At 47.7% G+C, this 288358-nt stretch overlaps 3 protein-coding genes and 3 long non-coding RNA genes across 7 annotated transcripts; 1 reads left to right on the plus strand and 5 right to left on the minus strand.

Moving 5' to 3' along the window:
* Window positions 1-50929: 50929 nt before the first annotated feature.
* On the minus strand, window positions 50930-58321 carry FGF5 (fibroblast growth factor 5). The gene is made up of 3 exons (XM_069855066.1): window positions 58288-58321; window positions 55872-55975; window positions 50930-51646 (listed from the first exon to the last, which is right to left on the minus strand). Exons 2-3 carry the CDS (start codon window positions 55899-55901, stop codon window positions 51302-51304), a joined length of 375 nt encoding a protein of 124 aa, XP_069711167.1. The 5' UTR covers window positions 55902-55975; window positions 58288-58321; the 3' UTR covers window positions 50930-51301.
* Window positions 58322-66660: 8339 nt separating this feature from the next.
* On the minus strand, window positions 66661-75068 carry PRDM8 (PR/SET domain 8). Of its 2 annotated transcripts, XM_069854828.1 has the most exons (4): window positions 74654-75068; window positions 68800-69020; window positions 68231-68462; window positions 66661-68076 (listed from the first exon to the last, which is right to left on the minus strand). In XM_069854828.1, exons 2-4 carry the CDS (start codon window positions 69016-69018, stop codon window positions 66740-66742), a joined length of 1788 nt encoding a protein of 595 aa, XP_069710929.1. In that variant the 5' UTR covers window positions 69019-69020; window positions 74654-75068; the 3' UTR covers window positions 66661-66739. The 2 variants fall into 2 exon arrangements, with proteins under 2 accessions (XP_069710929.1, XP_069710930.1); XM_069854829.1 differs by lacking the exon at window positions 74654-75068 and having other exon boundaries at window positions 68800-69117.
* Window positions 75069-94171: 19103 nt separating this feature from the next.
* LOC138719678 (uncharacterized) lies at window positions 94172-98031 on the minus strand. Its single transcript, XR_011337263.1, has 3 exons — window positions 96719-98031; window positions 95679-95810; window positions 94172-95270 (listed from the first exon to the last, which is right to left on the minus strand). It is a non-coding gene; the product is annotated as an uncharacterized lncRNA (long non-coding RNA).
* A 5013-nt stretch (window positions 98032-103044) lies between these two features.
* Window positions 103045-207449, plus strand: ANTXR2 (ANTXR cell adhesion molecule 2). The gene is made up of 17 exons (XM_069854982.1): window positions 103045-103196; window positions 104451-104522; window positions 106598-106669; window positions 113522-113603; window positions 114630-114734; window positions 114833-114901; window positions 116076-116156; window positions 130186-130246; window positions 131327-131422; window positions 135375-135444; window positions 153446-153524; window positions 157080-157175; window positions 164576-164617; window positions 165633-165728; window positions 169535-169702; window positions 170932-171012; window positions 205574-207449. The coding sequence occupies exons 1-17, from the start codon at window positions 103063-103065 to the stop codon at window positions 205610-205612; spliced, it is 1443 nt and encodes a 480-aa protein (XP_069711083.1). The 5' UTR covers window positions 103045-103062; the 3' UTR covers window positions 205613-207449.
* LOC138719681 (uncharacterized) lies at window positions 105806-109407 on the minus strand. Its single transcript, XR_011337265.1, has 3 exons — window positions 109103-109407; window positions 106757-106828; window positions 105806-106479 (listed from the first exon to the last, which is right to left on the minus strand). It is a non-coding gene; the product is annotated as an uncharacterized lncRNA (long non-coding RNA).
* Window positions 149468-155173, minus strand: LOC138719680 (uncharacterized). Its single transcript, XR_011337264.1, has 4 exons — window positions 154728-155173; window positions 151703-152316; window positions 151040-151153; window positions 149468-149628 (listed from the first exon to the last, which is right to left on the minus strand). It is a non-coding gene; the product is annotated as an uncharacterized lncRNA (long non-coding RNA).
* Window positions 207450-288358: the final 80909 nt, after the last annotated feature.

Below are 288358 nucleotides of genomic sequence, written 5' to 3' on the forward strand. Positions count from 1 at the left end.
AGCCAAATGCATTTTTGTGTGCATTTATGATTGCAGCCAACAGGTTTGTGTTTTGAATCACTATTTGAAATGCTCTCCCATATTTAAGTTTATTACGAAAATATTACGGGGTCTTCTGTAAACCAGCAAACTGCAGAGGAGTCACAGTTGAGCCTGCTATTGCACACAATGTACTTCATTATATCTAGGTATGTACTGAATAGCTTGTGATAACACTCATTGTTCCAAAAGCTTCTGATAAATAACCAAAGGCTGTTTTGGGGGCCTACGAATTGTATCACTGCAGGAGGCCTGAGAACTTGGGAACAGAAACCAACTGTCTTCACTTCAATGCGATGCTTACTATGTATTTTTTATTATTTGTATTTTAAAGGGTAGCCGATAATTTCTCTATCTTCATTTTTTTTTTTAAAGCCCCACATGTAAGTCAGCAGGCAGAGCACTACAACCTTCCTAGCGCTTTCCGAATCTGAGCTATGCTGAATACGGTTGTGATGGCTCCTGCCTGCTTTTCCAATATCCTCTGCAGCAGCATCATAAGGATACACAACACAGGAGCAGAGAGAGGAACCAAACTAACTCAACACCTAAGGACACGCCTCAGAGGATCAGAAACAGGAAACAAACAAAAAAATCACCTTGAACTGACATGTAAAACCAAAAAAAGGAAGAAAAAAAAAAGTATATGAACCTACTCTACCCTTTCCTATCCAGGTTTCTGAGGGCTGAGTTTCACCCAAAGAGGGGCATATGTCTAGCAGAAGCTTCCAGGAGTTCCCAGACTGCACTGGATCCAGTTTCAGGTACTCCACGAATGCCACCGATCATGCCCAAAAGGCTCAGAAGCCTATTACTGACCTCAGCTGCTCGCTCTTTCCTCCTGAAATGGTGATTTGTAAATGGTGGGATGGAACATCAACTGTAATGTGTTAGAAGCAAGATTAAGTAAGATAGCCTTAACGACCCTTATCCTTAGTCACCCAGAGTCGTTGAGATTGGTCACTCAGATAGGGCCACAGCTTAACGACTCTGAGCCGACCTAACTGCATTCCCCCTGGATATGCAAGAAAGTTCCCGGAATAAAGTACAGTTGTCATTTCGAGGAAAAAGTATGAATTTGAAAGCAATCCTGTACATAAATTTTCCGTAAAATCACTGCTCAGCAGAAGCACTCTGAGGACAAATCCCGAGTCTTCTCCAGCGCTGAATAAACCGTACCTGCCTTAATGCTTAAATTAAACTATTAAGCATAAGTTTCTTTGTTTCACTCCTTAGGCCCTCCACAGTAATAAAAAGCACGTTTCATTTCACCCCTAGACACAGGCAGCACCCTGACAGCACAGCACGGGGACTGGAATCAACCTGTAGAGAGAACTCAGCTTGAAGTTCGGAGATGGGCCCTGCTGCCGCTACAGAGCGAGCTATAAACCCACAGCCCTTTTCTGCGCCGACAGGCTCTGCCTAACTCAGTCACGCCCCCACCTGGACAATGAAAAAATTTCATTTCCTCTATAGGATGCTCTGAAAACTACAGCCAGAAAGAGAACACTTAGTACTTCCCTTGGTTTGTTTGCTTGGTTTTTTTAAATGTTACGGTAAATATGTGGAAAAAGTCAGAGAGCGCTTCAATTTTAAAGGCTAAACCACCACAGCATCGTTCCACCCTATCTTGTTTCAGCCACATATTTAAATTCTTGTGTCCAATTTCTCCTGTAGAAAACCCTAGTTATCCCAACAAGCACAGCTCCCAGGCAGGTGAACACACAAGATGTTTCAAGCTTCATGAAAAACCTTGCGAGCATATGTTGTGTAAGCTCACTTCAGGTGGTGTCAAAACTATTTAGTTGGCCATAGGAATAAATATCAAGCCTAGAATTACGGGAGGGAGGGGAGCTATGCTTTTACTTCAACTAGGAGAGATGGAGGAAGGAAAGAAATCATTAGTGTATACCTGAACAATCTCCTAAGCAAGCAGAACCAGGAAATAAGATCACAATTGCTTTTGACTTCCAGAATGCCCAGTGCTGCCTTTGCAACTTTTATTATTTTTCTTTAGCATGAAAGGCAACCTAGGAGACAGAAATCCAGGCTCCCGCTGCCCCATAAAGAAGGTAAGAAATAGCGCTGTTTTGTCCAAACACTGCAGTAAGACTACAAAGACCATTCTGGACCCATTTTCAATTGTGTTAAGAGTTTAAATAGAATCAGATTGAACCTAAATAGTGAAACTCCAAGCTTCCGCCCTCCACAGCACACTGGGACAAACTCCCCTTTGTGCAAAACTAAAGCTATTAAAAAATCCAAGGTTATAGGAACATCTTCTCCCTTTAAACTGAAGGATATTGAACTAGCTATATTTACAAGTGGCAATTTAAACTTCAGCAACACTGTCTACCAGTATACCTACATGAATGCATGGGAGTGACAGACAAAACAGGAGAGATTCCCAAGTGGCGTCTGCCAGCATTATCCTTGTCCAGGAAAGCAGCAGCGAGCACAGAGCACCACCAGCTTTGGCAGCGTGTACAAGCCGGCTGAGTCAGGAGGCACACAGCCATTTTGAGAACACTTGCCCATGTTAGACCAAAAATAGCAAGCACCCCACCAAAAACTCAGAAGGAAAACTCCAACAGCACCCATACTGATGAGTTTCAGAGAGATTCTACAATGAGGCTGCTGCATCTTCCTCTATTTAAAGCATACACGGGAAGAAATTTTGCAAGGCAGGAATCTACAACTTGCTATGAAATCAAAATACTCCACAAGATGGTCTTCCTCTGGTATCCTTCAGTTCTTCACTTACTTTTTGTAGATCTCTGGGCAGTGTTTTCAGATGCTTTTCTTATTTTAAGAAAAAGATCAACATCAACAAATTTCCAGGTTTCAACAAATCTCTCATAAATCAAATAATCTTTTTCAAATGTTCCACCTGAACTTTTACAGGAAAAGATCTCATTTTCCTATTCACGTTCACTTTTAAGCTGTTAAGAAAGTTGTAATCTCACAGGTACTCACAGAAATTTTTCCTGTATGATTGGCTTCCTCTTTACACCAGGGCTTGCAAAAAGTTGTCTTTCGGTTCTTTTCTTACACTTGCTAGTGATCTAGGAAAAAACCAAAACAATAGGCACAATTATTACTATTAATTATTGCCACTGACTTTGGGTTCACTATCAGTTAACTGTTCTGTGACTATAAAGAGACAGTTTTCACCCTATGGTAGCCAACTCACCTGTTGTCTGTTCTGCTTTTACAAACTACAAAATCCATCACTACTGCAGATGTACAACATAACAGTAGTTTATCAAAAGGTGAATTATTCTAACACACATTTTAAACTATATATCTGGAGTAATCAAAGCAATTTATTTCTCTGGAATTATGACCAATTTCATGTTTATATATGAACACCACATTTTCCTAGTGTATCTATATGAAGTTGAACAAATTTAATACCTTATTCTTCAGGCAGCCACTAGTCAAATGAACTACTGCAAAATTAGAGATTGTGGCAGGGTCAATATTGTTTCTGTATGCATAAGTACAAAGCATTAAAAAAAAAAAAGAAACTTGGCTCCACAAAAATTGGAGGGGGGGGGGCGGGAAGAAAAAGCACAAGAAAGGATACCATACACTGAAAAGGACTTGTCACAGTGCCCTAGAACTCAAAAAGTCCAAAATGAGACACGCATCAGATGGACAACATTTCTTTTTACTGGATAAAGAATAACAGAAGGTATCGCTGTTAAATTTGAATTGCAAAGAGAGAGGCAATAGGCTTAGGCTATTCTGAGGTAAACTTTAATAAGATTAGAGACCAAAAGTGTTAGAAAGAACACGGAGCTTAACACTTAAAGCCTGAATTCTAAAACTCCAGTACTTGGAAGCATCCACCAGCATCTAAGCAACTATTATTTCCTGAGGTAGGGAGAAATTGCTCCTTGGCAGTCCTTCCACTTTCTTTTAACTGACAAAATTTATTCCTTTATTTCCTGCACAAATGGCTACATTATTTCTTTTGAGTCTTGGTCTTTTTCACTTCTTTGCCCCTTGGGATGTGAATCCTCTGCCTCACTATCCCAGCTCAGAGATAAGTCTTTCTTCTTGGGGCTTGTCCACACAAGAAAAGTGCACTTGTTGACCTAAAGGGATATTTTCAATTAACACAGTTAAAACAATAAAAAAGGTCACATGAGTATTCTTAAGGCTGGCTTAAACCAGGCTCATTTTCAGTACCAAATTTAATCAATTAGTAATTGACCTGATAAGCTGTGCACAAGGAATTGCAAGCCTCTGCAGACATATATTCAGGTTGAACTGGTTTATAAAAAACAGTTTGACTGTAACAAACTGCACAAAGAATTGAAAACTTCTAGAGACATAAGCGTGCATCAAACTGATTTTTAAAAACCTCAGTTAGACATGGTTCTCATCTGAATAAGGCCACACATTCACTATAAAGATGCACCATTTATGGGGGCATTTGTTATCAGCCAATCTTTGAGTCAGGAAGGACGTTTTTCTCTTCCTGCTGCAGAAGCACATACATTCTTCCGCACTCTAGTTTACCATCACAGCAGAAGAGGGAGAAGAAAAGATCAAGGCATTCCACCCTGCAGAAGTTCCCTCACATATAAACACCCTGAAATTTTGGGGTGTGACTAGTTAGGAATTCATGAAGGCCAAGTAAATGTTTGTTCCAGCTTCCTACCAGGTGAGACGAGGGAGTTCTTTGGGCAGGGAGAAGCAGCGAGGAATTCTCTAGCACTCACCAAATACTACTGCTTTCTAATGAGGGTTACTTAGCTGGTCATGACCTAAAAATTGCTGTTTAAGTGATTTTTTTTTTAAACAAATCACTTCTTAAAAATCTATATTTAGTCCTTCAGAAAACTGGAAGATTGCAAATTATAATACATACTAGTACAGAAAATATGCCTGCAGGCTACAACAGCCCTTGAGATGGAGAACACAAAGTATCTCAGTATTCGCATAAATTCATGCATCTCCAGCATCACACATAAAATCATAACGCTCATGCGCTGCACAAAACTACCACCATTCAGTTCACATCTCAGCACACTTACTGAAGGTTGCTTCAGAGTGGGAGCCCAATTTACGGGGCAGCAGCATCCCTGTATAAGGCATTCTGATGCGAACTGCAGACATCTGCACTCATGACTGTACGTATGTGACCGATATTTTTAATTATTATCTGTACCGCATGGGTAGAGGCCCATACCACAAACAGGACATTACTGTGCTAGTTGCCGTAAAACCCTCATGCGTTTGTGAACTTTGAAAGCACTCAGGCACAGAAAAGCCTGGTGGAAAAGGTAAAATACAGGTTACTATTCTCATTTTTCAAATGGTAATCAGAAATGCAAACATTAAGCAACACATCCAAAGATAACACAATGCTTCTTAAAAAATGTTATTATTGTCACTAATCCAGAGGCAAATGCCCTGTAACTAGTTGCCTTGGATATTAATTTATATATATTAACTTCTCCCCTCCTGAAGATACATTTCTCCTGCGTGCATAAAAGAGGAAGCATTAACAATCAGTAACACTCCTCACTACAGTATCCTTCAACAGAAGAAGTACTGAGACTCAGTATTACAGTTTAGGAGACATAGAAGGGATACTTTTCTCAAGGAACTTGTTTGGGTACAGAAATTTCTGGTGATGTTAACACTAGTAACTGGTGGTTTCCTGTTTTAATTCCATGAATATAATTCTCACTTTATGATGCTCAAAGTTTCACTTTTGAAACCATACCTTTCGACACTCAGTTCCTTTCAAGTTGCTTTCCTCCTTCCAAGAACTCCTAGTATCTTTCGCCATCACACACACACTTCTCACCTTCTCTGTTCAGACATAGTTTGCTCGCAGCATGCATTTTTGGTCTTCACCGAAAGGTATCAGTGAAGCAGAAAGCAAGTGAGCTCTTTTTGAACGTGCTTTAGGGCTCCTCGATTTTTATTTTGACAGGCTACGCTGCTTTTTTTCAATTTTGTCATGGTTTACCAGGGCTTTGTTAATTTTATTTTCCTACATCTTCTACCCTTTGGGCTTTTCCCAAGAGCACTGGAGTCACTGTTGGAAACAGAACTATGTAGTTTAACTTTGAGAGTGCCCTATTGACTTGAAGAATGCTTTTTATCAAACTGAGATAATGGGAAGAACATCTAACAGTCACACTGTTACTCTCTCAAAAGTACGCTTCATGCTCCAGTTCAGCAGAAAGACAGACTGGAATGCATGTTCTCACCTAACTTCTGCAAAGCAGCTGTGTTTTGCAAGCACCTGCCCCAGGAGTAGCGGGAACACAGCCCTAAGAACTCAAGCCCAAATTTTCTCCCACATCTCAAGAGATGTTATTTTTATTTTAAACCATTTGAAGTTTCAATCTCCCAGTGTCACACGCTTATGGCATTGTGTCCTGAGGCAGGACTATTGAGCACTGTTCCAAGAAATCAGATGTGAGTTTGTTTTCTCTGCGTGAGGTATGTATGCTTTAAAAAGAAGAGAGAGACTACAGTACAAGATTATAGCTTAGAAACCAGGGCTGGTACAAGAAAGATTCAAGTTCATCACGTCTCTCTGTCACAAATAGCAGTGCAAGCTTGGTGATTTCCTCAGTTTCCTTAAGTCTTAGTTTCCAGTCTGAAAAGATGGGATGACTCTACTGCTCCAGCAAAATGTGGCCAAACACAGCAGGGCTGCCTGTGACTCCTAAGCATTTAAAAAAAAGACACTAAGAAACATTCAGACACTGTAGCAGTGTGGACTAATACTTGCTCCTTCATGTTTAGTCACACCTATTGGAAACTGGGCCAATCTGCTTTTCACTAGCCACTCTTTCCTGTGAGGATGAGAAAAGACACCACCTCCACAGCAGACTACTACTTTCATCAAATGTCAGCGTAGTTCTGCAGGCAGCCTGGTGGAAGCATGGGACCAGCTTCAGACCTATTCAATTCGTGTTCTCAGGCCTTCCTCCCTTCCCAACAGACCTCACCCTGCAAGCATACTTGACCGTTTCAGCTAACTCACCTAAAACAGGCAGAGAGGTTCAAAAAACACCCATGCAGAGGCAGCCAACAACTACCAAAATCCTAGTAAGGATTAGCAAAGTAATAACACAATTTCTGGCTGACCTACCACATGCTGCCAGAGGAGGGATAAAGGAAGTATGAAGGCTGTTGCCAAGACCGATACACAACGACATATGTACAGCTGATTTTTACTGCATGGTGTCATTTTTTAATTTAAAAAAAAACAATACACAGTGTTTTCAAACTACAATGATACCAGATGTCAAGAACCATAACCCTTCAAACCATTTTTACCTGAATTCATTACTGACGTATAGAGGGCTATCCGAGTCTGACCCTCAGGGTCCAGGCCCCTACTCTCGAGCAATACTTCCACTGTGTTCGAGCAATAATGCAAAAACAGCCACCAAAAGCATCAACTGTATCTGGACTACTGCACGCAGAGGGGTGTACCTAGAAATAAAGCACTTTATTATGGTACGCTTATTTAGAGAGGAGGTCCACACATGCAAGTTCTGTGTCTGTGTTAAGAAAAGAACCATTCCCAACATGAAGGAATTAGATGAGGAATTACATGTAAAGAGATGATTAAATTTGCAACTATTTGGACATTTTGGGGCATATAAACATTTGTAAAATTTGCTATAAAATTTGTGATTGCTGGTTACTTGATTGAACATACAGGGAATACCTTTCTAAGGACCTTAATAGCATACATTTTCATTCTTCAAAAAAATTAACAAGGATCAGTAACAACTATACTTAATATATGACATTTGAAACTCCATTGAACAAATTAATTATTTTTTTTTTAAAAAAAAGGCAAAAAAACCAAACCAAACATTTGAGTTGCTTATGCACTTCTCTGGAATGCTTTCCAGAGGTATTGCAGATTTGGCTTGTGTTGAGAAGCCCACACCTGACAAAACACTGGCACCAATATTTCAAACAGCCCAAGCTACCAGTGACAGGATCCTGTCGCTTATCCAACATTCACAAGCTAAAAAAAGAGGTCCTTTATCAGCTCTGCTTGAGGCCTTAGAACACTGCTGCCTGTTTAAAAGAAGGGAGGAAATCCAGAGATTTTTTTCCCTCATGTTACTGTCACAGCGCACCATCTGTAAGAAAAGATAACTGTGTATCCTGTATGTCGTGCCTTTTCATGAAAGAGCTGGACTTGCAATCTCTAACTGAAGCCAACAGCTCAACTGACTTGGTGAGGCACATTGCACAACCAGGCTGCTGCTCATGACAAGAAGTGTATTTCATTTGGGCTGTCGGGCACCTTTTTGCTCAAGGCTGGACCAGCAGCAGGTCAAGTGAGTCTCCCCATGTAGGCCAGAGCAGGTGCGAGGTCTCAATTCAAATTTATGTGGCTACTAGACCACGCAAAGGAGTCATTTTGAGAAATATAGTCACATTGGGTATTGTGCAGTGAGCAAATACTATCAGTTTGCACTGCAGAAAGACATCAAAAAGCTAAAATAGAAACACAGCCCTCCTTTTTCAGCAGCAAGGAGAGAACCTGGCATCTAGAGACTTGCCAGTATCACACTTGAGTACCAACTACATTTCTTGCCCCCAGTTCAGTTATCCCCATCATCAAGAGCTCCTCCAGAACTCACATCGAAACAGTTTGGCTCACAAGGTGGAGCAAGATACAAGACCCACATGTAAAAATGAGAGAAAAAAATCCCTCTAACTTCTTTGTGAGAACAATGAGACCTTAGGGAATGATGTCAGAGGCACAACAAAAGTCATCTTGTTCCAATCTAATTCTTGCTTTTGCTTAGTACTGAGAAATGGACCTTAAAATACAGGATTGACAAGTAACACAAAAGTAAGTTTAACATTTCATAATAAGCAAAATAGGAATTACAAATGCTATCTTGCAGAATGGCTGTGTCAAACAGTAAAATTGTACTTGTAGATAAGAAAAACAAAACCGTTTTCAAAAAAATTCCAAAATTTACACAGCATTGTAGGACTGGAGAAATTTTTAACAACACCTCTGTCCAAAGCTGACTGGGACTGCAGGTACTGCTGTACTGTCCAGTGTTCCACCTGGCTCTTGGACTATACAGATGCTGCACCCACTACAGGAAAAAGGAGTGCTTCAGGATGCAAGTCTTTTGTTTATAAAAGTAGTAAGGAAAAGACCCAGCTTCTTCGAAAACTCATAGAAATTATTACATTGCCTGTAAGAAAAATGCTTCTTTCTGATTTTGTGTTTAATGAGCAAGGTAAAAGTGAGGGAAGTTGAGGACAGCTGGGGCACACTGACATGCCATTTGTACATCCGTCTACCAGGATGCTTCCAGCACTCCCAGCACTGCTGCATGGGAGCCTCCCTTTTCCACGCTACATGGAGGACTTGGGGCAGAGCAGCCAGCGCAGAGGCTCAACAATGCCCAGTGCTCAACAATTCCCCCTACATCATGAGAATTTGTCAGAAGTCAGAACAAGTGTAAAAGCCTCAGCCCTGTTGAGAGCATCCCAGCTAACAATGAATTGACTAAGTGGTGGAATGACCTCTTCCAGCTATCAGTGACTCCTGTGAATGCCTGCTTATGACACAGGGCTAAAGGAATCACCTGCCACATTTGGGTCTGTAGTTTAAGTCACATGAAGAACTGAAGACTCTCCATTCAATTAAAACACATCTAGAGATGGCTGTGGGATGTCTAATCCCATTAAGATTTTTTTTTCACAACTGGTTGCAGAATAGGAGCTGAGATGCAGAACTACGCAACCACAGTTCCAGACATGCAAAAGCACATCAGAAACCCCTGACCAGCTACATAACGCATAATTTACAATATTTACCTTTTCCAGTCACAAAAGGACTTCAAATCAGTATAAAGAAAATAAAAGACCTGTAATATTATTGTACACAACTGTATTTCTGGAAATTCAGCAGAACTTGGAATTGGAATGTTATTAGCAACGGAGAAACGTATGTATGGCAATAAAGACACTTATCAAGAGGCCGTTCACTGGACAGGCCAAGTAGATTTACTGGGATACCTGAATGCTGTTACAATCTTTCTCCTACAAAGCCAAATAATAAACTTAAATGTTCAAAACTATGCTCCAAAGTTGAATTTCTTGGACAAAAACTCTTGTTTTCAACTCCGAGAAACAACATACATCACTTACCCCTTTTTTCTCTTTGTCTTACAGTCTGGTCCTTCATTTCTGCCTGAGGAAAGTGAGCTATAAAGAGCTACCACCACTCAGCAGGAGCCACACAACACCAAAGCGACAGTCACTGAACCCCCTCGCCTCCCGGCTCACACAGACAACTTTCTTTGTTTGACAGCAGTGCTTTTCACAGAGAATGTGAGCTACCCAGGACACTTCAGGCATCAGAAGAATAGTTACTTAAATGCACAGATGGATCAGGGTCGTAGCAGTGAAGTTTTACTACCTATCTGCCAAGAAGAGATGGCTTTTAAAATCGATTCAATGGGAATATACTAACATTTTACTAACAGGTACAACAGTAGGGGTGAATCAGATAATCTCTATTTCCAGTACAACACAGAATTTGCCATAACAACCAAATGAAAAGTTTGCTTCTGGACAAAGCAACAACAGAAAAATAATCTTTAAAGAAACTGCTTCTGCTCCACTCCTGACCACATAGTCTGTCCAACTTCTGCTGCTGACTACCGTCACATTACAATTACCCAAGTATTAAGCATGACTCTCATCTGACGCTCTTTCCCTGGCCCCATTCTCCATGCCTGCTCTAGAGAGGCTGAGAACAAAAGTATCGCTCATAGCTTTTCCCATATACTAAAGCAGGTCCTCTGTATTTGCTGCTTTTAAATAAATGTTAATAGCCTTGCAGGTTGAATGGGTTCACACCAGAGCCAGCCAATGCTTTGATATAACATGAGTTGAAGGCTTCTTGTTGCTCCTCCTCTTCCTCCACTTTCTTATCAAAAAAATTGCTGCTTTAGACAGAGAAATGTTGCACTTAGGAGCAGACTGCTGGAAGGACAAAAAGAGGTCAAAAAACATGAGCAATGGCCAGAGGCTGCTCCCAGTTTTCTCCAAACAACTGACAAAAACAGTCTACTGCTTGGAATAAGGCTGGAGCGATGGAAGACAGACACAAACACTTGGAAAATGGAGGTTCAAGTGGAACAGGGAAAGCCAGTGCATACCTGCTTGCTCAAACTCCCAAAAGCTCCATTTTAAATGTCTGACTTTTCTGAGGGAAAAATATACTTTTGAACCAAAAAGGCTTAAGGCAGCACACTTAAATGAGGTGCTCTTATCTTTTTTCTGCCTGGCTGCCTGACCATTCTCCACTTCAATTACTTGGCTCCTGTTTTGCAAATGAGAAGGAAGCCAGAAGTTACACAACTGTGTTTGCCCCTGTATTCAACATTCCTATTAAGTCCTAAAGCCCTGTTATGTGGTAGACAGGCACGTGGGATTGCTCAACTCAGGTTACACTAGGGCAAGTGAAGGGCTTTTCAAGCTCAAACAACAAATACAAAGAATTCAAGACAACACAGCGGTTAGTCTTGGCCTTAAAGCTGAGCAGAACAAAAACATTGAACATCACTGAAAACATAACATTTATTACAGCTGCTACTGTGCATGCAGGTATTTTAGCTGTGAGAAAATAAGCAAGGTCCGAATCCAGCAGGCCTGCTGTCAAATGAAACAAACAAGTCCAATTCGTACATTAAACTAAGCTTATGTACCGTACGTTTTGCAGTATGAAAGCTTTACACAAGCGGTGATTAACAGCTGTACATACACAGATTAACCTTACATGTTCCCATCTTAAATAAAAGGAAAAAAAGTAGTGTAAGCATGAGGGTAGGAGCGTGCAAGTGTCAAGTGACAGCAATGAACAGAACATACAGTGGCATTTAACCACAGATATTTAACACCCGAACAAGTTATCACTAATGCATTGCATGGTAGCAAGATGGTAAAATGCAACTGCAGAACTACTAAGTCTAGCAAGATGACAGCGATGCTGACTTAAGAAAGTTGTTCCCTAAAGAACAACATGTTTGTTTGCAGGCATTCATCTAGTCGTTCATCTGGAAAATACCCAACGGGGGACTTGAAGCTGCGTAGAGAAAGGCAGGGTGTGTTTCTTTATAGATAAACATGTTTCATTATGGGTAGCGTAAATGACTTTTAAAGGACAAACAAAATGATTTCTAAAGGACTGACTAGCTGACGAAATAGATATACCTTCCAGGCAATCAAAGGACATGAAAAATCCCAAGAATACTGCTCAGGAAAGAAAAGAACATACAAGGATGAAATCACTTGGGCCTGCACTCCTGACTTCAAGAGATGCAGTCACCTGCACTGCAAGTGTCATAGATCTGAGGCCAGACAGTGCCAGCAATATCTGCACTCTAACTTTCTTCACCCTTCTGCATAACACAGGATTACCCAGCAATTCCTGCATTTATCGCAGTGCATCCTTCAACCTTAACTGCACATTACAGACAAACACACACTTTTCCTTTAGAAAGCTTTCTCCATTTCTTGTATGGATTGTAAGGAATAAAAACAGTGATGCTGGAACCAATCAACCAAAGGCTCTCTCTAGTATCACACCACCAAGTTTTCCAGCGATACTCTTGTGAAAAAAAAAACCCAAAACTTCCAAGGTACTGTTATGCTTCCATTTTATCAGCAGTCTTACACCACTAATGGAGAAAACTAAGCATCTTCTGCATGCATCTGACTACAATTAAAGAAGTTCAGGGATCTCCTCTACTTAGAATTCACTCCTCTGAGTGTCCCTGAGAGCCTGCCTCCATCCTGACCTCACGTATAAAGTCACCATCCTGTTCTTCCATAGCTGCTGCAAGATATAAACTCAGACACCTGAAGCAATAACAAACCTGGAAAGAACTTGTTTCCAGCTGTCTGCAAACTCTTGATAGAGCTCTGATATAAGCACTGAAAGCATAAGCACCTAGAAAGCGCAACTGAGATGTTTATCTAGAAGCCTAAAAGAAGACATAGTGAAGTCACCCGTGTATCAAACATATCTGGTCCTTATTCAGCTCTCTTGTCCTGGGGCACCCCTCTGCATTCCCAAAGAAGAAGAGCAAAGTGGTCTGGAAAAGGCAGGTCAGCAAGCCTCAGCAGCCTGGCTCCCCCCCCATGAGCAGCAGCAGCGCTTGCTAATCCTCTGGCAGAGGAAGACATTTCCCCTGTGCTGAACCTCACCCGCGTGGGCCTTGCACAGGAATCTGTAGTTCAAAATAACATTCTGTAGTGCTTGGTGTATGTACACATCCCCTCCCCAACGTAACAGACGATAAAGTGGAAGCAATCAAATTAACTTCTATGTTACAGACTTACATTATGTTTTGCTCAGGATTTTCAAAGATAATGTGCTCACATGAACCGTCCTGTGTTTTTCCTGGGAGTAAAATTGTCTTGACAGAGATGGAAGCAGGGGGAGCATCCATTTTGGAGTGGAGCTAACAGCTGAGTTAGAATTTACCCTTAAGTAAAAGAAAGATAGTTTCAATTTGAAATGCTGATGCTCATGATAATTGAAAAAAATAAGTTCTATCAAAATATTCATTCTTATTACCTCCTTGTAGATATCTGCTCAAGCAACCAGAATTTACAAAAGTAAAAAAAAAACAATGACAGAAATAACACCTTTACAAGGACCCGCAGAAAGTCAGGCGAGTAAATGCAAGCAAACCTCCAGTGTTCTGAGGACAGGCTATAGCATACTTTTATTGGATTGCACTGATATAGTCAATTATTTCAAAAGTTTTGGCAAGTATACCATTAAAAAGAGACTGAAAAAAAGTCTAAAAGCAAGACATTTCATGCATATAACTTTCTAAATACATATCTGATACAATTACGCCTCTCTTGGGCTAAAGTTCCATTTATTTAAATCCAATGGGATTTGCAACAAGACTACAGGCTCTTATCTAATTGATAATATTTTTGCTATTTTTACTACTTTGCTTCACAACCATTAGCATATACCATTTTTTTCCAGTATTATGCTGTACTAACAGTTAATTTTATTATGAAAAAACTAGGTAACCTTTTTACGCAGCTCTAAACTGGATTTATTTTGCAATGCTTTCAGAGATGTATTGTCTCCAAGAAAAAATGATCAGAGAAACTGTCACAGTCCATTAATTAGTTAATTTTGCACATTCTCTCCAATCCTCCAAGCTATTCCTTTAGCAAAGGTTAAAAATAAACTCTCTCAGAGACTAAAGGAAAAAGGAGGCACCTGTAACAGCCTTCATTTTTGACATAACAATAGGAAATAAGACAAAAGGAATAACACAAATCTCACTTTAAGACACCAGCCACCAAGAGCCTATACGCCTGAAGCAAAATGCATTATTTTCCTTCAGATAATAAGCCCCATGTAACTCAACTGTGACCCAAAGACCCAATCACAGGAAGCCCCTCTGGGCCAGCAGAGACGTTTCTGAGAGTAACAGAGCAAATGGAAAGCGCTGTGCACAAGAAGATGGTTTTATATAACAAGTCTGCTATGCAGCAGGCTTGTAAGCTGTGAATAAATGTTACTCATAACATCACATAAGCTCACTTGAAAAACATAAATAACAGGGCACTTAAAATCAACAAATTTAGTTATCTGTTGGCAACATGCCAGGATTTAAAGGTACAGCAGCAGATATTGGTTGGAGTGACTGCAGACTGTTAACAAAGCGCGTTCTTCTCAAGTGACTTTGATTTTCAGCAAGTGCTGAGCATTCACCATGAGAAAAAAAAAAAAATCAAAGCCTGTGACGCAAGCTATAAAAAATTTTGGACATTTTCAGAAGAACGTATGTTGCCGAGCTTGTTCACAAAATTCCATTCAACATATCCACCTCCAAAGATTCTCAAGGCAAAGTTCCATACAAACTATCTCGCATAGCCAGAAAGATAAGACAGCTGCTAATTTTTTCTGACCAGCACCAGGTACATTATCCCCGTTATTTCAGAAAATAGCTACACAGGGTGGGGTTTGTGCAGATTACAAGGTCAACTCTACATTAGAACACCAAAACCCTGTGCTTCCGCTGTCTTATTTCTCTAATGCATCAACACTGCAAGAAGTCTCTTACATACTGAAAGTGGTCAGAAGATATCAAACCTCCTTGTTATGCCCATTTTTAAAAAGGGTAGAAAAGATGACCCTGAGAACTACCGACCTGTCAGCCTCGCCTCTGTGCCTGGGAAGATGATGGGACAGATCCTCCTAGAAGCTCTGCTGAAGCACATGGAGGACATGGAGGTGATTAATGGCAGCCAGCACGGCTTCACCAGGGGCAAATCCTGTAGGACCAACTTAGTGGCTTTCTATGACGGGGTGACCACAGAAGAGGACACGGGAAAACCTATGGATGTGATCTATCTAGAGTTCTGCAAAGCCTTTGACACGGTCCCCCACAACATCCTCCTCTCTAAACTGGAGAGATATGGATTTGATGGGTGGACGGTATGGTGGATAAGAAACTGGTTGGAGGGTCGCATTCAGAGAGTAGTGGTCGATGGCTCGAAGTCCAGATGGAGACCCGTGACAAGTGGTGTCCCTCAGGGGTCCGTACTGGGACCGGAGCTGTTTATTACCTTCATCAATGACATTGGCAGCAAGATTGAGGGCACCCTCAGCTAGTTTGTAGATGACACCAAGCTGAGTGGTGTAGCTGCCACACGGGAGTGACAGGATGTCAGCCAGAGGGACCTGGACAGGCTGGAGAAGTGGGGCTGTGAGGATGTCATGAGGTTCAACAGGACCAAGTGCAAGGTCCTGCACCTGGGTCTGGGCAATCCCCGATTTCAGTACACGATGGGGGATGACGTGATTGAGAGCTGCCCTGCAGAGAAGGACTTGGGGGTGCTGGTCGATGAGAAGCCTGACATGAGCCAGCAGTGTGTGCTCGCAGCCCAGAAGGCCAAATGTACCCTGGGCTGCATCAAAAGAAGCGTGTCCAGCAGATTGAGGGAGGTGATTCTGCTCCTCTATTCCTCTCTTGTGAGACCTCATCTGGAGTACTGTGTCCAGTTCTGGAATCCTCAACCTATAATCATAGAACCATAGAATAGTTAGGGTTGGAAGAGACCTTAAAGATCATCTAGTTCAAACTCCCCTACAATGGGCAGGGACATCCCACCATCCTGGTGAAGCCGTGCTGGCTGCCATTAATCACCTCCATGTCCTCCATGTGCTTCAGCAGAGCTTCTAGGAGGATCTGTCCCATCATCTTCCCAGGCACAGAGGCGAGGCTGACAGGTCGGTAGTTCACAGGGTCGTCTTTTCTGCCCTTTTTAAAAACGGGCACAATATTAGCCTTCTTCCAGTCACCAGGGACTCCTTCTGATTCCCATGACTTTTCAAATATCATGGAGAGTGGCTTGGCAACCACATCTGCCAATTCCCTCAGGACTCTGGGATGCATCTCATCCGGTCCCATAGACTTATAAATGTTCAAGCTCTTCAGGTGGTCACAAAGCATCAGTGGGGGTACATTCTCTTAGACCTTCCTCTTTTGATTGATGTACCTGTAGAAACCCTCCTTGTTAGTCTTTACCTCCCTTGCCAAGTTTAGCTCCAGCTGCACCTTGGCCTTCCTGACTTCATCCCTACACAACTGGGCAGCATCCATACACGTGTCCCAGGTTACCCATCCCTGCTTGCACCGCCTGTGTAGTTCCCTCTTCTTTAGTTTAACCAGCAGGTTAAACAAAAGTTTAATCAAACAAAGACTGGGCCAAAAGGAATATCCAGAAGCACAAGAATGCTAACACAAGTTTGGGATGCCAAAGCGCAGCAGAGCTAGAACAAAGCAGAAGGACCCATTCCACTTGCAAATAGGTCCCAGGTCCCCAAAACACACCATAATCCCTTTAATGAGCTGGCCTCATCTCAAAACACCATGGCTGCTGCTCAGAGTTCCAAAGCTGCCTGAAAGCCTTGGCTCCCTATTCAGATGCTTTCAAGGACAAAGTTTTTTTTGACGAATTCTGGCCTATCCAAACTTCTTCGAAGGCCAGCACACACACTGACACAGATGAGTTATGGCTGTCAGGTAGCAGCAAGTAAAATCATTTGGAGCTTGTCTAGAAACCCTCAGGACCACTAGCAAAGGTGAGATACATGCCTGAGACTTTTAAGAGAAAATGTTGCAGCTATTTGCAGACTACCAAGTGTAAAAGCACAAGATACCCACATCCCCTATGGGGCTGAATCCTGACCCCATATACAAGTTATTCCATAATACATCCACATTTTAAGGCTACGAGCAACAAGAGATTTTTCAAGCAGTGCAGCAGTTAACAGCTAAAGAAAAAAAAAAGAGAGAAAAAAACAGAAAGGAAAAAAGAGAGAAGAGAGAAGCAAAAGAGCAGCTGAGAGAGCAGGCTGCGAGGGAACTAAAAATTACGAGCTTGATATCATTACCACTGCTACTCCAGGCTCACAGCTGCTGCCCAAAATGTTCTAAAGATTTCTGAAAGCTTTGAGACTGGTGCCAAACCAAATGCCATATACTGCAAGGCTCAAGAGTGTAATTCTAGGCAGGATACCTATCATTACAAGGGAATTTGGAGCAGCTGGAAGGTTTTTCCCTAATCTTTTTGTTTAGATCTGAATTCCAAGGTACAAAATAAAAATATTTTGGCACATATTGACTGAAGAAACGATTTCTGTGTGTATTTGAGAATATGATTTTGCCTGATTATGGTTACTTAGCTATTGTAGAAAAGATTTCCCTCTGCTGCCAGAAGATGCTTTGTTTACAGTAAAATAAGGCTTTGCGTTTTCTCTTCTGCTGACCTATCGAATCACTTCTTTGGGCTAACTCTGTTATGTTCCCAAAGGATATAAATGTCATTACCTGAAAAGCATGCTGAAGATAGCCCAAGTCAGTTACTGCACTGAAGCTTTGGACAAGCAGCTTACTTATCAAAGCTAACGAATGAGTTAGCTATCCTACCTATACCGACAGCACCTGGAAATGATCTTTCTTGAGATACAAAAGCCATTGAATTCTTCATTGAATTTACATTTTCAGAGTGAAGAATGAGTGATTTAGGACTTAAAGGCAGGAAAATAAATATCTATATAAGCTGAACTGACCAGGTGGGAAGACAAGGTAAACATTGCTACAGCTGTATTTGAAGAAATACAGAAAAAACAGTTTTTGAAAACACACTCACGTGTACTGAAGAAGAATTTTAGTAGCTAACAGAGGAAGATGGAGAGCATAAGTATAAACTTTTTTTTAAAAGTACTGGCATTCTCTTAAATATAGTAATACCTTTATCCTGGGATAATCAAGGCCTTAACTATTGGCACTTGAGTTCATTTAACTTGAGATACAGTAATTATTCTAATAACAAAAGACACCCAACCATGCTGCAACCTACAATTATTAAAATGCTTTTAGTCTTAACCACACAAATAGGGAAGGACATGAGCTGCATTTGGTGAGGTGGGAAGTGAAACACATTTCCAGCTTAGAATAACACACATCAAGATGTCATGGTGTCACAACTCAGACCCACGAGCCACATGCTCGTGTCCAGCCCTGACTGGGGGGGAATTGGATTCATTTGTCTGTGTGGCAATCCAGAGGCCAATAAGGTCACTCCCAGGGTGAATATCAAAAGCAGTATTTATTTCTGGCTCCGGCAAACATAAACACACCAATACACTGGCAAAGAAGCAATTCCTTACACCTTGGATATAAATATGCAGTTTGTACTTCCTAAACTACTTTTGAAAGTTATATCAAAAGCAATTCAAGTATTTTATTTACTTTCATTACATCATTAACTACAAGAAGAAGATTAATCATTTTTGAACCTTCCAGGTAAGTCAGTTAAGATTTTCCTTTGAGGAGCTTTTGAATTAAGCCTCTTATTTTTCTTTCGTAAGTGCTTAAGTGTTTGGATAGCACACTGCTTTTTTTCCTTTGTATTTTGAAGAAAATTTTAGTGTAAAGAAAGAAGCAAATATGAAGACATCAAAAATCTAGAAAATATAGACAGAAGAGAGAAAATATTTATTTGATGGTGAAATATTTTTTTTAAACAAGCAATACTACAACTGATGTGGCAAAGTCCTATCCATTAATACATTTAGTCATGAGTTAAGGCCACAGAGATTCACAAGTATTTTTATAAATAAAACGTGCTATACTGTTAGAAATGCACAACTACAAAGAGTCTGTCTTTCCACTGGAGCTGCTAACATAATTCAAGTAGTGAACCTTGACCCCTAAGTGCGAGTATTGGTTCAGAAAACAGTTCATCGGGTCATAAATAAGTGTAGGGACGTTTAATTCTCTGTGGAGTAATATTAATTACATCCCGTAGGGAAGTACTGTTGCAGATGTTAATATCAGCACATCAGGTACAGAGCACTCTAAGGAACTGAAACAATAACCTGCCCGTTCTAGCACGTACAGCTTGTTTACACCAGAAGATGGCTCGAAGTCAGAATGAAACCCCAACAAATTCCAAGACCTTCCAAAGTTTTGTTAATTCGCCTAAGAAAATACAGGCTAGGTGTAAATTTGGATTTTAGTATGCTGTCTGTCAATATCTGAGTTTATGTTTCCGTGTCCTGCTTTAACAGGATCATGTTTCAGTACTAGGCTTTCTGTGCATGTAATTCCTCCTCCCCTTTTTTCTTTAAATCACATGGGTTACACCTTGCATGATTAGAAAAACATTATAAGAGTAAGATCTCTTCAACTGTACAGAATCATTAGATCCATAAATCAAGATTTACAACTATAAATAAACAAAAAATAATGTTTCCCAACAGGTCCTACTATCCTACTATTTTTATACATTCAGATATTTTAAGATGCTGTAGCGACTGCTTGGAGTATTCAGTCATGCCCAACACTTAATAATATGTTCCTTCTTTTCAGCATCATGAGTGTTTCAACCACATCAACAGCTGCATATCTTTTGTCTCTCAAGAGACCTTTTTTGAGCACATCTGATTTGAAGAGACTTGGATGTTTCCAAGAGACCAGCTAGTGAAAAAGACAAAAGCTTTTCTTGGTCAAGGTTCTTCTTATCTAAACCAAGGAGAAGTAGATGGGGTTCCAGAGACAGGGAAACACTATCAGGATAATTGGTTTGCACAATATTCAGCATTCAGATAATTATAGCTTTGAGCTGCATTGCAATTGCAGTAGTATGAGATACCCTACAGTAAGCTTCCAGAAGAGAACTTCAGGCCTGAGCTCTTTAACGCCTGCAATTTAGGCCAAACTGACAAACAGTCAGATATTGAAAAACTGCACCAAAAAAAGAGAGGCAGACAGAGAGATCGCTGATGTGAAAGACACATGCACACAACAGCCTTTACACATCTTAAGTGGAAAAAGAGTTTGCAACATATTTTAACCACACAGAGGCATGTGTTTGGTCAGAGAGAGGGCTCCCTCCTCTCCTGTTTGTACGGTTTCCAGGTCTGTCTTATAATTGAATAAGCAAAGAAGAGGCACTTGATATTAATAGAGGTACTGAATGCTGGACCTGGCAATTTATCATCCTTATCAAGAAACTCCTTTCTTCCTGCAGACTGGCAAGTAGGAATTTTTGAATTGGTATTTCCTCAAGACACTAGACACAGGCAGATCAAGCAATATCAGGTCTGAACTATCGTCTTGCTTCTCCCGCTGGTCGCTTTCCCCCACAGCATATGTAGTGACTTGAAACATTTGGCTGCATCTAATGGTAATCTCCAGCCTCACATCAGTACAGGGGCCAGGCACAGTAGCAAACCCTCCCCACCACTCCCTACTAAGGAAAACAGAGGCTATTTACCACAGGGTGTTCCCTATCTCCATGGGAAGGTGCTCGCATTATCCATTCCCTCCACTTACATAATTGTTCAGGCTACTCCCGGTGTGAAATTTTACATGAGGAATTGTGGAATGGACTGCTGGAGACAGAACCAAACCCAGGACAAATGCCAACCTGAATTGTAACATGGAGCAACTCCCCCAGAGAGAGAAGCAATGTGAACAGGTCCCTGCACTGGCCTCCATGCTAACCTGCAAAAACCTCACTGCATCAAGAGGTGAAAAACAGTTCATCCTAGACAATAGCTCCATTAAGTGCCTTTATGGAGTAGAGATTGCCAATTATATTTAATTGTGCCAAGCCACACATTACGGGATTGGGACAACTCCTAGAGATGGTAAAAACCAAGTTACTGCTGAACTATATTTACAGTAAAATTGCATCAATTTTGTTCTGCATCACATTCTGACATTTCATGTAATGAGATGTGTAAAATAGAAAGCCCAAAACACATAAAGAAACTACACAGAGTTTTATCTTGAGACTGCCATCGGAAAACCAGCTCAGGAAAGTATTTGAAGTGTGTATTAAATTATTGGTTTTCCTGAAGCAAAACCACAGCACTGGAAATGCCATAATGGAACATGTGGCAGCTCACAGCTCAGTGAAGAAGAGCATAATTCAGTTTCTATTTTGCTCGCCTGACCAAAAACGGCATTTCTGGACCAGATTCACTCACCCAGTCTGAACAACTTTAACTCCTTTGCAAAGGTCTTGGTATTCATAGCTTTTTACACAATGTTTTCTGTATAGAACTACTTGGAATAGTCACTACACAAGTGAAAATATTTTCTAAAAAGTAAGATAAAATTACAGTTCTTGCACAAATCGGCACTAAAACTAGAATCTCTTACATTTTCATTACTCAAAATATTTTCAAATTCTGAGCAAGGATTTAAAAACCAACGGAAAAGCACAAAACAGAGGAGAAATCCTCCCCCCAATATCCTCATTCAGTACATCTACAGAACTCAACATTTCTGTCTGAGGGCAAAAATCTATACATAATTTCAGCTAGTGTACTAGAATAGCTTTTTCTTCCCACTTGTTAGAAAACACCACAGGAATACTAGATACACCACATCAACAAAATCACCTCAGTTGACATGGTTGCAGTTTTCCTCAAATAGCTCTGAAAAATCCACGCAGCAGGATTTCCCCAAAGAAACACCATGCCTGTTGTTCCCCAGCACACCACAGTTACCCATACCTTCTAATTCCATTCTTCACTACCATTCCTAATAATTTGCTTGCACAGTTGTTCTGGTAAATAGTTTTCCCGCTTCTCCTCTAGAATATGTTTTTAAAACTGCTGCCACCTTAGAGTCCTCAGGTGGAGAAGTAGATAAAGCAAAAACATCCCCGGCAATACGGGTAAGCTAATGGTTTTACTCAGGATTCCCTCCAGAAATTCTGGAAGAATATAATTTACAGCTGCTTATCACACAAAAACACAATTAAACAAACCAGCTCTAAGAAATCCTGTAACAGCTATTGCTAAAACTACATTGGAAATCTCATTTAGACTGAGCCCAAATCCTTTGTGCCCCTACAGATCAAAAAGAAAAAACTATTCAAAAGAAGTCCCTACTTCTAAAAATAAAAATGAGAACAAAGAATGACAAGACAGCACTGACTGCAAATATTTGTGGTAACAGATCTCTGAAGTTGCCACATTCCAAACCAATTTTACTCTAAGACTAAAACGTAAACCCACAAGCAAAATTATTATCTGAAACTTACAGGAGAAATGATCCCTGGAGGCTTGAACACACCACCATGGAAAACACACAACCGTCCAAAACTGAACAAAGAAAAAGAAAGCTGCTCTGGTCCCTGATTTCACCTAATCTTCTAGAAGCAGGTGAAAGTCAGCTCTAAATCAGGAGGCCTTTTAAGGGGCAAACCTCTTCATCTGTACCCAACTGCTAACCACAGATGTGGCATAGACTTAACAAACCCAATTACTACCTTCAGCAGTTTTTGAGCAAGACCCACCCTTTTAACACAAGATCCAGCATCCTACTTATGGTGGGTAATAAGAAATTACTTCTAAATATAATATGTTGGTGGTTTACTTAAAGTTCAAATATCAGAAAGACAGCCAGGCTTGATTTAAATTACATAAGTTAACCCCACAGAAATTAAGCCACTAAAAGATCAATTATCCTTGTTAAAAACCTGTCCAGAGTAAAAGATTCCTTCCATGTTCTAGCCACTGATACAGTGCTCAGAAGTGTATCAATAACAGTTACATAAAATAAGCTTTACATAAGCATATTGTCATCTACTGTTTGATAGAACTGAACTTTTATGGAACTTGTTTGATCTCTCTCACACAGCTGAACAAGCAGCAGACTCAAAAGCTCCTTTTCCACTGTTTCTATTGATCCTCTTCTTGCCATTTTTCCTAGCAGTCTTACCGTCATGTACAGCTATGTCTTATGTGTACTTACAGGACTAAAATGTCAAGGCTGACAAGTCTAATAAAGCTGTCACACAGAAACTAAAAATAAAAGCAGACCCCAGACATGAGAGGAAAGGCTGTGAAGGTTGTGTATTATGCCAGCTACAGACACAATCATTGCTTGTAACAGCTGAGCTGAGTTGCACCCCTCTCGATCACAGGAGTAACTAATTATGATCACTGCTGGAACATCATTAGGCAGGCTTCGATTGCAGCAATCTGTGATTCCCAGGCATATACAGAAAAAGTCAGCTAGTGTCCGGTGCCTCTAAGTTACAGGGAGGGAAGCAAATACAATAAAGCTCTGCCACTTGAGACATCCTGAGGGTATCAACACATGTAGATATTTTCACCAGTGCTTCTCTGAGCAGAAACTTAGCAGAAAATTCCAGGGTAAGAATCATATGAAGTCATGTGTTAAGGAACACCACCTTACTCAACGAACTGGCTAACAAGACCAAAACCAGTCAAGCTGCGGCTGTAGGCCAAGCAGTTGTCCTTTGCCTGCAGAACACTCCCTAGCAGTTGCTCTCTGGGTAAGAAGCTGTTCTTGCCTTTGTACGGGACACGGGAGATAACAAAACCCTCTCTTCATTGTCCTACTGGTATAAAGGGCCAGGGATTAGATACTACGAACCATCAGCAACCTCTGACAGCCAGCAGTGTGAGACCAAAAAACTCCATTCTCATAGAACTGTACCACTGCCATTTTCAAAAGGGGCAATTACAGTAAAATCTGCAAAAATAGGGGCAGTAGCTGTTCAAGAACAGCTAGTAGCTGTTCAAGTAGCTAGTGCAAGAACACTGGCTACGTAGACAATTACAGTTACCTACGTTAACAGAGCAAACATAAGGAACAGAGGGAGAAAAAAGCCAAACTGAACAAGGACTGGCAAAGGCCCTTCTTCAAGGACGATTGCAAGTTTAACAACCAAGTCACTTTTCTGAGGAAGGAGAACAGGACTTTCTAATATCAGGATTGTCACTAAGAGGCTCAGGACCACTGAAGAATGATGCTTACAAACCAAGCAAGGATAATATGGCAGCCTCAAAGGTGCTCATGTGGTTAAACACAGTGTTCCTAAAATAGTTCTGGGATGTGGGGCTGAAAACACTACTGAATTGTCTTTTGTCTCCTCCCAGACCTTCAAACGAATCATGTTCAGCCTTCACGGCTGAGCAGATGCTACATGTGCTCACTCACAAATAGTCCAGACTTGCATATTCGTGCACTGCCTCATCTAAGCCAGGCTCAAAGCACCAGTCAGACACACGTGAATGGACATGGCGGGTGCAACTGAAGAAGAACTTGCAATAATTAATTTCATTAATTACAAGAGCAGAAGGAAATAATTTTAAATTGGTATCCCAAAAAAGCATTAGGGGACTTGAAAAACAAATGCTCTCCCAGAAAGTGAGTATCTTTTATTGCACTATATAAAATTTCTGTAAAGGCCCAGAGCAGTTATGGGTTAAAATTTTAAATAAGGATCCTAAGTCCTAACATTAATTCATAAAAACTTACCATCTTCTCTTAAAAATGAGGACTGAGAAAGCAAACCTCACCTTACAGATAACTCTCTGCCAGATATGACTAAAGCTGCCGATGTTAAGTTCCACACAGATTTACCTCCTTATTTAAAACGGGAATGCTATTAGTGACAAAGACAGAACACTGGTTCACACCTTCCACCACACACTACAAAACGAATTTTATCACCCTGTTTTCTCCAAACTGTAGTGAAAATTGACACTATCTTTTAAGTTCTCCACAGACAGCAATGAAGGGGCCAAGTGTATCAGCTTCCTCATACTTCACTCTACTGCAGCGAGAGGAATTTCCAACAAGCTTTTAATTCAGGGAAGTCTATCTGCTGGAGAGAACTACCTAGTAGAAAGATGCTGATCGTCCAAACATATCAAACATGTAGCCAGTAACTGCCTAAATACCTTCAGAATATGAAAGCCAAAGTTTGACAAAATCATTTGTGATTCCCAAAAGCTGACTCTGCTTCCCCTTAATAACTCCTAAAGAAAGATTACCATTGAACTTGTTGCATATATCAGCCAAGAATATAAACCTCAAAGTGGGGCTTTTTCTGCCATTTTTGCAAGTTAAAATTTAATGAATACCTTCAGCATAAAGCACAGGACAGCTGCTTTGTGATATCATTCACCCAACTCCTTGACACAATGAAATACACATTTCTTATCTGACATTCCCTGCAATTGCTGACAGCTAAAAATTTACTAACCAAATATTTAAAAAAAAAATTATTAGTACCTCTCTCAGAGTATTTGTGTGCATGTACTTCAGCCCACATGGTTATAAAGTGAAATTCCTTTTGAGTACATGACTACTGAAAGAGATCTAACTTTATCATTAAAAAATGGAATTAATCATCCCAGGTTCTGCCCAGCTGACATTCAGTTTCTTGTTTTGACTAGTAACACGCCGTGGTTTTGCAAAGCTTAGTTTTTTTATTAAGGAAGAACTCCACAGCTGATCTTGCATTGTTTAACTTCAGACTCCAGTGCTGAGTACTCACACGCACAATATGCAGTAATTTACTAAATAAAGGGTAACACTTGCTAAAGCACCACAAATCAAAACCAAGATTTAGAAATTACGATGAGAACCATGTCATAGAATAAAACAAATGTTTTCAAAGTGCGTATTCTGGGTTTGACAGCACCTTTGTTCTTACCTAGAAGTACATCTTACCCATCTGTCACCTAGGTGTTTCTATACTTACCCTGATACTCATCATTGCAGCACATGAATATTTAGCACAGGAGACTTTTTGTAATCACAAAAGCTCTGGCAGACCCCACTGCCTTTCTGCACCAGACTGTCTTACTGTTTCACAGCTTTAAATTTGATTATGCCTAAATGCAGGCATACTGTGCCAGTTTAGATATCCTGGAACATTCAAGAGACAAGGCTATGAGATCTGACACAAATCTCCCAGAAACATGAACCTGTCTGGAGCAGCAGCTCAAATCCAGAGTCAGGCAGGGACTACTCCATTAGCAGACAGGGTGGTGGGAAATTGCTACACTAGAGAAACCTGTCACTCAGCTTCAAAACACTGAGCAAAATACTGTATTTGTTTCACAGAGCAATCTAAGTAATTACAGGATAAGAAAAAACTAACATTTCTCTAACCTGTGTGAATTATGCAAAAACGCTGGAGACTGGAAAGTTCTGAGCATCCCTTAGCAGCATTTCCTAGAATTATTATTATTACATGACAACTACTGAAAACCACAGAAACCCATTGTGGAATTTAATGCCTGTTATTCCTACACCAGTAACAAACTTGAGTTCTGCCTTCTGACCAGCTTGATTAGGGAAGCCATTCCAGGCCAAAGAAAGGGGCTGATCTTAGGAAATAATTCTTTATTTATTTAAGCTTCAGTGGTGATTGATATATGGGGTGCTCACATTTTTGTAGAACTGCTCTGAGCCACTTGCTTTATGCTTTTTTCAACTCCTGGGATCCTTTACTTGAAACAAACACTTCAGATACTTGATGTTGCAGAGATAGTCAGATTTTCCTCAAGACCAGGAGTCTTTCTATGAAGTAGGCAGCCTGAGGAGAGCAGAGGACCTAGCAAACGTGTGCATGTGTGGGGAATGCGATTCTTAAATGCAGAGGCACAGCGAGGCAGTCAGCATGCACCCTGCAGGCATAAAGACTGTCAGGAGCTCTCTCAATGGGGCAAAATCTCCTAGCGCTCTTGTTAACTCCATTGCTACTCCAAGCCTTTTACCTCCACTTTACACATTTCTGTGGGCTAAACATCTACATTTCTTCAGCAGACCATTTTCAATGCACCGATGGGCACTGTAAACGGCACTGGACAGCTACAGTATCATTAGCAATTTTCCCGTTTTCTTTAAAGTCTCTATGATCCATTTTCATACGGTTTTAAAGGAAAATTAAAGAAGGCTTTAAAAAAGAGCTCTAAAACCCCAGGCACCACAATAAGCATGTGGACGGGTTGGCAGGAAAAACAAAGCAGGATAAAAAGGGGGCTCAATTGCTTCCTGTGGTTAAGATGTTAAAATCCATTCCAAGAGGGTTTAGGTTGATACTGTGGGTATCACTGGTGTCTTATTTATGAACATCAGAAATAAACTTGCATGTGTGCCCCACTTTCGGTAGAAGCCACGTGTTAAACAGATGGAACTTGGTTATATTTTACTATTGAAGATTCATATTGAAGATTATGCCAGATGCCACAAAAACTAAACAGTTTACAGAAGAACAGAACTTGCTGTTGCAGTGACAGCACTTTCCAACAAAATTACAGGTGACGCTAACAAACAGAAAGAATTTGACCTGTCTACAGAGATAACCCTCTTACTGAAGTAATTCATAACTTCTTTTTGCAACCACGTCTATTTATTCCAACTAATTTAGGGAAGACCTATTAATAACTGGGTATGCCAGAATTAAGGCTTCTTTAAACACTTCCACAAATTCTTTCTTTAAATAACAGTTAGGATCAGAATACACTCGCACTTGGATGGTCTGATGTTCACACTGACTCTGCACTGTACACCTGTTACATGAGCACACATCAGCCAGCACCTCAGAATCAAATATTTCACATCTGGCTTTATGATGGAATGAACACCTTAATCTTGGCTTTTTTCACTTCTTACTCTTCATCAGACATCTCCTCATTGTTTTATACGTTGTTCGTATCTTTCCTCATTCAAACTACTCAATGCCAATGAAAATGGTCAAATATAATGCAATTTGCTCTGAAAAGGAAGTTTTTAGCTATTTCCTATAAACATGAACAAAATAAAATCAACACCCACTGAAAGAAGCTGGAGAAAATCAAGGTTATTCATTAATTACAAATGCTTTATGTGATAAAATGCAATGACATCAATGAGAGCTCTGAAAAAACCACAGTAAATCAAACCTTTTTTTTGGCAGCACAAATAGAAGTCCGTAGCAGCAAATTACATCACTACAGAGGAGAAGAAAAGAAAAATGAAATGCTTCCATGTCCTGGAGTAACCATACATAGGTATCTTGTCAGGATACCATTGTCCTTACTAAGGTGCTTAGGCAGGGTATAAGACTGACTTAAGGAACCTGGCTTGCAGCAAGAGAGACTCTGCTGGCAGCATCTTCTGAGTAGATGCATCCTTGTCTGCTAGAATCCAACTTTCTAAATGTACCATAAACACTGCTTCATTCAGGTTTTTGACAGGGAGAAAAATGGATGGGGGATACAACTGGAAATAAGAACATAACACCGTAATACCAGAAAGAGTCATTAACCATTATAATGAGCAGGTACTATATTTATATATCAAGATTAGTCTTTTATTTCACATCTTGTAAATATTCTATTCTTCTGCTATTTAAGACTGTAAAAACATCTGGACTGCGGGAGGTAAATGGATCTTTATAAGCACATGAAACTGCACAAGAACTCATCATTAATTACACAGCCCTAGCGAGCATTGGATGAGTGCTGAAGGACCCCAACAGCCTCTATGCTTCCTCCCTCCTCATAAAATGCAATGACAAGTTAGCAATGGCCAAGCATACTTCACTGCACTGCCAAACTAGGAAGCATATGCCTCAAAGATGTACTTCAAAGCCTGGCACGTGAGTATGGTAGGAATTGCTTATCAAAAAGATGAAGAGGTGACAAGAGCTATAAACATCTTCATGTGGGGAAAATACCGGATATTGCCAAGCTCATTAATTCAGCAGGGAAAGACCTCGCCAAAACCAATGGCTAGCAGCTGAAGCCAGACGAAGTCAACGGAGTTTCAACAGTACAGTATAACATCTCACTAAAGCCACTAAGATTGCCTCCATTTAAGAATTTACACACAGAGTCAGCTTTTTAGTGCACTGTATTTAGCTATGTTTTTTAAAAGGTAAATCGACATCTTTCCTTCAAAAAAATTCAAATTTTCTTCTCTGAAGAAAACAGGGTTTGAGCACGCCAAGACTCAGAGTATTTTTAACCAAGGGGAAAGAATTGCTGAAGCTACCAAGTAGAAAGAGATTCAACTTCTCCAGGCTTAATGAAAATGTGATTCCATTCCAGTTACCAGTACCGAGTTTGTACTGCATTTGATACAACAAAAAAAGAAACTCTTTGTGATTAAGACAATTGCCACATAGCAGCATTGATATTAAATGACAAATTACTCGGGCTGATGAGTAAGAACTATTACTTTTACTTGGGCAGATGTGAATCCAATTTCATATTTGTCAGTCTTCAAACTACTAGTGCCCTCCAGGCTGTGAACACAACTGAATTGAATAAGCAACTTGCTCGATCACTGGAAAAGCAAAATGCATTCCTAAGACAACAAAAGGTAAATGTTGAAAATCCATGTGTCCAAATATTCCATGGTTTTATAGCTTGTTTGTGAATCATTTTGCCCGTATTCTGCTGGAGTGACATACAGTTCTCCGTAGTATCAGGCAAAAAGGAATAGTTTATCAAGTCTAACCATCAAACCAAGAAGTTCATGGACAGAAGTTCTACATAAAAATAAACCTGTTTATTTTGTCACTGTTTTGTATATAATTCCAGCTGAAATGTTTCAGGAAAAGAGAAAAAACTTTCTTAATATGTCTTCAGTGGGACTCTTTTACATGTAGAAAGAGTAGCGAAAGGCCCATATTTCCTTCGTTATGTCTATTATTTTTTTTGACCTTATTATTTCCTCCTAGTAAAAGAATGTAGGAAACTTAAAAAGGCAAAGGAACACTTTATGGAGTGTTATTTTTCATTTTTTTAAAAGTACCTTTTCACCTTTAAGTGCTAACTGAATGCCTGAAAGCTAAATGAATATATCCCCCCCATAGCATCTGCAGCACAACAAAGTGGACTGCTATTAAAAAAGACAGACTCATGTGGTAAAGACATGAAGGAAAAGAAGTGACCTTGAGTAACCTGAATGGTATGTTGGGAAATCCCAACAAATAGGGCATCACTAGTTGAGCCAGAACTTTTCGTAGGTGTGGAGGGGTAAAAATTGAAGCCACCTGGAAACACTCAAAGATTTCTTTCAAAAATTATCTTTACTTCGATGGCTAATTCAGAATCAGGGAAAAAATTTATTGCAGCCTGAAAGCAGATGATGCAGTCACCTGCTCAGGTAGGTCCAGCAAGGCTGAGTGTCAGGTCCTGCACTTGGGTCACAACAGCCCAATGCAATGCTACAGGCTTGGGGATGAACAACTTCAAAGCTGTCCAGTGGAAAGGACCTGCGAGCATTGGTCCACAGCCAGCTGAACATTAGCCAGCAGTGGCCTAGGTGACCAAGAAGGCCAACAACATCCTGGCTTGTATCAGGCCAGCGTGGCCGGCAGGAATAGGGAAGGGACAGCACTAATGCAACTGTCAGCTTCCTATCTTTATTTGTGGGGAAAAAGGCAGCTTTTCTATATCAATCTTTTGTGATAGGACTCAAAGGAAAATTTAAAATGATTGGAAATGCCAAATTTTTTCTCTAAAACGTGAAGGCTTAAATCCCTCATTCACCTCCTGTCCACAATGAGAAGGGTACACTGAGATCCCACACTTTTAACACAACACCAGACAGAAACGATCTCAGTAACAATCCTCATCTCGATCCAGAGAGCAAGGACAGTAAGGAGACAACTGAAAGCCACATGACTAGGCATAGTTCAGCTGGGGCATGGGAACGTGTGAGAAGGAAGAACCCATCTGTAACAAACACCAGGCTGCCACATCCCTCTCCCTTGCTGTGTGAGGAAGCCGATCCGTGTTAGAGCTGTTCAGTGTGAGATGAGAGGTGTGCTAGCTCTCCAACAGCAGCAAATGACCTGCAAGAGCATTACAGATACCCGTGTACAGTGCACTAGAGAAAAATTCTCCTCACACTGTTCCATATGGAAAACCACACAAAGGAAAACTTCAACAGGGCTCTTAAATCACCTACCACTACCTCTCTTCTACAGTCGGATGGCTTCACACACTGACCATAGTAGCTATTTTCCTGCCTGGCTTTATTCCAAACAACTGTAACAGTAACTTCTGGGTTTCTGTTTACAATCATTCATGACAATATCACTATTCTTCTACTAACCCTAAAGGTAAGAATCCACACGCTACTGCCAAATCTGATGCTTAAAGAGAAACTTGCACGCAGCTAAATCTTGGATATGCAGACACATGCCTTTTAGAAACTGGTATACTGAATTCCGTTACTATTCAGGTACTTCAGTTGGAAGTGAAGAGAATCACAGAATCACAGAATAACCAGGTTGGAAGAGACCCACCGGATCATCGAGTCCAACCATTCCTATCAAACACTAACCCATGCCCCCTAGCACCTCGTCCACCCGTGCCTTAAGCACCTCCAGGGAAGGTGAATCAACCACCTCCCTGGGCAGCCTGTTCCAGGGCCCAATCACCCTTTCTGTGAAGAATTTTTTCCTAAAGTCCAGCCTAAACCTCCCCTGGCAAAGCTTGAGGTCATTCCCTCTTGTCCTGTCCCCTGTCACTTGGGAGAAGAGGCCAGCACCCTCCTCTCTACAACCTCCTTTCAGGTAGTTGTAGAGAGCAATGAGGTCTCCCCTCAGCCTCCTCTTCTCCAGGCTAAACACCCCCAGCTCTCTCAGCCGCTCCTCATCAGGCCTGTTCTCCAGCCCCTTCACCAGCTTCGTTGCTCTTCTCTGGACTCTCTCCAGAGCCTCAACATCCTTCTTGTGGGGAGGGGCCCAGAACTGAACACAGGATTCGAGGAGCGGTCTCACCAGTGCCAAGTACAGAGGGAGAATAACCTCCCTGGACCTGCTGGCCACGCCGTGTCTGATCCAAGCCAAGATGCCCTTGGCCTTCTTGGCCACCTGGGCACACTGCTGGCTCATGTTCAGTCAGCTGTCAACCAACACCCCCAGGTCCCTCTCCTCCAGGCAGCTTTCTAGTGTCTTCCCCTAGTCTGTAGCTGCATAGGGTTGTTGTGCCCCAAGTGCAGGACCTGGCATTTCGCCTTGTTAAACCTCATGCCATTGGACTCAGCCCAGCGGTCCAGCCTGTTCAGATCCCTTTGGAGCCTCCCAACCCTCCAGCAGATCAACACCTCCACCCAGATCAGTGTCATCCGCAAACTTGCTAAGGGTGCACTCGATGCCTTCTTCCAGGTCATTGATAAAGACATTGAACAGGGCTGGACCCAGCACTGAGCCCTGGGGAACCCCACTTGTCACTGGCCTCCAGCTGGAGTTAACTCCATCTCCCACCACTCTCTGGGCCCTCCATCCAACCAGTTTTCCACCCAGGAGAGTGTGCGCCTGTCCAGGCCAGAGGTGACAGTTTCTGAAACAGAATGCTGTGAGAAACTCTGACAAAGGCTTTACTGAAGTCCAGGAAGACACATCCACAGCCTTTCCCCCATCCAGCAGCCGAGTCACTTTGTCATAGGAGGCTATCAGGTTAGTTTGGCAAGACCTGCCTTTTGTGAACCTGTGTTGACAGGGCCTGATCACCCGGTTCTCTTGCATGTGCTTCATGATAGCACTCAAGATCACCTGCTCCAGGACTTTCCCTGGCACTGAGGTCAGACTGACAGGCCTGTAGTTTCCTGGGTCCTCCCTGCAACCCTTCTTGTAGATGGGCACAACATCAGCCTCCAGTCCAGTGGAACCTCCCCAGTCTTCGAGGACTGTTGGAAGATGATGGAAAGGGGTTTGGCCAGCACATCCGCCAGCTCCTTCAGTACCCTAGGGTGAATCCCATCCAGCCCCATAGACTTGTGGGTGTCTAGTCGGGCTAGCAAGGCTCTGACCCACCTCCTCTTGGATCATGGGAGCCTCATTCTGCTCCTCTAGCTCCTGGGTTTGTACACAGACGGAACGATTTTCTTTATAATTAAAGACTGAAGCAAAGAAGGCATTAAGTACCTCAGCCTTTTCCTCATCCCCTGTCACTGTTGTTCCTTCTGCGTCCAATAGGGGCTGTATGGTCTCCCTAGTCCTCCTTTTATTATTTATATATTTATAGAAGGATTTTTTGTTATCTTTCACAGACTTTGCCAATCCGATTTCTAGCTGAGCCTTAGCCCTTCTGATTTTTTCCCTACACAATCTCACTTCCCTCCTGTAGTCCACCCAAGAGGCCTGTCCCCTCTTCCAGAGCCCATAAACGTTTCTCCTCTTCTTGATATCACTCACGATCTCTCTGTTCAACCAAGCTGGTTTTTTCCCCTGACGGCTTTTTTTGCGGAACATGGGGATGGCTTTCTCCTGAGCTGCTCGGGGTTCCTTTTTGAAGAGCTCCCAGCCCTCATGGGCTCCTTTTCCCTTGAGTACTGTCTCCCATGAGACTTTGCCAACCAACCTTCTGAAGAGTACAAAGTCTGGCCTCTGGAAATTTAATGCTACTGTCCTACTAACAACCCTCTTCACTTCACCTAGAACAGAAAACCCTATCATCTCATGATCACTTTGTCCCAGCCGTCCACCTACTGCCACATCCCCCACAAAGCCTTCTCTGCTCACAAACAGCAGGTCCAGGAGGGCACCCTCCCTTGTTGGTTCACTCACCAGCTGTGCAAGGAAGGTGTCTCCCACGCACTCCAGGAACCTCCTAGACTGCTTACTTTCTGCTCCACTGTACTCCCAGCAGATACCAGGAAGATTGAAGTCTCCCACAAGAATGAGAGGCATTGATCTAGAGATTAACCCCACCTGTTTATAGAAGAGCTCATCAGCTGCTTCTCCTTGGCTGGGTGATCTGTAACAGACTCCCATCACAAAATCTACCTTCTGGTGGGCTCCTCTGATTTTGACCCACAGGCACTCAACCTCCTGATGGCCACAATCCATCTCAATGGAGTCCAAGTCCTCCCTTACAAAGAGGGCTACCCCACCTCCTCTCCTACCCTTCCTATCCCACCTGAAGAGTTTGTACCCCAGCATAGCTGCACTCCAGTTATATGAGTCGTCCCACCACGTTTCCGTGAATGATACTATGTGAAAATCAGGCAAGGTGTGTTTCAAGTTCCTACTGAGACTAATACAACATCTCCATTTTCATGTTACTGTACAATTTGGTACAGGTGTCTTTCACTTATGAGACAGTCCCAGGTCCCACCAACACTGCAATCCTCTGCAGGGATGTAAGGCAGAGATAAATTTGGCCTCATTAGCATGCCACTCACATACACGCAGCTCAAAGAAATGCACCAGAATTGCCTTGGGAGCAGAATGAGATCCTAGGGGATGAGCAAGACAAGTTCCCAAAGCTATATTAAGAGATGTTTTCTGTGTTTAAAAGAGACACAAAAATACAAAGTAACTTCTCTTCTAGTAAGCAGTACTAACCTACAGACTGAGCTCTCTGGTGAAGCAGCACAGTTCAGCCCAAGTGGTACATCTGTTCCATAGAAGCCAGCAACAGTGGCTACCGTAACATCGCAAGGACGTGCCCCCAGTGCTGGCCAGCTCCCCCACAGGAAAAATGCAAATATACCATATCATGAAGCTTTACACATCAAAACCTCTCAACATGAAACAACAAGGTCCCCGCTATCCTCAAGTAGATTTGCATGCCAAAGAAATTCAACTGTTGTGCAGCCGAGACAGCCAGACATAGAAACATTTAAGTAAGTAGCCTTGGGAGATCTTTACCTCCTGAACACATATTTGTGAAAGGCGCTTCCTTACCACAACAGAGCTCCCGACAAACCCTTTTTCACAACACACCATCCACTGCATTGGAGGTGGCCAGGTAGAAAATTCTGTCTAGCCTTTACTGTGGGCCTGCAGTTCTCACTTTACTTTGCTGCTGAGAAGTATTTCTGCTCAGAATTTATATTTTGCAAAAGATTGCAATGCCTGATATACTTCAGAGAAGAAAAGTTGCTTTGTTTTTCACTTAACATATAACACCTGAATTCCAGCACTTTGAAGGTGTATGTTCACACAGCACATTAGTAGGAAGAAGCTGGAAGAAAGCACAGATGCAGAAGTTTGAGCATCCCTGCCTTAGGCAAAGTTGTGTCAAAAGGAAAAAAGATAAATTATTTTTAAAGTGTTTCTCTTCTCCAGGCATTTAGTTCATCTTAGCTAGAGTCTGCACTTTTTTCATATCTACCTTGGCCAAAAGAAATGTGAACAAGTAGATTATGAACTGCAGGAATCCAGAGGTAGATCCATTTCCCAGACTCCAGTTTCATTTGTTTGGAGATTATTAACAAAATAACAAACCATCCCTCGAGAAAGGAAATACTTTTCAGCACCAACTTGAACACATTTCACGTATTTATTCCAAATATTTTCCAAAAATTATCCATAATTTAAAAGAAAAAAAAAGAAAAGTAAAAAGATGAAGATCAGTTTATTCCTAAGCAAGGAATGTTGATTATTGCAACATACTTCCAGGTGAAAAAACATTTCTGCCAGCATAACAAATTCACTGCCTAGAGTGGAAAGCTACCCAAACACACCTGGACCTCTTCAAAAAACACTTAATATTGTATTAAGAAGATTAAGGATGTAACACTTGGGAATTATCAAAAACTGCTCAGGTTTGTGCACTACTCAGGGACAACTTTCATACGCAGTGAACTGAATGGTCCCCAAATATGAATATATACCACTCAAAATTTGTATTAGGTATTTGTTTGGCTGCTTAGCTTTTCTAGAAGCTGATCCTATAGCCTGTATAGTCGAGGCTACAAATCCTTACTTACGCTTTCCAAATCATATTTTGATTTGCTGGAAAGCATATACTTACACTCACTTCAGTGAAATATCAGTTAGAAATCATGTGACTATCGACTCATTCCTCAATGTAACATTGAAAAACAAATGTAAAAAACAGGAAAAAAACCCACAAAATAAAGAGCTTACTGCAATACCATCTTAATATTCTGTCCAGTGATGGACAGAAAGATGGAGAAATCTTTTTCTTTCGGTATTCCCAGTTCTGGGAAATTGGGAATTCAGAAAACGTATTGTTCCTGCCTGCAGCCATCAAGGCTTCTCCCTTTCTTTTATCCTTGCTGTCTGACTTCTGAAGGACTAAAGGCACAAAACAACCCAAAGCTTTCAGTACACATGCACCCACTATTTTTATGTACATCTTAATGTTATGTCTTCAACCAAATATTTGTGTAGATTTTTTTGTTTCCCTGCCAGGTTTTGGAAATTTAATTTACATTTCCCAAGGCCTTCAACGTAATGTATTGTACACAACCATGAGAGGTCTGCTGGGGGAAACAAAAATTCATCATTTTTTTTCTTAAGATGACCCAAACGTCTCCTAGGCCCATGCTCAAGAAAGGAAGTTATTGCTGTGTCCATCCAAGAAGCTTATACTGAAGATGCCACTTAGCACACCGATTCCTATGGCATTAGAGACACAAGGGGAAGTAGAAAGGATCCAGTCACTAAACTGGTCTCTGCAGTTTCAGATGGCCTTCTGTGTCTTTTTCATTTGAGTACATAGCCATCACAAATTCGGGGAAATCCCAGAAAGAATGTGTGGAATGAATTTAAATGCCTACTCACGTCTGTGGAAACTTAATCCCTGGGAATCTTAAGGATGCCTGGCCTATCCCACTAAACCTGGGACTAACTAAATCAAAACAAGGAGAAGCAATGAAGTGTCAGCAATTCTTCCCTTACCAGAACATATAAGAAAAAAAGAGCAGGATTACGGTTACACAACCGTTTACAGAGTTAGAGTTGGTATTTGCACAAAAGCTAAGACTGGAGGTTGCTGAAAGAAGTTTTATTTTCCTTAAGAGATACTGAGCTGTGAAGAGCATGGAAAAAAAACTAACCAAGAGACAGACGAAGGTGGCAAGATATAACAGGAAATGCAGAAAACTTTTAAGTATCAGAAGGGAAGGAGTCCAGGATTATCAGCACCTAGTGCCAACATTACCAACTAGTACAATTCTAAAACTTAATTAATCCATCTCCTAGCAATTTCTGCCCGATATCGCATTACGGGCAAGAAGCAATTCTCAAGCCCACTCCTTTCTGTGGCTAGGTCTCAGGAGTTTCAAACCAGGACAGAAGCAGAATGAACTACCAGATCTCTCTGTCATCAGCAACTACTGCCAAAGGGTCAGTCTTCCAACAAGAGTGCATTTGTCTCCTCCCTTCGTTAGTCCGAGAGAGACACTTCACACTGAATTGTTGAGAAAAACATGCTGCTATTTTAACAGCAGAACAAGAAATAAAAACTTAAGAAAGCGGGGGGGAAAGCTGGTCTCGATTCTGCTGTAAAATCTAGGGTCAGAAATGGGTCATGCTCCCCACTAAGGTATTGGTTTTAAAGACTCCAAGGAAGGGTGTGGAGAAGGAGGAGAGAAACACAAACAGAACAGGACTATGTCCAAAAAAAGCTATTTTGCCAGGCCAGAAGGGCCACCATCAAACATTCTTAAGGCTGTTCCCGTTTGCTCTGTCTACCCAATCTTGAATTACCGAGACATGTGCAAGCTTCAAAAAATTCGGCTCAGAGAAGCCTTCCAACATAGATATCAATCTAAATGCTGTCTATACATTATGGGCTTATAAAAAAGGGGAAGAAAAGAAAAGCTCGAGATATTCCTGCTGTGGATTTTCTTGCACATTCTCCAATTCTCATCCAGACCGAGCCAAAAAGCAGACTGTCAGCCACATGACTCAAGCTGTTTGGCCTCCAGTCCTAGCCAGTGCTAAGAGCGCAGAGGCACATTGATATGAAATATGAATAACCATACTTTTTCCATAACATCACAGAAAAAATTTGTGCTGGAGCTTAGCAATAGCTCTGGGGGAGATTTGACAGGGAACAAAACCAGGAGTGGTTCCACAGTATCCACAGGGACTTGGTTCTTCAAAGCCTCGGATGAAGTTGCAGCTTAACTCACTGGAAACCGTGTGCACAGCTGCCTTAAGCACCTTTCAGCATTTCAGCCAAGGAACCAATAGGTTCACCCCATGTTTTTATGCTACCTAAAAAGCCACAAGTGTTTCAAATGGCTATCCCTGATTAACCTTTGCTGTAAGACACCTGCCCACCCAGCAAACTGAAAGCATCAGATACTCCCCACATCTTTCCACTGAAGCAGTCTGTTGCACTTGCTAGTACAGATGGTTCCTTTCCCCCTTCTTCTCTCCTCAGCGATGCTATAGTCCATGCCAAAGTTGAAATTAATTTGTGTGCTGAAATGGGAAAGGCAGGAACTAAAATCATGCCGCTTTTCTTTATGACCTTTAATTGTATTACAAGGTGGTCACTTGTTACATTGCTTCAAGAATAGATGGATTCATCGCTTCCCACACTCTCCCTCTGAAGGAATATCCACTTAACGCTGGGCCACAACTTGAATGATACAAAGAATGTACTTAAAAAGAAATTCCAATCCTCAGGTTACCATTTAACTGCTAGGAGTGTTCCCTGCAGCCACAGCAGAGTCCATGGGGCCTGTGCTGGGCACAGAGCCCCTCTGGCACAAGAACCAGAGAGAAGATTTGAAGGAAGAATCAAACTGCAAATTCAGATCCTAGATACTGAGTGGAGGCCTGGTTTCAGCAGATTTTTTTTTTCTTTCTGTACACAAGAAAAGCCTTTAGACCACATACATGCACACACACACAAACCCCTAACCAATTATTTTCTTGTAAAGATATTGCACTTAACATTATAATCACGCATTTGCTTTGGGATTTAGCATTTTCTGCATCTCCAGTCACTGAAATACATTAAAAGCATTAGGTAAGTGCAGAGTCCTCAAGTTTAATTCTTTACATTATATTTCAATGGGATCATCTGCAATACTGCAATTCAAAGCAGTATTTAAAATCTAAAAACAAACACACTTTATCTCCCTCACTTTTAATGTTTTGTTTTAGTAGCCTGCTTAAGAGCACATTAAAAGAAGAGAGGACAGCCAAAGACCTACTATTGCCCATGTACCAAAATACCTGTTTTCTATACAGTTTGTAAAACAAATGCATTTTCATTAGACACGATTGTTTTTCTAAGAGAAACAGTGGTGTGCATAAAACCACATCCAGTAGGCAAAGGTGTTTCTGAGCCCACACCTCATGAGTTAACGATCAGAGCAAGAGTAGCACGAAATCAGAGACCAAAGACAGGCAGGTTAAAGTTAACTGTGTTTGGCAGGGACGCTTGCTAAACATTGGAAAGCAAACTGCTCTGCAACTGCCTCAAGCCTGAAGTTTGCAGAAACAAAACGAGCTCCCTCTTCTGTTTCATTTTCTGCTTTCTCTGATAAAGAGGAATTCTTTAATGTACCTCCCAAACTGCTTTGTGCAGAAGCTAAAAGACAAGGTGGTAACACCTGACAATGGCTTAACACGTACTCCCAGGACGGCTAGAACCAGGATCTCATTCCTTCCTCCGGCCAACAAATCTCAGATCCAGGTTTCCTGCGCCCCAGGCTCAAGGCCCAGCTTTGCCATTTACTGTTCTACTCCCTCCTGCATTTGCAGGGAAGAGATATTTCTGGGTTCCTGAACCTGCTGCAAAGGCCAGTGCTGCCGTCCCGTGCCACAGAAAAGCAGCCCTAACAGTGATGTTGCAGACCCTTCCCCTTCTCAGGGACACATCCTGGCTGATGGGCTAACTAGTGACCCTCTGCTCCTCCCTGGAGAAACCAAGAGCGACCACAATGGCATTTTACATGTGAAACAGACCGATTTCGGAAAAAAAGCCATTTGCAGTCCTGTTCTTCTGGCCTTCAAATACAAACCTTACAAAATAGTAGTGTTGCAAGAGCTACGGAATTTTAGCTATATATGCAAATCTTAAGTTTTCCTTATAGTTTTAATTATGGCGGCTCTTGTGTGCGCACTCAGTGCACTTACATCATTAATTCCTACGGTGGCCCAAGAACTTCTCAGCATGTCTTCCTAGTCAGTTCCTTGCAGTCTTCTCAGTGTGGATGTGATAATGGACTGGTTTACAATGACTGACCCACGACAAGGTGATTGACTGACCTCTAACCTTCTTTACAAAAAGAGTACCTGTTTCAGGAGCTTCAGGAAGTCCCAGACTCCCCCAGGGCTCAGGCTGCACCTAGTTCAATTTGTATGTTTAAATGTGTTGGTAGTGTTTGATAGGAATGGTTGGACTCGATGATCCGGTGGGTCTCTTCCAACCTGGTTATTCTATGATTCTACGATTTCAGGGTACAAAGACCCAGCACAATTTCAGAGTAGCTTGTGGCTGGACATTATTCTGGACTGTGTGTCAGTATCCCCGGACAGAGAGAGCTGCCCCGCGTTCCTCAGCCCCGGCTGGAAGCGGCACCTTCGCCGCGGATCAAAGCGGCCGCGAGGAGGGCTCCGGCCCCCGCTCACTCGCTCCAGACCCCGACAGCGCCCTGGACGGCGGTGACTCCTAGGCGGAGGGCGCCCCCTGCTGGCTGAGTCAGGATCGGCACCAAACCCTGGAGCAGAGGCGCGATCCCCGTCCCGAGCACCTTCCCCGTTCCAGCCGCTGCTCTCCGACTGCAGGCTCGGGAGCTCCCTGCACAGGGACCGCAGACCCCCCCAGCCACGGGCACCACGCCACACGCACGTCAGCAGGGCAGGAGCCGTGCTGAGCGCCTCATCTTGTGGGTACGGGGTACTCACGTCATCCAGAAGTCACTTCAAATCTATATGGAAGTCATGTGCGAACGCAGAGGCCACAGCGACTACACAGTAAAATGCGGGTATGGGCACTATATCGATGACAGTAAGTCCACACAGCCTGGATCCAGGCTTGGAAACAAAAGCACTCACAAACCGCTGCTGCCTCAGGGTGTTTGGTCAGAAGAGGACCTTAAAGCTTCCTCAGGCAATACAGTGCCTCCAGCTGAGACAACTGACAGCAAGTTGTTTCCTGTCCTGATGCCAGCCAGAGTCTTATTTATCCTGCGCGTGCTCAGCTGAAAAAACACTGCTTCTCTTAAACATCAACGCTATGCAAGTTACAGGACACTTTTGAGTTACGTGAGATTTTTCCACCTCTGTCCCTCTCCACAACAGAAAGAATAACCAGTCTTTCATTTATTTAGGGATAACTTAATTTAAAAAATATATTGATTTCCAAATTGCTTCTGTTGAAACAATATAAAAAACCAACCCTAGACTCAAGAGTCTTCATTTTGGAGCCCAAAGAAACACACATACATCCACGTCACAAAAAACAGATGGCATGTTGTGCTTTTATCTGCCTCTCAGTCTGCAGTTCACTGGTTTTTACTGTCCTGTTTCTTTGCCCTAACCAAAAAAAAAAAAAGCCCAAATTCTCTGATGGTAGCCCTTTTATTGTGGAAAACCACAATATATTTTAAACAAACTAGTCTTACTTCTATTTACTTTCTCCTGTTGATTTTTACTAGACTTCGGGTGTGATGCTGAGACCAGAAAAGTTTAAGACTACTTTACAAAGAGAGAAAATAAACTCACCGCCTCCAGCCCACTCAAATCTGTTTTCTGCAACAAGTACTCAACTTATTTTTACTATTTTTAAATTCCTACCAATCCCACCAGGCACAAGCCTTAACCAATAACGCAATTTCACTAAGCAAGAGGCATTCAGAAGGCAGAGGCAACGTTGCAGAGGAAAAACAAACTACCGCTCCAGATATAAGGGAAAATATTAGTCCTTCTGATGAGAAGCATCTTTGAAATATGGTGCATTACATCGCTGCTCTGAAGCTGATTTTCAAATATAAGCAAAGATAACTAACAAAGACGACAACTTAGTTCTCAAGCAAACTCTGACTGTAACATTTAGGCAACAACTATGAAAACAGAGAAGCATTGTAAGAGTGACTGCCTTCTTTGTGTTCGACTTGACTACTGCTTTAACTTGTCTACAGAATTCTGTCTTGACAATTTGTTGCTACTCCACAGGAACCGTGCTTAGAAGTATTTTGCTGCAGCTAAGAGGACATTTCCCCATTACCAACCATTGTGTAAGGCTTCACATTTCTAACAGACTACAGGTTTCTGTGATGGTTCTGTGATACAGCTGCAGCAGTAGCAGGGCTGTGTAAATGAAGTGCTTCCGACCGCTGACAGACAAAGTCTAAAAATAAAACGGGAATTATGAAAGCCTACAGCAAACACAGCAGCTATGCGTAATACTCAGTGGCACACCATGGAGCCAAAATGCAGCAGAGATAATATATATAATGGCTGTTGGCTTATTTTAGTACTTTTTGCAACTGGAGCTTGAAGCTGTTGTTACGCAATACCACTGGTGTACACCATTCCTTACAGCTTAGTGTGTTTATATCAGCAGTGCACACAGAAAGTACTCTGGCTGTGGAAACCCCATGGCCAGAAATACCAGCCGCTTGCAGGTATTTCCAAAACTATTAAACACCACTTAGTTTCCCAAAGAGAACACAAGAAGTCCAACAGCTAAGACCTCTGTGTTTTGATATAAATAATCCCTCCTCACTGTATGAAAATCCCAAGTCATATCCCCCAGCTTTGACTTAAGACTCACATGTGTTTTCCTTTGATGGAGGGGTTACTGTGGAGGGGAAATAGCCCTGGCAGCCCTTTTGTATTGGACAGCAGCGTCACGGCTGCTGGGACATCAAAGCGGAAATCCTGAAGGCACTTGCCTAAGGTGTTTGCTCTCATATGCAAAAATAATATGAGCACTCAGAATTAACAGTGACAATTTCTGAGACCTGTGCAGCCAAGTCCAACTCAAGGACATTTTTTTCTGCTCAGAGAAAACCACAGGTATACTTTTTCAAGCAGACAATTCAGAAGCCCTGACAGCAGCAACTCCAAACACTAACGTGAAACTGAACGAAGGTAAAAAAAAAAAAAAAAGGATAGTAAGACAGAATACCTACTCAAGACAAAGAGAGGGAAAGCTGCAGAGAGAGCTCTGGCTCCAGTTCATTTGCACTCATGTCCACTAAAAGAGTAATTAATAATGACCAGTGGTTTGGAAACATACAAGAACATTACAAGACCAACTGGTCAGCCATGTGTGTTCAGTTCTTACACTCCTGTTGTCATCAGCACTGCCACTATCAGCCTCACTGGGCTACGGAGAATACCTGGGCATGAGCAACAGAATGTTACAACTCTAAGCATGTATGAAAAAAGTCACTCCTTTGTATCTGTATTCAAATAATCAAGCCTTTGGTCTGGCCAAATTAATTTTTCCATAGAGCTAGTTAATTCTATAAATAAAAAAATAAAGTCATTTTATTCCTGGAACAGACTTGCTACAGGACTGTGCCTGAAGTATGGCTATAGCTTAACTACAGCACATGTTCTCAGCCTACAAATGCTACAAAAGTCATTTGATACATGCCGTTAAATTACTAAATAATTTAACTATAGCATGAAAAGGGAACAGCACCACAGGAGAGTAAGGCTGCTCAGCGGCTCTACTACTCACCAATCACATTGACAAAGTAAGTATGATAAATTAAGCTTCTTCTATCAAGGGACCAAAACAAAGTTCACTGTCTACAGGAGTCATTTATTTATTTTTCTCAAGAAGCAAAGAAAAGAAGAAACCAGAAAAGTAAACAGCCGAATGTTTTACTATTTGCAAGCTGGTTAAATAGAGCAGAGAAGGGGTAAAAACCAAAGAGGCAGGGGGAACCAGCCACAAGATACAATAAAGCTTTATTACAAAGCACTGAATCCTGAGTGCAAGGTGAGTTTTCATGCAAAATACATGCTGTAGCATGCTGTTACAAGTATGAGACAGCGGAAGTCAAAACAAAACAAAACAAAAGCCTAAAAAAAAAAAACCAAAACCAATGCACTGCTTGAGCTTCCTTTGTCAGAAACTTTTGGAGAGTAAATCAGCTATCCCCTCAAAGACTTTTGGAAATGGAAGAGAAATAGTCTACCTGAAAGAGCAGGCACCTTGTAACAACATCCCAAGTGACCCTCAGCCAGTCCTAACCAGTTAAAGTTCAAGTGCTGGTTCTCATACAGCTTTCTGGGATTTTCTTCAATCGCTCTATGAAGGGAGGGCACTACCATAGCAATCCTTGTCTCCTAGACCCAGGGAGGCACTCCAAGGAACCAAAATGAGCTTGCCTGTTGTTGTTGACAGGAAAGGAACTCTAGACTGCATTACTCAATAAAGTCTGTCCTCAGAGCCTAATAACTGCTCAGCAAAATAAAAGCATCTTCCTTTCTCATATGTCATCCTTGTTCCCTCATTCCATTCCCTGCATTATAACCATCAATCCCAGCAGTTTTACGTGTAACAAAATGCACTTTCTCAGCTACAGTTTTGAAAGGATGACCCAGGTATCAAAGCGTGTTATTCTGTAACCAAGAAGCAGTATTTCAGGTGTCTCAAACACATCTACCACCTAAGAAACACAGTTACCTATTGTCCTTGTATCTGAGCCGAGGCAATGGTCATGAGAAAGAAGAGCATGCACACACACAAGTCATACAGCAGCCTCAACAGCCAGGACTCAGCTTCTTAGGATGGGCGGCTGGTGTTTGTGTGGGAGAAGAAAAACACTGGAGGCTGCCTGGTCCTGGTGCAGACATGGTCTCTGTTCCAGAAGGCCTGAGACCAGGCAGCTAGTGAGGTGAGCACAAGGGTGCCGAGGATCTCGGGCAGGAAGACACTTACTTCTAGGGGTCTGCCATCACCATTGGTCCTGCTGTTGCTGCCACTGCCACCCAGGCCTTGAAATCCTCCTGCCACAGTGCATATATGGAACCACAGAAGTCTAGCTCCACCACCTGCTGCCCCAGTGCCTTGCTCTGCAGAAGGAAAAGATCGGCAGAGAGCCCAGTTAGCACCAGACACCAGTGATGTGCCCCCTGCGACACAACCCATCGAGACACACCACTGCTCCCAGCTGCAGCTCCCTGCCTCTAGGGAAATAGAATCACAGAATCACAGAATAACCAGGTTGGGAGAGACCCACCGGATCATCGAGTCCAACCATTCCTATCAAACACTAAACCATGCCCCTTAGCACTTCATCCACCCGTGCCTTAAACACCTCCAGGGAAGGTGACTCAACCCCCTCCCTGGGCAGCCTGTTCCAGTGCCCAATGACCCTTTCTGTGAAGAATTTTTTCCTAATGTCCAGCCTAAATCTCCCCTGGCGGAGCTTGAGGCCATCCCCTCTTGTCCTGTCCCCCGTCACTTGGGAGAAAAGCCCAGCTCCCTCCTCTCCACAACCTCCTTTCAGGTAGTTGTAGAGAGCAATGAGGTCTCCCCTCAGCCTCCTCTTCCCCAGGCTAAACACCCCCAGCTCTCTCAGCCGCTCCTCATAAGGCCTGTTCTCCAGCCCCTCCACCAGCTTTGTTGCTCTTCTCTGGACTCGCTCCAGAGCCTCAACATCCTTCTTGTGGTGAGGGGCCCAGAACTGAACACAGTATTCGAGGAGCGGTCTCAGCAGTGCCGAGTCCAGAGGGAGGATAACCTCCCTGGACCTGCTGGTCACGCCGTTTCTGATCCAAGCCAAGATGCCATTGGCCTTCTTGGCCACCTGGGCCACTGCTGGCTCATGTTCAGTCGTTTAATAGTGAGCGTTTCCAATGTTGTTTGCCTTCTAAGTGTGAGACAGAAAACCTTCTGCAACTTCCCCAGCGTACTTTCCGCCCGGCTCCGTGCGCCACGATTTTCAGAGATCAAAATTTCAGCCGTCAGCGTCCTGCGACTATCACCGCAGCGTGACCTGTTCGGCTGGACTCATCCCTTGGAACTGCCCCATCCAACCCCGCCTTGAACAGCTCTAGGGGCGGAATAAAAACAACCAGCTTAAAAACTCGGGTCCAGACCTTTCCTTCCAAGCTCCTCCCGCCTCTCCTCCCCCTCCCCCTGCTGGGGGGGCCGGTCAGGCGGCGAGGGATGCCTCGGCGAACCCCGCTTCCCCCGGGGAAGCGGGGTTCGCCGAGGCATCCCTCGCGCTCGGGGAGGACGAGAGAAGGAGCCGGGGGTGGGGGGGGGGACGCGAGGAGAGCGGCGCTTACCTTGGGGCCGGGGGCTCCGAGCAGCCGCAGCGCCGCGCTGGAGGCCCGCGGGGGATGGGGGAGGGCGGCCCCCAGCGCAGCCGCGCCCCCAGAGCTCCGCCAGGTGGGGAAAACGCCCCTCCCCGCCCCCCTAGTGCAGCCCGGAGCGGGGGGGGGTTACGGCGAGGCTCGGAGCCGCCGCTCCAAGCTGGTGAGGGGGCTGGAGAGCAGGACTTAGGAGGAGCGGCTGAGAGAGCTGGGGGTGTTTAGCCTGGAGAAGAGGAGGCTGAGGGGAGACCTCATTGCTCTCTGCAACTACCTGAAAGGAGGTTGTAGAGAGGAGGGTGCTGGCCTCTTCTCCCAGGGGACAGGACAAGAGGGAATGGCCTCAAGCTCCACCAGGGGAGGTTTAGGCTGGACATTAGGAAAAAGTTTCTCACAGAAAGGGTCGTTGGGCACTGGAACAGGCTGCCCAGGGAGGGGGTTGAGTCACCTTCCCTGGAGGTGTTTAAGGCACGGGTGGATGAGGTGCTAAAGGGCATGGTTTAGTGTTTGATGGGAACGGTTGGACTCGATGATCTGGTGGGTCTCTTCTAACCTGGTTATTCTATGATTCTATGAGACAGGGAATGGGAGGGTTCCCTAATTTCTGAGTTCATACGAATGCACCCAATGGTGCAGAGCTAGGGCACGGCCAGTAGGTCAGCATGCTCTCCCGTGCTTCCTGCATCCCCTTTTTCTCAGCCCCACACGGGTTGGTGCCTCCTTTGAAGCAGTTTCCCATTCCTAGGAAAGGAATCCCCTTTGTATGTTTCACTTACAGCTTTTCCTCCCCAGCACCGCAGTGGTAAATCAGAGGTGGTAGAAGAGAAAGAAGCAAAATAAACACAAATAAAAAAATGACACGCCACACCAGCCCCCAACTTCTCAAACTACGTGGGGCTTAAGCTGATGTTTTCCCCATCAGGGCTAAGTTCAGTTTGGAGTTACTCCCACGGGGGGAGCAGGACACCAGCCACGGCAAAGCCGGCTGAAAGGTCAGAACACAGCTCTGCAGAGCACAAAGGGAGTCGGGTGTTCCCAGCAAACTTCACGTTTGTCCTGACACCTGCTAACATCATGCTTCGAGATGAGCTTCCAGAGGCACCGCATCTCTCCCTGCGTGGTACTTCACCTAATCAACATCTGAGACTTTTTATATCTGCAAAGCCTGCAGGGAAAGATGACTCAGAAAGCAAATGGGAGAGTAAAAAAGAAGGGCGAATTTTAGTTATCAGTCCACATTGTACAATCGTGCCAATTTTAGCCTTGCTGACAAAGAGCTGGGAGACATCGTGCTGGTGTCCTAGCACAGTTAACTTCGTACATCTGTGTTACCTTCATACATGCTGGCTCCCTGGATGCCACCCAGTGCAAGGCTCGTATCAGCTCTGCTCTCAGCCTCCTCTGTGATTAAAATTGCCTGAGAGGCCACTAGTCTCTCATCGAGGGCCACCCAACCAGCTGATGTACAAGTCTCCTACCTGCTTGATTCCAGCAACCAGGTCTCCTCATGGTCCCCCAACACAGAACCCCTTCCCCAGCATGACCCACTACCCTCAGCACCCCAATAAAAGGGGTAGAAAAGCTCCCACCCCGCTGCTGATTTGCCCAGATTTTTCCCCTGTGTCCAATGCAATTTAAAGACAATATGAAGAGTTTCTATATAAGCACAAAAATTTGTTTATGAGTACAGCAATTAGTGCCAGTGCTGTTGAAGCCCAACGCCTTGGGCTTCTTGTCCTCCCCTGGGAGGAGTCGGCCAGTGTAATGTGGCCTTCACTTTGCTTGCAAAAGCAGTGGCCAGAAAGGCTTAAATGTAATTCACAGCTGTAAATACACGTAAGTCAACACCAAAACCACTTTGGAAACGCGCATTGGAAAAGTTACCTTTGTTCTTTAAAAAGTCTCTTGGCTTGTCCACATGCTACTTTTAAATTTAACAGAGACATTTATCCATTTTTAAATGCCTTCAGTCTCCTCCTGATAAACATACCTGTGTAATTTCATTTCAAAAGAATGGCCAGAAAGGAACAGGAAGGGATTTTCAGTCCACACCACTTAGATTGACTTGCCTTAGGCTCCCTCCTGAAGTTGCTAGCGGGCTGCTGCCTGCCATGGCACAGACCTCCTTGTTGCAATAGCATGACTGCATTTTAATAATTACTCTAATATCAAAGCTCCAGCCTCCCCCCACAGCTTCCTGTACCCGCTAGCACCCCTTGGACGTGCGCTGTGGGGCTGCTCCTGGCTCCCAGAAATCCCAAATGAAACATCAATGTTTGAGCAGCAGCCCTCACCATGCAGGGCAGCAACTTCCCATGCTCCTTGGAAAACAGGGTGCAAGAGTGGAAAGCACCTGCACCCCCTCAGCCTGCCCCAGTCCACACCCACCCCGGGTAGGGCAGCACAGGTTCCACCAGCCCTTGGAGAGAAGAGACACACAGGCTGCTTCCTCAGCCACGTTTCACCTGACAGGTCTGCAATGAGGTAACTGCTCCTCTTCTCCTCGGTGGGAACAACATCAGGAGAAACGCGGTTCGGCCAGATCCTCACACACAAGGTGATGGCACTGCTCATCCCCAGCAGGGATGGAGGACTGCAGGAGGGCTGGCTCGGGGGCAAACCCACATCCTACAGCACCCTCCATCCTCAGGTGAGCCCCCAGGACAACACGGTCAAACCATGGCTGCCTGTACTCCCTTCCCTCCCAGCAACCATCACAGAGCAGGGAGCACTTCCTTGTGGTTGCTATGGAAAACACTGGATGCTGCCATCACAGCTCTGTTCAGGATCACTTTCTGCCCAGAAATAAATGGATCAAAGCTTTTTTTTATTATTATTATTGTCACACAAGCTAGTTATGGACAAGAATTTTCCTGTAAATAGGATTAAAAAGAAACCTTTTCCCGCAGAGGAAAAGCAGTGGCAGCAAGAGACCGGCCCATTTGCTCCTATCTTACCTGCCCTGGCAGCTCTAGACACCCTCCTACACAGCTCCTGCAAATGTTTTCATTCAACTAGTTAATTTAGGAGGCCCCATGTTTCACTGAGCATTAATTACACTTACTTGTGCCTGTCTGGTGAACAGCATTATTTGAATTGTGTGAACTCACAGTCAGGCTGCCTCTCTGGAAGTGGCCAGGGTGCACAACTGTGCCTGTGTTTGGCTTGTGCTCCCCTGCCTGCTCCCACTCGGGCCCCAACAAGTGCAGAATGGCCCTCTGGAGGTTGGTCTTGATGCACGGGATGCTGAGCACAGCGTGCAAAGGAAGCACGTGCACTGATTTTGCGCCACTCCACCCCATCGCAGGTACCACACCAGTCAAACCCTCTGACAAAACCACATGTAGCAGCTAATTTAGCAACACTCTTCTTTCAGAGGAAGAGAGGAAAAGAAAGCATTGACAGTAGACAGGCAAGAAATTACACAACCAGGTTATAAAATGAAACATGGTTATATTTTATTCTGGCATCCCCACCTGTTCCCACACATGAAGCACGTGCCCTTGTGCAAAAATCATTCTATGCTGTATGGAGCGCGTGTGTCCAGACAGGGGCTACCCGGAAGGATGATGAATGAATAACCATGGTTTCAATGGAAATAACTGTTTGTACCAGGATCAGATTTGGAGAAAAGGCTCAGCAGTGCCACCTGCCCTCATTATTGCTGCTGCACAATAGCAGGGCTCAGGCTGGCAGGGGTTTTGCTAACACAAGCCCACCTGGGCTCCTAATTAAGGCTTAACCGGTGAGGTCCAATGCTACAGTTTTCTGCGTGTACATAACACAACTAAACACCACTTAAAAACTCCATATGCACAATTACATCACAGGTAACACCACAACGGAGAAACAATTTGACAGTCAGGGCCATCCAGCAACCTGGGTGGGAAAAAACACTTCCAAAGGTACAAGTAGCTGCAACAGCATTTATTGCCACATCACCACATTTGCTATAAAACAAAACCCTTTCCCACCCCTCTGTAAGTGTATTGTGAATGATAAAATAAATCAGCAGCATAAACTGTCGGAAGAAACCAAGCACCCAGGGGCCAAAGGCATCCCTGTTCCTGGGGAGCAGGGGTGCAGAGGGGCTTCTCCTGGTGAGGGATCTTGGGATGGCTCCCTCTCCAAGTGAGCAGGGATGCACCAGGGCTGGCACAGAGGTATTTTAAACACAGACAACAAAACCATACTTTGATGGACAGGAGGAAGCTCCAGCTGCCCAGGGAAGAACAGAGAGACCACCAGGAATGGGTCTGCAAATGGTGCCTTCCCCAAGCCTGCAACCCTTTAAAAAAAAGAAAATCTATTATTGCCAACAAGGAGTTTTAAGAACCTCTTGTATCACAGATAATGTGAATGACTTGGCCTTGTTTTGCTGTGAAAGGAAGGAGCTGGTTTGTAACAGGAGAGGAAGGGGCAGACCTGGATATATGGTAACTGAGGTATGGTCGGAGAAAAGAAGTGCAGCAAAAAAAGCCAAAAAGAAAAAAAAAAATGCACTTAGTCGGTTGGCTCTGAACATATCTCTTGTATGAAAGTGATTGTCAAAAGAGTCACTAGTGAAAACAGGGTAAGAAAATATGTTCGCCGTAGAGGTACTTCTTTGCTTCATTCAACAACAGAAAACTAACCCAAGGTCCATCAAGTGTTTTCTGTTCACTACAGGAATACTCTTCAGAAGGCGCAAGCTATGTCATCTCAGCACTTGCCTCCAAGGGTACCATCCATTTTGCAGGATGAAAAGAAGACCCGAAGCCCAACACAGCTACCTGAAGCCTCCCCACATACATGTGGGGAGAGGCGGATGCTGGTCTCCCACAAGGTCACCCCCAAAAGCCGCCCAGGAACCCAGTCTCTCCTGCACCAGCATCCCTGCCATGATGCATTACCCGAAGCGAAACTTCAGGCGGTACTTGACGGGACTGGGGTTTTTCCGAGACGCAGATGGGGCGACCTTTGGTTTCGGTGGTGGTGGGGGCTTCTTTTCGGGAAGGGTGACAGTGAAGGCGAGCTCGGGGGGCTGGGGCTGACGAAAGCGGGGAAGAAAGTGCGTGGAGACGTGCTGGGGCCGGGCGCGGGGGCTGCAGCCCCGCTTGGCTTTGCCCCGCTTGTTGAGTGCCACATACCACTGGCGGCCCGAACGTGGGCTGCGATGGACAGCTGAGGCGTAGGTGTTGTAGCTGTTCTCCTGGAAGCGCTCCCGAAACTGGCAGTCGGCCGTGAACCGGGCCTGCAGGGACAGAGCAGATAACAGTGTTACCAAAAGGCTGGTTTTACCCATCCCCTGACCCACAATACTTGCTGGGTGTTTAAGTCTCCCAAAACCAGGTCCCAAAAGGGCGAGCAGCAACACGGGGCACCTGGCAAACCCACTCCAAGGCCACCAGGCACCCAGCCATTTAGAAAACCCCCAACACAGATACTTTCAGTAACTGCTTTCCATCCGATTTTGGACTTTCTTGGAAAACACAGGCTTGGCCTGCCCCAGCAGCACCCTTCCCTCCCACCCCAGCTCTCCTCCTGCCCTTCCCACCCACAGGAGGAAGGATGCAGCTCTGGACCCCCCCATACTGCAGCCCTGCCGAGGACCCTGAGGTTGAGCCCCCTGCTCCAGCTCCGTTCCCACCCTTGCACCCCTCGCTTGGGCACTGAATCATCACTTAATAATCTGTAAAGGCAATGTGCATGCAGATTTTTATTGCTTGACTGAACATGGATTGTACTGGATTTTTTTTCTTCTTCTTTTTCTTTGTCTTAAATGAACTCGGGGTGTTTTGTCCATTAATTACCTGAAGAAGTTACTTGCAGCCCAAGAGCATGACCTTTCATGAACAGGGTGGCCGCACCGGCTCCCATAGCCCAACAGGATAGGGCAAATGCTGACAGCTAAGAGCTCTACGTTTTTCTTAAGGGAGAGAAGGAAGAAACTATGCAGAAGTACAAAAGTACGGTTGTACTGCACCAGCTATGTATCTGCGACCCTGGGACACCTGGCTGCAGCGTCCAACAGGCCCTCTGAAATTCTTTGTCAAGTCTTTAACCTGACCATGAGCACAATACCTGTGCCCCAACAGTTCCTCCACCTGTGCTTGGGGCACCCAGCCTGACTGGAAACCACTGCTTCAAAACTGCTGGCCTGAAAAGGATGCTGAGCTCTCAACCTCAAAGCTCCCAACAATTGAGAACAAGGTAAAATCCCCGAACTCCTAATTTAACCAGCGAAGTTGAATCCTACAATAAAAGCAAGAGTCCCAGCCTGCCATGCATTTTTTCCCCTCATAGCACTTCAAATCAAGTCTCCTTTTGCTATTTGCTTGAAAGAAACTTCACTTTAATGACTCTTTTTTGCTGTCCCTGTCTTTTATACATCTTCAATGCTCTATTGCCCATGCACAAATATTCACCCTCCAGAGGTGAGGCTTTGCTAACTCCTTGTTGCTCTGCAAAGCCCCAACACAAGAGTGGTGCTCAGGCAAGATACCTCTGCATCAGCCTTTACACAGAGAGGTTTTAGGATTGACTGAAGCACCAACGCACACCTAAAAGAGTGCTCAACATAAAAGGGACTGAAACAAAGCCCACATTTCCCAGTGGGGTCTGGGCAAATGGCTATAGCTGGCTGTTTTGGTGCAGCATATTAAGCTGGCTACCCAGGCCTGGGCATTGAGGCTGGCCACAGCCAAGGATCCAATACTGACGTCTGCTCCAGCGGGCTTTGCAAACACCGCTGTAAATAGGAGAAGGTTCTTGTGCCCTGCTCATACTCATCCCTGCATAAATGGCTACGCTCACTGCTGATTTGCTCAAGTGTAAGCAGAATCGGCATTTGCAATCTGGCCCAGCATTCTGGGGGCAACGCCACTCCGCAAAGGGAGGTCTGCCCAACTACCCATCTGGAATATCACGGGAGAATTTCCTGCTTAAAGTAGTCGGGAGGGGGAATGCTCCCTAAAAGTCAGAGTGGCATCCCCTCCAGAAAGGGATTAGGGGAAGTAGAGTGGGGTCCCCAGCCCTGGCCATGGAGAGATGTTGTGGGCTGCTTACACTGGCAGCATGGAGAAGATCTGCAGCCAGCACGTGCGGAGGGAAGACCTCACCCCTAGACAGCAAACTGCACTGGGAAGTACATCAGATGCTGCTTCACCATCACCCTGACAGGTTTCCCCACATTCTAGCTCTCACATCCTCTCAGCTCAGCAGCTACACTATTTTGGCCTAGGAAAAGGTACTTTTCCTGGCACAGGACTGGCAGCACAGGCACGGTACACTGTATGTCTGTCAGATTTGCTCTGCAGCAGCTCCAGAGACAATCATGAAGAGCAATTCTGAAGTCAATTAAATACCAAAATCCAACAGAGATTTGCCCCACTGAGGACTGCAGCGTTCAGCTGACTCAAAATAACTCCTGAGAAAGGAGAATTACCTGAGCCCCCTGCAGGCAAATCTCTCCTCTGGGGTTCATGCTGACCCCTGCTGAGACCTACACCAAACCTCCTCCTGCCCATGCCATGCTAAAAACGTACAAACCAGAGATCGAGGATTTAACAACGAGGAAAAAGCCATCTGTGCACGCAACTGATAATTGCCAGGATTACTGTCATTTTCTGAAGCTGGTGTCTCTAAAAACGAACTGCTTGGTAATTTAATTAAGTTGCCATAAAAAAAAAAAAAAAAAAGCAGGGCTGCTGCAAAGCACCGAGCTGGGATAAAGCCGGGCCCTGAGAGCTGGTTTCGAAGGAGCCCGAATCCCTGCAGGAATGACTTTTATCTGTGGTTCAGCTCAAAGTCACCGGCGTGACTCCCATATCAAAGCGCTGCTCTGAGTGACGGGCGCAGGACGCGCTTTGTACTGCTGAAAACTCATTAGGCCATGAAATAACTTCATCCTGCCAAGGCAGGAAAGAACAACAGATGCTAGGTTTGCATTATCGGCATTATTTAGCCCAGCAATCTTTAGACATTTGGGTCAAGTTTCTACAAATTTGCAGCTTTCATCCGAGTGGGGCATCATGTGTCCTCACCCCCCGGCTCTGACCCACCTAATTGAGGTCCCTCCCCAGCACTGCCCTTTGTGTGCTGACAATTAACCATACATCGATGAGATTTGATTTAATTTCTGCCTGCACCAGGGCATAAATCAAGATTCCAGCTCAAATAAGGGACCCATTGTATGCTGCAAGGGAGGGAAAGCTCTGGAGGGTCTAGGGATCATGCTCTGCCTGCTTCCCTCTCTTCTCCAACTTTTACCTTCCCACTGCTGGCCCGTTTCCTGCCCCATCTCCTTCCCTCACGTTCTCCTTCGCGCAGCCATTCCCTCTTTCCTCTAGAAGCTGTTTCCGCTCCTACTTTGTTTCCTAAAATAAGCAGCCATGTGCTCACCCTTTAAGCATCATTAGGTTTCAGGAGCAACACTCCAATAAGACTCAAGGGAGAAAGAGGCAAGTTCATAAATCTCTCTTGAAGATAATCTGTGGTCTCGGGCAGCGTAACATCCACTTTGTAATCATGAGATTTGGCTTATAACCATGGAGCAGTCAATTGGCTTTTCCTTCTTCCAGGCTATTAGTCCTGAACAAGCTCCCTGGGAACAAACTTGGGTGACAGGGCACCCGAGATGCTGCCTTAAATATGCCCTTCTTTAGGCATTGCATTTATGCACACCTTTAAAAGGAGACAACATTCACATCAGCACAGTAGGCACTTTAATTTGTTCAAATGATCTCTAGAAGTAACAGGAGAACACTACAAAGCAGCATCTTGGAGTTGAAAAAAAAAAAAAAAAAAAGCCAAAATCAACTTACAGTATTCTTTCAACGCAAAAAGTCTGGAAAAAAGACCAATTAGACCTGAAGGAGGCTCTAACCTTCAGGAAAACAGCCTGCTGAACCAAAGAGTTACTGGGAATTTTCCACTTTACCTACAAAGCTCCTGCGTGAGCTGAGCCTCACCTGCCCAAAACACTGTGGGCAGCCACACGGTCTCGCTGGGGGACACCTCCCCCTGATGGATGGGCACAGCCGAAACTCCTGGGCCACAGCCCCTCGCGCACATGGGCACAGACAACCTCTCGGCACCACATGTGCCATTCTCCGGGAGACATTTGGCTAAAACCATCTGCATGATCTGCTGCAGAAGCTGCTAAAAATAAACCAGCAATGCTCAAAGAACAAGTTCTTTTGATGCAAATACCCAACTGCAAAAAAAAAAAAAAAAAAAGTGCACTTTTCTTGGTTAAATACAGTAAGTAGAGATATGGGTTTTGAGGTCTGGGGCTCCACCTGTCCCCTATCTGTCTGTGCAGCACTGATGCTGCACAGCACGGAGCTCTACTGGCAGCCAAAGGGGCTCAGCACACCAGGGCCCTGCCTGGGAGCATCGCTGCCGCGTGCACGCAGAGGCGTCACAAGGCCTTTAATAAACAATATGTACTGGTAAGCAGGGGGGGTGTTACTTACACTTGCATGGAGTTTTCCTTTTTTTGACATCGCTAAAAATTTGTTGCTGAAAACTCCTCGTATTCCTACAATCCCCTGAGACACAGCAAATATTTCCAAAATACCTAGGATGACAGAAATCCCAAAATAAATCACAGTTCTTTTCACATCAGGGTGACAAAGAGAAAAAGATCAGTCTCGGTAGGTTTGCATTTCCTCTCCACACGGCCCTGCTCCTCAGCCCTCTGGCTCCGCACAGTACTCTCACTCCATCCCTCCACCCCACAGACTGACTTACAACAATGCCAGGAGGGTGGCTTGTTTTATTTTTAAAAAGGAAAAGCTGTGTTTTAGAGGACAATTTCTGATTTGGCTGTGACAGAGCAAGCTGATCCCTCAGGAAATCCCTCTTAAGGCGAGGAAAAGCCCCTCGTGCCTACAGCCAGCCTGCTGAAATCAGCCTTGCCCGTCCTCCTCCCATACACACTGAACGCTGGAAGTAAAAGGCGTTGCACATCCTATTTGGGGCTAGAAGTCCCAATAATGGTTTCTTAGACCCCTCCTCACAGCAGGACTCGGGGACCGGGGCACTACGCAGCCCAGCCACGAGAAAACAAGCCGTTTTCTCCTCAAACAGGTATTTTCTGAGCAGCACGGGGCTCTGGCCCCCAGCGGGGCACGTGTAACCTATAATCAGTCTTAGAAAAAGAGCTTCAGCCTCCAAGCATCGTTCAGCAACAGCACCAACACGTTTCACTTCCCCACACAGCACAGTGTCCCCCGGTGACCCCCACAAGGCAGGGTCAGTATCCCATTCCCAAAATGACCTTTCTCATCTGGGGAAAAAGCTCTGCTAACCCTGGCTGCAGCTCTGGGGCGGCCCCAGGGGGGTCTCCGTGGCCCCAGAGGAAGAAGTCCTCGAGAGCATCTTGCCTGGCCCCAGCCCCTGCGAAGGGCAGATTAACGTGCCAAAAGCAAACATGAAGCCGCCGTTAAATTCCCGAGGCCAGGGGATCGGATCACCACTTCCCATGTTTATTTTAAGGAGGAAGCACAGCTCCCAGAGGCGCCCGGGTCCCGGCACAGAGGGCCCGAGGGGCAGGCGGGGGGCTGCCCCTCCTCACTCCACGCGCCCAGTGGCAGCAACTGCCAAGAGGCACGGGTTATGCAGCCCCATGCAACAAGGCACGTACCCTCTCCAGCATGCTCCCTGTCCTTGAGGGCACCCCAAAACTTGCCGGGAGACATACCCCAGTTATTGGGGTGCCCTGGGTCAAGCCCAGTTTCCCAGGGTCCAAAGCTGAGGCCTCCCTGCCAAAAGTTGACTTATTGCTCACAGGGGACGGCTCCTTGGGGCAGCAACCAAGCATCGCCCCATCACTACCACGTGTCCCTGGCCAGGGCTGGCTCCACTTCGGACTGCAAAGCTAATGCTGCTGTCACCTATTCGGGAGAAAAACCTGAAGAGGCAGGAACATCACACAATCCACATCCTTGCGAGACAGCTGCGGCATCAAGGCTGAAGATGCCTCACGGGAGAGAAGCCCCTCTGCCGTGCCGCTGCAGGACAGGGTACAAGGTGGCACTGTGCAGGCAGCCCCTCCAAACTCACATCTCCCAAAACAGCCCCAGTGTGGATGCCCTGTTTTCTCACCCATACCCTTTGCAGCCCCTACCCTCCCCCTGGCCAGGCACCCACGGTGCTCCTCAAAACCCCAAGCAGGGTTTCAGGGCTCCCAGCATCCCTGCCTGTGGGCTGCCCCTCTTCAAGGGCCCATGGCACAGACCAGGGCCTAAATTATTCAGTCCAGTACAGCTACAGCCATTGCTCCGCAAGCACGCTGGACAGCTGAGGCCACACATGCTACCAGGGTCACCCCGGGCCCAAGCCCTCCAGCTCTTTAAATGATTTTTCATCCCTGCCTGCCATTTCATTCTCTCTAACAGGATATAATGGCAACTCCGACCCAAAGGATAAGCCATGAGTTAGCACAGCTTTCTCTCAGGGGAACGTCAGCCTCAGTCCTATTTTTAAACTGAATATATCCTATCGCTGTGCTGGAAGAATGAGAATGCAGGGGGAAGGATGGAAAAGTTACATGGGGAAAGGATGGAAAAAGGGTGCAAGGGAGACCCTGCTGCAGCATCCTCCCACCAGGACCGCAGGGCTGCTGCGGTGGGACCTCAAAGCTCACGCATAGATCCCCATAGACTCACTTCCTCGAGGCAGGGGAACCCCAGAGCGACCCGAGCAGAGCTCGCTCCATCCTCGGGGCAGCGTCCCACCCAAGCCAAGCACCCCCAGCCTCCCAAGGCAGGCAGCACCCCAAATTCACCCCCCCCCGGTGGGGACGGAGGGGCTGCAGAGGAGGATCCCCGCGGGATGGGGATGCTGCAGCCCCGGGGGAGCCCCCCGCGCCCCGTCCCCATCACTCACTGAGCGGGCTGGCTTCGTGGGCTCCGTCCACCCGCCCGTCGGGGTGCAGCTGGAGGTGGAAGCCGATGCCCACCCTGCAGTACAGCCGGCCCCGCCGCCGCCCCGGGCGGCTCCGCGGGAAGCGGCTCGGCCCCGCCGCCGCCGAGGGGGAGGAGGAGGAGGAGGAGGAGGAGGAGGAGGAGGAGGAGGAGGAGGAGGAGGAGGAGGAGGAGGAGGAGGAGGAGGAGGAGGAGGAGGAGGAGGAGGAGGAGGAGGAGGAGGAGGAGGAGGAGGAGGAGGAGGAGGAGGAGGAAGGCGCGGGGGCGCTGCGGGCGGGCGGCTGCGCCCCGCCGGACACCTGCTGGCGGCGGGCGGGCAGGGCGAGGAGGAGCAGCAGCAGGAGGGAGGACGGGCTCATGCTGGCGGGCGCCGCGCCGCATCCCGCTCCGCCGCGGGGAAACGGGCGCGGGGGGACGGGACGCCCCTCCCCGCAGGGACTGTATGAGCGGGCGGCGGCCCCGCACCTGTGCCCGGCCCCGCGGCGCCCTCTTACCCCCGCAGCAGATGCCGGGGCCGGGGGGGAGGACGCATAAATCTGGGGAATTAACTTGTCCGCTCCGCCGAGACGGAGGCGCTGGGGCTGCGCCTCGGGTTACCGCCGAGAAATACCTTGTCAGCGGCTTCACCCGCGGCCGGGACGGGGCTCAGCGGAACCCTCGGGAACGGGAAGGGATTGGGTTGCAGCCCCCCAGCCCGGGGGAGCGGGAGATGACAGCCGGCAGCTGCGCCGCCAGCCGAGCTGCGGGCCGGGGCCGTGGGAGCCGGCTGGGGCGCTGGGGGCGGCACCCCCAGCGGGAAAGCTGCTCCCCCTCCTGCACAGAGCGGCCGTGCCGCCCTTGGCCCCGAAGAGCAGCCCTCGGGGCGCACGGGGGGCTCCTACCATAAATTCCCCACGCAGCATCTCAAAGCGTGCAGAGAGGCGTGGGCCCTCGCCCGTGCGCAGCATCCCCTGCCTTTCCTGGGCAGGAGGGATGCCAGCCCTGCGGCCTCCCGCTGCCTCCCCCTGACGGGTGCCCGGCGCCCCACCAACACCAGAGAAATTGTGTTTCTTCCCAATTACAAAGACAACTGCCACACAGCACGATGGCGCTGGAGGAGACCCCGCGGCAACAGGCCATCCATCACCCCAGCACAGCACCGAGTGTATTCTGGTGGTTTTTGGCTCCTGGGGTTGCTTGAGGCTCCTCACACATCACCTGGAGCCCCCAGGAAAACCTCACTGCTACAAAACCCAACATTAGCCAGACTCACCCCGCCTGGTACGCAGCCCAAACGCTGCAGCTACGTATCCTCCCTGCTATGGCAAACTTAGGGCGTTCCCCCTAAACTCTACGCAGAAAACGTTCTGCAGCCATCACCAGGGTCGGCTCTGGCCGGTGAGCTTTGCTGGGCTGCACGCCTGGGGATCGGGTTCAGCAGGAAGGAGCGAGAGCTGGTGGCATGCAGGAGGGTGACCTTCGCCTTCAGAGAAAGCTGAAGGTCAGGGGCACAGGGAGCAACACACACTTAAGGGGCTGCATCCAGCCTGACTGACACCTGGCACAGCCTGGTGTGAACAGAAATGATCTCACAACAACATTACAGAAATTTCAAACTATTTATCGTCACAGAGATATATAAATACACACACATACAGATATACATGCACACATTTATATATAAATGTGTATATATAGACAGCCTTATACATAGATACACATACCTGAAGGAGGGTCAGAGTGCTCAAAGCTTGTTTACTTCTTCCAGCTAAAGTGATCGGCTTGGTAAAATCTGTGACTTCCACTTCCCAACCTCATCTTGGTTATTTAATTACATGTACGCAGCGACTCCAAATCCAGATCCACGAGGAACACGAGGACCTAAAGGGGTTAGGAACCTCTCCCTCATGTTTGCACTAGGCCTCGCATATCAGCACAGCTGAGACACACAGAGGCACAACCATCTCACCTTTTGCATCATGCTTTAAGAAGCTGCAGCTGCCAAAGGATCAGCTCTTGGGGGAATGCTGTTCTCCATGCAGACTAAGGAGACCATAAACCATTTCTGCCACCCTAGATTAAACAGAATGTAAAAACATTTAAAATGTTCATCAGAGCAGTGACTGGGCACAGCAGCAGCCCAGGAGGTGGGAAGGAGGCAGATGCCAGTCCCAGGAGGTGAAGCCCACCCAAAGCTGCCATGCGTGGAGTTTCACCAGCAAGCTCAGCCTCACAAATTTTAAACTCTAGTGTCCACCTCTAGTTTCCACCAGCTTTCCTGGTGCTGCCCTAGCTGCCAGGCATCCTCTGCTCAAACATGCCTCTGGACCAATTCCTGCCACCCCAGTGAAGAAATCCCTGAAAACACAAAATCCTGTACAGTGGGGCTGTTGGAAAGACTACCAAGGTGACACCTGTCGGGTGGGCTTGCCCAAGCTGGTCCTTTAGGCCTGTTGTGGATGGCAGCCCCATGGCTCTGCATGTTCACAACCCTTACTGGATGGCATCAAGAGACAGCTAAGTCCTTTCAGATCTCATCCACTGTACTTCCTTTATTTCCCTGCTGTGGGAAAACCTTGGTAAGTACCTGAGAGGCAAGGTGCTGCCTGAGATTGGGGGGGAGGGAGGGGGGATACTCCTGCCTGTCTGCAGGATACCATCGCCCTCCTCTGGTGACCGCTGTGTCCCCATCAGGGCCAGAAGCCCAGCCGGCTGCGCTGGCCACGTGCATTGGGCAAGATATTGTCCTTATGCCTTATTTTCATCTTCAAACCCTAAGAAAGAAAGCTTCCAAGCAGACCTTTGTAAATGAACTACATCATCTTGGGTTGTTTTCATTCGAACCTATTAATTAACACCAGGCATTGACTTCAATTTCAAATAGTCCAAGTACCCATGTAGCATCACTCAGTTCAAAAAAAAAAAAAAAAAAAAGCCAGGAGGCTTCAATCTAAATAAATAAGTAAGTAGATGTAATAGTCAATTTCCTGGCATAATCCAGTGTAATTGCCTTTGGCAGTAGCAGCCCTTACATACACACCAGCAGCTTCTGAAGCCTAATGCTGATGTTGTGTTACCTAAATTATTCAAGGCTTGGTTACAGAATGAACTTTTAGCAAATGGAGAGGAAAAGTTGAGCTTCAAGTGCAAAATTCCTTGTTTGAAGAGGAGAAGGAGCTCTTCTGAGCCTCTGCTTGAGCTGCTGCATAACATGGGCTGTGCTCTGCTCCAAACCCCAGCCCACCGTTGTATTAATCGCTCCTTAAATATACGCAAGACAAAATGTTACAAGACATAAAACAAGGCAGCGAGGCTCTGCTCAGTGAGCTTGTGTGTGAAGCTGTAGCCCTGGCCGTACCCAAGCTGCCATGTGCTCCACCAGCCCTGTGTTTATAGGAACCACCCCTGCTTCCCGTGGGATGTACGTGTATGGGTATGACGGCCCCGAGCCAGGCTACGGCAGTGCCCTACCAGACGGCCTCACGGGGAAAGCACGACAGAGTTTCATCATCACTTCTTTTTTCACTCACAGGAAGATTCATTTCACGGTATTAGCACAGTAACAGCATGCTGGATTCAGCCTCTCGGGGGAATGAGGAGAGACACCATGTTCCTGTGCTTGTACAGGCACAGGGTTCCCTGGGGCCAGCCCTTCCCTGGGGAAATGTGCTCCTGCCGCTCCAGGAGCTTGCAAAAAAAAGCCTTTGCCATAAAGATTTGTGGCCTAACAGAGACTCACCTGCAGCAGGAGTGTAGAGGGGCTGTAATCAGGTCCGTCTTGGACATGGCCCTGCTCCTGGAGGGAGGTGCGAGCCTTGGCCACCACTGCACGGAGCTGAAAGCAGAATGTGTTATTATATGCATTAAACCAGCTTAATTCAATTTACGTAATAAGCCAGGTGCTTTTGGGAATCCAGGTGCTGCCTGGTTACATACATCGCTTTCCCATAAGCACAAAGCCACTCAGGAGCCACATCACCAGCCTCTCATCTACTGCTCCCTCAAGGCCTCAGCTACAGGCAGATCCAAGAGCCTGAGCACAGCTTTACTTTGCAGCGCCCCAGCCCAACAGCACATTGCCACAGAGACTCAGACACCTCCATCCAGTCCTAAAACAAAAATCTGTGTCAAAGTAGCTCTGCTCAGCCTATGCTCATGCAGCTGGGGAATTCAGCTGCCTGCATGTGACTGCACATGTCCTGATCCACAGCAGAACCTGCTGCTGCAGGGAACCAGAGTCACAGCGCACTTCGGTGGGGACAGGATCAGGCCCCAAGGCAGGCAGCTGCTCCTGGCGATTTGTGAGCTGCAGGTCTGTTGCCTGTGGCTGCCTGACCGCTGCTTCTTTTATTAAAAACAAACAAAAAAAAAGCCCCCAGACCACATATCGGCCCATGCGTAGCACTGACACGGATCAGAATAACCACAATTCAAATCTGCTTTCAAATAACTACTGCAGGTGCAAGCCTTCCCATTACACCCTAGTAACAGCATTAATATCAGCACTTGTTGGACTTACTTACTATTATTTGCAGCATGGCCTGAATATGGATGGAGCAGCATTCCCTCGAGCACCATAGGAAGGTAGGCAAAGGGCTCTGCAGCGAGCAGGCTGAGGATGAAGGCTGCCCTTCCTCACCCCCAGGGTGCCCCACTGATCTGCAGCACGTTGAACACACACCTTGCAGGGCTGGGGTTTGTTGCAGACACAGCTGCACGTTCCAGTGCAGGCACGCAAGACCAGGCATCTCCCAAGAAAACACCCAGGGAATGCCTTGGTGCTGCCTTGTCTTGGCTGTGATGCTGGGAGAGGATCTCGTGTCAGGGAAGGCCAAGGAGCCTGCCTGGTGCTGCAACCCAGTTGGCTTCTTCCGTACAACCAGCAGCAGTGGCGGCCCACACTCTGTGCCACACAGGGATGCAGCGCAGCGTCAGCTCACAGATAGGGGAAGAAGATAAAGGAGATGCCCTTCCTTCCCCTGCCACATGCAGCAGGGCTGTAAGGTGACAAAAGAGCAGTGTTTGGACAGTGGTGCTAACTCTGACCCCAAGGAAAGCCACTCTGCGGAGTGGAGGCTCCTCTGTGGCCAAACCCTCGGCCCCAGTGGCCGAGGGAACCACTCACCATCCTCCTTCCTACAATAGGCAACTGTTTGGGACGGAGCACGCTGCCTGCCCTGACTACACGATGTCCCGCTTGTGTAGGTATCATCAGTCGGGCCTGGGGTTTTATTTATCCCTCCTGATCCTGGTACCAAGTTTTGCCAAAATAAAGCCTGACATTTTGAATTAAATTTCCTGCCCAGAAGTGCTTACAAGGAGGAACACTGCGAGCTTTGCACACCAGTTAGACTTCAGGGTGCGGGCTGCGGCATGCGTGCACTGTGTGACAGTATTTTTAAGGTGCTGACTGTGCAGGCAGCCCCCCCGAGCCCAAACAGACCCCCCCAAACAAAGCCCTGAGGCTTTGCACCGCACCAACGGACCAGGACAGAGTGGAAGGGTGGAAGAGCAGGGTGCTGCCAGGACAGGACAGGTGCTCCTGCCAGCAGCAGCACCACCACACAAAGCTACTGGGCTGTGAGAGACAATAAAGTATTTGGACTTAATTTGCAAGATGCTGTATGCCCTGGAGTGCCCAAGCCCCCACAGCTGTGGGCCAGCTCCGGCAATACTCACCCGTGCGCAAATTCTAGGGGCCAGAGGAGGCAAGGCAGGAGCTCCCCAGCAGCCCCGGGACCTAAAAAAGAGGCTTTGAGCAATTCTGACCCATAGAGGGTGTCCCTGTCCACGGCCCTGGATGGGCTTTAAGATTCCTTCCAACCCAAACCATGCTATGAAAGCAAGAATGGGGGGCATCCTCACCTGTTCCTCCTTTACCAGCCTCCCAGGGAGTCGCTGAGCCGCGGCGGAGAGCCGGAGCCGCTCCGAGCCCCGAGCATCCCCTGTCCCCGCGGCGGCCCCACCAGATGGCGCTGCCCACCCGCCCCCGGGGGCTGCGCGCCCCCTCCCCCCCAAGCCCCGCGCCCCGACCCCAGCCCCGCAAGGGACCCCCGACCGCCGCCCCCGGTGCGGGGAACCGGAGGGCTGCACCTGCCCTGGAGGAAAGGCGAGGCGAGCGCCTCGCCCCCGCAGCTCATTGGCTGCAGGTGGAGCCGCGGGCGCTCCCGGCTGCGGGGAGCGATGCTCGGGGGATGCCGCTTAAGCACCTCGCGCGGCTCGGGGGTGTCCGAACGGCCCCGAGGGGCAGGCGGATTTTGGCTTTCAAGGACAAAGGCGGCGATGGAGCAAACCGCATCGGGGCGGGGGAGCGGGGGGGGAAGATTCCCACACCGCCTGCGACTGGAGGGGAAGAGTAATCAGAAAACACTCCGTGTGGGGGCTGAAACCCTCCAGACTGACACCAGTTTCACCTCGGGGACCGATCTGTGCTTCTTTGAGGTACAGGAGAGTCGGTGCTGGGAATCAGCCTCAGCTTTTCTCAGGAAGAGACAAGAAGCCTCTAAGCGCACCAAGTTTTTAAGCGTGTCCTACCTGAAGCTCCAGCCAGCTTCCTCCAGAGCTGTGAGAGCTTTGCCGCAGGTCCGGGTGCTCCGGCAGACGCCAAAATACACGGCGGCAGATGTTGGTGGTACCCGGAGCTCAGTTCGCACAGAGCCCTTGGTCTCCCCAGCACCGACTCGGGCTCCCACCTTGCACAGCTCTTGCTTTGGGGTGTTTTCCCTGCTGGCAACCCGCTGGGCCGCACGCAACCTCATCCCCGAGACACCCGACCCTCCCTAGAGTTACTCCCGCTTGTGCGTGGAAATGGGGTTTCAACCCATCGTCACCACGCTGCTCCACCAGCTCGTTCTCTCCCTTGCACCAAGACCGTGCGGGTCCGTCTCAACACCGCAGGTGGTTGCCTGCAGGACCGGGCTGTCCCCTGTGCCCAGGGAGGGTCCCGTTCCCCCTCACCCGAGCCCTCCCGCGTGTCCCCGGCTGTGGTGCCATCGCCCCAGTGCTGTGCCGGCGCACACCCCACCCCCCCCAGCACCCCCTGCCCCAGGACCACCCGGGCTGGGCCCTGTCACCCCAGGCCACCCCTGGGGGCCCTGCTCAGGGTGTGCCGGGGCTGGGGCTCCTCCGCCCTGGGGGCCACACGGAGCCCGCTTAAGGGTGCGGGGCAATAAGGGCTCCCGGGGGGGGGAGGCGGGGGGCTGGGCGGCGCGGAGCACAAGTCACGGTGTGCAAAGGAGCACGGGGGAGAGGGGCTAGGAAAGGGGAATAAAGGAAAAGGAATAAAGAAAAAAGGAATAAAAGAAAAAAAGAAATAGAAGAAAGAGGAAGAAGAGTGAGACACAGAAAGAGAAAAGCGAAAGAGAAGAAAGAAGGAAAGAGGGAAAGAAATTAAACCCAAAAGAAGATTAAAGGAAGGGAAGGACACGCCGAAAGAAAGAGAGAGAAATAAAAGGTGAATAAAATGCAGGGCAAAACGAAGGATGAGCTGATGAAAGGACAGACAGACCAAAGAGGGGTGGAGAGAGAAGGAAGGAGAGCAGGGAAGGAGAGCACAGAAGGGACCCGGCAGAGCCTCCTCCACCCCGCTCCCCGCCACTCATCCCCTGGCATCGATTAACGTCCAGGTGCTTTGAAGAAAATAAAGTCATTTATTGTCAAAGCATCCAACATATCCAGATAAACTATAAAGTTTAATAAATCTTTTCGAGAGGGAGAGGAAACGAACAAAACAAAAAAAAAACAACCAAAAAAAAACAAAAAAAAACCAAACCAAAAACCCCCCAAACCCAAACGGCAAAGGACAGGTAACACGGAACTACCGAGACTCCATTTCACGGGCACCAAGTGACACTGCAGCCGGCGGCGGGGGGCCCGGTGCGGGCAGGACCCCGGCCCACTGCCCCCGCCTCCCCCACCGCACTCCTCCCCACCCTTAGCATCATATCGAAAATAAAAATTTACCCTGACATATAATTATTATTACATCTAAACCATAAGTGCTTAATAATTTAAGTAGAAACGTATGACAAATGCATCAATATGTTGCAATATATGACATTTTTAAAAATGTATTTTTTAAGTCAGTTGCCTTTTTTTCCTTCTTTTTTTCCCAGTGCTTGTATTCTTTTGTTCTTCTTCCTTTTTTTTTTTTTTTTCTTTTCTTTTCTTCTCCCCGCTGCTGCCCTCCCCACCCCACCTCGGAAAGTGAAAACGCGTGCATCGAAGGGAACGAAAGCGGCGGGCGGCGGCTGCCCCCGTGGGGGTCCCCGGAGTGGGGGGGGGGGGGGGGTCGGGTTTGGGGGTCCCCGGGGTAGGAGGCGAGTCCTCGGGAGCGGGTCGCCCAGTCATGGCTGGGGGCGGGGTGGGGTGGGGAGCGGGGTACCCTGGCCGGGGGCGTCCCCGGAGCGGGGATGGAGGGCTCGGGAGGGTCCCCTCTAGTTGTGCGAGGTCATGTGGCGGGAGAGGTGGTGCCGCTCGCGGAAGGACTCGTTGCAGATGGGGCACTTGAGCTTCTCCTCGCGGCGCCGCTTGACGAGGGGCTCCAGCGCGTACTCCTTCTTGTGGTGGGAGCGCATGTGGTAGACCAGGTCCGAGGTCATGCGGAAGGAGGCATTGCACTTGGCGCACCAGTTCTGGGCCGGCAGGCACAGCGAGGTGAACGACGGCGGCAGCAGCGTCAGCGCCGACGGCAGCTGCAGCTGCAGGGGCCCCGCCGCCGCCGCCGCCACGGCCGCGGCCGCCGAGCTCTTGGGCCAGAAGGCGGTGGCGTAGAGGAAGGGGCTCTGCTTGGGCAGCCCGCCCCCCCCGCCGCCGCCGCCGCCGCCGCCCCCCGCCGCCTCCCCGCCGCCCGGCAGCTTCACGGCCAGCGCCTCGGCGGCGTAGAGGCGGGCGGGGGCGGCGGCGGCGCCGTCGGGGCAGGGCTCGCCCAGCGCCCCCAGCTTCTGCCCCAGCACGAGCGGCGGGACGTGCGGGAAGGAGCGGGCGGGCTGCGAGAAGGCGCTCTTCCTCTCCTCGGCCGCCGCGCCGCCCGCGCCCAGCTGCGGCACCGAGGTGAAGGCGCTGCCCCGCGCCGGGCTGCTCCCCTCCAGCCGCGCGGACAGCGGCGCCCCGGGGCCGCCGCGGGGGCACCGCGCCGCCTCGCCGCCCGCCGCGCCCGGGGACGCGCGCTCCTGGCCGTCGTCGGGGCCGCCGTCGGGCTCGGCGCCGCGGGCCGCCTTCTTCACCTCCACGAAGGCGCTGCGCTTGGCTTCGCCCGTCTCCGGGCTGGGCGGCGCGAAGAGGCGGCCGCCCTCCTCCAGGCCGCAGTAGGAGCCGGGCGCCCGGTACTGCTGCTGCGGGGCGCACACCGGCTCCTCCTTGGGCGCGGCGGGCAGCCCCGGCCGCTCCGCCGGGAAGCGGCCCCGCTCCTCCTCCGCGAAGCGCCGCTTGCCGCGCCCCGGCGCCGCCTCCTCGGCGGGGACCGGCCGGCCCGGGGAGCCGCCCTGCCCGCCGCGGGCGTTCTCCAGCTCCCGCGCCAGGTTGTGGAAGTCCGTGGAGGGCTTGGTGCTGGCCGCGCCGCCGTCGGCGCCCGGGAACGGGTGGTGCAGGGGCTTGCAGAACTTGCCGGGCTCCTGGTCCTTGCCGGCGCCGTCCTTGCCGCCCGCGGGCTCGGCGGCGGGGCCGCTGTCCGGGCCGTGCAGCCGCTTGGGGCAGCGGAACCGCAGGTGCGCGGCGAAGGGCAGCTCGAACTGGAAGCGCTGGCTGCACTCGGGGCAGGCGAAGGGCGGCGAGCCTGCGGCCGGGCACGGGCGCCGGTTACAGGGGGAAAGGGCGCGGGGGTCCCGCCGCCGGCCTCCTCCCGCCACCCCCGTCACCTCGGGTGGGGACCCCCGTCAGCACACCCCCCTCCCCTCCTCCTCCTCCTCCGCGCCGCGCGGGGCACCCACCGTTGCTGCGGGCGGGGGCCCGCGCCGGGCTGAGCAGCAGCAGCTCCGTGAGCTCCTTCCCGTACCACACGAGCAGCTCCTCGTCCTTGGCGATGCGGCGCAGGGAGCGGTAGAAGAGCTGCCCGCTCTTGATGTAGGCCTCCAGGTTCTGCTCCTCGCGCTCCCGCGCCGACTGCACCAGCCGCAGCCACATCAGACCCTCCGACGAGCCGTTGGCGGCCGACGTGTCCACCTGCGAACCCGCCCCGGTGAGCCCCCACGGACGGACGGACGCACCGACGGCGCGGGGACGGGCGGCCGCGGGGGGAGCGTCCCGGCAGCGGGTCGTCCTGCCGGGGCGAGCGAGGGAAAGCGCCCCGAAGGCGGGGAGGCCCGGGCAGACCGCCGGGGAAGAGCATCCCGCGTCCCGGCGGCGGGGACACACCGGGGAAAGCGTCCCGGCGACGGGGCGTCCCTCACGGACGGGCGGGGAGAGCCGTCCCAGACCGGCGAGAGAGAGCATCCCCGCGCTGGAGGGTCCCGCCGGGCCCGAGCTGAGCGGCCTGGCCCGGCACATGAGCGCCTCTTACCCGGAATATGTAGGGAACGGTGCGCTTGTCGGTGGATTTGAGGGCGATGAAGGCGATGCTGTCGTAGAGGGACGTGTGGCTCAGGACGCAGGGGCCGAAAATGGCATTTTCCGGAATGTCGCAGGTGGTGTAAACACTGGTGAAAATGTCAGTCAAGCACTGCTGGACCGTCTTGGCGTCCCCGTCCCATATTCCCCTCTGGACGCCGGCGTCCTCCATGCCTGCGGGCAGAGAGAGGGGCAGAGCGGAGCCGGCACAGCGCCGCGCGGAGAGCCGGCCCCCGGAAACAAAACGCAATTGACAAAAAATTGTAATTAACAAACAAAAAAAAATAAATCAAATGAGAAGTAGGCGAGCACTATCACAGGCCTGGAAAAAAAATTTAAAAAAAAAAGAAAAAAAGAAACAAAAAAACTCAAATAAAGGCGGTGAGAAGCTCGGCCAGCGGGAGCCGAGGCGCGGGGAAACCGCGGCGAGGAGGCACCGACCAGCCGGCCCGGCGGCTCCGGGGCTCTGCGGGGCTCTGCGGGGCAGGGAGCGGGGCCCCGCCGGAGAGCAGCCGGGGCGGTCCGCGGGGGTGACAGGGGCGGAGAGGATGGGTTTCAAGTAGGTTGTCATTGTCGCTGATTGCGTGTCACCTCACCTCCCGCTCCGCTCGACAAGAGGGAACGCACGTCTGCTCATTACCATAATCCAGCACTTTCACTCCGAGACTTTAATTAAAGGCAGCAAGCAGAGGTAATTATTTTTACCTCGAGACGCTTATTTATGGAGGAGGCTGATGTCGGGCTCCCGGGCCGCGCGCGGTGACGGCTGCGCGGGGAGGCGAGGCGGGCGCGGTGCGGGCACCGGGAGGGGACACCGGGAGGGAGCAGCAGGATCGGGACGGTGGCCGCCGTTTTGCCCGCGCCCCGCACGCCCTTGCCCCTTCCGACCCGATTAACGCAAGGCCGCCTTCCCCCCAGCCCATCTGGCATCGAAATAATTCGGTTTGGGTTCGCTGGGGAATAAAGCCGTTTCTCCCGGCTCGCCCGCCCGCCCCCGCCGAGCCGCCTCTCCCCGCCGGCTCCGGGAGACAATCGCGTCCCCGGCGCCCCCCCGCCCTGGCCCGCCGGGGTGCCGGGAGCGAGGAGGGGGCGTCCCGGGCTCCCGCCGGGGCCGGCAGCCGCGAGGAGGGGGCTCCCGCAGCCTCCCCGCCGCCCCGCTCGTTCGGGCGCTGCCCTTCCCCGAAGGGATTATTTCGCCCAACGAAACGAGCGGCGGCGAGCGGCCCCCGCCAAACTTTCCGGCCGCCCTGGCCGGGCCCCGCTCGGCTCCCCCCGGCCCCGCGGCGCCCCGCACGCCCCGGCCCCGCGGCGCTGCCCCTCCCCGCCGCCCTTTGTGTGCGGGCCGGGCGGCGCCGGCCCCGCTCCCGCAGCCCGGAGCGCATCCCGGCACGGCTCGGCGGCATCGCTCCCTCCGGCGGGGCTCCCCGCGGGCCGGGCGGCGGCGGGGGACTCACCAGGGACGGTGGGAACGCGGCTCCTCGCCCCGACAAGTGCCACAAAGCCGGGCGGCTGCCTGGCTGCCCCGCGCTATTGTATCAGCGCCGCTCCATGGCCGGGGAGGCGGCGGGGCCGGCGAGAGCCGAGCGGTGCAGATGGACCCGATGCAGTGAGCGACTGGCACGCAGACACACACTTTTTGTTTGCTGCACATAATCTGCCCGATGACGCGTGACAGCCCACGTCCCCTCCCTTTAACCCCTTCGGGGGCCGCCCGCTCGCCGCCGCTCGCCCGCCCGCTCCTCACCTGGCCCCGCCGCCCCCGCGCACCTGCGGGACGGGGCGGCCCCCCCCGACCCCGTCCCGGGGCAGCCCGCGGAGTCGGGGGGCCGGCGGGGGGCGCGGAGCGGGGGAGCCGGGGGTCCCGACGGGCGCCGCCTTCCCGCTCTGCCCTCTCATCACCTGCCGGGAGCCCCGGGAACGACCCCCCCCCTCCCGGCCGGGACAGCGGCGGGAGCGGGTGCCGGAGCGGGCGGGGGGATCCAGCACCCGTCCCGCTCGGGGCCGGCTCCCGACGTGCGGGCGGGCAGCGGGCGGCGCGGGGTCCCCGCGGGGTCCCGAGAGCGGGGGGAACGCCGAGGGGGCGGCCCCGCCGCAGCCTCGCCCCGGCCCCGCTCCCCGGCGGCTCCCGCGGGGTCGGTCCGAGCGGCAGCCGCCGGCGCGCTGCGCCCAAAGCAGGGGGCTGCCGCGCGGAAAAGCCTTCACCCGCTCTTCCTCTGCTGCCCTCAATCCAGATTAAAAAAAATAAGATTAAAAACAATTAAAAATAAAATGCGAGGCCCCAGAAACTAAACAAAAGAGGAGACAAAGCGTTTTCCAGAGGCAAACGAAGCGTTTTTTGCAATCAGGGAGAGGGCTGATGTTTGGCTTTCAAATTCACTGATCCTCTAAATAATTACGATTTTCCTTGCATTAGGATTAAAGCCTGCATATAATATGCTTTCAACATTTATCTTATTAATTCGACAAAGCGCAACGTCTCCTAAAACAGAGGAGATTGTCATAACATTAAATACATGGGAATCTGTAAAAATTTGGTTCTCAATTTCTGCTTCAAAGCGGGTTTTACCCCTCTTTCCTGTTTTTTTTCCTTTTCTTCATCTCCCTCCCCCCCGCCCCCCCGTATTTTTTAAACACTGCAGCTCTCGCTGTGTGATATAAATGGTCCGAATGACTGTCGTTAGTAGGGAGAAAGAAAACCTACGCGTTATTTTTGCTCACGAGAATTTTAAGGGACAGCACGGCACAAACTCTATCGAAATTGCTTCAGCATTATCTCAGCTACCGAAATTCCCCCGTACTAAAAAGGACCGTGGCGGCATTTATGAGCATTTATTCAGCCTTGGATGCTACCGTAAAAGTGAAGCCCGGGCAACCGCACCGTCTCGGCCCCGCAGAGCACTTCGGAGTCCACGGACTCTTTAAGTTGATGCTGCCCAGCGCCCGCAGCAGAGCCGGGAACAGCCACGCAAAGCAGGCGGCATCAGAGCCGGAGCGGGGCGGCAGCCGCTCCCCGGGAGCAGGGAAAAGCCGCACCGCGATTCTGGGGGGACAACAGGGAAGGGGCACCCCAGCCCTAACCAGGGTGAGGGTGGCAGGTGCCGGGCGGGCGCTGCGGGGATGCTGCCGCCGCTGCCCAGAAACCGTGTGCGAGACACCGCATGCGATGCACGCTTATTCTTCCAGAAAACCTCCTGCAGAGAGCCAAAAGGGACCTGGGCTGAGGAGCTCCAGCCTCATTTCCATGGCATGGAGCCCCATGCAGCCAGCCTCCCCGCTCCCCCAGCCTCTCAAAGCGCAGCACCGGCTTCACGGCACCCAGCAACGGTACAGAGGCACCCACCGAGAACTGAACTGGGCAGCAGCCAAGGCACGAACAGGAATTGGGCTTGGAGGGGGCCAGGCAGGCCAGCTGGAGCCCCACGGACGCGTTGCCGGATGGGGATCATGCTGGGGACAGAGGGAGGCTGTGGCGGTCCGGAGGGTGACGGGGCGGTGGTGCTCAGAGCCCGATGTCGCTTAACCTCTCAGAGGGAAGTGCCAGTTTTCTGCCCGTGACGAGTTACCATGGGGATGGCTGCAAAGGACAGAGGATCTGTCTCTCTGAGGATGTCAGGGCAAGCTCTCAGCTGTGTCCCTTTTCTCTCTCCTCCCTGGATTTCGCGGAGGAAGGCACAAGGGAAAGGGGGCACCTAAGGCTGCGCAGCCTGTGCTCAGAAACACTCCTGCATTCCTTGGGAAATGCTGCCTCAAAGTTGCGACAAACCCAAGGCCTCTGGACATGCCGTTACTCCTCTGAGGAGACACACGGACAGCCAAGCCATCTCACAAGTGACCGTGCTATAAACTCACCCGTGAAATACAATTGCTGAGAAAATACAAGTTCTCAGAAGTGCACAAATCCAGCCAGGAGGAAGCACACAAGGTCGAATGGAGAAGTCACTCAAAATGAAACGTGGAGTTGCAAGCTTCCCTGATGCCTGAAGAAATGCAGGCGGATGGGTTCCCTTTCCCCGAGACAAACATGACAGCCAGGCCTCTGTTGTGGAAATAAATCGTGGCCTTAGCTGAGTGACAAATCATCCTTTCTGCATTTTACTGTTACTGAACTCACGGATGGTGCCTTTCCTCAAGAGGTCCTGTACGGGGGCGTCAGCCGCATCGCTGCCACACTGCAGAGAAGCAAACGGCAGCATGCAAAAGCACCGTTTCTCCCACTGTTCACCCTTCCAAGCAGGCACAGGGAACCTTCTGGGACTCCTCAGTCTCACAATCAGCCAAACGCTTCACCACCAGGTACTCGCCAGGGTCAAGGAATGCCAGCAGTACCTCTCCTACCTTATTTCCAGCGCAGCTCAAGAGCAAGCCCACACTTCCATCCCTTCCTATTTCCATCGACCCTCCAGCCACATCTCACTGATGCAGCAGCACCTGGGACTCGCAGGTCAAGTCACTCCCATGCTGCAAAGCTCTCACGCCCTTCTTGCCAGGTGCTAGCTTTGGCTGTGGTTCACTCCAAGAAAGAACAAGCACTCCTGCTCTCCCAGGCAGCCACAGCATCCCTTCTCTACCTGTTTTCTCATGGCTCAGAGATGCACTAAGCGCTTCGGCTATTTCTTTAGCCCCTGATGGTTCTTGAACTTCCCCTTAACTTCTTCCCAAGCAAACATGGAAAATGTTTAGAAATATTAATGTCTATACTCATCAGAGGGTCACAAATTTTTTTTTATCGTTAACTAGAAAACAGACCACTGAACGTAATATAAGGTAGTTGGTGAAATGGTTCTTGTACAGCCCCAAATTACTTCTGACTGTCTATCTTATTATCAGCACAGCTTTTTCTTTCTCCTCCTTACTTGACCCCATAGTAGCACAAGGTTGAAAAGCTGGAAAGCTTTCACCTAGCTTTATCTTCCTTAAAATGTTTAACAGCCTGACAGAGGACACTATGGGCTAGGCAGGACAGTAAATAGAAATGGAAGGGGGAACCCCCATGGGACTGATAGCTACTTCTGCCTCCTGCCCATTCTTGAGCCTTTCTGTCCCTGTGTGCCACTGCCAGCATCCCATGCTGGGGCTGGAGCCCACTGCACTGCGCAGACCACACAGAACCCAAGGGTCCATGGGCTGCAGCTCACGGCAAGGGCTGAGCCTGCGCGGCGGTGGGTGGGGGACAGTGCAGAGAGCTGCTCTCTGAAGGGAATGGTTCCACAGCCCCCAGCTGGCTGCTGCCCAGCATGGGGCACAGCTCCCTGTCGTTTGGGAGACCTGGGTTCTGCAGTAAGCAGTGGGAAGCCTGAACTGGGCACCTCTGGTGGCTTCAGTGCTGTTGGATTTATGAGGATGTCCCTCATAACTCCCCACTGGGAACCCAGGTGGCCACTTTCTGGGTTACACATCAACAAGTCTTGGCAGGAACTGACTGCTCAGCACATGCCCCTTAAGAGGATGATCCACATCTGGGGATGCTCTTTTTCTTCCCCACACACACAGCCATGGGCCTGTGAAGGCCTGTGCTGCGCCAGTGAGTGATGGTCCCTGAAGTTTGCAGAGGTTTGCTAAACCCTGGCAGAGAGGGGGTGGAGAGAGCAGTGAAAGGACAGACAGACGGGGGGGTGGGGGTGTAGGAGAAAAAAAAAGATGCAGAGGATTTCAGCTCTGCGACTCGATCTGGGGTGTGTGAAGGAGCTTGAAACTTAAAAAGATTTATTTTCTCTAGTCATAAATCTCATCCCGTTGTTCCTCTGACCAACCAAGCATGATAAAGTCCTTTTCCATAAAGTATTCAGTATTAAAGCCACAAAGCTCACCCAATCAGTAGCCATCTGCTTCTCCCATAACTGCTGCTCCAGAAGCAGGGAAAAGCAGCCAGAAGAGAAAGGGCACCACTGTTACGGCTCCCGGACAAATGAAGAGGCACTGAATAGCAGTTGAAACCTTTAGTTTGCCTTGTATATCTGTATCTATAGAGACAGAGAAAGAAAGGAAGCATTATATTGATACAACAATTGTAAAACAAAAAAAGGAAGAGGCATCTAAAGGGCAATACAGCAGGCATCAGAGGGCCCCACGTAAAAGGGATGCTAACAGATTTATAGAAACCTTTAATTGGTTTTAAATTGAAAGATAAAAAGGCTGAGGGAAAAGCCGGGAAGAGCAGCAAAGTGATCCGTGTTACACTTGTGCACGGGCACCCGGCCTCATGCAACCACAGCATTTCTTATTTTGACACCATATCCCAGGACCTCTCCCTGGACGCATCCCAGCCCTGCCAAGCCCCGCTGAACTTGACTTTCAGCCGGCAGGGAGGGAGCAACACCCCGCACCCCTGCTCCTTGGAGCTGTACGGGGCACCCCCAAAGCCACCGGGTACCGGCAGCATCCCCGGGACACCGGGCCCGGCCAGCGGAGCGGGGACCCCAGAAACGTGGTTTGGGGATACCCAAGGGTGTTATCTCTCCTCCGGGGTAGGGAAGACACCGCTTCCACGCCACTCCTTCAGCTGCAGAAATAAAAGAAGGCTGTGATTAGGAAGCAGCGGAACCCGGCCCCGAAAGAACCAGGGAGGGGGCAGCACCGTCCCCCTCGGCCCCCACCCCCGGCCCTCTCCAGCCCGCACCGCCGGGTACCCGGAGGCTTAACGACCGAGTAATCAGCGGCCGAACACACCCTCCACCCCACCGCATCCCCCCCCGAGCCTGGGACGGGGGCTCGAGGGGACCCTGCACCCCCGGGCTGAGCCGTAACGCCGCTTTTGGGGATCAGTGCCGGGGTGAGGGGGACACCGGGCGGGGTAAGGGGGCAGCCCCCGGCAGCTGGGGGCGTTGGGGGCGGCCCGGGCGCCCCCGGGCTCCCTCCATCCCGCCCGGGCGGCCGCTCCGCAGGGCGAATGCTGCTTCCCTCCGATGGAGGGCAGGAGAGGAAAGACGAACCCAGGACGCTGCCGGCGCGGGCTGCTTGGCCCCGGCTCCTTCCCAGGGGTCCGGGGCGGCGGGGAACGGCGCCTCCCACGCTCCGTGCCCCCCAGCCCCAGCCCCACCCTCCGGCGGGGAGGGCTGGAGCCGCCGCTCCAAGCGCAGGAGAAAACTGGGGTGTGTGTGTGTGTGTGTGTGTGTGTTTGGTTTGTTTTGTGGGGGTTTTTTTTGTTTGTTTGGTTTTTTTTTGGTGCCTTTTTTTTTTTTGTGCCTTTTTTTTTTTTTTTTTAAGGTACCCTGGCATGTGAGGGAAACCTGCACAAATCTGACTTAGGCATCAATTAAAACCAAAACGCTGGTGAGGAGCGGGAGGCACCGACTCATCACCCTTGCCTTGTGCAGGTTTTGCTTCTCTCTCTTACAAACCGTGCGAGAGACTGAATGCCATGTTGAAGGCTCGAGTTATGCAGTGGCTTTTCCCAAGCATTATCATGTCCAGCAGGCACTGTATTATGTCAAAAATCTGGCATGGCAGCCAGTGGCACATCTGCTAGGTGTGGATGACATTCATTAGCCAAGGTTCTCTGCTAAACGGCCTGCCAGAGTCTCAGCAGCAATGCCCAATGCCAATCACTTGCCTGCTGCCAGCTCAAAGGCAATGCTGCTTCAAGGATGGCTTCTTTCCATGCTGGCAGGAGAAACAGAGGAAACAATGCATTTAGATGTTTGGGATGTGAGCGAGGCTGCACATGGGAGCAGCAAGCAGATGTAGCAGAAGAGGAGATGAAGTTGTGAAGTGTCATTTAATAATTGCAGCACACCGGAGATGTACTGGCAGGCTGAGGTTTAGGAAGGGAAAGCGTTAACCTCTTTCCAAATCACAGGGCAGCAGGCAGTGGATGCTTTTTGAAAGGAAAGGTAGTAAGACTGATCTAGCAAACGGGCTGTTTGTGCCCATAAAGGATACACAGCACCTTCAGCCCAGGGAGACGGCATGTCAAAGTCACCCACTGGAAAGCCATTCAGGCCGATGAGCGTGTCAGCATCACACCCCTTGCTATCCATGAGTATAGCTTGGAAATCAAACGGTAAGGCAGGCAGGGTGGGCTTTGAGATGCCGTTGTAACAGAGTCCTGTTGAGGCTTTCTTCCCTGCTTTAGTGGGAATTTTTAGGGGGAAAACACACCCAAGCTACTTTGAAGTCAATTTCCTGTGTTAGCTCTCCTGAACCCCACGAAAGGCAAGGCAGGGCAGGTCTGCAGCACCCACTGCTCCACTGCCTGGGTGCACCAAGCCCAGAGCTGTCTTCTTGCCCAGTCTCTTGAGGCAGGGGAAAAAGCCACATCAACCTGCTCGATGGTCAACCTAGTTGAGGTTGCCCTTCCTCTCTAGACGTCTACCTGCTGCAATCTGGACAGCCTCCCCACTTGTGACTTAATGGGCTCAGTGCTGGTTTTGACATTTTGGTTCACGGCCTAAAAAGGGCAGCTGCATAACTGAGGCAAGCTGGGCACTCACCGTGCTCTCCTCTGAGTGATGTGGAAGCCAGAGACTGAGGGAGGGAGCACCTGCTCAGCACTGCTACTTCACCTTTTTTTGGGAAGATAGGCTCATTTCCCTCTGCTTATTGGTCCCATTAAGGTCCTTGTTCATACAAAGGAATGGAAACATCTTGGGATGAGGTCAATGTTAAGGTGTTAATCTTCCCCTGTTATTACTTTCACAAACCTACAACCACCTAATGAGGTTTGAACTTGAGCCAGTATTTGGTTTTCAAGTGAACCCAGGAAGCAACCTCAAATAGATGACAATGAAAGCTTCCCTCATGCCTCTGCCTTCCTGGCTTCCACTCCTACTTCTATTTCTGTTTACATCCATTCATTTAAGTAGTGGTTCATAAAATGTGTAAAATGCTACCTACACAGAAGAGCATCCAGTCCTTGCCTCACGGATGAATTTCTATGACAGCCTCAGTATCTTAAATCTTCTGCTCATGCTGTGAAAGACAACCGGTAGCTTGCAGTGCCTTTTTTACTCCTTTTAGCCAGTCAAGGCATTACAAGCTTTCCCTCCACAGCGTTGGCCTCTCCAGTTACTTGTGCTGTTAAATGTCCACATACACATTTATACAGTCCCCCAACAGCCCCGCATCCACACTTTCCCCAGCAGGTTAGCACACTGCATAGTGGCAGTGCCCATCTCCACACGCCATGTGTGCTCTGCCCAAGGCTTATCAGACAGCTCTCCCCACGGCCAGTGGCTGCAGCTTCCCCATTTCCCCTGCCTGGCCATCTGTAGTGCCGGCTCAGTTGTAAGCCCTTGTCCTTTTAGCCTTCTGCTCCCACCTTCCTGGGAAGTCAGTTTGATCCAGCTATAGTCAGGGTTGAGCCTTACACACCTTCTGTTTCTCCACTTGGTTTGTTTCTATTCTGGTTGGTTGGTTGGTCTCAACCAAGTAAGTATCTGCAAATTGTACGATATTTCCCTAATTTCCTACTTTCCGTGGTTTATCGCTTGCTGCACCACGACAACATGCTTTTGGCACAGGCCGTGCAAATCCCATAGCGTTACCACCCTCAAGCACTGGAGCTGGGTTTGCTTTAAGAGCAGGAGCCAAACCAAGAGGAAGAGCTGTGACAGTCCTCCCCCACCTCAAAGCATTGTACCCTTGCTTAAGTAAGTAAGAAATCTCATTTGACCTATGAAGGTGCTCGAAGTTAAGCCTGTTAAGTGTTCACGGGGCAGTGGTCTCCACGCAGAAGAGTCAGAAAAGAGGGGAAGAGAAGAACAGGGCACTGCGCTGCAACTCACCTCCAGAGATGGGAAACACCTCCTTGCTGTCCTAGCCCCCAGGGCTATGTTCTCCTTTGGCTACTCCTGATGCCCTGCAGCACCACGTTGGGCTCCCCTCAGGGTCTGGCATTTGCATTGACTTCAGCCCCGTGGATGCAGCAATCACCAAGGCTGTCAAAATTGAGAGGGGAAAAAAAAAGTAGTTTAAAAACTCTTGTAAAAAAAAAAAAAAGGAAAGAAAGAAAATAGCACCCAATTTTGTTTTTTAATTCCAGGTTGGCCATTCTGTTTGAAACCATATTTCATTTTACTTTCAAGGTGTTGCTCACACAGCTCATTAAAACTGTGTTCATTGTCACTATTTTCAGACAAGTATGTGGGAGAGAACAGAGTTGTCGCTGCTCCTACAATGAGGGTTCTGTGCAGAAAAGCACTCATGCACGTGCCTCCTGCGCTCTCAAAGGATTTTAAGCATGTACTTAAATTTAAGCCTAAGTACTTCTTGGAACAGGGAACGTCTCTTAGAACTGGGACTCAATTCAAAATCTATACTTCTGCAGAGCTCTGCCTCTTAACTCTTTGCTTTAAACATTCAAAATTCTCCTGCCTCAGCCGTACAGAACCATGTCACGCTGCCGTCTCTTGGCACGTGCACATTCTAATCCACATGCCCACCGTTTCTGCCCCTTTTTTAGTCTGCTTTTTTTTGGGTGCAGAGTACGATGTTCTACTGTATGTACTACTACACACTGCTTGCACAATGTTTTGCGTGATCCAATATTCTTTGTTCAAAACTGCAAAAAAATCTAAATAAAGACTATAGCGTGTCGCATCAGTATAGGCATCAGCTAACATTTTCTATGGCATATGGTACTTCAGAAGCCATATGTACCACTGTTTAGTGATTCTGGCAAAGAGGCACAGAATGGTGAAATCCAACTGCCAGGATTTCTGAAAACAAATATGTAAATGCTCCAGTGCTTTTGTTATTCATAACATACCTCTAACACAGCACATACAATATGCTGTTCATTCTGTAACTAGTATACTACTAAACTATATTTGCTTCAGTTCTCATTTTAAACAATTTTTTTTCTGTGCACAATTCCTCCATCCTTTCTATCAAAATCCATCTAAAGGGCAATTTAGAAAAGGGGTTTTATCTATTTTAAAGGACGCAGTTTGGGGGGAACTGTGTATCTGCACAGGGGTCTCCCATCAGAACAAAGACAGACATTATTTCAGCAGTCCGAGGACGCCCGTTATAACTAGTGGAATGAAAGCAAGAAAGAAATGGCATTTAACAAGATCCATTGTGCAGAGCGAAGTCTGTTCAACCAGGAATAACCTCCCAGGGAAAACCAGTTGGTTGGCCCCGCTCACGGGCTAATGCAAAGCAAGTAGGCTGAAAAATCCTTGGGGAATATGCGCTAGGAAACAATAGTTGTGAAGGAAACAGATGATTTCAGACACGTGGTCAAAGGTAGATGGCAGCTGCCAAACTCTGACCTGGGCTGGGATCAGTCCCAGCAAGCTGGGGCTCCAGGAACAAAGGAGATGCTCCGCAGCCGGGGGCTTTTCCCCAGGAGGAACAGCAGCACCAACACCCGCATCTTTTATGCAGCAACCTGAGAAGTCAAAGCACGGGTATTGGGGCAGCACAGAGTTGCAATCTCTCATTCGTGTGAGAGTAACTTGCCTGGACTCCATCACAGAGCTCATAGACAGCATTCGTGTACCAGTAAAGGTGCTTCTGACTGCACCAGCGAAGGCAGGAGCACTCCTTCCAGAGCCAGCATAGGCAGGTAAATGGGAATCAACACCAGGTTCCCATTATCTGCCTGTGGCAGAGCCACTCTGTAGGGCTCCTCACCCGCAGAATGCCTGTCATCTTCGCCTGAGATTTTGCTATGATGAAGCATTTCAAAATGTTGCTATTTAGCATTCAGCCTCACTATTCACAACAAACATTTTCAAATTCCCCATTGCCACGTTGCTTCTGTCTTTCGTTTTATCAGCATACATGGAGACTGAAATTATGGGAGTGATCAAACGTGTTAGCAAGTTATTCTGCAGCTTGCTCGTGTCTCTTCTGCGGCAGGACTGCTGGAAATCACTGCCTCATCCAGCACTCAGTACCCCTATGGCTCTGGGTAACACCAGCCTTGACCGGCCTGGGGAGTAAGGGGGGGAAAAAAAAAAATTCACAATGCCTCTGACAAACACTTGCTTTTCAGTCATCGCTTTTGTTATTTACATTGTTAAAACCAAACAACGAAAGAATGACTCCCCTGCACACTCTTTCAGCAAAATATTGTCACTCTACAAGTTCTTCAAAAATCTCCGCCATTTCCAGACATGACAACAACATCCAAGACACACAGATGCCTTTCTCCCAAGAGACCAAGGACCATTTTTCCTTTCTTTGCCAGTCCTGAGCTTTACCATCCCGCTGCAACAAGCACGACCTCCTTAATAGCCCACCACAGCCTCCGCCTAACTTTCTTCCTATGCACATGAAAAACCTGCTCATTACCTAAATTTCCTGTAAAGACCCCACTACAAAGTCCTGGATTGAAAATAGCCCGGGTGCCCAAGGAATCTCTTTTCAGTAAGCTTTTCCTCTTGCAACATTAACCAGTATCTCATTTTCCTCCACTGAAATTAGAAGAAATACTGTTACAAAGCTTAAGCTAGAGCTCTGGGCATAGCCAGGTCTTTTACCTCTAAACTCAGATTTTTCCTATTCTGTCACAGAAGAAAGCCTTAAAATTAGCCTTTATTTTTTCCTACTTTCTCAGATCGTTAAACCAGAACTTGTTTTTCCTATTCTGTTCTAGCCAGCAGGTGATAAAAAAGCACCATACAAAATTTTGGCTTTGAGCATAAGCACCAACAAGATTAGAAAAAGAGACAATCAGAAAGTGAAAAGTGGCAAAAAGCTCCTAGGAAGCCAAAAATAAAAGAATAAACAAGCCTACAATCTAGCTATCAAAAAAGCTACATTTTCTCCTTACTGCAGTAAAAGTCGGCAACACAGCGATCACAGAATATGTTGAAAGATAAGAAACCTGAGGAGAGGGAAAAACCAAAAGTCCAACAGAGCCAGAAAGCTAAAGCTGCTGACAACCCCAAGAAAACCACCTGAGCAAGTAAAAGAGACTACACCGCAAGCTAGGGGCATGCCGAGCTGTCACACGAAAGGAAGGAACAGCAAAACCCAAGCAGCTCACATCATGCTGCCGCCTGATAAGACGTTGCGCTGATAACACAGCCACGTGGTAAGACAAGCTACACACAAGGAAGGGAGTCAAAAAAAGAAAAAAAAGTGCATTGATTGAACTGGTTCATGTACACTGGCATTTATGGCAGAGCAAAGGTCAGTCCCTCTTGAATGAGTGGGCTGGTGATTTAATAGGCTAAGAACGAAGATTTATCAGCTTACCATGGGTTGCTGGCCCTAACTCTTAACCTGCTGGCAGAGGCTTTATTTTTTATTAAGGGGGGGTTATACGTGTAATAGTGATGAGTAAATGTGATCTCATCCCACAGAGCTCACTGCTACGAATCAGACAGATTTCTTTTTTTTTATTTAAACACAGAAATTAACAGAAAGCTTCCTCGCTTCAAACAGTTTGAACAGCCAAGGGCACCGAGGTTGAAGGTGCTGGGAAAGCCAGAAGGTGTATCATGTAGTTGCTGGCATATCTACTTGGTTTGCTTTATCACATCTGTGAGCTCTAGATCAGAGGGAACTAAAAGCACCAGTAAAGAACATGGCAGGTACCCCCTGTCCCCATAGGCACCCTGTTTCTTGAGCCAGGTGAGTACCCCACTGCTGACAGCAAGACAGAACAATTCAGAGCCCACATGCGTAGTGTTAGTGTCATCACCACAAAAGCTGGCCTGCTTTTAAGGGTGAATTGTCTTTACATGAGATATAACCCCCTCAACAGATTTGCTCCCTCTCCCAAATCACCATCCTCGCTTGCACAGCAACAGTGGCTTAAAATGGCAAGGGCAATCTTAGCAGCTCTGTATTTACAAAGGCACAGCCTTGCAACTCTCAATTTTAATTGAGTTCCTCTACTTCTCCAGTCCCTCAATCTGAAGCATCATCTCTGGCCAGCTGTACGTGAACTACTGGGTTATTTACCCGATCGCTTTTTATTACAAAGTGACCCACCTACAGGACAAGGGAAAGGCTGTGGATGTAGTAGTTTTGGACTTCAGTAAAGCCTTTGACACAGTTTCTCACAGCATTCTGCTTAGGAAACTGTCAGCCTCTGGCCTGGACAGGCGCACACTCTCCTGGGTGGAAAACTGGTTGGATGGCCGGGCCCAGAGAGTGGTGGGAAATGGAGTTAACTCCAGCTGGAGGCCAGTGACAAGTGGGGTTCCCCAGGGCTCAGTGCTGGGTCCAGCCCTGTTCAATGTCTTCATCAATGACCTGGATGAGGGGATCAAATGTGACCTAAGTAAGTTAGTGGATGACACTAAGTGGGGTCCTGCACTGGGGGCACAAGAACCCAGTGCAGCTCCAGACTAGAAGACATCTGGCTAGAAAGAGGCCTGGGAGAGAAGGACCTGGGGACTGAAGGACTGAACATGAGCCAGCAGTGGCCCAGGTGGCCAAGAAGGCCAATGGCATCTTGGCTTGGATCAGAAACGGCATGACCAGCAGGTCCAGGGAGGTTATCCTCCCTCTGTACTCAGCACTGGTGAGACCGCTCCTCGAATCCTGTGTTCAGTTCTGGGTCCCTCACCACAAGAAGGATGTTGAGGCTCTGGAGCGAGTCCAGAGAAGAGCAACAAAGCTGGTGAGGGGGCTGGAGAACAGGCCTTATGAGGAGCGGCTGAGAGAGCTGGGGGTGTTTAGCCTGGAGAAGAGGAGGCTGAGGGGAGACCTCATTGCTCTCTGCAACTACCTGAAAGGAGGTTGTGGAGAGGAGGGAGCTGGCCTCTTCTCCCAAGGGACAGGGGACAAGAGGGAATGGCCTCAAGCTCCGCCAGGGGAGGTTTAGGCTGGACATTAGGAAAAAATTCTTCACAGAAAGGGTCATTGGGCACTGGAACAGGCTGCCCAGGGAGGGGGTTGAGTCACCATCTCTGGAGGTATTTAAAAGATTCGTGGATGAGGTGCCGAGGGGCATGGTTTCGTGGTTGATAGGAATGGCTGGACTTTGTGATCCTGAGGGTCTTTTCTGACCTAGTGATTCTGATTCTGTGTGATTTCCCCTCCCAATTATTCCTAGATTCCCAGGAACCCTGCTGTATCCCACATACTTTTGTTTTACAACATGCAGATCAGTTTTGAACCACCCTGAGGCCCCTGAGGTATCATCAGCAGCTTAGTGAAAAAAATGGACTTCACAGCCTGTTCTCACACTTAAGGTATTGCACACTTCACAACTGTTTCTACCTTTTCCTTTCCCGGCTGCAAATCCTCTTCCCCATGGTGCTGGGTGGGAGCTGAGGGGAACCCAATGCTCTCCCTCCTTTTCTTCCTGCTGTGTCAGGCAAGCCACCTAGCTGTCCTCTGCTTCCCTCTCCCTTTCCTAAAAGAAATGAGACTTTTGCCTCACAGAGGCGCTCTCAGAACAGGCTTCGCCACCTTTTTGGGGTGCTTACGCAGCCAAACCACTTGGGCTGTGGTGAGCATGGCTGCGAGAGCTGTAGAAGGACCAGGAGACAGATTCCCAATATATGCTCCTGTGGGCCGAATGAATAATTTCTCTCCTGCAGCTACTGCCAGCACTTGCTCTTTGCCAGTTGGCAAAGGGTACAGCTTCCTTTTCTGAGGAACGCTTAACATCCACCTTTTTCCGCCACTGAGGGATGCCACAGAGGTGCAAGCCCTTCTGAGCAGCCAGTTAGCAGGAGCTGCAGGCTTCAGAAAAGAAGAGAAATCCAGCAAGCAGGAGATGGGCTCTTGCTTCAGGTGCTTTTTTAGCTGGGAAGGGAGTGGATGGCACAACTCTCCCCCTCACCTGAGAGTTCCCATGGGAACACGGAAAGGCTCTGCAAAAGCAAATTTTGAAACAGGCACATATGAGAAAAACTTCTGATACAATATTTGATTCCTCAGATGTTCAATGATTTGCACATACTGTGTGAATGCTTGATTTGCATAGAATTTGTATTTGTTGGTATTAACATTTGTAGGAGATCGCATGCATTAGATTAATGTCATCACAGTTTATGGAGATCATCTGTGCCACAGAACCAGCTCAAGCCTCTGCCTTCAGTGCCCAGTGGCACACTGTAACCCCTCGTGCCCTCCCAGGAGGAAAAGGCAGGGCTACCAAGAGCCCGGAGGGCTGGCATGAAGTTGCAGACCGGGAAACAGCCACAGAGAGCCCCAAGCCTGGTCTCAGTGGACTTGCCTGTTTATGAGACTCTGCTAACTTTTCGAAACAAAGAGGCCTAAGGACTTGGAGCAACTGGTCAAAATGGCTCAGACCACGTTTCCAAAGGTGAAGTTAATTGAACCATTAGGATTTATCTTACATAGGCTTATATCATCTTATATCACACTCCCTGCTCACATCTTCAGTGATTACCTAGGGACATTCAGCTGTGAAACAGTACAACTACCCTTTCCCTCTGTCTTGCAGCAGCATTCCTCCCTCTGTAAAATGGGAATGGCTATTATTCACTCCCTGGTTTAGCATGGCACCTGGGTGCTCTTGTTTGCTAGACAGCTGCAAACTGTCACCAGAAATGCTGTTCTCGCAGAAGTGTTGCTAGGCTCAGTCAGATATTGTTTGTAAAGCAGATGGAAAACCTCAGAACAACAGCACTGCGGCAACAGAAAGCTCATTTTCTGCTAGGAAATTTTTGTTACTGGGCAATGTTTTCATCAGGTGACTTCATGTTCCAGAGAGACCACGTACTAGAACAGTGTAATAACCATTTTGTTAACCTACGTCCACTACTGAAACCCTACAGCTTTACTCCAAGGCCAGCCACAGCCCCAGGTCATTTTACTACCTCTGCATTCCTCCAAAGCACCATGCAGAAAGCAGCGAAGATCTGGACTCACCCCGGTGACAGCCCCAGCGCTCCCAGCTCTGCCACCCAGAAAGCCTTCCAACAAATGACTCCTTCGCCCCAAGCAGCCACTCTCACACGAGCCTCTCATCTCGGCTTTCAAATCTGAGTCACTCTTCACACCAGGATCAGTTGCATTCCCCTTGGAGGCCACCCACACCCTAAGCAGCAGTGGTTGGCAGAGCTGCCTAAGAAGCAGGATGCTGCTCTTGCCTGTGTGCGAGGACATAGGGGGACCCACCTTTGGAGGATGCTCACACACAGCCGGAGCAAAATGAGATCATTTTAGTGGCCATTCCAGAGAAATTTGCACAGGTCAATTAGGAGGAGAGTTAGATCCTTGGTGAAAAGCTGAGGGGTTTACTCCATTTGCTCAGTCACCACCACCACCATGCATAGCATTACGGGGGACCTGAGGGCTTTGCACTGTCTTTTGAGACTTCCACGTAACTGTTGACATTATACTACTGCTTTCCTTCCTTGTCCCTCAAGCTGTACATGACATATCCCACTTGAAAATATACCCCCTGCCCCAACAGTCATTTTCTGCTGCTCAGGGGAGAGGTGTAGTAACCGAGAACAAAATCCTGCACAAGCAATGACGTCTTTCTGAGGTATCTGTCTCAGTCTTGATAATGCAGCCAAAAGGAAGTGGTTAACAAAGGAAGAACGTACATCTCCAAACCTGTCTTCCAATGATTTTATGTTTACCCTGGTAACCAACCAAAAAACCATTGTTTTAGCAGTCATTAACATGTCTGCTATTAAGAACACATGCCCATCAACCTACGTTCAAGCTTAGAGTACAATCAAGTTGCTCAGTCTTCTTTACATAGGCACAGCTCTCCGACCTCTCAGTAAAGGTCCTGCTCCTGCTGCATTCAACACAAAGTTGCTGTGTTGTTAATAATTTGCTTATGAGACAGGCATGTCCAACTTGAACATGTTCTAGCAGACACGATTTCCAACTATGCCCCTTACAAGAGCAGTTTCTTGGAAAGGTGTGGTGGGGTGACCCTGGCTGAACACCAGGTGCCCACGAAAGCCACTCTATCACTCACCTCCTCAGATGGACAGGTGAGAGAAAATACAAAAAAGGCTCATAGGTCAAGATAAGGAGAGGGAGATCACTCAGCAATTACTGTCAGAAGAAAAGCAGACTCGACCTGGGGAAATTAGTTGAACGTATTACCAGAGTATGATAACAAGAAATAAAAACTGAATCTTAAAACACCTTCCCCTGACTCCTCCATTCTTCCTGGGCTCAATTTCACTCCCATTTCCCTACCTTCTCCTCTCAAACAGTGCACGAGGATAGAGAATGGGGGTTGGGGTTAGTTCATCACATGCTGTCTCTGCCGCTTCCTCAGGCAGAGGACTCCTGACTTCCTTCCCCTGCTCCAGTGTGGGAGTCCCTTCCATGAAGACAGTCCTCCACGTGCCTCAACACAGGTCCTTCCCATAGGCTCCAGCTCTTCAAACTCTCCCGTGCAAGTCCCTCCCATGGGGTACAGTCCTTCAGGAACAGAGTGCTCCAGCACGGATCTGTCATGGGTTCACGAGTCCTGCCAGCAAACCTGCTCCCGTGTGGATACTCTCTCCATGGATCTGCTTGAAATGAGTTCCCACACAGGCTTCCTGTGGGGTCAGAGCCTCCCCTGGGCATCCAGCTGCTCTGGCATGAGGTCCCCCAGGGGCTGCAGGACAGCCTGCCTCAAGATGGTCTTCCCCGTGCTCTGCAGGGGAATCTCTGTTTCAGTGCCTAGAACACCTCATCCCCTCCTTCTTCAATGACCTTGAGGTCTACAGAGTTCTTTCACGTATTCTCACTCCTCTCCTTGGCTGCTGTTGTTCAGGCTTTTATCACCTCACCCCTCTTAATTCTGTTGTCCCAAAGGCTCTGCCACTGTCACTGGTGGGCTTAGCCTTGGCCAGTGGTGCATCCATCTGAGACCCAGCTGTCATTGACTGTGAGACAAGGGGAAGCTTCCAGCAGCTCCTCACACAGAAGTCAGCCCCGTAGCCATTCCCCTCCCTGACCCCCCCCACCAAAACCTCACCATGAAAACCAAATACAAAAGGCCTTTCAGTACCAGAGTGCTTCCATCCTACTTTCCAAGTGATTTATGCACCAAGAAGCCTAGATAGAAACTTCCAAATCACAACCCTTAGACATGTCAGAAAAATTTGCCCTCAAATCTTTTTGTAACTAGTGTCCTAGTGACAAATAGCTGCCTATTTTTCTTTTCGTAGGTTCCCATTTCTCACCAACATCTGTCACTGTGATTATGATCTCTAATGAGCTTCTAAATTACATCATGACATTCTGCATTGATGGGCTGCATTCAGTAAGTGAGTGTTTCATCCCACAAGACACTTCCTACAAGATGCTGAATGCTTTCAATTCCCACAGCACAAGAGGTGAGAAACAGGTTGGTTTGTTTGTTTTTTACCGTATCTTATTCAAAGAAACCAGAAACTTTAAGAATGAGAGATATTTGAGCCTATGTTCTTCACACACTGAAAATCCTTAAGTGAAGATGGGGGCTTTCTCCTGATGCACAGAACCAAAGAGACATTGTGCATTTCTGTAACGTGGTAGGAAAATGGAGTAAGACAACACCAGAGAAGCTTACCATTATTTTTATGCAGATTCTAGGTTAAAAATGAAAGACAGCTTAGGTGACCTACCTAAGCACTCAGGATGCCATACTGACCCAGTTCTCATGTGCTGACAGGATACAGCTTTACGCTTCATACCTATTCGCACTTTCCCCCCAAGGACCACATTGGGAGACTTTAGCACTGGTGAAACTGGAAAAGTTACTGTTAACAAGCAAGGTTTGCTACCTTGGCTCTAAGGAGCTAGTGTCACAGCTGTGACCTCACAGCCCTGAAAATGTACACCTACCCCATCTGGCAATCTCTAGATGACTTGGATGTCTCAGATCAGTGTTCCTGTTAATTCATGACATAACTTGTAGTAAAACAGCAGATCCACTCAGCCCCTTTACTAAAACTTGCTCCTAACATGCACATCCAGAGTAGCATCCCACATCACTGTCACTCACCTCATCTGGAAAACGGGGTTCTGTGTGTTCAGGCAGCTCCACATCTAGAAAATGAGGACAGAAGGCAGCTGTTTTTTTGTTTTTTTTTTTTTTTTTGACAGTGCATACAACTAATTTTCCACGAGATAGGCAGCAAAGTGATGACTCCCTGCTAATGACTGAGCTTCCTTGACACTCATTGAGGATCCTGTGACGTGGCTCAGGAAAGTAGTGATCTGTAGGGTTTGATTTATAGGATGAGTTTTACAGGGGTTATACCTTTCTTCCTGCAGATAAGGACAAGCAGAGCTGATAAGCAGTTCCCACATTTCAAGCTCAGAGAAGCTGTGCTTTCCCTGTAACTCCTGTCCATGGCCAGTCCTCCACCTGGTGTCTGCAAAGCTATTGGGATGAAGCGTCCTGTGCATAGCGAACAGGAATAGCTATTGCCATTGCTGTGCCACTCCTGGTACAGCTGGGCTGCTGGACACTGCAGTGGAGTGGCTTCGCAGGCAAGAACCCTGCAGTGTTCAGGTACGGCATCACAATTTGTGGCTGTCAGGACCAATGGAAAATCTGTCTGATTTCCACAGGTGGCAGTCATCCCATTGAACACAGACAGCTGTCTCTCCACCTTCTCCATCAACCAGAAGGATCTGTCTGGGTTTACTATCCCAGACAAGTCAAGTTCAACCAGACGATGCCATCAGCTACACTTCAGTCACCACTGCATGCACAAGGGGTGCAGAGAGCTCACCTTTCCTAACTGAGCTTTGGAGAACTGTCTTTTAAGATAGTTTCAGCCTTAGCAAGTGCTAGACAGATAGCAAGGAAGATGCTGAAAACACATGCAATGAATTCCAGGAAGGGAGAAACATTGCTGGCACACATCTAACTGGGGATGAATTCCCACACAAACTGTATTTCTAAGGGTGCAATGGGAACAAGCAAGGGGATGGCTTCAATTCAACAGAAACACGCGCCTGTGCTTGCCCCAGGAGACAGCGTCTCCCATTTCTTTTGCTGTGTATGCATCAAGTGCCTCTCCCAAGCCCACAGTGACCCCGACTTGCTGCCTGAGGTGCAGCTGGTTCAAATGGTTGTTGCCAGGTCAGGAGCATGAAGGCGTAAATGAGCAAACAGAAACCCAAGTAATGGCTGCTGAGTAGAGGAACAGGGGACAGCACCGTCAGGAAACTGCTAAGGGGTATACACACCATAGCTGGTCTGTGCCAACATCTAGGTGTAAGGGTCGGTCAAAGCATCGATTTCTGCGTCCGCTTACGAGTGGACTGTGACACTGGGTGAGGTGTCTGAGCTGCCCAGGTGAATGCATGCTGACTCATCACCGTCACCGACTCAGGAAATGAGTGAGCCGATGAATTAAACCACATCTTATTTGCACATCCTCAACAGGGACTGAAGCACCTCCCACCGAACACACTTCACCACAGGCGTCTTTTCCTATAGTGACCTTGCAAGGAAAGGAAAAAGCTGCTTCCGTGTAGAAGCTAAAGACCACTCCTCAAACTAGCCAGGGGACATGCAGACAGGCAGCATAGGCAAGCCTCCCCCTGTGCCGCATGACTGCATGCAAGCCTGCTCTCTCTGCTGTGTGAAGGTGAGCTGGGCAGGCGCCCACCAGAGTCTAAGAAAGGAGACACGCGTGCTGAGGTGCTGCAAAGCTATCACAGCAGCAGTTCTGCAGAAGACAAATGCACACAGTTCCTATGTGCAGGACATTACCAAGGAATCACCTTCTGAGGTGTGACTGAGTGGCTGAGTTGCCAGCTGAGGTTAAGCCACGACGCAAAGTACGCCACCTTCCACATCCCAAGCTGTTTACACACAAAGACACATTCAGCACTAGCTGTGGTTAACAGAGTTATCTCCAAGGCACCAAAACAACAAAACCTTTACAAAGCTGCTTCATCTGCTCATCTCTGGATGAAGAGACATTACCCTCCTATTCAAGGGAGATAATTGTATTGACTGCCCTGCCAGTGCCACTGCTCAAAGTGAAATCTGGAATCCCAGACCATACAGCTTCACCTCTATCATAACTGATCAAGCACAGGAAGGAAAAAAGATCATCTCTTGGATTAAAGAAAACAGGACAGCAGGACTGCTCAGTATATAATACAAATTAGCTTCTAGTGTTGAAAAATTGAAGAAGGGGTAATCAAGAGTCATACAAATTTAGGTACTACTCAGTTAAAGTATATCAAAACAATGACACCCCTGCCTGGAGGCCAGTATAGTCACACCGATGCACAAAATCCCATTTATCACCCTGTCAGCTGGGGGAACCCCGCACAGGAATAGAGCGAGCAAGCCAGATATACCCCAGAGTTCCCAGCGTGGCTCAGCTAGTAAATAATCCAGCACAGCCATGACTCAACTGGCAAACACTCCCACCAGCGCCCTTCATAGAGAGCAGTCTCTGACAACAGACAGAATGAGAAGACTGACTGTGGTAGAAATCCCAGGCTATTTTATAGAATGGATTTATCACCCAGCACAGCCTATAGAAGGTTTGACCAGAACCTGTATTTTGGTTGAAAACTTCCTAGTAACTCAAAATTACACAAGACAGTGCAGCAGCCAAGTTTGCTATCTGCATGCCCAAAATGCATTGTATCTTTTAAGTAAAGAAGGAAAATCCCTCAGTCAGTCAGGTTGGAAAGTACCTCAGACAGCCCAGCCTCCAACTCTGATCATGATAAACACCAAGTCCAGACCGAAGCACAGGGCTTTGACTCATCAGGCCTTAAAACTCTTCCAGGCTGTCAACCGTACCTCTCTGGGTTGCCCTGCACCAGTGTTCAACTGGCTTTATGGTGACCAGGTTAATTCTAAACTGCTGCCACAGCCCGGCACAGTGCTGCCATCCCATCCCATCGAACCTCCGGCACGCAGCCAGCCGGTCACCACGGCCCACGCATAACTCCACATGCGACCACTCCTGAGACTGGAGGACAACCCCTCGCCCCTTCCTCCCCATCTGTCTTCCGGAGAGCTCCTATCTACTCACTGCAGCACTGTCTCCCCCTCTCAGGTGCCCACACAACATCCCAGACCAACGTGCAGGGAATTTGCTCCTGCCATGCTTGCTGTGCCACGCAGATTAAGGTTACCGACCATGCGAAATGTTCCACCCCTCCTAAGGGCTCTCTAACAGAGATAATCCCACCCTGCATGCACAGCACCCAAAGCCTCACTCTGCTCTGCTTCTTCCCTCCCTTGCTATCAGGATAGTGGCTATGAACATCAGAAAGTAGAGAACAAGCCCTTCCCCAGCTGCCCCATGTTGGAGCCTTCATCTACCACTCCCAGCAGCACCCCCTCCTCCTCCGTGCCCTGGTTCTTACCTGCAGGCAGGTCTCAACAAATAGTCTGGCCTCTCCTGGTGCTACACAGCCCCATCCCCACCTCCTCTAGCTCTTTCCTCCGTGAAGCTCCTGCAGGCCAGACCACAGCCAGCTCTGCATCTTCCTGGAGGCAGCTGGGGCCCCTCCAGCAGCAGAGACAGGCAGGGCACCAAGCCCCCCCCAGCCCTGATCTTCTGGAGGTAGTTTTCCACCTCTCCCTGATTACAAACCTCTGTGTTCTCCCTGTGCTGAGCACCGGGAGCACGACTGCCTCCCACCAGCAGCCTCACACCCCCAAGGTAATACCAATAGAGAAGAAGCTGTCCTATAATCACAGACTTTATAATCACAGACTGCAATCAGTGAACACCTAACAGCTGCTGCTGGCTGCGGGTGGCCACAGGAGCAATCTAGAACACTGACCTCGAACTATGCAAAGCAGAACCCACATGAGAACCTAAATTACCAACTCCTGCAAAGAGCTACTGGGGGAGGAAGGGGAGAGAAAATTAGATCATAAAACATGCCAAAGCCCCAAGCTACTTCCTCAAAATGTCATGCATGAAAAAAGCTGTAAAAAACCCCATCCAAAACTTAGAAATCCCCCTGTCTAAATAAAGAAAATAAATAAAAGCTCCATTGCAAACTCGAAAATTGGGGAACCTCTCAAATTATGGATGAAAAAAAAATAGGGGAAAAAAAAGGAAAAAGAACAAAAATCCAAATAAACTGACAAAAAAAACCCCAAAACATGGAGAGGAAAGAAACCACTCTCTAAGAAAGACAGAGGAAGCATGAAAAGTCATTGGAAAAAGCACCATCAAGAATGCCACCAAGGAAATCTCCCCTAGTGAAAAAACACAGTGAGAATTTACACAGAGACACGCACACAAACCAGCAACTCCTCTAAGCATCAGTCTCTGCTGAGCTCCCACCACCCTGCAGAGTGGTGATCCCAGCAGATGTGTTTCCTACATTACAACCTAAAGGAGGTACAGAACAGACCCAGATCCCTGCGGGCTTTCATCTGGGCTATAAATTAGTTATGTTTGGTCAGAGCACAGGCAAGATGTTTTGAGTTGCTGTGTTCCAACATGGAGCTGTAGGTGACTGCTTTCATGTTGTTGTAACCTCAGAAAAAGCTTACACTCCACTGAACCATATCGTTGAGGAGGAACACCCCTGCAGGAGTGAGTTTCACGCCCGACTACGTCTATGATGCTGGTGGCGAATGAGAGCCATGTGTGGTCTGCACGGTGATCGGTGGCACCCAAACCCCCTGGTGCAAACAGGGTTCCCAGGTCGCAGCTGCTGCCCTGCTGCTGAGCACAAAGCTCTCCGTGACTATGGCTCGGCCACAACTGCATACCGGAAGAAAGTTGCACAGATGACTTCATGAAACAAAATTAAGAGTCATACACAAGAAAGGACATTGCCACAGCTCTGGTGTAATTAGGAGCCATCATCATCAAGTACAGGAAATTGGCACATCTGCTTTTCAGGCTGCTGATCGACAGTGGCTTGTGTGCGCTGTCAGGGGGAATCCTGCTGCAGCCCGCTGGCCCTGCAAAGCTGTCTGTGCGTAAATATTTACATGACTTGCCCCAAACAGCGGTAGAAGCAGTTGTTTTACCAACTATCCTCCCAACTGCTCTTCTTTATTTTACCTCCTAGGCCTAGGAAGATAAAAACTGACTTCCCAGCATGATGCTCTCTTTCTCCTTACCAGCCCCAAACAGGTCAGGCTGGACAGATAAACATTAGCCACTTCTAAATCAGTATAATACCAAAAAAGAACAAAAGCTATGTTGATGTTTGGATGCACCCTAGAAGGCGTTTATCCTTTGCCTCTAGAGTTAGTGATGAAACTGTCACAAACCGACAGTTTCAGTAGGTTCACAACCTGTTTCATACCTGCTTGTTCTCCCCCCAACCTCTCCCCTTCATACGCTGCTCAGAAATGTGCTGTCATTTTTATGAGCTGCACTGTTCTTCAGGGAGAGCTCCTGCCCACTCCATTCCTCTGCCTCCTCCAGCTGGGCCGTTGTTCTCCAAGAAGACCAAGAAGGGTCACTACAACTCTAGAGTTGTGCTAAAATCTCAGCCTAAGTTATCCCTCAGAACTGCTCCGAGCCAGCAGCAGCTCCCCCGGGGCAGAGCAGAATGTTTTCTGCCCTGAGTTGGTTTCGGTTTTTTTTCACTCTCCTGGGCCAAGATGGATTTATTTTTACTCTGTAATGGTTTGCACCAGGACAGCCCATCTTTCCTTCTTTGTTTTCACTCCTTCTGCTCATTTGAGGATAGAGGAAACCAACAGCTCTGTCCCCTGAGCAGGGAATCAGCCAGCAGATAATTATGCCAAAAAATAACAGAGCCTTTTCCACCTTTGCCAGGGCCAGGAATGAGTACTGATTGTCATCCCCAGCTCATCTGTGCAACTAATAGGCCAGCGTGCACATATTAGTGACATCTCTCTGTATTCCCACATTCATAGCTTCTCTCATCTACTGTGTTGCTAATATTTAGGTTTCCTAGTGTTCAGAGATAAGAGTGTGTGTGTTTCTGTGGTTTTCTGTGTATTTCCAGTTGGTATTGCAAACTGTTTAATGATATGGGAAGGGAATGGCTATTCAGGAATTCTGAGCTTGCATAATTCCCAGATTTGTCTAGACAGATACTTTCCATCTGGATGATATGCACAACACTACACTAACATGATATTTCCTGTGTTACCTAATGCTATCCTTTTTATTTATTCATTTATACACTAATTTACAGAATGGGCACAGACCACGAGGCTACATCTGTAAAGGGGAAAAGGATTTGTATCGTTAATCCTCCAGGAGGCAGCTCCTGAATAACTACTGCATATTGTGTAACTCCTGGAGGCATGCTGGTTTCTCCTTCCTTTTGCAAAACATGAGATCTCCACGTGTTGTTTATATCATGGGATGGGAGAAGAAAAATGTTTTCTTGTGAGCTGCCTTGAGTCAAATTCCGTTTAAGCTAGAACAGCTCAACGGTTCACATCAGCATCACCTTGATCCTTCAGTTCACGAAGATCAGAGCATCTCAAAGTGCTGTCTGGCGCCTGCCACCAGTTTCCAGCAGCCGCTGCTTTGGAGCAGGCAGGCGGCACGCTGTACTGGCAGCAGGCATTGCTGGAGCTGGCAAGAGGACCAGGACACCTTCAGCTCTCCTCTTCACTCTTCTCCTGTAGTATGTGGCAGAATGACAAATCCAGACCTTAATCAGAAAGTACATTGAATTAATCAGAACTGCAGTCGCACACATACGCAACTTCAACAAAATTTTGGAAACCAAAATTGGTTTCCTACAAGTTCCACATCTTGTAGGAAGCAGGCTGTCCCACAGTTGTTCTGCAGAGCTATCCTGGAGCAGGACTGAACTTTATGAGCAACGGAGCCCTCCCAGCCCTTTACAGTCTATAGCAAAGGCAGATTGTGCAGTTGCTGACCCACTGTTTGACTTTGGTTAAGCCAAATAGTCCTTCCTCCTGCTGAGGTCACCTCACTGCAGCACATCCCACCACCAAGCACCATTTTTGTGCTGCAGGAAGACCCAAAGGCAGGGCCAGGCTTACAAACAGGTTACACGGAAGTTGTGGGCTGACTTTTTGCTCCAAATACTTACTTCTGAAACACGTCGAGTTCGGTTTGGCACAAATGTAGTTCTCCTAAGGTCTTCCCAGCCAGCCTGGGCCAAAAAGAAGGTGGGAGTGGGTGGACCTTAAGGGACAACACATGGGGAGATCATCTGCAAGAGCTGAATTAAAAGAAATGAGTTGTATAATCCCATGTGTGCGGTAAACAGCACTGTTTACTACTTTCTCTGCAGTAAATCTTGGCAGTAAAGTTACGTTCATCTGCACATCAGCTTTCCATGCGAAGACTGCTGCTTCTATTGCTGGGTTATTTTAAAGCTGTATTTAAGAGTTCTGTTTTAAATGACCACGGATTTCCTTGCTCTAGAACAGCTAACACCTTCCTTTAATTATCTGTTTTTGCTGTGTGCAGAACAAAAGGAACCTCAGAAGTAGTTCAAAGGCTTCTTCTGTCATGTGAATCTGTCTTGGCCAAAATCTCATTCCTTAGTATTAGGTGAGAAATCCTCAAACCAAAACCCCACTACCTGAGTTGTTTTTCCTCTTTTTATTCATCCAACCACATACATACAGCATAGTCTCACATGGTATGATGGATATTGTAATCTGCTGGGTTTGAGCTGGCCATGGCCTGGAGCTGAGAGACGCTGTGCAGCTATAAGATGGGCGGTGATATGAAGAGGAACGCGCTTACTCAAGTAGATTGCTTGTCCAAAGCCAGGATGTGTATGACCTGAGGGTCCTGCAACAGCAGGAACATGGACTGATCACTGCAGCCCCTTCCTGGGCGCGTAAAGGTCTGCGTGGGTTACGTATCTGCAGAACAAACAGTGCCAGACCCACCTTCCTTTACCCAGAATGAACAGTGGACAGAAAGGAAACAAAACTCTATCATATTTGAGGGGTAGAAAAAGCCTGGAAGGGACCAGCCATCATTAGGCAAGTCAAGACGTTTTGGATACATCCATATTTTGGGAGACACTTCTTTTACATGGCCTCTCCAAACTCTATCATCCTTACACATACTAAGTACACCCGAGAATGCTTTTTCCCCTGTTCCTCTGTTTACCCCTCTGTCCTGGCGGCCGGTGAGTATCGTGATGCAAGAAACCAGTGTAAAGGAGGTTGTTGAGCAAGTGAGCTCCACTTCAGATCGACGAGATGGTGAGCAAGGTGAAGCTGTTGCTACTCCAGATGTAGAACCAATACCCAGAACCATCAGGAGACTTGCCTGGTGTCGGGGCAGAGGTCTGCAGCTGCCTTTGGTCCCTCGACACAGGCAAGGGTGAAAGGAGTTCCCTCATTCAGCTGAAACGTGATTTTTTTCTCTGCGCTGGGAAGATATCGATGCCCCATCCAGCTCCTTGGATATCAGCAAGTACCTCCACAGGCAGTGAAGGGAGCAGCATGAGGGTCCAGTTTAAGGAACATCTTTGCAGCACTTCTTTGCCCAGCCCTGCAAGTCTGTTTTTCCAAGCGTTTGAATACAGCCTCTTTTCCCTGCGTTTCGCTTCCTCTGTTGGTGTGCAAACAGCAAGAAACGCCCGTCCCGCTGGGGCTGGGCGCTGCAGTTCCAGCTCAGCTCAGCACTGCTGCGGTGAAGGAGGAAGGGGAAGAGGTGAGCATCGTCTAATGAGTTCTGAGAACTGGGAAAGGAGGCCCCCGGGCCCTTGTGCGAACAAAGCCAAACACATGTAAACAGCCACAAGCTACCACCCTGTACCTCCGTGCCTACCTCCCTCTCATCCAACCACTCCAGCAAAACAGGCATGATTTATCTGCTACTTCAGCATAAACCACAGGCTAAAAGAGGAATTCACACACTTGGAAACTAGAGCAAACCCTGGCTACCACAGCTCTCCAGCTGGCAGGGGTAGCTCATTCCAAACACAGTCAGCCACATGCGCTTGAAGTAAAATTTCCAGCATCTGGATAACATGACACATAGTCCCAGGCGAGGCAAGCACTCCTATGGCTCTGGCTGACTCGTGCAGCTCTGGAGGCTGAAGAGCAGCTTGTTTTGGAAACCCTGAGAAAGCCTGCACGCCTCTGCAGAGAGAAAGAGGGAGAGGTCAGCACTGCACAGCGTCGCTGAGATGTAATGGATTATCAACCCTCACTTTTGTTGTGTCTCTGGCAAAGCACAGGCTGCTCAGTCCTCAATCTTCTGTGTTTTGTGCATCCATGGGGACTGTAAAGCACCGCTCACTTACCCTTTAGCCTTGCTAGCTCAGAGACATTAAGGACTTCATGAGGCAGATCTTCGGCTGACATAAATCACTGTTGCTCCGTGGACTTCTCTGAAATTTCCAACTTGCATCATACTGAGGCCTGGTGTTGCATTTGGATGGGCCTGGAGAAGGCATTCTGATATAGCTGTTAGGTCAGAGCACGGTGCCTACAGAAAACCAGCCAAAGACAGCAGGAAATGGGCTCAAATGAAAACTCTTCAGCAAACCACCTGTGACTATGACTTTCCCAGCTGCTCTTGTAGAGGGAAGAGGCTTAAAATCCCTTTTGGGGCAGGTGATGTGCATGATTCAGGGACATGGCCTAATGACCCTCGTTAGGTCGTTGTCTTGGTTGAAAAACTATTATGCCCTGATAGTGCAGACAAGACTTTCAAGTGCTGGTACACTAAGATGCACAGACGTGGTATTGGTTAGGACTGAATTCTACCTGCATGTAATTTTGTGGATTTATTTCACATATTTCATTTTGTAAAGCTCTTTTCAGTCCTCCCATTTGAACTTCCTGACAGAGCCACTTCATCTGACAATTTTATTTGCATTGAGAGCAAAATGAAATCATACAGAAAAGAAAAAAATAAAATTGTAACACCAGTACCTATTAAACATTGGATTTGTTTGGGGCTTAATCTAGAACACATGACTGCACTCTTGGAATGCTGACAGCAACCTGCAAGCTTCAAGGCATTCTTTCTGTAAGAACTAGCACTTGCTTAAAGAGTAAGGTTGTTCAAAAGCGTGCAGCAGGGAAAACAGAAATAGTTCGTTGGATCTCACTGTGGCAGGGCTTTGTTGTGATCCAGTTCAAGAAAATACTTGAAAATTCTGCATGGAGTCCTGTTGTGCGGATGAGCAATTCAGCCCAGGAAACCTGTCTGTTAGAGGTGACAAGAAGAAGATGGATGTTAAAGATATCCACTTTGCCAGGTTACTGCTGGCGTGACTGATGCGGGATTCCTCTTGCATTTCATCATGCATGAACAAGAAAGATGTTGACTGAGAGACAGAGGCTCAACAAGGATGACAAATATCAGCTTCCCCTCACACTCCCTGTGTATTTTTCCTCACCTTACAACGATGCTTAAGCTGTCTGGGCTCTCCTGAGATGTATGACAGCCTTTATATCTGCAGTAAAACAGAAAGCCCTTTATGGAAGCTTGCAGTAAGCCATGCTGTTACAATAGCAACTTCTCTTCATTTCTTGCCAGAGAGAAACACAAACTGTCCTCCTTTTCACCTGTATTCCCTGAGCATTAGGCCTGCAGCCACACTCAGGTGCTATGCCCTGCAATGCTCACACTGACAGTGTTTCTCACAGGGAGGTTTCCGAAGCTCCCGTACCCCTGTATAATGCCAAGCAGCATGAGGAGCTCTCATCAGATTAGAAACAGGCAGTGGAGCAGTGACTGCTGAAAGAGAAAAGGAAATAAGATGATCAGCCTAAGAAATGAGATAGTTACTACGAGGAAAAAGAAAGAGCATCTTGGGAACAAATGGTAGGGTTCCAGGGAATATCCTCTATACAGCCCCATAAAACAGGGATTCAATAAAAGCCACAGGGCCATGACAGCTTACTGTCAGCCACAAACTCACACTGACTCATGAATAATTTATCCAGTAGGTGATGGGGGAAAATCAGTAATTTCTGGGGGATTTTTGTCTCGGTAAATTACTCACCTTCTGACTACTGCCATTGCAAGCCAGACCACTCAGATTCTAAAGGTAGACATGGGTGGGTTTTTTTGTTGCAAGGCACAGGCCATGCAAGCAGGGACAGGCAACCTGGGACATGTATAGTGATGCTGCCCGGTTATACAGGGATAAGGTTAGCAAGGCCAAGGCGCAGCTGGAGCTGAACTTGGCAAGGGAAGTAAAGACTAACAAGAAGGGCCTCTATAGGTACATCAATCAAAGAGGAAGGTTAGAAGAATGTGCCTGCATTGATGGTTGGGAATGGTGATCACGTATCAACAGACAAGGAGAAGGCTGAGGTACTTAACAACTATTTTTGCCTCAGTCTTCACCGATAACCACTCTCCTCGCCCCTCCTGGGTCATGGGACAGCAAGATGGTGACCAGGGGGATAAACCCCCTCCCACTGTAGAGCACGATCAGGTTTGTGACCACCTGAAGAACCTGAACATATGGGACCGGATGAGATGCATCCCAGAGTCCTGAGGGAATTGGCAGATGTGGTTGCCAAGCCACTCTCCATGATATTTGAAAAGTCATGGCAATCAGAAGGAGTCCCTGGTGACTGGAGAAGGCTAATATTGTGCCCGTTTTTAAAAAGGGCAGAAAAGACGACCCTGTGAGCTACCGACCTGTCAGCCTCGCCTCTGTGCCTGGGAAGATGATGGGACAGATCCTCCTAGAAGCTCTGCTGAAGCACATGGAGGACATGGAGGTGATTAATGGCAGCCAGCACGGCTTCACCAGGGGCAAAGCCTGTAGGACCAACTTAGTGGCTTTCTATGACGGGGTAACCGCAGCAGTGGACACGGGAAAACCTATGGATGTGATCTATCTAGAGTTCTGCAAAGCCTTAGACACGGTCCCCCACATCATCCTCCTCTCTAAACCGGAGAGATATGGATTTGATGGGTGGACAGTATGGTGGATAAGAAACTGGTTGGAGGGTCGCATTCAGAGAGTAGTGGTCGATGGCTCGAAGTCCAGATGGAGATCCGTGACAAGTGGTGTCCCTCAGGGGCCCGTGCCGAGACCAGAGCTGTTTAATATCTTCATCAGTGATATTAGCAGCGAGATCGAGGGCACCCTCAGCAAGTTTGCAGATGACACCAAGCTGAGTGGTGTAGCTGCCACACCAGAAAGAGGGGATATCATCCAGAGGGACCTGGAGAAGTGGGGCTGTGAGGACAGCATGAGGTTCAACAGGACCAAGTGCAAGGTCCTGCACCTGGGTCTGGGCAATCCCTGATTTCAGTACACGATGGGGGATGACGTGATTGAGAGCTGCCCTGCAGAGAAGGACTTGGGGGTGCTGGTCGATGAGAAGCCTGACATGAGCCAGCAGTGTGCGCTTGCCTGAACAAGCTATGGACTTAACGAAATCCCAGAGTGCCAGGTTGGAAGGGACCCTCAGGGATCATCTGGTCCAACTGTTTAGATGACCTCTAATTTATATAAACTGACACTGCTCAAATCTGGTTCTATTAAAACACAGCACTGGGCACACAAATGTTAAAAAAAAAAGGAATCTTAGAATGGTGTGGTTTAGAAGGGACCTCAAAGCTCATCCAGTCCCCCTTGCCATGGGCAGGGACACCTCCCACTATATCATGGGGCTCCAAGCCCCATCCAATCCAGCCTTGAAGACCTTCAGAGCTACCTGGGCCAGGGCCACCCCACCCTCATCGTGAAGGATTTATTTCTTCCTAATGTCCAATCTAAATCTTCCTCCCTCCAATTTAAAGCCATTCCCCCTCAGCCTACCACTCCAGGCCCTTGTTAGCCCCTCCCCAGCTTTCCTAGAGCCCCTTTCAGCACTGGAAGCTGCTCTAAGGTCTCCCTGGAGCCTTCTCTTGTCCAGACTGAACAATCCCAACTCTCCCAGCCTGTCCTCCTAGCAGTGGTGCTTCAGCCCTCGCATCATTTCCATGGTCTCCTGTGGACCCTTTCCAAATGATCCATATCCCTCTTTTGTTGAGGATTCCTGAACTGGACACTGGGCTCCAGGTGGGGTCTCATGAGACTGGAGTAGAGGGGGGAGAATCCCCTCCCCTGACCTGGTTTCAAGTCCTCATAATTGTTTGTCATATAGCGCTTGTGGGGAAAGCTCCAGAAAGGAAACAAAGAAATAGAGGCGAGATATTTATTTTCAACTTACCAGACAATTTTGGTTTGTGCAGCTTGTCACAAGACGAGCATTTTTCTTCACAATTCATGGATCTCTTTAGCCTTAATATAAAATTTTAAGATAATTAAGCATGTTTAAGCTTACTGTGAAAATCTGAAGCCACAGATGGAAACCTGAAAGATAATATTCTGGCGGCACAAAGGGATGCTTTGTCCAGCGCCTTGCATTTGCGGTGAAGGATCCAGCACACATTTGCTGTGAGGAATCCAGGTCAAACCTCGAACCCAATGCCTGCTCTGTGCTTGGTTTTCCAAAGCCCATTGAAAATCGTACATTTTGGTGGCTCCCACACACGCAGACCTTGAGCAGCAGTCAGGCTGTGCTGTAGCACAGGGAAAACTGCTCACAGAGGTGGGCTGCAGCAGCTCGTAGCTGGCTGCTGGAGCGGAGGGACATCCAGCATTCAGCCCCGGTGGCAGGGAAAACCAAGATTCATTACAAAACCAAAGCAAAGGGTCCCGGGAGGCTCCCCACCAGCTCTTCTCAGAGGGAGGGTGCCGCCCGTTCGCTTTAGGACAGGCCGGGCACCAGGCCCCAGCGAGGACACGTTTGGAAGGGCGGGAAGGGGCCGCTGATGCGTCCCCGAGCAGGGGAAGCTTGGAGGGCGCGGGGGCCCCTTCCGCATCGTCCTTCCGGAGGGCGGGAGGCTGTGTCGGGACTCGAACCCGGGTCCTCGCCGCAGAGGCAGCTGAGCCGGGGCGAGACTCCGCGGACGGAGGAGGGGCGGGGGCTTCACCGGGACTCGAGGCCGAGGCCAGGAACCGGAGCCCCCTCGTCTTCTCGGAGAGAGGGAGGCTGTGCAGGACCGGAGCACACGTCCTCGCACCCGGGGTGGGGGAGGCGGCGGCCCCGGGAGTCCAATGGAGGCGGGGGCGGGGGGGGAGGAGTGGGGACGCGAACCAGGTCGGAGCCCCAGGGCCCTCGTGGCGGGGTTGAGGCTGCGCCTGGACGGGAACCGGAACCTTCGTCCTCCTGGAGCGGGGGAAGCCACGTCCAGAATCGAACCCAGCGCCGGACCGCGAAGCCCGGTCCGCGCGGCGGGACTCAAACCCGCGGGGGGCGGGGCGGGGCCCGGCGGGATTCGAACCCGAGCGCGACCGGTGGGGCGGGGCTGGGGCTCGCGGGGGCGGGGCGGGGCGCGGCGGGACTCGAACCCGTGTCCCGGCGGCGGGGCGGGGCGGTGCCGGCCCCCGCCCCGGGCGGTGCCGCTGTGGGTCGGCTGGCGGCGGGAGGGGCCGAGCGGGCGGCGCGGTGGCGGCCGTTGGGTCCGGCGGCGCGCGGGCCATGGCGGGGGCCGCGACCCGGGGCCGCCTCGCGCTGCCGGCGCTGCTGCTGCTGCTGCCGCTGTCGCTGCCCGCGCCCGAGCCCGAGCAGCCGTCCTGCCGCGGCGCCTTCGACCTCTACTTCGTGCTGGACAAGTGAGGCGGCGCGGGGGCGCTTTGTTCGGGCCGAGCGGGCGGGCGCGGGGGGGGGGGGGGGCTGCTGGCCGTGAGGGGCTACCGGCCACCCCGGGCTGCTGGCCACCGCGGGGGAACGGCTGTGAGGGGCGACCGGGCGGTGTGGGCTGCTGGCCCCTGTGGGGTAACGGCCGTGAGGACTGCTGGCCGTGAGGGGCGACTGGCCGCTACGGGCTGCTGGCCACCGCAGGGGAACGACAGCCAGGAGCTGCTGCCCGCCGTGGGCTGTTAGCCACCGCGGGGTAGCGGCTGTGAGGGGCTACCGCCCACTGTGGGCTACTGGCCGTGAGGGACAACTGGCCACTGTGGGACGCTGGCCACCATGGTGGAACGGCTGTCAGGGGCTACCGGCCACTGCGGGATACTGGCCGTGAGGGCTACTGACCGTGACGGGTAACTGGCCACTTCGGGCTGCTGGCTACCGTGGGGTAACGGCCATGAGGGCTACTGGCCACGACTGGCGGCTGGCCGCTGTGAGGTAGCGGCCATGAGGGCTACCGGACGTAAGGGCCTACAGGCCATTGCAGGCTCCCGGCTGCCGCAGGGTAACTGGTCGCTGCAGGCTGTGGGTGGTGAGGGGCGACAGCCACTACTGGCTTCTGGCCGTGACAAGGTACTGGCCACTACGGGGCAATGGCCACTGGGGGCTTCTGGCTGTGAGCAGCTACTAGCCGTGAGGGGCCACTGATCATGAAGGGCTACTGGCTGCTGCTGGCTACTGGCCACCACGGGTAATGGCCGTGATTGGTTACTGGCCACGATGGGCAGCTGGCTGTGAGGGGCCACCGGCCCCACAGGGTAACAGATGTGAGGGGATACCAGCCATTGCAGGCTACCAGCTGTGAGGGGCTACTGGCCATAAGGGGTAATGGCCACTGTGGGCTACTGGCCATGACAGCTACCAGCCGCTGTGGTGTGATGGCCGTGGGGGGCTAGCAGCTGTGAGGGGTAATGGTCACTGGTGGCCACTGGCCATTAGAAGCTACTGGCCCTTGCTAGCTAGTGGCTGTGAGGGGCTGTTGGCCACGAGGGCCTACTGGCTTGTGCTGGCTACTGGCCATGAGAGGCTACTGGTAAAGTGGTGGGGAGGACTTGGGGTTTGGTTCCCAGGGGAGCAGTCACTGGAATGGTCAGAACAGCACTTGGTCCCGTAATGTCCATTTTCCCTCCAAAATTGCCACGAGGCCTCCTGATAAGCCTCTGTTTCCCTTCCAGATCTGGGAGCGTGGCACAGAACTGGCACGAGATATTCGACTTTGTGAAGCAGCTGACGGAAAGGTTTGTGAGGTGAGTAACCCCCATGCCTGAGATGGGTCACAGACATGTTGGGAGTTTGGCTTTTAGCACCCAAATTCCTTGAAAATATTGGTAATTTCCTGTATTTTTTCATGTTTAGCACTCAATAAAAAGTTGGTGATGTGCATCTTCAACTATTCCATCTCTAAAATTGTTGTCAGATGTAATTTGATGATTCTTTAAGCTCCTTCCTTCCCCCATAACCCCCAAGCCTTACTTCTAATGGACTATTCATCAAATCATGGAATGATTTGGGTCAGAAGGAACCTTGAATCGCATCCACAGTTTCAACACCCCTCCTGTGGGCAGACAAATTGACATAAAGCAGGCAATCTGCACACTTCTCTATATATGTCAAAGTATGGCGCAGGTCCAAAGGAAGGGAGCTTCACACTCAAACGTACACGAGGTTGATGCCACGTTAACAATGTATTTGTTTTACATCTATGTAATCAAGTTTGCATCTGGCGAGCACTGCTGTCTGGCAGGCGCTGCTGCCACAGAAATGCCTGCTGTAAATACTGGCTAACTGTGTGTCTGCACGGACAGCCGAGAGTTACTGCGCTGCAGTGTTTGGCTTTGAAGAAACTCCAACTAAATGGAATTAAACAAAGTCAGGTCCTGGAGACATAGATGGTGGGGTGGCATTCGTGAAGGAAAAGGAAGTGCAGAAGACAATTATAATCTTGGCTTGCTAATAAAGGGATACAATGAGTGTTGTGCAATTAAATATTGCTTACGTTCATCTTGTAAAAAGATGTAATTTGATGATTCTTTAAGCTCCCCCCGCCGCCCATAAGCCCCAAGCCTCATTTCTGATGGAATACTCATCAAATCATGGAATGGTTTGGGTCAGAAGGAACCTTAAATCCCATCCACAGTTCCAACCCCTCTCCTGCGGGCAGACATAAGACAATCTTCTGTAAAACAAGTGAGTGACACAAGGTTCTAGAAGTTATTTTGTAAGCTCTAGAATAAAAAGAAGAGCCTGAGGATACTGAAGATACTGAGATACTGAAGCAGCACTTCTGTTCAGTGATCGGTAAAAAAGAACATTTGCCCCCCTGAAAGTCTGATCCAGCCTTTTAGGTGATCTCTAGTTTAAATGAGATGGCCCAGCACCCTGTCGAGCTGAGCCTCAGAAGTGTCCATTGTAGAGTAATCCACCACCTCCCTGGGGAGATGATTCCAAAGCTTAGCTGTTCTCATGGGGAAAAACTTTCTTTTGGAATCTCCCCAGGAGCAACTTGTACCTATTGCCTCTTGTCTTTTCCATGTGACCCCTCATAAAAAGGGAGTCTCCATTCTCTTGGGTAGATATCCTTTATGTACTGGTACATGGTAACAAGATCTCCCGTGAGGTGCCTCAAGGCTCAACAAACCCAGTTCTCTCAGCCTCCCTTCATATGGAAGATTTCCTAGTCCTCTGCCCATCTTGGTGGCCCTTCTCTGGAACCTCTCCAGCCTGTCCACGTCTTTTTTATACAGCAGGGGCCAAAACTGGATGCAAAACTCCAGGTTTCCTTCAGTCCTCACCTGAAGAATTAATTCATGGCACTGCGTCTGCTCTCCAGTTCGACTTGCCTGCAGTGTGCATGTTGGCATTCTCAGCACTGCACGCTAATGATCTCAGCGCCGAAAGGCCTGTGCCTGGCAGGGTTATCAGGTCTAATGGGTGTGTTTGTGCCATCCTCCTCTACCCTCACAGTGTCTGCTGGGAGAGTAGAGCAGAAATGGGAAGTCCTATGAAGAGGACAGTTTTGGGATTGTCCCGAAGACAAGTTACCTAAATCGTAACTTTGAGGTTATTGCGCACAGAGAATTGCATCTTGAGTAGGGAAGTCTCACGTTACTTGGGCTCTGCAGTGATGTAATTACTAGAGACTGGGATTGCACAAATGTCATTTTTGTTTGGCAACTGCTTGTGGTGACTAAGAAACTTGGGAAACTGGAGGATAAAAATGACACTGATGAAGCATGAATAAGTGAATGAAATGCTGTGCATCTGTACATTTCTCTTCATTTGTCTAAAATGTTTTTTTTTTCCTCTTTCCCTTTTTTAAAAGCCCCAAGATGAGATTATCGTTTATTGTGTTTTCCACCCAGGCACATGTCATTATGCCATTAACTGGAGACAGGTTAGTGCACTGCTTTTTTTTAATTCTCCCTCTTCCACCTCCCTCCAAGGGCTGTTATTAAATCAGATACTGAACAAGAACTGATACCATTAAGTGGTGGCTAGTTGTGAAACCTCTCTGAGAGCTGGATTCAACTTTGTGAACACATCAACAGATAGCCTAGGAAAAATGGAAGAAGAGCAGTAGGAAATAAATTCTTGATGAGAACTCTGCCACTGCTTTGCAGAACAACTACAAGTAATGTTTTCATCTCTGCATGATGCTGCATCTTCCTTGGCGCAGCAAGAGAAATTATTTTTGTTTTTACTTTTGTAAAGTAATGTCTGTAGATAAGTCTAGTATTTTTTCATGTCTCGGTAAAGCATACAGTGGAAACCATTGTTTCTCGTAATCTCATACAAGGTAGGTATTTCATTTTGAATTTTCAGATCACGACTTCAGAGTTGGTTTTAGGCAGTGGGGTTGGTACCACATGAAAGGTGCAAGACCTCTTGGGCACTGAGATGATGTACAGATATGCCTGAACTCTTCCTTTCAGTTGATGCTTCCAAAGGCACTGAAATTCAAGGCTGCTTACTCTGATTTCTAAAGAAAGTAAGGATTAGCAGCTGGGATAGGCAAGGATAGGTGAGAGGAGACAGGAGAAAACCAGGTAGAGAAGACGTAGTTGTAAAATGAACTTCTAAAATCACAGGAGCTGGGAAATTACATTGGGGAATCAGTGCTTTCAGCAGAGGATGGTTGCACTGTTGTCACAGTCCTCCAGTGTCCTTTCAGCTTAGATAGAAACAACACCACCACTTCTCTCGCTCCCTTCTGTCCTGAAGCTAACTGCACTGCACAAGTTTTAGGATGTTGAACATGTGGAGAAGCCATCTAGGAATCATTGTAACGAGTTGTGGCATGGTGGAAGTGTGTTGGCCCTTCCTTTTTGCTCCCTTCAGTAGAGTAAATACAAAACATGCTCTGCCGTATGCCCTTTTTTTGTGGGGGGTTTATTGGTTTTAAATGTTACCTAACTGCTGGTACAAAACTTAGTGTTAAGAGACATGCCATTGGTAACTGATAGATGTGTCACGCTACAGAAATGTAAGCTGACATCCTAGAAACAAGATGTCTAAAGACCCGATTCTAAGCCACTCTTTAGTGGCTTTAGCATTTTAAAAAGTGGTCTGACCTGAGAATGGCCGAGTTCTCACTTCCCCCCACCCGGGCTTGGATACTGGATCTGCTCTCTGCAGAGAGAGACAAGGTTATAAACCTTTCTACCAGATGGCTTGAGAAGGGTCAGGAGAGGACACTTAGGCCTATTCTGAGGGCTGGTGAAGTCAATGAGATCTTTTCTCTTGATTTCAATGGGCCCTTATCCCTTATTCCTTATCAAGCACGGAGAGTTGGCACTGATAGCACACAGAGACCGCTTGGACTGCTTGGGCAGAACTCTGGAACTGCGCCACAGAAACATAAGTGCCTTTTTCATTGCATGTCTGTGGCACGTTTTAAGCCATGGAAAGAGCCATGTTTTTCTCGGAAGCCTTGTTTAGAGCATTGAAAGAACATTCTTGAGTTCTCTACTGAGTTCCTTTGTGGAACTTCTTGTTAATGCATGGCTTGCTGATGCTTCTGTGAGTGTGGTGGGGGAAAGGAAATTACTGCCCTTATTGTTTATGAGGAATTATAAGGAGAATGGAGAAGACAACATTAGTAACTGTGACCATATGTACGTAGGTAAGAATGCAAGGATACAATTGGAACAGCTGTCTTTTTAAATATTAAAGCAGTCAACAGAGGAAAATGACTTTGAATGTCTAACTCCCATTGTTCCAAACAGCAGATGAGGATGGGATGCTAAGTACAGTGCAGTTTTGGGGATGTGTGTGTGTGTGATTATGGGATGCTATGGCCTTGGTTTTTTATGTGCATATTGGACTTGCAGGGGTATTTTTCCCCTTGCTTGCCTGCTAATTTGCAAATGTTAGGAAACAACAATTCATTCCCAACAGTTAGTTCAAAGTAGGGAGGTCTTTTTGTTTTGAAAGCTTTAGGCTTCTAATAGTTTGCACAAAGTTCGTGCTGTTTTTTACTGTGTAATAAAGCCGTGGATACAAAGAAACCCACACTATAGTGCTGAAGCCCCAAGATTACCAAGTATATTGTGACCATGAACAGTGCTATGCAAATAACTCTGGAAACATAAGTCGCTATTAACTGTGCTACACACAATGCTATAATAAATACATAGAATAAAAATAAAACCCAGATGGAAATGACTCCTCAAAATGGTTATATCCCATTTTAGAGCACGTTTCGCATGTGAAGTTTAGCTGGAAGCTGTATGCCTAGTTGTAAACAAAGATTTGTGCATTTATGTTTGGAGCTCAGTTTTGCTACTAGTTTTGAAAAGCAAGTTACTTGGAAAATGGTTACACTTACAAATATCATCCACGTGGCACCATGTCCTCTGTGCATTCTTTTGGCCAACTGTCTGCTGGCCAGCAGGATTTCAGGTAGCTGCAGACCTGCTTCTGCCGGACTCGAGTGACGTCTGTGGCCAGGACTCACCCTGCTGACTCTCTGTGGGTGAAATTCCTATTGGAGCTAAAGAAAGATTATATTAGTGAAAGTGGAAAATAGGACACTCAGGTACTCAGTACATGACCAACCGTACCTTACTGTGCTTGCCCACAGTCTTGTGGAGCACTGACTGTGGCTTTATTGCACAGAAACATTTATGGATTTAGAGCCTCAGTCTTAGGAAGTAGCCCTATACTTTGGGTCAAGAAGCTTGCCAAAACAGAGCCATCTGTAGAAAGTATGTTCTGCAGAGCGTATAAAGTACAGCAAAACCGGTCACTTACGAGTTTTCCATCTGGAGCCCATGCAGGATGACTAAAGTTTGGAGCAGAATGATTGTTATAAACTTACTGAGCCCTCTGTAGTATCTGAGAGGTGTAGAAAGGTGGAACCTCCTCCAGGTCATCCATCTAGGGGGGCTGATGTGCAGGGTTTACTTTTGCCAGCATCACAGCTCTGTTATGAATGTCGCCATCCCTCTTTTTGACAGAGAACACTTCTTTCCCCGCTTTGTTTCACTAACAAGTTGTGTATTTTCCTGCTATTATACTTCTTTCTTAGCAGAAAAAAACAAAGTACCTGTTTTGTTTGCCTTTATTTGTTAGATTTGTTTATTTGTGCCTCGCAGGCACACAGCCTCATTCCTAACAATGAATATATGCTCATTGGAAATCATAATTTCCCTGCCTGTGCTCATACTCTCAACACACTGAAAAATGGTTCAAGATTCCAGCACTTCAATAAGTAGAATGCATGACAGAAAAGAAATATAAGACACTGTCCCCCATCCAGAAGAGCTAAGAACACCACAATGTAGAACCGCAGAGGTGTTGGTAGAGGCTCAGCATTTCACGCCAGGCCAGCCCCACGCCCCCCTGAATCCATGCGGCCTGAGGTTTAAGTGGCAATTTCAGCTGGTTCTACCCTCCCCAACATTAATGTACATGCAAAAAATGTTATCCTTAAGCATAGCAGTCCTCAAGCGTGCTAGCAAGTATAGGGCTTTCTTTTACTCTTTGAAGTTGCATTTATTTCCTTTAAGGCAAATGATCCTACCTTTTTGTTAAGTGTTCTTACTCTCAAGGGTAGTGCCACATCTCTGAGAAACTGGGGTGGCTTTTGCTGGTTGGTAACTTCATCGCTGGTCCTCTTAAATGGGAGTGTGATCCATATCCTGTTGCAGCAAAAGGACTTGTCTTCCTCTGCCTGTGAGTGCTGGCTGTGGCCACATCTACGCAAGGAAACAAGGCAATGCTGTAACAAAATCAGTAGTCTGACCACTTGGCTGCTGAAAACACTATTCTTAGTGCTGTGATAATTAAAGTTGCTTAGAGCAAGAGATAATCCTAAACGGTGATGGAAACTGTACCTGTTGAGTTGCCAAAAAAAAACCTTGCAGGTTTCTGCAACAGAGCTTATGCAGAGAAACCTCTCCTGTAGGTGGGGGGTAGTTGTCTTGGCATAATTCGAACTCAGAAAGGGAAACAGTTACATTTAGGCCTGAAAGTAGAGCTGAACTGTGAAACACGCTTCAGAAAGGAGAGGCTGCTGCATTTTAATTTATGTTAAACTGGTTTTTTTTCCCAGTCATTTGCAAAGCTGGGCTGCTCTGTAATCTCTTCACTAAATGCTCTGTTTTCAATTCCAAGTTTAGTTCTACAGTCCTTGCCTTGGGGAGGCACTGAAGGTAAAAGCTCAGTGTAGACTTTGGCCCTTGCATGGAGCAATATTTGCAGATAGGCCTGTATGTGTCGCGGCAGCATTGGCACAGCCTCCTCTCACACCAAACAACTCCTCTGCAGCTGAGGCATCTAATGTCTGATTTAGAGCACAGCAGAATTCCCCAGCGAGGGAAGAGCAGCGGGTGTTTCTGAATTTCCTACCAGAGCCTCTCCTGACCTTAGCCAGGCTGAGGGATTGCGTCTGCAGCCCCTGTTTGTGGAGCACCTCAAAAGCACCCACACAGCAAAATGACAGAGAGCTGGAATCCATGGTCGTGTTTGGCTGCTGCTGGAAGAATTATCTGAAGTCATTAGAAAGCTTAAAAGACAGAACAGACAGGGCAGCTCTTTAAAAAACAGAGATGTGATGCAGTGCATATGCTGAATGGGGAAGAGATATTAAATATGAACTCATTCAGCCCAAACACAGACTGCACATTCCACCTCCCTCCCTTGTCTGCCTTAAACCACAAATTCAGCCAGTGGCCTCTCAGGTGTTAACCGTGCTGTGATTGCGTACAGACACCCAGGCTAAGTTCATGGCGCTGTTATTTCAGCACAGATAAGTTTTAAACCCAGACCTTCTCTGTTGATTTCTATGGCTACAAAAAATTAGTACGGAAACCAGAGAAAAGAGTTTTGAGAGCATTGAAGGCTGGGAATGAGTGCTTCAGAGTGCCACGGTTGGCGGATTGAAGGGAGTCCTATTATCAGAATGATAATGGGTGCACAGCTGGGTGCGAGTTGTACCGTGATTGAACTCACCTCTCATACTGTCTGGTGAAGCTCATTGCCAGGGCTCCAAGTCCTATACCTGCATTGGCCTTGTGACATCCTTACCAGGTCTCGCTCGGATCTTATCAACATGGAACACAGGTGCAGCTGGTTCACATCTGGCTGGTGTATCCAGTTCAGATATGCCCCCAAGGAAAGACATGGTGACTGATTAAATTCAGCTAAAAAAGCTCATGCTGCCAAAGGTTTTCCTGGAAGCTCTTGTAGGCAGAGGCCTGGAAGCACCAGAGATTCTTGTGTCACTGGGTCACAAGGCATTTTAGATAAATAAAACTGAACTGATCGTACAAAAGCTATTTTTGTAAAATGAAATCTGTTTCAGAAAACTGGGACTTCAGTTGCCACTTGTTTCTTGGCAGCGGAACCCTAACGCCTGTGATGTGCTGCCACTCATGGCTGGCAAGCACAAAGTATGTGGTTTATAATCTGCGTTCATACATAATCAGTTTCAAGTTGTTTCTATAGATGCTGAATGTAAAATATTTGGATTAAACAGATTGTATTATCTTACATAACTTGTTCTCCCATATATTCAATGCCACATTTCTCTCTGTTTTTTTAAACCCTCACCGATTGTATTGGTGAACACTGTGACTGGGAGCTTATTACAGCTATGGAACAGAGCTTCTAAACATAGAGGAAGCCCATCAGCGGAACAAATGACTAGTGGGTGGCAGTCAGGCAGAGTGGCATATGCATTCTTTCTCATTTTGTTTGCCCTAAGGAAAGCTTTCACGCATCCTGCGATGTATTTTCCTTCCATCTCCTCACCCCTGCTGCTTCACTCTTTGTCACCTACATTCGTTACAGTGTTCTAAATATTCTGGCCCAAATTTTGTCCCTACTTAGTTTTCACCTTCCTTGCACAACTTTCCATGGGCTTCACTGGAATATTACTTGCGTAAGAATTAAGAACTTCCAGATTTAATTCTTTCAGTATAGTCTCTCCTCCTTTCTTTCCCTGTCTGTTCTGGTCTTACTGACAATAATTCCTTTCATGCTTATCCAGTCTCACCATCATAGTTCACTGAGCATCTCACAGTCAAAGATGGATTTATTTAAAAGCCCACGAGAAATCATGGCACAACCTTAACATCCTCTTACATGTACGTGAGCTGTGACCTCTGTAGGTGTGATGTCTTGTCAAAGGTCACACAGAAAGGTACTGACAGCCAAAAGTTTAAAACCCTCTCCTCAGTCCTAGTCCCTTTCCTTGGATATAAGAGGCGTCTTGCAAATGCTGCATTTGCCTATTGATACTTATTTTTTAAGGGAGAAGATTTTAATCGTTGCAATTCTGTCCTCCCCGAGTAAGTACCTTCATACCAAGCTGGAAGATTTCTCTAGAAATAGAACTGCTGTTTTAGGGGATTTCTTTGTTAATTGCAGCGTGATCGGAAGTGAAACTGGTTTAATTGAGCAAAGCAGACTTAATACAATAGAATTTGCACTGGCTATTTAATGCTGAGGGGATTTGCCGCTTCTTTGCAGTATCTGCTCTGTCTGAAACATTTAACTTGATTCCAGCTCTTTGACTCACTGAGACATATTGTGTTATTTAGGTCTAAAATATCCTGTTACCACAGTGCCGCTTCCGTTGTGAATACAAAATCTGCCTCCACATGGCATCTCAGCTAAATGCTATATTTTACAGATTTTAATTTCACATCTCCTTTATGAGAAATACTAATTTTCCATCAATAAACTAACCCCTTTCTCCACTTCAGTTCACGCTAACAGCCTTTTACCTTTTTGTTTTCAGAGGGAAAATCGGGAAAGGCCTCAAGGATTTGGAGGAGGTAGAACCAGCAGGTGACACATACATCCATGAAGGATTAAAACAGGTAGGTTTTACTCCTCCTCTTGTAACCAAAATATCCTCTGTTCTCACTCTCCGGATGACAAAATCAACAACCTGAAACATACACGGATTGATTGTATGTCTCAGTCTGTGACACTCGAATCTTTTTGTTTCCTAAGTGGTCCAAGATTGCCCAGACACTGTGCAAATCTTGTGCAGAAGATTAGCCATCACAGAACACTGCCGTATGGAATTTCTTTGACTTGATCCTTCACAACAGAGAGTGGTTCTTTGTCATGAATTTAGCAGCTAACACAGCATACCAATTACATGGTAAATAGTCACACGCAGCCTTGTAGGGTGGTGAGTCTAACAGTGCCTACTAGAGCACATGCTTATTATGGAGAGCACCGCACAGATCAGCATTGTCAACACAAATAGCGTTAATGCTGCACTGCCTTAATTATGGACTTCCCAACTGCCTATATTTCCTTCAGACATACGGTTAAAGTATACTTTGTCATTCTGCTGAGAGATTAAAGCCCTGAAGCTAAAGGATCAGGTGCAGATCTGAGCTTTCACTGTGACGGACAGAAACTCAGTTTCTTCCTTTATGCCTGTGGAGCCAAGTTTGTAATTGCAATCTGTGGGCTGAAAAGCAAGGCAAACAGGAATTTGTTGCTGTTTAAAAAAATATTTAGTTTTAAGCCATTCTTTTTATATCTTGGAACCTGCTTACTGGCATTTGAAATCTAGGGGGTAGCAAAGGAAACCTTATGGTAGATCTAAAGAGAAGTGAGCTTTGCAACTCAGAGAGTATCTGTCCTGAAAGAATAGAGTGTTTCCAAGAGCCGATGAGTTGGAGACCCCATCTCCTTAGAGAGGGGCTCACTGGTGACTGGAAGGTACCAATGAACGATTTCCTTGTTAGTAGTGAGTTAAAGGGAGGCAGAGGTTGCATTTGAAGATGAGGCCAAGTGTTGTTTCAGACACTGTATTCAGCTAGAAGATGCCTCTTGGTTAAAAGTTCAGGTGTAATTTTACGCTAGATAAATATTTTTGTTTTCAGGCCAATCTGCAAATTGCAAATCAAGGAACCTCAAGGTCTAGTATCATCATTGCTTTGACAGATGGCAAGCTAGATGGTCGGATTCCCTTGTATGCAGAGAAAGAGGTAAGCACTAGGTGCAAATGCACATTATGTTCTGAAGAGTTTGGGTGTTGCTTGTTGAATGAAAACATTGCTTATTCCTCTGTTCTATTCTGGGGCAGGCAAATAAATCCAGAGAGCTGGGAGCTAGAGTTTACTGTGTTGGCGTCTTGGATTTTGTACAAGAACAGGTAAGGTTACTATTTCAGATTACTAGGCAGTACCTTATCACTGGCTTTTATACAGTCAATGTCAAGTAAAGTTAATTTCTATATTATTTACATTAGGCAGTATAACATCTTCTCTGGCTCAGGATGTGTACACAGACAGAAATAGGATGTGTGGGTGTTGCTTTCATTGCCGAGAAGACCTGTTGGAAGTACCCTCGCTAACTGGCAGCTGCCAGGAGGGAAGAATGCCAGCAAATCCCCTTTCATTAAGATGGCAGCCAGATTGGGCTGCAGGTTGCAGGAGCAGAGTAGTTATGGTTAAGCTTCAAGCAGTGTCTATAATGGCCCTGAAATAAGAAAAAGAAAGAAGAATCCATGCCCTTCGTTGACTGAAAGCTCTTACAGGGTTGCTATGTCCTAATGAAGGCTGTAGCTACTCTTGTACTGTGAAAGTGACTTAAATGGAGAAGTACACCAAAGACTCTGTTACAGGAGGCATGTAGAAAGGCCGTTTTAATGGAAGGCAGAGGAAACAGGGAAGATAATTCTGGGAAGAGTTAAGAAATCACTGCCAAGACACAGGCCCTGAAAGGTTTCTTTAGTGCGGTGATTTGACACTATAGGCACTATTCCATTTTGTTCACTGCAGTAGGTTTCAGTAACACAGAATCACTAGTTGGAAAAGACCCACAGGATTATTGAGTCCAACCGTTCCCATCAACCACTAAACCACGCCCTTCAGCACCTCATCCACCCGTCTTTTAAATACCTCCAGGGATGAGGACTCAACCACCTCCCTGGGCAGCCTGTTCCAGTGCCCAATAACCCTTTCCGTGAAAATTTTTTTGCTTGAGGCCATTTCCTCTCATCCTGTCCCCTGTCACTTGGGAGAAGAGGCCAGTACCCTCCTCTCTACAACCTCCTTTCAGGTAGTTGTAGAGAGCAATGAGGTCTCCCCTCAGCCTTCTCTTCTCAAGGCTAAACAACCCTGCTGCTCCTTGCAAGACTTGTTCTCCAAAACCTCCCATTTAGAAAAGTCATACCTATCTATGAAGAAACTCAATGTTTTCCTTCTCTCTGCAGAGTTTATGGGAGTTGTTTTTAGACATCCGTTTACATTTGAAGGGTGAAAAACAGTGTGACAGATTTAGTTTGCCAAATGATTCATGTGTTTGCACGTGTTTTCTCTCCAAAGCTTGAAAGAATTGCTGACACGAAAGAGCAAGTCTTCCCCGTCACTGGAGGATTCCAAGCGCTTAAGGGGATCATCAATTCTGTGAGTATCAGGCAACAAACTTAACATTTCCTCAAGATTATAGCATACTCTCCTGTTTTGCTTACTCTTCCAGGCAGAATTTCTTCCTAAATCAGTAATTGCAATATATCAAATTCTCTCCGTACCTTAGAGATGCCATTCTGTAAATGAACATTACCTGATACTCCTGCAGTCACTCATGCTTAGACCTCGTGTGGGGTTGGAGGACTCCATGCATATGTCGTGAGTTTGAGGGGGATGCATCAAGGAATGGCTGGTATAGACTCAGTCTGAAAAAAATCAAAGTCTGTTACTCCAGGAGACATCAGAACAACTGGTTAAAATCAGTAGGAATGTATGCAATTTAGGAATTGCCCTAGTCTTTGTGTGCGGAGCAGCATTTGAAATACATACTTTAGCCCTGGCTGTAACCTCTTATTTTCCCGGTAAGTAATAAGACTTCCAGATCCTTTTTTTCAGCGTGCCACAAGAAACTCCCACCAGTGAGATGGGGCTGTTCAGCTGATTACTCTAATTTGCAAGAAAGGATCGAGGCAAGATGAGCATTTTGATTGTGATCAGTGGCTTGGCAGTATTTTAGCCATGTGTCAGGAAGACACTGTTGGTTGTGGGGACCCAATTTATTTGCTTCATCTTAAGGCTGTGTTTTACACAAGGTTACCAGTGCTGCTGCTGCTGCATGTAGGCAGCACAATGTAGAAAAGCTTACTGTCGGAAGTGAAGTCAAAACCAATTACGAAATCATTTTTCTGAGAGAGATCTCACTATAATTCACTTCCCCTTCCTTTTTTTTTTTTTTTTTTTTTATAAAGAAAGGATACTACTCACACAGGATATTATGCAGTCATGAATTTGTCGCTTCCCTTGAATAGTGTGTTTTTTGTAGAAGTTAATGTAATAATGAAACAACTTATCATCCTTCTTGTTGCTTAAAATAAATGTCATTTCAGTATCTTCCTTGTGCATTTGAAAGAGAGATAATAAACCTTTTCATGCAATGACATTTATTTTCCTGAAAAGGTAGCTGCCATTTGAAAGACTTAAAACAACCAGTTGTTCTGCTGGTGCAAAGTGGTGCAGAGTGATGCGACATTGAAGCCTCTAGTGACAGACTTATAAATAAGAGCTGAACATTTAACCCCAGTTAATTATGCTATGTTTCCAAGCATCCTCCATTTCAAAACATGTATATCAAGATGGAACTAGATAGAGGACTAAAGACATTTGTGTTCAGTGTTTCCCCTCCAACGAGGGTCACTGACCTGCAGAGCAGACCTTCCAAGGAGTCAGGTTTCTCCACTCTTCCTTGCTCGCTTGGCATTTCTGAAGAGCTCAGCTCGAGGTGTATGTAATTAAAACACACATGTAATATTGTCATAACCTGTAGGTTGTCCCTCTGTCCTCCATTCTCAGCCAAGGTATTTTTGGGCAGCCTCTGGCTTGTAGCAGTGCCAGTATGCCTCTTTCACACCTCCTAGGAGCTTTCAGGAGTCTTCACTTTGCTGCAGAGTGAAGGAAGCATTTCTGATAGTTTTTGGTAGATGGTGTTTGCACAAGCCTCAATAGAGCTTCTCGTGAAAAACATGAGTGTAAAAATCCCAGATTTGTGGATATCACAGCAGCAGAGCAAGAAAAGACACATACAATGGCAGGACCTTGTTTTAGAGATAACAGCTCAGCTTTAAACTGTGACTGAACTCCTGAATTGTTTAGTGTTTTATTTAACAAACTGCAGCTGCAATGGACACTTAAGCACGTGGCTTACTGTATATTTCTGTCCATAAAAAGACTCATGCTGCAGCTGTCGGGACAGTGGAAAATTTTTATGCTGATAAATAAAGGGGCATGAGAAGGCCTTTCTGATAGGAAACGTGTCAACTGACCTCAGTCTTACATGCACCAGTCTCAGTTGTCAGGATAAACGATCAATCAAAACCAGTTAGTGCTACTGATTTGATAGCACCCAAGAGCTTTTAGAGGCTTGAATACTGTTTACAGCTTTCTGAACAGCACTGAATCTAACCAGACTTTCATTTAGCTATCAGGGCATTTAAAATTCTCGTTTTTCTCTTTTCTAGTACATATATTAAATGTATTTGATGGAAGCAATGGGAGAATGATACCCTGCCAGCATCCTTGTTTTACAACAGAGCATGGATGGAAGTATCCATAGATAGGGTTTTATGGTTAGTTTGTTTTTTTTTTTAAATGCATGCGTGATGGCTGTATTGACGTGATGTTTTGGTATGCTGCAGTTACAACTCTTGTTTTCTCTGAAAGGCGTTTTACTGATTGTGACAATTCATTCTCATTGCATTATAAAACTGATAAGCAGATCTAATTGAACATGAAATAGTCACAGTTTCCCTTTTTATTCACAATTATAACTCCACTTTAGTTTTCAAGTTAGCTAGAGACTACAGGCTCAAAGAGACACTGTTGTAAAAGGGAAAGCGAATTTCAAAACAGATGGAAATGAAATACCCACATCACAAACGTGCACAAGTATTGCTCAAAGTGTGTAGTTGTGAAATCCTCTGTGAACACTGTTGAACACTACTTGTTTAGAAAACCTCTGCTGTTTACAGAAGTAGCATCAACCCAGCAATTAAAACCCTTGTGCAAAACCACAACACAAAACTGTTCAGGAGGAACGTTAGGGGAGCTGCTTGAGGCCTCTACTACTTTTCTCTCTGCTGGACTCTGCTCTAAATTATTTTGGATGCTGCATTGTTATACTTGTAGGAAATTCCAGGAGTGCTGAGCTGTTAATCTTCATTTGTTGATGGGAAAAAAAGGGATAAGCTTTATCACAAAGCACGTGTCAGTACCTGCTTCTGCAGGTTTTTTGAGTCTAAGCAATTATTCTAGTTTGTTTTCTTTGGACAGATACACAAAATGTGTTTTATCATGGCCAGGGATGAACATTGAAGACACTCAGGATGAGCATTTAGAGAAAACATAGCTGAGATGTTGCAAAGGTTGCACTGTGTTTTGATTTAAGCGCTACCATGCTCTGTTGTGTTTCTGTTGAATAATATCAACTAATGATTCAAAACTCTGCAGAGGCCTCTGTGAAGAGGCAACTGTTTCATGAAGATTCCAGCTCTTCTGGCATCGCTAATATCTAGCTGTACAAAGTAGTAACCGAACAGCATTGTCAGGGTAAATAAATCTAAGCAAAAGTCAAGAGCTTAGAAGAAAAATGCTAAAGGCAAGTTATTATGCTCTCAGGAAGAGTTTACTGATGTAGTTTGGCTGATAATTACACGGAGCACAGCCTCATGAGCAAGCCATAGCAGTGTGAACTGTAAGGGTTTGGGAGTGCACAATTTATATCACCGTCTGACAGCTTAGTACTACAGAAGAAAATGAAACCCATTCTCCTTTCCTTTCCTATATATCATTTATGTTAATTTTTTTTTTTACCCATTTGATAAAGAACCATTTAGGAATTTCTCATTGGTGTTGTTAGATCCAAGTCTCCCTGTCATAACCAAAATAACACTTTCAAAGCTGGCTTTGGGGGAGTGTTGGTGAGGCTGCACATCTCCATAGGAGGGTGCTGAGCTGGAAGAAGGTGGTAAGCAAGCTGGCTCCAAAGTGCCACATCGCCATCTAACCATGTACAGTGCTGAACCAGCACTTTCATTTGGAGAAACTGGATAATAGCTCAGTCAGACTCTTGTTTCCCTAAGTGACCTTTTTCCATGAGGTGACTAGAGACTGTGGGGCTGACAACCTTGGAGAATATCTCAGGCATCAGGTAAACGTTTCTCTCTAATGCAAAAATCAGTTTGGACTCCCTGTCAAGGAGGGGACCAGATGATGTTTGTATTCATAGCAGCAGGAAATGTTTCCGTTCTGAACACTGCTCATTTTAACTGTTTGATCACTTACAAAACAATGAATGGAGGAATAATGAGAAGAAACAATTAAATAAGGAGCTAGGAGCCAAGGTGGTGCTACCACTTGAATCAAACACACAGGGTCTTTAGACAAGACGGTATCTTTCAAAAGGCTGAAGTTTACTTAATGTTCCCATAACACTCTATGCAAGTCTGTATGATGTTTTAATTCTGATTTTTCCTGCAATTTTTTCATATTTTGCCCACTTTCGTGGCACGTTTCTCTGCACGTGGCCTGCATGGCTTAGCAAATCTGAATCGCTTTTACATTCCAAATTCTGGAAAACAAACCCAGTGAAAGATCCCAGCTTCCCCTTTTGCTTAAGCAAACACAAGTCCTACAGCAGAGTACGATAACGCGAGTGAAAGTTGTCTGGTTGTCTCTGCAGGCAGAATTGGACAAGGCTTGTGCCTTCAAGAAGTTATGTTAATGGAACTCACTTGAGCAGCATTATTAGAGCGTGTGACAGTTCTAAGTAGAGTTAAACACATTTCTATACTAAAGTGAGTTGGCAGCACTTAATGCAGGAAGTTAAAATATATTTTTGTACTTAAGAAACACCACAAAAACTTATCAGATAAGACTAGAGGAACCGATACATGAAGACCTTAAGAGGAAGTAGTCAGTTTAAAGAGAGTTCATTTTATGATTGTTTTTATCTTTACTTGTTAGGAAATTTCTTAAGAACTCTATCTGAGCAGGATTAGAAATAGAATTGTTAAGCTCTCTTTTTACTCCTTCATTTTGTAGGTGCTAAGTTTTGAATTGTTCATTTTATGTGGGAAAACCACCCTTAAACACACCCAACAAAAAAAATTGATCAAGACATGTAAGCTGAGCCATCACATCACCTAGAGTAAAACTTGTAAAAGGTTTAGAAAACTTGAGAGGACTGAGCTGCCCATGTTGGACCACGAGTCGGTGCCAGAGCAGGGAAAAGAACCAAGCGTAGCAACTGGTAGTCAGTAGTGTTGAGGTAGGCAAGAGCTGTTCCATGCAAAGAACAATTTTAGCCTTTAGGTTTGTAAAACTTATGGCAGTGACTTTACAGAAACGCACTCCAGCCTCTGTCCGTGAGTCTGATGTCTTCTGCACTAAATACACTATCAGCAGCACTGCCTTGGTGTGACCTGGCCTTCGCATAGTGGTGACAGTGACCTGTTCAACTTGTACAAGTCAGTCAGCATACCCCACTGCTACCTGTTCTAAGGCAACAAGAGACAGTTCGGATTTGTGCAGAGTGAGAGACTCAACAACTGCAACAGTTAGTGCTCCAAGGTTGGACATGGTGGCAAACGCACAGTCTCTCTAACATTTGCTGAGCCTCTATGGTCTGAACTGCTTGCATCTTGCAAGCAACTTGGTTATTGAGTAGTGCTCAGAGACTCCATTGTTTTGAAGTAGTCAGTGCTTCTGCCCTGAGCCAGCTCAGCTCATTAGCGCTGAAATTCCTCTCTAGTCTACCTTGCTTGGGGTACACTGAACCTGCTCTGGTCCTTTTTCCTGAAGTGGGGTCCCTTGGCTGCAGCTGAGGGAGGAGGGTCACCCAACTGATGGAATACTCTTAAGGATTTGCAAGAACAAAATCAGCTTAAACAGTTCATTATCAATTATACATTAACTTAATTGGATCATTTCCTGTAGGAAGAAAATACGCTTAGTTTATGCACTAGGACTGCAGGAAGCAAACTATTAAACATTTAAGGAGGTAAGGGGAGGAGAAACGCAACAAGTTACCATTAAAAGAATTACTCTGATTAAATCAGTCATCTTCTGTAATCCCTTTGGATGGTCTAATATTCAAGCTGCACTGGGTGCAAGGTTTAGAGCTAACGTTGTGCCATGTTTTCCATGTGATTGAGACAGAGTAGATAGTTTTGGGAATTACTGCATGTAGTTGTTAAAAGGAATCAATGGCCTGGAATAGAATGCTTTCTGCTCTACCCTTCACTGCTATGCAGCCCTTAATTTGACATTCTCTGACATATTACAAACCATATAATGTTCTCCTAGAGAACAGAGAGCTTGATAAGCCAGCAACATAACTGACATGGTTCGAGTTTGAGTGAGCATGCATGTGCCTTGTGATTTGGATCCGACTTGTCAGCTCTCCCTGCATGGCTATCCGTTCTGTTACATAAGGGATGCCGTAAGACTCACTTAAAACGAAGCACTTACAAGTCCAAATGAGATCTAGTTTCCTTAGTGATAAGTTTCCTACAGCCAGATTTTTCCGTACTAATTAAAACCAAATAAATAGTCCAAACAACTTTTTTCCCCGTTATGGAAAGTAACAGTTTGTCTTGATTCTTATTTATATTACTTGATAAGTAATCGTTTTAGGGTTGTTTTTAGTAATTCTGGGGTAAAGGTTCTGACGCTGTTAAAATACGCATCTCTCCTGACCCACCGTTTTGTCATCTCCCTTTGGTTTACTCAGTGACTGCAAATGAGGTGCTGCTTAGGCACCGTATAATTAGAAGATTCTCACTAACCTGACACCGCACCAGGCTCTCCTCTGATGGTTATTTTATGCAAGACCATATGTCTCGGGGATGTTTTTGGTATCGATAGAGGCCAGGCTACCAGCCTTCCCCCACCCCTGTGTGTCAGGCAGTGCTGAGACACGTCAGGAAGTAGGCTGGAATTGGCAGCGAGTTTGGGGTAAGAGCACAGATGTTTGGCAGCAGAGAGAGGCAGAGCCCTTTAGGTACAAACTGCTGTAGCTCCTTTGCTGAGACTTGGAAAGAAGCATCAAAGTGCTTCCTGTGAAAGCATGCATTTCATTACTGGGAATTGATTGTCTGCTGTTGAGTGTGAGGTGGTCCTGTCAGATCACTGCTTGCTGCACAGATTAGCGCTGAGGAAAACACGAGAAACGATGGGGCTTGTCTTAACACCAGAGATACATGATATAGGACTGACCCAGAGAGAGGATGGAATTACAGTTTGCATATAGATCCCATGGTTTAGTTTTGGTTTTTTATTTAAATACTCCTTTCTTCCATTAAGATTACATTGAAATGAAATGGACCTTGTGACATGATCTGAAAAGAGTGGGAAGTTTTGCTTTGGAAGCAAGCAAATAACTTTGGGGTGTGAAAGACTAATTGCTGTATGGAGAAGCTGGCCTGTCTAGAGCCTAAGGTGTGCTGTGAATGTGCTTTTAACTTAAAGATCTCAACTGTGTTGTAAGACATTCAAGTGTAATCAGTGATATCAAGGGCTCTACTAGTACTCATTTCCTCTTGTAACCTCCTCCAGCCTTTATCTGCAAAGCCTAACTCCACCACAGTATGAGGGGGCACAGCTCCTATTTAGCTTATAAAAGGGACAACTCATGAGCAAGAGAAACCTGTAATGATACCAGCATATATGCAGCCTAAGGCTTTCACCCCCCTGATCTCACACACGTTCACTTTTAACTGTATAGAGTGAATTCAATATGAAAAATACTGACCTATGGACAGTCAGCATTTAATTCTCTAGAACAAAAGAAGTGATGAGTCCATCACACCTATTAAACACCTCCCGCTTTACTTTCATTTCCCTTTTGCTGCCTCAGCAATAGTAGAAAAAAAGAAGTTTTAAGTCATAGAGAAAACAAAAAAGACTAAGGCTGCCAACAGTACTTCTAAATGACTCACAGAAAAATACAACCACATGGAAATGCGGGTTAAGCCCAGTCCTGGTTCAGCCAGTCAGCACAAATGAAGCAAAATAACTTCAGGATCTAAACCAAGTACCTGGGTGAACTCTGTTTTGGTAGGCTCTGCTGGCCTCGCTCCGGCCAGACAGGCTGCTCAGGCAGCCTTGCTGGGAATGACGAAGCCAAACACTAGCACAACACTGGTTTCGTTACATGCTCTTCCACAGAGTTGTCCAGCTGCAAGCTGGAATGAAGCTCAAGAAAGCATTGTCTTACCAGAGAAGGAACTAACTCAGGAACAACATTCCACAGGCTCAGAAAGCTTTGCACAGCTCCGACCTAGAGTGTCCAGACCCTTTCTGGATGCTTTCTCACACAGTACTCGAGCAGCTCTGTTCCTGCCTGCCACAGATATGGCTGTTCCCCAGGCCCTGGCCATACAGCTGTGCCATTCCCTGGTCAGCACTTAGCAGGAGCCAGCTGTGGGGAAGCCCAAACCAGGAAATGAGCAGCAGAGTTGCAATCAGAAGGGGCTTTCGCCACTGTGCACAGACCCAGCTGAGACTAGTAATGCTCTTAGGTTATCGAGGCCCTCAGAAACTGCTCAGTGAGGGATTTTGGAAACCCCTAGCTGTTCAAAATCGTTAGTATACCAGGAGTATCAGAATGCATCAAAGAGCTCTGTCCTTCCAGCAGTCCATGGTTATACTGCAAGCAAACACCTCACACATCCATAGAGCATTTTCTAGTTTTAGAACAGAAAACAAACATTATTATGGTGGTTCAGTAAAGAAACCAGCTGTACTGATGACCTGACCCAAAGCCTGAACTCCACATACCGTTCCTGGGGAGGGAATGAATACCATGCCAGTTGTGATTTATGGTGCTGGCTGCTGCCAAAAACTTTTGATCTGCATAGTAGGGCTAAGCAAAACCACACAGTGCTGTGAAATAAACTGACTCTTAGCATGTTCTACTAATTGTCAGTGTGCCCTCTGGCTGCTCATGGCTCCTTGTTACTGCATTGTTCTCACAATTACTTGGAATGTGAAATTATTTAAAGTGCTGGGAGGGAGAGTCACCACTGCTTTAGCCTGCGTGTAGCACTGCACTGCATGGTATGGCTCTGTTCCATAGTATGTTCAGAGCGGATGATAAGCAAAATACTTCAAAAACTGCAGAAGCTGTACTGCAAAAACTTTTAGGGGGCAGTAGCAAGGGTGGAAGGTGAGTCAAAGCAGAGCTGGGCCCCACCTGTGACAAGTTAGAGACTGACACATTTTCTACAGGAGGGAATTTTTGCATAAAGCAGGGGCAAGATCTATGACAAGGTAAAGTTAATAAACAGAGGTGGAGTTTGCAAAGAGTATAAACACTGAGCCTGATGTCATCTTGTTATGGGGCATCCTTTCTGCAGTTTCTTGCAGGGACACCTGCCTTTTTTATGCTTGTGGAATGATATGCACAGTTGTATTCTTTCTGTAGCTTAAACCTAACAAAACATGGCTGGTTTTCAATTCAGACGCCTACAGGTCAGATATAGACACTATTTCTGTAACACTTGCCTAATTACATTAGGCAATGAAGTTTATGTGAGCCTTCAGGAATCTCCTAGTGTAGAAATCCATGCCACTGATAAGGACTGATAAGGGTTTTAAGTACTGATTAGCTATGAAGTGGTTCAGAAAAAAAATTGCTAGGTGAAAAGTGGTCCCAAACTGAAAAACTGATAAAGTAAGTGGACCCGAGGAAGACTAAACTTGCACTGAGCACAAAACTGTCTGTGGCTTGTAAGCCTCTGAAATGGCTCAAGAGATGGAGATGGGTGACAGTTGTACAAGGTAGGACTTAAGAGAGAAAATCTGAATGCAAGTTAGCTGGTTCAGGAACTGACCTCCTGAAGGAAAGAGTCTCTGAAAGCTGTGTGCATGCCAGATCCCACAGGACTGGTGTGGAAGAAGCTGAACCTAATTTTCTGTAGGAGACAGCAAAGCCTAGATCCAGCAAGGGACTTCCTCAACTGTAAGCCAGGATCTCATCCCACTGTATTGAATAGAACATTCCTATTCTCAAGAGTTACGGCTGCAGGTAGGGAATGCGGTAGCTGCCTCGTGGACAGAACCGGGCAGTGCAGCAGCTGAGTGACAAGCGGCCCTTTCAGAAAATGAAAGCTTGTGTGGCCAGGTAGAATCCCAGCGTATGTCAGTGTGTTTACTTCAGGGATGAATTTGCTCTTGGAGTATCCCAGATGCCTTTATTCTTGTAACTCCTGCTCTCAGAACTTGCACACTGGGAAATGCCACAGAAACTGTACAGCCATAAGATGTGGTTTCACTCAAAGCCTCAGAGGCTCCTCTGCCTCCCGCCCCCTCTCCAAAGTTGTGCAGGCTGTGTTTTCAGGGCTGAGCATGAGCTGTGTTCGTGCCACTTGTTACTGAGAGCGCTGTGGTAATAACTGCTCACAGAAAACAGCCTAACAACATTACTTTTTAGCAGCAAAGCTGCTGCAACGTGTTAGCCACGTAACAAATCCTGTATATGGAGGAATTACTGAACAGGGTTTCCTCAGCAATCTGTTGCTCTCCTGTTGAACCAGAGGATGTTTGGGGCCTGAATTTCCTGTCGTCTTTTCTGTAAGTACAAGACTGACCGCCTTCAGGAGCAAAACTCTGCTGCCTTCCCTTTCCCAGCAGCCACAGGTGCTTCCTCAGGAGTGCTGAGCAGGCAAGCACACAGCTGTGGGGAGACCCTCTCCACCCTGATGAGCCCCTGCGCTCCCAGCTGCAACCAACTGCACACAGTGCAGGTCTGGCTCTTACCTGGAGGAACCCCTCCCTTTCCTCCACAGTTGAAGCTGCCAGACAATAGGACACAGGCTGACAGGTTCCAGCTCTGTTCTACATTGAGGTTTGTGGGGAAGTGTTTCGTTCCGGGACATCAAGCACTCAGGGAGGTGACTAGAGGGAAAGTCTTTGCAGGCCTGGGAGAAGAGAGCCCTCTATTTGGTGTGGAGCTCTGGAAACAAAATAGATGACGTTGGCTCTCCAAATCTCTCCCTGCACACTGTTAGACTAAGGCCATTTACAGTCTTATTTGAGTTTATTTTATGCCAGCAGAGCGTTTAACTATCCTATCCAAGGATGGCCTTATATAGTGATGATTTCAGTTTTTCTGGGGGCAGTAGGTTTCTAAACAATGGATTTGCAATGACAGACAATTCACTTCAATTGTCCTGAACTGGGAAAGAGGAAGCGTAGTATGGACTTTTGTAGAGTTCATTTTGATGTTGCTGACTTTGCAGCCCCAGTTCCCGCAGCAAGACAGTTTAAAGTTTAAAAGAGGTAGTGGGGAGAAGGAAAGTGAAATATGCATGCTTTGGTTTGTATGTTGCCATAGAAAGGAGTGTGAGCCAGAGCGAGAAGGGTAAACAAAGGCCATGAGTTTCTATACATCCTTTTAGATGAAAAAAAATGTTCTCTTCTCCCAGAAGTGAAAGAAGAAGTGGTGATTGCTGTCTGTGAAAATACTGTCAGGCTTTGCATTGTGACAGCTAAATGCTAGCTACCATATCCCTTGTGCACCAGACCATTCAAACTGAGGGTGCTTGGTACAATTAATGGGATTTGACCTTTTGGAAGAATGTGGGTTTTTACCTAACTGATGAAAAATTCAGTTTCGCCTGTATTGTTTCAGTGTTGCTTGGAGTAGCGAGAAGAACTCAGGCTATAAAAGGTTGAGCTAAGAGATATCTATGCACTTACAGTTTAATTTCACCTCGTTCCAGTAAATTCTGTACGAGGTTTCTTTTATTTCTGCTTCTTAAGGTTACTTGATCGTGCTGAAGGGAAGGATTTTTAGAGGCAAAATAGGCCTCTATACCATTATTTTATTTTTTAATGCATGGGCTATCATGAAGCTTTTTAAAGGATGGAAAACAAGTAGTTAAACATAGAAAACCAAATTTCAGTATTTTCACTTTCTTTTTACCTAAGGTAAGCTTTGTTTGTGTGAAAACGACAGTCTTGGACCACCACCTCTGCAAAGGGACTAAGAATTTCTGAGAAGTACAGCTTTCTCAAGCCGAGTGGAGAACAGCAATAACTGAAATGATGAAAAATTAGCGTCAACACAATTGGTTATATCTAGGAATAGTATTAAACTCCAATATTTTCCTGCTCTATGTCAAAAGCAGCACATTACAAGTATAAATATGAATTCCATGCTGCCATGAGGGAACTCAGTTATGTCCTGAACCCTACATTGAAATTAGCTTTTTTCCATGACTAGTGATGGCTTACTCTAGGCTATATTTTATCTCAGCTGGAGCTGTTCCCCCCCCAGGTTTATTCTTAAATCCCAAGCGAGTTAAGCATGTCCAAATAGGTATGGGGACAGGACAGGAGATGGAAGCTTTCTCCCCATCTATGTAGTGCTGCTCTAAAAAAATTAATAAATTGAGTGGGTCTCAATACTGCCAGCTGCAAGATCTGTACTTTGCACTGAAGCAAGCCTGCAGTTTCACCGATTTAAATGGGACTTTTCATCTGTCTTAGGAAAAAAAACCCAGAACATGTCTTTAGAGTAAAGGAATAAAATACAGAAAGAATAAAGCTTTTTATTTGGCATAAAATCTCCCTCCCAATAAACTATGTAACCCTTCTCTCTCCACTGAAAGAGGAATCAAAAAGCTGAGTCCTTTTTTGGAAGCAGGATGAGATGCTTAGCTCATATAAATAGGCTGCCTTTCACTGAACTTCCAGCTGCATTCTTTCCAAAGATCCCTATTGCTGCTCCTCATCCAAACAGATGTGCCTGCAAGATCTGTTTCTTGAAGTCCTACTTCAGCTTATAAATAGGTTTTGAAGCAGCAAAAATATCACTTGTGCGCAGCAGTTTGTGGGGACATGGGTGATGTGGAAGCATTAATTGAGGCAGGCTATTCTTTTTTCTTGGGACCCTGCATGCTTTTTGTCAGGACAATGATAAAAATGTTATTATTTCTACTGGGACTGGATATGAAGGCACAGGAATTGCTAGCAAAGAAAGAAACCAGAGTTAAGGAAAGGTGTACATAAAGGAAGGAGAAGGGCATTAAGGCAGAGTTGCGCTTACTAATAGCTGGGCCAGCTCAGGGAAGGTTTTGGTGAATGGAGGTAGCGAAGGGACAGTGGCAGGACTTTCTACTATGCATGAGAATACAAGGACCTGAATTGATTCCATGTAGTACTACATATGAACAGCTTCTAAAAATATACCACTTAGACTAGGAAAGCTAAACAAAGACACAGTGGAAGCTTTCTGAGTGAGAGGAAAATTAAAAACTATTGGGAAAAGTCACACATTATAATGTGAAGGTGGAAGGAAGTTAAATCATGGGGCAAGTTTAACCTTACAAACTTCAAAAAGCTCATTCCCTGAATCAGCAGAAATCCTGTTACCTGCTTTGAGAGGAGCATTCACAATGTGGCAGTGGTATTGCATCTCCCTCCTGGACAATGATGAGCTTGGGGTGGGGCAGGGGGGCACTCTGCTGTGGGACCAGGATCCTCACCATGTGAGGAGAGCACAGTCTCACGGTTAGATTCCAGCAGTAGTTAGTTACAGTCAGACAAACTTGACCTGTTCTATCCCAGATGCACTATTTTTGAATGGAAAAATGAAGTCATCTGCAGTAACCAGCACCTGGGTGCTATTTAAGTTTCTGTGTGAGTGGCCATGGATAACTTGATCACTTGATGTATTTGTAAATGGAGAAATGATACTTGGCTGAAACTAAGGGCAGTGTCTGAGACCTGTGTACATACAGATTGGTCAGAGGAGTCAAGTAACTCCTTTATGTTCCATCCCTTGCACTTCCGAGTCACCTGTGGGAAAATAGTTTTGACCTAGCCTTTTCAAAGAATATTCCGTGACTGGTTGGAGAATCAAGGCAGGCCCACTTGTAGAGCAGTTAAAAAGCCCATCTGACAAAAGGCCGCACAGTCAACACCACCACATGTTCCTGTTCTGCTTTACAGAGGGCAGGGTGCCAGCACTCAGAATAATGTGCACTTGGCTTGACCTGCAGAGTGCTGGAAGATCGCTTTGGATTGGATAAGGTTTTGGATCAGATAAGGTTTTGGATCAGGCTCCTTGTGACTAATTTTTGGCCTAAATGCTTGGATTAGGGTTCAAGGAAAATTAGGTTAGGGATCTGAGCAGAAATTTAAAGACCCAGATCAGACATCACTATGTTTTGATGACTGTTCTGGATTTAACAAACCAATCCAAGTCTTGCAGACTTTGAGGAGACTTGACTGTGCAGGAGTTTTACATGGTCAAGGCCATGTCCTACAATGTCAGGCTTATGCAAACCAAACCTATAGTTGTGCATATCCATCTTCTAGGGACAAGTGTTTCTTCTAAAACAGTATCTCTCACTGAAACAGCATCCTGAAACCTATTTATGACTAGTTTCCTCATTTACAATAGGTTTTGAAGCAATCATGCACAGAGATTTTATATTTGGAGCCATCCAGTGTCTGTGTGGGAGGTAAGTTCTTATAATGTACAATAATACTTAGTTCTTATTGGACTGCGATTTCCCTGTCTTACCTAAAGGAAAACCCCACAGGTCTCTAGCATAAAACATCGCCACTAAAAAAATCCACACAGAGTTTAAGAAAGATCAGATCCTTCTCTGTTGACTCATGTTTTTCCTTGGAGCAGCCAACTTCCAGGGCCCAATTTCATCATGCGTGTAACGCGTGTAAAAGTGTGAGACCCATTTATCTCATTAGCTGCACTCTGCAGTTGCCCTCATATTCAGAATTTTGTGACGCTCGCATACTCTTCTACCTAAAGTCAGAGTTAAGTTTCAGGAATCCTGAAAATGTATGTTTATATAAATTTGTGAGACTCTTTCTAGTGCCCTGCCCCAAAGCCATGGAGTGTAAGCAGAAAAGTGTTTACTGCATTTTTGTGTAGTGAGCTGCACAAAACTATTAAGTAGAAGAGTTGCACAAAATTTTGAGGGCTTGTCTTCTGGGTTTCACAATCCACACACAGTTAAGAGACGAATCAAAATAAGGTAGTTGCAAAATCTCCTTATTTTGATGTTTCTGTAAAAACATAGATCATCTCAATGAAATCAGAGGCCTCGGTAAACAAACTGTTTTCACTCCTCCTCTGCACAACTCAGAAATAGCGTGGTCCTTATGCAACTTCCAGAGAAACTGTATTAAGGAGAAATGTTTTATTCATCCGGCACTTTAGGTGAGCCTGATCCAGATTTTGGGAGTCTTGTATTGAGACCCAGGTTTCTCATTTATCAGAGTATTCATCGAGAAGCTGTTTCTCAGGGTGCATCTGAACCCCAGATCCTGCTGACAGTCAGGATCAAATTCCATTTTAATAGGGCTGCCTCACTGATAAAGATTTAGGACAGATCTGTTTTCCCTATAGTGACCTAACTTAAGGATGATCGGGGTCAATTAAAAAGAAGACCCAAGTAAGTTGGAAGCATTCCTGTGCTGTGTATCATTTACTGCAGACTATATTGATGTTCTCCTTGTCTAATGTATTGTAAATGCGCTAAGGATTGATGATTGGGGGTTTTTGCTTTTTCCTCCAGAGGAGTTTCAAGTTGTTCTTCGAGGAAGTGGCTTAACCCTTGGTGGGAAGACCGATGGTATTACTTGTACCTATCAAGTGAACGGAACTATGATTGGTAAGTATTCAAGTTTGAGATTATTTGCCTTTATACTTCCTAATAAGTGAATTATTTTGCTTCTCATTACCTCATTTAAAATAACCAAAAGAGAGAAATACCAAAGAGGAAGAAAACAGGAAAGCCCTGAGGACGAGTAAGAGGATGCAAATTGGACTCGATGATCCTGGAGGTCTTTTCCAACCTAGTGATTCTGTGATCTTGCTTGGTGGTTTGAATTTGCTACTAGTTGCCATTAGCTCTAAACTGTGATGGGTGCTGAGCAGCCCCTCTGGCTGTGAGACCAAACACGGTGAGAGCTGTCTGGCTTCCAAATGACAGGCAAGCAGGCAGATGGTTGCCAACAAAAAACCGCAACCACAAAGCGTAACTGACCAAGAGCTCCTTCTTGTAAGAAGACCGAGGCCAAGACACAGGCTGTCATCGTGATTCCCTGTTTGTTTTCCGAGGTGCACTTACTTGGTTCTCCTGGAGCATCTCGGCCCGCTGTGTCTGGTGTACCAGGTGTAGAGCTAGCGTGCTCTTTGTGTCAGGGTTGGTGCTCCCCCACGACACAGTCAGTTCTCTTCCTGGAGCTCCTGCAACAACAGAGTAAGGCAGAGTCAGCACAGCCGGTTCTGTTTTGTCCCCATACCTTGCCATACTTCATTAGCTCAGTGTCCCAGGCAACACCCTCCTCCAGGAGTGGGTTTCACTCCAACCAGATCCCTAGCTGGACTCTGGTTCCCTGACCTGTGGGAACAAATTCTGTTTCCAGCACAGTGACTATGGCATCTTTTCCAGGCATGTTCCTTGTTGCTTTATCTGGGTTTTTTTTAGGGGGCATCGGAAGGTGTGTTTGGTTGTTTTTATTATTAGTAATCACCACCAGCTGGGTGTTACAATCCTTAGTTATTCCTTTGTCAAACTACGAGTGTCATTGGGGAAATTCTTCCAGGTAGAACGCAGCATGAGTTAGAAAAGCTCCGTAGGTAATTGAAACGTAGAGCAGACTGTTTTCTTCTTGCTGTCTGGTGAAGCGCACTCACAGAGAATTTAACTGTCATCAGAATATTGGGGGCTTAGTCTTCTCTTGCTCTGTGCATGAACTTGCAGCAGGGCAGATAAAAAGTCATGCTGGAAGCTGGAATTGTGCCTGACGTGACACAAGGTAGAGGATGGTGGAAAAAATGCACTTAATGGAAACCTCTACCATATTTACATCCAGAATCTGAAGTGGATGGCTGGTATAAGTACATCCTTCTGGCTCTAAGCAGCATCTCTTAGAAGCAAGCCAGACTGGAAAATGACCAAACCCAGACCTATAGAAAAAACTCAACTCTTTTTTTCCCTACCTACTGTCTGAATTTTATATTAGCCTTCCATAAATTCCTACCCATCTGGACGTGTGTTTCCAGCACATTTTCCTCCTAACTCTGGATATCATAAATACTGGAATGGGCTACCAATCTCTCCTGCCTGTTATATACTTGCAGTAATTTGCAAGAATAACAGCATGGCAAAGCAGTTCTGGATACAGACTGCCTGTGTAAATAAGTTCTGCCTATGTGTTTCCCTTGAGTTTCAATTACAGTTGTCACCTTTGTTTTCAAAGTTAAACTATAGCTTGCTTATTTAAAAGCACTGCATAAAATAGCTTCCTGGAGCTACAATTTGCAGTATGGCAAAATGATTGCTGCAGCCATGCATTTATCATCGTGGTGTACCTCACTCACTGGGAAGTGAGGAAACAGGCTGGTTTAGTTTCGGGTGAATAACATGAATCTCATGCTGTCTGGGTAAGGAGCAAGACATCAGTTAAATTAAACCATAAACCTTACATTTTGTCTTAAGCTGCTGGTTTGCAAGACATCAGGACTCTTCAGTTCTGTTCCTGCTTTGCTCCCGAGTTGTTTACTATGTCACTTCTCTGCACCCTGGTCTGTCCATCTGGGGACTTAATAATGGAAGAGCTGAGGCTCTCCCAGTCCACTGAGATTAAACAAGAGGCAACAAGAGGCCCTCGAATTCCACAGCACATCTAGGTGAGGGATGAGAATGGTTCTCATTGTAAACACTTCTTGGGCCTGGAGTAGGTTACCTAGAAAGCCTTTTAACAGTCTAGATGAGCATCACAAAGAATGCCTGAAGGCATGTTACCTTATTTAAGTGACCCTTTGAAATGTTTTCTGACTCTGGTTTCTCCAGTTAATTGTTCAGTCTTTTATAGCTGCTCGGCACGTGTATGTCTGCTCTGCCACGGTAGAGATAACTGCACTTAGACAGGATGAAGCCCCCAAGTATTTGCTAGCATCTGATGTGAGAATTTCCAACTAGATCTCCGGGCTGCCTTTTTTTCCCCCCCGCCTTGGCTTCAGGAGAGGGTTCGCTACAGCATGCGAAGGGAGGGGGATGGCATAGTGCTGTGTTTATTATACGTTGCAGTGTGAAAACACAATCTGCTGTATGGGGTCTTGCCAGAGACCTGCTGCAACCCACCCAGGTTCTTGTCTTCAGCAATGGACAACAGCAAGTGTTTAGGGAGCATTGTAGGAGCGAAACATGGAAACCTAATGTGATCCTTCCCTTGACAAACGAGCACATTCTCTACAGCTCTGTGCCAGGCTCCAAGCGCTTTCGTCTTGGAGGAAACCTAAAAGGGAGCAGTGGAGCTAGGATAGATATAAAGGTAGGGAAAGCACTTTGAATAGTATCTGGAGTAAGGAGATAGTCACAGTTAAAGGAAAATTGTTCCTGTGCCACTGCATTCTCCTCTACATAAAACTGGCAGTCCCTCAGCAGAAACCTCACTATTTGATGGCATAATGGAACGCTTGTGCATGAGGGTGTACTTCACTGTTAGATTTCCCCTTACTGATAGCCCGGGCTCCTCTTTGGGCCCAGCCTCAGAGCAAACCGTTATTTTGTCAGCTCTTCTGGTTTTAAAAGATGCGTTTGGCATGCTTCTCTTTTTGCATTTGCAAAGAACCATTACCAAATGCTAGAAAGGAAACCTGCCAAATGTAGCTGTGGGATAGAAAAATAATCTATGAAACATACCATTAAGACAAAAACATATGGCAATGTGCTAATCCCTCTTCCCCACCTCACAACTAGCCCCAAATCTAGGCCAAGCAGTCAGTGCAGATTATAGCACATAAGTAAAGCTCATTTGTACTAACAGCTCCTCCTTCAGCTGCCCCTAAACTGCCTGTATGTCTGCCTGTTGCCTAAACGCAGGACAGAGCCATCTCCAAGTTTATCTGGCAGATCATTTATCTGCTCTCACCCCTAAACTGGGAAATAATCTGTGCTTGCAGGAGCGTCAGTCCTGCCATGGGGATGTTTGGGAGGGTGGTTCTGCACTCTGGAGCAGAATTTTTCCCAGCTTACCAAATGCATGAGGTATAGAGGAGCTCCCTTCTTTACTTTTACAACTGCAGAAAAGAAGTGCTCTGCTGGACACAGGGCTCTACAAAGACACTTTAGAAGCTTAAGAGACTTGCAGACAGGTAGAGACTGAAAAGCATGAGAGACACTGCAATCACAACCAACTAAACAGTCCTTGAATGCAATGCACAGGGCTGGAACTAATTAGAAACAAACCACCATCTTCAACACATTGGGAAACCCCTAATAATGTTTTCACTCTTGGCAAAAATGGCCTCAGTTCTAGGAAGTTCTCTCTCTGCTAGAGCATGAGCTGCCTTCAGTAAAAAAAAAAAAAAATCAAAAAAAATCAGTGTAACATGGGGGTCACACTTGCATCCAAAGCCAGCTTTGAGTCGGTATCTTCAAGATTCAGCTTTAAAAAAGCAGCAGTTCTATTCCCTAACTTGGGCCTGCCTCACTTGCAAGCTCCAGACATGCTCCAGCCAGTAACCAGCATCCCGTGACAAGGGAAGTGACTTTGCGCATCACCTTCTCATTTAAGCAGCACAGCTTATTAATTTCACATGATTTGTTTTTTCAGATGAAAAGCCAAAGACCGTGGAATCTGATTTTTTGCTCTGCCCTGCACCAATCCTGTACAAAAGCGGCCAGTAAGTACTTGAAACAAATGTCATCCTATGTTTTGCTAGAACTGGACCCATTGTTGCTGATGTTAATGATGCAGGGGTTTGGCTGGAGGTGGCCTTTTGTTGGTTTTACAGGGGGTGGTTTGTGGCTGCATTTTTTCCCCCATTCTTGTGTTATTTCCCTTGTGTATCTGCCAGCTTTGGAATGGGCTTTAAATAGTCATCTGTGACCAAACCAATTTGGACAGTGCCTCAAAAATGAATATTCAGCCAGTTTATTAAACACTGAAAAGGTCTGGCTTGTCCTAAGTTTTACGCAGATTAGCCGTTTTAACAGGGTGTAATATGCTCTCTTCCGGATAATCTTTAGGCTCATTGTTAAATAGATTACATTATCACTGACACTTACAAGCTATTATTAAAATTACATGTCAAGATGCATACCACTGCTCCACATGTAGTGATAAAATGAGGCACTAATTTATCAGCGGCAGCAACCTCCTAACAGCACTGCGGCCAAACGGCAGCTCTAGCCTTATTCTAAGTGTCACTGGCCATGGCTGCACATTACTTCTGGCCCTGTGAGAACTAATCCTTCTCCTCCTCCTCTCAAATTCAGACATGCCCTAGGCTTTTCAAATCACTTTGACTTCACAGTTCACATTTGTGGAATTCTAAGCTAATCAGAAGTCAGGAAACTGCATGTCAGATCTAGGCCCTGTAAGAGGGCAAATGCTGTCAGGCTGCTGACTTTCTCCCTGTTTTCCAAGGAGTTCTTCTCAGAGTTATTTGGGATGAGGCTAACATTAATCCAGTAGGAAGCACAGCAGTGTCACAGCTCTGCGTGGTCATTGTGCTGTGGCAATTCTTAGCCGTTTAAAGAACTAAGCATATCATAGAATCGTTTGGTTGGAAAAGATCTTTGAGATCATCGAATAGATGTCAAATAGATATTTGAGATCACAGAGATGATTTTCAGTAGTTAATTTTCAGAGTTAAGTGACAATCGACCACCTCAGTTGCACTGTAAGACTGATAGCCAAACCCCAAACACAAGAAAGGCAGTGGATCAAGAAAGGTAGTGGATCAGTGCAGGAGCTGCCTCATGGCCAAAGCTCCCTCTGGGGAGCGAGCGCTGGTGTGTGGTAGTGCAGGGAAAACAAACACAGAGGAGAGTTACGTGGGGAGCAGAGGAAGGGGCGGGTTTGTAATGCTGTTTGGTTTCCTTGATACTCCAGTTGCCTTTTACACAGCCTGTGAAATGCTGATTTTGTCCTCTGTGCAGCAGGAGTTTGCTAGACCTATGTGCCTTTATAGCAAATGGTGCAGTCACACCGTTTAGTGAGCGAGGCTGCCTGTGGTTGTGTGCCAGTTGTACGCAACAGCTATGACAAACTGCTGTATTAGCTCAAAGAGGACAATTCCACCACCAGAACAATGTCTCCTCTCCACAGCAAGTACTTCAGTGGAGCTACCTTATCATAGAATCATAGAATCATAACCAGGTTGGAAGACACCCACCGGATCACCGAGTCCAACCATTCCTAACAAACACTAAACCATGCCCCTCAGCACCTCGTCCACCCGTGCCTTAAACACCTCCAGGGAAGGTGAATCAACCACCTCCCTGGGCAGCCTGTTCCAGGGCCCAATCACCCTTTCTGTGAAGAATTTTTTCCTAATGTCCAGCCTAAACCTCCCCTGGCAAAGCTTGAGGTCATTCCCTCTTGTCCTGTCCCCTGTCACTTGGGAGAAGAGGCCAGCACCCTCCTCTCCACAACCTCCTTTCAGGTAGTTGTAGAGAGCAATGAGGTCTCCCCTCAGCCTCCTCTTCTCCAGGCTAAACACCCCCAGCTCTCTCAGCTGCTCCTCATAAGGCCTGTTCTCCAGCCCCTTCACCAGCTTTGTTGCTCTTCTCTGGACTCTCTCCAGAGCCTCAACATCCTTCTTGTGGTGAGGGGCCCAGAACTGAACACAGGACTCGAGGAGCGGTCTCACCAGTGCCGAGTCCAGAGGGAGAATAACCTCCCTGGCCCTGCTGGTCACACCGTTTCTGATCCAAGCCAAGATGCCATTGGCCTTCTTGGCCACCTGGGCCACTGCTGGCTCATGTTCCGTCCCACTTACCTTACCACTTAACAGCAGCTCTTGAGACCCCCAGTATTAAGGACCCCCAAGACATCAAGCTGTAAATGCTTTTCCAGACACTGTTAGTCTGAGAGCGTGTAAACAGCCTATCCTGCTAAGTGAACACAAAAGGCATGGAATACTTAGATCAGTTAAAGCACAGTGGAAGTTTGATGAACATACTGTGTTTTATTTAATCTGTGCAGAGCCAGGTTGGCCTGTGAAGCGTTATCAGGAGCTCACCATGCTGTCATTGCAGTGTAGAGTGGGCACCTAATTAAGGCACATTTCTCTGCAGTGGTTGCAAGAAGACATACACTAACAACACGTGCGGTTCTGTAGGTTCAAAGTCACTACATGCAAGGTACTTGCATAACCTGATGTTGAAGCATTACAGCTTTGGCCCAGAGATGAACAATTTGCTGTGTAGGAGACTGACAGCTCTGAAAGATCTGTACATACTTGAACTCCTGACTCCCACTGGCATAGCTCAGACTAGTGCTGGATAACTCCCAGTAATTCCTCATGTAGTGGAGCTAATATTAGTCACTAATGCAGCAACAACCAGTCTGCTCTTTTTCTAGTGCTCTTTTTGGTGAAATTAGGAGCAGCACAGACAGACGAAGTTAGCTTTGTGACTTTTAAACCTGCAGCTTTGTACAGTAAAGACTCACTTAACCGGTTTTGCTATATTTTTCTAATTGGAGACACTTCTTGTTGACGGATGAATTTGCAGTTTTCACATGTAAGCCACTAGAAACCCAAGTGGAACAGATAGAATGCCAAAGCACCCCCTGTGCTGGGTTGGCAAACCCCTGCACATGCCATGGTGTATTTCTGCTTTCTTTCCAGCTGCTGACTGCATTTAGTTAGGAGCTTCCAAGATGCCAGCTGTAGATTTAACCCAGCATTCTTTTCAAAGCCTGCTTTTTCACAGCAGGTTGTGGATGTGGAATCCTTAGGTTATATGACAACATGACTGTGCTGCCTGTGCCATTTAAATACCTTCCTGACGTGACACTTCTACAACGTAAAATTACTTGGCCTGCTTATAAAACCAGCCCATTTTAAAAGACTCCCAATTAGCCAACAGATGAAAATTACTTGGGATTTCTACATGAGCAACCTACACAATACACAAAAACATAGAACGCAATGAAATAATCCAGACAGGAGAGCTACGCTGTACACTCCGAAAGTATGAGATGAGGAGCCAAACCCAGTTGATTTTGCTTTGCTTCACGTACTCTGAGAAGTAACTTAGATGCTGCGAGGGCAAGGGTAACATTACAGCTAAGCTGGTTTACTAAAAAGGACTCAGATTCTACTGCACCGACCATTTAAAAGCCATGTATTTTTCAGTCTTGCAGAATATTTGAGAAAATTGGTTCCGCTTTGTAGCTCAGGCTTTAATATGCTGTCCTGCCACAGCTCAGTGGTATCAAACCAAATCAGGAAGTTTTTGAGCTCTCTGCTACTTTAGATGTTTCTGTAGTCATAGTGTAACACTTCAGAAAGAAAACAGAGCCCCTGTCTCTTTGGAAGACCAGTAGAGGAAAAACTGGTTTATTTTTATAAGTATGTTCCTGTGCTACCTTTGCTTTTCTTCTATTCATTTTGCTTGAAGTTCTTTCAGTACGCATTCAGAAAATATATCTGTGACTTCACAAACAGGTGGGTTCTGTTCCCCAAAGCCAGAGGTAAAATCCCCTCTGCCCTCAATAGAAACACCACCCTAAGTTTCTCTACCTCCCAGAATGTTTGCAAATAACATTTTATTTGATGAATGGATGATAATAATCAGTACAAATTAGCACAACATTACAGTATTTTACTGAAATGTTTGTAGGGAATATTTCCGGGCCTACTACTTAACCAAGTCAGTTTGAACTCCAGATTCTCACTGGAGTGGTGCAGTACAAGACACTGGATTTGCTGATGCCTATTGAAAAAATCCAGTTTGACCTTGCACAGATACTCATACAAACAACATATGAAAAGGCTGCGTCTGGGCTAGGTGCTGAATTATTCAAAATGAACCATTCGGCTGAGATATCATCAGTGTTCTTAAAATAGTTCATAGAATCATAGAATAACCAGGTTGGAAGAGACTCACCAGGTCATCGGTGGGTCCAACCATTCCTATCAAACACTAAACTATGTCCCTCAGCACCTCATCCACCCATCCCTTAAACACCTCCAGGGAAGGTGACTCAACCACCTCCCTGGGCAGCCTGTTCCAGTGCCCAATGACCCTTTCTGTGAAAACCCCCCTGGACCTGCTGGTCACGCCGTTTCTGATCCAAGCCAAGATGCCATTGGCCTTCTTGGCCACCTGGGCACACTGCTGGCTCATGTTCAGTTGCTGTCAACCAACACCCCCAGGTCCCTCTCCTCCAGGCAGCTTTCTAGACAGACTTCTCCTAGTCTGTAGCACTGCATAGGGTTGTTGTGCCCCAAGTGCAGGACCCGGCATTTGGCCTTGTTAAACCTCATGCCATTGGACTCAGCCCAGCGGTCCAGCCTGTTCAGATCCCTTTGGAGCCTCCCTACCCTCCAGCAGATCAACACTTCCACCCAGCTTAGTGTCATCTGCAAACTTGCTAAGGGTGCACTCGATGCCTTCATCCATGTCACTGATAAAGACATTGAACAAGGCTGGACCCAGCACTGAGCCCTGGGGACACCACTTGTTCCAACAGCTACAGAAGTTTATTTTTTAATGCAGCTGCAGCGTTGCTGGCCAGCTTCTGACTTTATGCATCCTGCACTTGAATTCAGCATTTGCTCTAAGATTCACCCCTAAAACAATTCACCCTAATACAAGATACAAGCTTCTCATATCTTGAAACATATGGACCAATTCTGTCTGAGCACACATACAGGAAGCTGGTTATGTGGTTCACAACAGCAGCAGAAGGGCAAACATCAGGTTAAGTGGGATCATGACTTTCACGTAAGCATCTCACGTATTCCATCTCGAGGCTGAGTGACACTTCGACAGCCCTGCAGTGAGTGCCACTTGACTCCACTGATCCAAGGCCTGCCCTAGGACAGGAATGGGCAGCATCCTTTTCCCTGGGCTTATAAGCTTAAGGAATAACAAAGCCAAAGAGACAAATCGAAATGTGAGCCCAGCTGCAAGGGAAACCTTGCTCACCATTACCTTGAATTTACACTATCTGCTTGCATGCAGAGGTGGTACAGCCTGCACTGCTGGTTTCTAATGACCTCATTTACCCTCTATTCCAATCATGTTAGCTTCAGCTCTTATATATCCCCTCCTACGTCCTGTCCAGCAGGAACAGCTGGTGGCACTTAAAAAGCAAAGATTAAAAAGGATTTATTTTTTGTGTGGTAGGAAGGAAAATTACTACGCTTCTATCCTCACATTCTTAGTTGCCTCCAGTTTCAAAGTAGCTGACCTCAGCTTTGCCTCCAGCCTGTGGTTCTCTTGAAACAAAGCGCTTAACGCATGTGAATCTGTTAGCCATCATCGGGGGTTTATGTAACCTTAAGAGTGCTGTTGCCACGACCTCATACAAGTTCACAAGTTTAGTGGTAACTTTAAATGTCCTTCCTATCCAGACATTCCAATAAGGAGTTGCTGAAGGAAAAACTAACCTCATGGAGCAAGTCTTAGTGAAGTCCAAATTCACTGAAAGAATAAATAGCCCAGACTCTTCAAACTGTAAGAAAAAACTTTTTCCCTAGAAAGATGACAGCGGGAAATGATGTCTCCGACTAGGGACGTTGCTTTGCATGTGGGAGCTGCAAACACTAGTCTGAGGCAGGCTTTGCTCTGGCTGTTAATTGGATTTCTCACAGGAGGCGCCTGTGCCATTCCAGGCTTTGTTCTGCCTGTTGACAGCAGCTGCTTCGCTTGCTCTGCACTCTGTTGTGAATGGGACGGCACCTCAGAGGGAATTCAGAAACAGAGCAGCATTCTGTGGTTTCTGCACCATCACTTCTTGGGTCGTTAGGTTACAGTATTTTTTTTGTTTCTGGTTTATCACTGATTTCCTCCTGATCCTGTCTTTAAACTTAGAGCCCCCTGGAATAAAAGGATGAGGGATTATTTTACGTGGCACTTCCAGATTTGGAAGTAATGCCAAAACAAGCTCAACTTTTTTTTTTTTTAATTTATTTTTTTAAGCCTGTGATAGCCTGAATGCAGGCAAGAGTTTCCTCTGCCTGGCCAAAGCTTTGGTACTATGATCTTAATCTCTGAGGTACAGATTTGGCACAGAATTAGCTACTGCACTTTTTGCTGTTGATCACACGTGGGACTGAGGACGAGAATTAACCACAAGCTTGAAGTTCAATGTGGCTTTGAGAGCATCTCTCAACAGGGGCTTAAGGGGAGCCAAGGTTCTGTCTTGGGGAAGTGCCTGTACCTCTGTGCGACTGGAGAAGCAGACCTGTGAAGCCACTGCACTTCTTCCTACACGTTTCTGACAATGTGAAATCAGTTTGAAAGGAGAACAGTACTGTGTGAGTCTCTAAAATATTCACTGCAGTTTACAGGACACACTGAGAAGTTCCTGCTCACTGCTTTGGGGCCCTGAACTCATTCAAGCAGCTATGCAGGCAAAGCCTTGAACTCGCTGCAAGCCTAGCGGTTCACATCCTGCATGTCCCTGGCACTCTTGCCCTCAGTTTCTGCCTGCCTGGGAAGCAGTTTCTCCAAACAAAGAGGAAGCATGTGCTTTATATTAATTCTAGATGCTTTGAGTGAAAAATGCTTCTATGACAGTGGAGCAGTGGTACCCCGAGCCTTGCCTTCTGGTTCCAAAGTGTCATCTTTATTAATACCAGCACCAGATTTAAGCAGAAGAGCAGGGACACATGAAAGCAACCAGACACAGTGAAGATGAATGTATTGTGGGCTCCATCCTGCAAATGGCCTCATTTGGCTTCTTAGACAGCTGCTCTCCAATGAGTTCCACAAAAAGGTGTTCTACAAAATGGTTGTCATGGCAGACTTCAAACAAAGGGTCCTGACTATTCCTCAGCCCTGGCTATCCCAGAGGCAGAGCAAGTTGTGCCTATGCTCCATCCACTGATCCTGGTGACATTAACCTGGAAGCTAGAAACTTAAGAGTTACTTTTGAATTTCATCTCTTGGGGAACAGGAGGGAGTGCCATGGGCCAGCAGTGTTGGAGTTCATTACGCAGGCAGAATGCCATGCAAACACTGGCATCTTGAGGGATGTGTCCAATATATGCAGAAGCAGGGAAGCCATCCTTTTCCAAGTATGACTTGACTGTCCTAAGGAAAAACTTTTTCCACTGTACAGTCTCTTTTCTCCAGCATCTGTAGGTCCTTCAAGATGCCTCCCTGCTTCCTCTCAAGTGCAAGTACACTCGCAGTATGAAGAGGTACATCCTTAAGGCAGTTGCTTCCACCACTGCCCTTCTCACTGGTGATCAGATTTCCCAAGTCTGTTTTTCACTGCAGCTTTTTTATGGCATCTTTACTTTTCCCCTCCTTTTTCCCCATGGTTGATCATGGCTCTAAAGAACTTAAAGAAGTATTAAAGAAGCGATGCTTTGTAAAGTGACTGATACTGAATATATTTGCCTAATTAACTTCCAGCTAATAATTCTAACCCATTAAGTAGCTAGTTAGTACATGTTTCAAATAAACACATCTGGTCCTGCAATGAGTGAAGGTTCTGCCTGTGCACGGGTGACAGATGTGATGGTAGCTTCCCCAGTGCTCTCTTAAATAATTAACAGTGCACTGGTGAAGTAGCCGTCGACAGCCGGCCTCAAAGGCAGCTGTACAGTCTCAGAGCTGCGTCTGTGGACATGCGCCTCATCTCGTTAGTCTGCTCCAGCTATTGCAGCCCCTCTTCTTAGGTTTTTCTAAAGCTATGTGCACCTCTAAGAATCGCCTTTTCAAATAACTTTGGACTCCTGGCTTCTGCTCTGAAAAGCAGCAGAATAAGGAATAATGTATCAGGCCACCCACAGGGCAGATAGTTCTGAATTCACTAGCCTTGCAGATTGATCTCTCTTAGCAAACAAAGGACACTTGCAACAAGACTGCCCTGCTGTTGCGTTAGTCTGAGTTGCCGGGCTAGGTTAGGAAACAACCTTTAGAGGGAAATGTCACCTTGTGGGTGCCTACTGCATCTGTGCTCAGCAGCCTCCTGGGCTGGAACAGCTGATAATCCTGACCAATCTCAAATGCGAAATAAACTGAGATTAGTTACATGCAAGAGAGATCATTCCTTCCAACTCAGCTGCCATTCTGTTGTTCAGATTTTGGCTTTTTGCAGTGGGGCTGTTTAAAGTAATTTTTTTTTTTTTTCCTGACAGAGGGAGAAATTTCATCAATAAATTAAATAGCAGAATATTTTACAAGAGACTAATTTGCACAAAAATTACTTCTTAAAGATAAGAGTTGAGTTCTTGCCTTGCCCTTTAGCAAGAAAGATTTACTCCTACTCCTGTGTGCCCGTGAACCCACTTGCTCTTCGCCTGTACCACACTGGTTAACACGCAGCTGCCATTAGTTGTAGGAGACAGGCGCAGTCTGTGACCTTTGTTTTGTACAGCAGCAACAATAGTGCAGCTGCCCCTGCCTAGCCAAGATCTCAAACCTGCAATTTGGCAAGAGGAACAGAACAAATTGGATAAATATACACAAACACATTGTGAAGGAAGGGAAAACAGAACAGAATGAACCGGAGCGTCATCCTACAACTTGTTTGATAGGGATGATTTAAGTAGGCATATGGTATAGTTAAATGTGCTTTCAAAAACATTGGCCCAATTCTTCAAGCAAATATGAAATAAATAACTAAATAGCGAGCGAGCTGATAAAGCATCATTAGTTCTCTCGGAGGAGGCATATTGAGTGCCTTTGGAAACGCGTGCAAGTGGGGGCTGGGCGCGAATGGTAACCAGATTTACATTCCCACACAAAAAGTGTCATTAACTTATTGTTCGGATTACACAGTCATACTTCCTCTATTGCTGCGAGCATTAAAAACCAAACCAAACAGGCAGTAAGCGAGTACTCAGACCTAACACAGCACCGATTTTCACATCGTATTAGCTCAGTGTTGGCATAACAGACCACCACAGCCACCATCAAACCTCTCTCACACAGATCCCATCCAACAGTCACACTGCCTACAACGCACACATTTCAGAACTAAAAATCAATGCTGTGCTCATCCTACATCGCGACCTTTCTGCACTGTATGATTTAGTAACTCAGTAACAATCGTCAGTTAAAATTAGCCTTTGTCTTTCTGCATTCCTCTTACCAGATGGAAGGAAAACACAAAACAGACCAACTAAGAAACTCAAAACATGTTATTACAAAATAAGTCTAAACCTCTCTAATGATGCTCTCCCCAAGTCCCCCTAGGTGTAACTTCCACATAAGCCACACGCTCAAATACACCCCCTGCAATTCCCACAGTGTGTAGATAACCATATGAGATCATCTGTTTATTCGACAAGCCCATAACTTTGTCAAGTTCATTAATTTGAGTAGAAGGGTTTGCTTGCCTGCCTTAAGAAATATTGGGAAGTTGTATGTAACTTGAGTTTCCTTGTAACATGGAAATGCATAGCCAAAATCCAGGCGAAGGAGATAACTACTGTTGTTTCCTATGGCCATGGTGGGAATTACTATTATGGGTTTTGTTTTGTCACTTGTTGACAAAACTTGGCTGAGAAAGGTAAAGTTTAGGGCAACGTGCTGCATAAATGCCAAAGGAGGGAAATCGTACACCAGCTGCAGATTCACCTTGTGTATCTTTTGGGGTCATCTATGAAAGAATTGGTACTTCACAGGCGCGTTGAGCATTTTCTGTTCTCTTTCCAATTAAGAAGTTACATTTACCTTCTTTTTGTGGCATAATTAACTAAACAGCCTTATCACAGCTTTTGTAACTACTAAGGCAAGAGAATAATTTGGCCACAGAACTGTATTACTTGTTAACTTTAGGGGCAATGCATGCGATGAGCACTTTTAGCCACTTGTTTAGAAACTCAAGTGTTGGTTTGAGGACCCATTTTCAAAGGCTCCTCCTCCGTCTATGAAGTACATTGCAGCTATGTACGGCTTGGAGGACACCTTGTCCAAAGAGAAGGGGAGCAGTTAAAGTAGGATTCAGTTGGGTTTCTCAGGTAAGAGGCAGCTGTTGACTAAGAGACTTGAAATTTCTGATAGTACCAGTTACTCATCTAAAAAGGCAAGAGCCCAGTAAGCCCACATGAGTGGATCTCTCTCCGTAACCAGCTCTGCAACTGTACCTTTGGAAGCATCCACCACCAGGACAAATGCTGGGCTTCCTTCAGCCATTCCATCTTCGTAGTGAGCAGTAACTAAGCAGTTCTAACACAGCAGTTCTGACTTTTGACTTCCTGCTGCCCATCTCAGATCAGATGATTTCCACTTGCTCTCATTGCAGAGCCTCTATGCTCAGGTGACTGGAATACTTCTCCATCATCGATGTACTCATGGCTAATTAAGCTCATAGATTCCATGTTAACATTATCCTTCAATGCAAACAGCTGCTGTTCCCTAGCAGCGCCAGGCAAAGGGAGTTAACCTGAGTGAGATCCACTCCCACCTGGACTTATTCCTTCTTGGCCAAACCACCGACATAGTATTATTTTCAGCACCAGCACTTCAGCTTTTATCCCTGCTGTGCAAGCATTTGTTCCAATAAAAATAACAGACACTAGGGTTTGCAGTCACTAGTTACTCACGTGGCACAACATCCACCCTCTGCAAGCGCCAGAGAAATGAGCTCAGGTGGGGGGAAACCAGAAATACGGCCAGATTAGCCTTAATGTCTGCTATAAATATTAACTTCTGAAAATATTTTAGAAATACATTTAGTTTGACACAATTAGGTTATAATGGGAACTATTCACAGATGGAAACATCCTCAATGAATTGTATAGGCTAACTGGCCCCTCAGACATATGGATCTGATGTTAAGATCAGCAGCAATTTCTAATGCAGTCCTTCACGTTCCTCAATAGGGCACGCAGTGTTCCCAGAGCATTAAGATCTTGAGTGCATGAGCAGAACTAAGTGCTTAATATTATGCAGTGGACATAGTATCCTGAGCTGAATTAATAGACTAATTTAACATAATAATGACATTTCATACCCTGTTACTGCAGGTTCCCATGATTCCGTGAGATCAGAGCTAATTCAATGCTGGTTCCCAGTTCTTTTGGATTCACTAGCGCTTCCCAGCAGTGAAATACTTGTGTATCTCTGCACTTCTGTCTGTTTCTTAGGAAAAGCTAGAGCTACATACACCCATGTTTGGGATGCCCTGCTGGCAGGAGGGGATCCCATGAGAACTATAATTTGAATGTATGTCAGTTCTAAGTTACACCGAGATGCGCAGGGCAGGGGGAAGCGCTTTTACCAATTCTTTACCAAAAGACTGATGATTTGCACAGTGCAGGTCTTGCTGTCCTCAGGAAAAATTATTAAATACAAGCAGGGGCTCAAAAGACTTTCTTTGGTGGCTTTGCATCACCTCTCTCTGCTGCAGGACTGCATCCTCAGACGCAGTCAGACGTGTTACTCCTGGAGTGTTCGGTAACCCAGGAGAAAGGTCATTCGGTGCTGTGGATGGTGGCAATGTGTGGGTCCCCATTTGTTGTATCCCCAGCAAATACTGGCCAGAGATTTCCAACTAAAGTTGATCAAGTGAAATCGATGTCCTGCTTCTCAGATTTGAGGCATGGCATGGCAGAAATGCCAGTCTGGCTTTGGAGGTGAGGCTGGAATTGTTTGGCAGTGAGGCTGTTCCTTCAGACTCCAAAACACGGAGTGCTTGCACCAAATGCCAATTTTTATTTCCTCCAGCTGTGAATGGTGCTAGAAACAAGAACATGCTGTTGGTCACCAGGAGTTTCAGTTTCCCCCTCCTTCAGGTGTCACCCCTTTGTGCTGCCAGATTCTTAGGCAGGAGATGGGAAATATCACGGGAGTAAAGCAGTAGGCATGCAGAAACTCACACTGCAGTCAGCCCGCGGGCAATGGCTGTGTGACACCTGTGACAACACACATTCTCACAACCCATGTATATGTGTAGATCTATTCAGAACACATACACGTACCAATATTAACTGTGCCATAAAGCTGTATAGTAATTCATGGAGGTAGATTTTTAGAAAGCATCCTTTAAATACATAGATGTATTTTTTTCCTTCCTACTATGTACAGGATTTTAGTTATTTTAATACTGGTGCTTGATACCGAAATACCTTTGTAACCGTAATTTTAATAACTTTTTGAGCAGTTGCCAGTTTAATTTTCAGTGTGTGAAAATTGGAGGTAAATTATTTATTACTTCCAGCAAATGTCTTTCACAATTTTATTTAATTTTTTCATCTTTTTTAATGGGTCATAAAATGGCAGCCTTTTATTGGGGACTCATAAAGTAAGGAGCAAATGAATACTTTGCAAATAGGTTACTGTGGATTGAAATGTCAGCTGTATTTCACAGAGTATGAAATGCTTTAGACCAGGGCTGTGGTGACATATGGTACTGGGCCACGCTCCTCGTCCGTAACAATAAAACAGCAATGGACATAAAGGAAAGAAAGAATTGCAACTGCTGGGTCTTCTCGGGCTACATGTTTTGGTACATTATTTATTAGGACAGCCACTGGGCCATGGCTGATGCAGGTTAAGGTTGCAAGAGTCTCGTGGTTAACTTTGGGCATAAACATGAACATTTTTTAAAAGCCCTTTCCTGACCAAGTTCTCCAGGATTGGTTCCCATCCAAAAAGTGAGAATTCACAGACAAAATACAGGGAAATCCCTCCCACCCTGAACAGGTGCTGTGAGCTGTAAATAAGCCCCACAGTTCTTCCCGTTACAATGAAATTGCTTTATAAGTATAGGTGGCTGGAAAACAGACCCTTGACTCGAGTGCACGGAACACAGCAGAGCTTGTGAGTATCTGCACAGCACATTAATTACACACGCTTTTTTTGCCATCCCTTTGATTCCACTAGTCCCAAGTGCTGTGTGAGAAGTGATCAGAAGACAAGAAGGCACATCCTGGCTAAAAGCCTCAGAAAGCTGCTGGATTTGGGCACTGCTATGTTGTTCGGAAACAGCAGGAAGGGCTGCGCTCGCCTTTCCCACCAGGCTTGTTCTTGCAGCCTTGTCAAGCTGGACCTAGGGAAGCCACTCCTGGTGTCCTCAGGTACAACTGCCAGCCTAGGTATTTGTGCAGAGTGTGCGCAGGCTACGATCATTAGAACCTCTGGTGGTTGCCCTTGGACTGTATCCCCTTCCAGTGTATGCAGATGTAACGTGGAGCCTGTGGCCCACGTAGAATGTGTCACACAGTAGGGCGAGGGTTTGTCTGGGTGTTGGAGGAGGTCATCCCGGATTGCTGCAGGACCCTCAACATTTACACTTCCTAGTCCTTGGTAGGTTTTATACAGGGCTTACCTGAGGAGAGAAACTGCTGTGCAGTACTTGGTTTTGCTGAGAAACTCTGTGTTCCTCAGCTGAAAGAGAGGCAATGTTCCTCGAGTCACTGGAAAGCACTTAAGGTACTATGGGTGCAGTCATGTAAATCACATAAGTAGTTGCTGGGAGATCTGGCTATACTGACTTGTAAAACCAGGCATCTGGTGCCTGTGGCCGCATTTCTGAGGTGTTCCTGATGACCTCTGCCAGGTAGACTGAAGGTACAGTCCTACAGCCAGCTGACTGAAACCCATGCTGCTCCTCCCCTTGTGAGCTAAGCTGGTCACAAAAAAACACGGCAGCCTCACGACCCTTTAAATCACATTCATCCAGCCTGCAGGAAAGCGCATCAGCAGAAGCCTGAAGGATCTGGCCTATTACATGGTGACATAGGATGGCTCAGCTCAGCTGATCTCAGCTTTTCCGAGAACGCTGACAATCACCAGTGGGAAACGAAGGTGCCCCAAACATGCTGAAAGTCATTTTATTTTCAAAATCCTTGCAGTTTACGTGAGTGCAGGACTAAAAGCCTCACATGTGAACAATCACTAGTAACCTTGGGGTGTATTTATGTATAACTCTTTCTCTTGGGCATCTGTCAACAAGTGAAGAGGAATAGGGCACTTAGTTTTCAGAACTCCAGAGTTGAAGGGGCAGGGTTGATATGAACAGAAATACACGCAGCCCTTTAAACAGGTGGATGCTAAAGAAATGAAAAGGCACGTTTCCTATACCCTACAGACATGACAATTTCAGGAAAAGAGTATTTTGCATGTTGACAGATTCATCCTTTTGAAGATGAGATAATTATCTGTATGAGTTCACTCTGTGGCTTCCAGAACTGCGCAAGTATGATCAACTCCCATGAAATCGCAGCTGGCTCATCCCTGCAGCTGTGTATGAGAACGGAAGCTGATAGGGAAGCCGGTTGTTCCAAATGCACCGTATCTGCGGCAATAGCTGATGTGCTCAGTGAGCCTTTTGCTTGGGATCTGTCAGGCTGTCTGACAGCGAGAGCTTGGGGGATGCAAAGCGCGTCAGTGAGGTGGCACCAGGAACTTGAAACCTGCTTCTGCTGCGGTTCTGGGAGGTCAGTGAGCTGTAGATTCGGCTTTCGTTTGGGCACAGGTGTTGTCTGTGCCCTTTCGTATTGCCTTCTGCAATGCTGGAGCAGTGTCCAGAGGCATTGCCATGAGCAAGGATCGGACCAGCAGAGTCTGATCTCAGAAGGCAGCATATAAAGTCATATAAAGGCCGAAGTCATATAAACCTTGTGCATTTCAGCCAAGGTTCACCAGGCTCCCAGTGGCAAACAGCCCAGGGGCGGGAGCTACAGGACACCGCTAGAACAAGACCAATACATGTTCCATTCACAGGCAAAAGAGAACCATCCCTTTAAATTCAATAAAATAGCACATGATGTAGCAGGAGTCTGTAGTTCACTAAGCAACACAGGGAAGGCAGAGGAAAAAAGGGTGACTTTTGCTTCAAGCTTTAACATCCAAGAAAAGGAGTGAGAAGTTTAACAGGATCAACTGATAAGTCTTGAAAGCTGGACTTTTTCTAGGGAAGCCCAACACCTAAGTCACAGGCCCAGGAACTCCTGAGATACACTGTCTGTCACACAAGGCAGCAGTGAGTGTGAAAGGCAGTGTGTTAATGAGTGAGAGCATCCACCCTGAGGGTGAGCCATGACGTGCACCCCAAGTTCTGCTGACAGACCTGTCGGGGCGTGGAGCAGCCTGCAGGCTCTCCACATAGGAAGCGTCGCTGCAAAAAAGGGATTTGTTTCCTAAAGACCTCATTTAGAAGCCTAATTTTACGAACATCTGTATGAAATAATTTATATTATCATCTTAGAGGATTTAGCAGGTTTTTTGTTTGGGCTTTCTTATGCAGGAGAATGAAATTAGACATGAGTAGCAGTTTGAGATACACTAGTAGTGAGAACGTGCCTCAACAGCACTTCTGATATTTCAAAGGTATTTTGTTTCCTAGCTGCTTACCTGAGAAACACACGAGCCCAAGTGTACGACATTACAGACAGTGCCACAGATACATCTTCTTTTCCAGCCACGTAGGTCTGGGACTGATGGTAGCATGGTGTGCAAATCCTCAAACTGACAGAGGATAAAAAAATGGACGTTAGAAAACATTCTTGCCTGACAGGAACACACACATCAGAAGGAAGAACAATACTGTCAGGCAGCAAAGGGGACTGATTGGATAGCAGGGAAAAAAAATAGGAAATTGAGGATTCAGATTCACTTTTTTTAAAACAAATGAAATGGGGAGAAAGCGAGTGTCTGAAAGCATTTTGGAAATTTGACCCCAGTAGCTGGCGGCAGCTCCAGTCTGGTATGACTGGCCAAACCCAGCAGCAATTCACTGCTGCACAGGCAGGATTATTGTGGTCTCAGTGGGAGTTTTGCCCAACGAAAGATAAAAGAGCTAAGGAAAACCTACAATGCATTTAGGCACAGTTAAAATAAGGTCAGAAACAAAGTCAGGCATACAAGGATCAGGGTTCTAAAAGAACATGATATATTGATTTAAAAATCAAAATTGCACAGTGCCCTACATTTGGAATTAGAGCAGCTGGAAGGGCTTTTACCATGCTGGCAGGCTTTGAACCCAACACCATAATCAGCCAGTGGGAAAGCACCTACCGTTACTTAGGGAAGTCCAGAAAAAGTAGAAAGGCCAAATAACTGCTGCATTCAGGAAACATGACCATGATGAATGCCCTTTCTGGGGTGTAACCAAGGTGCGGAGCCTGTGGGCTGCTTCTCAGAGCCATGGTTTAAAAAGACAAGGCTAACTGGGGAAAATGAAATACTTGGGAGATTAATTTTTCATTCTGTGCTTAACTGAGGAGTCGCCATCCAAAAATACTTGTGTGGATTCATTTGAGTTTCGTTATTCCCTCACAATGTGAGGAAGTCTCCGATACTGTGACTCAGAGCTGTGCAGTCACAGCCAACGCAGTGGTGGGGCCAAGGTGCCACTGGAGTTACGTCCATATAGCTGGGCTATAGCTGCCTTGGACAGAAAAGCCCTGCGTGCAAGGCATTTATGATGCAGAGATCTCCAAAAGGTTGAAGAGTTTACCCGTACCAGTGTCCTCATGGAGGGCTGTCAGCATGTAGGCTGTGTCAGCAGCACTGCACTGCCGCCCGTCGCTGCCTGGCATCCCCTCGCACTGCAGCCGACAGGATTGCTGTGCCAGGCAAACTCCAGCAGAACTGTCATGCTGAAATTTCCCACTGCTTTTCTTATTATGCTGGCAAAGCAAAACAGTGGAAATAAAACGTAGTAAGAAAAAGTATCACATTAAAAAATCCATCACTAACCAAAGCTTTGGTACAGTTTGCTGTTGGAAGGGAGCTGAATTCATTTTTTATCTGTTCTGAGTCACTTATTCCAGTAATAATTAGAAACAAATTAGAGTTATTCTTTCTGTTTGATCAATTATTCATAACACAGATCATTTAAAAATTAGTTTAGTGGAAGCAACTTACTTAATTTTTACTAAAACTGAAAAAGAAATTAGCCAAATTAGTTAAAGTAGCTCTGGACTCCATATTGACTTAAGCATTTGTGCCAGAATAAAAACTCACGACATGTAAGAATGGAATAAACAATTAATCATTCCAGCTCATGGATATCTATATTTTTATTTAATTACATCTCTGCATAATATAAACTGTCTGAATCTTGGGAATCCCAGCCAGAGAAGCTGAAGAGCCTTCTTATGTTTAACATTCACCATGTGTTGTTTTCTGCTAGGGTTAATTTGTAAAATGTAAACCACACACTATTTGCGTGCAGTGTTTATGTGCTATTTATATAAAGTCTTGACCATTTATAATTATCCGACATTTTTATCCATTATGTCTGCAGATGACTAAAGTGATGCTGAGGGAACAGAAAAAAACGTGCTTTTTTTACAGCTGAACTTTGATTTCTTTTATGTAAAAGTTTTTGGAGTGTTTTGTGTTATGTGGAATATAGAAGGGGTGTTTTGTGCTCAGAGGGCTCTGCTGATAGATAAAAACGATTCCCAGTAGCAATCGACACAGAACGTGCACCGCTTCTGGGAATCAGCATAGGCTGAGGACAAGAAAGCTCTGTCTAAAATGACCACAGTGGGTTTCTGAAAGCCGCAGGGTCCAGCCCTGTTGTAGCTTGGTCACTTTGAAGTCAGCAGAGGTTCCTAGATGCCACAAAGTAATCATGTGGGTTCTGTGATGTCTGTGGCTTCACTTCCACGCCTGGTGCAGCTCCAGGGCCCCAACTGCCCTTCTCTTCTGGCTGGAGCAGCAGGTGTGCACACAGGTGCCCCCGCAGCATGTACGCGCCCACACTGACTGTACTGTGGCTGATGACTGTTTCCTCTTTCTCCTTTCCAGAACTCTGGACGTGTTGGTGCGTTTGAGTGAAGGACAATCTTTCATGTCCAGCTCGCTAACCATCACTGCATCCGAGTGTGTAAGTACATGGTTAACATAATTCTGTGAGAATCCTGAAATCCACCCTCTCTTTTTGTTCTGCCGTGTGTGATCTCTCAATGCAGAGCCTCAGCACATGGCAACTCCTGAGATGTTTTACAGTGCCCAAATCCATCTAACTAAAAAATACACCAGTACACACGCAGAATATGGTAAGACTTCTTCATATATAGGCCCTAAATAGTTTTCTCTGTACTTCAAGACACACTTTCAGCCTGTTTTAAAACACCGCTGCACAAAACAATGAGTTTTTAGCTGGTCTGGATCCCTTGATGAAGCATGTGTGGTCACAGACAGGATTTTCTCTGCAGGTTATATAAAATAATTCCTTTCATTCTTCCCATTAAGGTGCAAACAGTTTTCTGTTAGGAAGATCCTTTCTGCAGGATCCACACGAATGAAGTATGTATCATGTGAGACTTCCTAATAGCACGTGAAAGACATCTCCTTCTCCAGGCTTGGAGATTTACCTTTGCTGTCTGACACACGCTCCCTCCACTGCCACTGCATCTGTTTCACCAGTTGCTCCAGGGCTGCTGATGTCACCATGCGCAAAACTACATGTACCAGGAAAGCCCTACAATCTTCCTTCTCTCACAGGCGTGCTCCGCCCTGACATCCGAGCAGTGTCTCTGTCTTCCTTGTCTCTATGGGCCTTGTATTTTGCTAAATGTATTATAACAAATCACTTCAGCACAGTGTGCAGCTGTGGCTTTTAAATGTAGGAAGCTTCCACGCCATCAGAGACTTGCTCAGTATTGATCTAGTCCTGTCCCAAGAGCCAAGTGTGACACAGTCCCCTCGGGTCCCACTCCAGCACAGCTCTCGTGAGCGGGATCGCTGGGCGCGGGCTGCAGCAAGCTAGGCACAACCTTAGCACTTCAGCCTCCATGTGGAAAGTGGCAATAATTGTACGGGATTATATGATCCTAATGGTACATAACTCAAGATACCCAACCTTGGTGCCTGTGTGAGGAGTGCAGGCTCTCAGCTGTGTTAATGAGGAGACAGTCTTTGCCAAGCATAGGCTGCAGCACCTGTGCAGGGTTAGGGCAGTGTGAGCACCCTGCTACGCTTCTGTCTTAGGCTTACAGAAAACAGGTGAAAACAGCTTCTTGGATCAACCCTGCATGCAGGCAGTCAGCAACTTTTCTAAATTGAGACATAAAAACTCTAATCTCACCTCTCTGCTATCCATTCATTTCTTCTGTATGACACAGGCAGGGTGGTGACAAGTTTTGCAGGCAGACACAAGACTGCTAGGTAGGGATGGAGGTTTTGGAAAAGTGCTGCGTGTGGATAGCACGCTTCCTTAAATTTTTCTCATTTGAAGTGCGACTTCACTGCAGCTTCCCTGTCAGGCACAGCAGCATGCAGAATGGTACCTTCTGCTCAGGGGTGTGTATTTTTCCAATAGGATTTTTTATTGCTTGTAGGTAAATCAACCTAAAAGAGAAAAAAAATGTCGTTTTTCTTCTCTTCATTTAATAACTAAATACTTCGGTAACTAAAAATCAGAGTTGTCTCAGCTCAGCCCTTCAGTTTCAGGAAGGAAGACTGAATGAGCCGAGAGCTGAAAAAACACACACTGCACAAATCACAGTTCTCTGTTCAAGAGATTCGAGAGATACAAACTGCAACTCATACTTAGACCAATTAGACAGTTTTTCGGTCACAATTAGATTGTGAACGAATGAAAGATTTAGAACGTGACTCCTCCATGGGTCAGAGGAACGAATGCAGTGCCAGGGCCTGATTGCCAAGCTGAGAGCAGTGTGGGTGCCTGTGGACCATCCCTGTCACATGACTGTGTGCACTGTTCAATCTGTAACCTCACATCACTGTGGTCAGTAGAACTGTGCTGGGCTATTCTTAGTGCATAAGAGTGTGAGAAAGTTTTTTTTTATCAGTGTGCTTGCGCTGTGCTATTCTTGGTGAGAAAGAGAGGCAGTGAGCAGCTGAGGCCAGAGACTCCGCGGTTTTGGGGTAACGGAAGTTGTTCAGTGGCATAAAAGCTAAAACCTCGCAGCGATGGTCAGACATCTCACCTCTGAGTGGATATGCTGCACAGCCTCCCAACTGTCCAGGGACAGGCTCTCCACATCCTCACTGGGAAAAGGGGGCTTCCTAGTAACTGCCGATCTGGATGATGATTATGACGATAAAGGGATAATTGGTGATGGATCTTTCTTAATTACTATACTTATTCTCTTGTAGTAATGACTCATTGCCTTTAAAAGCTGTGACTGTTAACTTGTTATTGATCACTAGTAATCATCTGTTACCTTTCTCTCTGTAATAACTGGAGTAAAACTTGATTTCACACAGTATTTGAGAGTTTGGGCTTTTACACTGATTGTGCTTAGTGCTAAAAGCCTGTTGTGGTAAAACAGGGCCTCTTTACTATTCGGCAGTGTTTCAACCTCACACCACAGCATACTCCAACAGTCTCTCTAATGTCACAGGAGGATGCTGGGGACTGACAGTGGACTGCTTTCTCTTCACCTAGTCCCCTAAGAGAGAGCAGCACACATGAAGTCTGACCCCACACCCCCTTAAAAACTGCAGAGTTGCACAAATCAGTACAAAGAAAGCCTTGATGCAAAGTGGATCGCACCGAATCTCCAGGTACAGCTGCCTTACCTCTGCCGCACTTGAACAGTGCTGCTCTGCAGTCAGAAGCTTTCGCTAAAAGGATGTACAGGTGTGCACCGAGAGGAAAAACTTCTGATCGCCCTTTTTAATTCTTTTCTTGCCTTCCATACAAGTTGCAGCAAAGGCAGCTCTGTACAAGGAGAGCTACTGTTTCCATAGTAGCAGATGGGCAACAGCAAGAAATGGGTCACTGCTAGAACTGTTCCACTCATACTGGTAGCTGAGCAGTTGATGGCCAGTTGGGGTACAAGACCTACAAGTTAGAGCCTTCCCAAGCAAACACACGTCTGCAGTGAAAACAATCAAAGAATCTGTTGCCTCTAGGCACCGAGCCACCCATCTTACCTGTTCTTCCTGGCTGCACCGACATGTACTTGAACAAGGCTCCATTTCGCCTTCCATTTGAAACTCCTGTATCCCCAGCACAACTCCTCTCACTCTGACAGAATCACAGTGTATGCCGGCCTTAGTAATTCCAGGGGTGTCTCTCCTCCCCTTTTTTCCCAGCTGAAGCCTGAATAACATCTGTTTTCACAAGGTCCCTGTTGCATTTTTCTTCTTTTCATGTTGAAACATCATTCCTTGTGATAGGCAGCTCCCGCTGAAGCGTCCTAGCTCACCTTTTACAGTAACTTGTGGAACCAAGGAGACTTAAAACAGAGGGTGGCACTGAACTTGTGCCAAACACAGATTTGACGAAGACCCCCTTCTTGATCCCGCATGGGGAGTTCCTCTGTGGGCAAGAACAGGATCTGACAAGTGGGAACAATTGGTTTGGGATGCATATCGACCAGTAGGAAGCTGTTTCGGGGTGGGTGGGAATACCAGGCAGCAACTATTTGCACTGTCCACTGACGCCATCCTTCTGCTTTCTCTGCAGTCTAGCGGCGTGGCGGCACTCATTGCTGTTCTCGTGCTTCTACTGTTGGTGGCACTCGGTCTGCTCTGGTGGTTCTGGCCCCTCTGCTGCAAAGTGGTGAGTACATGCTGTTAGAAAAAGGCACTAGAGGTGTGACTCATGATGATAACTCATTCCATGTTGGGAAACACAGATACCATAAGAAACAGGTTCAGTAACAGGAGAGCTACATGAGACATAAAGCCATCTGTTGAGGGATTTCTCTTTTGTTAGTGATATGCAATAAATGAAAGAAGAGACCAGCTTCAACACTCCTAGCAGCGCTCCTGGCTTTGTGAGCTCTGAATACACCTGAGCCAGCACCAGCATGCTGGTACGCTGCACTCTGGCTTTCTGCTGAGTGAGCATGTGTTGTATTTCTGGGAAATCTTTGATAAAACCCTTTTGTCTGTTATTTGAGAGTTGGTGGCCATGGTGGTGTGCAGATGTTATCCTGAAATTAAGGACCATTTTAAAAGTACAATCAGTAAAATTGGTTTTTGTAGTCCATTACAGGCTCTCAAGGTGGAAATCCCTTATTGTTGTTAATAATCCCTTGCAGACACTGCATCTCTTTTCATCTGAGTGCATGCTTTATCCTTCCAGCAGCAGTCTGCAATGCTGTTTCACTAACTCCCCTTCAGCCTCCTGGCATGCTGGGGCGCTTTAATCAGTAAGGTTTGTTAGTCATCCAATTCAATGACAGCACTGAGGACTTGGGGAGCGGAGATTACTTGGAGGCTGCTACTGTGTTCCTTGCCTTGTGGAACTGCCTTTCCTGCCTGACCACACCGAAGCCCACCCAGTCAGGAGTGTTGGTGTAGCCGGTCAGACCCCAGGCTCTCCTAGGGCAACAAGTCCTCAGTGCCCATCGGCATCCTTATGGTCCAGGGTTTCTGAGGCAGGAATGACGGGCTCTCCTCTAACAAAAAGACTCCATTCTGTCTCATTCTCCACAGTACAGCCCCACCAGGGATCTAGGGAGGTTGCCTGTTATTCGTTTTACTTCAACATTATTTTATATTGTGGGCCTTCCTGTGGAGGAGGAAGACTTGAGATCAGTATGAAGAAACTCACCTAATTTCTTGTTTTAAAATAACTGGCTCACTGTGATGCATGGACTGTCTTCATGTTTCTGAGTTTCTCCCCTTTCTGTCTGCAGAAAGTGGTCACAACTGGGCATTCCATTCACATCTGTCACGTGGGGCAGGCTGAGAAGGAAATGAAAGAAACAGTAGACTCATACTAGTAGAAAAGCAAACATTTTCTGTTTCAAAGCCTAGTTGTTTTAAAAATACGCATGTAAAACACAATTTAAAACCTTATCTGAAGCCAAGTAACTTTTTCCCAGTGTCTCCTGCCAGCTAATTAGAGGCCTACTTTGGAGTGAGCCATTCCACTACTCCTGTGTACGTGCTAAGAAGGATTACCATATCCTTGGTGAAGAGCTGAAAGCAGCTTCTTTTCTTTTGTCCTTTTCCTGACTTCTCAAGTTTTTCTTCTTTCCTCCCCCCAAGACAAACACACTTCCTTCCGAGCCGACTGCTGTCAGGAAACCTCATGTTCCTTTAGTCTGCAGAGCTCTCAGAATGAGTTACCTCACCGAAACTCTGTCACTAGCTCAATAGGACTGTCAGAACATAATCCATCCACCTCAGATTTGCATTAGCCCAGAACCAGACTCGTACAGTTGGAAGGGCAATCGATCACATCAGACTCATCAACTGCGCATGTGTCTTTAACCATTTGCCAAGTGGATGTTGGTTTTTTTCAGCATCAGGTCTGCACATGTAAATTTAGTGTAAAACATCTAAATATTCTTCCCATTGGTCAGTGCTCGGAAGTCTGTGCTCGTCAGTGGCCAGTTCCCATGGCACAGTGAAACTCCATATACTACGCATTTTCCTCTTGTTACAGTAGGGAGTGACTGCAGGACCTCAGTCCCTCGAGAGCAGGAATCTGTCTGGTGATGGCTCCCTAATGACAGTCACTAAGGTGCTTTCTGGATTTCTTTATGCGAAGGTCCAAACATATAGTTTTATAGTACTCATTTCCTGCCCTTTTGGTTCTATGCCAGTACAATTACGGTATCAGCTGCAGCAGCTCGTGCCTGTTACAAGAGAAAGTAGTTCAGTTCACATTCCACGTGTGCATCAAAACATCACGCAGAGCTGTGCAGGGATGCCTAAGCTCAAGCCCAGTTAAGTAAAACAGATGCCCTTTATAACAAATTGCAGTGCAAAGGCAGTACCTTGGTAGCCAAAGGCGCACCGTGCCGTTCAGTCATCTCTGTTGTAAGATGATGTCCCTTGGATCTGATTCACTTCGTGCTGAAGTCTTTTCCTCCCTGATGTCTGTGGTACAGGACAGCAGCTTACCCCGAGCACCTTTTCTGCATACAGTGTTCGTCACAGAAGCAATTGGCTCTTTCTGTGCAAGTCTTTAGCTGTAAATTGAGAAGTCGTTACTACAAAGGAGCCTGACTTCTATGGGAGCAATGAAACCATGGCCCTTCAAGTGTCCGTGTCCTCTGTTGTTTCCTTCCACCACTCATGGATATTCCTTGTTTCTTTAAAAAGAAAAGGCAATCTTAGGACTCACTGCTGTAACAGTGCTGAGTTCCAAACACACATTCTGTTGCACTGAACCTGTTACCAAATGAGGGCTCTTCCTTTCCTTTTGCTTTGATGTCCGCTTCCTCAGATCGTTATTCTGTGTCTGTTCTTCCAGTCCTGGCTGCACCTGAGGGCCTTCCTGTTATATTATGACTCTTCTGCTTAATCCAGTTTGGGCCTTGGTGCCCATCTCCTGGACAAGAGAGGCAGCACAGTAGGGCCAGCGAGGACCTCCTCTTCCCTTCCTCCGAGTCTGTTCCTTGGCAAAGCAGAGCGGTCAGCTTCATGGGACAAGGAACAGGAGCAAGGGAGAAAGCAGCAAACCTTTTAGGCACCCCATGCTTCAGAACCAAATGGAAGAGAGAGAAGCAGAAGGTGTTGCAGACAGAATGGAATGAGTGTCCAGAGCCACAGGAGCAGGCAGAGCACTCGGCTTCATGAGGTTTGAGCACTCCACTTCATCCATGCTAGGACTCAGGCTCAGCAGTGTCCCTTGCTGTGTGGTCCAGGAACGCTTTGGAGACTGGGGCAGGGGAACTCCTTTTCCTTCTCCTCCTCCCCCCTTTTTAAAGGCAGTTTGCTGCTGACAGTTCTCTCACTCTTCCCTCGATATCGGAACATATGATCGTATCAAGCTGGCTTCAGGCTCTGGTGCTGACATTTCCTAATGCCCACATCACGCGAACATTTGAAACGTGTTAATGAGCAGATCAAAGGGACCGTTGCCTGAAGCAACTCACTTCTCGTCTCCCTTTCTGTTTTTTTAAGAAATCGGCTCTCCTCCAAACTCAAGTCTCATTCTTTGCAGCTAAATAAATGAGATGCAGCCTTGCCTGGTGATGAGGTTGATAAAAGAAAAGAAAATTAGGAAGTGGTCCATCTCTACATGGGGTTAATCAGATGGCACCGTTGTTCACTCTCCATATTTAAGCGATCTGAATCGAGTTCGGGAGAAGTGAATTTGCAGTGTTATGATCCTTGGTACGTGCAGTTTCATGCTGCATTCGTATTGTTTTCTGCCAAAGGTGCACGAGTTCCTCAGATTTCTCTTTTTTAAGAATAGCTTTCTGCTGATTTCACTTGAAATACCACACAGGACTGGAAATAATCAGAGTACACGAGTGTGTGAGGGGCCAGTGGAAACATAAGGATGCAGGCACTTGCATTCCACTTCTGTCAGCAGGGGTGACTCTCTGCTCCTCAAAGCAGATTATTTTCTCACACCGCTGTCACATTTAAAGCAAGTTTCATTTTCTGAAGCTATGAGAAGTAGCAGCTAATTAATGTATTGGTTAGCTTCACATAATGTGTACCGTGTAGCTTGAGGGAGTTCAGCAGCTGGCATAGGATTAGATCCTCTGCTCAGGGAATGTCACGGCTCGAGACTTGAAGCCCTGTGGGGTCCAGCAAGTGGAGTTTTAGTTTTTCTTGATCCACTGGGGTAGAAGTCTTGATTCCATCACTAGCAACAGGCACAGGGCCCATGCAAATATCAGCACGCATTGCAAAGATGTTTACTGAGCAACATTGTCTTTGCTCGGGAGAGCCTGCAAGACTTAAGAATTGTAGAGCTATAGAAAGTGGAGTGAAAATACCACTTAGTATGGATTTAAATAAATCCGCAGACTAGCTTGCAGTCTTGGCAGCGGAATATGGTTTCTGAGGTAATTGTTAGAGACAGGCAAAAGGAAAATAAGAATGGGAATTAAGTAAGATAAGGTGACCCTCAATATATTGGAAGTGCTGTTTTACCATTTCCAGCCTTTCAGTTGCTTTCAGTGAGAATTAAGTATCTTCACGCTATGGAAGACCTGGCTCAGCATCCAAGTATCTCTCTGAATCTGTCCCGTGATCCCTCTGTGGTGTTGTTTCTTGTAAAGTTAGGGTGGGAATTCCCATCTGGCTCTCAGGAATGTTCCACTAATAAAATGACCGATTCTGAAAATTCCTGATTGGGAATTTGGAGGACGGAAGAAAAAGAGTTCAGAAGTATTTAAGGAAAAGTAGCTTCTGGCATGTTTTTCCAACATCAGAGTGGCAAAGGGATGTCTGGTTAAAATCCATAGTTGACTTCCCAACCCACTCAGAATACTCTGAGGTTGCATGGTGATCAATTCAGTACCTGAAACCTAAGGTGCTGCGGAAAAATGTTTCCGCGGGTGCTGTTACTTATTTCTCTTATTTGATAGAATTCTTGCATCCAGTGCTAGAAATCATCCCATTTAAATTAGAGGTCATCTAAACAGTTGGACCAGATGATCCCTGAGGGTCCCTTCCAACCTGGCACTCTGGGATTTCATAAAGTCCATAGCTTGTTCAGGCAAGCGCACACTGCTGGCTCGTGTCAGGCTTCTCATCGACCAGCACCCCCAAGTCCTTCTCTGCAGGGCAGCTCTCAATCACGTCATCCCCCATCGTGTACTGAAATCAGGGATTGCCCAGACCCAGGTGCAGGACCTTGCACTTGGTCCTGTTGAACCTCATGACGTCCTCACAGCCCCACTTCTCCAGCCTGTCCAGGTCCCTCTGGATGACATCCTGTCACTCCAGTGTGGCAGCTACACCACTCAGCTTGGTGTCATCTGCAAACTTGCTGAGAGTGCCCTTGATCTCGCTGCTGATATCACTGATGAAGATATTAAACAGCTGCGGTCTCGGCACGGACCCCTGAGGGACACCACTTGTCACGGATCTCCATCTGGACTTCGAGCCATCGACCACTACTCTCTGAATGCGACCCTCCAACCAGTTTCTTATCCACTGTACTGTCCACCCATCAAATCCATATCTCTCCAGTTTAGAGAGGAGGATGATGTGGGGGACCGTGTCTAAGGCTTTGCAGAGCTTGAGATAGATCACATCCATAGGTTTTCCCGTGTCCACTGCTGCGGTCACCCCGTCATAGAAAGCCACTAAGTTGGTCCTACAGGATTTGCCCCTGGTGAAGCCGTGCTGGCTGCCATTAATCACCTCCATGTCCTCCATGTGCTTCAGCAGAGCTTCTAGGAGGATCTGTCCCATCATCTTCCCAGGCACAGAGGCGAGGCTGACAGGTCGGTAGCTCACAGGGTCGTCTTTTCTGCCCTTTTTAAAAACGGGCACAATATTAGCCTTCTTCCAGTCACCAGGGACTCCTGATTGCCATGACTTTTCAAATATCATGGAGAGTGGCTTGGCAACCACATCTGCCAATTCCCTCAGGACTCTGGGATGCATCTCATCCGGTCCCATATGTTCAGGTTCTTCAGGTGGTCACAAACCTGATCGTGCTCTACAGTGGGAGGGGGTTTATCCCCCTGGTCACCATCTTGCTGTCCCATGACCCAGGAGGGGCGAGGAGAGTGGTTATCGGTGAAGACTGAGGCAAAAATAGTTGTTAAGTACCTCAGCCTTCTCCTTGTCTGTTGATACGTGATCACCATTCCCAACCATCAATGCAGGCACATTCTTCTAACCTTCCTCTTTGATTGATGTACCTATAGAGGCCCTTCTTGTTAGTCTTTACTTCCCTTGCCAAGTTCAGCTCCAGCTGCGCCTTGGCCTTGCTGACCTTATCCCTGTATAACTGGGCAGCATCACTATACATGTCCCAGGTTGCCTGTCCCTGCTTGCATGGCCTGTGTGGTTCCCTCTTCTTCTCTAGTTTAACCAGCAGGTCTTGTTTCAGCCATGCCAGTCTCTTCCTTTCCCTGCCTGATTTTCTGCATATAGGGACTGAGCGCTCTTGCACTTCATGCATGATGCTGTACATCTGTGTAATGACATTATTTATAGGTAGTGCTAGAGTCAAGGAAAGTACTGTAATTAATAGCATGGAGTGAATAAAATAAGATGTGTTCCAAATGAAGTGCTTAATCCTGTGCAAGGAGATTTAGGTGTTTGTCATCATGGACTGTTTTGGTTCTGTTATATGATATAAGGCACAGCAGAAATGGAGTCTGTTCTATTCCTGGGCTATGTTTTAGTCATTTCTATACAATATACAAGCACAAAAAATCACTTGATATCACTTAAGTACTTCTTGGGTAACAAACCTGTTTTTCTTACGGAAGAACAGCTCTGCATTCGGTTTTCATCTCAGTGATTTCAGAGAGTTGCTGTCTTCCTCTTCCTGTCCCGCAGTGTTCTGTGGATACCTGTCAGCACCAGGGCATTCCCTGAGATTTACGATACCTGTGTGAGGAAGCGAACAGGAAGGGAACAGGAAGGAACTGTAGGCAGAGTTGTAAAACAGGCATAAGTGAATTATCCTAAGAGTGGGACGTACCCAGAATCAGTTTAAGCAGCCCTGCAAAGGTGCCTCCTCTTGCAGGCGCTCCCCGCCAAACAGTCAAAGAGCTCCATACTGAAATTAATAGATGTGAAACGTGAGATCTGCAGAAGTGATCTGGATGTCTAGATGTGAAGCCTGAGCTACCAGAAGGCATTTCAAGTTTGTCACCAGGCCAGAAATTATCCAGCAGTGCCGCACAAGGAAGCAGGCATCTTGGCCCAAGATGGTGCAATGCCTCACATAGACCTGGGGATGCTTTTCCTTGCAGGCTTGGTAATTAACTCCATGGGGCTTCATCGTTGGCTATTACTTAGACTGACTGACTCTTACCCGGTCAGGAAGCAAAGTGGCAGACACGTCTGCCCAAAGAGTGTCTGCCAGTCAATTGATGTTATTTTCTACTAGACGGATTGTGTTAATTTCCAGAAGGCCTTGATAATCGATACCCAAGGGACCTGGCAGCACTGGTTGTCAGTCTGCAAGCAGATGTGGGGAAATCAGATGGAAACCGTTCACTCTTAACATTTTCTGTTCGGTTTTGGATGCTGCCAGTGCAATTCCTTATGCTTTTACATGTTTTGCTCTTTCAGGTCATCAAAGATCCCCCTCCGCCTCCGCCACCTCCAAAAGAGGTACAGTATGATGGTGCTCCCCTCATCGTGCTGGTTACACGATTCCACTCCTCGGTGCTTCCCTGTATTCCACAAGTCCATCTCTTTGTCTTAGCTGCTGAAGAAGAAAGAACGGCCCCATGGGAAGCCTTAAGCTGAGAGTGGGATGGCTGAAGTCCAAATCTCTGTTCTGTCTCAGCCCTCTCAGCGTGGCATGAATTAAGCCCAAATTCACAGAAATAGTTAGGAGCTTTATCCCAAGACAGCTGAACATTATTTTACCCCTTCTGCAGAAAAAGCAGAAAGACTGAATATCTCCTGTGTACAGTCTAAAGATTCACGTATGGCTTAAACAGCATTTTCCCCCAGCTTTGGCATTCCATGCACTGAAGAACCCTTACAAGGCAATGTCTCTCCCTCTTGCGAGCAGTAATGTGCTAGAGGATGTTCCAGTCTCTCTAGTATTTTCGCCCCTTAGTCTCAATGTGGGCAATTGCTTGAGCACAGTCGAGTGCACTCTGCCAGTTAAGCCCACGATTGGGCACACCTCGCTGAGCGGAGGCAGCTGAGAGCGGGTTGGACAAAGGCTTAGGAGACCGCGATGGGCTGCGTCACCTCTGTCTGCAGAGCTGCCGAGCACCGCCTGCTGAATCCCAATGAGCAGGGCTGGTGAGCTGGCACTCTGAAGGCAGTGGATTTGATGTAGAAGAAGCCACTGCAAAGCCTCCTCTTTATGAGTGTTTTGCCTATTTTTATTAGCAGAAAGGAAAAGCATAATTGTCAGTAGAGTGCACAGTTAAATTCCCCATTTGGACTTTGCTAATAGTCACCACCAATGCTCTCCCATGCGAAACATGAAAAAACATTTCCAAACACCACCGGATTTTGTAAACACCGGGGAAACCAGAATACCTGATCTTTCACTCCTAACAGGGGAAAAGTTACTGTGCGCTCCAGTGAAACATACCACAAAGACACATAGTGGAGGCGAAAAAAGTGACTTTTTAAAGTAAACAGTATATGAATTTCTTGCCAGGAAGAAGAACAGGAGCCCTTGCCTACCAAGAAGTGGCCCACAGTGGATGCTTCCTACTACGGTGGACGAGGAGTAGGAGGAATTAAAAGGATGGAGGTTTGTACAATCTGGAGATGCCAATTCACTAAAACACAAGCTCTCTGAGGCTGCAAATGGTGGAAACAAAGGCTTTCAAAGAAAATACAAGGGCATAATGTGCACTTTCTCCCCAGTGACATAAGCCCCACAGAATTTTTTTACCCGATCAAACAATTTTGACCTTGCCTATGAAAGAGCAGCTTTCAGTAATTCCATCTGACTGGATCTTTAAATAGCTGCTTCAAGACACGCTCTTTCCATCAGGCTAATGAGAAAGGGAGAGTGGGAGCCTTTTCTGAATGTTTTGGAAGAAATTACAGTGTGACATAAGTCCTGCAACAGTGGGCCAGCCAAATGCACCGACAACGGTGACGCTAAGGAGAGGCTTGATCCCAGAGGAACGTGCAGTGACAACAGTGCCTGTCTTTGAAAAGACGTGATAGCATCATGTTAATTAGAACAGAATGAAAAATGTGCATCCTTATGGGCACGTCCTTATGTCAGATTTTATAGGCAAGTCAGCCTTTATGGCATTTGCAGAGGAGCTTTCTGCAGGTTTTAGCTCCAATCGAAGAAACTGTCTGCAATGCCCACCTAGGCCGTACTGATGTATTGTGATGAAACTTTAAAGGTTTTGGCCTAGCAATCAGCTTTGCTTTAGTTCATTTTAAATGCAGCAGCAGAACATGCAAGTTTAAAGCTTTTTTGCTTCTATGTGTTTCCTTCCACAGTTCAGAATTGGTAATTTAGATGAGTTTCTGATTTTAGAGAAAGAAAACATTTTGTGCAGTGCTTTTCAGAAGCAAACTAGAAAATACTTTCCAGCATAAAGAATTATAAGCTTGGATGTCTGATGGGAGCCAGGAGGGGTTACAGGATTTAAATCATTACAGTTTGTAAATGGGGCCTTGCCCGACACAGAGAACCAATAGATAACTCAAAAACACAAGTCATGGCAGTTCCCTAAAGAAATGCATGTTCATAACATGGAAAAAATACCATATATCCCCACCACAGAGGAGAGCAGAAAGTCCTAACGGGACAATGACGGTGACTGGATCAAAGGGAAGTTATTCCTTACCTTACAGTTAAATGTGGTTTCTGTGCTGTGGGCAACGGAAGACTTGCTGGACTTTTCATTGCATTTCTTACCTGTTTTCAGTTCACGTGGCAGCGCAGCTGCCTGTGTTTCCTTGCTTCTCTGTGCTATGTTCTTCTGCCATTCTTCAGCATCTTGATTCTTCTGGCAGCTGCCTTGCAAAAAGAATAGGTAGGAATGAACTGGCAAACTTTGCTCCCCACTCCTCTTCTACTTCTCTTCGCTGACAACGTTCTCTCCTGCCTTCTCCACTCGTTTCACCCCTGCAACAGCCTGGAATAGCATGGCCAGAGTTGTTCTCTTTGCCTAGATCTGTATTTTGGCATGGCTTTGAAGCTTTACAATGTCATTTCTAGACACCGCCCATTACAGGCAGTAAGCTTTTATGTCAAAGTTACGTTGCCAGGCTCGCACAAATTCAGGTTTCTTTTGGGTGAAGTTGCTTTAATCTGGAGGAGAGGGTTATTTTATCAGTAAGGAATCCACCACCTCTCTCTAAATAGATTTAACAGTGTTTAACATACATTTTTAACAACCTCATAAAAAACACTGTAAAAGTACCATTGATCACACTGAAAGATACAGATGCACTTTAATGACTCAGCAGGGCCTACTTGGACACGAAAGCTTATTTCAACAGAGCAGAGAGAAGACTCCTCAGCGAGGAGGAAAAGAAATCACTAAGCAAACCAAATAGTACAGTTCAAAATAACAGAGAGGTTCGACACGATCCCCCTCCCAAGAAACAGTGGTTTGCCTTTTAACAAGGCGAGGTACAGAACAAACTAACCTCTGTCATACCTCACTGCTCACGTTTGCTGCATGGACGTTACCATGGTAAAAAACACTTGGTGGAGGTCAGAACATGCCAAGATTTTTCTCCAAGGAAAGGAGGTTGCAGAGAGGTGGATGTTGGTCTCTTTGCCCAAGTGACAGGTAATAGGGCAAGAGGGAATGGCTTCAAACTGTGCCAGGGGAGGTCCAGATTGGACATCAGGAAAAACTTCTTCACGGATAGGGTTCTTAGGCCCTGTCAGAGGCTGCCCAGGGAGGTGGTGGAGTCCTCGTTCCTAGAGGGGTTTGACAGAGGTAAGTGAAGTGCTTAGGGATATGGTTTAGTAGTGGACAGGTACGTCTGGAGTTGATGATCTCAAAGGTCTTTTCCAACCTAGCAATTCTATGATTCTATAATGATTCATTTTTTGAAGCGGGTTACACTCTGGCTGGCCTACATATTTTCCTCATTTTGTGTTCCATTTCCATACTGCACACGGTGCCGATGATGACCGAGTCAGGCTGCTCCCTTCTCCCAACCCTACGGCACAGTTATCCTAGCACATTACAGCTTGTCCCCAGGAAGACCCTGCGCTGCCTTCTCCCTCCCTCGGGTAGCAGAAGGAACCCCAGGGGCATGCCTTCCTCTGCCGAGCAAAATGATGTGGTGCTCCTTGGCAGTGGGAGAGCTGTTGCATCCCATTATTCCCTTGCCAACTTTTCAAGTGCTCCAAAGGGCAAGCAGCTAGAGAGAAATGACACACACCTACCACATAGTCTACACTGATGCTCTTGGTTTTGTCCCTCAAGGAGTGAGGTCACTTCTCTGGTGTTTACTCGGATTCTTCTCTTTTCATCTTCAGTCAGGAGGTCCCTGAAAAAAGCAAATGTGTCATGCAGCCCCGCAGTAAGGGCTAGCCATTTGCCAGGAATTGTTCCCTGACTCGCCAGCGGTCACCTTTATCCGAGACATAATGTCAAGATAGAGTTTGCTGGGTTTTGGTGTATCCTTACAGGCTGGATGGTATCATGGTGTGGTTTAGGGCGTCTGGCACTGACAGGTATCTGGGCCAGTTTAGTAAAAAACAACTTCCCAACTCCAGCCACAGCTGTTAATGCTCTTTTTGGATGACAAGGTAACGGTCTTGTCTAGGTTTGTTGCTCTGTGCCAGACTGCAAACACCCTTGCTCAAACTGCATGGCATTACTAGTTACAAGGTGAAATAAAGATTTCTGTAGCAAGACAAATCATCTCTTAGAAGGGAGGCTTTTTCTCTATTTCCTCTTTACAGCCTTTTATGGAAGCAGAAATATGTCCTTGCCTCACCCACAGCAATCACCCTTGTCTCCTTTCTCATTGAACCCTGGGAAGGTGTTGTATATACTCACGGCAGTGACAGAGCGTGCACTGCTACACAGTTTACATTCCAATATTGTGCAGGATGACTCCTTCATCTGCGCTTCTTCAGGATGAACCTTCTTGCAGGACTACTTGGAAACCTGAGTGGTTTTGAGGAGCTCCTGCTAAAACTTGCTCCAGTACCGCCTTCTGTCTAAACTGGGGTTCTTAGCAAGCACGCTGTGTTAGGAAATTGAGTGACAAAAATCTAGGCCTTCACCAGTGCCAGGTTAAGGTCTGGCATTTTAGGATAAAGCAGAACTGGAAATTATTTTTTTGCATTGTTAATTAGAGAACATTCCCAGATCTCCTGTCTCCCATCCAGCCCATGTGATGTGCAGGAGGATTATCTTTCAGTATTTCTCTTACCTTTTCACTGCTAAGCCTCATATTGAGTCATATATTTAACTACAAATGCTCCCCTCAGTACCTTCCCTCTTGTTTATTTGGAACTTCTTCCAATTTTAAACTTCTTCAGCTACTTCTCTTATTTGTAACTGTTTCATATCCTTTGCATGCAGTGCACTTACACCTGAACTCTGCTTTTCCTAGGTTCGCTGGGGCGATAAAGGATCCACTGAAGAAGGGGCCAGACTAGAGAAAGCAAAAAATGCTGTGGTGAAACTCCCGGAAGAACCAGAAGAACCTTTTCATCCTAAACCACCTAAACCAAAGCCTACCTCACCAGCCATTCAGGAGAAGTGGTACACGCCAATTAAGGTAACCTTTTTAGCCTTCAGTACAATGTAGTTCTGTATTAAAGGCTGGGGTTTGTCTGCCTCACCAGTCTCAGGCTTGCTGAACTGTATGTTGTTGTTTCAAGTATTCCCATTCAAGTGTCATGTCCCGCTCAGGAAGGGAACATCTACTCAGTACGAACAGCAGGAGCAGTTTTTAGCCCTCAGTGCTCATCATTACTGCCATATTCTGTTATCCTTCCCCCAAAAGGGATGCACTGCACAGTAAGAGTACTAAAACCTACAGGGCCTTTTTGGCATTTGGTCTATCTCAGCATCTCTCTAATTAAGCCTAAAACTACACAGTCTGTAGCTGTTGTGCTCAGTTTTAAACATATGTACTCAATTCCAAGCAAGAGAGACAAGAAATTATATAGAACAATATAATGCAAAAAGCCTGACAAACAAGTGAAACATAATAAATGGCATAAAATAAACAGCATTTTTTCTGTGTAGATACCATGAATCACTTGCAGACCTGTAATAAGCTCTTCTTAAAAACTAAAAATGGATCCATAAATACCTTGTTTTAAATGTGTAAGAGCAGAGAATACACAGGTTTAGCCAGGAGTGTGGATCTATTCTGCCTCCACAACTCTTTCTGACTCCTTCCTGACCACCAGCAAGTCCTGAAGATGTGCTGTCCACACACACATGCAAACTCTGTTGCTCATCTGTATGGAGCAGGATGTTTCTGACACACATCACAGCCACTGTGAACACAGTGGACCTGTTGCATTCACTGCATGTGGGACTTACCGTGCAGCACAATCGGTGTACACCGCGTGCCTAGTAGGTCCAACGCTTCCTGACAGCCATGAACTTGCTGTATACACACTGTAAAAAAAATAACATTTATGTGGGACAAATCCCAGATACACGCATGGCAATTCAGCCCCAAATGATGGTAAATAACCAGTTGCTTCTAGAAGGCTGAGATGTAAATGTGGGTTAGGTCAGAGCCACTCTGCCCCAAGGGAGGAAGGGGTACAGTACCTCGCATTCCATGATGGGAAGGAGCAGCACCACAGCTGTGTGGCGGTGTGACACAGCCTGGGTTTGTACTTTGCTTACCTGTCTCTAAGGAGCCAGTGCCTGGTTCTGTCGGTAAACATCTCCCTGGATCTCCTTGGATGGTAGTGTAGGAGGTGTGGTCTGCTGCCCGATGGCTGAGTTTATTGTGCTGAAAGTGCTGTTGCTCTGTTGTCGCAGGGTCGACTCGATGCGCTGTGGGCACTGTTACGAAGGCAGTACGACAGAGTCTCTCTGATGCGACCACAGCAAGGAGATGAGGTTTGTGTGCGGCGCGTGTATCCACTGTGGTCGGCAGGAGGGGGGCAGTTACAGCCAGGCTTTGGCAGCAGCTGCACACTGGTTAGTCCATGAAAGCACTGCAGCCACTGGCATCTCCTGAAAGCAGTGAAGGATCTTGTAAATTGCGTGTGTTCCACTGGAAAACTAAAACACAGCACACACTGCATTCAGTGTAAACTCTCTGCAACAAACACCCCAAACTTCCTTAGAGCCAGCTACTCCTAAGAGTAGTCTGGCAATCAGAATACCAAAACCGACTCAAATTTCAGTGGCCATTAATAGCTTTCATGCAGGTTGCTTCAGGTAGCTTTGCGCAGCTTCCCAAAGGCAACTTTCACTGAAAAAATAGGTGAGGAAACTTGCTTCTCAGACATTGCTTTCTCCTCTACACTTGTGAGCCATGGAAAAGTGGCCTCCATGGCAAAGACTGCTGTGAGAGGGAAGCAGAGTTCTTATTGGAACCTTTTCTAGTGCAGCTGGATTGTGTATATCTGGTAGCTGTTCTTTAAGAAAGCACTACATTATATCTTAGTGTTATTTGAGGGATGTCACGGTATTTCAAATCTATCAGGGCCATTCAGATTCCTGTTTGTGGCACACTGGAAGAGACAGAGGAGCAAACGTTTTCCTCTAAATGAGATGGGACCCTTTTCCCAGTGCCCTGGCCCAAGCAGGCATGGCAGATCTGATTCTTAAACCACCCAGCAGTCAGGTGCGAGAATACTGTTTTTCCAATGTACACCATAAAGACGACATAAAAGAATCGGTGGGGTTAACAGAAGGGAGGTACTGTGAGGTAATCGGTGCTTAGGTGATTTCCCAGGATGAAGTTTGGTGCTGTTCTAAAGGGAGAAAAGGTAAGATTTAACTAAGAACAAGTGCTGGAAGTAGCAAGATGACTGAGTGCCATGCTGGAAATAGGGGGCATAGTCAAATACAACTGTTATTCTAGCTGCGACCTTGGCAAGGTGTTTACTGTTTGTGTGAATGTTGCATGTAGCACTAGTGAAAACAAGAAATCTACATATAAAATATATGGTACAATCAAGTTCAACAGGTATAGTCAATGTAAATAGGAACCTAGAAGAAACAAGAAAAGCAAATGGCAGCTAGGCCCTGCTTGGAGGGTTTCTGGCCATAAAGACAGGCAGTCACTAAAAACTGCCTGCCAGGGAAGGCTTTGCTGAGCCACTGCGAAGTCTGGCATCTGCCTGCTCTGGCCTTGACGGGAACACACGGACCAGTGTCTCAGTTTATGAAAACCAGAGGAGTGGCTCACTAACCTTCAGTATCTCCACTGGAAAAAGGAGCAGCATTTGTGCTGATGAGTAAAATCTAAACCAGTAGTGGTTCAGGTGTGACCTGTGACCCTGGAGGAGCGCAGTTTCTGTCCAGTGTGGTATTTTCTATCTTTGGTAGGAGGGAAATGAAGTCTTATTACTTGTCCACATTTGGTAGGCAGAGATCCCGTACTGTACCTGATGGGTGTGAGGCGGTGAGCGGCTGAGCCGTCACGTGTGCGTGTGGCATGGCACGCGTGCACACAGGCGCTCTGGGAGCACTGCCGTCGTAAACAGCGGCCAAATCCTTGTTTCATTTTGTCTTCTTTCATTTATTGCTTAAGAACATGGTAGTTCCCACTTGTAGTTCCCACAGTTCCCACTGCTGAATTCCATCCTTGATCAAGCAAGTGAAATTTAGGCATGAAATATCAAAGCAGAGCAAGCTCCTTCTTCTTTCTCTCTCTCCCTCCTCTCCCACCTCTGCCTTGCTGCCAGACAATGCCGAGGATTGCCCAATGTGAGGGCTGCACGCGGCCAAGCCGGGCGGCTTTGATTGCGGAGGGAACTCCTTGGAGTCATGCATTTTTCAGCTGGCAATCCGTGCGGGTAGGAGGCTTGTACAGGTGTGAGCTAGCAGGTTGTGGCCGACATCTGTTCCACACAGAGGCAGAGGTCCTCGGCAGCCTGCAGCGAGGCTGCAGGACTGTCAGCAGATGCAGTTGAGAGCGGCAGAGCAGTTTTGGTCTCACATTTGCCGCCTGGGGGCTGAAACACTGAAGGTAGAGTGGGGGTGGACACAGCTGCGCTCCCAAACATGCCTCGGGCACAAATAAAGAGATCTAATGTAGTTTGACTCTGTTGTGGTGGGGAGACGAGGACAGAGTGCCACTTCAGAGACAACTCCGCGCTGCAACATCTGCTGCCCCGTTCCCTGGGAGTGACAGGGGACAGCAGGTACAGATCGGAGTCCCTACACAAACAGCCTCCATTAAGCCATGGAAGCTTTTGAAGGGCTTCCATCAAACGTGGTGGTGGCCGCAGCAGGAGGTTTTGTTTTCAAAGCTGTGTTTTGTTTTCTGCACTAACAAGGTAATATATAAATGATGCATTACCCTGCCCTGATACTTCTATGTCTGCTCTTCTCCTTTTTGCATTAAATAGGCAAAGTCAAATGTAGCCCTGTAGTTTTAGGGTACTCTGATGAACCACGTAACTGTCCAAGGGTGTCAGCGGAGGTATGGCAGCCTTCAGTCTGCGGTGTGAGGGTCAGCAGGGAAGCAGAGCCAGCTGCAGGCGCGGGTGACACTGCAGGAGTGCCTGCTGTTGTTTCCGCACAGAACACCTCTGCCAGGGAGCGGCACTGCCTGAGAACACAGACTAGCACCAGCTTGCCAAGCCTGTGCTGCGGTCCTCTGTTTTCCTCTAAATCCTTACATTTATTTCCCAACTTGTAGTTGAGCACCTCAAGGTAATCAGCAGGGGGTTCACATTCTCTGTACAACCTGCCTGGCTGCTGCATCGTGAGTGGCCTCATCCTTCGGAACCCACCAAACCACATCTGCTTGCGTACAGGGCAGCAGGAACTGCAGCAGGACTGGCAACTCTGTTTTTTGGGTTGCTCCTGTACTCTCAAAAACCGGAGCTCTTTTTTAACCAAGGAGCACCTCCTTCAAGAACATGAAGGTGATTTGGCTCCTTTAATTACTGCAAAATGTTGGAATGCCCATAGCAATAACAAGTCACAGCTAAGAGAAAGATGACTGCGGCTGCTCAGTAGCTGCAAACGTTTTGGTTTAGAACGTTTAAAACTGAAAGTGCATCCAGCAGTAATTTCATATTCCAATGTTAAGACTTGACTCACCAGAGCTCCTTGTTATCAATGACAGTGGGGTAGAGCATATCCTAGTGAAAAGCAGAAATTACAATGCTCAAGAAATCGTTGTCTGAGAGTTCTAAAAAGAAATGTTTTGTGTTTAATCTTCCAAATTTCTGCAACGGTAAGAAGGTACAAAACTGAGTTATGAAGTGTGCGAGATGAGAAGTGAGCTAGAAGCAGTTTGTTTGTACAGACCCGAGAGCTAAACTGGAGCCAAAGTTCCAGAACAGACCAGGTTGAAATTACTGTTACTGTTAAAATTACTCAGTTACCTGATACAGACAGTGGAAGAGAACAGAGTATTCATTTCCAACTGCCCTGTTCAGACTGAATTCAGAGGTCGGTCTCCACCAAGATGCAGCACATCCTGCTGAACAAAGCAGGGAAATGAATTTCAAAAAACCCATCATCCCTTGGCCAGCCTGGAAGGAAAAAAAACCCAGTGTTTTTGGAGAGGGCACATCTCCTTTAGCTAAAATGTCAAGCGATAGGCAAGAGATAAGCATGATTATTATTTATGGACTTATTAGTCCTGTCTTGTGCTGAAGCCACAGAACAGCCTGTAATTAAAACATCTGGACAGTAGTAGTTCCTGCAAAAGGATGCTCACTGTGAATGGGATCACAGCTTCCCTCTGCTCAAACTGGATTGCAGGCTGCCCTTCAGCAGGGTCCACGCTGGCTGCCCCATCCTAGCTAAGAGTGCTTATCCTAACAGCCGGATTTGCTGCCAATGCATGGGAGCAGCAGTAAATAATCTTTAATAGAAGACAATGTTGTTCTGGTGTTAGGAGAAACAAGGATATGTTCCCATCTACGTAGGCAGTCACTTTGGCACTCCCTCCCTTCGTGCAGATGAGTGCGGCTGCTCTTTTTAAAGCAAGCTTCAGGATTCATCAGCCTGAGTGCGAACACTCGTATGAATGTCACAGGAGAAAGAAAGGAATCTACTGCTCAGTTTTAAGGTCCTGACATTTGTCGCAGTCTGACCGGCCCTCCCACAGAGTGAGGTGGACAAAGCGTCTGTGGCGGGCCCAGCATGCTAGCGAGGAGGCTGCTCCAGTGCTGCCGATGGACAACAGCAGGCTCTGTGCCGCAGCAAAGGTCCTGACAGCAATGCCATCAGTGTGAAGCCATGACACACTTTAACAGAGCATTTCAGAAAGCACAGCCAGGAGAACTCGTGCTGTCTGTAAGAGTTTACAAACAGCTACTTGAAAGATGGGTGCTTCAGGCCTCCTAAAATGCAACAAGTACTGGGCATCGCGGTGACTGGAGCTGTGCTGGCAGCACGGGGATAGTGCCTGTCACAGGAGGAAAAGTCAGTCTTGTCTGGGTGGAGTGTGAACTGGCTACAGCCACAGCTACCTTCTGTCCCACTGAAGGGTCTTTCAGTTATCGCCCTTGTCCAAGCTGTACTAGAAAGAACACATTTAATTTGTCAGTGCAGCTTTTGTTGATAACCATTTGGTTCACTGGGAATGATTCAAAAGGGAAAAAATTATTTGCTTTCTTAATTCCTCTAACCATCTTTTTTAGGGTGTGGACTGCAGTTAAACCAGTCCTATTTGATTGGTATCTGGCTGCTGGTGAGGAGAGGGCAGCGTGTGTCTAACCAAACCTGGCCCTTGAACACGGCTCCCAGCCGGGGTGCAGTTCCTGTTAATGATGAGCATCTCATTAGACCAGCTTAGAGACAGGCTACCTCTGAGCAAGGAGAAAGCCGACAGGTCCCCTCAGTCGTTGCTGTCCAGAAGAGATGTGACAGCTTTAACTGTCTTGAGCGTCCAGATTTACGAACTAGTCCTACGCTCCTAACCAGATTAGTTCCCTTCCCATTAACTGCTGAAAGTAGGGCAGCTGTCCGAGCGGCTGCTTGTAAAGTCGATAATGTCTGCTGTGTTAATCTGCGGGCTTTTCAGATGAAGGAGGCAGCAGATAACAGGATTAAAGTTTCACAACCCAGGGTTTTCACAGCCCGAGACGCGGGTGTAGGGGGATAGAGAATGACTTCTGTCATTAATCTTAATTGATTGCCAAGAGGTTTTAATCTGGGTTATTAATTAGGAAGGTCCTTAACACACTGTCTACATATCAACATCAGATGCTCTTTTGGGACTTTTGGGACATATGGCCTATCTTATATTTACATTCACACAACTGACACACGCATACATCTCTGTATGAAGATGCTGTCATATGTATGGGTGCAGACAAAGAGCAGGAGGAGCAGCCGTGCACACAGAGGCATCGCACTGCTTTGGCAAAACGGGATGGAAATGCAGAAACCACAAAGGTTCAACTTCCACACAATAAACACATACACCTCTGTTTATGTTGATATTAATTCATTTCGACTATAGATGCCATTTATCTAGATTATCTTTCAAACGGAGGTCTCTGAAGTGCAGATTTAAGTCACGTTTAACCGCAGTGCGGCCCCTGTCTCTGTGTGCCTCTGGCCGTTCAGACACACATGGACTGCAAGCAGAAACGTTACCGTTTCTATCTTCCACAGTTTCCATGACCTCAGGCCTTTGCTTTTCTCTTTTCTTATTTTAAAGCAAGTTACTGCTGGGACAGCCAGCTCAGGCAGAGGCACTACTGCCCATGGCTGTAGCCATGGAACTGCCTGATCTATCCCAGTAACACTGCTTCGATGCTTACCAAGTCCTCTTTGACAGAGGAGACACCGAATCAAAATTTGAGCACTTAACCCAGGCAAGGAAAGAAAGCAGCTGAGGCGGAGTCCCAGCATTTCAATTCTGTACAGATGTGAACTGCGCTACAAATTTCTGCAGCCTTTCCTTCCTTTACAGATTATTTAGGTGATTGTTCCCACACCTGGAGATGGAGGTGGGGCTGTGGAGCCTGTGGTTTTAAGTGCTCCATAAATGACAGTGGAACATTCCTGTTCCCTGCAAAGTGTGCTGGGCCACACCACATCCCATTGCCCAAAGCAAAATGCAAACGGTCAAAGCAGCTGATCTGATCACTTAGTTACTCAGGAGCTGAAAAGTCTGCTCTTACAGTGTTCAGAATGAGTCGGAATGGTTTGAGATGCTGCAGATTGGAGAGCGGGGTGTGCCTGCTGGTGTTTAGGAAAAGAAGCGCTCCAATTGCTCCCACAGAACCAGGGAAGCGTTTCCTTTAGCTGTTCATCCGTACCCCTGCGAGCTTCTGTGTGACAGCACTTAGATGATGTGATTTTGTTTGGAGCAAAAATAATGCGCTAAGTCTTTTAAGGTCCCATGCTCCCAAAGATCATTGGGAATGGTGCAGTTCTGGCCTGTTTTACAGGATTCAGACAGTGGTTTCGCTGCCATTTGGAGATCGGCACAAACACTACATACAGAGTTTAGCGGTGGTGGGCATCAGCTGACCAGGAACCAGAGAGGCTCCAGGATGGGAAACTGGGTGACAGAATAAGGTGAAAAGCAACAGGCCAGTTTTCCTTTGACTCCACTGGGCTGCAGTTCTCTGGCTGACAGGAAAGGCTAGTAAGAACATCTCAAAAAGACTGTTTACGTGTAACCTCATAGGTGCTGGAGTCACCCATGGGCAGCTCTGGCAGCCCAGACCTTGAGCAGCCGCGCTCACTTGGGATGGGTTTGTGATAAGCTGGTGCTAAAGGGTAGCTAGTTGAGCTCGGAGTATGCTCTAATGTGCCCACCCAGGCATTTGCCATACAAGAGTCTCTAAAGCCTAGAAGCAGTTGCACGTTAATCATTTCACGCATGCAGATTTCCTCATTAGTTTTAGTACAACTTTCTCCAAAAGAAGGCAGGGTAAGGGAGTGGTTCCATTATCCTGACATTGGTTGCACAGCTGTGGTGGAATCAAGGAATGAACAAGAAGGTAAAAACTTGGGAAGGGCACACACGTGCTGCTGAGTGTGCCAGCTGTATGTCAGAGGCGGATGGGGGCAGAAAAAGAAGAATGATCAAAAACTGTATTCATTACTCCTCATCTTTTTACTGCATTCCCGTAATTCAGAATTAGTTTTGTTCTCAAACCAATTTTTGCATGCCCAAGTCCATTATGAACTTTAGATCCATAAAGAATTAACACCCACCCTGAACGCTCGAGGTGTTAGTGTTTTAAAATGACTGAACCTTCATAAGCCATAACATTCTTTGAACAACTCGGCTGCAATATCCTTATGCAGTGCCTTCGAGTAGCGCATCTCTCATCTCTGTCCACTGCTGAGCTCTGTCTAAAGGGGAAGCTGCTACCTAGGAAAAGGAGTGACTGTGCCACATGTTGCCAGAGCCCGTTCTACTTTAGGGTGCAGGCTGACATCCACCCATAAATGAGAATGTCCTGATGCATTTGAGTTTGTCCCTCGGCAGTGTGACACAGCAGCACGCCCTCAGCCTTAATGTTCAATTTTAATATTGAATGTGCTGCTTTTTGATGGCTCATGTCACAGCCTTCATGTATTTAAACACAGCCTTAAAAGAAGTTAATTCAATTACAAGTAATGGCGTTACTAATGCTGCCTCCTGTCACTAAGTATATACAGATGCAAATGCCTCTGTTCCTTTCATGTGACTCCAAAATGGATTTTGCAGCTTCTGGTGACGGTGGTAGACAATGGCTAAAGGAAAATCAATCACAAACTCCAGTAGGCTAAGCTCCCCGACGGACAGGTAACCAGGTGTGGAGCCACCCAGCTTGTGCTCCGGGCTCAAGCAAGATTACTTTTGATACACGTTTCTGTCTGCAGTTACCTCCCCCAGTGTCGCTCTCACTTCGTTCTGGCAATCCAGACCCTGCACTTTACATCAGTCTGATCAAATTAAAAAGGATTAGATTTTCTTAGAATTCATTATTGCTTTTCTCCCCACTGGCAACAACAGAAATTCTTTCATGGTCTGAAATATAAATTTCGGTGCTGGATGCAAAATGTTAGTATCTGATCAGAGAGGGTAAATGCAGGTTGGAAGTGTTCAGCAGCTACAGCACATTTTATATCGTTCTGTGCCGAAGGAAATGGATGATATTTTACTTTACATTATAGCACAACATAAAACCAGCTAGAATTCAGAATGGTTGTAAAATGATGGACAGGTATCTCTAGGAAGCAGCGCATGATCCCAGGAGAAAGTTGATTATTTAGGGCTGCAGATTTTCAGCAGAGTCCAAGGGCTCTCGGGATGTTTCCTCCTTTTGCGGAAGGACTTTCCCAGCAAACCCAAGCGCAGACCAGCATTACAAACTGCAGCACGTCTATAAATCATGCAGAAACCCTGTGCATCACCGCCAGGGAACACCTGCCCACCCCTCGGTGCCCATCTTTATGTCAGGGCTGCTCCTCTCTCACCGTGCTGCCTCACTGCCCCGTTCCCGGCTCCTGCTGCCCTTGCCACGCAGACCTCGGGGTTGCTGCCTCAAGCCTGCAGTAGCTGTCAGGGCTGAGCCACAGCTCCTCACCAGTCATTAACTTCTTTTCATTAATAGTGCAATAACATCTACAAAGGCCTCCACCTGCTGGCAGCGAGGCTGCGACCCAGGCAGTGGATGGGAGTGACCTCGTCTGTGCAGACACTTCCATAATGAGATTCCAGGCCGGGGCTGACACCCATTGGCCACGCGCTGCAGACAACACAGGCTCCCTTCAAAACAGGACACGGATGCACCCCAGGCAGGTGGCCAGAGACCAGAGGTGGCTCACCAACCCAATGGGGCCTTTTATTAAGATTGCAATGGTTCCCAGGTAGGGTTTTTTCTCCTCTGATAACAACATTTATAACAGAAAGAAAAGAAAGGCACATAAAGGAATAGGTGAATATAATAGAATACTTTTATATACCAATATACCATCGGACCTAAGATTCTGTGAGTTCTATCAATTCTAGGTCTGTTTTCTCAAATTCATCACTTTACAAGTGCAGCGGTATATGCAGTCTTGCAGTTGGCAGAGTAAAAGACACTACTAAGGGATGTAGGTACTAAGTGGAGAGAAAGAGGCACAATACTGGCTGCCTTGTGGAGTTCTTGCTACGGACTCTGCCCCTTGGAATGAATCGGCTATGCCAGATATTTTAAAGCTAGTCAGCACCCTTCCCACTGGTGAAAAAGAAATGAAAGAGCAAATTTCAGTAAGTTTGGCCTTGCAAATGCATCTCCAGGACTTGTATATATTATATATAGGTGACTCAATAACTGCCTGCCTGTTGTGGCAAAGCCGTCAAGCTTGGATTGGTGCTTTGTACCATTTCCTGTTTCAAATTCCTGCCAAGGAGTCTTGCTGAAAGCCGGTCTCTCTGTGTTAGATCAGTATTACACCCATGGTGCAAACTGCAAGTGTAGTTCTACGTTTTGACTGTTGAATGTTCGAGTCACAAGTATTTAAGACACTTTTTAGTTTCTTGGCATGTTGCTCTGGCTGAGTTCATCCACCCTGTTCACGCTCAGATGGGGATTAACCTGCTCAGCCCATCCTGAGACACGGCACTCGTGTGCTCTGCGTCTCCAAAATATACACTGTGTTTTCAGTAAGGTCTGCAAACCTTCCTCTGAGGGCTTATCCAGTAAGCAGTAAATGGAGCTGGTCTTCAGCTGAAATAATTATTCATTACACCTGACTTGTAAGGCAGTTCAATGTTAAAACTCAGCTTTCTGGCTTATTGCGCCTGCTGCTGACTTAGGTCTGTGATTGCCAACACTGCGCTTACGCTCACTGGGGACGAGGGTTTGGTAGCAACTCACGAACACCGCACTGAAAACCAGCCTGGGTTTAGGCTTTCCCATTGCAATATATTTCACTAGTCCAAAAGAAGGGACACATGAAAGAATACTTACTATTTCTTTAAATGTGCATTTCCTATGTTGACTATAATTAAAGCCCTCTTCTTAAAAGCAAGCCATGTGCTTGCCTGGCACACGGTGAACGCTCTCTTAGGCATGTTCAGTGCATGTTTTATGTCAGTCTCTCCTGATTTATAGAACTATAAATACTCTGCCTAGGGAAAGAAAGATAATACTAAGCTTTGGCTCAGGAAAAGCCAGGAGCAACCATTATAGTGCACCACTGCCGCAGGGAGGTGGTGCTGACAAGAGGATGCCTGACTGTCACAGGTTTTCGTGGAGACAGAGGTACCAGAATTCACCCCAGATGTGCAGCTGCTCAGGTCACAGGAACATAAGGATGAGTGGGAACTACCTGCCATGAGGGAGGGCTACTGCCTGGCCTCGCAAGTCAGATCTTGCACCAGACTAGACTGACCTGTACAAAAGCAGATGTATTTATGTGCCTGTCAACAGCGTGCACTACCCACTGTTAGACTGTCAAGGCACGGAGGGCTTTAACTATTCAGATGGCTCTGAAGAATCATTTTATTAGTTCTATTACCCTCTGCCATCCCTCGGCCTACAGGCCTGCTGCGGGACAGGAGGGAGGCAGTGCTGCCTGGGCAGCAGGGCAGCTGCCAGGACTGTCAGGAGAGACTGCAAAGAGACACCGTCCTGAGCACCCTCCCTCTCCCAAGGCTGCTACTGCAGCACCTACATGCGCGGCAGCGGAAGCAACAGGAGATGTGTCCGTCTTCCTGTTCACAGATTATACTGTATGCGTCACGATGACCTAACCTCAGACTTGCAGTGAAGTTCTGCCAGTTGCTGGGGGAGCAAGTGCTGAGTTTCCTTGGGCGTAAGCAGACTGAGATCTTTTCAGATCAGCAGTGAAGTTTAGTGAGATGTGTTTGAAGTTTTTGAGGCTGATATTTTCAGATGTTCCACTCCAGTCCCTGTTAAAGGTTCTCTGTGCTGCAGGTCTGTGAAGAGTCTGCACAGAGTTTTAAAGCACTGCTTTGGGAGGCTGTTATCAGTGGGTATTAATTATTGAACGCTCTACCTTCTGGAAAAGTTGTTTCCTCACTGAAAAGTGACCTTGTTCGAAGAGGCAAAGGGAAAGAGAGACGTACAGTGCCTCCTGAGAGCAAGTGGAGTGATGCGTATCAGGAGAAGACACTAAAGATTTATTGTCTGTGGCAAAAGAAACACAGATCTCTGCCTATGGAGTAACTGGTTTTGACATCATAACCATAAAGAGGGACTGGATCCTGCAGGTTAACAAGGAAAGGAGGAAGGAAAGGAACAGCCATTTTCCTAGCACTGCTCACATTAAGAGGTCTGGCTGTGAGCTGGCCCTGAGAATTCGATGGTGCCGTAGCTGAGCCGCTTCTGTGTTGAAATGCAGCTGAATAAACCTCAGAGAGGGCACTGAGAATTTATCCAAGTAAAAGGAAACATAATTCAAGGGAAAAGTCTGTGGGTTTTCTTGTTTTGCCTTTTTCAGTGAGTTTTATAGTCAGTGGACAGAAGCATAGCTGTAACCTTTCAGCGCTGCTGTCAAGAGAGACGTGGGGAAGCCCAAGCGATCGCATTGCTGGCACCGGCAGCATAGCCTGGACTGCTGTGACGCTCGTATGGCATTTGTGAGAGCTGCTACCTGCGCAGCTCCCGGTGAATATTTACTGAAAGCATATCCCCCTGACCCGGCTGGTACAGTTTCTGACTGTGTGACGTCCTCACTGTCCTCCTCTGGCATCAGGCCATCCCTGGCTTTTATTTAGCTGTTTTGCTTTGGTTTTTTTCCTCTTTCTGCTTTCTTTTTCTTTCTTTCAACAAGGAAAAGAGGGGGGGAAACCCAGCCAACTGTGATCTGTGCTTCAGCTGACAGTGTGTGATTGAAACTGCAGCTAGGCCGATTCCAGAGAAAATGCCATTTAAAATAACATTGTCGCTATTCAGGGACAGCATTTTCCTTATGGAAATGGCTTATCTGAGAATGCTGTCTGTGTCACAGCATGCAGGGCCTAACTATTCAGCCACTGCTCGGTCTGAGATGGCTCCTCGCTGACAGGGACCACGTGTGAGGATGAGCATCTTTAAACTAACAATGTGCCAGCTGGCAGGGGAAGCTGAAAACAGGGGGAGCAGTTTCGCCTTTCCCATTAATGCTGCATAGGTAACACAGGATGGCTTCATCTCCATTTACTTCTGCTACAAGTTTCCAACCTGCATTTTACAACCCTGGCAGAGGGCAACTGAGTGAGGTGCCTGATTCTCGGATCAGGAAAACCAAACTGCACTGTTCATGTGCCTGCTCAACTTGCACGCGCCATGACCCGCTTTCTTTACTCTTACCCTTTTCATGACTGAATAAAACCCCACGGCTTCACTGCGTGCCCCTCAGAAATCCCCCACGAGTACCACATTACAGCAGCGACTGATGCTGTGATCTCCAGAGACACATAGAGTGGCAGGAGCAGAGGTGACACCTGAGGCACCTTCACAGGCTGGGGCGGCAGAAAACACAGTGACGACCAGCCCAGTTCTAGGTAAAACCCCAATAGAGACAGAGAGCAGCAGGAGCTGCACAGCAGCACCCGATCCAATAGTGCAGGGAGCCCTGGAGAAGCACCTGCTGTTTGTTTTGCCGGATAAAAGGAGACCAGAATTGCAAAGTTACGTATTCAGTGAATGAGCCTAAAAATTAAGAAAGCTGGTGAGTTACACAGCTGAGTGGTCACACAAACAGAGGTGCACACCCCAGACCCATGCCGGCCTGAGGGGAGAGGGACAGGAGGGACGGAAGGGCTGCCTGCAGGGAGCCGCTCCCCAGCGTGGCCCCGGAGCCAGAAGCACTGAAGTGGCAGGTGAAGACGTCAAAGATTTTGCCAGCAGCAGTGGATATGCTTAATGTGTTTAAGAGCTTAACGGCCTACTGGAATTACACCACAAACATACTGTGCCAAAGTCTCTCTGCCGGCAGCCCTGCAAGCGGCCTCGCCTCCTGCAGTCACTGCAGCACAAACCTGCCTGTCGTGGCCCTGGCCCAGACGCTTCAACCTTGCCGTTTACCAGACACCACGTGTTGAGCGACACGGGTGCATGTGATGATCATTTTGCCTCTGTTCAGAGATATATACAGATATTTCCCCCCGCTTTTTAATCCTCGTAATGCAAAATTGCAAAATTCAGAACCTTGTTCTCCTACTGCAGCATTTTTTTAATGTTCAGGTGACTGATATAATTTTTTTAATGATTGTAATATGAGCAGTAATTCTTGCACACTGCTCAATTTATTAAGCATCCTGAATAAGAACAAGGTAGCCCTTTAAAATAAAGCAGTCACTTCTCTTTTTTTACCACTATTTTAATTAATTCTTCTGACAGAGTGTCCGGAATTGAAAACTGCATGTTAAAAATCTGAGAATAAGACATTTTGGAAAAGTTACAAACCCAAGAAGTGAAGATTTTTTTTTTAAAAGCACTATGCAATCACCAAACTACTCTTTAATATGACTGGCTTTTACTTTAAAAACTCATATAACTGATACAAGCTAAGGTGCTACTCCAAGGAAGTTTGTCTGCTCTACGGGCTCTTAATGAGGATGATCAGAACATGGGAAAGAGGGTTTCTGCACAGATCCCGGCAGAGAGGCTGCTTTGGCCTCATTCATTACCAACCTGCTCACAGCAACGAGGCCACACAGCTAGGAAGAGTTTGCATTTCATTCTTGTGGTCATAACCAGTGCTAACCAGCATTTCACATTTTCCTGGTTTCTTTCCTGTACTTCAAAGAATGTGCCCACGTCCCAAGCACTCACTGAGAATCCTATCTGTTCTCCTGGATCTTGTTAGCACTAGTGTTAGGAAATGGAATTTTCTTTGGGAAAGCCAGTTTCTCTGCACTTTGATCCAGATCTTATAGGCACAAACACAGAGTTAATTGAACTGGAGAGTCTCCTGGACCTTTAAGTGCTGGTCAGAAACAAATACTTAAACTTTCCTTGGTGTCAGAGAGAAATGGCAGGACCTGCATTTGTCCTGCTCTCAGCAACCAACTCATTACATGCTCTGTTTTCTGCGTTTCTCTCTAAGAAACGCTGGTCCCTTGCTCCTCCTTCTCATTTTTGTGTTGCAGACAGTGCACAAGGGACAGAAATGCAGGAGCATGGAGGAGCAGGGTGTGGATAGGTGCCTGTAGGGCACAGGGAAGCCCACCTTGGGCGTGCTCCTACTGAGCACATCCTGCTGGAGGGGCCCGTGTGGGGCCCTTGCACCCTTCCTCCTCTTGGGATTCCTCAGCACTTGTTACTCTCGCTATTGCAGAGGAAGAACAGGCACTGTTTTTTCTTATTGTCACTACCAAGTCTGCAGTGATTTATTCCTCTAGCCTGTGACTGCATTAAAATCTTAATTAAGCTTATAGCACTTTTTTCTTCTTTTTAATTAGCTACAGGCAAATCACTTGTCTTTGGGAAGAAGCAAGGAAAAAATAAAAGCAGGAACGTTTTTTTCTGCTCTGTACTTGTAGTAGAGATGCCTTACTGAGAACATCCTCTTAGAGACATCAAAGGGGCGTTAGGAATTTATTCCTCCCAAGAACTTTAAGCCTGCTTTGCAGCTACATCCTTGGTCTCCTGCCCCAGGTATTTCTGATAAGGACTCAGTCCTACCACCCAGTACCAGCCGTGCCAGCTGGTGGCCAATACCTCAGGTGGCGAGCACACCGAGGCAGGAGCATCCTGGCGAGGGCGCTCCCTCACAGCCACAGTGCCGGCCCCGTGGCACAGCACTACCCGACAGGACAGAAGTTACGCCCAAGGAAGACTGAGTTCCCACACTGGTAGCTGTCCCGGGCCAGAGGAAGAACGCAGCGCCAGTGCTCATCTGTCACACACAGACAAACAGATGGATGGATATCTCTGCCCTTGCCTGCCCTCAGAAACAGCCCAGACCCCACAGCACATCTCAGGTGATAGGAAAATGATCACCAGTGCTTCTCCCAAATACCAGGTGCTGCTGCTTCACCTCCTCTTCCTGGCCTGCTCACTGGTCAAGAAAAACTCTTTGCATGCCTCCATTCACCAGAGGCTTATACAAGGTAGCAAGAACAAGTGCCTCTACACACATATTTTGAGTCCCGACAAGAATGAGAAGTCACGCACAAAACAACATCTCCACCTTTTTTGGTTTTACAAGCCTGCAGCAAGGTGGTACCTGGGGAAGGGGTTCGGCAACCAAGAGCCACCCTTCCAGCTTCGGGCATCGACCCCACTTAGCCGTGTGCTGCCACTTGGGCATCGGCACCATCACCTTTCTAGGCAGCTGCTGGCCCAGGCTCTTACCAAAACCAACACGTTCAAGAGGGCTGTTGTACAGGAAACCTCGGTAACTCACATAAATATTTGTCATGAGCATTTCCTGGAGTTAGTTCTGTGCCTGGCTTCTACAGTTTTTATTCACTTTAGCAAGCGCTGGGAGATGACATATTGCAGCAGTGAGTTTGTGATGCCTACAACAAACACGGCTTGCATCTACATCTAGCAGTACGGAGATCAAGAGGTGGGTTTGGCCCATGCTACACTGTCAGTGTCTGTCCTGGCTTTGCAGAGGCCACCACTCTCTGATGCAGGCTCAATGCAAAGGGTGAGCTCGACTGCATGTCCCTGTGGTTCCCCTCAGCTTTTTTGCCATGGCAAATGTCAAACAGCTCACAGGGTTTTCCTCAGGCAAATGAGAAGTTCGCACTGAGCTCTCCCAAGGTACAAAATGTGCCATCAGTGAAGTGCAACTCCCAAACTTCCAACAGGGAAGGGGTTTTTGTTTAGTCTTCTTTCAGTGTTACCTGTTTCTTCTATTCTTGCTGCAAGCAGCCTCCGCAAAGGCCACAACCTGGTGGAGAAAGCATAAGCTGGCTCCTTCTGGGAGGGCTACAGCTGAGCTAATGTACTCGTCTGCAGGAGAGAATCTTTACTCCTTCCAAGCCTTCCAAGGTCTGGATTCAGCCAAAGCTTTCTGTTTGGTCTGTGTCGTGTGGGGGTAGGATTTCAGTCCAAGTTAAATTCAGACATTTTCTCTATAGTGCAACCTCATAATTCCTTATTTACAAATGCCTGCATCTGCAGGTCCTTAGTATTTATAAAAAATGTTATTAATTAACCCTTTTATTAATGATGGCTTCAATAATGACTCTCAGGAAGAAACTTCCAAACCATTTACGAGTGTGTGTTCCATGCGTTGCCCTGTGGAAACACAAAGCGCTGCTTTGCCTGGAATCAGCTCTTTAGCAACAAGCTTTTTTTTTTTTTTTTACAAAAATGAAATAACAAAAACCCACTTATATTTCGTTATACATAATGAAACCCACTTCCTACCACATTAACTTCATTGTTTGAGTTTAGTCCGTGCTGTCCTTCGGGACAGCAGCAGCTCTGGCATGCAACTGTTCCAGTGCCCGAGCGGCAGACCCTCAGGCCTGCGAGCCCATCTCTGCTCTGACAGCTTGCTCAGGTCGAGGCTGCCGCTGCCCTCAAGTCACCCTCTGGTGCTTGGGTCCTGAAGCACAGATACGCTCTGCCTTCACCTGAGAGGGGTGGGAGGGGATGGGGTAGGAGTGATCGTGCTCCAGCTCCAGTCAGATCTTGTATTGGAGCGTGTGCCCCGAGCCCTGGGGGCACCGTCCCCACTGGCTCAGTCTAGGCTGAAGGAGCAGGGGCGTCCACTGGCAAACGTGGCTGTGCAGTGCTCCAAGAGCTCCAAGATTTCCAAAGGGGTTACGGGAAGGGAAGCATCTCAGTGGCACCTAGGGAGTTCCAGTTCTGCTGTAAATCTCTGGCTCAACGTTTGCACGTTGACATTTTCCACTTAAGGGGCTTTTTGGCATCTCTGGCATGAATTTATAATGCAGTGACAGTTGGGTTGCAAGCACCGCAGGAAGACTGCTGGATTTAAAAAGACTCAGCTTTGCAATCAGCTCTGATCCCATGTGGACTGACCACATTCCAGCTTCTCATGGCAAGGTGATTTGGTTTTCATGGTTTGGATAGATTTTACAGATATAATTCCTACCAAAATTTCCCTGCATTTTTACCTTTTGCATATTTTAATGAAGCATTAGGGGACGCTGATAGTACTTGGCACACCTCCCTGTGTTAGTGGTGTCCCAGTGCAGCCTCATAGATGTGGACGGGATCAGTCAAGACAAACCCCCTCACTGATGGCAGCTCCTGTTCAGCTCAAGTATTTTGTTCATACCCTTCTCAGGGTTTGCACCTTTTAAGATGCAAGAACCTGGGATGTTAATTTTCCCATTACAGCACACGAGCTCATGCAGGGATATTCCCCTGGGGACAAGCTGCGTGGCTCCCGACCAGTAAGGAATAACAAGGAATAACATCAACGCCGTCTTTCCGTAACCTAGCCCTAAATGACAGCAGTGCATCTCCTAATTCTTTCACTCATGGTCTCCTGTAAGTCACAGGCTCTGAAACACAGTTACTTTGCAAAGGCGTAATTAAAGCAGGGGCTTCAGACAAGCAAAGTGGGGCTTTAGAGGGCTGTTGGTGTCAGTAAGGCCTCGCACAAATGAGAGACCAGCTCGGTTAACTCCGTTCCAGCTGTCACAGTGCCCCCGACCAGCACGCCTGGGCCACTCTGAACTTCTAAACATCATTTACCTTGCACCAGCCCTTCCCTGACTGCACTGAAATACATGTAAGCCATTTTAGGACAGTTCACAAAGCCATCTTCACTAACATAGCTACATGTGTTTGAAAATATAATTAGAAATATGCAGCTAATTACCATCATTAAACCTACTTTTTTTTTTTCCAAGGGAATTTTTATTTATGTTTATACTTTAACAATGCAGGCTTTTGTTTTATTATGGTTTCAGCTAGCAATAGCTGTCATCCCATCAGTGAGAGGATTTTAGAAGGCAACGATCTACCCATATTGTAATTAAATCCATGCTTAAGTGTGTGTGCGTCCCCAGCTTTGGAAGGTAATCCTGCACACCTCATTGCTTTTTACTCCTCAGTGTTGCGGTGGTCATTTGCCAGGTAATTCGAGAGACAAGTTCTAAATTGCTGGCGATTTCATGAAGTTTGAACTATTCACATCCAGCTCCTACCGCCCCCAGCAGCACATCACGCACTCACAAGCCAGACCAAAACAGCGGAGGGGAGATGGAACGCGCGCTGAGGGGCTCCCTGCAGCGCCGTTTCACAGCCTGAACGCTGAGAATAAACAACGGGTCGCCATAGCAACAGCCACACCACTTTGTTTGTATATCACAAACCACAAACGCCATTTCCTCACCCCAAGTCGCCAGTCAGATTTATCACAAGGTGTTTAAACCTCACCTCAATTTAAACATGCTTCACCATCTCCCTGCTCCCAAACGAGGAGCTTTGCGGTGACAGGCAATTTTCTGTTTGCCAATTAAAAACATCCAATCGCTCAGGCGGCCATCCTGAAACAGACTGTGAGGAAGGTTGTAAAAAGGGGCTCTCAAGTCCCTTACACCGTTTTGCTCCTTCTCCTGACATTTCCAATCGTCCCCTCGCACAGGGCGAGAGGAGCGGGCTCAGTGCAGGGGCTGCACACTGAACATGACTTCCCGGCCAGGTGCTGACAGGAGCAAGCTCTTACCAGGGACAAGATCGGCAGCGCTTGCCTTCGTGGCACGTAGGCCGTGGCCTGGTTGTGCTTTGGAGCAGCGCTCGCCCGCCATGCACTATAAACCCTGGCACCGGGTGAACTTCTCCCCCTCCAGACTAAGGGAGCTGCATGGCCACGGGGACAGATGTGATGGGATACGGATACTGGTCTGGCTCTTGACGAAGCTGTCATCATCATCACTGTCCCCCCAAACCAAAACCATGAGCTGAGCTGATACAGAATAACAGCACATGCACAGGAACTGGGAGCACAGTTTCACCTCTTTAGTCCATCAGGATGGATCCCCTTGGTGCAACGTTCATTCCCTTCGAGTGGGTCCTGCTGTGTGCAGAGACAGAGGGTCTAGAGGAAACCCTGCATAATCCCAGCAGGGAGGAGAGAGATGGTGTCCTAGGAGCCTATGCAGATGTCGGATGCTGGGCAGTGTGCCCTTGGGTCCACACAGGATTTCAGTTGAGGCCAGCTGAAGCATTAGCCACGTATTCCAAGGCCAATTCTTAAGTGCAGTCGAGGGGTTCCCATCTTTAATTACAAACCTGACACCTTGATCACCACCTTGACGCGGCACTGTACAGTTCTAAGCTCTAACAAGCCTTGCGTCTGCTGCAAACCAGGAACCAGATGTTCACTCTCTCTGCAGCTCTTAAAAGTTAAGTTTTATGTTCTGAAATTATCCCCAAGGGTGTTTCCCCCCACCGTGCTAAAAAAATATACAAAACCCCAGAAGCTTTTGATAACGAAGCAAACATATTTTTGTGGTGTGGGCTATTTCCTTCAGTCTGCTGCTAGTTTTTAAATATAAAGCATAGCATATGTTTAACACAGAACATATGGAACGAATGAAAAAGCAAATCCTGAATTCCAAATACCACAGTCTGGATAGGAGAGATTCTACAGTGTGAAAGCAGTCATTCAGAACAGAACCTGTACCTGCTCTTTTTCTTTTATACCTACGTTCTCAGGACAAACTGATCCAAACTGCTGTCAACTAAGAGCATGCACCAAAGCTCATGGCTTCAATGGAACTGGCTTTAAACCAAAAATACAGCAGAACGAGTCGATCTTTACTTTTAGTTGAAAGTAATTCACAATCATCTCTTAAATGGCCAGACTGGGGTTAGGGCTTTCCTGTTACAGAATCACAGAATCATAGAATAACCAAACACTATCCTATCAAACACTAAACCTTGTCCCTCAGCACCTCGTCCACCTGTGCCTTAAACACCTCCAGGGAAGGTGACTCAACCCCCTCCCTGGGCAGCCTGTTCCAATGCCCAAGGACCCTTTCTGTGAAGAATTTTTTCCTAATGTCCAGCCTAAACCTCCCCTGGTGGAGCTTGAGGCCATTCCCTCTTGTCCTGTCCCGTCACTTGGGAGAAGAGGCCAGCACCCTCCTCTCCACAACCTCCTTTCAGGTAGTTGTAGAGAGCAATGAGGTCTCCCCTCAGCCTCCTCTTCTCCAGGCTAAACACCCCCAGCTCTCTCAGCCGCTCCTCATAAGGCCTGTTCTCCAGCCCCCTCACCAGCTTTGTTGCTCTTCTCTGGACTCGCTCCAGAGCCTCAACATCCTTCTTGTGGTGAGGGACCCAGAACTGAACACAGGATTCGAGGAGCGGTCTCACCAGTGCTGAGTACAGAGGGAGAATAACCTCCCTGGACCTGCTGGCCACGCCGTTTCTGATCCAAGCCAAGATGCCCTTGGCCTTCTTGGCCACCTGGGCCACTGCTGTTATGTGCTGTAAACCCCAGCATTGGGTGAACTTTCGCCCCTCCAGGCTAAGGGAGCTGTGTGGCCACAGGAGCAGATATGACGGGATGTGGATACTGGTCTGGCTCGTGGTGAAGCCATCATCATCATCTCCATCCCCCCAAACCAAAACCACAGGCCGAGCTGATGCGGAACAACGACATGTGCACAGAGCACTGGATGAGGGAGCTGCAGAGCTGGGAGTAATTCATCACGTGACAGAGATGAAGCAACAGAGCCTGCGTATTGGAGGGCGCTCTGGGTGCTGCCTTTCCGCCTGTGACCAGTGACGGGAGTAGACAGGCCTGGACCATGACACTGTCAGCTGCTTAGCCAGGAATTCTTTTCTCTGTGTGTGCTGAAACTCACCTTGTCAAACAGACACAGCAAGATGCAGGGTTCACGGTCCTTCCTCTGAAGGGGAGGAGGACCTGGAGGCAGGACACGGCAAGAGGCGGAGACAGACGGCGGAGACAGATGCTTTGCTCCCTGCCTGCCTGTGGAAGGTTACTATGACGCTGTTACCTTGACTTTCAAGAGGGAGCACCTTCTACTTATTACAACGAAGACATTGACAAATGCTCACCTGTCCCTTTCCATATAGAAAAGACACTACAAGAGGCTACTTCACACTTAAGTTTCAATGACTCCAAACAGAAAGCAAAGTGACAACCCCAGCCCTGTGTCACCCGCGTTCCTACATGCAGTCAAGACTGCAAATACCCTTCAGTTCTGGCTGGCAGGGTGAAGGCAGCGCGGGGTCCAAGCTCTGACCCAACTGGAACCCAACTGCAATGGAGGAAGGCCACCATCAACTCAGTCCCACCCCTGGACGGCAGCATTTTTTTCTCTTAAGCCTTGCCAGTTGGTCTTTCCTGTAGAACACACGGGCAGGGACGATTTATTCAAATAGGATGTAGCAGCTCTTACTGAGAGAGACAGATTTCATCAGGCACTGAAACAAGGGACATCGGTGCAGGTGTGTGCGTTCACCAGCACCTTTGACCCTGAGAGCCCTGAGCACCGGCAGCAAGCAGAAAGCTCTGGGCACCATCCCGACTGCCTCTCTTCCTCCCTGCCCCCCTTGCTTTTTTCTTTATCTCTCTCTTCTTTTTTAGTGCTTTTCCAGATAAATGCCAGTCATTTGGCCAGGGCCGACTCACAGAAGGTACCGCAGGCACAGATGGTACTAATGCATAAATGTAATCTAGCAAAAAGATGCCAACACCAACCCAGAAATGGTTCCAAGTAACGGCAGTGCACTTGCAGGGATACAGTGATTGGCAAGGTGAAAGCTGAGATTTGCAAGAGCTCACTGTTCCCAAATCAACAATAGAAATGCTACAACAAATGAGCATATTTATTTATTAATTTATAAAACGCACTTAATACTGATATCTTGAGGCATGCGTGTAATAAAGCCTCACCAAAAGCTACATCATTATATGAATTGCACCAATCAAAGTAAAAGAAGGGAGAAAGGGAAAGGTGGAAACTGAAATACAGAGAAAAATCCAGCACTGTGTGCCCATTGCCCTTGTTTCTTGGGAGAAATTGGAAAGATGGGTAGTGCAGAGGGGCTTCTGCCACAAGCGATCTCAGCAGTGACAGAGGCAAACGCCATATGGGTGACTCTTTGGACCACAAACACCCTGTTCTCCCTCAGGGTCCAGAACATAGTAAGGCCCAACCCAATTCCTTTTTCCAGTAGTAGCTGGTAGTGTACACATAGGAAAAATGTACGGGGAAAACAAATGCAGTTTGAGTATGTCCCCACGGGACGCATCTCCTGCCTCTGGAGAACATCAGCGTCTCCACAAAGCACATCTATACCCATGATTTCCCATGAGAAAACAACATCTCAGAGAACCGACTTCACCTCATGTAACCCAGTCCACAACGAAGGAATAAGTGCAACTGCTGCAGCATGTGAGCAGAGTCTCTACAGCGCGCATCCTCGAGGCTGCCAGCACTGCTCGTGATGGGCCAACTGCTTGGTGGGCCTGCAGAGGAACCCGTGATAGACACCACACTGTCACAATACAGTCACAGGACCGGCTTCTGGTCTTATTTCCATGAGCTTTACACTGCTGACTTTAAAAGAACTATTCTTGCTTTTCAGCAAGACACGAGATCAGCAGCAGTGCCAAAGAATGAGCAGAATCCAGTAACATTCACACTAGTACATTCAAGCGAGCTGTTGGCAAACACCTTGCTCGTAGGAAATACAGAGAGCACTGGTAAGTTTCAAGATAACCCAGGACAAAAGTCTTCCTAAATCACAGACTTCTGGCAAAGAACTACAGAAACTACTGCATGAGTGCTGCCCACCCTGTCACTTCTTGTAGGAGAACTCAGCATTCTCCTTCCTCCACTGGCAACCGACTGATCCCCTCTCCCATCTCACGAGAGCTGTGCTACAGAGAGGCTGCTCTGACCCACACCTGACAAGCAGCAGCAGGTCACTGGAGCTCCACAGTGACCAGCAGTCTCCCCTCTGCCGTCTGTAATGTCCAGATGAGAGATTAAGCTTTAGTTTCAAATACGCTTCTAACAGTTTGTGTTCCTGGATGGAGTCACCAGCTCCTAATTCCAATACCAGGCAGATGTGGGAACACATATCGGCATTTCATCTGTCCCTGTTCATTAGCATCAGAAATCAGCATTTGTTACCATAACAGACTAGTCACAGCAATCTCCTCTGTGCTCTCGGAGCGTGTGGGGCGTGGGTCAGTGGCCAGGGTTCCACCAGCAGTAATACCAGCAACAAGAGCTGTAAATTAGCACTGTTTGAAATACGCCCGACATATAATTAATAGACACCTTTACAAACAGAGAGCAGGCAGACTGACGGAGACGGGAATGAACATTAATCAGACAGCTTCACAACCTCCTCTTACGGAGTCTAGACCGTCTGAATCAGCTCTGAGTGGCCCTCAGAAGAAAATGCATTCTGTGGTCACTGTCATTAATGGCTCTAAACTGGAGAGGGGCAGATTTAGACTAGACCTAAGGAAGAATTTCTTCACTATGAGAATGGTGAGTTACTGGCACAGCTTGCCCAGAGAAGCTGTGGCTGCCCCATCCCTGGAAGAGTTCAAGGCCAGGTTGGATGGGGCCTTCGGCAGCCTGATCCATGGCAGGGGTGGAGCTGGATGGGCTTTAAGATCCCTTCCAACTCAAACCATTCCATGATTCTATGATTCTATAATTCTATGATTAAGGTGCTGCACAAGGGGGTGGCTTCCAGGCAAGATCTGGGCCTTGGCCCAAGGCAGAGGGATTTAGAGCTGCCACTTCTGATGCTGCTCTGACCAGAGAAGGGTTTCTCTAAGGGGGAGGGATGTTCAAATACCTGTGAAGTCTGTGATTACTGATCCATCAGAGCTAATGATGTGCTGCGGGGCTTTCTTCAGGAACCTTATCGCTGACGTGTGCTGCTGTACTGGGGGAGCCAGCAGGAGCTGAGGGGCGGGCAGCTCGGCAACATGTTCTGTACTGGGCTAGAGATCAGTGCCGTTACTGCTGAATTTGCTGTCGCTGTGCAGGATCCAGCTCTCGGACACCGCTGTAAAGGCTGTGGCTGGTGCAGCGACAGCTGGATCACAGTGGCATCTAGAGGGCCACCACACACAGTGTGTGCAAGTGTTCGTGCGGCAGAGCAACCTTCCCACCAGGCTCTGTCTTCCCATCTCCTCCCTAAGAGGATCCACTCAAACCCTGTTAATATCTTCACACAGAGTCACATTTCCCCACAGAACTCCTTAAGTGTTGGGTTTTTTTCTGCATAATAATTGCTTGATAACTCTTTTAAAATAATTTACATAGCATCCTGAAGGTGATATAGTTGTGATGAATAGAACTGTGGTGGCTTCAAATGCCAGTCTGTTACTGCCGAATCAAATGGGCCAGGTCTTTGGCTGTGGTAGGAATTCCAGGTTATTGTCCTGAGCACATGGCTCTGGAATGGCTTACGCGTTATTGCTGCACAGTGTCTCTGTATTAAACGTAGGAACCACTTGAAGGCAGCAGCCTGGGTTAGAGAGGCTGATCAGCAAAAGGAGACTGGGAAGTATTCCTAAAGGAAGGAGATTGCAAGAGAGGCTTGAAGGGGGCTTCCCTTAGGTGAGGTCATGGTGGAGGAAGAGTTTGAAGAGAATGGTTCTTCTGACAGGTCGGGCTTATCTGTTGTTCCCTCTGATTTCAGAGAACAGTAAATCACATTCTCCTCACTTTGAGAGGAGAGAGGAAGAATAATGGAGCTGTTTGTCTTCTGCTTTAGAGATGCCATTGCTAGGAACTGTAAATTTCTGACTTTCTTCGCCTTTTTAGATGAAAAAGACCCAAAGGACCAGGTTTTGATGTTTGATGGCTTTAGTGGGCTTAAAATTGGTTTTTAACATTACAAGACTTGAAATAGGATGCATCCAGTATCACATTCCCTTTCTCTGCTTCCTAAATAAGAGGTTTAGGACTCAAGGAGTCATTTAGGATGCCAACATGAGGAAACCATTTGGCAGTAAAGCCCCAGTAACACCCAGTCCTGACCAGGATTCATCCCAGGAAGTCTTGAGTTCAGAGAGCCAACAGTCTTCTCATTGAAAGGCTCTCTCCTGTTCCTCAGCTCCCAGCCCGCTGCAGAAACCTGTGTACACCGTGGACACTAGGAAGGACTCAGAAGCTTCACCTGGAAGCACCTCTTACAATCCCACCCCTCCAGCTCCTTACTCCCACAAGAGCTCAGCACATTCCCCCAGGGACAGTGGAGCAGCAGCATTCTAGTTACTGCGCCCACGTGCGTGAGCGCCAGCACAGGGTTAGGTGTGTGCCAGGACGGCCGCCAGCACAGAGATCACTTTCCCTCTGGCACTGCACACAAGCTCAATCTGCCTTCCAAGGTGTAATTGGATCTGAAGGAGAAGAGCCCTCCATTGGCAGGTGCCCGCGGTGGGAAAACAAGAGAGTGTCCTTCAGGAAAGAAGGGTCAAACCTTGCCAGGCCACGGTGCATTTCCAGGGAGGCAGAAGTGCCATGCATGAGAGAGGCTCTCTGCCAAGGGGTCAGATGGAGAGCATGCTGGGGCCCTCGCTCCAGAGAACCCGCGCTACAAAGCCAGGGGCTCTCCAGGCCACTTCCACATCCATTTCTTCTGCATAAGCAATGCCTGCCTTGTAGGAGGAAAACAACAAACTCCTGCCCTCTAGAGACAGGAGACCTCCAGCTCTGCTGAATAAAATATTTGCCACAACCTCCTTCTGAAGCAGATGCTACAAATGCAGGCAGTTTTATTCTCCCGTAAGGCCTATGCAGCCGGCTCAGCAGCTCGTCATGCTCTTCTCCTGGACCTGGAAGGCCAACTCGCAGGAGAGGCAGCTTGTCACAACCGCTCTTTTTCAAGGCAGGAGTTTATTTAGAGAACTGCTGAATAAAGCAGTCATAGGGGACTTGGCGAGGGAAAAGAAATCCCTTCCTTCTTCACTACCAAAATCTGTCCAGGAAGGAAGGCAAATGCTCACGCGAGTTGAGCACTTGCTTCCCTTCCCATCCCTGCCTGCTCTGCAATAATCCACTAACCCCCCATCCTTCTCCAAGCACTGGGCAGCCCGAGCTGCCTCCCTGTGTCTAAATGACAGAGCAGCCAGCGCTCAGACTGAGGGAAGCACAGGCCATGAGAATAAGCACAGCTCTTGCGCACGCTTGCAGCGATGGTTGCCTCACAGAGCACACATCTGTACGAGCACAGGCGAGGAGCTGCTCTGGTTTAGCCAGACGGAATTCTGACTACACTAAGCTTTTCAGATTAGTCTGTGGAAGATACTTTTAATTACAAAGGTGGGCAAGCAGGGCTTAATGTCTAGCCCTGTGTCTCTGCTCTCAAGTACCAGAGTCTTGGCAGAAGCACATGCCATTCCGTGCCACAGCGCATATTGAGCTGCAAAATCCCCGCCGTCCTAGCTTTCACTGGGTTGCACCACTAGTAAATGCGCACTTCAGAGATTCTGCTTGTTGTAGCAGTGGTGCTGAAAGGTCCTGTCCAGTTGCAAAGTCAGCAGTACGGGTGGGGTGAAAAGCTATTCTCTATAGTGTTTCCTCAAAGCCACCTGTGTACTAACACTGCCACAGACAGCACTCCTCGACTCCTCACAGAAGCACACCGAGCTCTCATTTACACAAAACAAAGACAGATTGGACATCAGGAAACATCTTTGCACAGAAAAGGTTCTCAGGCACTGGCAGAGGCTGCCCAGGGAGGTGGTGGATTCCCCATCCCGGGAGGTGTTCAAAAGACGGGCAGACGAGGTGCTCAGGGATTTGATTTAGTAGTGGACAGGGATGGTTGGACTCGATGATATCAAAGGTCTTTTACAACCAAGTGATTCTACGTAAGTGTATACGAGGCAGATACTACTCTCCCTGCCCCCAGACAACAGCAGCATTTCACACCCACCTGTTCGCTCTGCATCACTGAAAGCTTGCTCCCACCATTTAGCAAACCATCTCAACACCAGATGCACCAAAACACACACCTAAACCACAGGCACTTGGAAAAAAACAGCAGTTCCTTCAACAGCAGTGAGCAGCTGGGTTGGACGGAACACACCAGTAGGTTCAAGACAGCACAAGGTTTCCCTCCACAAACCAATGATTATTGTTAAATATTTCCATTAAGGGAAAGGTTTGGGGCTACAACAGAGCTGTGTGTTTACCTGCGTGAAACACTTGTCTGATAAAGCAGAAACAGACCCTTGGTCACCCTTTACACGTTTTATATATTTAGACAGCATCTTTAAAATATACATTTTGAATCTCTTACTGGCAGTTGTACTCTAAAATACAGTGTTTATTCGGTGCAGAAAGATAAGAACTATCTTCCGAAGGAAAGGAGTCATGTCATCCTCTGCACTTGCTTCCACACTCGCTGTCATTTCCTACAACCCCGGTGGGACTGAGGGTTGGAAAGGCAGCTGTGAAGTCACTGGGCTTCTGCAGTACCTGAACTGTGCTGGTGCAGTTGTTTTTTGAGGCAGGTGATGCCAGTTTTCATTGTCCAACTACTATTCTTGAAGTGCAGGTTAGGTGGCTTTGGAAAGTTGACCTGCAGGAGCACTGGACTGATTAGAAAGATCATGTGGTTCATGCACGTGTGCTAAGAGAGCATCATCACATAAACGTGAGGCTAATAAAAAAGTGCTGTGCCTTTCCTCTTATCTTGAAAATGCGTATTGCCTTTCATCTGTAGGTTGTGTCTCTTTATTAAGGCCAATGCAGCCTCCGGTGGGGTCTGCGGGCAGTAATGTGGCGCACATGCTGTCAGGAACCCAGCAGCTGAAAATGGCTTTGGTTTAGATAAAACCAGCGTGCTGGGAGCAACACTCATCGGCAGGGAGGAGGCCTGTGCCTCTAAGCTTGGCAACAGAGCACACAGGGTTCTGTGGACAGAAGCGCAAAGCCAGTTCTGAATCCTTATGATGTTCTGAGCATCTCGGGTCTCCCTAGACAAGAGATTACCACATTGTCAGGGACAGAGAGGTGTAAGGTGTCCGTTTACATCTCTGAACGCTGCGTGGAGCTGCTCCAGACATGGGTGGGTGAGCAACCCCTCTCCAAAGCAAACACATCAATCAGCTCTCTCTAAAAAATACATATAAACTTAACTCCAGCTGTGTGCTTCGGCTTGTCAGCGGGTATTTATGAGGGGAGCGTAACATTGTAATTGTTATAGCAGTGAAATACTTCCCGAGCAGGGAGCTAGTAAAGAAGCACACGGATGTTAATGCTAGCAGAATTTTAATGCCCAGGAGATGGGGGCAAGGTGACACAAGCTCCAGTTAATGCTGTGTGCCGGCTACAGTGAGGGAGCAGGCCCTGTCTGGAGGCTGAGACTGGTGTGTTTGGTGCAGGAATGCCGGCACAAGCTGCTGTCCTGTTCCACGCTGCGGGACCAGGCTCTGCTGAGGGGAAGCAGCGGGATTTTTCCAGTGAGGGAAGAGCTGCTGCTGCTCAGCTCTTGTTACAGGACTGCGAGGAGGGTGCTACCAGCGCTGGCGCCTGGTTGGTATCCTGCCAGTTTCATTCCTCTAAGGGGCCTTTTTACTGTCACAACTGCACGAGCACATTATCCCAGGGAAGCTTTGTCCCTGGAGGTAATGATTCTAAAGAGGTTTGGAAAGCAGGAAATTGCCAGTTCTCATGCATTAGCAAAGAAGAAAAGGTCTACACAGTTCTGTCCTTTGCTGGAAGGGCTACGGGGAAGCTGATACTCTCAACTCTGATTCCAGAGAGGCCACAGGGAAAATCGGTGTAAGAGGAAACAGAATCAGGTAAGCCAGACACCTGTCTGCTGACCCAGGCTGCCCAGCAGATTGTTGTGGAGAGCTGTCGCGAGAAGACAGCTTCCTGGGGAACGACAGCTCTGGAGTAGCAGGGATGTGCCAGTCAGAGACAGAAGATGCTTTGACAATGCTGGGAACGTATAAAGGACATCACTAAATGTCTCAGGAGTGACATTATCCTAAAGCCCTCTCTTTCCTCACGGCCACGCGGGCGCTGATTGGGCTGTAGGGCACCAAGCTCACACGTGCCATAGAAAGGACAAATCCCAAATGGCCACATTCTCTTTATGGGGATGCTGCAGCTGGGGTGGGAGCACAAGAGTCTCTGCTCCTGCTGGCACATCAGGAGCATGCCAGCTCCTGGGTGGAGCGTCTTGATCCTCGGTGGCCAAAATGCATCAATCTTTTACGATGTTGTTTATTATGGTGTAATACAACTGTTCTGGACAAGAAAGCTAGAATGGCTCCTGTGGAAAATGCAGCTGTTCTAGATGCTGAAAAACTCAGCAGCATGTGTGGAACCTTTTCCTAAACGAACAGCTACTCAGCATGTTAAAGAGATGATGTCACACCCCATCTCCACCCAGCTGCTTTGCCTGTCCTTTCCGAATCACTGTAGGACGCTGCGAGCAGGGCCGTGCACACCAAAGGGTGCAGCAGCCAGGGACAGTGGGCTGAAGGTGGTATGTTAAATGCTACCTCCTAAGGCCCCTTATGGCCCAGTAGTCGCCAGCTACTTAAAATACTAAGTGATTGATGTGAAGTCCTGTTTCGAGCTGGGGACATTGTGTCCCTTCAGCTTTCTGTGTCACACGGGTTGCGGTTCCCAGGTAGCCCAAGCCTGTCAGCTCAGCAGCATTTGGAGGAAGGCTGTGATGATGGATCCACAGCCTGAAAGGAGATCACATCTCACCCAGAACCCTTGTGACAGCATCCAGGAGCATATGCTAGGTTCAACCTTTTACACAGAGAACCTCGCTTCATTTAAGGACATCTTTTTAGGCAGTTACACAACGCAGTAAAGGAGAGCCAGCCAGAAAACTAGCAGCATGTGTTATCCAAGCCATCATTAAATACTCATTGTGGGGAAACCCCCCCATGCGGCAAGGCCCTTGGGTCTAGAGAGCACTGGTCAGTACAGGACTGCACATGTGGGTACAAAGCACCTCTCAAGCAGGGCAAGGAAGAGAACAGCCCTCCTGCCAGGTTTCAGGTTCAGAGGCAGCGCTGAGAGGGCTACGATCACTGCTTTGGCAGATTTGGCCCGCAGTGAAGATACCAAGAACAGAGCCCATATATCCATGTCTGAGCATCTCCTTTGCACGTATGTCATATACTAAAAAAGATGCTTCCCACAAAGCCCTAGGCACTCCAGATGGCACCTAATGATAGAAGAAGTTCTACTCTGACACAACTCAAGGCAATCAGACTCTCCCAGGCAGGCAGCACTGGTACCGGCACCAGCTCTCCTCGCAGGCCCTGCCGACCCTGCGCTGCCTTCCCACCCAGTGCTGTGATGGGACCACAGGGAGGGACACGAGCTCTCTGAGCTCACAGTAAGGGAACCTGCCTTCACCTTGACAGATGCAAGGTGTACCATGCTGTGATGGCCTCTCACTATAAATCTGCTGTTAGACCTTCACCTCTTTGAAGTAGACCTTTTGTCTACTTCAGTTTGGGAAGCTTTAGCACTATTTATAAATCATCTGTGGGAGCGCTGCTTCTCGCTCTCACCCTGCCCTCTGAGGCTCTCTTTCGTGAGCATTTCCTGGCCCTGGCTGTGCTTCTCGTGGGGTGAACTCCCACCTCCCTAGGCCATCTGAAACAGCCTTGCTGTAACAGGAAAGCATTCCTTCTCAGGTAAAACCCTTGTCATAGACCTTTTTCACCTTTCTTTCTTCTCATTGTTACCCACCAGCCATATTATCCTGCAGTGAGCATCTTCCAGAGTTTAGGGCGTGTTCTTGTCTGTTGCATGGAGACAACGCTACCTTCCACAAAAAGAATGCTTACGTAACTCATCTTTTAATTACTTCAGTCCTGAACCACTAATTTAGTTCAATTTTACACTGCTGTGTTGGTATTGTTAAGGTTTATGATCCAGTGATTTACAAGGCGTGACACATCCAATCTCAAATTGGTTGTATTGATTAATTGAGTCTGGGGACAGGAGTGTAATGTTAACTCACCGGCACGGTGGGGCACGGCGATGCTGCCAGAGAGGAGACTCGCTGGTGGGGTTGGCTACACAGACAGAACACATTTGAACTGTGAATGCCAAAACCAGGCCAAGCAGTCTGCTGTTTGGTAAACGATGCTTCCACTGAAGTATTGTAAAGTTCAGATTCATCAGAAGATGCATTTAATAATCTCTTTCTAAAAGCTGGCCTTTACAAAATAGAAATCACTACAGAGGAGGTTCTCAGTTCATGACTTACACAAATGTGCATCTTTTCCTTCAAACCAGTTTGCAGGAAGGCAACGATACTGGTTACATCACACACAGCCCAGACCTCTGGGTGATAGAACGCCACAGTTTGTACTGGTGTGATCTGGAGTGATAAATCCTTAACAACTGAGTTCACCCAGAATATCATTTACAGTAGATTTGTTATTATCTATTATTGTCTGATATTGGCAGTGTTTTTATAGCAAGTATTTCTTAGAGATTTTTCTCCAGTAAATGGTGTTTTGTCTGCCTGCTGGATGGGTCACACAGGATCAGGGGTCTGGCTGACAAAACCACGCCTTCTTTCTCTCCTTCCTCCCCCTCAAGTAAGGAAGCTGGGGCAGAGCCTGTGGGAGATGAACAGGACCTGTAGTGGTTATTGCTTCTTTAAGGATATCCGCTGTCCCTGCTGTGTTTGGAACCACTTGTCCTGAAAGGGAAAGCCCTCCAAGCTAGCATTTAGGGGGCAGTTTTGTACCTGTAACAACCTGCAGCAAAGCGAGAGAGAGGCCAGCTGCTGCGCATGTGTCTTTTTTTTTTGCTAAGAAATAATAACAGGAAAGGTATACATGGTAACAGCACAAGTGAGACTTAAACGGCAGGCACAGTAAGAGGTCAAAGCCCATTACATTGGCTGGAAATCCACTTCTGAATGCATTTCATGTGTAGGTATTGCGAGACCAGGCACCTTGTCACATCCCATTACCTAAATATAGAAGCTGTTCTCTACAATGCCAGTGCATGGTATTTGCTGTTCCGTTAATGACACCATGGTGATCCTGACCTTCTCATTAATTAGCACTTCCAGTATTTTCCAGCATCCTGGTTTCAGCTCTGTCCTATGCAAGCATCACATCGCACACAAAAATGGCTTCTTGGCTGGAGGGCTTTGTTTTCCTTTGAGATCTCTCCTCATCTTCCGATTTGCTTTAATAAGAACAGGTAGAGCCGCCAGCACAGAAACTCAGAGGAGTAACGGCCCTGATCACACACCAGGTAGCCTCGCTAGCACAATGCCTATGGCAGATCAGAGCAGAAGGGACTGCATCTCAGGGAGAAGGGAAAAGCACAAGTACAATAGGAGCAGCTTCCAAAACCTCCTAACCCTTATAGGAGCCTGGCAGGGAAGATGTGTTTAGAACAAAATGGAGAGGCAGCCTGGCAGGATCCCAGTGAAGGCTGGAAACTTGTGCTGTCTCCGGTACCAAGATTTCTAGGGCTACAGAATACCATCTTCCTAGAACCAAGGGACTGTTTGCCCCTTGAACAACATTCATTAATTATGTGGCTGGCTCATCAATGCCCTTCTCAGGATCTAAAACCACGCTTGGCCCCTCCTAATGTGCTGCAGTTACTGCATTCACACACTCAGACCTTCAAGAACTTGGTTTTGATTCCAGTGGTTATTTCAGACTTCAGGTAAATCCCTGAGCCCCAAAACTGCAAACACCAAAATAAGTAACAGTCAGATCACTTGCCCCAAATTCACATAAATTTTGTCTTTAGAGAATGGTGAGAAAGCTACCAACAGAAGCAGAAATTCTGTATGTATGGATAAATTGTGACATTAATGACAGCAGCTGGGAACCACTGCAACCCCCCACTGCCTGTTTTCTGCTGATGCTCTCCAGAGTTGTGTTTCCACTGGGGCATTACCTTGGATGCCGACCTCCTTGCTGTCAGTGCTTATTTAATGTCAGCTCTGTCCTCAGAAGCGCTTGACTTGCACAGTGGTTCTGCATTATATGCTCCAGAAATACTTAGCTTCTACCACAGCGTATCTTTTGACATGCTTAATCAGGAACACCCACCATCAAACACAGCAAGCAAAGGGAGAAGTGCGTGGAGATGTCCAGGCTGGTTACGCTTCACCTTTAAAGGAATCTCTGTGCACTCTGGGCTGACCGCTCTGCATCCCTGCTGCATTTGTAATACAGATGACGGCAGCCAGGAGTTACTAGTTATGGTACCCACCTATTCACCAGTTTTATGTTTATTATGCAATTGACAGAAGCAGAATTGTTAGAGGAACATGAGGAAAACCCACTGCCCCTCTCATGCCAGTGCAGGGCAGGTGCCAGTGGAGATGCACTTGAGCAGTGCTAGATAACACTGTGTGCCATCGCCCTGTGCCATCAGCTGGCAAAGCATTCAGACCAACATCAGTCAAGGACAGGAGTATGAAATTGAGCCCTAATTTCATTTGGTAATCCCACATCTCCCAAGTTTAAGCAGAAAGCAGTAATTTTCCCCCACCTGTGCATCTTCTAAAACAAAAGAGGACTTAGACTGTAAGTGCAGCTCCGTGTTCCCTAATCAGCTCACCTCACCAGGCATCACCTTTTACCTTTATCTTACAAGTTACGTCTCAGACGCGGCAGCTCCAAAGTCCCCAAGGAGAAACCGAAGGGACAGAGAAACGGAGACACGCTCAGCTTTGTCCTTTTGAGAAGACTCTCATGTAAAGCCTCTCTAAACACCAGGCAACCTCTATCCCTCCACACCTTTGACGATCCCCCCTGCCTGGAGAAGAGGCTGCAGAGGCCCAGCTGCGCTCCCACACCGAGCGAGTCCCATCACAGGCTACCTACAGACTGCCCAGTGCCAGAGTTGATGTCACAGGGCCCGCTCAAACACAGGGACTTTGTCATTAATGATGAACCTCGTGGCCAAACATACAGTACCGGCTGGTGTTCGCTATTCATAGAATCAGAGAAGTGTTTCAGCTGGGAAAGGCCTTTTGAGATTGAGTCCAACCAAGTATCCAGCCCTGCTCAGTCCACCACCAGGCCACGTCCTCAAGTATGACATCTGCGCATCTTTTAAACCCATTTGCAGCAGAATGGTATTTACTCAGGTGCAACACCAAGAGAAATCACTGCTTCTTTTGGTGCACAGGGATTTTAAAGCCAATCAGACAGATCTGATGGATGCCATGCGTGGGTTATTGGTAATAAAGCGCAGCTTCATATGGCCAGCAGCTCTGCTGACAGTGCCCTGTTAGCGCTGTACTGTGTGCAGAGCTGGCTGGAGACGACCTGCCCTCGCCACCATCTCCTGCGCCACATCCAGAGAGGTTTGCGTTTGCTCACGACAGAGAACATGTAAATGATCCTTGCATGAGACGGTGTTCAAAATGCCTCTTGTGTGCCATCCCCACTCCCTAGCACCACTGACCTGCAAGGAAAATGCAGTGCCTCACACTAGGATATCTCCATTGATTCCTGATAGGTTTTTTGTAGGTATGTTATTTTCACCAACATCAGAACATAAATTACAGCCCTCTCCTAGGAGCTCACATTCAGCACTGGAAAATCTTGGTTGCATTTATCACTCCACCAATAAGAGCTTCTCTCTCTTTTCCTCCCTCAGGGCCGATGCATCAACTTCACACGAGTTCAGTCTCAGTAGAGAAGGAGAAGAGGATCCCAGGAGGGAAGACAGCCACATTGCCAATTTTCAAGCAAGCAGAGAGAACAGAGCACTTCCTCGCATTTCTTGGATCCCCATCAAGCCCAGACTCCAAAGGTTTCTGCGTTGTGCATTCCCAGGAGCCAGTGATGCTGCCCTGAGCCCCTGTGCCTCGATGCTCTGCGATTGGCAGCAGTGACCAGACGAGCAGTGCTGACTTGCATGTCCGTGCACTTAAGAGACCACAAAAGGGAGAGCACAGACACCAAAGATGATAATGGTTTTCTATTTTTATTGTTTTATGGTTTTCTAAGGACTACAGACTCTCAGGACACCGTGTGCCTTCAGCAGCGACACGGAGCTTCTCAGAGGCAGAGACGGCACGTGTTGTTTGAGCGGGGACTACTGGCCCGAGGTGGAGGGTAACAACTCCCACCAGGCTAAGCGAGTGCGAGAGCCGAGTGCCTTACAGCGATGTCAGATCACAAACCCCCTCGCGAGCCTCCCATCGCATCGTGCCTTACGGGAACCTTCTGACTAGAAATCCTGTCACTCTAACACTGAAAAGTGCACACGCATGACAAAATGTAGACAGGGCGCCTCAAGGTATTGGTAGCAAGCAAGACTTTGCCCTTTAGTTTTTGAAGACACCTTTCTTTCATTATGCACGCGGGATGGGAAGAAAATTAATAGAGCGTTATTCCACGGGAAGACAGCCTGTAACCAGAGATCTCGAGCAGAGTTTGAGGGACTGACGCTTCAAGACCTTGACACTGTGGCTGGTGGTTTTTCCCCTCTCCTGCATTCAAAGTTCAGCAGCGCATAAAACATCATCATCATCTATAAACATACCTAGTAGTCGCAGGCTTATCTATTTCTTTTTTTTTTAGGTTAAAAAAAGCAGTAGCCACTAAGCTGGTATCTCAGGGTTTATTTTCCCCCCTCAAATCTCCAAGGGCTCTTCAGCGTCACAAGCCAGCAACTCTCTTTGCATGAGAATTTCAAAGTTTAATTAATATAATTAAAGGCAACAGCAAGCAGCAGCCTGTGAAGATTTTGCTCATCTTTTTTATGCCTTTTGACATTGAATGACCTATTACTGTATGTGCGTTGCTCGGTTTCCGAGGGGGCACCGAGCGTCAGTTGCAATTCTGCGTTGGAAAAAGACCTCCTTCCATCAACGTAGACATTAAATGCACGGGAGCGCCGGCCATCACAAAACATCGACCATGTATGTATTATAATTTTTTAGAAAAACCAGTGTCGTGTCACGTCGACGATGCCAAATTATGTTAGCGTGAGCGGAAACACTGTGGGGGAGGAAGGAGGGAGCAGCTGAAGGAAAAGGCTCAAATGATCCAGTCACTTTCGATACTGTACTTCAGGCGCAGAATGGATATTCGAGTCGAAACCTGACAAAGCGCGCCCGCTTTGATGGGAACCGGTATAGACAATGACCAGTGGCTGGGTCAGTGGGATGTCTCTCTGCGAGCAGGGAGGCTTATCAAATGACACTAAAAATAAGTTCAGCAACCATCACGTTGGAGGGGGAAAGGCGAACATTTCACATTTGGTGGGCATGAATGTGCTCAAGATGGAAAGAGCAACGCGAAGCATCCTGGGCTAATTATCTCCTTTGTGCTCTTCATGGAAATCGCAAGGGACATAAATAATTCTCTTGGTCGATGTCCAAATCCGTAGCACTGCCCAAAGAAGCCTTTACATATATCCACTTGCTTACATCTTCTGCTTGAGTTTATTTATGTCACTGGTATCCCCATCATAAACAGCCATGTGTGCACATTAGATTATAAATAAAACTATTATCTAGGTTTCAGTGCTTATTTCCTTCTCCTGCTTCCCCAGCCTCCCATACTCTTCAGAGCGTGCATTTTGCCAGCTACACAGTCACCCTCAATACCACCTTCAGCAGACAGCTTGTCTTCCTGTGGCCCTGTGTGGCGTGCTGATAGCTTCAGTCACAGCCTGGCTCAGGGCTCCAACTGGTCCACAGCTTCTGGGACCCTGCCAGCACCGGCTTGTGTGGCACATAGCGTCGGTCACGCACACAGCAGGGCCCACAGACAACCTGTCGCTCCTGCACCTCGTGCAATCACAGCATTGGTCCCACTGGCCATTGTCTGGGCACCATTTATCCCCATTGTGTTGGTTTTGTCAACAAAGCCCAACATCAACGAGTCTGGGGCTTCTTCCAAGCCTCTGATGGAACCGCTCTGTCTTCTCCAGCTTAACTGGAGGTGAGGAACCCAAACTTGGTAGGTCTGCTAGGACACAGGTGAGGTTCCATACCGTTCCTCAGTATGCTGAGGCAATGCAGGCAGAACTACTGATCCCATCAGGCAACAAGTTAAAACAAAATCTGCTCCCTTTTAGTGATTTCCCCTCATTTTTAAAGTAAACATAATGCTTCTCCAATATATTGCTGCAATTGTCAGCTTGCATTTGGAGCAGTGTATGGATAACAGGAGAGGATGCAGATGAAAACGGTTTCTCCCCCCACGTGTATATGCTGTCTCTCAAGGAACATCTGTAACAGAGCCACAGAAACAGGAATCCACCAGTGATCGTTTGTCCTCATCTTCCTCTCCATCCATACTCATTAAAACCCGTGGAATGTGCAGTTCTTCACAGACACCAAGCAAAATCCTATTTCCGGTATCAACACTGATTTTCTCTTCTAATTAGCATAGTATTGTGGTACGCTACACTTTTCATTCACCTGCAGATAACATGCTAATAGTTCCATTATTGTACAGTGGGGAGTGTCTGTCACAAGTAACTTGGTGGAAGGAGGCACAGAGGAACGATACTTAAAAATCCACTGATTCATGATGACACTAAATGAGATTTCCTTGGCAAGAGAACTCAAAATGCTTGAGAAAAACACAACTGGGAGCGTAAGTGTCCCCGTTACACAGTTCCAAACCCCAAGTATGTCCTGATGTCGCACCCTGGGTATGAACACTAACAGTCTCAGAAAATTGTAAGCATGAGAGAGATCACAGAATCACATAGAACGGTTTGGGATGGAAGGGGCCTTAAAGATCATCTAATTCCAACCCCCCTGCCACGTGGAGGGACACCTCCCACTGGATCAGGCTGCCCAAGGCCCATCCAACCTGGCCATGAACACCTCCAGGGATGGGGCAGCCACAGCTTCCCTGGGCAACCTGGGCCAGGGCCTCCCCACCCTCAATGTAAAGAAATTCCTCCTCATGTCTAGTCTAAATCTTCCCCTCTCCAGTTTACAGTCATTCCGCCTTGCAGTATCACTATATGCCTTTACACAAAGTCCCTCCCCAGCTTTCTTGGAGGTCCTCTTCAGGTACCAGAGATCCAGAACACATCCTGTGTAGAGGTATGTAGGAACTCCAGTCTGAAACTGTTCCATACCAAGACGCCAGCTCTCATTTCAGTATCTTATTTCCATGCCAAAAAAAACCAAAGTACAGGCGAGACAGCAGCTGCCGGCACTGGGTAGTAAGACTGTTCACAGTAAACTGGCATAGGAAACCTCCAATCTCTCCAGAAATTATAGGAGAAAGTGTGCCCAATCAGACAAGTTTCCCTTCCCTGGAAGGCAGAGTTTTCCAGGAGCACACACCCCAGTTTCTGTTCGTACTGAGTGAGGGGTCTCTGCCATACTGCCCGTGAGGGCTGGTTCCAGCAAAGTGTGCTGGCTGCGTCCCTGCCCTCTGGATCCTGCACTGGGTACCTGGGATGCTGCTCTGGACTCTGAGGACTTTCCCTGGAAATCAGAATACGCTTGGGGGTTTATGTGGCGACCATAAGGATTGATAGAGAGCAAAAGAAAGAATGAGACCTAGAAAATCCTGCTGCATAGCAATTCCCAAATGCCTGAATAGTGACAATAATAGTGGGGTTTCTCCCGTGCTGTGTGTTATTTCACTTGTAAACGCCTCATGCCACATGGACGCTGAATGCTCATTTGTTTCCATTACAGCTGAACTACAAGTTCCGCCTCATTCCAGCTTTATAGATGGTGCACACCTTGCTCACACACAGTGTGCTGACAGCACACTGGGTGTAGAACCAGACAGAACCATAGAATAGTCTGGGCTGGGAGGAACTTCATAGCCCAGGATCCAAAGCTCTGGATGCAGCCCAGGACCTGGTTGGTTTCTAGGCTGCGAGTGCACATTGCTGGCTCTTTTCCAACTTCTCGTCAATCAGCACCCAAGTCCTTCAATCCATTCTCCACCAAGCCCATACCTGTTTGGGATTGCCCTGACCCAGGCGCAGGACCTTGCCCTGGTTGAACCTCATGAGGTTTGCCCAGGCCCACCCACCCATCCCTCCAGCCTGCCCAGGTCCCTCGGGGTGCATCCCTTACGTACAACCCGGGACAATAACTACAGGAAAGCATCAGTGCCAGGGGACAAGAAACAGGCAATATGGACTCTCACCCAGACACCACCAGCTACACTGATCCCCGTTTCAGACACACACAACTGAGCAGGAAAGGCCTGAAGTGCCAGGAAAACTGAAAGCTGGTTTCTCTGTCTTTACTCCCCAGTAATGGATCTCTGCCATCACTGCTCTCAGACAGCCGCTTAAACTAAACCTGGCATGCACGAGACGCGAATGGCACTCTCTAATAACCTCTCAATTTTTAAGGGATTTGTTGATGCTCCTTTTACTTGATCGTGCTCAGAATTGGAACGCACCCCTCACCATGCACCAGAGCATCACAAGCAAGAAACACACACTGGGGAACAAAGCAGTGTACCAAGAGCCCGGCAATAGCCTTGAGGAGCCCCTGCTACAACTGAGACAAAGGATTTGCAGGGACAGGAAACATTACCACGGACAATGGGATAGGAATATAACAAGGCTGCTAAAATATACATTCCGATAATAGCAGAAATTAATTGGCTGGAGTTAATGTGAAATAAAAATCCAAATGAATTTTTCAGCGCTCCCTTTCGGTCATTTATTAATTGAAGAGGAACTACAGCTTTCATCAAACATTAACCCACTGGGCTCAGACCAAAGGAGACAGGTCCGCCTGGTCCAAGGGGAATGGGAAAGGGCTTTTCTCGAGTGCACAACGCAGGCTCATTCTGAGACACAAGCACCATGCAAAACCCCAGGCGGGCTGGTAGAAATTCACCATGCCTCATCTCTCCACACCATCCTTAATGCGACATTGCTGCTCCACGCTTCATGGACCGATGTTTGCTTATGAGCATCATAACAGAATGTCCTAACAAGCCTGTGCAGTGGAACCCCAAATCCTGAGTGTGCTGGAGTTTTTAAAAGCAAAAGCTAACATTATTTTTTAACTGTCTCAGTGTCACGTTTACAACCCTTCCTATGATTTGATGCACACCAAGCACACAGTTATCCAGCCTCCTCAAAATCCATGGTGACACAAGACTGCGCTGCTCATCGTTTTCACTTTTAACATGTCCTTACCATTCAAATCACGCTGATGTACTCAAGGGGAGGAGGCGAGGGGAAGGTGAAAGCCACAAGTAGGGGATGTTTTACCTTGTGCTTTGCCTGCGTGCACATGGAGAGGGACTGGCAAGTTCTGTGTTCCGGCATTTTAGACAGATGCGCCCTCTCCAGCTGGGGAGAACTGTTTCTCCTATTCCTCACACCCCAGGCTGTGTGAAGGGTTATGAAGCTATCAAGGAGGTTTTTTTCCAGGTGGAAAAAAATCTACATTTTACCCTGTGGTTACTGCCTGCTGCTTCGTGACTGCACTAACGCTGCTCGGCTGCATCACAGCTTTCTCTTTGCTGGCTCTCTGGGAAACAGTGAAGGTGCTGTCATCATCTGTCTTTAGAGCTGATCTCCCCAGAACTTCTAGATCACAAGGGGATCCTCAGAGAAGACTTCTGGAAACTAAAACCTGCAGCACTGGGAGGCAGGGCCTGGCTCTGACTGCTCCTGTCTGTGCCTCTCCCATGCTGCTGGATGTTTCCCACCTCCTGGGAAGCCTGCTGGTGAGTGCACACCTCCCTCTCTATAGCTGATCCGAACACACTAGTTCTGCAGAGGCACTACAGACTTTTTCCCCCATCCCATGGCTGCTGTGGCTTGGGAAGCACCCGTGGCCTGGAGGATCTCACACAGGATAACACAAGGAACTGGAAGGGTGAAGGGGACACAGCAATAACTCGAACAAGAGGTCCAGCAACTGCATCCAGATGTGAGCATATGGGTTGCACTCTGTGAGAGTCGTTACTGCCCTGTGCATATGACAAGAATCATGTAGGGGCTTCTCAGGAGCTCAGCTCTGCAATCCCCAGGCCAAGAGCAGGCAGGCAGGGCGACAGCCAGCAAGAGCCTCTGAGCCTGACCTCCCCTGCAGCCGGCAGCTGTGTGCAGGCTGCACTCTTCACAAGCAGGGCTGCTCAGTGGTGGGGGACATAAGGAGCTCCTCCCATGCCAAGAATTCCATCCCGACCCTACCAGCAGAACAGGGCTAAAGTACAAGATCACCTGCTGAAGCCATGCTCAAGCATTCAAGAGGAACATCCCCCTCCTGACAGCGAAAGGAGGTGGGGAGGCTCTGGCATCATCCTCAGCAAAGACACGGGTCCAGTGCAAGGAGGTGCTTTTGAACATAACACCATTTAATGGGAAGCCTCAGATGTCAGGAAGCAGAGACTGCACCAAGGATAAACTAAAGTGGGTAGAAACACATGCATCAAGAATTCAGAGATTACGCTATAGGCAAGCAGAGTGAAAGACGCATGTGCTGACGATCATCTCACATACCTCTTGTGCCACTACAGAATTACTTCATGTCAAAGTCCCTAGTTAAGAGCCTTATCAGACCTGGCAGGCACTATTTTATGTCACAAATCTGTTTTGCATTGGCTCAATTAAAATTGTTACATATTTTTGGGTCCTGTGTAGGTGCCATCTGTTTAACAGCGTAAGCAGGTCCTGCGATGCACTGGTAAATTTTCTGCTGCAATCTTTTTTTTAATATAATGAGGGGCATTGCATACAAGAAACTGCCTAAATTCAATGATTTTTTTGGGGTTTTTTTGGCAGTAAACTTACAGTGATCCCTGCTGTGTTACAGGCATGGCTCTGCATCCTATGGAAAAGCAAACAGTTGAGCTACATGTTTGCACCAAAGTCATATTATTTAATTCACACTTAGTTTTTTCATTTGCTTGTTCTGCAAATGAGCTCATTTCCCCAAACTAGAATCCATGGGATTGCTCTCCACTAGCTGCCTGGGGCTGCCTCCTGCACAACCACCTGGACCATGCATGGAAGTCACCTCCTCACCCCAGCGACAGCGAGGTGGAGGTCTGTGGAAGCAGGCCGGGATTTCCCCATGACTGGAGACTGGGGCACTGGACAAAGGAAATAGATCTGACAGCCAGGAACCCCACAGCGGCCTCTGCATGGGAAGCTACGCCGTTCCTCACTCCACCGACACCTCTGCAGGACCCAACCTGACGGAGACAGGGATCCTGTGGAGCCGTCCCACATGGACACACTGGTGCTTCCTGCTCAGCAAAGTCACAGATTAAAAACAAACCTCTACCAGTATCAGATTTGCTACTGAGCAGTCAATTCAGGTGCTAGAGCCAGCATGCCAGCACTGAGCTGACGCAGTAATAGCCGACAGGTGAACGCCTTGGAGATCAGCCCCGCGTGTCCCGGAAAGGAGGATGCAGGATGAAGCACAGACATGTAATAAGGTTTATAGGTTGGGATGGCACCAAGAGAAGGCCTGAACTCCCTCTGTGTGCCATAAGCACAGCTACCGCACGTGGCTCAGCCCCTAGGCTGGCATGCTACTGCCAATGGCAATGAACACAAACCACACAAACAGCTCAGCAACGTGACCACAAGCAAAAGCACTTTCCTGAGGCAGAAGCACCAAGTCTAATGGGCTCAAGCAGAGCCAAACCCTGGGACAGATCTCCCGGGAAACAGAACTAGAACTTTTTTTATACTTTAGGTTTTTTAAAAGATTTTTAGCTGTTCCTGTTACCTCACAAGCACTGAAATGCTGTTCCTAAATCACAACAAATTACAAGAGCTCCACACCCAACCCAACAGCTGGTTTCCTTTAAAAGATGCAGTCTCAGACTCTGCCGGATTCCCCATCCTGCTATAGGAGAGAAAAGTATGCAATAGTAACAATGCTGCTGCTTATTTTGAGGTTCTCAGCTTTGCTTTGCTATTAAGAGAGGGAGGCCAGATTTGAGCTCAGAATTTATACACGCAGAAGCACAGTGGATTGAGCAGCACATGAGAACGTGCTCAGATCCCTGATGAGAATGCTCAGCCCAACTCCCTCAGCAGGAAGAGGAAAAAAAAGAGGACCCAGCATATCACAAATCCTTCAGGTGGTCTGTCGTACCTTGGCCACTTCATTTTCCTTCTTGCATTCCCTGCAAGCTCACTGAGGCCTTTCTTGCTTCAACATGGCAAGTGGGGAGGGGTGTTTATCTCCAACAGACGCGGGCTGAGGATTGCTGAGGGCAGCAACACCTGAGCACTCTCAGTACAGAGCCTTCCAGGGAAGCCAGAAGGGAAGATGGAATCTTTTCCTAACATCACACTTATAAACATCTTCAGGGAAATGGACATACACAAAGCACAATTCCCATCTACCTCTATGTTTCACTTACAAGGCTGGAATCAGCCACAGAACGCTTCCTCTCTCAGGTAACAAGGTATAGGACAAGAGGAAACGGCTTCAAGCTGTGCCAGGGCAGGTTCAGACTGGACATCAGGAAAAAACTCTTCACTGAAAGAGTTCCCCATCCCTGGAGGGGTTTGAAAGACAGGCAGTTGAGGTGCTCAGGGATGGTTTAGTGGTGGACAGGTATGGGTGGGTTTGATGATCTCAAAGGTCTTTTCCAACCAAGCGACTGTATGATTCTATGACCGAATCCCTTGCTTCTCTGTTTACTCAAGACCCCAGAAGCCAAGCCCCTCCCCAGCCCCGGCCACCTGGCTGAGCCCTGGCATCGTCCCTCTCTCCCCTGGATAAGCTGACGACGCAGGGAAACCAGCCTGCTCAGACATCAGGGCTGGAGAAAAGCATCCAACTTATTTACCTGGCAGCCAAACACTGCAGCAAAGAACAGCACCACTGCAACAAAGTGATGCAACGGCACTGAACACAGCAGCCCAAGTCACCTATTCTCCTTCCAGAAACCTCTCCACATTATCCCCACACTCAGCAATTCCTCGCTGCTCGGGGCAGCGCCAGCCGCTGGAATACCCTGTGCCTATTGACAGAACTGCCAAATGCTGATTAAATGATGTGCTTTAGACAACCTGTGCAGGGAAAATTACTTGATGTGCTCATCGTTACCTTGTTGGAATGGGAAGGGCTGGGCTATGCAATGCTTGATCTCCTTTTATTTGATTAGGCAAATTAGGGAACAATGGTGGGAAACGCATTACTGTACAGACACAATGTCCAAAATGTGAATCTCACTCATTATAGCTCTGACCTCGATGCCCTCTGTTTGGTTTCTGCACAAGCCAAGGAAGAATTAAGTAGCCAGAAATATCTCTTTGTCAAATAACAGCAAAACTGACCAGTAATAAACACCAGTTTCTGTTCAGGCTTTAGTCACGGAACACCTCGTGGGAAAGCTCTTCCAAGCTTCTAGAGAAGTTCAGTGCAAAAAGTAGTAGAAACAGAGGGGACATGGCAGGCAGATTAGGTTGGAGCCAAGTAGCACTATCTACTGATGCAAGTTCACTTTGAGCTGGAAGCTGCCCTGGAGAAAAGCAGCTTTATGGGGTGAGAATCCCAGGGGCAGAGAACTGCAGCTCCCCAAGGGATGCTGGAACCGTCAAAAAGGTGTTCTGCAAAACCTGGCAAAGGCACACGTCCTTGTAATTTGGGGAGAAAGAGGCAGACAGGGGCAGGGATAGAGGATGAGAGGAGCTCAGGACAGCCAGTGCGGGACACTCGGGCTGGCCCTGGCCCCTCGCACACCATCTAGGAGAGATGGGAATTCAAGGTCACTCCATAACGTAAGGGGAGAACAAAAATATGGTATAAAAGCAGAACAACCCCACCTTTCATCTGTAAAGGGGTTTTACAAGCTGAGCTGGCTCAAATACAAGCTGGCAAAGGGTCACTTCACAATACAGCCCACTCAAATTGCAGTTCAAACTCAGAATTAATTATCCTCTCACCGTCTTGGGTTTTCTTTTCTTCTTTGCCTCACATTAACTGCAGCTGAAATTATTTTAAAGCAATGATCTTGAACACCGTGTCCTTCAGCTGGCCCTGAAAATCCATTTTCTGCAGAAAGCCTCCCCTCTTTTCCAGGCTTTCTGCAAGTGCACGAAGCTCATCAAGGCTCAGGTTCTCTGGGGGTGTCAAGCACTCCAACAATACCCAGGTGTCTGCCTGCTGGATGGGCTCCAAGGCACTTTATTAGCACGGATCGGGCAATTAGAAAGCAGTTTAACTCCTTCGACATTCTGGGATCTGGCGAGTGTGTCCCACAGGGGCAGCAGAACACCCTGCATGTGTGCACAGCCACAAATACAAACTCTGAGTCACTGAGTTGTGAGACAAAAAGACCATCAAAGGCAGCAGGCACGGGCTGAGACACCAGTCTGACAGAGAGAAACACTTTTCACACAATGATACCTACAAAAACCTATCCTGAAGGCCAGAGCTACTCGGAAACTCCCACAGTCTTGGAAACGCCCTCACAGCTGCATTTTGGGAGCCATTCACCTACGACAGTCGCTCTCAGTGCACTGTTAGGTGTGCGGTTTCGGCATGGCTGCTGGTGGAAGGAGAGGCTCCCACCACTGCCCCATGGGATGATGAGGCTGAAGGCTTCAGCGCAACCATAAGGCTCCTAACCCCACAGGATGCCACGCTGCATGACATCACACCACAGGGCAAACTGCTTCCTCAGCACACGAGCGGCACCTTGACTCCCTCTGTCACCTTCCTATTCAGCATGGTTTTCCACAGAAAAGGAGAACACATCCCAATTTGGAATATACTGCACAGAGGAGGTCCCAATCCAAACGAGCCTCTACAGAGACTGAGTGAAAGTAGATCTCTTAGGATGGTGTCCTCCACGCCCCTCACAGCCACACGCCTGGCAAATCCCTTTGTCAGGGCCTGTGGTGACCCTGCACCAAATCCCAGGTGGTCCCCGAGTAGCAGGATTGGTTCCGCTCCTGAAAACCTTGGAGCTCATGGGGAGCAGTTTCCAGGAGCTATTAGCACCAGTTTGTCCATGGGCTGGTGTCAGCTCCAGTGCTAAGCTTTGGTGAAAAGCTTCTGCAGACCCTGTCTGCAGTGGGATTTTATCAACACCCACTGGCAGATTGCTCGGGGGAGAAAGGAGAGGGGAGTCTGCGCTGTGCGGCTCCCAGGATCGGTGCCTGTTCAACCCATCCTTCAGCTTGCCCTGGCTGGGACACATCATGGGCCGGGGGAACACCAGCGAGCTGGGATGGTGATGAGAGGAAGGCGCAGCCTGTCTCCTCCTGAGCTCTGGTTTTGCCCGTACTGTCCCAGTCTCAGCCCTGTGGGAGCTTCAGGGCAGAATGAGGCAGCTCTGGAGGCTCGGGGGCCAGAGAGGGTTGGAGCGTTACCTGCCTGCAGCCCCAGCTGCGCACGCCTGAGCTTCGTGCAGTGCCGTGGAAAACCCTGGCACCAGGCAAAAGTTGAAGAGCTTTTCACGAGAGGAAGCAGAAGAATAGCATTCCCTCAGGCACAAGGAGAGGGGTTCTGCGTGCCCAAAGGGACCCGGGAGGGCGAGGCGGGGCTGTGTCCCTGATCTGTGCACGCGCACACAGAAACGGCAGCAAGGCAACAGAGCATGTCAAGATCCTGTCAACACACACCTAAAATAAGAACTGTGAGCATATGCCCTTGGCTTTCCAGGGACTACAGAAAACTTGAGCTCCTTCCTCGGAGCCCCAGTGATTTCCTTCAGAAACAGAAGGCCCACAAGGGACTGCCAGTTCTTCCAAGTGTCACAGATCGGTTATTAAGAACACCCAAGAAACCACTAAAGTAGTCACAGTTCTGACCAAACATCCCTCCAGCCCAGTGACCTATAGCAGGAGCAGCACAAACCCACAGCACACGACTGCAGCGCCTGCATCTTCCCTGCCTGCTTCCCAGCAGCTTGAAGCTGTCCTGACCAAGAGACAGGGATCTTTATATCATGCAGTCTTGCTCACATCCTTTAATACGAGATATTTCCTTTATCTCCAGCATGCCAAATAGACCATGCAAACCAAAATGATATAAACCATAATCATAAGCTTTAAAAAAAATCAGTGTCCACTTAAAAAGCAAAGCTCCTTGTAAACTGCTCAGTGTACTCAGTACTTCAAAGACTGCAGTAAAGAGCTAAAATTCCAAACCATGAAGACACACAGGATTTGAACAGCTCAACCATGAAGAGTGGTGTCTCAGGGCCATCCATGTCCCCTCCTCTGTTCTCTGTGCCGCCAGCCCAGTCACAGGCAAGGACAGGCAAACCTTCGCCTCAGAGATGACTTTCTCCTTTGATGTTGCAGCTACCGGTGACGGCCACGTGGCCAAACACAACACTTTATGTTACCAAAGCATTACAGAGCGTGGAGAGGCTGGTGATCCAGAACGAGGGAAGGGCTGGCAAGCATGGTTTCCTGTAGCTGGGCCCTCCAGTGTACTGAGGACTTGGGAAGAGCGAAACGAAGTCCAAGCCCTCTGCAGAACAGGGATCCAGACCCACAGCAGCTGAGAGGGGAGGAGACAAGCCACCAGACTCTGCCTCCCAGCTGAAGGGAAAAGCAGTGCCACTGGTGAGACCTGGACAGACAAGTTCAGTGCCAAGGAAAAGCTCCCACAATGCTGTCACAGTGTTTTACTTCACAAAGCCACTTCCATCCCTCCTGCACTCTTCCTGAGATAACAAGCCAAGGCAGAAGTGGTCTCCTGGGGAGCCTTGACTGAGTTCATGGATGCCCCCAGCTTTGCTAATGCACTGGCTGGTGGCAGCCAGGGCCACTCCAGTGTCCCATCTTCCTGCCCAGAAAAAGGTTAACTTGACCTGGATCTGAAAATCTTTAAGATGAGCTGCCCAGACAAAGTCAATGGCCAGTAAATTCACACTGGGTGGTGGCCTTAAATTCCCTTGCCCAAGAGCTGGAAACCAAGCTGGGACATGCACTAACAAGGACAGGCCCACCACACTGTGCACAGCCAGGCCTTTTTCTCCAGAGCTGCACAAACCACGTGTTCCTCCTCTCTCCTAGGGATGAGGATGTGTCCTCTGGCAGACATCACATCCGAAGGGATGCCTTTACCTGCATGGAGGTGAGGAGGACTTGCTGAAGTGGCCTATGTGATGCTGGGTGCCTCCCTCACCCAACAGCTCTGCTCAGGATGATGAATGGCACAGGCTGAGTGCCTCCTTCTCCAGCCCCAAATGCAGTTTTAAAGCAACAAAATGACTGCAGAACAATTGCCCCCCCCTCTTTTTTTATTTATATGTTTCCCGTTATGCGGCTGCTTCCACCAGCAGTTGAAGTTTAAGCAGGACTGGCTTAAAAGGTGAACATTTCTCACAGCTTTCTCATCAACTATATTAAACACAGAAATAAAAAACCCAAGCCCTGCAATATTTTTTTGTATTTGCTGAAGGATGACATCCTCCTTGCCTTAAGCGTGTGCCAGATTACTCATAAACCTGGACCATATGCCACTGCAATTTACTGATGGGCCCAAGCTGTTTTGGTAGATACAAAATCCGAGGGGATTAGGGAGGCTCGATCCACGCTGAAAACAGAGCAACAGTGGTGGGGCAGCTGCTTGCTCTCTTTGCTCAGTTCTCAATTTAGGTCAGTAGCCAACAGCCCGCCCAAATGCAGCGCTCGAGAGCTGCCAGGCAAGGGGGCTCCAGCCACGGGCACCCGTGACTGCCACCCTTCGGCGAGATGCAGTGTGCAGCCTGGACTGGGCACGCAGGAGCAGAAACAGCCACGATTCTTCATAACTAGAGTTCGTGCTGATGAACCCTCAATTCCAAGCAAAACGGGCTGCTTCCCTTGTTCGCACCTTCCCACTGGCCTGTCCAGAAGGCCTCCACAGCTCCACTTGTGTGTTCCCCAGCCTGGAGAGGGCTCTGCTTGCCAGGCAGAGAAGGGCACAGCTCAGCTGGAGGTGCTGCCTGGAAGGGGGCCTCTCCCAGTTGGCTGTTACTCACAACAGAGGTGCTCGCAGGCAGCATGACCCTGGTTCTCCATCAGGTGCCTGGGCTTCTTCCTACAGACACTGATATTCCCGTGAACTATTGATGACATAAATTATCTGCTGATCCAAGAAAAGCCTATTTAACACACAGAAATACATCCAGTTCAGTTGGAGGAAGGAGCTACACATGAAAAATTCTTCATTAGGTTATTGGAAGCTCTCTCCCCTCCACATGACGTTAAATCTCTTCTTTCCCAAGCAAAAAGCCAAGCAGCTCCATGTCCTTGAGGTGCTATGCATCACCAGGGAACGACAAAGCAATGCAGAGAGTATGATGGGAAATGGGGATCAGGGAGACTGTGAGACACTCCTCCTTTCTGTCTCCACAGGGAGCAGAAATAGTCCAGGTCACAGCTGCTGCGTGTGGAATGCCAAACCTAAATCCTGCAAACCTCACTTCCAGAATATTCCTCCACTGGATTTAATCTGGGATTGTAACTTCCCGCTGCTTAGAAGATGTTTGCGAACAGCACAGCACGACTGAACGTTTCAGCGGTTGGAGCCATCAGACTGCTTCACTCAACAGCAGCTTTATCAGCTTGCAAGAATGAGTCGCACCCAAAGACTTCACTGCTCGGCACAAGCAACCAGGTTAGAGTCCAGCCATCACTACTTTTAAGCAAGAGTCCATGATTTTAGCCTCATGTCTCACCTTGACAGCTGAAAGGCATCAACGAGCTACGGAGCCACATCTGCCAGGCTTCAGAGGGAGGCGCAACACAACTGGACAGCTAAGGCTTGGCTCAAGAAACTTGAACTCTGAATACCTGGGCAGGGTGAGGCAGCAGTGGGCTTCCAGCTGAACCACTTGGCTTCTCCCTCTCCTGCAAGAGATGAGCCTATCCCACAGCTCGTGCCACCCTCACAGATCCTGCTGTGGCTGAAAGAGCCGGCCCACTGACCTCTTGTCAGATGGGACACCTTCCTTTGCCTCCTGTTGATGCCACAGCACTTTATCCCTTTCTCCTCCTCCTCTCGCCAGGATTCTCGGGCCCCACCACACTGGGTCCCATCTGCCACAACAAACACTGATCCCAAGTCCTCAATGATGCTGACGCTCCCTTGTACCAACCTGTCAGAGTGAGAGCCTACCTGGCTTTGTGAGGAGCCTCAGCACCCAGCGCAGGGTTACCAGAGGCCGAGAAATGGGAATTTATTAGGGTTTTTGCCTATTTTACACCTTTGCCCTCCCAAGGTTTCTGTTACTGCTGCCCCAGAGTGACCCTGGAACATGTGCACCACCCCTCCTGGGGACAAGGTGGAGCCCTGTCACCCCCAACTCTGTGTGCCCAGATGTGCCATGTGGACAGAGTTTGTAGAGAGGGACAGTCTGGCTGATGATAATTGTTTACAACTTTTATTAAACCCATTCTCATTTCCTAATTATTATAATAGCTCCCGAAAACGTCGCCCATGGACTTTAAATGTTTGATGACTGGGCTTTTTAATGAAAGCTTGGAGTGCTCCTGTAATCGGTGCCACATGGCCCCGCAAAGCAGCAGAGAGGCTCAATCATTTTTAAAAATTTATAGTTTACAAGACAGATTTCCCATCTGTGGCAACACAGCATCTCCCAAAGGCACTGGATTTCACCACGTTAACAGCACCTCTTAAAAACAATTGGCCTAACTCCACAGGATGGCTTTGAAATGACCCAAGAAATGCACAGCAACATACACACATGTTGAAGATGAACACCGCCGAGATCAGAGTAAATAAACTCCCCCTCCAAAGCAAGTGCTTCTATACATCAAAGTAATGCATGGCTGTTCAAAACACTGATCCCACCAATACAAAGAGAAAGAAGTTCCTGTTGGTGCTTTGCAAAAGACCAGCCCAACCACACGCTATGAGAACGAGGGGAACCTGCAGAGCTCACAGCACGGTGTCTAGAGAATGATTAATCCCCAGGGCCAGATCAGCGGCGACATTTCCTTCCCTTCTCTCCCCAGAGACATTCGCCGCTACGAGGCAAAAATACCCAAACTGTGCCCAACTTAAGAACTGATTTTGGGACATGAGCCAGACCAGATGGTTACAACAGCTAAATACCGTTGATTTATTTCTTACTCTTTGCAAAGCAATATTAGAGACAATGGACCTGATCTGAACAAATGGGAGCAAACACGGGGACGCAGACTCAATAGAGAATTAACAACCAAAGCCACCGATTCCATTATGCTGTGATTAATCCTGAATCTGTGCAACTATTAACAGCAGCAAATGTCTATCTCTGTCAAAGGAGACCAGTGCCAAATGAGACAACCTTTCCATCAGTGCTCTTCCATCTGCAAGATGCTTCAGAGGGAGAAGAGAGCACAAGATGCCAGATCTTGTGCTGTAAAGTCAGCTGGAAAAAGTGCTTCAACACCGCCTCCACCCAGCCCCAGGAATCCATCAGAGAGCCCAGATGGGCTCCCACCACCGTGAGCCTCCAAGTAACGGAGTCTGAGGGATCTCACTAGGCACAGACAGGCGACACTGACAGAAGGCTCTCACCTTTCCTTGCCTCTTCCCTCAGAAGCAAGTGGCCTTCAACCCCTGCTTCCTACAGACAATCCCACAAGGCCATAGGGCGATACCACATGGATCGCCCGTCCTTCCTTCTCACCTGGTATGGCTTCCTGTGCTGTGAGCTCTGCTCCAGACAATACAACAGCTTTGATCACAGGTCCAGTGACTCAGGATCGCAATCACAGATGCCATGCTGGATGGGACCTCAGGGATCACCTGGTCCAACCATTTAGGTGATCTCTAGTTTAAATGAGATGGCCCAGCGTGCTGTCAGGCTGAGGAGGAAAGTCTCCAGTGTAGAGCAATCCACCACCTCCCTGGGAAGATGGTTCCAGTGTTCAACTGTTCTCACGAGAAAAGCTTTCTTCTGGAATCCGACCAGAATTTCCCCAGGAGAAACTCGTACCCATTGCCCCATGTGTTTTCATGTGACTCCTTGTAAAAAGGGAGTCTCCATCCTCTTGGCAGAGGCCAAGACGGTCATAGTGACACCATGTACTGGTCTATGGTAATCAGGTCTCCCCTAAGCCTTCTCCTCTAAAGGCCAAACAAATTCATTTCTCTGGCATCACCACAGCACTCGGGCACTGGGGAGCAGTGGGTACCGAAATGCTTCTGCAGCTCTGGTCTCTGCCCTGTGTGCCTTGTTTCCCTCAGCCCAATCCACCATAAGCTCCTTGGGGTAGAGCAGCACCACAAAATCTCCAGAGCAGACCTTCCTCCAACAGAGAGAGAAGCTGCCTGATGCTGTTTATTGCCTTGTGACCGCTGTGTACTCTTAGTAAACAGGTTATGCTAATGACTTAACAAACATTTACCACCATCCTCTACCACCCTCAGATTCAGCCACCTTCGTGGACAGAACACCCAGCACTGGGAAACAGCCACTGGCGACTTGAGGCAATGGGTTTTCTGACAAGAGTGCATACAGCCCATAATTTGTGATATGCGGCCAAGGTGCGGAGTAATGAGTTTAGCCCTGCTTCGTTTCATTTACAGCAGCTAACGCACACAATAGAAGTTTGGTTTATTCTCCAGTGCTGCCACGCGTAAATATCCCATTACAATGGCAAAAGTGCTTTACTTATTCTAGGACCAGGAATAGTGTTGTGCTGCATTAATTACAAACTATAACAAAAGCACAGCAAGGTTTCCTTCCCCCCTCTCTACTACGTGGGTATGATAAGCCCACGGTGGCCTGCAGATGGGGCAGGGTTTAAGCCAGCATGTTTCACAGTATGGTGTGGGTTGGAAGGGACCTCAAAAGCTCATCCAGTCCCCCCTCTATGGCAGGGGCATCTCCCACTGGATCAGGGGCTCCAAGCCCCATCCAACCTGGCCTTGAACCCCTCCAGGGATGGGGCAGCCACGGCTGCTCTGGGCAACCTGGGCCAGGGCCTCTCCACCCTCACAGAAAAACTTTTCTCCCTGATACCTCATTTCAGTCTCTCCTCTTTCGCCTCAAAACCGTTCCCCTTCGTCCTTTCCCTGCAATCCCTGATCAAGAGCCCCTTCCCCAGCTTACCCGCAGCCCCTTTTCCACATTGGAAGCTTCTTTAAGATGTCCTCGCCTTGGCATACAGCAATGTTGGTAACACCTGCAGAACGTCCCCAGAGTCCAGCTGGAAGCACTCACTGTGTCTCCAGCAGACCTTGATCATTGCTCCCCCTCATCACTGCTGCCATGTCCAGCATGGAAACCCACCCCATTCGCAGAGAGCTGCTACCACACTGGGGCTTCAGGGCACCACACAGCCTCCATCCTTCCCTGCCCTTCTACCCCCCGCAGTTTGATTCCTGTTATGGCAAGAAATGTGCATTACAGCCCATTTACTCACTAATGAACGGGGTGCTGCTGCCCCGTGTGCCTTGGGCAGGGCCCCACCACTCCCCACAGCCAAGAGATGCGCGTAAGACACACTGGATGAGGTGCAGCCTTGTGGAGAAAAGGGAAGGAGGGCAGGGCTAGCAGGTCAGCAGAGATGGCCACCAGGAGTGGGATGACATCTGTTTTAGAACATCCCGGTCTGCTGAACATCCTGGCTATCGGGAAAGCCAGGCCGCTGCTGTCCTGCAGGTCAGACTCACCAGCGCTGAGACCACAAAGGTGACATCACCTCCTAAAATGTGGCTAGGAGACAAAATCCCAGAACACTATCACATCCTGCCTTTCAGACAAGAAGTTTCTTGTGACACTCGGCCATCCTGAGGCACAGGCACCACTGGTGGTGCCAGGAAAGCCACATTATTGGCTCAGAGATCATTTCTTACGGAGGCTGGAAATGTTCTTTGGACTTGGCTGAAAGCTGAAACTTGGCTTCATCTTCATCTCCAGGCAGGGACCTCTGTACAAGAGGACTTCCCTGACATGCCTGTAGCTTCAACAAGGTCACATTTCCCAGCCCTTCCATAACATCCCTACAGCACAGCCAAGGGAGAAGGGAGCAGCTAGGAGGAGGCAGAGGACATTTAAAGGGCAAAGGGTACAACCTTTTTTACTTCTTAAAAGCTGGAAGTTTGCTAAAAAACAGACGAGAGTGAAGGCAAGCAAGAAGGAAATCCAAATGCAGAGAAAGATGGAGCCAGCACACACAGTGAAACACCAGCACAGGAAAGATCTAGATAGTTGTTAGTTAATACAATCCTCCAGATGTCTTTAACCAAACCAAATCCTTAAAACACTCAGTGTCTTTTTTTCCTTTCCTGAACAGTCATATTTTGGAAAACTCCACGCTAGAAGCTGCTCAGGCCATTAATGCTCCCAGCCTGTGGCTACAGTGAGTCACTGCTACGGGCAATGACCTCCTGAAAACCTCAGCTGAGCCCAAAAAGCAGCTGCCATCGCAGTAATAACCCTGTCCTTTCTTAGGGACTGCTAACACCAAGCTCAGACCTAGCCCAAACAGGTACCAAGCTACTGCCAGCAGCAACTTTTAGCCCAAAAAAGCCAGTTTTTCAGATTTGTACCCAAAAGAGCAATGGAGAACAGTGGTTGGTCCTGCACTCCCCAGGAAGGTTTCTGCCTCTCCAGGTTTATAAAATTCACCCCTTTTATCCTCAAGAGGTTCCTGCAAAGGTTCGCTCCATGTCAAAACTGCTTCCTCCTTTCGTGCCGAGTTCTGCTTTCAGCTCCAGAGTCCACCCACAGCACTGGCAGCAGGGGATCGGCCATGCTGCTGAAGGGGAACCAATGACTGAGGGGGAGCCTCCCAGCCTGCCGCATTTATTGGTACTTCTGGGACTCTTCTCCAGCACTCAGGGCCTGTGCTCTTCATGTCTCAGAGCAGCAGGGAGGACACAGGGCTGCGTCCCAAGCCAGGAGGCAGCAGAAGGCGTTTGCCAAGCCTGCTGGGGCGGGAGCCTTGATACAACTTCTCAGCTTTGCACAGCAACATTGGAACATACTTTCCTGCTTCTCACACTCTTTCAGCCCTTCTCCTGCCCTCCTGTCCATCAGTGCTGCTGCAACATGTGACGCAGCTGCGTTGCTATTTACACTTTATTTTCTCCAGTTTGGCTCCATTAATCGGTCTCTCCCAAAAGCTGAGCAGAGTCTGAGCTGACATTTGCCTCTGCCTGACCTTTTCTTTCCTTTTTCACAGTCAGCTCTGCCGTCAGCCCCATCAGAAGGGCTTTCTGATCTCCTTGGCTCCTGCACAGCCTCGAGCCTGGCCCTAGGCTGCAGGTTTGACAGTGGGGTGGCTTGGCCAAAACACACTTAGCACCCCCGTTTCCACGGAGAAGGCTCTCAACTGGAGCCACATCTGGCAGAATTGGGTCACCCAGAACTATCCAAGAGTATTCTGGTCAGATCATCAGCCAAGGGCTACATTAGCTGTAGCAAAACAAAAGTTCTGGCAAACTCAGTTTGCACTGGAGAAGAAACACAAGGCCCCCACAGCCTTCTTGAGTTTAAACCGTTCAGCAGTAGTGCAGGTTTTTTAGATACTGCCCTTATTCATGTGTGAGGTCCAGGCTGCACTTCAACATAATTTTACCTCTCCAGTGCTCCCAGCTCAGACTTCGATGCTCAGCCACCCCAAACAATGATTTCATTCTTTATACAGGCCAACCAGGGAACTGGAATCTCTCCAGTTGTGCCAGACTTGCAGTTTGGCTCCAAGCTGGTGTTGACCTGCACCTATAGTGACAAGCCAGATCTTCGATCTACCAGAAAGCTACCCACGCATACATTCCGTTTCATCCAGCTGGGCCTTCCTCTAGGGTCAGCTCTCACTTACACCTGGAAACTTGCCCCCACACCCACATTTTGCAGCTCGGAGCACAACTGTCACATTTCCCAGCCTTTCCACAACATCCCTACCACAGAGTCAAAAGAGATATGGGACACAAACCCCTGCTTTTGCCATTTGTGGTCAGAAAAGCTCAGGAGACATGGATCTGGCAACACATGCTTCTGGCGTGACTACAGAAAACCAGCATTTCCTAAGTTCAGGGGCTTTGACTCTTCAAAGTGAACAGTGAGCACAGCTCCTAAAACTAAACATGCAGATAGGAGGGAATGGAATTTCTCCCTATGGCAAAACACAAACCTAATCCATACCACATGAAAGCTTCTGCTTTTAGAAATTCTTACAGCTGGTGCTAAGTCTCTGCATAACAGCGATGGGAGATGCTCTCCGAGCTCTGCTACAGGGATGGTTTGAACAGGAACACAGCAGCACTTCTGGAACTCTAGAAGGGAAATGTGGTTTTTTCACTTTTCAGAACACCTGATTGCCTAGGAATTGCTGCAGAACAACGTATCGTGCTACTGCTGCCCTGGCTGCATTCACAACATTCAGCTCACCTCACTTTTAGTGATGCACAAAACACCTCCTTCCCAAACTGACGACAAGACAGGGGCTGCCCTGAGGCTGCACCTTTTAACTGCTGTAGCTCATCTTCTGCTCTGGCCTGAACCATCATACACTGAACTGGCTCAGTGACTGATGCAGGCACGGCCGTGCCATCTCTGCCACTCCCAATCCCTACAGCCGCTCCACAGGAGGGCAATACTTTGCTGCCTGCATCACCTCCACAGAATCGCAGAATCACTAGGTTGGGAAAGACCCACTAGATAATCGAGTCCAACCACTCCTATCAACCACTAAACCACGCCCCTCAGCACCTCATCCACCCGACTTTTAAACACTTCCAGGGATGGGGACTTAACCACCTCCCTGGGCAGCCTGTTCCAGGGCCCAATGACCCCTCCCGTGGAAAATTTTTTTCTGATGTCAAGCCTGAACCTACCCTGGCAGAGCTTGAGGCCATTCCCTCTCATCCTGTCCCCTGACACTTGGGAGAAGAGGCCAGCACCCTCCTCTCCACAACTTCCTTTCAGGGAGTTGTAGAGAGCAATGAGGTCTCCAGTTCTATGAGCTGTCCCACCATGTTTCTGTGACGGCAACAACATCGCAGTCTCCTTGCCCTACAGTAACTTCCATCTCCTCCTGCTTATTGCCCACGCTGCATGCATTGGTGCAAATGCACTTCAGCTGGACTGGTGAACCCTCGGCCCTCATAAAGGGAATAGAGTTCATTCCCAGTTGACTGGTCCTTGGAATATCTAACCCATTAGTGCCAGTTTGATCCCTTCCATCACCAGATGTACTCGACCCGACTCGCTCTGTGGTGATATACTGATGGTCCTTGCCAGCACATCATCTCTCAGGCACTGGAGTTCCACTTTCAGGCTCACTCCTGACTAGCCTGGCTTGGTTCCCCTCCCCCTTCACATCTAGTTTAAAGCTCTACTTATGAGCCCTGCTAGATTTTTAGTGAGGACTCTAGTACCCCTAGGAGACAAGCGTGCCCAAGGTTCAGAGGCCTCATGTGGTGGCTGAGGTTTGTTCTGCCTCCCTCGCAAGCCGGAGCTCTCACAAGCATGCTGCAGGTGCCTCTCTCCTCCTGGGCTGCCAAACCAAACAAAGCAACCCCTCCTTGAGGGACAACAGTGGTGGTGGAAAACAGGAATCGAGGACTTGTTGCTGCATCTGCTGTTCAGTGCCAAGTGACGAGATAGAAGCAGTGCAGCACAGCCGGCCACACCTAAAGCACTGCTGCTGCCAGCACACAGGCAGGTCTCCTGGGAAGGGGTTTAGGCCCTGCTGCTCCCAAATCCCATCTCCTTCTGTTCCAGAGAGCAGTCTCGCCAACATCTCCCCACATTGGAAGTGGGATGGATGTGACACATGCTGGGAGAGGAGAGCATTACCCATGTCTCACTCTGGCAGCTGGTCTCTTTCCCTTTGGACCTGATCGAATGCTGATGCTCAGTCTCAATCCTTTCCAACAGTTTGTGTAAGGAGAGCTGCTCTTTGAAAACCGGCTGTATAATTACAAAGGAAAGGAGAGCATGGAAGTGAAACCTAAGCTCTAGCTCAACAAGACAAAAAAAAAAAAAAAAGCATAGACAAACCAACATCCTGAAAGCTTCCCATACAGACTCAGCAAAGTCATGCTACACCACTTGGGAAAACAGAAGTTGCAATGGTAAGTGCTTCACCCATGGGTTAAAAGCTGTTCTAGATTGTGGTACTCACCAATCTGTAACAAAGCGCTGCCTTTACTTACAGAGGAGTTCCAGACGTGCTCAGAACAACGAACAAACGAAAGTAATGCTGGAGCTGGAGTGCTCCTAGCTGGGGCACTATGTCACGCGCACTTTGAAGAGGCGAACTCAGGGACAGGGCGCTTGTGGCAAGCCCCCACGCTGGCAGCTCAGCTCTGCTCCTCCCAACAGCACTCCGAGAACCCCAGAGGCCGCAGCTGCACCTGGCCTCGGGCTGTCACTGGCTGCAAGTGCTCACCACCACCTCCGGTTCCAAGCAGCAGCCAGCCCTGCTGCTGGTGCTGTGTGGGACACCAGGGCAGCGCTTTTTTGAGCTCCAGTCACATCGGTAAAGCTGAGATGCAGGCAGAGGCACCTCCTGCTGTAACAACAGGCTGGGACACACACCAACCCTCACCGGCGCTCAACCTAATCTCTGTCCCGCAGGGCTCCCCATGCTATGCAGCTCTGCACCCTGTGCTCTCCCCTACTGCTCCAAAGGCACCACTGGCCCTTCTACTTTGTCACCTTGCTGACATACACAGAGAAGAAATTTTTCTTGCACAGAGCAAGAAAAAGACAGGAGACCAAGACATTAAATGCTCCAGGAGCAACAGTTTCACCCAGTGCTGTATCTTTCAGGTAAGGAACCCACAACTCTTTTAGCCACCTTCCTTTTGATAAATATTTTATGTAACCAATTCCCTCCCCTAAGTGGATCTGGATATCAAAATAAATAAAATAAATGCAGCTCTGCTGGAGGCTTTCAAAGCCTCCCTGATCACTGTGGCAACTGATGGAGAGTGGGCGCCCCTCTTAAAAGCACCACTTTTAATTCCTGCTTACACAATTATGTCCTGAAGTGCAGACACATTCCATCACCACCTCGGAGTATGTCGTAAATCCCTGCTCGGTATTAGAGTGTTAACAGCAGAAACACCCTAAAGCACTTCAGGCAGCACATTCCCCTTTGCTGTGCTCTGAGCAAGGTTTGTCTCCCCACCCCCCATCTCCCCCAGCCTGCTTTGAGATCTCATGCCCTAAAATCACTCTCAACAGACAGTGGTGAAGCAAATGCCAGCAGTGCTTGGATGGAGCTCTGGAGGATCCCTGTGCTGAGGACAGCACTGGCGCGCCCTGGGCTGGGGCCTCAGGGGCAGCACCCGAAGGCAGGAGCTGGTGAGGAGGTGCAACACCATCCTCCCTCGCCTTGTAAAGCTGAATCACAGCAGGGCTTGTTGTAATAAGGGGGACAGTTGTAAACTAACAGGGGAGATTTAGACTGAATATTGGGAAGAATTTATTTACAGTGATGGTGGTGAGGTACTGGCCCAGGTTGCCCAGGGAGGCAGCAGAGGCTCCATCCCTGGAAACATTCAAGGTCAGGCTAGACGGGGCTCAGAGCACTCTGGTCTGGTTGGAGCAGTCCCTGGTCATGTCAGGGGTTGAATGAGATGGCCTTTAGAGGTCCCTTCCTACCTAAACCATTCTGCAATTCTATCATCACGGGCTCTAAGTACAAATCCCAATCATACACAGCGCTGCACTGCACTGACTGAACAACATGCAGTGGGTTTGACTCAACGTAAGGTGCAATTTGGCCATAATAAAATATCTTGTGTCTGCTCATTGTGAGAATGTCGATGCACAGGCTCGCTTAGACTGAATCCTAGCCTAAAATATTCACCCAAATCAAACTGCCACACGATAAATGAACACTTGACACTTAATTTAACTCAGCACTGGAATCAAGGGGTTTGATTCTTCTCTACTTTTAAGTTCAGCAACAGTTGCAGCCACACAACCAGATGAAAAACCACCCCAAACCCTCCAGCCAGAAAGCTAGTGCTGACTCCTTCTCTGCCATCCTCCCAGATCACAGCACACAGTGTCCTGCACAACCCGTGAAAGGTGACACTCATTCACTTGCAGTTCCTGAAAAAACAAAGGAACAAGCAAAAGAGGAAAGGACTGGACAATAACACCTGTGCCCCCTGCTTAGATGAGCGGTGAGAGCTTCCTGGGTGAGCAATCCTGCTCTGCTCAAGCTGCTGCTTAACAAGAGGACAAGGCTTTATCCCTTCAAGCCCAGATGCAAGGCTTGCTAAGGTAGGCATGCCTGACCAACACTGCTGAGATGCCTTCAGCCTTGTGCATGACCCCCGAAACCAGTATGGGCTTCAGCTTGCTCTGAAAGCAGGGAAACCGGCTTCCATAGGACTGCGGCTGCAGGTGAGGACCATCAGGGCTGTTGGAACCACACCACGCTGACCTGGCTCCCTCTGTGTACAGAAAAGCTCTTCTAGCCACTGGGCATCACAAAGGGATCTGCAGAGCCACGAGCACCCTCCCAGCACCATCGGCTACATCTGAAGTGCAAGGAACAAGTGAGAGCCCTACAGAGCATCACAGGTTTTTCACACCCTAGCAAATGCAAACACTTGCAGCTTTGGGGCTCAGGAGGCACATACACAGGAGAGCGAGTCAGGACACCATGACAACCACATTCATGCTTGCTCCTCATGGCTTCTGGAGCACACACTGAAGCAGACTGGTCCCCTTGTGTCACCAACTGTCCTGTTACCCCCCACCAAATGACAAATATATCAGGTCTGTGACATTGACAGCTCTCCTTTGGCTGCAAGTCCCTTTCCAGGAGGACACAGAGTGCAACGGCGGGCGATGCTGACAGCGTGACGTTAGAGCCAGCCAAGACGCCTGGGCCGCGGGAGATCGAGTTGGAAAGAGGGCAGACAAAGGGCCAGGCGCCGCACACGCATGACCGGTGATCTGTGGGGTTCAGGCTGTCAGCTCCTCAAGGTCCATGGGCTTGGCAGGCACCTCGCCCTGCCCCTTCTGTGCAGACACAGAGGTAGGTGCCAAAAACACTCCCCACCCTGGATGTGTTTCAGATGGTGAGGGGAAGGTGAAGAGCTGGACTGCACCATGGCTTGTGAGCTGCCTTGATCTGAGAATGCAGGCTGCTCGCCCTACAGAAGGGAACTTGCTTATTAAAGTACCATCAAGTTTATCACCTCTTTGCAGTCATTCGACATGGATTTTTTCCACTTGGACTTGGTAGCAGCATGGAACGAGGGGTTTCTTCAGTGGTTCCTGACTGACAGGGACCTGAATCTTGCATCCTTCTCCAACACTACTGGAAAACCACTTTGACATTACAGCAGCAACCAACCAGCCACATCTTTCAGCAATCCTCCACTCAGAAATGGCTTTAAATTGAAAGGGGGGAGCCTTAAATTAGACATTAGGAAGAAATTCTTCACAAGGAGGGTGGGGAGGCCCTGGCCCAGGGTGCCCAGAGAAGCTGTGGCTGTGCCATCCCTGGAGATGTTCAAGACCAAGTTGGATGGGGCTTGGAGCCCCTGATCCAGTGGGAGGTGTCCCTGCCCATGGCAGGGGGTGGAACTAGGTGGGCTTCGAGTTTCCTTTTAGCCCAAACCATTCCATGCTTCCATGAAATGGCAGGAAATGCATTGTTCTCTGGAAGGGGGTGTCAGGCTTTTGCAGATGCTGTAGCCTAAAGAACCGGCCCGCTGGGGTAACGGCCAGGAGGGGACTTGGCACTATTACTGCCTGTGTCCATTTTAAGTCACACACTTTGTGACACTGAACATTTTCTATTGCCAGTGCCGGGATGGGGGAAACCACCTTCACCATTAAGCGTTGCACTTAAAAGCCCATCACCCACAGGATGATGGTCACCGGCACCAGGGGAGCACGCCGGGCTCCTTGAAACAACATGGACCACTCTGCAAGTGTTATTGCCAGCGTTATTGCCACCCAGAGATAAATATGTACATGGACTATCATTTTCCTGTAACAAACGGTAAAAGCCATCCTGGTGACAGTGAGGCAGAGATGGGAGAGGGCGACTTTATCACCTGCCTATGACTGTGTTTCCCAAGCAACCTTCCCGCCAATCCGCAGCCCGGTGCAATCATTAGTTCCTGCACATGGCAGCAATGAAATTGTCCCTCAAAGTAAATCACCCCGGGATTTTTATAATCTGAAATAAAATTTTCTAATATTTTTTTTCCTAAGTTTTCCAGGTTTAGGGTTTTAATCTTTTATTATTTATTGCACGGCAGTTGCGAAGCGCGTGATGAGAAGCCCCGTGTAAATAAGGAGTTGGCGCTGGAGGATCAGCGCGTGACAATGCTGTACTTAAGAAATTAATGATCTATTTTCTTTCCCTTAGCCAAGTCCTGTCTGAGGGTGCTCAAACACAATAGCAAAGTAAGAGCAAAACAAACCGAACCAGAGCTGCACTTTGGCTCCTGGCCCTTCCTCTGCCTTGTGGCTGAGCTGCAGATAAATATTCTTTAGCAACGGCGCTGAAGGAGGAAAACAGCAGATATATTTTCTTTTCTTCCTTCACACTCGGAGCATCACATTTGAAAGGCGACAATTTTCCACTGTTTGAGATGCAGAGGACTCTTCTATTTTCATCCTCTCCAGGATTCATCACTCTCTTTAACCACTACAGACACAATTTAACCTCTGCAATCTTTACCTCTGGTCATTTTTTTTTATCCCACCACAGCCTGAATCTCATGCTAATCATAGCAAAACACTAGACATTCTCTTAACTGCAGGCTTAAAAATAATCCTCTTTCAATAGGAAAAGACATAAAATATCTCATTAGACCAACTGCACTATCAGGCATGACCCATCCTAGAGTATAACTAAATTTATACCATGCACTGTTTCTTTCTGCCTCAATTTTGTGCCCTGGACCTCAGAGAGGGAATATTTTGGTGCGAGTCCACTGCTAAATCGAGCGTAACACAGCTCCAGGGCTGGCTCTCAGGGCTCTGTCCTGCTCACACCAGCAGTGAGACCGAAGTGGCACACAGAGATCTTCTCCTGAGCTCCTGAAGCACCTGGCTGTTGTATTTAGGGTGTGATTAAAGACATCAAATCAGGCCTTTCAGTTCCGTGCATCACATTCTCATTCTTCGTGTACCGCTAGCTGTCCAGTGCTCTGTATAAGCTGTATACAATCCCTAAGGAATGTGTCTGGGATGGGTTTTAGCACACCCTCACAAACCTGTTCCCAACGTGCGCACCCAGCAAAGCATCCAACCAGGCAGCACCATGAGCAGAATTCTGGCAGGTGAGCGCAGCTCACTGCAGCTCACTCCAGCAGGAACAGAAAGTAGGGGCAACCCATCTGCTTTCAGCAAAGCAAACTGAAAGAAGGGAAGCTTGGAGGTGCAGAAGAGTGCAGAGAACAACTCCCAGCCCACAGAGGCTGCTTGCTCACCCAGCACCACAGAGGACGCGGTTTCTCATTATCACGTCTACTCTTACTTGACTTTAACGGCAACCACAACCTTTCTGCAGCTCAATCACGTGAAAATTCCATAAGTAGCCCGCTCCTGAGGGGCAGCTCACATAACTGAGCACTTACAGGATGCAACACAGTGGCTTCTACATCCTTCTGAACCCCCATCCTCAGCAGAGGAAGATGAGACTCCACCTCATGCTTCCCTGTTCTATGCCCTTCACTTCTTTTTTCACCCATATCCCCTACGCGGGGACCAAATCCATACAGTAGTAAGGACATATAATTCATCCCAAATGATCAAGGATAATTATATCCTTAAAAAGCAATATGCAGAGGTTCTCCTACAGATAATTGAGGAGAAAACTCACAGCTCACCCATGTGGGAAGCGAGCCAGGAAGCACAGACATACTTCGGGAATTCATCCATTATTTATAACCTGCAGTGCCTTGTCAAAACCCTAAATGAGAAGTTAAAGCTTTAACACATTCCCCAGCATACTGCAGGCGCACCACCTCCCATTAGGTCCTAAGTAGTGCTCCCAGTGGGCCGGATCCATCTGAAGGACTCCCCGCACCAACCTGAACTCACTGGACTTCCCTCTGTGTGGCTCAATGAAGCTTAGAATCAGCCACCATCACGGCCTGTGCCCTGGGGTTCCATCAGCTCTGTGCAAAGGCTGCTCGCCAGCACGTTGTGAGCCAGGGCCAGTCCTGACCAGCACTACCTAACAGCTGCGCAGGGTGCTCCCCAGTCGCCACAGGGCGCTGCAGGTCTCATCCCTGAAAGAAGTGTCCTACTTGTGTGCATGGATGGTGCCAAAGGTGGGAGCAGGCGGTGGCAGACGGCCGCTCACAGCCAGAGCTGTCAGCCTCATGCACCCGTTGAAATCAGGGACTCTCCAACCCGTATCCGCAGGTGACAGCATTGCCGTGTTGGTGCTGAACACTTCCATTTGTGTCTTCTTGGAAACAGCCTCCCACTTGCTTCTCCCTTTGCACTAGGAATGTAAAATCACACTATGGCACCACCGCCACTGCAAATGGATCCTGCAGTATTTCAATTAAAACAGCTCATCTTTAGACCCATTTTTTTTTCCTGGACACCCCTACGCTCCCATTCACGGCTGAGGCACAAAACCCAATTAGTTATTAATTGAGGCATGTTAAAATTCATTAACTCCACTTGTGAAGCTTAAGCTATAATTAACTGTCTTCCTGAGCTTTTGTTCTTCTATCTCCAGGTAGAAGGCCCCACTGTCAATACAAAGGATGAGGCATAACCCTCCTGTCTCCCCTGGGGCTGGGTCGCTCACTTCTGGCAGTGGCTGTGTGACACCAACCCCAGCGGGTACTTCACGGCTCCATGTCACCCTGTGCCTCTTCTGTGCCAGGTGTGAGCTGAGGCATAGTCTGAACATAAAAATTCCTGACGGAAATGTTTTGAAGAAGTCCATTAACAATGCACTCGGTGTCCTGCCACGGCGCACATACAGTGATCATGCTGCCACACACAGAACCTGCTTTCCAGCCTCGCCTCTGTGAGGACTTGCGGTTGACAAAGCTACCGAAAACACAGCTCAAGGCATATCCTTGTTTCACATACGGAACATCACAAAGCCAGCCTTTATTTTAAAGCAAAATGAAGACAGAAGTTAACTTCCACATCAAGTTCCAAGGCTTAACACAGCACTCACTCTGACATTTACATGCACTCCCGCTACAGCTCCACTCACTGCACGGGTGCTTGCAGAGGGTGAGGAAAGCAGCTGAGAGGTAACCTACATAAACATAGCTCCTCTCAGAGGAGCTGCTTTTGGCGTGGAATTCCAAGAGCAGCTCAGTAGAAGTGTCTTCCCTCTAACAGTACGAACCGCTTCAGGCAGACTGCAGATATTTTGGCTTTAGACGTGGAGATACAGTACGGCACCACCAAGTGCTGGGTCCTGCACCTGACACACAAAAAACCCGTGCAGCTCTGGGCTGGGGGAAGAAAGCTGGAAAGCTGCCTGGCAGAGAAAGTACCTGGGGGAGCTGGGGAAGGGGCTGGAGAACAATGGTTGTGTGAGGCAGTTGGGAGAGCTGGGACTGTTTAGTCTGGAGAAAAGGAGGCCAAGGGGATACCTTATCTCTGTTTACAACTGCTTGAAAGGAGGTTGTAGCGAGGTGGGTGTTGGTCTCTTCTCCCAAGTAATGAGTGATAGGATGAGAGGAAACGACCTCAAATTGCACCAGGGCAGCTTCAGATTAGACATAAGGAAACATCTCTTCACCGAAAAGGTTCTCAGGCACTGGCAGAGGCTGTCCAGGGATGTGGTGGAGTCCCCATCCCTGGAGGGGGGTTTAAAAGACAGGTAGACTAGGTGCTCAAGGATGGTTGGACTCAATGATCTCAACGGTCTTTTCCAACCAAGCGAATCTCTGATTCTATGGTGGATTCTGTATTCATAAGCTATGTGAATGAGAGAAGAACGTGAGGAAATGGAGTAACTGAAAAGGACAAAGGGATGCCTTGCACTCTATGTTTTGCTGAGGCACTGATCGTGGCATAAGGTGCTAAAAATAAGTAGCCCCGCGGCCTGTCTGGTATGAGGAAAGGGACAGCCTAAGGTCCCCCCATCCTTCCAGAAGACTGCACTGCCCAGCGATGCCAGCAGCTGACCTGCCTCACCACACAGAGCTTACCACAGAGCCAGGGATGGGGCAGGTCAGGATGGAGGCAACAGAGCCAGGACTACACTTCCACTCCTTCCCCCGCCCCGCTCATCGCTGTGATGTGCCAGCCTACACATTGGAGCTGGCACGCGGGGAAGGCAGCCGGTGCCAGCAAACAAGTCTGGTGCAGATTATTTCCCTGCTGGAGCAATGAGTGAGCCACAGAGACTCTGGGAGTCGCAATATGGTTGCTAACCCCTTTGCTTCCACAACGCAATCCCGTGCTGCTGCTGGCAGGGGCTGCAGTGTCTGCAGGCCCTCATCCAGCCACAGTGCAAGTGTGGCAACAGCAGCACCGCCGCAGCTGTACAACTCTTCCCGGGCTCTATTAGAGCTCTCAGGGCAGTGTGAGCATCTGCAAGAGCTCATCCATCAGCAAGTGCATTCCAGGTACCCATCTGGAGATGTGGACCAAGAACCATCTTCTGCTTCCACAGACAGAAGCAGCAAACGAAAACAAAACTGGAAATCAGAACAGCCAAAACACAACCCCAGTTTGGCAGTGGCCTGTGTGTGCGCTGCGCTTTGTCACGCTATTCCGTTTCCCAGAACACGCGGACGCTGTGCTGTGCCTGTCCACATGGAAGTGCCTTTAAACACCTGACCTGTACCTCTGATATGGTTAACACAGTGTCACCCACTGGAAATCCACATCTGGGGTCTGCGAGTGTCAGCACATGGAGCCAGCTCCATCAGACACAGAGGCCTATCAGTACTGCTCCCTCCTTTCCTCTCCTCAGGCTGACGAGCACAGACCTGCAGGAGGAAGCTTTGCCCCCCAGCTGTCTCCAGCGAGCCAGAGCTCAGGCAGCAGCCCCGGAGCCCAAGGAAGCACTGTCTGGAAGCTCCAGTTGGACTATCCGATGGGCATAGCCAGCGAGGTGTGCTGCTCCTCCTGGCAGCTGCCTCAGCAGCCCTGACGAACTCATTTCTGTGATGAGGAGACAAGGAGCAAAGAGTGCTTTTGTGAAAGCCCAGGAGAAGAAACCACAGTGATCCTGCCCAATCCTGCCATATCCATCACGCAGTCCGGTCTTCGCAAGCTGGAAAAGTAGCTCCAATATCAGCATTGATGGCGCTGTCAAGACTCAACAATAGTTGCATGTAAGCCGGAGATATGGACAGCTTGGCAATGAACAGCTCGAGAAGGGCCTCACAGAGAAACCACCGCTCAGTGCCAGCACAAGAGAGGCTGCAAAAAGTCTCCTTCCTTTCTCTCATCTAATAAGGACTAGCACTTGCAGGAGTCGCCCACTTTGCCCTCAGCTAGCGAGACGCTTGCTTTCACAGGAGAAGACCTCACCGAAGCCCCGTTTCTGGCAGGGAGAATTTGGGGCTGAGGACTCACAGCGCTCTGCTGTGAGCAGCGGCCAAACAGAAAGCAGAGAACAAAAACAGAGATCATACTTCAGCCTTTGAGCATGGGAATACTGGGGTCAATCTGCTTGGGTTTTCCACGTATGGGTCAAAACTGAGGAACCAGCTCATCAAGAATCCCCTCTCTGCTCTAAATCCAGGTGGCTTCATTAACTCTATAAAAATATTAATAGCTATGTTATAAGATCAACATTTGTTTTGCCAAGAGCAATGAATAATGCAAACCAGCACTGCCTAAAATCATTATTATTTCATTTAGATCAGAGCCACCCTCTGATCCCATGCCAGAACTGGAAGTAAATGGAGCGCGTTTGGAGCTGGCAAAAGGCGACGGATACAGAGGCACAGAGAACAAATGGTTTCATTTATCAACAAACTACAGCAATCCGACAGCAGCACCACATACCCCACACCACACCTGCCGAACACACCAGTGCCACCTCTCCTGTCCCTTTTGGAGCCCATGTCCTGCAGAATCCAAGGAATGCTTGTTTCTAGAAGAAGGAAGCTTTCTGCTTTGCTTCCTTCTGCGAGCAGTGACTCAAAACCCCTATCGTTAGTAACAATAATTAGAAGGTTCCATAAGAAGGAGGGTATGAATGATTGCCACTGAAAAGGAACGTTCTCCTTAAATTACTACAGATTTTTTACTTGGTTTCATTAGGACATGTCTATTAAAGGCTGGTTAGGACACTGGGGATGCTCACGGACTTCAGGCTCCCCTGGTACTGTCAGGAAGAAGGCAGGGCTGGTGTACAGTTTAGTCAGGGAAGTTATCCGTTTGGCAGCTTGCCAGCCAAGAAAACACATCCTCCTGTAATGGGGGACCTGACCAATTGTGCAGCCATTCTGGCACCGTCTTTCTGACATCTCCCGTCTCACAAACACATCAGTGTGATGCCGAGGAGGAGCAACTCATCGGATGTTCCAAAAACTGTCTTTCCATGGCATTCGGGCACCTCGCTCCTTTAAACAGATGGGGAGAAACATGTTTCATGAAAACGCCCAACGTTTGCTCTTAAACACCTTAGCTTTCATCTGGGATTCAGAAAAGACAGAGCAGCCCTAGAAATTATAACTAATGATGAGCGCTGGGGAGCAGCTCCCTTCTTAGATGACACCCATAAAGCAGAGTTAACCAATAATTAACAAACCCAGCACAAACCAAGTAAGCAGCCCTCTCTGATGGAGCAGAAGGCAGGGAACTATGAAAGAAGTAGCAACAGCTGGCTTGCTCGTACTGCGAGAGCCAATGTCTTACACAAGACACAAATGGGAAGGCAGAATTGTAATTAAGGTCTGTTTTAAGATAAACAGAAAAACCCCATAATGAATCTTCTCTTTCATTATACACGTTTTGTGACTATTGCCTGCCCGGTTTCCCTGTTGCCTGGGACGAATCCCATGGCACGGTAAGGAGAGGAACACCCTCAGTACACGCTCAGTCCTTGTGCTGGTGCTGCGGCTGAAGGGCACACTCGGTCAGGTAGAAAAGGCTCTCAGAATGCACCATGCATTGCACAGACAGGGGCTGAGGGCTCGTCATGCTGAGCAGCACAGGCAGCGCTGCCTTCCTCCACTATCTCATCCATTAGCCAAGACCATCAGCCACTTGACAATCCACAGCTTCAAGCAGCCAGAGCACACGGTGGATGCTTGGGAACGAGAAGCAAGGCAAAATCCTACACAAGTCAGACACAGGCCGATAGCGTTGTGGGTGACTTCCAGCCTCCCGGTCACTGGAGGAATCGACTCTGGGAAACAACATCCCAGTGCTAGACCCTAGAATCAGTGCTTCCATGCCAGCACAGCTTCACACTGAGTTGTTCTCACTCCCCAGAGAGCTCTGGGGCATGTGACTCAAAGGAAGCAGTCTGATATTCCTGCATTTCACCAAACACTACCCTGCAAGCTGCCCCTGCTTTCAAGTTCACCAGCAGCAGCCTGCGTCCCTGTGAACACTGGTTTTCTACCTGCAGATGGAAAGCAAAGGCTCAGTCTTTCACCAGAGAGGGAGTTATCAGGGTTAAACCTGCCCTGGATGGCAAGAACAAATTCATCAACACAGATAAAGTGTGAGTCCTTAGATACTACCCAAGCCCCACTCTGCAAAGATTTATTCCTGCACTTCATCTGGAGCACGCAGCCAGCCAGCCTCCCTCTGACCCAGCACAACTTCACCCTGTGCCACTATGTATTCATTTGTTCAAGTGAAAAGCAAGTAAAGCCTTTGCTGCCTGTTGCCAATACTGAGCATGCACCTGAGGAGCTTGTACCGCAAGGAATCCTTCATTAAAGAAACACCAAACGCAGGTACTTGTATTTCACCAAAGTAAAAGCGAGTGTCACTGATCTTTCCAGCGAGCGCAGGTCACCAGCATTTCAAAGAGTAAAGTAAAACGAAGAACACCACGTTGTAGACGACTGCGTGTCTAGAACATCCTGCTTTGCCCAGGAACTGTTTTTACAGCAGGATTCTTTGCATACCCAGATGCTTTTTCATTATCAGACCAAAAATGCTGTGATAGTCAGGAAAGACAAAGATTTGAGGAAAAATGATTTCTCCAGCCAGTTTAACTGCGCACCCTGTGCCCTCACCAGTGGCTGTGCAGCACAAGCCATTTCTACATTCCTGCAGTGCTTATGGAATTCTGCTCCAAGTACCAACTCCAGCTCCAGGATGAAGCCCCTACCTACGCCCAGAACGGTGTGAGCCCAGCACTCTAATTTGAAGCATTTGCTGGATTTGTCTGTGATTCTATGATTCTGTGATTCTATGTCTTTGTGGCAGTAAAGGGTGGGGGGGGCTGATGTCACTGGTGTCCCTGCCGGAGCCCGGCCATGGGCTGAGTGCCAACAGCAAGGGCTGCCCAGGAGCCACTGCAGCCTGGCTGGATCCAGGCAGCTGGAGGAAACCAGCACTGCCCAGCTCGCGGCAAACAGCTCTGGCAATTGGACACCTGTAGCTCCAGGACCAGGGGAAAGAAAATCATGTTTTATGACTACAATCTAAAGCAAATTTTATTGGAAGCTTTTATGTTTGTAGGTTTGAGTAGTTTTTATAGAGAGGAGTTCTGAAAACTGCCATAAACTGTTGCCTTGGGGGTTATGATTACATTTGTATCGCTCCCAAACTTAGATAAATAAAGACGACAGCTTTTACTGTCGAAGCTTAAAAGGTTAGAGTGGTATTTGGTCCGTGATGAACCTTTTATAGACATGATGTGGTAAGAATTTATTCCTAAATATCAATAAAAAAAATACAACTTTACATTTCTTGATAAAGCAAGGGTGATTAAAAGAAGAGCTGTCAAAGAGGCGGCAGCAACACTAGCGGCTTCTCCCCACTAAAATAATGCCTTATATTTTTCTTTATGGGAAACCATTAACTAATTCGCCTTCTACTGGAGGAGGAACATGCTTTCTATGGACAATGCTTTGTGGTGTCCTAATATTCGATGTGGGATTCATCTCACACCTGGCTTGGCTAGGGAGCCGATACGACCCCTTCAATGAGAGGTGGGCGCCTCGTGATTACACCCTTGTAATTATGCTTTCTGCTTCCCTCTTTAGAGGGACTGAGAAACCATGCCTGGGTTTTGTGCAGTGTGTGCCAGGCTAAACCAGGAAATGTCTCCCTGTCCTTGGACTTGCAAGCATGACTTGTGCCAGCTCACAGAGCCTCTCCTGCCTGCAGCACCAGCCTGGCTTTCCCTTTGGAGACTAACAATAGAGCAGTGCATGCCAGGCTGCATCGCCTGCCGAGCATGGCTGCAGGGTGCCCACGGACCTCTCTGCACTCAGCACAGCTCCGAGACTTCAGGAGCTAGCGCTGCTGTGGCTTGTTGGGTGCCCGCTGATGCTGTCAGGCTGTGTGCCTGCCCTTTGTGTGTGTCGAGTATCACTGAAGCCCGTACCTGTATGATAACCCTGTCAGACTCAGGAACCAGCACCCCCATAACAGCAGCAGGACTTTCCAAAGAGACAGTTCAAAGACTTGACTTCCTAGACACCACACCACACAAACTTCTCAGCAGCTGTAACAGCGGATCAGGGTACGGGCTACATTTCTCCTGTATTCCAAGGACGCTCCATTCCCCATGGGAGAGGGAAGAAGACAGAAGATGCAGAGCTTACTGCCTCTCTGGTCCCTCTGAGAAGACACCAGGCTCTGTGCTGGTGCTGGCTCTCAGCACATGTTTCCCTGCAGCCCTGTTCCCTTTATCCCGTTCCCCTCTCCCACAGCTACAAGCGAGCCCACAGCCCATTCCTCACCAAAGTTCAGCAGGGACAGGTACGCAAATGCCAACACTCCCAGTTCCAGGAGCACTGGTTAAAACGGGCAGTGCCACTGGTCCCAGGGGAGTGCAGCAAACCCCAGAGGCGGCTCTTTATCTGCACTGATTTGGCAAGACATGGAACAGACTGTGAAGCGAGCGCTGCAACACCAGGAATGACGACTATTGAACCTGCTCACTCTCTCCGTGCACAACTGCAGCAGCATTTTAGATTTCAGTAAAAAACAGTGATAATCTCATTTGCTGCACACAGGATGACTAATTAGGGAGGAGAACCCCCCTGAAGCGCTTGGTGTGTGCAGCCCTCAGCCTGAGCCCAGCGGGGCTCCACGCACTGCATCAGCACAGGCACTCCCGCCCAATCCCCACACCCCGCAGACCTGCTCCAGAGGGAGAGCATCCCAGTGAAACCCTGCTCAAGGCCTCTATGAAGTCATGGACTCTTCACCAAGTGCCTGAATCAAGCCTTTTGCCCACAAATACGTTAACAGAGAACAAATTGGACATCTTTCAAAAATCAGACACATTAAGACAAGCATTTGCACTGAATTAGCACTCTGCATAATTGGCAATAGACACACAGTAAAATGCAAGTCAGAGTAGTCAAAAGGAAACAGAACATCAAAAGTATACTCTGGGGGCAGGAAAATAACTGCTTTTTTTAATTTTTGTAATTCTCTTACCTTCATTTCCTCAGTCGAATGCTGGTGTGAGTGTTCCATCCATTGGGAAAACATAGATTTCACAGAACGCCACTTGGAATCACAACATGTGCATGTCTGTGCAGTACCTCACTCACAGTCGATGTGCTCTTAACAACCACCTGATGCAAAGTTCCCTCATAAGAAAGCTTTGAATCTCTCACCTTAACATCTTAATCTCCCATTCTGCCTCAGGGCTGCGTACCAGGGTGGACGTTTCCCAGTGATGCTGTGTCACCGGAGGTCCCGCTGCACGACCACTCCCAGCACAGAGAGGAGAGCTGGTCTGTGTGACACTTAAACCACCCTGCAAAATAAATGGGCAGGGTTGAACAGCCACAGCAAAACCTCAAACACCTCACAATCAGAGAGTTCTGATTCTATGAGAAATACAGCCATACTTTAACCTTCTATACTAATAAGAACAGTAAGTTCTGAGCCATTGTGGGCAGTATGAACATTCCTTCCCCAATTCCCTAAGTGTCCCTTCTTTCCCCCCACCTCTTCACATGTTCTCAGATTGGAGGCCCTCAGAACGCGCTGCATGTGTGCACAGTGCCTGCTCTCCGTGGGCCTCCGTGCACACCAACACAATCAATAAATAACAGAACATGCTATGCCCAGTGCCAGGCTTTAAGGCAATTAACAGGCACACTCTACAGAACACTTCATCGAATGCCCAGGCCCCACTGATATCCAAGTTAAATGTTTGCTGAAGCACTTGGTTAGACAATAAAGGTTTCCTGCAAGCTTTACTTTAGTTGGATCCATAAGCAGGTTTAAAGAGAAAGCCAGTGGACAGGTACCCTTTAAATGCTACTGCACAGCAGCTGCAAAAGCAAGCACTTCACAGCAACTGAAAATTAAGAGACTTTATAACGGCACGTTTATTATTAGAATCACAGAATTGTTCAGGTTAGAAAAGGCCTCTAAGCTGACCCAGCGCGACCATCTCCTCACAGGAGTCCGCCAGCAGAGTGGGACGAGATGCAGACATTACAGATCTACCTTCAGAGAGCACAGACTCCTACAGGAATGCTGATGCTGTGCCCTTGGCACCAGCCAGCCCGAGCTGTCGTCTCCACAACCATCCCAGATGCCCAGCGCAGAGACGAGCCACCTCAACAGAGGCGCTGGGGTAACAGCAGCCTCTTTTCACAGAATCACAGAATAACCAGGTTGGAAGAGACCCACCGGATCATCAAGTCCAACCATTCCTATCAAACACTAAACCATATCCCTCAGCACCTCGTCCACCTGTGCCTTAAACACTTCCAGGGAAGGTGACTCAAGCCCCTCCCTGGGCAGCCTGTTCCAGTGCCCAATGACCCTTTCTGTGAAAAATTTTTTCCTAATGTCCAGCTATGCCAGCACAGAAGTCCATGCTCCATGTGGAAAGGAGAGAGAGTGCTGTCTCAAATGAGTTCAGGGGGTCAAGGAGCCCCCAAACTCCTTTGCCCCTTTCCACCATCCCTTCATTTTGGGTTATTTTCCTCCTCATAGTATGACATGAGACACATGCCAGGGGGATAAAATGACACATGGCAGAGACCACTTGGTTCGGACCCCACTGATTCCTGTAGGGCCCTTGCAGAAACACTAGTGCCCCCGGTCAGCCTCTGCCAGGCTGGGCTGCCAGATACTCCCAGTCTCCCTGTCTCCCACAGGGTGTTCGGACGAAATGACAAAAGCCTTGGGGAGGAATCTGTGCCAGTGTGCATCTTTTTACTGTTGTTACAAGTTGGCATCCCCAAAGAGCAAGAAGAAGGTGCCAAGTTTATTACTTCCCAGGTTCTATAATTTACAACCTGCAAAACCAAAGGATGAAAACGTAGCAGTTTTGCGGGGCAGTTCTGGGAAGTAACCATCCTGCAGCACCAATCCTTGCGTGTATTAAAGCTATAAAGATTAAAAATATAACACACTTGGCATTAAATATGGATGCAATCATGCAATATTCATGCCACAGCAGCACGATGGCCAGCCGCCCAGGCCTCTGCACAGCCCCGCGAAGGAGCGGCAGCCCTGGCTCCCACAGCAGCCTGTGGTTTGTCAGAGCCCAGGAACAAGTTTGTCAGGCAAAATAAACACAGATGCTCTGAGAGCTGACTGAAGCTTTCGGGTGATGGCCAGGAAAACAAAGTGCTTCAGGAAAACCTGCCTCTTGGGGCAAGCCCCTGTCCCTGCACACGCCGCACTGTGGCTCCAACCAAGCCTTCACAGGACACGGCCTGGTGTTGGGTTTCATTTGCTCTGCTGTTCATTGTGTTTTGTCCTGAATACTCTGTCTGGAAACCTATTCAAACATGCCTGGCATGTGTTGGTGATACAGGCACTCTTGTGTTTGTGGTTCTCTGAATCCACCCCACATTTGGGAAAGGACAGGGTTTATGAGCATCTCAGCTTTTGCACTGCTTGTCTGGTGTGATTGTTTCCTCTCCTCCCTCATTCTGCTCCTCTGAGGAATGAATCGTTTTCCGTTGTGCCACCCACTAGGAGCATCTCTATCTGCATAATGTGAGGGCTGGAGCACCTCCCACACAAGGACGGGCTGGGGGAGTTGGGGTTGTTCAGACTGAAGAAGAGAAAGCTGCCGGGAGACCTTAGAGCAGCTTCCAGTATCTGAAGGGGGCTACAAGAAAACTGGGGAGGGACTTTTATCAAGGGCATGGAGTGATAGGATGAGAGGAAATGGCTTTAGATTGGAAGGGGAAAGACTTAGATGAGAACTTAGGAAGAAATCCTGCACGCTGAGGGTGGGGAGGCCCTGGCCCAGGTTGCCCAGAGCAGTCCTGGCTGCCCCATCCCTGGAGGTGTTCAAGGCCAGGTTGCGTGGGGCTTGGAGCCCCTGATCCAGTGGGAGGTGTCCCTGCCCGTGGCAAGGGTGGAACTGGGTGGGCTTCGAAGTCCCTCCTAGCCCAAACCATTCCACAGTTCCTTAATTCTATGGAAAGTACCATCAGTGTTTCCTGGCAGAGTCAATATTTATCTTGGCCAGGAAAAGAGGTTGACTGAAGCTATGGGGAAAAAAAGGTTAGAATGCTGCCTGTAAATTACATTTTTTTGTAAACAAGCCTGCACAGCCGTAATGAACAATAAAACTGGTTGGCTTAGGCTTCCAACATGGAATTATTGAGCCTTACAGAAGAAATGTAGTCAGGCTACACAAGATTCTAAGTGGAGAATCCATTTCTCAGCTTGGCCAGAGCCCTGTGTGGGACTGACTGGCTTCTTCCGTCCCTGCCTCAGCTGTTTTAGCACAGCAGTAACATCGAGGAGTGTTTCTGTGACATACTATGGAAACAGACAGACAGAAGCAGCAGCTCTTGGACAGTCCAGTAAAGAGGATCATGGTAAACAACCCACCTCCTAGCATGGATTCTTTCAATTTGCTTTTGGTAATCCCAGGGAAAAAGTTTTTCAGCTCCATAACCCAACAAACTGCCCATTTTTATCTCTACAGAGTGACTTTGGGTCGGTTTCTCTGAGAACTCATGGATTTTATGAATTCAAACATGAGATAGTGGCATCCTTGTGCCAGCTCAAACACTGATACCACGTTGCGGTGCACCAGTGTGTACTGCAAGTGCAGCCTTCCCTCTCTGCTCCCTGTGCACTCAGAACAAAGCTTAAGCACAACTCCACATACAGTCAGTACGGAAACCACATGGAAACCTTTGGCACAAAGTAAGATGGAACAGTCCACCCTCGTTACAACGTGCAGAGCAGCACTGACCTGCGTGGCACACATCCTCTCAAATGTTTCTCTCTCGCGTATCAACAGTTTCAGTACTTAAATCAATGCTGAGGATATGCCACGCTTCAGCCTCTGACCCCTGCTCTCCCTAGAAAATAACACACATACCCGCTACTGCATTATTGTTTTGGGAAAGCACGTCTTGGGAACTCTCAGTTACTCTTTTTTAACAGCCTCATGTTCTTCTGACCTTCTCCCCTCAATGTCAGCATGGAGCACTGGGCATCTCATGGACCAGAAGCTGCAGTTTGGATCAAAGTGTTACGTTCAAGGATCAACGAAAGAAACCCCCCAACTCTCCTGCCCTCCAAAGAACCTTCCAGCAGCTGCCCTGGCTCTGATGGAATGTGATTAAGAGCCTTCAGTCCTGAATCAGCAACACATCAGACGAATCACAAGCTCATGTCTATGTTAAACTCAACATCCTCACACTGAAAGGCAGCACAGCAATGCCTCCTAAAGCCCTCACAGGGCTCAGGCACACCGCATCCATGGAATTTAATTCACTTTCCCACCCTGAATAAGCTTTTCTGGCCTATGCAAGGGCATGCTAGTGTAAGTGCTTCCAGTCTGAGGCCTGCAAGAGGGAGACAAACCACCCACTGTAGGTCTTAGCTGACCTACACTGAGCCACAGAGCCTGAATTTCCAGTACCGAGTAGCAAATCTGCCTGGAAATTTGCATAAAAGCAGTCTCAGATGAGGGAAGGAGAAGCAAAGAGAAGCTCACTGAGTAACTTAAACAACATAAACGGGTGCAGGAAACCTGGAATACTTGCAAAGATTTACCGTGAACAAAACAAGAGGTTAAATTCTCAAGTGAATTACTGGCAGAACATTTTTCTCCCAGCCCTAGTTAGCATTAGTGAGCCTGAGACAATGGATAATTCATTACCCATGCATCTCTATCTGAGCAGGGTAACACAAGTCATTTGGCATCTGTAGACCTAATTAGGTGTCATTAAATGGACGGATGACTGTTTTCCTGCTGCATGAGAACAGAGAAGGCAATTTGTTTGTGTGCTGCAGTTGTAAAGGTGAAGGAAGCGTTAAAATCAGCTCTGACTCTCTGTAACATGACAGCAGCTGGAATCACGGCCAACTCAGGGTGGGAGTAAGCGGGGCACAACATTGGATGGGTTTTGGCTGCCACACCACTCATGGGAAGGGTCAGTTTGTTCTTGAAAGCAGCAGGCCCTGCACAAAACACACTGAAGCAGGTGAAATCCACAGGGAAGGAAGCATAAAATCCCAACATCTGGGAAAAAAACCTCCTTAATACAGTATTTTACACCTTTCTGTGCTTTACGCACTGCTTCTCATTACAAGGGCAGAACATACGCCAGAGCCCACTGTGGTCAAGTTGCTTAAATACGGGAGCTGAGCGTCTCGCCGCACAGCCCAGAGGCATCCAAATGGAACTCACTGCTCAACACCTACCTTCAGGCACATGAATTAGTTCTGGAGTGGTTCCAGGGGGCTCCATAGCTAATAAAACCTTTGCCACATGGCCAAATTAGCCCAGACATTCACAATACGTCCTGCTGCTCTTTCCAGGTACCTGCTTTTCCTTATTGACCAGTTCAGCTGGAGCTCTGGAGATGAAACAATCCAGTGCTTTGAAGCTGCTCCAACACACGGATTCCACTCTAAGTTCATTCTGCAAAAGTCAGAGCCTCTTTGTGGTTTGAGGATGCACCCTAAAAAGCACAAAGCCCAAGATTTTTGCTCTCTCTTACCCACCATCCTGTTCGCTGTTCTTTGTGCTTCGAAAGGAGAATGCACTAATGACGCAGAGTAACTGGTGGTGGCGTCTCAAGCAGGTGCTTCTGGTTGTGGGGGCAATGTAAATGTTTCACATCTCGTATAAGATACACCTGGTCTGCCCTTCCTTACAGGCCCAACAAGTTGTCTCTGGAACCAAAACTGAGCCCAATGCTGCTACCACACACGTGGCACATACATAGGCTGCAGACGGCATCCGTCCTACCAACTTCCTGGTTACCAGACTCCACTGTATTTATGCTGGTGGCAGTCAGACCCGAAACATTTCAGGGTTCAGGGGCAAGGCTCTGCAAATGTACCCAAATAAGATGGTTCTGGCCAGGAAGAACTTCTGGTCTGACATGGGATCTAGCTGCTCTAGTCCCTCTACCCCTGTATCACCCCCAAACAATGTCACTGTGCTAGCACAAACATCTTTTGCCATTTGCTGCCCGTGGTGACACTGGTGCAGAGAATCCAAGGTAAAAATACTAAACATATTTCAATGTGCCTATTTTCTGCCAAAATCGTATTGCATACAGCCTCATCCTTGTATTTTCCATGCGTTCCTGCCTCGCCCCAGGCTGCTGGACAGAAGCGCTCACTGCTTTCTAGGACACTCAGCTCCGAGTTGGTGCACTGCTGCTCCATCAGTTTACTGAGCCTTTACCCAAAGCCTCTCAGGATTCACAACTTGGGGCTTTCCACAGTGCTCTCCGCAGCCATGTCACCAGAGACAAACAAATCTCACCCTACCCCACTGCAATGCTGTGGGCTCACGCTAAGTCTGTTTCTCTAGAGGGGGATCTGAAGCAGAGATGTTAAAAGTAACAGACGTTTGCATTAGAAATACCCATTCTGCAACTCAAAATGGCTCCATTTTTATAAACCACATGCTATATTCCAGCCCCAGCTCCACCTGAATTCCAACAGACCATAAGTGTTGCACATCCCTGTGGAGCACAGCAGAGACTGACAGGTGTGCTAACCACCCCTGGAAGGAGAGGCTCAAGGTAGCACTTGCACAAACCCCATTCCACATGCAGGAACAGAATCCAGGCCACAGGGAACCCTTTCATGCCCCGGTACATCCATGGTGCAGCTTTCACAGCCACAGCGCCGACCGAGCTGCTCCTGTGCATATACGGTTCTGCAGGACAGCACTGCTTAAGCCCCCACCCCAGAAGCCTCTCTGGGCATTTCTGCCTACCTAACCTTGCAGGGGAGACCCTTCCGATGCGCAGATGATTACGAGTTATCTGGAACGGGAGACAGAGACTCTCCTCTTGTATCACCTAGTCCACAGAAACCCCACAGTGCTTCATTATCCACCCTTTCCTACTAAAAGTGTGTACTGGTCACACTCTGTGCTTGCTTGCACAGGCTAGGAGCTGTACCTGGCCAGATCCTCAGCTGGGGTGTTCCTCAGTTAATAAATGGAACACTGCTGAGCTGTTTTACACCAGCTGTTAATGGGGCTTCTTGGCCTTTGGTTTTAATTGCCAGCTAAGCATAATCCTACTGATGTGCACTCTGGACTGGCTCCTCCTAATCCCTTTAGTGTTGAAACAGGCAACAAGAGGAGAAGACGCAGCAGCCAAGCTCCATCTCCTGTCTGTGGAAAGGCACTGGTCCTGTCCCACCAACTCACATACAGGAGAAGGGGAGTCAAAGTGGGAGGAATCCACCTCGCCTGCTCCTGGGGAAAGTCGGCCACAAAGTCCCAGCAACCATTACTGATGTCAGGAGGCGGCAGACAGCTTCCATTTTCTCCTCACAGAGAAAATTGCAGCCAGCAGCTTGGTTGACAGCCAGAATTGTACATATGGATAAAATGGGGTCACCTCCCATCTTCAGGAATCCAACATTCACGCACAGCTGTTGGAGCTGGACAGATACCAGCGCATGATGCACTGGCGGGGGTGGGACCAGAGCTGCTAGGCTATGGCAGAAACAGAAAGGGCAAAGGGAAACAAAAAAAGAATGGGCTCAGAACAGTATTTCTGCTCTGTTGCAGCACTGTCAGGCAGAGAATCATGGAAGGCACAGTGTTAACACGTATAAGCTGCTCCAACAAGGGAATATATACTGTTAAATCTTGGGAGTTATTTAAAATGCCAGTGAGTATAATAGCAGTGCTCTGAAATAACCATTTCATCTGCCTACATTACTCTAAAATTAATGAATAATGAAGCGATGCCCTTCACATTCTCTTCCCTTTCCATTCCAAGATATATTGATCAGATGACATTTATTTAAGTTTGGGATAATGTATTAATTTCAAGATAATTATTCAATATACTTTTGTCACTGTTGATATGCTTCAATGTCACGCAGGGGCCAGGGGATGAATAAACTGTTATCTGACATTGCTGGACAGGGTGTGAGAAATAAATGCTATTTTTCTCCTTGAGAGGCGCCGTCTCAGTTTTCCCTTCTCTTTCCCCCTCTTTGGCGTGGAGGGAGTGTGGAGGAAGGCATTACGATGGAGCGGAGCCAGGCGAGATGGAGGCGGGGGGGTGACAAGGGGAGGGTGAGCGTTGTGGGATGAACCGCTCTCCCGTTGTCACCGGGGTCAGCCTGATGCTTAGCGGAGCTGACAGAGCCCATCCTTAGTGGATGCTGCTGCAATATTAACACTCATTTGGAGCAGATGTGGCTAAAAGCATGAAACATTGAACAAACAGCTGCCATGGATCCAGTGCCATCGCACAAGCACTTATGTTCTATTAATGCAGTGCTCCGGAGGCTGGGAGGGCAGTCTCGATTCCCCTCAGTTCTTTGGCACCGTGGGGATGCTCTGCTCACTCCTCCACTTGCTGTGCTAAACACCCACCTGGCCCCTTCGCACCACACCACTCGCTTTGCACAGCAATACCATTTCTGCGCCAGATTTACATGTAGAAAGAAACGATAACCTGTCTTTTTTAATCTTCAGCCTGTACGTGGCCCTTCACATATCACCAGATGGGAGACAGAGCAAAATGGGACAGTAAAGAGTCCAAAACCACAGCTCCGCTTTGGGAGACCCCAGTGTAAATCTGGAGTAAAGCTGCTAACCTGCGGAGACCCACTTCTGCTGTGACCAAGAGCCAAATCCTTCGCTGTTTTGCATGTAGACGAGACTGACAACACGGAAACACAAGTAACTGGATAAGGAAGAGACACAGCAAGCGGGGCACAAAGCAGTGAACTCTGCTACCTCAGATGTGAACTGAAGACTAAGAATGGTCTCTCCAAAACAAGCAAAATCGGGTACTTAACTCCTCATTGCTGTGTCTGTCATTATTCAGCCCAGTGAATCAGATCCTGATACACATTTGTTACCTCCCTGAAACGGAGGTGAGTCAGCCTAAGCAACTCCCCAGAGAATCCCAAACTCCTACCAGTGAAAACTCCTGTCCTTTCTGCTGCCTTTTCACCCACCACTGTAATCAGAAAGCTGCCTTTCACCTCTCCTGGATGCGTTTCTTCGTTCCTACCTGTTCAGAGGTGATGAACAACAACCAGTCAAGGAAGAGCTTGAGTTTCTCTCCCTGTTGTGCAGCAAGACCTGAGCCGCTCTCACACTTCACAGGCACGGCACCTCCAAAACACATGGTGGAATCTCATGACAGCTCCTAATCAGGATGAGTTTGGGATTAAACCTTGCGTGGCTAACATTAATAAGCCACACCCGCTTCCCAAGATGGACGTCAGCCGATATTCCTTAGAAGAGATGCTCTGGAAGAACTCAGGGAGGTATTTGCAGCCTACCAATGTGACTTAGCGAATCCACGAGAGCTATATGTTTAATTCAAATGGCTTTTGCAAATGCTGCTATATGTATGGCTAACTTAAAAACCTATCCATGAATTTCTGTGGTTGCCCAATATTCTACATCAACGATTCACAAATCATTGCACTCTTCTCTTAATTGGGCTTGAGGGGCTGCTGTGCCTCTAGCAACACGGGGAGAGACCCTTGAACTAACACACTGGTAGTTCAGCTGCCAGGCCCTTCTGAACCTCCAGATCCTGCATCACGGCTCAAGTTGATGGGAAACGCATTAATATAGCACTTGCTCCTTGCCCCACACTTTTCTTCCTCTGGAAATAACACCTTCATCTTTTCACCAGGCTGTGTAAGGTAACAGACTGCAGAGCCACACCGACTTCAGCCCTCCAATCCACCAGGATCCTGCGGGCAGCACAGGGCAGGTGAGCTGGGGCAGCCACCAGAGATAGAAGCTCCAAGCTCTGCCAGGCTTCGGCTGTCCTGTCTTCCAGAGGCAAGAGGGGCCGGCCCATCCCCTGGGACACCCTGTACTGACAGCCCAGGACAGCAGCACACCACAGCCAGCTTCCCCCGCACTCAGGGGTGTCCCCAGGCGCTTCTCTAGCCCTCCACAAATAAATAAAAATATCAAAGCAGCTTAATACTTAGTGATGAAATAAACAACAGCTAAGCAAGGACAACATGTCCTGTCCACCTGCCACAGACATCCTGGAGCACCAACAGGAATTTCAGGGCAGTTCCCACCTCACCTCTTGGCACCAAGTTCTAAACCACGGCCTTCTTTCTTTCCTTTCAAACCCCACAGAGAACCTGCACAAACCTTAGGTTTAGACATGGATATCCTTCCGTGCGTTCTTTCCTAAACCAATGACACCAAACCCAAAGCCTGCAGTCAAGAGTACGGTGTTCCTACTCATTCCCTTCACAGGTTTGTCTTTAGCCTTTGAATAAAGGGAAGAAACTCTGTACGATAAAAGCAAGGTTATTCTGATTGCATTTGACAGCTTTAAAGCGCACCCCTCTCTCCTCTAGAGACTCTGATCCTCTGGCTAACAGGACTTGCACTTGCAGAAAATTACCTTGTCATCAGCAACACCATGTTCCAGGCCGGCACTGACAGTGCAAGCGGCAGTAACTGATGCTCAGATCAGCCAGGCTCAAAAATTCATCACGCGGGCCAGCTCCCTCTCCCGCCAAGCCAGGATCCTCACCCTGGTGCTACAACTCCAGCACTTACTGAAACGACGCACCAGGACAAAACCAATAAAGGGCAGAGATGTAGAAAGGGTGCATAGGAACCCTGCGCAAATTGCCAGCTCCTATACTCGCCCGTACTTAATTGCGCATGGAGGCCAAATCACAGAGGATCCCCAGGCAGAAGGTGAGTGGCCGACCCTGTAGCAGAGCATATATCGCTTGCTCCGCCTTGTACTGGCACGGGGCAACACGGGGGAACAGCAGACATAAAATCCATCCCAGGAGAAGTAACACCTCTGGCTACTGGGGGTGCAAAGTGCATTTCTAAAAGCCATTTCAAGACCGAGATGAAGCAGATGAAGTGAAAAGCAGAGCCATCTGAAGGGTGACGGTACTGGGTGAAGCAGACAGGCAAAGAGAGCAGTATCACGTTTCTATATTTGGCTGCTTCCAGCTTTCTAGCAGCACCCAGCTCCCTTACTGCCTAGTGGAGCCTCTCCACCGAGGGGCATGGACCCTGCAGCTGCTGGGAATGCCTGGCAGGATGGAAAATGCACAGAAACCATAGTGAAAAGGCACGATTTTCAGCGTATCATTTTTCTGGCTTCCCCCCACTCCTTAGGTGTTCTCAGGACTTACAAGCTGGCTGCCTCCTGCTTCTCTGTTTACTGTAATGGGAACAAGCCATCTGCTCTGTGAGCTTCCTGAAGCTCACCTGAAATCTGCTTGAGAAGTGGCCCTGTAAAGCCTGGTCAAGCCTACTGTCTCCATTTCGTGTGTCTATTATGCCAGTGAACCCATGGTCACGCTTTCCTCCCCCTGCCTTTATCAGTTTATTCTATTCTACCCTTCAAATCAGACTCAAATACTCCTAACACACAAACAGCAAAGCCAAGGCAATTTGCATCCAGTGACTGTAATGAGGCTCAGTGGCAGCGCTGCCACAGCGTTCCGGGCTCCACCGGCCCTATGAGTTCAAAGGCTGCGGCAGCGACTGTCAGCGTCTCCTCAGACAGGGCAGGCAAGCAGGGGAACACCCAAATAGTGCCAGAGCATCACAGTGCTCCTCCTCGGCCTCAGAATTGTGTGTGGCAGCTCTTAAATGGTGTGCGTTTCCAGGCAGTGCAGCTTGTTGTGTAAAAAGCCATCACGTGGTCCCTATTTCTACAGCAAATGGCATCAGAACCACTAAGTTAAAGGATAATGTTACGCTTCCTGCTGTAATTAGGCAGCGTCACTGGGCAGACAGGAGTAATGTGCTCCGGATACAGTTCTTTATTTACCACAGAGGGAGCTGGGATGATTCCTGCTCTCACAAGCAACTGCATACAGTAAACCCCGGGGGCCAGAGCAGAACCATTTGTCTCCTGTGCCCTGAGTGGAGCTCTTTGCAGAGTCCACATCGTAGGGGAAACAAGGTAAGAACTTGCTAGCCTGGCTTTGCGGCTCAAATGAGCACAGGTACCATCTCAAAGCCTCCTCAGGTGAAAAGGAACAGCAGAATGAACACAACTGAATATGGAGGCACCTTTGAAGCATGAGATGTGGTGCACTGAGGGTCAGAATTATCTTCACCCACCATCCCACCACACCCTGTTCAGACGGCTCCAGGCTGCCTGAGGCTCCAGTCGACAGCAGTTGCTGGGCACTGAGACAAAGCTGGAGTCAAGGTAGCTGGGGAGTTTCCTCCTAACTGCAGGTTCACCATAAATCACTTCAATCTCAGAACTGTTGAGGTTGGAAAAGTCCTTTTAAGATCCTCGAGTCCAACCCTTAACCTCACTGCCAGCCCCACCACCCTGAGCACCGCATCCACAGGGCCTTTAAACCCCCGAGGGATGGGGACCCCACCACCTCACTGGGCAGCCTCTGCCAGCACTTGACAATCCTTGTAGTGAAATAATATTTCCTAATATCCAGCCTGAGCCTGCCTTGACACAACTTGAGGCCATTTCCTCTCGTCCTTTCACTTGTTACTTGGGCGAAGAGCCTGACAGACAGAAGCAGAAAGCCATGACAGAGCTTTAGCAGGAGGCCTGGCAGCCCAGCATTCATTCAACAGCTCACGCTGCAGTACCGGAGGTTGAAGACATCGCAGTAAAGAAGGGAAAACATTGTGTTTCCAACTCAGAACAGAATAAATGGGCAGAACACAACCAACTACTGAAAAAAGCCCCAAGAGTGCTGAGGTTGGTGCCTTCGCTTCCACACCTGACCAGCTTTGATAAACCTAAAACTCAGCAAATTTTGGGGTGAAGGCTTGAAGGCACGCATGCTCGGCCAACAGGAGAGCAAGGAGAGCAAGCCCCTGCGGCACAGCCGGCCCTGCTTCCACACATGAGGCTGCAAACCACACTAGAACCACTACCACACAATATAGGCCTTCTCAGCCCTTTCTTACACCCCATATATTGCATACCGACTGCTGCCCCATGCTCAAGAGAGGCACTGAGCACAGCAGACTAAGCTGAGGGAGCCCAAAATACTCCACAACCTAGTGGGCCAACTGCAGCTCTCCTGCCCTCCCTCCTGAACCAGCCGGCCCTGCAGGCATTAGGGTAACACATCCACACCATACACCCAACTTCAACCCCCTCATCCTGACTTGTTTCAATCCAGCTCCAGCTTCCAACCTGTTATTAATTTTTATCCCCCCAAAAGGCCATCACTTGTGCTTTCGTCACTCTTACAGGGATTATTTAGTAGTTTCCAAAACATATTCTTCCACAATGGCTCACACACTGAAGGAACTGACCCTACACCAACTCCAGACAGCAGCGAATTCCCTGTCAGCCCCTGGATGCAGGATCCAACCCTCGTTGACAACTCACTGCGAGAAGGGATAACATCCAAGCCCTGCACATGCTAACAGGTAGGTATTGAACTGAGACAACCTTGATCAGAGCTGACGGAGATCCAACTTCATTTCTCAACCAGGCTGTGATCTCTATTATTTACCTGGATGCTGTGCTGCTGTCAGGGGCGATAATTCCACGTGGGGCTTTTCTGAGCCATTCAGTATCAGAACAACCATTGAAGAGGTCTGGTGAGACAAACGATAGCCACGAGGAGCAGCTCCAGCAACTGCTCCAGCTATGAACATGAGCATTTACTGCCATGTGCCCTCAAACTGCATTTCCTTACAGCCTCCACACACAGATTATCGAGAGCGGGGGAACGTGGTTTTGGATCTGAGCAGCACCCCAGCAGTAAACTAACTCCTTTGGGGGGTCAAGAGGGAAACGTGACTGAAATGTGGGTTCATCTTTGCTGTGCCAGATGTTCACATTCAGCTCCTGCTCCTGCCAAAAACTTACAGACATGAAGCTCATCACGTAATCCTCCAGCACCTGAAGCTCCCCCAAAGGACGGGTGTCACAATCCATCCCCTCTTCCCACACGGCACGTTTCCTTTGGGGTGGCAGCCCTTCAAGGACCTTGTGCAATCAGTGTTTATGGACAGCGCAAATCCCACATTCGGGGTATTACTCGGAACATCAAACACCATAATAGGAATAAAGAGCACGAACCAGCAAATCAGGTAAACACACAAAAAGCACTTTCCATGCTCTCTGCCTCGTTCTGCTTGAGGTGGTATCACAAGTAACATAAATGCTCCAGAAGATGAAAAGCAACGATTGTCATTTTTGTGGAGAAGAAAGACAGGACAATAGAGGAGGAGCTAGAATGTTAAGGCTTAGAATTTAGGGACCTTTATCTTCCTTCTAGCTTTTTTTATAGGGCAAATCTTTCCCAGCAATATAAACTTACCTTTTGTTCATGAAATAAAACCCACAACTCACAGTGTTGATTTAGAAGGGAAGACATCAAGTGACAGAAAGAAGATTGGGCCTTACTGTATGGGAAGAGTCAACAAGCTCACTGTCTTGGTGGCTCAGCAAGGGGACAAAAAGCATATCACAAGTTACTTAAAGGAATAAAAGCCTTGCACTTCACGTACAGGGGATGGGAAGAGCCAGATTCCCCAATAGCACTGGCTGAGATGGAACTGCCTGCCCCCCACCTGGCTACAAAACCCGCAGAACATCAGCTGAAGCCATCTGGGCTCACTTGCACAAAGGAGCCGTGGCAGCCGAGCCTCAGGACGGCTCTGGTCAGTCTCACTATGCCTGTATTTTATATCACAGTGCCCGACTCTCACTGCTGATGCAGTACATGGTGCACACACACTGCTGACATCATCAGCCCCAGCTAGAACTCCCTTCTCCCTGCTGCTATTCCCATTTTCACAGCCCTGTAAGCCTGGGAAATGCATCCCCTGGAAGTTTTCCCAGGAAATTGTGAAATCCAGAGCAGCTTTACTTTGCCACCAACTCCAACCCTGCATGCTCAGGACGAAACCCTCAGCTGGCATCCCTGGATCCAGCCTGTGTGAAGCTGCCCATGCGGCTGGGCCCAGCACCCCAGCAGTGACGATGCAGGTGGGAGAAATCAGGACTTGCCATAAACACACCTCGCTGCGAGGGGCAGGAGGGAGCCGCTGGCAGAAATGCTTGTCAGAGCCTGATTCAGAGAAAGTCTAACAAGCAAAAGGTCAAGTCACTCCAGCGCACCCTCACAATCAGACACATGGGGAGAGATGATGGAGTGGTGTGATTTGGCTAGGCACAAAGAACCAACTCCCCGCTGCTTTCTGCACCCCATTCTAATCAGGCTGAACATCTCTCCTGACTGCGGCCACCAGCCAATGCCTAGGGAAGCATGCATCTCCTTAGGGTTATTTCTGTGGGTTTCATCCCCCCGGGGTTTTTTTTCAGAGGTGAGACTGAACCAAGTGTGATAACAAGTGCTGAGAGTTGCCAGAGCAAAGGTGAAGTCAAAGCAAGAAAGGAACAGAGGAGGTGCTTGGCAGAACAATTTGCACAGGTTGCAGAGATGAATACAATGAACCTTAGGAAGGGCACTGGCAAAACCACATGTGAACTGGCTCTGCTCTTCCCTTTCCTAAGGCTCCCCACTCTTTTTAAAACACAAGCAGGACTGTAAAGCCCATCTCCAGCCCCAAGAAACAGACCCTGCTCCCCAGACCAGGACGTTCCCCTCCCTGGCCTATCCTAAGGCTTATACAGCCACTGTACAAATCCCCACTGAAAACTCAGATGTATGTGTGGCACCTGGACAGAGGTAGTGGAGAGAAAAGATGAGCTTCCCTCAGAGCACAATGTTAACTGCCTTTTTGCTTTGGTCATTGCAGTCAGAAGTCAGGACAAGCACTATTCAGAGGAGAAAAGCAAGGTGTGCCGCAATGACTCAGAACTGTTCTGACATAGACAATAATCTTTCAAGGCTCCTACTGAGACCTGGTTATGTTCTCCCCTCTTTTGACACACCCTGTTCCACCCCACTGCCTCCGCAATCCTCCAAAGAGCACATCTATTATCTGCCAGTGCAACTTGTACAGCCTGAAGGCCTCTGTAAAAGCCAAACTAATCTATCCCAGCAAGACAGGACCAGACACACCTTTCAGAAGGAAGATGCAAGACTGACTTCACAATAGCTGATGGAGCAGAAACCCAGCCACGTGTCTGTGCGGAAGAACTTCGCTGGGTCAGTTCAGAGAGGCGTACAGTCTGGCACCATGTTCCCCATGATGTCCAGCCACAGACACCCAAGGAACGCCAACCACACCAACAGTGCAAATGCAGAGCAATGCCCTCTCATTAATTTTCCCCATACACCATACATGCTCTAAGGGGCCCAATGCATAGGAACTGGGGCCCCGGGGAGTTGGGCTGGCAGACAACATGTGTCCTTAAGCAGTGTGGCTCCACTCACAGCAAGATGAAAGGCACTGGGCTTGCTTTGGGTTTGCCTTCTACCAGGCTGTCCCATGCGGCATCTGGCCTCGTTCCTGCACTGAGCTGGGCAATGCAGGTTTCCCAGCCTGACTGTGAAAGGAGATCTTTCCCAGGGTGACCCACGGTGGGAGAGCACAGAGAGTTACCAGGCAGGCATGTTCTGATATGATAAATAACCAGTCGCACACTCAGTGTGTGACTCCTGTTAAAGCCCAGTGCTGGAGGAGCTCCCACATCGCACTGCTCCCACCTCCACTGAGCTGTTTTGCATCTCATTGGCATTTGAGGACATTAATTGACTCATTATTTCAATTCACATTCAGGGAAGGAAGTTGATTAAGGAAGGCAGATGCAGAATCTCCAGATGCACTTGCAGCCGCATTTCTGTCCCGACAGTTTACCTGAGCTATTAGGACACTTAGGAGATAACAGCCGGGAGCACAAAGGAGGCCTGGGAAGAGGACCCTGCCCGAATTTGCCTTTAAGCCTATAATGACGCAGCCGTACCCATCCCTACCAGAGCCCCAGCAGCACCGCGGCTCTGCCAGAGCACTCGAGGCTGAACAGGAGCTGCTCTGGCACACCCAGAGCCTCCCAGGAAACCACCTATTAGTGATCCCCTTTGGGACGAGCCTTGCTGCAAGAGCTTCCGACAGATAATGGAATGGTTTGGGCTGGAAAGGACCTCAAAGCCCATCCAGTTCCACCCCCTGCCATGGGCAGGGACACCTCCCACTGGATGACATTGCTCCAAGCCCCATCCAATCCGGCCTCGAGCACCTCCAGGGATGGCGCAGCCACCACTTCTCTGGGCAACCTGGGCCAGGACCTCCTCACTCTCACAGCAAAACATTTCTCCCTAAGATCTCAATCTCTCCTCTTTCAGCTGACAACCATTCCCCTCGTCCTGTCCCTGCACTCCCTGATCCAGAGCCCTTCCCAGCTCTCCTGGAGCCCCTTTCAGTATTAGAAGCTGCTCTAAGGTCTCCCCACAGCCTTCTCTTCTCCAGGCTGAATAACCCCAACTCACTCAGATCATTCACGCCTCTCTCCACCACACAAATTTAACAGGCAAGCAAGCCTAACAACACGTGAGTCCCCTCCAAGTCCTTACATTCCTCCACAACCCATGAATCTCGAAGAACATGCTAGGTACCGGGTAAAACCGGGAAACAAGATGCTGGAAATAATCGGTTCGGGTGTTGCTTTTCTGCAAGCTCCTGTGAGGAACACAGGTCTGTCAAATGAACAGAGCTCCATCACATTATAGCAGCTGAGGCTTTGGCTTACTGACTACAGCAGCGGAAGCGTTCTTAGTTACTTGTCAACCAATGCTCTATGCAACTCCACCAAAGAGGCTGCTTGCTTAAGAAACCATGCTTCCACAGTGTACAAAGAGAACAGGCTAGTTCTATCAGAAGGCAGCTTAAAAAATACAGACTACCAGCTAACAATTACTCTGAAATTCAGGCTGCATGTGAAGCCATTTCAGAATCTGGATTTCCATGGAAACTTCACCATTCACACTGCAGCACACGCTTGTTAAACCAGAAGAAGTCTGGATCTGCCAAGGTAGATTTTGCCCACCACAAGTGAGTTAAACACCGAAAAAAAACCCTACATTTTTTTCCCCTTCTATGGTCCAGACAATGCAATAACGCATGATTAACCATCACATCCAGAATCAATTAATTTTCTTTCTGCAAGACCAATCACATCTCTGAAGGTTTGCCAATAACACAGAGAATCCAAGCTGGAATGGTCCTGGTATCACTGCTGAAAATAGAGAGTGCTAACAACAGTCCTCAGGGGAAACAAACTCTCGGCACTCTGGTTTCAGCTAATCCCTTTTCAGCTGTATTTAACAGAATGCTCTGATACCTGAGAAAAGCTGGAGCAGAGCTTTAAAGCCAGCGAACACCAAGCCTGAAGAGCTACACACTAGATCAGACTTTCATGACTGAGTAGCTCTGCTGACTTCAGTACGTGGAGCTGCTTAGCAAGCATGATCAGATGCGCCTTGGGAAAGGGGACAGGCCCCAGCCTGATATGGTAAGAAACAAGAAACCAACCCAATCTTGCTCAATATTTCAGAGGCGCTGGACTTGTACTATCTCCTGTTCTTAGCTTCAGATCTACACCACATCCTGTTTTGTTCCACTGCAGATAACAAACCACACAGCTGACTCTTATATTCACGCACATTTCTCCCATCTCCTCTTACTCCAGAACTGTCTGATCTTACAGATGACAGAGGTCACAAAAAGAAGCTGACAGTATTCCCATGTTTCCATTCAGCTTGCTTTAAGTTTTAGATCTGGCCTCAGTTCGCAACCTTTTGACATCACCAGGTTTCAGACACTAAGAACTAAGAGGACTGGGTGACAACTTTTAAATCACGTTTTAGATGCCTTCGGAAGCAGATCCATAGGTTCTCTGTGCCAGCTGAAGCCCAGGAAACACCTCCGGGATGTTCAGCTGTTAAGAGACTCTTTAATACATTTCATGGCTATGGTTTATATCACTCTTTTTGCTGCAGTAATTGGACACCAGGAGACAGAACTATCAGGGTCTCCTGCCACCCAGGTTGTTTAAAGCACCACCACAAACAATTTCCTCCACTGCAGCACTCTGCACGTTTCACAGTTTGCTGCACCTTCTGTGCTGCAGCACCTGTTCCAAACATAATGTCACAGAGTGAGATGAAGGAACGCTCTCGGATAGCCCTGCTCCTGCCCACCTCGACTCGCAGCACTGTCCCTTTGATCAGTGCCAGCCAGCTCCAAGCTCACTGTCAGCCTTTGTCACCTGAGGCAGCACAGAGAACACAGCAAGGACAGGGCCACATCAGAGCCAGCCTGAACGCATGCCAAAACAGACTGAAGGGATCAACATTAAAGCTGCAGCAAGATAAACATGTGTGCCAGCTGACACAGCTACGACTGACCCTGCTGAGGCCTGGCAGGCAAACCGGATGGCCTCTGAAAACCTCTGGCCCCACTGTCCTCAGTGAGGAAGCGGAGCAGTCCCTTATTTTTCCTAGAAGCCTTTAAGAAGGTGATTAAATGCAGAATCACTGCCAAGCCCAGCATCGTGGTTTTACTCTTGAGAAGCAGCTACAAGAGGAGATGCACAAAGTGTTAAAAACACAAATATAAAATCGATTGGTTGGAAAAGACCTTTGAGATCATCGAGTCGAACTATCCCTGTCCACTACCAAACTAGATCCCTGAGCACCTCATCTGCCCATCTTTTAAACCCTTCCAGGGATGGGGACTCCACCACCTCCCTGGACAGCCTCTGCCACTACCCGAGAACCCTTTCACTGTAGAGATGTCCAATCTCTGATGTCCAATCTGAACCTGCCCTGGCGCAATTTGAGGTCGTTTCCTCTCATCCTATCACTCGTTACTTGGGAGAAGAGACCAACACCAATCTCACCACAACCTCTTTTCAAGCAGTTGTAGACAGAGGTAAGGACTCCCCTTAGCCTCCTTTTCTCCAGGCTAAACAGCCCCAGCTTCCTCAGCTGTGTCTCATAATCCTTGATCTCCAGCCCCTTCCCCAGCTCCTTTCCCTTCTCTAGACATACTCCAGCCCCTCCATGTTGTTCTTGGAGTAAGGAGACCAAAACCGAATTGAGGATTCAAGGTGCAGCCTCACCAATGCCAACATCTAAGAAGCAGCAAGGTCGAGAGTCGAGTCAATATGACACTTGGAAGGCTCAGATGGATCCCACCTGGCAGCAAACCACCCTTCCCCTAAACAGATGAATACCACGTAATGAGCAAACACAGGGACAAGCTATTCTCGTGGTCAAGAGACACCACATAGTGCTGACCACTCAAAAACACAACTCCAGCTTTTGGGTCTGCAGAAATCATTCCCAGCTCCTTAGTACTGCTTCAGGCTGTCTGGCTGGTCAGGAATATTCCAATGACACAGTCTCCCATCACACAGTGACAGCTTGCCAGCATTCAGACGTCCAGCTTGTTTCGATGATATATCACTTCTTGAAATGACAAAGGAACTTCTGATAAAGTGGTTTCACCTCATCGTGGCTTTCATTTTGGTTTTCCCTGCTGGAGTAAGTTTTGTCTGAACATCCCTATTTCCACGTAAGAATACAGCACAGACAGAATAAACCATGTGAGCTACTGGGGTGGTTTTGGAGAAGAGAGAACAATAGAGGTTGCAGGGATTGTCTTGCAAGGCCCCATTTTCAAACTGAAAGGTCACAATTGCCTCTGTGATGCTTAGAACGCAACTTAGACGTGATTCCATATACGGATTCCAGGAGAAGTGACTCTGGGAACCCCATGCCGTTACTGATAACATCTGTTAGAAGTGCAAGTTTCCCTTCTGGACGGTCTCTATGTGACACTACACCCTGACTCTCTGTCCCAGCCTATCCATTCCCCTGCCCCAGCACAGGAATCACTGTCACACACACAAGGCCAAATCTGGACCCCAAAGGGCGAGATGTGACAACACATTCATGAATTTGCCCTGCTTTTTTTCTTTCCATATGGCCACCTTCCCAGTGGCAAACCGGGCAGGGTCAGGGGTGCCTCCACAGTGGCCGCTCTCTGCACCCAACCCTGCAGCTCTGGCATGGACTGGGCGTGATCAACACCTCAGCCCCCACAGCTCTGGGGCACCAGTCCAGATGGGGTGTCCCTCATCCCGGAGCCAATCCTGCTGCTCCCAAGGGATCCCGTGGGCCTGGCGCAGGCAGGCGGCATTCAGCATCTTCCGCTGCCTTGGGCTCGTGTGGGGGCAACATGCAGGAGGCTCACTTCAGAGTGCTGGGAACAAGCACCGTTACAGGAGAGGAAGGAACAGAAGGAGTTAAATGCAAGTAGCTGCCACATGGAGTGCTTTAAAGAGAATGAAAGCCATTCTCTAAAAGAAAAGCTGGCTTCCTGACAAACACGTTCCAGCAGATACGATTATGTGGAAAGTCTGCTGCCTCACCAGTAGTAACTAATAATAACAGCCTGCCCCTCATGCGATTCTGGGTGCCTTAAGACTGACTGTTCTCTGCACAACAGCTTACTGACTTCCTCCCTCTAAATTACCAACATAAGGTGCAATTTGTCAAGTCCTGCCACGTGTCTGGTGCTGCATGGATTGGAGGATGGACTGCCCCATACGGCCAAACGACAGCACTGTCCTTTGTCACCTGCATCCCCTCGGAGTTACAAAGGCTGCTGCCCAGTGCTTACTTTCACACCATTTGTAGCAGAGTGCAAGGGCCAAGTGCTGCCCGCTCCCAGCTCTGCCCAGGACTGATGCTGATGAGCTGGGTACCTGGATCCAGGCTCCAAGTCCATGCAAAGAGGTCCATGGGATCCGCACTCACCCAACGCCACCAGCTGCTGTGGAAGGCCAGAAGCAGAGGGCACTGTGCCGCTGCACGTGGCTCACAAGCACAACAAGAAATATAATACACAGCTTCAATCAGTAACAAAGATGGATCATGCAATTCAAAACGTGACAGAGCTAAGAAAGTAGAGAGGAAAATTCTCCTGTAGTTTTTCCTATTTGTTGTCCAGTTATAGTGCTGTAGATATTTCTGAACATAGGGATTTTACACAAAAACTCACCAAACCCTAGCCTTCTCCTTAGTGAGTGCATCATTAAGGAAACAAAGCAAGCCACAGGTCTTCCAAGCATCCCCGTTTCTGGCAGACCTTCAGTTTCCAAACTAGGGAACAGAGCACTTTGCTACCACACACTGCTGCTGCTACTCCTGATTCTCTGCCGATCTGCACTGTTCCTAACATTAACAGGTGTTCTCATATCAGCGGCTCGCTCAGAGCACACACAACGTGCAGTAACAGTACAGAGGGAGCCGGCGGTAGCACCACCTGCAAATTGGTGCCAGGGTGAAGTCGGCGAGTTCAGGGCATGGATCTTTTCTGTTCAGTTCGCCCGGCTTCTGCCATGGGATCTGGCAGAGCAGAGGAGACCCACTCACCTCCTCACAGCAGCGGAAGGACTTGCACTTACGCTGCAGAGCATAATCCAAGCTGTGGCTGTTGGGTTTATGGGAACCAAGCAAACCGACAGCACGGTTTGGCCTCACACCTCTGCCCATGCTGAGAAAAGACGGTTCTTTCAAGGGCTCCTTTTAACAATGAAGTCAGCTGTTGGCTTTAATTACTGCATTTGATTACCAGTATCCAGAGCCTAAGATTCCTTCATTCTTCTCAGTGCAGTCAGTGATATTAGTGTAGGTTTTCCTTCTGTTTTCAGCTCTTTGTCCGTGACAGATTTCACAGCAGGAAGCAGTTCCATGGCATATGGCCACTACGTTACAGAAACTTTGGAAACTTCTGTCCATGAGTTAATTTTAAAACTGAAGAGACGCAAAATGGTTTTACAAAACTAAACTAGACCACATAAAATCCCTTTTCTCTCTTTACTTATCCTTAAAGGTACTGTCTCCGTCCTGGTTCGTAGAAACAGCTCTGCCATGGTTGGTAGATCACCCTTTTGGGATCCAATGGATCATTACAACTTCCCATTGAAGGATGTCAAGGAGCACCCACCAGCACAAACACACAGTGTCAGCCCTTAGCAGGCTGGCTGAGCGCTGCACTGCATTAAGGCACACAGAAACTATTCCTTGGCTTCCTCAGCAACTGCTCCACGAACAGCTGATCCCAGAGCCCACACGGGGAAAACTCAGTCCCAACCTGGCCCCAAGGAGTTATGGGAGGAGAGGCAGAAGGCCATCACAAGGGCCAAACTGGCCATAAGGACAACGTACACAAATCGGTGACCACGTTCAAAAGTCAACACGTGGTACAGGCAAACAGGGCAGCATCTGGGAATCGGTGCCCAGCTACCAACACAGCCTCTCTCTTACGATGGCATCTCTAGAACCTCAACGAGTTGTTATTCTGCAAAGCAAGAAGATGAACGCTGCCATACCGACACCCTGATTGGAACTGGCACAATCAAGGTTTCTTAGTGAGAAAACATATAGTTTCCTAATGCAGCTGACAGAAAAAGCCACTCTCGGACCTTTTCAGAGGCTTTCAGCAGTTATTAGCACAGATTAATCAAGGCGTGAGCAAAAAGGTTTAAAGTCGTGTTTGTAGTTAGCCCATGGCTCTGAATTAGCAACTTATCTCTTCAATGACCAATGGAGTCACAGGCGTTAATGAGCCAGGTTTAGGCAGGAGGGGGGCGGAAGGAGGGAGGACAGATCTCAAGCCTCTACTCTGCAAAAAGGCAGCCTGAAAAATCTCAATAATTTCTGAAGTCAAACCGCATTTTAATCAGTGCCTCCCAAATCAGATGAAGAAGCCACACTGTGACTTTCCCAGCTGTAAAAAAAAAATGGAAGTCTGGTTCCACATTTGCATGATTTTGAAGGTCAAACGCCTGCTATCCAAGTCTTACTGATCCATATGGACTAGAAATGCCACAATATGCAATCATCACGAAGGCAGATTGTCTTCTGTAAATCTGTCCTTTTTGTAACGCGTTCAAAATGTACCGTATTGGATGGATTAGACATCCATTCAGGAAACGCAGGCGACACTGCACCGAGCATCTCCGCTGCGAGAAAGCCCATGCGTACGGGCAACCATGCACGTATGTGCACGCGCGTGTGTGTGTGTGTATGTGTATCCGCAAGAGAGAAGCAGAGACAGATGGCCCAGTCCTGCCCTCACTCAAGTCAATGGGAGTTTTGCCATCCGCTTCAAAGACGGAAGCTTGGATTTGGGCAGAAGGGGGGTTTTATCAGCACAATCACTTATTCTATCTGTGCTGAGAAACGACAAACGCTTCTCATCCTGGGAAAGAAACCAGGCCGGGCTGCTGGACGATTTCCCCCAACAGGAGCATGCCACTCCCTGTCAGTGCCTCCTCCTCATCAGGACAGGCCAGGCAATGCCACAGGCAGCTCCAATACTTCAACTCCTGCATTCCTCAGCCCAGAAGAATACCTGGGAACTCAAGTTTCAAATCAAGCCTTCATTCTTTTATGCTCATGCTAGGGACTCCCGAATGACCATGGGGTTTTAATACTCCGTCTTGAGCTCCGGGCTCTCTGCTGCATCCTGAGAGTGTTCACGCTTCTCCATTCTAACAAACCACTCAGCACACATTGCCATTTTCTCCTCCCAGCACGTGTCATTGAAGAGAGACATATGGAGACCAGCATGGGAACCCCGCAAACATTTCAGCACAGCTTCAAAACTAATGCTAATCCATTTTTTTGGAACCTCTTCCCGTTTCCGTTCATTCAGGAGCGAGTTCCCAAGAACCCGGGGTGGAGTGTTTTAAGACAGCATAACAACCCTGGGAGCGGTACAATGCTGCCCCACCAAATCTTCCTTCTTGGGTCTTTTGTTACCTATCCCCCACACACAGAGCAGTGTGCACAGTATCCGCATGCAAGCGTTGGAGCTGCTGGCTAAGCGAGCTCAGATCAGAACATCTGGGAAGCTGTGCTCTGACAGCTACGCAGCAGCGGCTGCACCAGACAACAGTTCCCTGCTTGTTCTACCGTGTCCCGGTCAAGAACCACCCTGCAATGCAAGCAACCTAGAACCTCCTTCTGCAAGGCTGCACCGAGTGCTACCTGAGAACGAGGCAGGCGCAGGAGGAACAGACCTTTACAACAGAACGTGCATCTGCCAAGACAAAAATACCCAGCGAGCTTCTGGTGCTGGCACGGTGACAGCCTAAGCAAGCTGTCTGCGCGATGCATTTTGCAACCAAGCCATTACAAGATCTGAGCATGGGATCTGCAAAGGCTGCAAGTCCCCAAGGGCAGCACACTCTGCACACCTCAGCATTCACCTGACAGACCGCGTAACGGAGCAAAACTTCCAAAGGCTTTTATTGTGTGCAAATGCCTTGCAACAGAACTCGTGAGCTGGTTTTTCCTCTCCCTCCCTCCCTCCCCTCCTATCCCTCTCCTCCCTCCCTCTCTCTTTTTGTTCAGTTGCCTGGCATTCGCTAACCCACAAGCTGCTGTTTCCCTTTCCAAAGAAGCTCTGATGGGTGGAGGGCCAGGAAAAATTAGCCCAACTGATGAATGCAATCTCGACAGAAAATATGTTTTTGATCAGGGACCACATGTTGCCAACAGCAATTAAAGTAAAACTGGGAGATTTCATCGGATATAAAGCCTGCACAGAAACCCCACGGCCCTGCTTAGTAGGTATCTGTCAGCCCAAGCGGATTACCCGCCTGTTCCGGAGTCTGCCAGGAGATGGGAAGGGGTGGATGGTGGGTGCTGGGCTTCTGCGGCAGTGCGGCCAGGGCGGATGGCAGCACACTCAGCCAGGACACACGGCTCCAGTGTGAAGGATGCTGGTAAAAGCTCATCCTCACAGCTTCACAAAAAGCTGGTGATCTAAGGTAGGGTCAGCCAATCCCTCGCACACCCAAATCCCCCAAGGTTTCTCCTGTCACACAGCCTGCGCTCACAACTTGCTCAGCAGTGCAGATCACCAGGAGGGAGGCAAATTCCCCCAGGATACAGCACTAAGCAGCATCCCACAGACCACGAGGAAACAAAGGCTCCTTACTTCCCACCCCTTCCAAAAAAGTTTACTGTATCAAAACCTGTTCCCTTAAAGGGAGGGGAATCCATCCCAATTTGTAGACTGCTTGTAAGAAACATGATTTGGAAACTGACACAAAGGCCATGTTTCAGGCGAACAGGGCACACCACCCTTTTGTTTTTAAAGCCAGTTTTAATGGGTGAATGAATGAATGAATAATTCCCCAAGTCACCCCACTGAAGCTCCAGTACAAGCAGGTGAGTTTTCAATCAGAAACCAGGACAGTGATGACAGGATTCGCGGTACCACTCCCTAAGTCAGAGGAGGAAGCTCACTCCTTGCCAGGCAGCCGCTCCACAGCCCGCCCGCCGTGCCAGAGCTCTGCTGGCACAAGGCACTGTGTCCCATGGGATACAGGCCTGCCAGGCACGCAGCAGTGACTACATCAGTCTGAACTCTTAGGCCAGAAAGGTGTGTTACAACAGAGCTGTGTGTGTGCTCCTGTCTGAAGCTGAGGCCAAGAGAATCTCGTTTTGAGGAGGTGAACAGAGGAGGCCAGGCCCTGTTCTAGCCTACACACCATTTCTAAACAAATAACATCATTGGCACCCACCGAACCACCAAACCTGCATGTGCCTGCCTTGGTTACATGATTAAACCGAAGCAAGTATGAGGGTTTGGAGTACAGTTTCCTCTGCTTCTCATTTGTCACTTAGTGGAATATTTATTAAGAACATAAACACAATTGCTAAGCTGTTGTAGAGCAGCAAACCTGCCTTGGCAACTCCAAGTGGCACTGCGAGGGCCAGATGGGGGCAGCCAGCAACCCTGCACAGCTGGCAGGCAGCCTGTGATGCTCCTGCAAGCGCAGAGCCAGAGCCCTTCACCCATCACAGGCACAGCTGGATTTCCACATATGACAAACAAGCCCCCATGTTCCCGTCTCCACATCGTGCTGATCCACGGCCGCTCCTGTCAGAAGCACTGACCTCAGCCCCTGTTGGCAGCGTGCACTTCCCAAGGCGTGGGGCTGCAAACACGCAACGCTCTCCCAGCCGCATCTGCTCCCCTGTAACGATCACCGCAAGCGACACCGGCATTTGGCCCATAAGCAGAGGAGTTCACCTGACGCAGGGTGGCCCAATTACTGCTAAAGACCTTGTCTCTCTGATCCTGAGATGACACACGATTCCGATACAGCTCCCATTTAAGGGCATTAGGGAGGAATCAATCACTTGTCCAAAGGGAGCAGCGTGCAGAGTCCGGCTGTCGGAAGAGGTTGCTCCTCACGAGCAGCACATCGGACTCTGCTGAAAGGCTTGAACTGACGAAGTGCCGCTCTCTGTTGGCCATCGGTGGCTTCTGGTGTGGATGGCAGGGGGAGCACTAGGCCAGGCAGCCAGAGCGGGGAAGGAGCACGCCGAGTCCAGTTCAGCTCCCAGTGCTGCCACTGCCAGTGCCTTAGGAGTGTCTGGCATCCTACAGAGAACACAAGGGGCTTCAACGCAGCATGAAGACCACTCCTCCTGCTCACGCTGCAGCCAGTGCCACAGCACCTTGGCCCATTTAGATTGCAGGGGCACAACCTGGGCGACAGAGAAGGGGGCAAAAAATGCCACCACATTTCAGAGTTTCACTTCTACGTCTGCTTCAAACAAAAGAGAAGAGTGAACCATCTCCTATGTCCTTCAGGAACACAAGGGCCTGGATAAGAAGTGACTTATTTGTAACTAAACAGTAGCACATGATGGTCACGCACACAGCCTGCTTTAGCTTCAACATGTAACAGCAGCAAGGGAAGGAGCAGTCACAGCTCCACTGGTTTGTATGAGATTGCTGCCCTATTCCTTTTGGAACAGCCCAAACCAGGTGAATGCAGGGCAGGGACACTGCTGCTTGTATTGTGGAGACAAAAACCTACCAGAAGGGTTAACGGAGATCTCGCTGTGGCCAGATCTACTTTAGCATCCTGAGTGCTGACCTGGAAGGGCAACTGTAAAGCAAAGCAACAGGACTTCTAAAAGCAACACCACCATTCAGGGATTGTCCATAAGGATGGGAGTGGGGGAGCAACGCTCTGGTGGAAGTACCTAAACGATTACCGACATATGAGAAAAGGGGAGTATTTATCAGCCATTATCCCAGAAAGTAATGGAAGGCCAGGCTCACATCAGACCCCTGGTCCTAAGTGCTCTGAGAATAAGACCTTGTCAGAGCCCTCATAGCTAATGTAGAGAGGCTCAGAGATGGCTTGTGTCCCCGCACACCCTCCCTCTAAGTGCTATTGCCTGCCGGGATTGGGTCCTGTGTCAGGACCCCAACAGCGCCAGGCAGCACAGAGTGAGGGGACAGCAGCCACAGCCACATCCAACCTGTACCAAAGGGAAGCTTTATGCAGCCCCAGGTCACCAGCAAATGGCACTTGTTTCAGACACACTGATGATGCACACTCAAAAGTACAGTGAAAGAAAAGGGATGAGCACCAAAAAGCAGTGGACCTGATGAGTAGAACACAACCCTCAGGGACATAAACCTCTGGGAGAGACAACGGCACAACTCCCTCTGGTTCCAACAGGGCCAGGATCTCACCACCTGCGTTTGCGTCCCTCACCTCTGAGTACAACTACACGTTCCCATGTACACATGCATCCATAAATGCCAGCAGCACAACATGACAGCCAAAGATAGGAACAGCACCAGAGACCATGCATTAAGGAGTAACACCAGGATTAAGCCTCATGTCAGGAAGTCACTGCCAGCAACAGACGGCACCAGCCCAGCAACTCATAATGTCAGCTCATGTTCAGAACCAAAAGGCAGATGTTAACCTTAGCACCTTCATTTTTAAATGCAAGAGAGGGAAGGAAACCCATGGCAGAGCTTACACCGGGACAGGGATGAATGCCTGTACCGTGAAAAAAGAGAAGGCAAAATCACAGAATCCTGGAATGGTTTGGGTTTGAAGGGACCCCAAAGCCCATCCAGTTCCCACCCCTGCCATGGGCAGAGACACCTCCCATTGGATCAGGGGCTCCAAGCCCCATCCAGCCTGGCCTTGGACACCTCCAGGGATGGGGCAGCCATGGCTGCCCCAGGCAACCTGGGCCAGGGCCTCCCCACTCTCACAGCAAAACATTTCTTACTAAGATCTCATCTCGATCTCCCCTCTTTCAGCTTGAAGTCCTGGGGAACAAAGCCTTTCTGGGAGTTAACATGCAGCTGCTGTGAGAACATAACTCATACACCACTCCTATCTACCTGATCACTTTCCTTCTCCTTCAGCTCAGGCAGTTGTTCTCATTAAGTATCCATTTCACATGCTGGATATCAGCTCCTGTTCTACTCTGAGACACCAAATCTAATTTGATTTGCATTGTTAACTTTCTCGGTGCCCTTTCAGTTTGGCTTTGAGCTGAGCCCGATTTTAAACGTAGGAGATAAAACTACATGTGTTTAAGAGGAACCGGAGATTGCTACGTTAATGGGGCACTGGGTCTGCATCATGGCTGGCGATGGGTTGTTTGCCTGGATGGTAATTACTGTCAAAATGCAAGGGGTTGGTGAACAGGGCCCACGGGAAAGGGCAAGATGACAGCCTATGCAAGACATCCTGCTAATAGGTCTGAGAGCAATTACTGTATGGTTTGTGACCACAACGGTTAATCCTCTGCCTCTCAGAGAGCCAAATGCCTTCACTCTGTGTCTGTGCCCCACTGGAACCAAGCTCGCTACTGCTCTCAAGGATGGCTACTGCTCCGCCAAGCCACTGAGCTCCACAGTGGAGAGGCCCTGTGGCTGCCCCATGCCTGGAGGGGTTCAAGTCAATGTTGGATGAGGACAGAAGCACATGGCCAAGGCTGCCCATCACCCTCAGGCTGCGATCACGGCTCTGCCAGCCTCTGCCATGCACACAGAGACCTTCCCTGCACAGCACAGTCCCAATTATAATCTCATTCCGATTAACGGTGTCGTGATGGCAATTCCATTACTCCAAAAGCAACGTTTATTGGTCCATTGTAACGTGTTGTGATTGTAACTCTCATGCTATTAGGAAGAAGTTTAAGCTCATTTCATTTCCAGGACAGTTAAAAACCTTGTAACCACATTCATAAATCAGGTGTTCCAACGCCATAAAAGCCAAGTTGCGGCTTTGCACTGTGCGTGTCTTTTATTTAATTTCTGTATTTCCTATTAATCTTGGATCAAACCTCACAGAACTCCACTCCCAATATGCACTTCAGTTACATTATCATTACGACAACAGAAAAAAACCCTCACCCTGCATATAATTTGCATGATTTCGGGAGATTGTGTTTTCAATTACATTAATAATGTAAAACGAGGCAGCCTGATTAGAGTCCTTTCTCTCACTTAAAACCAACATTTCCATTAGTGATTTCTGCCTGTCCTTCCCCCCCGTGCGCCCCACACCTCCCAGGAATGATTCCTACACAAGAGGCACCATGGCTGGGCTCTCTGGGCACCCCATTCCTCAGGAATGACAGGTAGAAAGTCCTGCCAGTAAAAAATTACACGGGATTGTCTCTGAAACTTTTTCAGCTTGGCCTTTTCCCTGGTTTCAGCATCAGCTGGAAGGAAGGAGAGCTGGCACACAGTGAACACCTGTGCCTCACAATATTTGCTTTCCCTCTGTTCAAAGCCTTCACAGCTCTCCAAGACAGACACCAAGGAGAGACCCCCGGACCTGTCCTTCCGAAGTTGCTCTGCTTTCCAGGGCAGCTGCAGCTCCAGCTCCATGTAGCACCCACTCACAACCTCTACTGCCAGAGAGATGAAAGCATCTCTTCACATCACATGAGCCTTGGACCATGCTCTGCCCTTTCCACAAGATCTCACTTGAGATGACCCACCCCTTCTTCATGCAGGACCTGCTATTCAGATGAAGAAATGCTTCTCTCGGAAGCCACCAGAGGGGAGAGAAAACAGACCCATTTCTTCTGCTAAAGTCACCTTGTGGGCTGAAGAATTCAGGTTAGAGGCAGAGATGGACGCTTTTTTTGAAAGGCTTTGTCTCTTGCAAGCCTGTCACTTAGTGAGCCTCTCTTCCCCACCTGGAAATCAGGATAAATGTCTTCATGGAAAGGGTTCTTGGGCAGCGGCAAAAGCTGCCCAGGAAGGTGGTGGAGTCCCTACCCCCGGAGGAGTTTGAAAGACAGGTGGATGAGATGGTCAGGGATCTGGTTTAGTAGTGGACAGGGACAGCTGGACTTGGTGATCCCGAAGGCCTTATCCAACCAACCGATTCTATGATTTTATGGAGAACAAGCGGTCGATCTGTCACAGCCGGGCCAGAAAGCTGTGCTCTGCTGCTTGGTGGCAGTGGTCAGACCCAGAGGCCCCAAACCCACCAACTTCTATGTGAGACTGTGAGTCAGGAGAGCCACACGCAGTTCCTGGCACGGCTGCTGCCTACAAACCCATCATCATCCTTTCATCCTGTTCAGAGAGGGTAATGCAACACTGGCCTTTAAATATTTCAAGCCTAGGAGGCAACGGCGAGGTGCAGAAAAGAAGGGAAAGTGCCTCAGAGCTGCAGCCTTGTCAAACAGATACTGGCACGCTCTCCCACAAAGTGCCTGACGGGTCCAAGCCTGAGGCAAAAGCTATGCCCAGCCCCCACAGCAGCTGTTTATCTGCTCCGTGGATGCTGGAATATTTCTATTCCTTCCTACAGAATCCTCTGCTCCAGCGCCAGGGGGAGACTTGGCTGGGAATTGGACTCAAACACACGGTGCACCAGAAACCCAATGGCAGCTGTTTGTGCTCTGGAAAGAGAGGGACTGGAGAGAGCGGGGACTTCCCAGTCCTCCTGGCCACTTCAGACCCAAAAGTTCCTTTCCAAACCCCTCTCTCAAGAAGCACACCCTGAGACCCATCCTGCCTCCCTGGAGCACAGGGAGCGGATGCTGGGACATGTGGACAGAAGAGCAGAGGGGACTGGCAAAGCCGATTCTGCCTCACTCTCCAACCCCTGCCTTTCTTCATGGGTTCTCAGCTGAGGCAGAGGAAGCACCTGATGTCAAAACTGCCTTTGCTCAAAGGGCTTACCAAGCTGCTTGGATCATCTCTTCCCTCTCCTGTCCCACATCCAGAACCCTACAGGACAAATGAAAGGAGGAAACCTTCCTCCCTCTCTCCCATGACCATGTTTCTCCTTGCAGGTTCAGGCTGTCCAGCATTCACCCCTTGCTCTTGACTGTTCTCATCCAATATCCCACCCACCCCGAGCAATGCAAAGCCCCCACTTGCCCCTCAATGGGGGGCACCCACCTACTTGCCCACCTACTGTGCTGCCACCCATAATTGTGCACACAGGAATCAGTACAGCACAGCTATGCCTGTTATTTTTTTTTTCTTTTCCATTCTCTTGCAATGACACATGAAACTTCTGCTGGAACACCAAGATCCCACCTTGCAGACAAGTTGAGGTTCCGCGGCTGTTGCAAGTGGCTCAGGCTGGGTTGTGACATCCTGGCACATGATCCTGACTGCACTAGGCACAACCACATCTGATATCCAGCCAGAAACAGAGCATAGCTCCCAACGCTGGCACTTGGCTCCACTTGGAACCCGCAGCTGTGTGGTGGTTCTCCCAACCCTGATTCACAGAGAACCCCTCCCACCTCACAAAGTAACGACGACAGCACCCACAGCTCTGCCTGTCGGGCACTGAATGGATTTCCCACACCTCAGTTGTGGAGGAGCAGCGATGGTGTCCCCTGTCCCACACCCCAAGGTGTGATCAGCACTAAGCTGCAGGTTTCAAAGGCATTGGATATCACTTCACAAGGAACACTGGCAGGAATTGATAATACTGGAGGCTAGCCACAAACCCTCTGCCATAAAATAAATCCATTTCTGGGCAACTTTACTGTACAGAAGCACCACAATTGATCCAGTCAGACTTGCACAAATCCCATTTCCCAGTGAAGTCTGCACACAGGCAAGGTGGGAGCCACTTTTTCCATAGCTGTCCTACTGAGAAAGGCACACACGGATGGGCAACTGCATACATAAAGCAATATCAGCTCTGTGCGAGGAGAAAGGCACGCTTACCTCACAACAGCTACACATCAAGTGCTTACACAGAGAATACACTGCCCCCTGACTGCAGCAGGAAGGGAGAAGAGGTGGTTTTGGAAAGCTAGAAGGGCTCTAAACCAGCCCAGGAAAAGCATTCCTAGTGAAAGAACCAGCAGAAATCCAGTTCTGCTGTTGAGAGGCAGCCCAGCTGAATCTTCCTTGGCTGCCTCTGAGCTGGGTCTCTGACCTGGGTTTGCCCACCGAGCAAAGGGCTTTTCCAGCTGTTTCCCAAAGGTTCCCCCTCCCTGCACACTACACCAAGGGAGTTGTGATGCAGTCAGTGTCCAGCACAGAGCATAACTCCAGCAAGACACAGACAGGTTTGAGAAGTTCTTCAACAGCGTCACCTCAGACAGAATGGCCAGTGACTGTTGCTTTGGTCATGAGACTGCGAATCAACGTTGCGGTGCATCGAAAAAACCAAGAACCAAGCTCTACTTCTGCATCAGACAAACGAAATGCATTAAGACATGAGCCTGCATGTATTTTCAGACATCATACAGAGATGCTGATCTCCTCCCACAGTAAACACAACTTCAAAGGCGCCACACAACCGTAAAAGGGCTTGCAGAGCTGCTTTTGCTGAAGCATCAGAGCCACTTTTTCTCACAGGCACCACACATGAAGGGAAATTGTTTCAAAATTCCATTTGCCCTTCCAAAACAGTAATTCTTTCCATATTCTTGAGCATGAACCCTTTAGAAAGCAAACACAGGTGAAGCCACTCTTTTCCCTCACTGAACAGAACACTGCAACCTTCTCCCCTCTATCCTTCCCCTAGTATTCCCAGTACAGTGATTTGACTCATCCTGTCCAAAAAGCACCAACGCATGGAACAGACAAAGCCCAGGCTGGGTTGATGCTTATCACCCATCAGTGTTTTAGCTTAAACAACACTCATCTGTCCATACTACAGAGCAGCATTCCTAACACTCACTCTCTCATGTTATTTTTAGGTTGAGGGATGGGAAAAGGAGGGAAACACTCTCTGGGAACCATGCAGGCTCCCCAGAGACGCTGTTAACCTGGCCAGCAGTGGCAGCCACCCCTTGCCACCCAGCCCCAGAAAGCGGTGCCATCAGCAGAGGGCTTCCCAGCCTGCGCCAGCCCCACATCACCTTCCAGGTCCTGTCCTTGCTTTTTCCTGCACTGTGCTCACTGAAGATCCAGATGCACCATGCTGTCATCTCTCATTGTTCTCAAACTCATCCTAATACCAGATGATACAGAAACACAAGGGCTTTGAGGATTTAAACCCACTCAGTAGGAAAACTGGTGTCAAAACACAGTGCATTTAGGGATGTTTCACACCCAGGACTATCACAGCTGCCTACAAGGTCTCTCCTCATTCTACAACTCTTTTGCAAACCTTGGGTGTTTATCTTCACCAACTCCATTCACATTCACTTTGAACAAACATCAGATGCAGCAAGAAGCGGGTCCCACAGCTCAGCCCCCCCTCAAGTCAGCCACTGGGAACAGCGATGACTCAGGGAAAAATAAGCAGTATACAATAAATTTCCTCTCCATGAAGTCTTACCAGTGAGCCTAGTCAGGTTCTGATTAACGAAAAGGGGCAAGGGAATAGGGCACACACTTGTGATTATACTGGATACTCGCCAAACAGCTATACCAGTGTTTGGTACAGCTGAAAGGGTGTACCTTAACACAGCTCTTAACCAGGCGATTTAAAAGATGCAACTGAAGATCTGCAAGAAGGAGACCACAGTGAGGATGAGGACTCTATCGAACAGTGCTGAGAGAGCCCAGAAGCTGGGTTACTCCAAGCACAATCAGAGGGACCCCTCCCATGATGACTGCAACCAGCCAAACACTTCCACATGCATGAGATGATGAGTACAGATCCTGCCTTGAGGAACACTGCCTCCTTCTTGGATCCCATTCAGAGCACCTGTGTTGCATGAGCTCTCCTGCCTTCTGCTCATCTCAAGTCAAAACAGCTTCTGCTCTTATCTGCTTGCAGCAGAGCTATGTATGCACCTCGACGAATGCACTCCATAAGGTGAATGAAGACCAGGGCAGCTCTTCTAGCTGCCCAGAACAAGGAGGCTTTGACAGCAAACGCAGTGGAGCCAGAACGTAACGACATGTGCTCCCCACCTACACCTGCCTCACCGCAAGGCCCACCCCGATCCACAAGCCACCACCACACATTACTATCGCTAAAACCAAACCCAGTTCAGCTCCTCAGTTCTTGCTGTCACAGAAAACACACCTGTATTGCTAAACAGCACTTGTAAAAACTACAGAATTAACTGAACCATGCCAGTTATTCTTGCTCCTGTCTTGGAGAGGCCAACACCAAAACAGAAGGCAAGAGTGTTATTTCCTTTCCAAACAATGACAAACCTCCGACATTTTATTCCTTCATTGCTTTGGGGGGCCTTTCCCCTTAACCCAGAGCAACTCCCTGGTTTGCCTGCCTTCCCACTGACCACTCCAGATGCTGACCAGCCACAGCATTCTCTCCTCGATTGGCTGCCATCAATCACTTATGAAGTAAACAAAATAGAAAGGCAAAAGAGAAAGTAAACCCAGTTAGAGCAGAGACCACATTGACACCTCGAATCAGGACACTGCCTATATTTGGATGGGAGCAGATGGCATGAGGAAGCCCAACGAATTCAGATTGAAAAAGCGTAAATGGACGAACAGAGTGCTGTCCTTTACCACTGCCAATCTCACAAATACACCCTTCTATCTCAGATTACCAACCCTCCCCATGAACTACGACAACACATGAGAAGATCCAGACCCTGTCACAGGACATGGTGTTTTTCTCTTTGACCAGCCAGCTCTCAGATTCACACTGGATGCATTTGATCCTTAAAAAGGCAGCCACTTCCCCCAGCTGTCGGCAGTGCAACCCCATACAGGTTTTATGAACTCTGGTAACAGGGTTATTTTGAGATAACACCTCGTTACAAACTAGGAGAACAAAACAATTGATGTCTGTAGAAAATACAGATCTCTGGACATGAACAGAATGGGGTTCAGGAGAAACAGAGTAGCCCGACCCTTCCCACCAGCTATGATAAAGGCCCTCCAAGCTACTCAAGCAATGCAATCGAAACATCACATGACCTGCATGAAACAATTCCATATAGTCTGATGCTTTGGGAAAACTATTTTGCACGAATGTTAGAAAATAGCTAGCCATGGGTTTTTTCCCCCCTCTTAAAGTAAAAGCAATTCTGAATCCCACAGCAATTGCTCTTCAATGTCTCTCTGTGGACCTGCAGGTAGAAACCCATGACAGTAACCTGCCACAGAGTTCCAGAGCACTGAGCCTCGTGACACGGATCAAGGGAACGTCTGCCTTGTTGCTTTCTCCTAGTAGGGATGTCTGCTCCTCCCCACTCGGGCTGCGGTCTACTGCATGGGCAGAACCCCCCTCGCTGTTCCAGGCGAGGTTCTCCAGTGGAATCAACTGGCCCAGCTCTTCCCACTCCAGTGTACTGCCCCAGCTTGTACCACCTGAGGCTCTGGCTTCTACCTTTTATTTGCCTTCCTGCTGTGAGCACCCAATGTAGGCAGCTCTGTCCCTTATCTTTCCCATCTGACACACTCTGCCCTCAATCCCACTACTTCTCCCAGGCCTCCAAGGTCTGCAGACTGGGACAATTCTTGCATGCTGAAGCGAAGAAGTGCCAAAGTAGTGCTCTGGTAGTCTAGAAGAAGAGGCCAGAGTACCATCTATCAGCTGTTAATGTGGAGCAGACGAGGAGCACGGAGAACCAGCTCAAGCTGTTATGACTTGACAACTCTTTTAATTTCCTCCTTCCTCACAGAAGCACCACTAAATACACTGCATCCCTTTGTACTCAAAGGTGAACATCCAAAGAGAAGATACCCTCAAAGAGAAACTATTCCCAACTTCACAGCCGTTATTTCTTTCTTATTTGTGGAAGTCCTTAGGGACAGGATGGTGCCAAGCAGCTGGAGTGGAAGAGGGGCTGGTGTGGCTGCCTGCTCCCCATTACCTGCTTTTTGGTTGAGGCCGTGGGGAGCAACACGCTCTATTCTCACCAGTACATACAGGGACCAACTCCAGCACAGACAGGAAAACTCGAACTTGGCAAGATATAACAGTCCTCACCATCTTGTTGCCCACTAAACGGGAGAAGTGTAGTTAACAGCGCCAGAGAAATGCTTCCTATTTGATTTTATTAACTGATTGACATGAATTAATGCATTGGGATATTTGATTGTGTCGTAAAATGTGTATATGAACATCATGATTCAATTTAATGTACCCATTACTGCTTGATGTGCCATTATATTAGACTAAATTAAAAGAATTTTATGGAAAAAAAATTGCAATTAAAGACTCAAAATTGATTACATTCATAACTTAGAGGATACTCACTTCTATTCATGTTTTGAATAATGACAATAAAAGATCCAAACAACGCAGACCACGTAAAGATGGACAGAATGAAGTGTGGCAGAGATAAACAGCATGAACCTTCCCACAGACCCGGGAATAGTTGGGAACAACCATCAACATAGCAACAGCGCCAACCCCCGGCGCACGCCTCTGTGGAGCCCCACTGCAGCCCACCTCGAGGAACCAGCCAGAGTGGTGTGGGGAGCTGGTGGGCTGGAATTTAAGTGGTGTCCCCTGCAACTATTTCCATCTCAGACCACAGCCAATATTCCCAATCACTACAGCAGAGATACCGGGCATCTGCTCAGCTTTCATCAGGGTGACAATTGCTCTGCATCCACCCAAACCAGCACCTGTGGATCCACACTGCTGCTCCTTCCAAACCTCTTTGTGCCATTCCACTGCTGAGGTCGCGATGATCCATGAGAGGACCTGCTCTTGGTTCACCTGGCTAGGGAGAGCTCCTGCTACCATGTTTCTGTAATTACCACTATCTGCCATGCAAGCAAAGTCTCAAAATGGACCAGGGCAAACAATGGAGGGGGGAACAGAAGAAAGGGGACCAAAACCTGACTATCTCAGTGCATACATGAAGCGCATCGTAGCATCATAAAACCACACACATTTCCAGGAGATGACCTTTCCCCCTAAGCTCTCACAACCCCTTACAGCCCACTGCACAGCTTTATCCAGTGCTCAACCATCTTCACAGCTCAAGCAGTTCTCCATTCCTCACCTGATTCTGGTGCCATTAAACCCTTGTACCCCTCATTCTCTTTCTCTAAACTGATCAAGCACTTGCTATAAAATGAAAACAGAACACGTCGAGTATGCCTGAGCTCATTAGAGATTGCAGGCACCTCCTAAGGAGAATGAACTAGTGACAAAGGGCTGTAGGTCCACAAGAAGCTGTCACTGCAAGTGTACTTCCTAGGCTTCCTGTAAGACTCCCTCTTCTCTTTGCATAATCCAAGAGAAGACATCATCTTTCATCCACTAATTCACTTCAACATCTGAGAAAGCGACTGCATTCTGAGGACGTGAACACACCTGTAAGTACAGAGCCTGTAACTCCTCCTCTCCTGTGGCACACATGTTCACTCCTTTTTCAGCAGCACTTCCACCCATTATCCATTCATTAGTACTGTTGTTTGGGAACATGAGAGGCCCAAAGAGCTGTGCCACCTGCATCCCTGCCAGCACCATCCACACCCTGAGTTCCTCCACACAGAAAAACACCTCTACTTTTCTTCCTTTCTTCCCTCTCAGCCATACTAACGCATGCAATTTCTTCTTACTCAGGATATGTCAATGCAAGCAGCAACACTTCATCTGTGTTCAGCTGACTTCATGGAGCAACGAGCTGGTGAAAGAACTGTACCTCATTTCTCACAGAAAATATTTAAAAGGTGACATGATCCAAGTTTTGCAAGTACATCCTTCTGCTCACCTAGAATTTTGCTTTCATTTAATTTGACACAAACATCCCATGCATTCCTCGAAGTTAGGACCCATGACATCAAGGAGCCCCCTCAACTAAAACTGAGGAATTATCTTTGGAGAACAGAAATCTGGCTCCTTGTTTTGTTTATAACTGGAAGTTCAGCTGAGATCATTGGATTAGAACTGATCCTTCATGCCCTTATAACCACGTGTTCCCCAGTCCCAGTGGTGGCCCCACCCCATACAAATCTGATGTAAGGTTAAAGAGGTGCCTTTTCACTAGCATCTGCCAGAAATGAGGGACTTGCACCTATGCTACAAGAGTGAGAACTGGACACGAATCACAGCTCCTACACACACGCTGCCATTCTTCTCAGTTTGTGCTTGCTGCTGCTCATCACACCTACTGGTCCATGTCCCTCAGGCAGAAGACACAAGGACACAGCAGGAACTGGCAAAGCCAACCACATCTCCTGGCTCATAGCCATTTTCTCTGAAGGGATCAACAGCCTGAACCTTGCTGTAGGTATCATGAATCATCTGTCCTAACCCATGTTGGGATAATTCATGCTGAGACCACATCCTGGCTCTCCAAGCAGCCAAACGAGGTGAGAGAAGGTTTCACAGTGCCCTCTCTCAGTTGTTCTTATCTCCAATAAAGCAGCAGAGTCACCACGTGGTGACTGTACAGACTATAAGCAACCCATCTGCACCCAGAGAAATCGGAACAGGCAGAGCACACAGCTCAACCACCAGCTCTAAACCTGTGCTCAAAGAACAGCCTAGGCCCTGGCACATCCTCAGCTCCCACCATCTACACAACCTGAAGGGAGGCAGCACTGCGGGCAGTGTGATGCCCTTGTTCAGACAGTAAGTGGGTCATCACCAAGCTCCACCTGCTTTCACCGGAGTAAGCTAAAATCCACTCACTCAGGCACGACACACCTTGACAGCTCATGCTCCCTCTTCCCTGCCATTCACCAGCCCTGGCAATTCGGGAGGCAGCACATCGCCTTGATCCCACACAGACACCTTCTACCTGCCACACCTGCCACTAAACCAGATCCCACAGTCTCACTCCGCTGTGCTCACAGCACTAAGCCAGGATGAAACATCTCGGTTCAGTAACTGAGCACCGTCCCATGGAACTGAAAGATAGAAAAAGGGACAGGAACTCCCACTAAGAGGGCAAGAATATGAAAGTAGGAAGAAAAACATCCAAATGCACTAGAAAGTAGGAAAAAGATCCAAGGAAAACACAGGTGTAAAAATTAAAATAAGAAGGGTAGAAAGATCACCTGATTCTGCTAACACTCAGCTTGGATTCCCATTAAGAGTCACAGTTAGCAGTCAGGATTTAGTGCTCTGCAGTTCAGATGTGGGTCTTTTACCCAACACAAACAGTGTTTCTATGCTGTTATTTCATGTTTTCACTAATGCCATTACTTCTCACAAGGTGTTCTGTGCTGGGAAGCAGTGCTCAAGATACCCAAGTGCCAAACACTACAAATCTGGAGAGGGCTGAGAACTGATGAGAGCGCCATGCTCCTTAAGGTAGGAACCATAAAGCACCCACTCACCAACCTCACAGCCACCAATAATCCTGGTGTTACGGTTTCTAGTGTGCTTTCTTTCCAGGAACCTTTCAAAAGCACCTGATTTTCCACTAAATCCCTACTCCAAAGTATCCCACACCATTAAGACGACAGCTATTTTCCTCCTGGGAAAAGAGGGAGCGACCGTGGAGATTTGCCAGCCCGCCACGACAGCCCAGGCATCAGAAATGGGCTGATTTCTGAACAAGAGAGTCTGGCGAGGTATCTGGAGAAGTGGTGAGGCCCTTAAGGAATTTCCTCCTGAGGAGATGCCAGCAAGCAAATTGTCGAAGAAAAAAGTACAATGCATGTCAGATTTTTAATTACATGTCTATTTTCCCAACAAAGGAGGGCAATTAAAGTTAATCATTTCTATTCTATTACACAATGCCTCCACCACTAATGGAATCAGGAATGCATGAAGGAGACGCACATTAATACACAAACACCCTTTTCATACAGATGACTATTTTGTGTTCCTGACACATCCCTATCCAGAAGCGCTCAATTAAGCATCATCCACTTCACACACAACCATGGCAAACGCCTTTGGGAGTGGGGGAAGAAGAAAGCGCGAGGCTGCCGTGCTATCTTCAGCCTCCCCAAAGAGGTTTGTCTGCCCACACATCCTGAAAACAGCAGGAAGCATCCCCAGCTGCCTCTGACTGCCTCACCCCTGCACTTCGGCACAAATCAGCCCGCCTCTGCACCCTCCTCCAAGACCCAGAGCCACACTGCACACTAGAGCTACAGGAGGCTCAGGATGGTAAGCAAATAAAACAGAGATCAGAGCCTTGTGTGATTTAAATGACCCAGTGTGATCTGATGTAATCTGAGGGGCACAGAGTTATTAGGATGAATTTTGCGCTCTGGTGTCAGTCCCAGTAGTGCAATCGAATGGGGGATTTCGTCCCCATTTACAGAAGGTAAAGTAACAGCACAACTTGGCATTTTGTTTAGCAGTCATAGAAACAGTGGGTTTTGCTGTACTGTATTTTTATGGACAAGCACAGCTGCTGCAGTCACTATCAGATTCTACCTTCACGTGCACTGGGTGCACAGAACAAGAACTTGCCAGCTGGCACAGAGGAGGCAGCTCTTGCACCCAGCCATGGGGCTGGTGCCTCCTGGCTCTGTCCCTGCAGCAGTGACTTCTTGGGAGCATCCCAGGGCAGCTGAGTCCCCACCCCTGTAGGGGTTTAAAGGATGGACCATCCTTGACCAGAAACATTAGAATCCTAGAATCACCAGGTTGGAAAAGACCCGCCAGATCATCAAGTCCAACCGTTACATCAGTAGCATAATCTAGGATTTTTCAAACCTATGCTCCAGTAGAAGTTTAGGTATGAGCACAGAAACCAACCAGCTCTAATTTCCTGGAGATGTTCAGGTTCTCGGATCTTATGAAGGGAACACCTTGGGCTCCACAAAGGGAGCACACAGTCAGGACTACTCATCCAACCTGGAACTCCGCCTGTTCCTCCAGTGCACCCAACACAGACAGAAAGGAGTCTCTGCACCTCTAAGAGGTGCTCAGAAAATGAGGGGGCTACGTGAAGGACTGGTTTAATAAACATGCACTCAGCCATAGCACGTAAACACAAATCTAAGCACCTAAAATACACAGTCATTTCATTTCCATGCATCATGAACAACAAACTGGACAGGAGCTCACCACGCACATATGAAGCATGTTAAAGGTGGCCAGAGGAGTCACGCAGACACCAGTGCACCAAAATCAGAGTTCTGCAAAGCCCAGCAGCTTGATGCAAAGTTTCCAGCAGCTCACTAACTCAAACAATTTCTCCCAAGTTTCCCTTTTCATTTGAGTCTCCGCCAGCACTGACAATTAACAAGAAACTTAATGTCCTGGCTGCCTTTTCCTGCGAGGCTGGTAAGCGCACGTACATTCAGATGGAGCACTGACAGCTCTCACCGATTGCACTGTGCTGATGAACCATCTTGGGGAAGAAAACACCTGAAGAAGCAAATAATTTCCAGGGAAAAAATATTGTTTTAATTTCAGTAAAGTCAACACAAGCCAATAACCACTGCAGGACATCGGTTATCGAAGCTGTCTGAACAAAACACACTCTTCTCTTTCAAACAGCAAACCTAAAATAGTGCCTTGTGCCGAGAGAGAGAAGGGAAAGAAGCGATGGGGCCATAAAAAGCACCGACAGGGGCTGCTCAAGGCAGTGGTGAAGTCTCCAGACCTGGAAGGTTCAGCAAACATTGCACATGGAGACAGTTTAGTCAGCAAGATGGGCTTGGGCTGATGGTTGGACTGGATGAGTTTAGAGGTCTTTTCCAACCTTAATGATTTCTTTCCTTTACAAAGAGGCTCTGTATCTGGCAGCGAAGGGCACAGAAGTGATGGGAAGTGTCCGCCTGAGAAAGGATTTGCCAGTGAAGGAGAGGAAATGCAGCAGATAGTCGTGGAAGCAGAGCTGAGCCCACACGCGGGTGATTAGAATCAAATATTCAAACTCTTTAGAAGCCTGCTTCATCCCATTAAAATATACATGCTCATCTGAAAACATCACTTTACATTCAAGATGCAGAATGCTAACTGTTATTGAAGAAGAAATGAAGTGTTATATGAGATTAGGTTCAGGAAATCAAAAGAGCATGAAAGAGCCAACATACGATGGGACCTCCCAGTCAGCAACTGCTGTCAGAAAGCAGCATTCACGGAAAAAAACAACAATCAAACCCACACCCTTGTTATAGCTGGGTCCCTTACACACATCTGGGTTTACTGATACTCATTCTTATCTGCTACAGGACCTGATCAACAACCAAAACCCCTCCATTCACCATACAGCACCAAGCTAGCACCAATCAAGAGATGAGTGCTGTTTTGTGTAAGACCATACTTTGGTTAATTTCTGACAGGCAGATCTTAACTGCAATTAAATTAACAGGCCAAATTTTGTCCCACGTGGCTTACACTACGCCAGAAAAATCAGCATGCAGATCTAAACCCCTCTAAAACCTCAGAGCTTTCCATGCATGAAAACAGCAGCAGCAGCACACAGCATTCTCCTAATGATGGTACCACATCAGTAAGGTTATTTGTGGCAGGTGTCACCCAGTACATGCCCGCCTCTTCAAAGAACACCAAACCTGAACAGTGGTGGCACTGCGGCACAGATGGGGCTGTTCGCTGCAGACCATGCACCTGATGCGGTGAGAATGCAAGAGGAAATTACTTCAATCATCTCAGCTATCCCCATCTGAAACCCTTCCTCAAACCAGACCTCCAGGTATGTGTACGTGTTCTGAAGGGGAAGGTTTAGATGGCCTTGAAATGACAACTCCTGTTGAGCAATGAATTACATGCTGCTCCTAACCCAGAACCACCACGACGTTTAGCAGTAATCGTGTACTTTTGATTCCAGATTGTTAAAATTAAACACAGACAGGAGTTGGACTCAATGATCCTTGTGAGTCCCTTCCAACTCAGGACGATCTATGATTCTACAATACATGAACATCAAACAAACCTCTTTGGTCAGTGTTCAGACAAAATCATTTGGGAGATAAAACCCAAAGGTAACAGAAAGATAAAAACAAACCCAAAGATACTACACTTCCCCAAAAACGATTGATCTTCCTGGTTTTCTGAGCTATCAGCCACAAACCAAACCTTACCTCTGCCCATCTTCGGATTCCTACCACCCACTTCACCAGCTGCCCAATCACCCGCCCGAACACTCACTCCATTTACAGCAATTATTGCTGTCAACTGGGTACCCACAAGCATCCTGACCCAAAACACTGCTGTTTGCCTCTCTGAACCCCTTACGCACACCAGAGATGACTAAGGAGGACTTTGAAGCCAAGGGGAGATACCAAGGCATCTCATACGGCCATCGCACCCACGGTGCCCAGCCTCCCGCCGCCTCAGCACCTCCCGCCTCACCCCCAAACACGGGTTGTGCCAGTGTTTACATAAGCAGATTACACCACCGCACTCTCATCAGTTCAGCTATTGTGTCTTGTTAGCTTAACTAAATCCCAAACTCCGTACGGAGCGGTGTTTCCCCCTGAAGTTATTAGAGGGTAGATTTCTTTTAATTAAACTCATTTACATGACTAAATTAGATTTAATTACTCCCATTCATTTCGCTAATACCTCTCTTTGATTGGAGAAAGGCAACTTTCCTAATGGCTTCAAACAGGACGCAGTGGGTATGCCCTCGCACAAGCCCACAGGAGGAAACACCCCTTCTGCGACAGAGGGAAGAGAGAGCTGGGCACATTTCTGGGCGGTCACCACACTGGACGACTGTTCGCCCCTGGGCTTGTGTGGCACATGGTGCAAACTGACAGCCTAAGAGAGCAGCAGAGTTATTTCCTCACGTCTGTCACATCCAACGCTTATGGTGTGGTTTAAAGCAAGGGAAAATACACTACTAATGCTTTTCAAGCACCTTGTACCTGATCAGAGGACATGAACAGCAATTCAAGCTGCTGCTCTTCTTTGTACTTTTGGAATTTGGAGAGGAAACATATCAGAAATCTTGTAATTTGGGGGAAAAAAAACACCCGGAAACTTTGAAATTGATGGCTGAATGCATTGTTCCTGGGTACCAG

This window comes from Phaenicophaeus curvirostris, chromosome 4, assembly GCF_032191515.1.
Source record: "Phaenicophaeus curvirostris isolate KB17595 chromosome 4, BPBGC_Pcur_1.0, whole genome shotgun sequence".
NCBI lineage: Eukaryota > Metazoa > Chordata > Aves > Cuculiformes > Cuculidae > Phaenicophaeus > Phaenicophaeus curvirostris.

Excerpts from the sequence above, each read along its gene's own strand:
- FGF5 (XM_069855066.1), bottom strand. The coding sequence starts at position 55,901 with ATGTCAAAAAAAGGAAAACTCCATGCAAGT. Across the intron at positions 51,647-55,871 it reads AAGGAAAACTCCATGCAAGT|GCCCGGTTCACGGCCGACTG; the intron begins GTAAGTAACACC and ends CTGTCCCTGCAG.
- PRDM8 (XM_069854828.1), bottom strand. The coding sequence starts at position 69,018 with ATGGAGGACGCCGGCGTCCAGAGGGGAATATGGGACGGGGACGCCAAG. Across the intron at positions 68,463-68,799 it reads CCGTTCCCTACATATTCCGG|GTGGACACGTCGGCCGCCAA; the intron begins GTAAGAGGCGCT and ends GCGGGTTCGCAG. Across the intron at positions 68,077-68,230 it reads GGCCCCCGCCCGCAGCAACG|GCTCGCCGCCCTTCGCCTGC; the intron begins GTGGGTGCCCCG and ends GCCCGGCCGCAG.
- ANTXR2 (XM_069854982.1), top strand. The coding sequence starts at position 103,063 with ATGGCGGGGGCCGCGACCCGGGGCCGCCTCGCGCTGCCGGCGCTGCTG. Across the intron at positions 116,157-130,185 it reads TTAAGGGGATCATCAATTCT|GTTTTGAAGCAATCATGCAC; the intron begins GTGAGTATCAGG and ends CATTTACAATAG. Across the intron at positions 135,445-153,445 it reads ATCCTGTACAAAAGCGGCCA|AACTCTGGACGTGTTGGTGC; the intron begins GTAAGTACTTGA and ends TCTCCTTTCCAG.